The 288,358-nt window shown below is 40.2% G+C and overlaps 4 protein-coding genes and 14 long non-coding RNA genes across 22 annotated transcripts; 3 read left to right on the top strand and 15 right to left on the bottom strand.

The window, feature by feature from the left end:
- Positions 1-2,407: 2,407 nt before the first annotated feature.
- LOC138927690 (uncharacterized) lies at positions 2,408-3,640 on the bottom strand. Its single transcript, XR_011444166.1, has 3 exons — positions 3,109-3,640; positions 2,603-3,049; positions 2,408-2,532 (listed from the first exon to the last, which is right to left on the bottom strand). It is a non-coding gene; the product is annotated as an uncharacterized lncRNA (long non-coding RNA).
- A 22,348-nt stretch (positions 3,641-25,988) lies between these two features.
- Positions 25,989-27,572, top strand: LOC122321827 (uncharacterized). Its single transcript, XM_043212798.1, has one exon. The coding sequence runs from the start codon at positions 25,989-25,991 to the stop codon at positions 27,570-27,572; it is 1,584 nt and encodes a 527-aa protein (XP_043068733.1).
- An 8,033-nt stretch (positions 27,573-35,605) lies between these two features.
- Positions 35,606-37,331, bottom strand: LOC138927702 (uncharacterized). 2 transcript variants are annotated; one of them, XR_011444182.1, is made up of 4 exons: positions 36,523-37,331; positions 36,390-36,457; positions 36,261-36,334; positions 35,606-36,143 (listed from the first exon to the last, which is right to left on the bottom strand). It is a non-coding gene; the product is annotated as an uncharacterized lncRNA (long non-coding RNA). The 2 variants fall into 2 exon arrangements; XR_011444183.1 differs by having other exon boundaries at positions 36,402-36,457.
- Positions 37,332-40,616: 3,285 nt separating this feature from the next.
- On the bottom strand, positions 40,617-42,091 carry LOC138927698 (uncharacterized). The gene is made up of 5 exons (XR_011444178.1): positions 41,760-42,091; positions 41,314-41,698; positions 41,001-41,227; positions 40,813-40,946; positions 40,617-40,758 (listed from the first exon to the last, which is right to left on the bottom strand). It is a non-coding gene; the product is annotated as an uncharacterized lncRNA (long non-coding RNA).
- Positions 42,092-43,274: 1,183 nt separating this feature from the next.
- On the bottom strand, positions 43,275-44,153 carry LOC138927706 (uncharacterized). Its single transcript, XR_011444184.1, has 3 exons — positions 43,777-44,153; positions 43,464-43,690; positions 43,275-43,409 (listed from the first exon to the last, which is right to left on the bottom strand). It is a non-coding gene; the product is annotated as an uncharacterized lncRNA (long non-coding RNA).
- Positions 44,154-48,581: 4,428 nt separating this feature from the next.
- Positions 48,582-49,834, bottom strand: LOC138927691 (uncharacterized). The gene is made up of 4 exons (XR_011444167.1): positions 49,592-49,834; positions 49,279-49,537; positions 48,963-49,218; positions 48,582-48,909 (listed from the first exon to the last, which is right to left on the bottom strand). It is a non-coding gene; the product is annotated as an uncharacterized lncRNA (long non-coding RNA).
- A 607-nt stretch (positions 49,835-50,441) lies between these two features.
- On the bottom strand, positions 50,442-51,084 carry LOC138927707 (uncharacterized). Its single transcript, XR_011444185.1, has 3 exons — positions 50,965-51,084; positions 50,539-50,877; positions 50,442-50,477 (listed from the first exon to the last, which is right to left on the bottom strand). It is a non-coding gene; the product is annotated as an uncharacterized lncRNA (long non-coding RNA).
- A 1,773-nt stretch (positions 51,085-52,857) lies between these two features.
- LOC138927700 (uncharacterized) lies at positions 52,858-53,912 on the bottom strand. Its single transcript, XR_011444180.1, has 3 exons — positions 53,842-53,912; positions 53,526-53,781; positions 52,858-53,472 (listed from the first exon to the last, which is right to left on the bottom strand). It is a non-coding gene; the product is annotated as an uncharacterized lncRNA (long non-coding RNA).
- Positions 53,913-62,055: 8,143 nt separating this feature from the next.
- On the bottom strand, positions 62,056-62,713 carry LOC138927701 (uncharacterized). Its single transcript, XR_011444181.1, has 3 exons — positions 62,643-62,713; positions 62,327-62,582; positions 62,056-62,273 (listed from the first exon to the last, which is right to left on the bottom strand). It is a non-coding gene; the product is annotated as an uncharacterized lncRNA (long non-coding RNA).
- A 3,881-nt stretch (positions 62,714-66,594) lies between these two features.
- Positions 66,595-67,281, bottom strand: LOC138927699 (uncharacterized). The gene is made up of 3 exons (XR_011444179.1): positions 67,211-67,281; positions 66,895-67,150; positions 66,595-66,841 (listed from the first exon to the last, which is right to left on the bottom strand). It is a non-coding gene; the product is annotated as an uncharacterized lncRNA (long non-coding RNA).
- A 6,960-nt stretch (positions 67,282-74,241) lies between these two features.
- Positions 74,242-76,734, bottom strand: LOC122321811 (uncharacterized). Its single transcript, XM_043212777.2, has 2 exons — positions 76,585-76,734; positions 74,242-76,307 (listed from the first exon to the last, which is right to left on the bottom strand). The coding sequence occupies exon 2, from the start codon at positions 75,936-75,938 to the stop codon at positions 74,808-74,810; it is 1,131 nt and encodes a 376-aa protein (XP_043068712.1). The 5' UTR covers positions 75,939-76,307; positions 76,585-76,734; the 3' UTR covers positions 74,242-74,807.
- Positions 76,735-85,836: 9,102 nt separating this feature from the next.
- LOC122321813 (uncharacterized) lies at positions 85,837-88,304 on the bottom strand. The gene is made up of 2 exons (XM_043212781.2): positions 88,154-88,304; positions 85,837-87,876 (listed from the first exon to the last, which is right to left on the bottom strand). Exon 2 carries the CDS (start codon positions 87,505-87,507, stop codon positions 86,377-86,379), a length of 1,131 nt encoding a protein of 376 aa, XP_043068716.1. The 5' UTR covers positions 87,508-87,876; positions 88,154-88,304; the 3' UTR covers positions 85,837-86,376.
- A 10,161-nt stretch (positions 88,305-98,465) lies between these two features.
- LOC122321826 (uncharacterized) lies at positions 98,466-100,958 on the bottom strand. Its single transcript, XM_070282850.1, has 2 exons — positions 100,808-100,958; positions 98,466-100,529 (listed from the first exon to the last, which is right to left on the bottom strand). The coding sequence occupies exon 2, from the start codon at positions 100,158-100,160 to the stop codon at positions 99,084-99,086; it is 1,077 nt and encodes a 358-aa protein (XP_070138951.1). The 5' UTR covers positions 100,161-100,529; positions 100,808-100,958; the 3' UTR covers positions 98,466-99,083.
- A 34,491-nt stretch (positions 100,959-135,449) lies between these two features.
- On the bottom strand, positions 135,450-146,373 carry LOC138927694 (uncharacterized). Its single transcript, XR_011444173.1, has 6 exons — positions 146,322-146,373; positions 145,731-146,245; positions 137,424-137,504; positions 136,439-137,352; positions 135,937-136,380; positions 135,450-135,872 (listed from the first exon to the last, which is right to left on the bottom strand). It is a non-coding gene; the product is annotated as an uncharacterized lncRNA (long non-coding RNA).
- Positions 146,358-260,574, top strand: LOC138927692 (uncharacterized). 4 transcript variants are annotated; one of them, XR_011444169.1, is made up of 4 exons: positions 146,358-146,495; positions 146,549-146,616; positions 154,686-154,892; positions 155,040-155,152. It is a non-coding gene; the product is annotated as an uncharacterized lncRNA (long non-coding RNA). The 4 variants fall into 4 exon arrangements; XR_011444168.1 differs by having other exon boundaries at positions 146,549-146,651; XR_011444170.1 differs by lacking the exons at positions 154,686-154,892; positions 155,040-155,152 and adding an exon at positions 260,376-260,574 and having other exon boundaries at positions 146,549-146,651.
- On the bottom strand, positions 240,480-261,355 carry LOC138927695 (uncharacterized). The gene is made up of 5 exons (XR_011444174.1): positions 261,245-261,355; positions 242,467-242,547; positions 241,460-242,395; positions 240,958-241,401; positions 240,480-240,893 (listed from the first exon to the last, which is right to left on the bottom strand). It is a non-coding gene; the product is annotated as an uncharacterized lncRNA (long non-coding RNA).
- A 426-nt stretch (positions 261,356-261,781) lies between these two features.
- Positions 261,782-271,956, top strand: LOC138927693 (uncharacterized). The gene is made up of 4 exons (XR_011444172.1): positions 261,782-262,008; positions 262,062-262,164; positions 271,531-271,737; positions 271,885-271,956. It is a non-coding gene; the product is annotated as an uncharacterized lncRNA (long non-coding RNA).
- An 11,865-nt stretch (positions 271,957-283,821) lies between these two features.
- LOC138927709 (uncharacterized) lies at positions 283,822-284,292 on the bottom strand. Its single transcript, XR_011444186.1, has 3 exons — positions 284,137-284,292; positions 283,974-284,076; positions 283,822-283,912 (listed from the first exon to the last, which is right to left on the bottom strand). It is a non-coding gene; the product is annotated as an uncharacterized lncRNA (long non-coding RNA).
- Positions 284,293-288,358: the final 4,066 nt, after the last annotated feature.

The following is a 288,358-nucleotide window of genomic DNA, read 5'->3' as shown; positions in this document are numbered from 1 at the left end:
CTGCTCCCTTCTGGTTCCAAAATAAAGAAATTTCAGAATACTCTGTCAGAACTTACTCTGTTAAATACAGATATTAATAGTGGTCAAGACATTGAGGATGCGATCGACATCCTAAACCGTAACATCTACCATGCAGCTTCCTTAGCTACTCGCTATATGAATACTCATCACTCTATTCGCCCAGGGTATATCCCACTAAATCATAAACTCCGTAGACTCCAAGATGTTAAGATATATATGAAACGCGTTCAGTTAGCATTGCAAACTCCAACTGCCAGGAAAAATTTCGTGACTGCTTGTAGGCGTTTTACCAAAGCTCTACGTGAAGAAAAACTTAAAAGGACAAATTTGTTATTTAATAAAATTGATCCACTAGATCGCTATCGATTTCAAAAGCTTTGGAAAATCACTAATCATTTCAAAAGACAACCGGAACCCAACTGGCCACTCAAATTTTTTGATAATGATAGTAATAGTGCTAATGACTCATTCACCTGGACTAAAAGTAATGATGATAAATTAAACGCATTTGTTAATCACTTGGAAAAAAGGTTCTCACCAAAACTTACCAACACACCTGAGTTCAGGGCTAAAGTTCTTGCCGTAAAAGAAGAAGTCTGCCTCCAAAAATCCCTAATGGCTGCACCCAGTTGGATCTATCGTGAATCCTTTGACAATGTATCAAACAGCATTGGCGTCCCTTTCCGACCTATTTCACCTAGAGAAGTACAGTCCAATATAAAACTCCTTCAAAACAAAAAGGCTCCTGGACCAGATCTCATTGACAATAATGTCATCAAGTTACTTCCCTATAAAGCTATCCTTTATCTTACCCACATCTACAACTGTATTCTAAGACACGGCCACTTCCCCAGGCAATGGAAACACGCAGCAATCACTATGGTTAAGAAACCAGGAAAAAGTCCCTATGAAGTTGCTTCCTACAGACCTATCAGTCTTTTAGCTGGTTTCTCAAAAATATTTGAAACACTTCTACTGGACAGAATGTTTCATTGCCAAGACTTTGAGCAAGCCATTCCCTCTCACCAATTTGGCTTTAGAAAACAGCACAGTACTGAACAGCAGTTGCTACGCGTAACTCAACACATTTTATCTGCCTATGAGCAAAACTCTTTCTGTTCTGCTGTTTTTCTAGATGTGAGTGAGGCCTTTGATCGAGTTTGGCACGTGGGCCTCCTATCAAAACTAGCTAACCTTCTCCCTTACTCACTATACAAAGTCTTAGAAAGCTACTTAACTAATCGGACGTTCACTGTTAATGGAATAAATGGAGCATCATCCAAAACTGGAAATATTAAAGCTGGCGTTCCACAAGGGAGTGTTCTGGGTCCTATTCTTTATTCAGTCTTCACCTCAGATATGCCCATTCCTGAAGTTATCAACCATAACTCTGTATACAATCCTGAACGTCTTATCAACACACTGTTATCTACGTATGCGGATGATACCATTATTCTCTGTACCAGGAAGGAAGCTTACCAAGCCATTTACTGCAATGAATTTTTCCTTAGTCACATTACTAGCTGGGCCACTGATTGGTGTATTACTCTTAACCCAGGAAAAACGGTTCATGTACTCTTCACAAAACGCTCTACCTCCACCCTAACTGGGCCTAAATCACCTAAGATGAATGGTGTCCTTATTAAAAACGAACCTAAACATAGATACCTTGGACTCATATTGGATAGAAAGCTTGTTCTTCATCACCATATTAATATGCTTGTAAATCGGATTCGCTCAGTTACCATTAGTTTAAACTGGATCATTGGAAACAAAAGCAGCCTCCCTACAGAAAGTAAAATCTTATTGTACAAACAAATTGTTGCCCCCATCTGGCAATATGCCTTACCCATTTGGGGTGCGCTTATTTCTAATACTAATTTTCAGAAGATGGAGTCTGCACATAGCAAGCTATTCCGGAAAATTTCTAAATCCGGTAGATATGTTAGGAATCAAACTATACGTGACCTGTATAATATTAAATCTGTTGAAGAAGTCTACACTGAATCCAGCGGCAGACTTGCAGCCTCGTTAATTTCTCATCCAAATGTTGAGGCTAGACGTATCCTATCTGATCTCTTTATTCCTGATAGACTTGATAGGCCAAGATACAAAGACCAAATTGAAAAACACTTCCTTCCCTTGCGGCAGGTACTCCCGCAACAACAACATTCACAACACTTGCATTCTACCTTTCTGGACCAACTTCCTACTTTAATACGCTTCGAGCAACAGCAACTTGACTTACATAATAGTTTTAAAGCGAAACAAGCGGCTGAAGCCCGAATTGAACGTGAGCGTCTTGAGCTAGAACGGAATCCTTCAATGCGTCCCTCGATGTTTTGGGTAAATACCCTATCCCGAAGGCTTCGTAGTGGTGCTGCCACGGCACAGAAAATCATGAATCAGCCAGAATATATCCAACGTTTGATCATGACTCCTCTATCTCCGAGTGAGATTCCGCCACCTACTCCTGAACAGCAACTTGATGATAGGTTAGCCACCTTGAAGCTGCAAATTGAAAATGAGTTAGATCAATTTCTTGACTGTGATCAGCCTAGGGAAGACATAATTACTGTACCCTCTTCCAGCACCTCAAACGTCGTTACTCCACAGATTCCTTTATTAACTCGTCATTCGCCACATTTATCTGATGATCAACTGCTACTAAATCCGGCCATTGCAGCTTTCTGGGACACTAATGAATAATCATCCCGTGTGATGTTGATTGGTTCAACGTACAACGATTTAATTTCGCTCAGCACAACTGATCCTGTTTTTCCCATGTTTCACTAAATAAATAAGGAACTGATTAGTTTAATCTTACTTTACTGCCATCATTATTTATTCTTATCTGAATCAAATCCACATCAACTTATTTAATCCTCCATAAGCAATGTATAATGAATCATCCTGGTTGACTTTCATGTAGCAGCCCCTGCAAGGGATCGTGAAGTATTTGCTGCCAAGATACATGATGGATTCTCAACTTTAACTGAATCCATTACTCATAAAGTCCAAGAATAATCTAGCCAAATATGGACAAAGAATTTAAAATCGTTTTCATCAATTAATTTATTTACATACCAAGGTTGTCTGCCCACCTTTCTATCGATACGACTGGCCATGATGAGGACTCTTGTTTCCCTCTGTGGGATAATAATATTAACCGCAGCATACTGCTACTAATTTGAATTAAATATTAATATTCTTATTTTTCACGACTCCACGTTTTGTCAAAACGTAAACAATAATGGTTACTGAAAATTGTCTCTTCTTCTTATTTTTACTAATTATGCCTACACACTGCGGCTAGAATGAGACCAATATATGCTATACCCATAGAAACCAGACTTTTTGTCGGAAACATTGTCCCTTGATGCTTTAGCAGCATGTTGCTTAACATTTGGATTTGGAAACATTATCTGGCTCTTGACTGGCCAGGCAAACTCAAAACTAATAAGATACTTATGACACTGATTGTCGGGAAAGGCAGTAAAGCCATACCTTTCTCCTTTCTTACTTCTCCTTAAATCTCAGGTACCCTCTATTCTTGGAGATGTTTTATCTTGATACTCCGCCCTGGTGCACCGGCTCTCCAATACGTTCTTCACCTCCTCGTGCTGTGACCTCTGACTTGGCCCTCAGGACTTCAAATCACCGCTTGGCTGCTATGCTTAATGTGTCAATATACTTTTCATTTAGCTAACTCAATTATGAACCCACCACTATAGCTTTATGAATCTGTTAATTTATCTGTATTACTACATATAAGCGATCTTTTGTGACTTCTATATTCCTGCCGTTAATTCTAAACCACCAAGTTGCCCGGATACACTTATATACATCTGCGTCTTATTAATCTATTGGATACCTAATCTCCTAACTTCTGCGGTAGCCTCCAACAAACTACTTTGCCATTGGGTATCGGCTCTTCAATTCAATCTCTATCATCCCAGCCCTCTGACCTCTGATTTGGCCTCCAGGATTTAGGTCGTAGCTTGGATTCCACTTTCTTAGTCAACTGAAATTCCTATATTAAGCCTGTATAAATTTTAAGTCATTCTAGTAAATCCATTTGTATTATTCTTTAATGTTATTCCAAATCCATTCCTGCGTTTCTCACATGACTGTTAATGATTCATTTACATATATAAGCCTGTTGTTAATTGCTTTCTATATTAGTTAATATTTGTATAAAATGTATTAGTATAAGTAATTACTGTACGTTAAACAAATAAAAAGCTGAACCCGCTCTAGTAGCGGAAACAGTCCTATTGGTGCCCATCGCAGGCATGCATTGAAAATACTATAAAAAATTTTAATACCTTATTTTATTCAGCTACTACTCTATCTTCTTAAAGCCATTAACAAAAATCATCAATATGTGACTTTATTCCTTCACTCATCCCTGACGAATTCAAACTACAGATGTCTATGAATTTCTTCTGCTCTGGAGCACCGGCTTTTCAATACACTCCCCATCTTCTCGACGCTGGACCTCTGATTTGGCCACCAGGAACATAGGTCGGTGCCTTGACGCTACGTTCATACAAAAATGGACTCGCCGCTGCTACGTTACATTATTCTACAGCTACTACTTAGTTATTATTCCACAAATTTCTTGACTCCTTAAATATGTTTATTCAATGTTATTTATATATCTTGCCTATTTATGTTTACGCTCACTTGTGATTCCTGTTTGCACCTGTGTCCTAGCTTTAGAAGCAGCTACTATCTTGTTACTCCGCTGCTGTGTACCGGCTTTTCACTTCACATTTCTTTCTCCTGGCGCTTGACCTCTGCTTGGCCACCAGGTTTATAGGCTGGCGCTTGGACGCTAAATTCATATGAAATAATTTATAACTTAATTAATTCTGATTTTGTATTCATCTTTTATTAAGCCTGTATAAATTTAAGTCACTCCAATGAATCCGTTTATATTATTATTCAATGTTACTCCAAATTTTGTTCTTGAATGTTTACATTTCTGTTAGTGATTCATTTACATATAAGCCTGTTTATTATTGCTTCGTACCTTTATTTAATATTTGTATAAAATGTATTAGTATAAGTAATTACTGTACGTTAAACAAATAAAAAGCTGAACCCGCTCTAGTAGCGGTAACAGTCCTATTGGTGCCCATCGCAGGCATGCATTGAAAGAAAAAAAGTGCCCATCGCAGGCATGCATTGAAAAAGGAAAAAAAAGAAGTTACTAAATTATATACTACGAACAATTAAATCATTAGTTTTGACTGTGGCTAATTATTATGTGGAAAATTAAATAATGTGAAAGTTTTTATTCCCATACGTTAATCCGCCATGTGCACATCCAAATTATCTCAAAGTGAATGCCAAACCCTACCAAGCTGGAATAAATTGAATCATAAGCGTTGTGGCAAAAGTTATATGTTATTTATGTGTAGTGTGCGCCTATAATTTTTAATTTTCACAATCAATTTTTAACCTATTTTAAAAATGTTCCATGTGAGCTTCTTAATGTGCGCACACTACTATAATGTGCCTGTTCTGTGTATATGCAGATTACACACAAACAGCCTACTCACTGCACTATTGCATCTGTATTTTATCTGTGTTGACACTACGTAAATCCACCACTTCTAATACATCCAACTGAATCATACATTTTATGGCACCAACACATCAATCAATTGCTAACCACCACGCTGCATTACTCATACTATGTGGATTGATCTCTCTGATAATGCATCTCTATATGAATATGTGAATACATCAAGCTGCACTAATACTTCGTCAGCCTCATCAAAGCTTTTTAATCTCTCGTGAAAATAAAAAGCCACCACCTAGCTGAATCCAGCAATAACAACAATATGATTTCAATAATAAGAGTCATTATTCAATATTATTCTTCGCTGTGTTCTGTTTTTGCTGTGATCTAGTCTTTTTTATTAAATCTTCAGTAAACTGGCGGTCCGACCATTTATTTTTCTTATTGAAAATAAAAGGAGCAACTACAACAATACGGATTCGAAATAGCTGGCGGTCTGATCATTTGTTAAATTTTTTAATAAGCTCTCAACAAGTGACTGTGCTATCAAAACAAACAGCGTCACAGAAAATAAGTGTAATTATTCAAAGTAGTTTTCGAAACTTATACAACTACTTAATCAAATGCGACTGCACAACCAGAACCAACAGCGTCACATAATAATAAATAAATTACAAATTTTTAATCAAAAGTAGTTTTCGAATTTCATACTACTATATCTGGATGTTAGCAGTGCCAAGTAAAATTAAAGTTGTGTTCGAAATTCCAAATGGTATTATTTACCATCCAACCTCTTCTTTGATTCCAAACTGCTGATAAGTGTTTTAATACTCTGCTGCTATTGCCATCCGATTTACTACTACTGTGATTCCTACTTTTCTACTACTATGCCTAAAAGCTAATATGCTTACTTGCATATCAGAATAAAATTGTAAACATCGGTGTTGTGCGCTGTTGCCAGATTGGCCAGCTAATAATTAATAAATTAAAAGAAAAATTCCATGGCACTGATTGTCGGGGAAGGCAGAAAAGCCATACCTTTCCCACCTGCGACTCCAAACTACTAGATGACTCCTAAATCTTGACATCGCTGCCGCTCTTCTGAGGAACTCTCTGGAGGAACCCCAGCTACTCCGCCATGGTGCACCGGCTCTCCACTACGCTTTCCTTCCTTCTGGAGCCGGACTACTGATTTGGCCACCAGGAACACAAGACGGCATCTGGACGCTACGTTCGAATAAAATACTATAAAAAATTTTAATACCTTATTTTATTCAGCTACTACTCTATCTTCTTAAAGCCATTAACAAAAATCATCAATATGTGACTTTATTCCTTCACTCATCCCTGACGAATTCAAACTACAGATGTCTATGAATTTCTTCTGCTCTGGAGCACCGGCTTTTCAATACACTCCCCATCTTCTCGACGCTGGACCTCTGATTTGGCCACCAGGAACATAGGTCGGTGCCTTGACGCTACGTTCATACAAAAATGGACTCGCCGCTGCTACGTTACATTATTCTACAGCTACTACTTAGTTATTATTCCACAAATTTCTTGACTCCTTAAATATGTTTATTCAATGTTATTTATATATCTTGCCTATTTATGTTTACGCTCACTTGTGATTCCTGTTTGCACCTGTGTCCTAGCTTTAGAAGCAGCTACTATCTTGTTACTCCGCTGCTGTGTACCGGCTTTTCACTTCACATTTCTTTCTCCTGGCGCTTGACCTCTGCTTGGCCACCAGGTTTATAGGCTGGCGCTTGGACGCTAAATTCATATGAAATAATTTATAACTTAATTAATTCTGATTTTGTATTCATCTTTTATTAAGCCTGTATAAATTTAAGTCACTCCAATGAATCCGTTTATATTATTATTCAATGTTACTCCAAATTTTGTTCTTGAATGTTTACATTTCTGTTAGTGATTCATTTACATATAAGCCTGTTTATTATTGCTTCGTACCTTTATTTAATATTTGTATAAAATGTATTAGTATAAGTAATTACTGTACGTTAAACAAATAAAAAGCTGAACCCGCTCTAGTAGCGGTAACAGTCCTATTGGTGCCCATCGCAGGCATGCATTGAAAAAAAAAAGTGCCCATCGCAGGCATGCATTGAAAAAGGAAAAAAAAGAAGTTACTAAATTATATACTACGAACAATTAAATCATTAGTTTTGACTGTGGCTAATTATTATGTGGAAAATTAAATAATGTGAAAGTTTTTATTCCCATACGTTAATCCGCCATGTGCACATCCAAATTATCTCAAAGTGAATGCCAAACCCTACCAAGCTGGAATAAATTGAATCATAAGCGTTGTGGCGAAAGTTATATGTTATTTATGTGTAGTGTGCGCCTATAATTTTTAATTTTCACAATCAATTTTTAACCTATTTTAAAAATGTTCCATGTGAGCTTCTTAATGTGCGCACACTACTATAATGTGCCTGTTCTGTGTATATGCAGATTACACACAAACAGCCTACTCACTGCACTATTGCATCTGTATTTTATCTGTGTTGACACTACGTAAATCCACCACTTCTAATACATCCAACTGAATCATACATTTTATGGCACCAACACATCAATCAATTGCTAACCACCACGCTGCATTACTCATACTATGTGGATTGATCTCTCTGATAATGCATCTCTATATGAATATGTGAATACATCAAGCTGCACTAATACTTCGTCAGCCTCATCAAAGCTTTTTAATCTCTCGTGAAAATAAAAAGCCACCACCTAGCTGAATCCAGCAATAACAACAATATGATTTCAATAATAAGAGTCATTATTCAATATTATTCTTCGCTGTGTTCTGTTTTTGCTGTGATCTAGTCTTTTTTATTAAATCTTCAGTAAACTGGCGGTCCGACCATTTATTTTTCTTATTGAAAATAAAAGGAGCAACTACAACAATACGGATTCGAAATAGCTGGCGGTCTGATCATTTGTTAAATTTTTTAATAAGCTCTCAACAAGTGACTGTGCTATCAAAACAAACAGCGTCCCAGAAAATAAGTGTAATTATTCAAAGTAGTTTTCGAAACTTATACAACTACTTAATCAAATGTGACTGCACAACCAGAACCAACAGCGTCACATAATAATAAATAAATTACAAATTTTTAATCAAAAGTAGTTTTCGAATTTCATACTACTATATCTGGATGTTAGCAGTGCCAAGTAAAATTAAAGTTGTGTTCGAAATTCCAAATGGTATTATTTACCATCCAACCTCTTCTTTGATTCCAAACTGCTGATAAGTGTTTTAATACTCTGCTGCTATTGCCATCCGATTTACTACTACTGTGATTCCTACTTTTCTACTACTATGCCTAAAAGCTAATATGCTTACTTGCATATCAGAATAAAATTGTAAACATCGGTGTTGTGCGCTGTTGCCAGATTGGCCAGCTAATAATTAATAAATTAAAAGAAAAATTCCATGGCACTGATTGTCGGGGAAGGCAGAAAAGCCATACCTTTCCCACCTGCGACTCCAAACTACTAGATGACTCCTAAATCTTGACATCGCTGCCGCTCTTCTGAGGAACTCTCTGGAGGAACCCCAGCTACTCCGCCATGGTGCACCGGCTCTCCACTACGCTTTCCTTCCTTCTGGAGCCGGACTACTGATTTGGCCACCAGGAACACAAGACGGCATCTGGACGCTACGTTCGAATAAAATACTATAAAAAATTTTAATACCTTATTTTATTCAGCTACTACTCTATCTTCTTAAAGCCATTAACAAAAATCATCAATATGTGACTTTATTCCTTCACTCATCCCTGACGAATTCAAACTACAGATGTCTATGAATTTCTTCTGCTCTGGAGCACCGGCTTTTCAATACACTCCCCATCTTCTCGACGCTGGACCTCTGATTTGGCCACCAGGAACATAGGTCGGTGCCTTGACGCTACGTTCATACAAAAATGGACTCGCCGCTGCTACGTTACATTATTCTACAGCTACTACTTAGTTATTATTCCACAAATTTCTTGACTCCTTAAATATGTTTATTCAATGTTATTTATATATCTTGCCTATTTATGTTTACGCTCACTTGTGATTCCTGTTTGCACCTGTGTCCTAGCTTTAGAAGCAGCTACTATCTTGTTACTCCGCTGCTGTGTACCGGCTTTTCACTTCACATTTCTTTCTCCTGGCGCTTGACCTCTGCTTGGCCACCAGGTTTATAGGCTGGCGCTTGGACGCTAAATTCATATGAAATAATTTATAACTTAATTAATTCTGATTTTGTATTCATCTTTTATTAAGCCTGTATAAATTTAAGTCACTCCAATGAATCCGTTTATATTATTATTCAATGTTACTCCAAATTTTGTTCTTGAATGTTTACATTTCTGTTAGTGATTCATTTACATATAAGCCTGTTTATTATTGCTTCGTACCTTTATTTAATATTTGTATAAAATGTATTAGTATAAGTAATTACTGTACGTTAAACAAATAAAAAGCTGAACCCGCTCTAGTAGCGGTAACAGTCCTATTGGTGCCCATCGCAGGCATGCATTGAAAAAAAAAAAGTGCCCATCGCAGGCATGCATTGAAAAAGGAAAAAAAAGAAGTTACTAAATTATATACTACGAACAATTAAATCATTAGTTTTGACTGTGGCTAATTATTATGTGGAAAATTAAATAATGTGAAAGTTTTTATTCCCATACGTTAATCCGCCATGTGCACATCCAAATTATCTCAAAGTGAATGCCAAACCCTACCAAGCTGGAATAAATTGAATCATAAGCGTTGTGGCAAAAGTTATATGTTATTTATGTGTAGTGTGCGCCTATAATTTTTAATTTTCACAATCAATTTTTAACCTATTTTAAAAATGTTCCATGTGAGCTTCTTAATGTGCGCACACTACTATAATGTGCCTGTTCTGTGTATATGCAGATTACACACAAACAGCCTACTCACTGCACTATTGCATCTGTATTTTATCTGTGTTGACACTACGTAAATCCACCACTTCTAATACATCCAACTGAATCATACATTTTATGGCACCAACACATCAATCAATTGCTAACCACCACGCTGCATTACTCATACTATGTGGATTGATCTCTCTGATAATGCATCTCTATATGAATATGTGAATACATCAAGCTGCACTAATACTTCGTCAGCCTCATCAAAGCTTTTTAATCTCTCGTGAAAATAAAAAGCCACCACCTAGCTGAATCCAGCAATAACAACAATATGATTTCAATAATAAGAGTCATTATTCAATATTATTCTTCGCTGTGTTCTGTTTTTGCTGTGATCTAGTCTTTTTTATTAAATCTTCAGTAAACTGGCGGTCCGACCATTTATTTTTCTTATTGAAAATAAAAGGAGCAACTACAACAATACGGATTCGAAATAGCTGGCGGTCTGATCATTTGTTAAATTTTTTAATAAGCTCTCAACAAGTGACTGTGCTATCAAAACAAACAGCGTCCCAGAAAATAAGTGTAATTATTCAAAGTAGTTTTCGAAACTTATACAACTACTTAATCAAATGTGACTGCACAACCAGAACCAACAGCGTCACATAATAATAAATAAATTACAAATTTTTAATCAAAAGTAGTTTTCGAATTTCATACTACTATATCTGGATGTTAGCAGTGCCAAGTAAAATTAAAGTTGTGTTCGAAATTCCAAATGGTATTATTTACCATCCAACCTCTTCTTTGATTCCAAACTGCTGATAAGTGTTTTAATACTCTGCTGCTATTGCCATCCGATTTACTACTACTGTGATTCCTACTTTTCTACTACTATGCCTAAAAGCTAATATGCTTACTTGCATATCAGAATAAAATTGTAAACATCGGTGTTGTGCGCTGTTGCCAGATTGGCCAGCTAATAATTAATAAATTAAAAGAAAAATTCCATGGCACTGATTGTCGGGGAAGGCAGAAAAGCCATACCTTTCCCACCTGCGACTCCAAACTACTAGATGACTCCTAAATCTTGACATCGCTGCCGCTCTTCTGAGGAACTCTCTGGAGGAACCCCAGCTACTCCGCCATGGTGCACCGGCTCTCCACTACGCTTTCCTTCCTTCTGGAGCCGGACTACTGATTTGGCCACCAGGAACACAAGACGGCATCTGGACGCTACGTTCGAATAAAACACTATAAAAAATTTTAATACCTTATTTTATTCAGCTACTACTCTATCTTCTTAAAGCCATTAACAAAAATCATCAATATGTGACTTTATTCCTTCACTCATCCCTGACGAATTCAAACTACAGATGTCTATGAATTTCTTCTGCTCTGGAGCACCGGCTTTTCAATACACTCCCCATCTTCTCGACGCTGGACCTCTGATTTGGCCACCAGGAACATAGGTCGGTGCCTTGACGCTACGTTCATACAAAAATGGACTCGCCGCTGCTACGTTACATTATTCTACAGCTACTACTTAGTTATTATTCCACAAATTTCTTGACTCCTTAAATATGTTTATTCAATGTTATTTATATATCTTGCCTATTTATGTTTACGCTCACTTGTGATTCCTGTTTGCACCTGTGTCCTAGCTTTAGAAGCAGCTACTATCTTGTTACTCCGCTGCTGTGTACCGGCTTTTCACTTCACATTTCTTTCTCCTGGCGCTTGACCTCTGCTTGGCCACCAGGTTTATAGGCTGGCGCTTGGACGCTAAATTCATATGAAATAATTTATAACTTAATTAATTCTGATTTTGTATTCATCTTTTATTAAGCCTGTATAAATTTAAGTCACTCCAATGAATCCGTTTATATTATTATTCAATGTTACTCCAAATTTTGTTCTTGAATGTTTACATTTCTGTTAGTGATTCATTTACATATAAGCCTGTTTATTATTGCTTCGTACCTTTATTTAATATTTGTATAAAATGTATTAGTATAAGTAATTACTGTACGTTAAACAAATAAAAAGCTGAACCCGCTCTAGTAGCGGTAACAGTCCTATTGGTGCCCATCGCAGGCATGCATTGAAAAAATTATCTCAAAGTGAATTCCAAACCCTACCAAGCTGGAATAAATTGAATCATAAGCGTTGTGGCAAAAGTTATATGTTATTTATGTGTAGTGTGCGCTTATAATTTTAATTTTCACAATCAATTTTTTACCTATTTTTAAAAATGTTCCATGTGAGCTTTTTAATGTGCGCACACTACTATAATGTGCCTGTTCTGTGTATATGCAGATTACACACAAACAGCCTACTCACTGCACTATTGCATCTGTATTTTATCTGTGTTAACACTACGTAAATCCACCACTTCTAATACATCCAACTGAATCATACATTTTATGGCACCAGTACATCAATCAATTGCTAACCACCACGCTGCATTACTCATACTATGTGGATTTATCTCTCTTATAATGCATCTCTATTTGAATATGTGAATACATCAAGCAGCACTAATACTTCGTCAGCCTCATTAAAGCTTTTTAATCTCCCGTGAAAATAAAAAGCCACCACCTAGCTGAATCCAGCAATAACAACAATATGATTTCAATAATAAGAGTCATTATTCAATCATTATTCTTTGCTGTGTTCTGTCTTTGCCGTGATCTAGTCTTTTTTTTTTTTTTATTAAATCTGCAGTAAACTGGCGGTCCGACCATTTATTTTTCTTCTTGAAAATAAAAGGAGCAACTACAACAATACGGATTCGAAATAGCTGGCGGTCTGATCATTCGCTAAATTTTTTAATAAGCTCTCAACAAGTGACTGTACTATCAAAACAAACAGCGTCCCAGAAAATAAGTGAAATTATTCAAAGTAGTTTTCGAAACTTATACAACTACTTAATCAAAAGTGACTGCACAACCAGAACCAACAGCGTCACATAATAATAAATAAATTACAAATTTGAATCAAAAAGTAGTTTTCGAATTTCATACTACTATATCTGGATGTTAGCAGTGCCAAGTAAAATTAAAAATGTGTTCGACATTCCAAATGGTATTATTTACCACCCAACCTCTTCTTTGATTCCAAACTGCTGATAAGTGTTTTTAATACTGCTGCTGCTTTTGCCATCCCATTTGCTACTACTATGATTCCTATTTTTCTACTACTATGCCTAAAAGCTAATACGCTGACTTGCATATCAGAATCAAATTATAAACATCGGTGCTGTGCGCTGTTGCCAGATTGGCCAGCTAATAATTAATAAATTAAAAGAAAAATTCCATGGCACTGATTGTCGGGAAAGGCAGAAAAGCTATACCTTTCCCACCTGCGACTCCAAACTATTAGATGACTCCTTAATCTTGACATCGCTGCCGTTCTTCTGAGGAACTCTCTGGAGGAATCTCAGCTACTCCGCCATTGTGCACCGGCTCTCCACTACGCTTTCCTTCCTTCCGGAGCCGGACCACTGATTTGGCCACCAGGAACACAAGACGGCATCTGGACGCTACGTTCGAATAAAATGCTAAAAAAAAATTTTTAATACCTTATTTTATTCAGCTACTACTCTATCTTCTTAAAGCCATTAACAAAAATCATCAATATGTGACTTTATTCCTTCACTCATCCCTGACGAATTCAAACTACAGACGTCTACGAATTTCTTCCGCTCTGGAGCACCGGCTTTTCAATACATTCCCCATCTTCTCGACGCTGGACCTCTGATTTGGCCACCAGGAACATAGGTCGGTGCCTTGACGCTACGTTCATACAAAAATGTACTTGCCGCTACTACTATATATACTCTACAGCTACTACTTTATTATGATACCACAAATATCTTGACTCCTTAAATATGTTGATTCAATGTTATCTTTATATCTTGTCCATTTATGTTTGCTCTCACTTGTGACTCCTGTTTACACCTGTGTCCTAGCTTTAGAAGCAGCTACTATCTTGTTACTCCGCCACTGCGTACCGGCTTTTCACTACACTTTTCTTTTCCTAGCGCTTGACCTCTGCTTGGCCACCAGGTTTATAGGCTGGCGCTTGGACGCTAAATTCATATGAAACAATTTATAACTTAATTAATTCTGATTTTGTATTCATCTTTTATTAAGCCTGTATAAATTTAAGTCACTTTAATGAATCCGTTTATATTATTATTCAATGCTACTCCCAATTTTGTTCTTGAATGTTTACAATTCTGTTAGTGATTCATTTACATATATAAGTCTGTTAATATTTGCTTCGTACCTTTATTTAATATTTGTATAAAATGTATTAGTATAAGTATTTTCTGTACTATATGTTAAACAAATAAAAAGCTGAACCCGCTCTAGTAGCGGTAACAGTGCTAGTTTGTGCCCATCGCAGGCATGCATTGAAAAGTTTTTATTCCCATACGTTAATCCGCCATGTGCACATCCAAATTATCTCAAAGTGAATGCCAAACCCTACCAAGCTGGAATAAATTGAATCATAAGCGTTGTGGCAAAAGTTATATGTTATTTATGTGTAGTGTGCGCCTATAATTTTTAATTTTCACAATCAATTTTTAACATATTTTAAAAATGTTCCATGTGAGCTTCTTAATGTGCGCACACTACTATAATGTGCCTGTTCTGTGTATATGCAGATTACACACAAACAGCCTACTCACTGCACTATTGCATCTGTATTTTATCTGTGTTGACACTACGTAAATCCACCACTTCTAATACATCCAACTGAATCATACATTTTATGGCACCAACACATCAATCAATTGCTAACCACCACGCTGCATTACTCATACTATGTGGATTGATCTCTCTGATAATGCATCTCTATATGAATATGTGAATACATCAAGCTGCACTAATACTTCGTCAGCCTCATCAAAGCTTTTTAATCTCTCGTGAAAATAAAAAGCCACCACCTAGCTGAATCCAGCAATAACAACAATATGATTTCAATAATAAGAGTCATTATTCAATATTATTCTTCGCTGTGTTCTGTTTTTGCTGTGATCTAGTCTTTTTTATTAAATCTTCAGTAAACTGGCGGTCCGACCATTTATTTTTCTTATTGAAAATAAAAGGAGCAACTACAACAATACGGATTCGAAATAGCTGGCGGTCTGATCATTTGTTAAATTTTTTAATAAGCTCTCAACAAGTGACTGTGCTATCAAAACAAACAGCGTCCCAGAAAATAAGTGTAATTATTCAAAGTAGTTTTCGAAACTTATACAACTACTTAATCAAATGTGACTGCACAACCAGAACCAACAGCGTCACATAATAATAAATAAATTACAAATTTTTAATCAAAAGTAGTTTTCGAATTTCATACTACTATATCTGGATGTTAGCAGTGCCAAGTAAAATTAAAGTTGTGTTCGAAATTCCAAATGGTATTATTTACCATCCAACCTCTTCTTTGATTCCAAACTGCTGATAAGTGTTTTAATACTCTGCTGCTATTGCCATCCGATTTACTACTACTGTGATTCCTACTTTTCTACTACTATGCCTAAAAGCTAATATGCTTACTTGCATATCAGAATAAAATTGTAAACATCGGTGTTGTGCGCTGTTGCCAGATTGGCCAGCTAATAATTAATAAATTAAAAGAAAAATTCCATGGCACTGATTGTCGGGGAAGGCAGAAAAGCCATACCTTTCCCACCTGCGACTCCAAACTACTAGATGACTCCTAAATCTTGACATCGCTGCCGCTCTTCTGAGGAACTCTCTGGAGGAACCCCAGCTACTCCGCCATGGTGCACCGGCTCTCCACTACGCTTTCCTTCCTTCTGGAGCCGGACTACTGATTTGGCCACCAGGAACACAAGACGGCATCTGGACGCTACGTTCGAATAAAATACTATAAAAAATTTTAATACCTTATTTTATTCAGCTACTACTCTATCTTCTTAAAGCCATTAACAAAAATCATCAATATGTGACTTTATTCCTTCACTCATCCCTGACGAATTCAAACTACAGATGTCTATGAATTTCTTCTGCTCTGGAGCACCGGCTTTTCAATACACTCCCCATCTTCTCGACGCTGGACCTCTGATTTGGCCACCAGGAACATAGGTCGGTGCCTTGACGCTACGTTCATACAAAAATGGACTCGCCGCTGCTACGTTACATTATTCTACAGCTACTACTTAGTTATTATTCCACAAATTTCTTGACTCCTTAAATATGTTTATTCAATGTTATTTATATATCTTGCCTATTTATGTTTACGCTCACTTGTGATTCCTGTTTGCACCTGTGTCCTAGCTTTAGAAGCAGCTACTATCTTGTTACTCCGCTGCTGTGTACCGGCTTTTCACTTCACATTTCTTTCTCCTGGCGCTTGACCTCTGCTTGGCCACCAGGTTTATAGGCTGGCGCTTGGACGCTAAATTCATATGAAATAATTTATAACTTAATTAATTCTGATTTTGTATTCATCTTTTATTAAGCCTGTATAAATTTAAGTCACTCCAATGAATCCGTTTATATTATTATTCAATGTTACTCCAAATTTTGTTCTTGAATGTTTACATTTCTGTTAGTGATTCATTTACATATAAGCCTGTTTATTATTGCTTCGTACCTTTATTTAATATTTGTATAAAATGTATTAGTATAAGTAATTACTGTACGTTAAACAAATAAAAAGCTGAACCCGCTCTAGTAGCGGTAACAGTCCTATTGGTGCCCATCGCAGGCATGCATTGAAAAAAATTGAAAATTGAAAGCATTGAAAAAACAGGCATGCATTGAAAAAGAAAAGTTAATACATTAGTTTCGACTGTGGCTAATTCTTGCTTACGTGAAAACACTTATTATTGTGCTTAATCTACACCTGCACCCTGAATCCGCCAAGTGCATATATTTGACCATAACCCTATTTGAATCAAATATAGCATATATGTTGTGACAAATATACTATCTTAATCCTCTGATTAGTGAGTGCTCCTAATTCTAAATTCTTGCAACAAAATTTTTTTTTTTTTTTTTTTAACTATTTTAAAAAAAAAAAAAAAAAAAAAAAATAAAATACTGTACCACGTGGAATTTTTATTTGCATATACTACTCTAATAGCTATTGTGTGCGTGTAGTAGTATACATATAGCCAGTTACTTCATACATTACTACACTTACATTATTTCCCATTACAATCATATTTCATTGTATTGGTAAACTCACCACTGCACCAATACATCAAACGCCACCAATACTCCTTATAGTTCCATCTCATTACACCGTATCACTCCATCCTACTGCATCATTACATTTTAATTGCACCATTATATTACCATCCCTTACATAATTGTGTATTGCACGTGAAAAGATGGAAGCTGCTACCACTAAACCCAGCATTAATAACAAAGTGGATCTCAACATGGAAGAAGATGGAGTCAACTCTAATGGAAATGTGGATGCACTATCAGTGTCCATTGCCAGCTCCCCTAGTTCCTTTGAAAAAAGTGTCACTACATCACCTAGGCTTTCCTGGTTCTCTTCTGGCTCTAACCCGGCTCCAAGTGACTGCACAGCTATTAATAATCCAGCCTCTTTGAATCAGGAAAACTTCACTGAAATGGAGACTTCGGATGCTGACCACATGGAATGCAACACTGATCCGCTATCCACATCTACTCCAAAAATTTCTCGGGAACTCTCCCTGCTTATTGGTAAACCAGGACCAATGTGCAGTAAGAGGGAAAAAATCATTCCCACTATCATTATCTCTGCGTAAGCGCCCCAGACGTGGTACTTCTAACCATAACAGAAGCTCTTCTAAGAATACTCTTAAAGGCCCAACCTCTCGTGATAATCTTCTACTGGATGCTAATACAAATGTTACTAATATGCCTGCCATGAATAAAAACTCAGCTAAGGAATCCAACTCTCTCACCAACCGTAAATCCGAATATGAAATCCCGGCTAATTTTCTTCATGATGGACCCTCCACCAGCAAGGATGCTGCTAAACTACTTAGATTGTCATCTCTTCGTGATTCAGAGGATAAAATCCCGGCTATTTTCCTTTATAACGTTACCACCATCCAACCCCTTCTTGACTCTATCAACTCCATTCCTGGTGTTATGGAGAAAAACTTTATCACTACTACTCTTAATGGAAACCGTATTAAAATTATGTGCAAAAACTCCACTACGTACCAACTAATTATGAATCAACTAGAGTCTGAAAAGAAAGAAATCCACACACACCAATCCAAATCTGATCGCGGGTATAGAGTAATTATTCGTCGACTCCATCACTCCACTCCTTATGATCTAATCCGTAATCACATTAACAATCTGGGATTCACTGTTCGATATATTAACAATATTAAACACCGCCGCAGCCATAAACCACTTGACTTATTTGAAGTTGAACTTGCACCGTCCCTAGATGACTCGAATGGAAAAATATTATCTATTACTATGTTAGGTAATCAAAGAGTTACAATTGAGAGGCAATTACGAAGAATGGAACCAGCCATGTGTCACCGCTGCCAGCGCTTTGGACATACCAAGAATTTTTGCCGTCGTGACTTTGTCTGCCTCAAGTGTGCAGGCAACCACCCAACTACTGACTGTGCAAGTATAAATTTTTCCAATCCAAAATGTGCAAACTGTGGACTTGGCCATGTTGCCAGTTACAAAGGTTGTTCTGTATTTAAGGAGGCCAAATCCCGTCTCTTAGCTTACCGAGCTGATGTTGCCACCAGTCGCCCCAGAATCAGTACTAATACTCAACCTAATTACTATGATAATAATCTACAACAGCATCACCAACTACCACAGAATCCCTCAAAACAGCAACTTGATGTTAATTATGGAAACAATAAGGATTCACAGAGGTCCCCTAGTGATCATAGGGCAGCTACTTCGCCTAACTACCAACCTAAACTCAATAATGCTAACCCCTTTCATACTAAACATGATTTGGGAAAAAGAGTCACATTTAATAACCCTTCTAACAAGTCAATCCATATTCCAAACACACGTAACCCTGCTGAAAATCATTTAAATAAATTCCAACAACAGCTTAGTAGAGAGCAACGATTCACTCATAACAAACCTGCTTCCAACCAAAATAATGTTATGCGTACCACCTCCAATGCCAGTCAATCACTCATACCTGAGGGCTCTTGCCACCCAAAACAAACTCATGCAGCCTTAACTACTCCAACGGGCCGTCCTCAAAATTATTGGACCACTCCCTTGCCAGCAAATGATGACCTTTTATTATTAATGAAACAGAGTGTGTCCTCTGTAGGGGAGTTGGGTAAGAAACTGGATTCTTTCATCACTCTCTTTCAAACAATTTTTGCTGGCCCCAAGCTGCCCTCAGCTGTTGACAATTAACGTTTTATCCCAACAAACCATTTTTAATAAACACTGGATACTCTATAATATGAATCATTGTAAGTTTTATAACATTGACCTCCTGTATGCCTATGACTCAACTACAGAATATGGAATTAATCCCTTATAAACTGAGCGGATCTAACAATGCTATATCTGCTGCTACTAAATTGATTACAAATTACTTGCATGAATTTCTTATGAATACTTATGCTGATGATCCATACCTTACTGCTGACTCTCTCACTGTCTCTCTTTTAATCCATGAATAACTCCCACACGCAAGGATCTATGCATGTCATATATACATGTCAACTGTACTTACTCTCTCTCTAAAAGTCTCGCTCTTTGTTCTCGTTTACATCTCTCTAATGCGTAGTTTATTTCATTAAGCTACAACTCTACTTTTTCATGTTGGCTTTGCCCTCCATTCGCTCGCAAACCCTATTTGTATTCAGACGCAAAATTTCTCGTGCAGTACCAATACGACCCAGTAATGGCCACTTTCACTGACCAGGAGGTCTTCATTCCACCAATCATCGTTTACAATGTCACCTCCGTAGATGACATTAGAAGACTCCTAAATCCTCGTCGCCCTTTGAACCGGCAGCACGGAGTTCTCTGCATTAATCGGGACAGAGTTAAAATTAGCTGTGACACAAAAGAAGAACACTCTCGAGTTCTATCTAAACTGTACAGTGCTGGTCTGCAGGCCCACTCATTCTTCCATCAATCAAATACCAACCGACGATTCATTATCCGTGGGCTTCGTCACGACACTTCCATCTCTCATATACAAAGAGAGTTTGGTAAACTCAACTTCACTATTTGTTATATAAAAAACCTCAAATCATATCGTGACGGTACACCAATGGACATCTTCGTCATCGCACTGACGCCCTTTGATTTGGAGCGGATTGACTCTTTTCTTGCCATTACCAAGCTTGGAGATAGGCGTATTTCCATTGAGCGCCAGCGGAAGCGAGACGAACCCAACATGTGCCATCGTTGCCAAAGATACGGGCACACCAAAAACTATTGTCTCCGTGACTACGCCTGCCTTAAATGTGCCGGCCCTCACCGCTCAACGTGCTGCGATCGTCCAAAATCTGCAACCCCCAAATGCGTGAACTGTGGCGGCGCACACGTTGCCAACTTTAGGGGATGCAAGAAGCATATAATAGAAGCATTGGAATGCTACTTGGCCAATCGCCCGCTGCCTGTTCGAAACGATCTCCAAGGGCTCACTAGTTCATCGACTCGTCGTTGTGACTCCAATCGATCCTTGTCTCCACCGACAACTTCTCGTCATGCAATCGAAGCAGCAAAGCCATCTCAGTGCCACGTTTCTGACTCTTCGTCTAGCGAATCCTCACGACCACCAACTACGCCAAGCCGGAAAACTGATTCAACAAAGCCACCTCGCTGGGCCCAAATACTCGCCCAAGTCAGCTCCACCCACCCCACACCTCAGCGCTGTGAAAATTACTCTTCTTTTCATCGTGCTTCGTCTCCACCCACAACATCAGTCCGAATGATTGATTTCCCAAATACACCTAGCCGGTCACTCATGTCAGCCCACACTGGCCCTGACCACTCTACGCCTCGCCGTCATGATTCCAACTCACCATCCCGCAGATCACCGTCGCCTCCAACCACGTCCCGACATGCTCTTGTATCTTCCAAGCCACCTCGCCGAATTTCCTCGACACCTGACACCATTAAACCTGACTCCAGCTGCCCTTCACCGCAGCGACGCATCTCGAGTCCATCTTCCTGCCTGGCTGAATCTCCACCTAGGATATCCTGCCGGGCACTCAAACTTCTAAAACCCTCTCGCCGGTCGCCTGCATCGGCCCAATTGGATTCTAGCTATTCATCGGATGATGCATTCGTGTACAGAATTGGTGCCTTTAAAAACTCGGATATTTCTTTTGGAGCGTCTTCTTCTGAGGATTCATCGTTGGAAGAGGACCTGCTTGGCGCTGTCCAACGCAGTAATCGGATCGTCAAGAAACTCACTAAGAAAGTAGATTCCCTAACGAAATTGGTCAAAACTTTCCAAAACATGGATCCATTCTAACTTTTATATTCTTTTTTAAAAAAATACAAACATATGTTTAATCCATTATAAACTACTCTTTAATTAAAAACATAAATATATACCCAATACTTTATAAAAACTACTCCTCAAAACAATACTTTGATTTATTCAATGGTTCATTTTGCAACATTTTGCATTTCTCATCTGCGTGCCTTGGTGGAATCACTTGTATTAGCAGTTGCGTTTTCCTGGCTGATGTGCTGCTTAAAAAATTTTTTATTCCAGGAAAATGAGTGTCTACTTTGGCGCTTCCATTTTTTGCCACAACTATATAGGATTTCTAATTGTATCAGGCTTGCCAAGTTCCTGTTAATTTCTGCACTCTCGACTCAATTCAAATCCACGTTCACAATATTACTAATATCTAATAATTCTTTGAAAATAGATGTCTTGCTGTTATTACTTTTACTTACCGTATGCAGCCAATTCTAACCTGAATTCACGCAATTACTAATTTAGAAAACTCTAAACCTGTAAAACTACTAAATCTGTTAGACATACATGACCTACGCAATACTAAATCTGTTAGACATACATGACCTGCGCAATACTAAATCTGTTGTCGAAGCACGCACTGAACTCAGCGGCAGACTGGCAGCCTTGCTTGGATATACCTAAATTCAAATAGAACAAATTTACAAATATTCTTCCACTGTGGAAACCACTCCCACAACAACAGCAACCGCACGCTGCTGCGTGCTGGGGAAGGTTCCAGAAATCAGGATTTGATCGGAACATCCTGGAAGTGCTTGTTCATGACTTCACTGTTTCCGGGTGTGTTTTCGCCACCTGCTCTAGCAGCTTTTGTTGATGGGTCAGCCAGTTAGTTTCTGCTAATTGTAAATGTTTTAAACCATTATCAAATCTTATTAATACAGGAAAAACATAATTACTATACCTTCTTCAAATAATTCGTATGCTGTCTCTCTGATTCCACTAGTAGCTCTTCAGTGTCCACATTCTTCAATATTAATCTGGCTGTATTTACTGTCTGGAACACCAACCAATAGTCATCCTGTGCATTGTTGACATATTCAAAATAGTGCTCCAATTGTGTTGTGAGCTGCTTGCCCTGCGGCTTCTTGCAGGGGATTGTGATGTAGTCGCTGCCAGGGTGCATCTTGTGTTCTCGGCCTCAATTGAATTGACTCATGAACCCAAGATTAATCTGGCCAAATCTGGAATAAAGAAATCAAAATCATCTATTCACCTACCTGTATTACCAAGGCTGTCTGTCCACTTCAATGATGATATGGCTGGATACGCCAAGGACCCTTGACTCCTGTTACTGGATTACAATTATAATAAAGGAATTAGCCACAACATATTTGTCATGCTTCCACAAATCCAATATAAGTATGAATGTTTTTCTTTTCACGCCTCCTGCTTGCCAAATGTAAACAATAATGGCCACGGAAAATTTTCTTCTTCTTCGTGCCATTCACATATACAAACCTATGCCCTCTACTCTGCTGTTAGAATGAGACCAATATACACTATATTCATAGAATTTGGATTTCTTTTTGGAAACAATCTTATCCAAAGACAACAAGATGTCTTATCCTGATACTTCGCCTTGGCGCACTGGCTTTCCAATACTTTCTCTACCTCCTTGTCTGTGATCACTGACTTGGCCCTCAGGACTATAAATCACTGCCTGGACGTTACACTCAATGCTCTATATGTTTACTATCACGAATCTGCTGCCTCTACTTAATGAATCTGTTACACATCTATACTGCTGTTAATCCTATGCGACCATGCTACTTGGCCTCATCTGTGAATTCTAATTACCTAATCTTCAATCTCTGAGTATTGGATACCTAATCTTTTTTCTTTTTTACTCCTGTGGTATCTCCCAACCAACTACTTCGCCGTGGTGTACTGGCTTTCCAATTCTAACTTCACTATCCCAGCTCTCTGACCTCTGATTTGGCCTCCAGGATTCAGGTCGAAGTTTGGATTTTATTTTCTTAGTCTATATTAATTTTCTATATTAAATCTGTATAAATTTAAATTACTCCAGTAAATCCATCTGTATTATTCTTTAATGTTAATCTAAATTTTGTTCCTGAATGTTTACATGACTGTTAGTGATTCATTTATATATATAAGCCTGTTGTTAATTGCTTCCTATATTAGTTAATATTTGTATAAAATGTATTAGTATAAGTAATTACTGTATGTTAAACAAATAAAAAGCTGTACCCGCTCTAGTAGTGGAAACAGTCCTATTGGTGCCCATCGCAGGCATGCATTGAATTGCTTAACATTTGGATTTGGAAACATTATCTGGCTCTTGACTGGCCAGGCAAACTCAAAACTAATAAGATACTTATGACACTGATTGTCGGGAAAGGCAGTAAAGCCATACCTTTCTCCTTTCTTACTTCTCCTTAAATCTCAGGTACCCTCTATTCTTGGAGATGTTTTATCTTGATACTCCGCCCTGGTGCACCGGCTCTCCAATACGTTCTTCACCTCCTCGTGCTGTGACCTCTGACTTGGCCCTCAGGACTTTAAATCACCGCTTGGATGCTATGCTTAATGTGTCAATATACTTTTCATTTAGCTAACTCAATTATGAACCCACCACTATAACTTTATGAATCTGTTAATTTATCTGTATTACTACATATAAGCGATCTTTTGTGACTTCTATATTCCTGCCGTTAATTCTAAACCACCAAGTTGCCCGGATACACTTATATACATCTGCGTCTTATTAATCTATTGGATACCTAATCTCCTAACTTCTGCGGTAGCCTCCAACAAACTACTTTGCCATTGGGTATCGGCTCTTCAATTCAATCTCTATCATCCCAGCCCTCTGACCTCTGATTTGGCCTCCAGGATTTAGGTCGTAGCTTGGATTCCACTTTCTTAGTCAACTGAAATTCCTATATTAAGCCTGTATAAATTTTAAGTCATTCTAGTAAATCCATTTGTATTATTCTTTAATGTTATTCCAAATCCATTCCTGCATTTCTCACATGACTGTTAATGATTCATTTACATATATAAGCCTGTTGTTAATTGCTTTCTATATTAGTTAATATTTGTATAAAATGTATTAGTATAAGTAATTACTGTACGTTAAACAAATAAAAAGCTGAACCCGCTCTAGTAGCGGAAACAGTCCTATTGGTGCCCATCGCAGGCATGCATTGAAAAACAACAGCTTAGTAGAGAGCAACGATTCACTCATAACAAACCTGCTTCCAACCAAAATAATGTTATGCGTACCACCTCCAATGCCAGTCAATCACTCATACCTGAGGGCTCTTACCACCCAAAACAAACTCATGCAGCCTTAACTACTCCAACGGGCCGTCCTCAAAATTATTGGACCACTCCCTTGCCAGCAAATGATGACCTTTTATTATTAATGAAACAGAGTGTGTCCTCTGTAGGGGAGTTGGGTAAGAAACTGGATTCTTTCATCACTCTCTTTCAAACAATTTTTGCTGGCCCCAAGCTGCCCTCAGCTGTTGACAATTAATGTTTTATCCCAACAAACCATTTTTAATAAACACTGGATATTCTATAATATGAATCATTGTAAGTTTTATAACATTGACCTCCTGTATGCCTATGACTCAACTACAGAATATGGAATTAATCCCTTATAAACTGAGCGGATCTAACAATGCTATATCTGCTGCTACTAAATTGATTACAAATTACTTACATGAATTTCTTATGAATACTTATGCTGATGATCCATACCTTACTGCTGGCTCTCTCACTGTCTCTCTTTTAATCCATGAATAACTCCCACACGCAAGGATCTATGCATGTCATATATACATGTCAACTGTACTTACTCTCTCTCTAAAAGTCTCGCTCTTTGTTCTCGTTTACATCTCTCTAATGCGTAGTTTATTTCATTAAGCTACAACTCTACTTTTTCATGTTGGCTTTGCCCTCCATTCGCTCGCAAACCCTATTTGTATTCAGACGCAAAATTTCTCGTGCAGTACCAATACGACCCAGTAATGGCCACTTTCACTGACCAGGAGGTCTTCATTCCACCAATCATCGTTTACAATGTCACCTCCGTAGATGACATTAGAAGACTCCTAAATCCTCGTCGCCCTTTGAACCGGCAGCACGGAGTTCTCTGCATTAATCGGGACAGAGTTAAAATTAGCTGTGACACAAAAGAAGAACACTCTCGAGTTCTATCTAAACTGTACAGTGCTGGTCTGCAGGCCCACTCATTCTTCCATCAATCAAATACCAACCGACGATTCATTATCCGTGGGCTTCGTCACGACACTTCCATCTCTCATATACAAAGAGAGTTTGGTAAACTCAACTTCACTATTTGTTATATAAAAAACCTCAAATCATATCGTGACGGTACACCAATGGACATCTTCGTCATCGCACTGACGCCCTTTGATTTGGAGCGGATTGACTCTTTTCTTGCCATTACCAAGCTTGGAGATAGGCGTATTTCCATTGAGCGCCAGCGGAAGCGAGACGAACCCAACATGTGCCATCGTTGCCAAAGATACGGGCACACCAAAAACTATTGTCTCCGTGACTACGCCTGCCTTAAATGTGCCGGCCCTCACCGCTCAACGTGCTGCGATCGTCCAAAATCTGCAACCCCCAAATGCGTGAACTGTGGCGGCGCACACGTTGCCAACTTTAGGGGATGCAAGGTATTCATAGAAGCATTGGAATGCTACTTGGCCAATCGCCCGCTGCCTGCTCGAAACGATCTCCAAGGGCTCACTAGTTCATCGACTCGTCGTTTTGACTCCAATCGATCCTTGTCTCCACCGACAACTTCTCGTCATGCAATCGAAGCAGCAAAGCCATCTCAGTGCCACGATTCTGACTCTTCGTCTAGCGAATCCTCACGACCACCAACTACGCCAAGCCGGAAAACTGATTCAACAAAGCCACCTCGCTGGGCCCAAATACTCGCCCAAGTCAGCTCCACCCACCCCACACCTCAGCGCTGTGAAAATTACTCATCATTTCATCGTACTTCGTCTCCACCCACAACATCAGTCCGAATGATTGATTTCCCAAAGACACCTAGCCGGTCACTCATGTCAGCCCACACTGGCCCTGACCACTCTACGCCTCGCCGTCATGATTCCAACTCACCATCCCGCAGATCACCGTCGCCTCCAACTACGTCCCGACATGCTCTTGTATCTTCCAAGCCACCTCGCCGAATTTCCTCGACACCTGACACCATTAAACCTGACTCCAGCTGCCCTTCACCGCAGCGACGCATCTCGAGTCCATCTTCCTGCCTGGCTGAATCTCCACCTAGGATATCCTGCCGGGCACTCAAACTTCTGAAACCCTCTCGCCGGTCGCCTGCATCGGCCCAATTGGATTCTAGCTATTCATCGGATGATGCATTCGTGTACAGAATTGGTGCCTTTAAAAACTCGGATATTTCTTTTGGAGCGTCTTCTTCTGAGGATTCATCGTTGGAAGAGGACCTGCTTGGCGCTGTCCAACGCAGTAATCGGATCGTCAAGAAACTCACTAAGAAAGTAGATTCCCTAACGAAATTGGTCAAAACTTTCCAAAACATGGATCCATTCTAACTTTTATATTCTTTTTTAAAATACAAACATATGTTTAATCCATTATAAACTACTCTTTAATTAAAAACATAAATATATACCCAATACTTTATAAAAACTACTCCTCAAAACAATACTTTGATTTATTCAATGGTTCATTTTGCAACATTTTGCATTTCTCATCTGCGTGCCTTGGTGGAATCACTTGTATTAGCAGTTGCGTTTTCCTGGCTGATGTTCTGCTTAAAAATTTTTATTCCAGGAAAATGAGTGTCTACTTTGGCGCTTCCATTTTTTGCCACAACTATATAGGATTTCTAATTGTATCAGGCTTGCCAAGTTCCTGTTAATTTCTGCACTCTCGACTCAATTCAAATCCACGTTCACAATATTACTAATATCTAATAATTCTTTGAAAATAGATGTCTTGCTGTTATTACTTTTACTTACCGTATGCAGCCAATTCTAACCTGAATTCACGCAATTACTAATTTAGAAAACTCTAAACCTGTAAAACTACTAAATCTGTTAGACATACATGACCTACGCAATACTAAATCTGTTAGACATACATGACCTGCGCAATACTAAATCTGTTGTCGAAGCACGCACTGAACTCAGCGGCAGACTGGCAGCCTTGCTTGGATATACCTAAATTCAAATAGAACAAATTTACAAATATTCTTCCACTGTGGAAACCACTCCCACAACAACAGCAACCGTTTTACTTTTCTGGATCATCTACTACTTTATTATATTTTTAATTACACAATAGTTTAACTTAAAACAAGGATTCAAACAGAACAAATTAACAAATATTCTCCTCCACTGCGGCAGCTACTTTCACGACAATAAATCATCTCCTGCTTTCTCATATTTTTAAATTGAACAATAGTTTGATTTAAAACAAGGAATTTGGATCTAATAAATAATCTGAGTGAAAAGTGAGCATCTTAAACCGGAATGGGATCACTTGATGCATCCTTCGACGCTATGGTTAATAAATTATTCTGGAGGACTCTTAATAGTGCTGCTATCTGCTGGTAATCGGCACAGCAAATCAGGAATTAGCCAGTATTATTCAGTGATTGATTGAGATTCCACTGTCTCTGGACTCCTTTGTGGTGCTGCTGCGTGCTGGGGAAGGTTCCAGAAATCAGGATTTGATCGGAACATCCTGGAAGTGCTTGTTCATGACTTCACTGTTTCCGGGTGTGTTTTCGCCACCTGCTCTAGCAGCTTTTGTTGATGGGTCAGCCAGTTAGTTTCTGCTAATTGTAAATGTTTTAAACCATTATCAAATCTTATTAATACAGGAAAAACATAATTACTATACCTTCTTCAAATAATTCGTATGCTGTCTCTCTGATTCCACTAGTAGCTCTTCAGTGTCCACATTCTTCAATATTAATCTGGCTGTATTTACTGTCTGGAACACCAACCAATAGTCATCCTGTGCATTGTTGACATATTCAAAACAGTGCTCCAATTGTGTTGTGAGCTGCTTGCCCTGCGGCTTCTTGCAGGGGATTGTGATGTAGTCGCTGCCAGGGTGCATCTTGTGTTCTCGGCCTCAATTTGAATTGACTCATGAACCCAAGATTAATCTGGCCAAATCTGGAATAAAGAAATCAAAATCATCTATTCACCTACCTGTATTACCAAGGCTGTCTGTCCACTTCAATGATGATATGGCTGGATACGCCAAGGACCCTTGACTCCTGTTACTGGATTACAATTATAATAAAGGAATTAGCCACAACATATTTGTCATGCTTCCACAAATCCAATATAAGTATGAATATTTTACTTTTCACGCCTCCTGCTTGCCAAATGTAAACAATAATGGCCACGGAAAATTTTCTTCTTCTTCGTGCCATTCACATATACAAACCTATGCCCTCTACTCTGCTGTTAGAATGAGACCAATATACACTATATTCATAGAATTTGGATTTCTTTTTGGAAACAATGTTCCCAGTTATTTCAGGAACTTGTTGCTAAGCATTTGGATTTGGAAACACTATCTGACCCTTGACTGGTCAGGCAAACTCAAACTAATAAGATACTTATGACACTGATTTGTCGGGAAAGGCAGCAAAACCATACCTTTCTCTTTTTAACTACTCTCTATAATCTCAGGTACCCTCTTCTGGCTATTAACTATTTGACTCAGCTATTAGATGTCTTATCCTGATACTTCGCCTTGGCGCACTGGCTTTCCAATACTTTCTCTACCTCCTTGTCTGTGATCACTGACTTGGCCCTCAGGACTGTAAATCACTGCCTGGACGTTACACTCAATGCTCTATATGTTTACTATCACGAATCTGCTGCCTCTACTTAATGAATCTGTTACACATCTATACTGCTGTTAATCCTATGCGACCATGCTACTTGGCCTCATCTGTGAATTCTAATTACCTAATCTTCAATCTCTGAGTATTGGATACCTAATCTTTTTTTTTTTTTACTCCTGTGGTATCTCCCAACCAACTACTTCGCCGTGGTGTACTGGCTTTCCAATTCTAACTTCACTATCCCAGCTCTCTGACCTCTGATTTGGCCTCCAGGATTCAGGTCGAAGTTTGGATTTTATTTTCTTAGTCTATATTAATTTTCTATATTAAATCTGTATAAATTTAAATTACTCCAGTAAATCCATCTGTATTATTCTTTAATGTTAATCTAAATTTTGTTCCTGAATGTTTACATGACTGTTAGTGATTCATTTATATATATAAGCCTGTTGTTAATTGCTTCCTATATTAGTTAATATTTGTATAAAATGTATTAGTATAAGTAATTACTGTATGTTAAACAAATAAAAAGCTGTACCCGCTCTAGCAGCGGAAACAGTCCTATTGGTGCCCATCGCAGGCATGCATTGAAACGTGTCGGCGCCCGTTCACTTGCATGAAGTGCGCCCGCCCTCATGCGACCACCACTTGTACCAAGACCCGTGCTGACCCATCGCGCTGTTGTAATTGCGGGGGTCGGCACGTGGCCCTTTACAAAGGATGCCCGGAATTTCAACGTCGCAAAAGGAGAGCGGAGCATCTTCAAAGCTTGATGGCCGAACGTGAAATGGCTGGCATTGGTGGTCGACGGGCCTCAAGACCGCATTCGCCACAGAAATTATTAAATGCGCCCCAGGAACCTATACAAGCGGCTAAGGAACCACTTCAAGCGGCCATTGAACCAGCTCAAGCAGCCCAAGAGTCAACCCAAGAGGCCAAGGAACCAACTCAAGCGGCCACTGAACCAGCCCAACCAGCCCAGGAGCCTACCCAAGCGGCCCAGGAACCACCGCCTATGCCGAGCGCTGCGGCGGACGCCAGCCCAGGCCCTGCTCGACCAGACAAGAAAACGCTTTGTCAGCAGGTTATTGAGAGAATGCGGAGCATCTCCGCCACCGCCTATTTGCCGAATACTGATGGTCCAAACTCAGATGAATTTCCACGTGATATCATGTTCAGGCTCAATACGGCGTACGCTACATTAGGCGCCCTACTTGAATGTTTCGCCACGATCATTTCCATAAGTAAAATGGACATTCCTGAAGGGCCAGCAGACGACAACAAATGAGTGCCGACCTGGACAAGGACTAGGGACCAGAATCCCCGTATTATTTCTTCTTTTTATTTTTCTTTATTAAAGCTCCATGACGAGGAGTAGACTTGGCCGAATATGCCATCCGTTTTTGTTAATTACCATTAATCCTAGTTTTAGCCACTTTTGCCATTCTCTAATGAAGAGAGAGAATCATACTATTATTTGTTAAAATATTATTATAATATAAGATTACGTTGCCATCCACTTCTCCTGAGTATTTTTCATCTCTCTATTGGCTCACTCCCAGTTGGCTCAGTCTGTGACCAACCTGGGTTATACTGGCGCTAATCTTCTACTAACTAATGGCTACTTGGACCAGCGAACTGCTGCAGCAAAACATACAAAATATGTGCACTTCATACGTACATACAAAACCCACCCCTAAGTATGTGCACAGCCACCTGCAAGTATGTACATAACTGCTTGAATGTATGCGTATACGACCCATGGATCTGGGCCAACAGCAAGGGACATAAAATAATGGCACTAATCACCTCTAATCATCATAAAAATTGGCATTTTAACTATTCACTCTTGCACAGTTAAAAAAAAAAATACATCATAACATGCGTATTTCATATGTACATACATCACCTATCTCAACGTATGCACACAGCCAACAGCAAGTATGCACTTAGTTGCCCGAATTTATGGGCACCCGGGTCAACTAAAAATGGCATAAATTAATGACTTTAATCAACTTGAATTACCAATAAAATTGCCATTTGAATTAGACACTTGCTGCCACTGTTAAAAATACATCAAAACATTGGCATTTTACATGTATGTACATACATTACCTACCCCAATGTATGTACACAAACAACTGCAAGTATGTGCATAGCTGTGTGATGGTATCTGCATATGTAAAATGGATTTAGACTGGCAAAGAGGGACACAAATTAATGGCAAAATTCACCCTGAATCATCTATAATTGACAACTGAATTAGCCACTTGTTGCCGCAATCCAAAATACACCAAAATAGGTGTATTTTACATGTACATACATAACCTACCTCAACGTACGTACTTAACCACCTGCAAGTATGTACACAGCTGCCTGAATGTATGTGCATATGTTTTCATAGACCCAAATCAGCAACAAGTGACACAATTTAATGGCATTAATCTAATTTAACCATCTTTAAAATTGACAACAGAATTAGCCACTAGTTGCCGCATTTTAAAACACAACAAATATGGGTATTTTACATGTACATACGTAACCTACCCCAACGTATGTATACAGCCAATAGCAAGTATGTACATAGCTGCCTGAATTTATGGGCATATGTGCAATGGATCCTGGCCAGCAACGAGGGACTTTACATATTCCTAAAAAAAAATTCCATGGACTTTGGAAAATTAGCCGCTGCAATATACAAATATGAATAATGGATCTTGGCTGTCTAAAAATAAAATAAATTGGCCATTTTATTATCATTATACTTACATGGATGGCACCTTCTATCCCATTTGGATCTTAGCTATAACTATAACTTGATGCCAGCTTGTTTTGTCTGGATCTTAATTTTTACTGGGACCTCAGCTTTTGACGAATAATTATTCCATTTGGATCTAAACTACACTTCCAGCCACCTACACCTGGATCTAGTTTATTTTATTCAACTTGATGCCAGCTACCGTTTTTGCCTGGAACTTTATTTTTACCTGGATTCTACCTCCTGACGAATAATTTTTACCATTTGGATTCCGACTACTCATACCTGGATCTAGTTTATTTTAGTCAACCTGATGCCAGCTACTGTTTATGCCTGGAACCCAATTCTACCTAGATCCCACCTTTTGACGAATAATTATTCTATGGACCACAGCCATGACTCCAACTGCTGATATCTGGATCTAGTTTATTTTTTATTTAACTTGATGCCAGTCATCGTTTTGTCTGGAACCCAATTTTATCTGGATTCCCACTACTGACGCCCAACTATATGCACCTGGGTGCCATCCACTATCCCAATTGGTTTTAAAATCACTACCTGAATGCCAAATACTGATGATCAACTATACTGCCAGGACTCCAGCCACTTCATACATCTGGACCTCGCTTATTTTAATATCCATGGATGCCAGTCACCGATGAAAAACGAACCAAATTGGATCACAGCTAAGACTCTAATTACTTTCATATTTAGATCTTACTAATCTTTGTACTTGTCTGTATTCCAGCTAAGGTCTCTCAACTGGAAATCAGTTCAATAGTACCTACCTGGCATCCCAGCAGCTGACGAACAACCATACTTACTATAATCCCAACAGCGATCTAAATTGGTACTCATCAAAAATTTACCTGCCTGGCTGCCTAATATCTCAGCCATCGCTTCATCCGGAAAATACCACCACCTGGATATCAGCCTATTACTCCATTGGTTCTCAACGTTAAACATGGATATCTGATGCCGACTGACTCAGGATTCCAGATGCCATTCCAATGGACCAAATCACACTTAACTGACTGCTGATCCCAGCCTACTGACAAAAGTAAACTATACTTTCTGGATCCCTGCACAACTCCAATTGGAAATTTAAGTCAGCCATAATAACCTGGATACAAGCCACACTCTCCAGATGGCTTGCCTTTGCTGATGTTATTTGGGCAGATATCTCAATTGGCTGCTCAACACATACTCGCAGCCAGTCACATGCAAGATGCGTACCTGGATTTCTTGCCAACACTCCACAACACCTGGAGCACCTGTCATCGTTGGAAATTCGCCTACCCTGATCCCCTGGCCAATTTCCAATACAATCATGGCCCAAGGGGGATCTCGGAACGACATATATGGAGTGATGAGACGACCCTCCAATGTCACGGCCACACTGGAGCTACCTGGATTCACCTGGATCCACCTGGAGCTACTGGAAATATGCAAGATTTTCACCTGTACACCTTGCCATTCTCCACAACACCTGGAGGACCTGTCTACGTTGGAAATTCGCCTACCCTGATCCCCTGGCCAATTTTCAACCCGTGGCCCAAGGGGGATCTCGGAACGACATCTATTGGAGTGATGAGACGACCCTCCAATGTCACGGCCACCCTGGAGCTACCTGGATTCACCTGGAGCAACTGGAAACCCGCAAGATCCACACCTGGATTTCTTGCCAACACTCCACAACACCTGGAGGACCTGTCTACGTTGGAAATTCGCCTACCCTGATCCCCTGGCCAATTTTCAACCCGTGGCCCAAGGGGGATCTCGGAACGACATTTTGGAGTGATGAGATGACCCTCCAATGTCTATGGCCACCTCGGGAGCTATCTGGATTTACCTGGAGCAGCCTGGAAACTCGCAAGTTACCTGGATTTCTTGCCAACTCCCACAACACCTGGAGCACCTCGTCACTACTGGAATTTTACCCACCTTGGACCCTCAGTTTACCCACTCAAAACTGGTGGCCCAAGGGGGATCTCGGAGCATCATCGACGCAGCGACGAGACGGCCCTCCAATGCTTTTGCTACTGGAGTCATTTGGATTTACTGTGGGATATCATTACGAGCTTCCCGCCATCCAATTAGTGCGCCATTTCATAGTCCCTGCCTAGTGACTTACCCCTGGATCCCCTGGATAATTTTCATACCCTTTCGTGGCCCAAGGGGGATCTTGGAGCAACATTACATGGAGTGAAAAGACGACCCTCCAATGTTTCTGGCCACACCTGGAATCAACCTCCTCCAATACACTTGGATCTGCGTGGAAAATTGGCACAATACATACTAGGACATTTTGCCAATTCGCCATTCACCTGGAGCGCCTCGACAATGATGGAAATCTGCCTACCCTGGATCCCCTGGCTAATTTTCACACATGTGGCCCAAGGGGGATCTCGGACTGATCATGGATTTACCCGGATTGGAGTGATGAGACGACCCTCCAATGTACCGGCCACGTTGGAGCTACCTGGATTCTTTGAGGGATTTCTGGATTACCTGGACTTTCTCTGCCATCCACCACAGCGCCAACTAGACCCACAATTGTCGGATTTTAGCCTACCTTGCTCCCCTGGCCAATCCCCGCAGTACAGCGTCGGCCCAAGGGGGATCTCCGAGCATCCTAGTTGGCAATGAAGGGACGACCCTCCAATGTTTTCTGCCGCGACCGGAACGCCCCCGCCATTGAACCTGCCAGCGCCTTCCGTAGAGCGTCATGGCCCCCTGGCGGCATCGCGCGTTCCTGAAATAGAAGATGTCGCCTCCCGTGTGCCTTGGCTGCCGATGAACGCGGTCCCCAGTGCCCTTCTGGCACTAATAGTCCAGTGTCCTGTTGTGCCCCAGCAACAGCTCCGTTCCGGCTTTCTTCGTTGGATTAGGTTAAACATATAATTAATTTTTGTTTTTGTATTTTTATTTTGCCAATGTTTAACTAGGATCATTTTTAACGTCAGCCGTAATAGAGTAACGTAATTGAATTCCATTTAAATTGTATAATTAATATCCTTAAGTCTATATTTCTCGTGCCTAACGTTGTGAGTCCTCACCCGCCTTCCGAGACAGCGCAAAAAAGTTGCCGAATAATTATGGTAATGGGACGCTGTTCTTGGTTGGTTGGGTTGTTGACGTGCGCGTATTTGGACATTTGAAAGGACAATTTTTGATTTTTGATTTTTGCCATTCTTATAAACAATAGCCCACTAAGTAATTGTAAAGTAGTATAGTGGCTGATGATGCTGGATCGGAACCTCAGTAGCTGCTGCGCAGCATTTAGATTGATTTTTGATTTTTGCAACTGGCTACCGCTCACCTTGGCTTCTCTATCCTTAGTATCCTGGCCTTCTGCCAGTTTTTCAAGGACCTTCCCCACCGAGTCATAGTTGTTTGTTGGCGCTCGGTCGGGTCGGACGTGTGCTCGAGCTCTCTCTCTAAAGCGAACGTAGAGCAGCGAAGGTTTGCGGTAGTTGCCGTTGAGTAGCGCGGCGAGCCCAGTAGAGTAACGACGTGTGTAGGGAAAGCAGCCTAGTAGAGTAAAGTAATGATGTAAATTATAAAAAGATAATAAAGGATAAAAAAGGATAAAAGATAAAAAAAAAAAAAAAAAAAAAAAAAAAACAAAAAAACTTGGCAAAGGATTACCCCGGACTCGTGCTATTACGTGGCTCCTTACTCGGCGCTACCTGCTCCCCGATGTTTTTTATGCTGCACTGTACCTGTAAAAGGATAAGGGAATTAAGGGTTTTCTCTGCCATGTTAACGCAACAATACTTTGTTGCCCACTTAACAACGCCGTCTCTCTACCCCAGTTGGAATATTTCCTGGATAATTGCGGCCACCTGAAATGTAAACAAACCTTAGGAAGAGGAAGAACGTGAGCAATAAGAAAGTAAAAATTACTTACCACCACCGCTGCGTCTCCATCCCATGTTTAATGATGAAGGGGACCATAGTACTTGTCCATCTATTTGATTGCATGTTTCCATTGTCATTTTTATTTAAATTTTATGCACACGATATTGTATTTTGGCAATTTCTTTTGCATGTATTTGAGAGCGTTGCCACCCGTCATGCGCTTTTCACCCAGCCCTGTGATTTATCGATGCCGCCCTGGGACCCATTTTCAAATTTTGTTGCCAAGACTGCTGCGAGGGAACTCTCATGCCATGTTGCCAAGACCGCTGTGAACGTTTCGTAGCGCCACATTGCCGAGACTGCTGCGAGGGAGTCCATTGCCCCCATCCCGCAATGTATCAACATGTTGTTTGGCGCCATGTTTGCCAAGCAACAGTGACTGCTGCGAGGGAAGACATTGCCCCCATCCCGAAATGTATCAACATGTTGCCAAGCAACAGTGACTGCTGCGAGGGAAGACATTGCCCCCATCCCGCAATGTATCAACATGTTGTCAACATGTTTCTTTGGCGCCATGTTGCCAAGTAACAGTGACTGCTGCGTGGGATCCGTTTCTTCGCTCGATCCCACGAACTCTTTTCGGGATTCCGCCTTTCTCCCGTCATGTATGCTCTTTGGAGAGATTGCTGGGACAAAAGTTGCCCCTCGGGGTAATACCTCAGCAGTCTCTCCAAGCCTAGGCCCCCACAAGAGAATTTACAGCCGGCGGCGGCGGTTGTCTTTCCGAATCTGTCTGAAATAAAATCTAATCTGTCAAAGCCAAAACTCAAAACCAAATAAAACACTATTTAAAAAAGACAAAAAAAAAAAAAAAAATTAACAGACGGCAGTAACAAATCTGTCAAAACGGCTTTTCACTTTGAAGCCAAATCCTGGCGTCCTGGCGATGCCGATCCCGCTTTGATCATCAGGCTAAAATCAGAGTCAAGGTGGCTTTACGGGTCCTCCACTGCTTCATGTTCTACCCTGCCGCAGAATAAAAGCAACAGCAAAATCGTCCATCCTCTGGTCCAGCAGGCCTGACTCTTAGGATACTCAGAATAAAGCGAATTAATCTGAACGCTTTAGAGTGGCTGCACCCACGGTGTTCCTATTCAAATCCCACACCGCAAAGGTTGCCAATTTGGTTTCTGAAATTATGGAAACATGAGTCATACCGCTCCACCAATACGACATGACCAACCTAGATCCAAGTCTAACTTAGCTGATGGCGACGCATGGGCTGTATGTAGAGACAAATCCGCCGCAACACACCGGCTTCCCATCTTAAAATCCAGACTCCTGTTTCATGCAGATCCTCTTCTGGATTCTAGACTGAAACCTACAGCCTGGCAGTTTGCTCCTATCACAAGCACAATGCACCGCATATTCCGAACTCACAGCTCGTTCCCAGATCCGGACTTTGCTGCCGGTATAAAACTAAGACAGACAGCTTGCCTCTGAAACCAAATAAATAAAACTTACACCATAGCACAAATGTGAAGTACGAACATCCTTACCGTGCACTAGTTCCAATTTAGCTGCTGACAGAAACTAATCCGCAAAATGCACCGGCCCCTCACCTCGAAGCCACATCCTGGCGCTCTGGTGACGCCAATCCAGCTTTGGCCATCAGGCTTAAATCAGCGTCCAGACAGCTACCTGGGACCTCCACTGTTTCGTGCTCTACCCTGCCGCATGATAAAATCAGCAGGAAAATAGCCCTTTTTCTGGTCCAGCAGGATCCAAATTCACATCGCCAAGGCTGCCTATATATCCCTGCAATTTAGGAAACCATGATCCACACTGCTCCACCGATATAACACGACATACCTCGATCCAGGTCCAACTTGACTGCTGAAGACGCATAGGCCGTCTACAGCGATTAATCCGCCAAAACGCACCGACTCTCTACCCCGAAGTCTAATCCACTGGCCCATGCAGATCCTGCTCTGGCCACCAGTTAGCTGCCAGATCTGGATTATTGCTGCAAACACAAAGCTAAGATGATCACATTTTACCTCGCACCAGATCCAACTTAGCTGACGACAGCAACAAATCCTTACAAACGCACTTCCTCTTTCACCTTGAAACTAAATCTCTCGATGACACTGATCCTGCTTTGGCCATCCGGATGTGATCAGCGCTCAGCCAGCTACATCGGCCAGGAAACACTACCTCGGCTCTTAGCATGCTGCCAGTGGCAGATTTTGCCGCTAACTCAACGCCTAGACGGACTGCTTACCTCCTAAAACAAAAACAACATCAAATTAAACCAAGGTACTGATGGCTGACGATAGCAGCAAATTTGCAAAAACGCACTGGCCTTCTCACCTCGAAGCCAAACCTGCTGGTGATGCGGATCTTGCTCTGGTCATCAGGAGGGGATCAACGTCCAGACAGTTACAAGGGGACCTCCACTGTTTCTGCTTTATACCCTACTTCAGAATACAAGCAGCAGAAAGCGACAAATCCGCCACATCGCACTGGCTCTCCACCTCGAAGCCCAACCTCCTGGTTATGCAGACCCTGTCTTGGCCACCAGGCCGACATCAGCTGCCAGGCAGTTATGCTCGAATCTTCACCAAATGCACTACACCTCGATACATGGATGGAGGCAGCGGAATGATCGCACACTGCCTGATAATCACTACTCCGGCTCCCACTGCCAGATACAGTTTTATGCCCCAATATAATGCCACGGTGGACAGATGGCCTCCTAAAACAAAATAACACCAAATTAAATCAGAGCTCTGACGTTTTAGTATGATCATCCTTACCCAGCACCAGTTCAAGTTCTAGCTGGCGGCAGCAACTAATTCGCCAAAAACGCTCCGGCTTCTCACCTCGAAACCAAATCACCTGGTGACGCTGACTCTGCTTTGGCCAACAGGCTGAAAACAGCGCCCAGGCATTTACATAGGTCCTCAACTGGTTGGCTCTATACCCTGCAGAATAGAAGCAGCATCAAAACGTCTGATGTCTGGTCCAGCAGCCATGCTCTCAGGATACCCAGACGGAGGCGAACTAATCCGAAATACCCTGAAATGGCCACACTCACGGTGTTTCTAACCAAACCCAAACTGGAAACAGGCATGAAGCCATAATTCCAATTCACACCTGCAAATAGACAAATGATGATTCAAACCATGGCACTGATATGTCGTAGGGAAGGCAGAAGACCTATACCCTCCCTACAAAACTCACCCATTCTTATCTTACAGATGTCACCATGTCGATCCAGATCCAGACTGGCTGAGGGCAACGCACACGCCGCTTGATGGCAACAAATCCGCCACTACGCACCGGCTCACCACCTCGAAGTCCAATCTCCTGGCTATGCTGATACTGTTTTGGCCACCAGGTCGAAGTCAGCAACCAGGCAGCTACGTTCGTCTCCATCAAATGTACTACACCCCGCTATAGGATGGAAGCAGCAGAATGTTCGCCCTTCCCCGAATATCACTACTCCGGCTCTCGGAAGAGGAAAGATACCCTCCAGACGATCCAATCATGTGCTCCGATTCTACCACCTCAAGCGTGCAGTCAGATCTCAGATTTCTCCACTAATACAACGACAGGATGGACAGCTCGCCTCCTAAAAACAAACAAAACTAAATTAAGCTATTTCATTTATATTAAATTAAATCTACTAAAACCTAAATTAACATATAAGGCTAAATCAAATTAGAACTCTAAATCGCAAACTCCTACTCAAATTATTATCAATCCTACTATTAACTTACATATTTTGATACATAAATTGCTTAAAATCTCTGTTTTCCTCTTCTTTATATCAATATAGCAGCTGATCAAAATCAGACTGCCAATCTCACCTGTATTTAAATTCAAAATGCCTCTAAAACTTCGTATGTAAGCCCCAATGTAAAACCAGCTATGTTATGGTCCCTGCCGGAAATCGGCCCTTACATGTATATTTACTTAAGGCTTTGACATGTAAAGAGTTCAATAGTCACGTAAATAAATAAACTGACTAACCGCTCTGGCAGCGGCAAATCAGTCATAGTTGTGACCCTGAAAGGCACACACCGAAAAGCCACATCCTGGCGCCCTGGTGACGCCAATCCAGCTTTGGCCATCAGGCTTAAATCAGCGTCCAGACAGCTACCTGGGACCTCCACTGTTTCGTGCTCTACCCTGCCGCATGATAAAATCAGCAGGAAAATAGCCCTTTTTCTGGTCCAGCAGGATCCAAATTCACATCGCCAAGGCTGCCTATATATCCCTGCAATTTAGGAAATCATGATCCACACTGCTCCACCGATATAACATGACATACCTCGATCCAGGTCCAACTTGACTGCTGAAGACGCATAGGCCGTCTACAGCGATTAATCCGCCAAAACGCACCGACTCTCTACCCCGAAGTCTAATCCACTGGCCCATGCAGATCCTGCTCTGGCCACCAGTTAGCTGCCAGATCTGGATTATTGCTGTAAACACAAAGCTAAGATGATCACATTTTACCTCGCACCAGATCCAACTTAGCTGACGGCAGCAACAAATCCTTACAAACGCACTTCCTCTTTCACCTTGAAACTAAATCTCCCGATGACACTGATCCTGCTTTGGCCATCCGGATGTGATCAGCGCTCAGCCAGCTACATCGGCCAGGAAACACTACCTCGGCTCTTAGCATGCTGCCAGTGGCAGATTTTGCCGCTAACTCAACGCCTAGATGGACTGCTTACCTCCTAAAACAAAAACAACATCAAATTAAACCAAGGTACTGATGGCTGACGATAGCAGCAAATTTGCAAAAACGCACTGGCCTTCTCACCTCGAAGCCAAACCTGCTGGTGATGCGGATCTTGCTCTGGTCATCAGGAGGGGATCAACGTCCAGACAGTTACAAGGGGACCTCCACTGTTTCTGCTTTATACCCTACTTCAGAATACAAGCAGCAGAAAGCGACAAATCCGCCACATCGCACTGGCTCTCCACCTCGAAGCCCAACCTCCTGGTTATGCAGACCCTGTCTTGGCCACCAGGCCGACATCAGCTGCCAGGCAGTTATGCTCGAATCTTCACCAAATGCACTACACCTCGATACATGGATGGAGGCAGCGGAATGATCGCACACTGCCTGATAATCACTACTCCGGCTCCCACTGCCAGATACAGTTTTATGCCCCAATATAATGCCACGGTGGACAGATGGCCTCCTAAAACAAAATAACACCAAATTAAATCAGAGCTCTGACGTTTTAGTATGATCATCCTTACCCAGCACCAGTTCAAGTTCTAGCTGGCGGCAGCAACTAATTCGCCAAAAACGCTCCGGCTTCTCACCTCGAAACCAAATCACCTGGTGACGCTGACTCTGCTTTGGCCAACAGGCTGAAAACAGCGCCCAGGCATTTACATAGGTCCTCAACTGGTTGGCTCTATACCCTGCAGAATAGAAGCAGCATCAAAACGTCTGATGTCTGGTCCAGCAGCCATGCTCTCAGGATACCCAGACGGAGGCGAACTAATCCGAAATACCCTGAAATGGCCACACTCACGGTGTTTCTAACCAAACCCAAACTGGAAACAGGCATGAAGCCATAATTCCAATTCACACCTGCAAATAGACAAATGATGATTCAAACCATGGCACTGATATGTCGTAGGGAAGGCAGAAGACCTATACCCTCCCTACAAAACTCACCCATTCTTATCTTACAGATGTCACCATGTCGATCCAGATCCAGACTGGCTGAGGGCAACGCACACGCCGCTTGATGGCAACAAATCCGCCACTACGCACCGGCTCACCACCTCGAAGTCCAATCTCCTGGCTATGCTGATACTGTTTTGGCCACCAGGTCGAAGTCAGCAACCAGGCAGCTACGTTCGTCTCCATCAAATGTACTACACCCCGCTATAGGATGGAAGCAGCAGAATGTTCGCCCTTCCCCGAATATCACTACTCCGGCTCTCGGAAGAGGAAAGATACCCTCCAGACGATCCAATCATGTGCTCCGATTCTACCACCTCAAGCGTGCAGTCAGATCTCAGATTTCGCCACTAATACAACGACAGGATGGACAGCTCGCCTCCTAAAAACAAACAAAACTAAATTAAGCTATTTCATTTATATTAAATTAAATCTACTAAAACCTAAATTAACATATAAGGCTAAATCAAATTAGAACTCTAAATCGCAAACTCCTACTCAAATTATTATCAATCCTACTATTAACTTACATATTTTGATACATAAATTGCTTAAAATCTCTGTTTTCCTCTTCTTTATATCAATATAGCAGCTGATCAAAATCAGACTGCCAATCTCACCTGTATTTAAATTCAAAATGCCTCTAAAACTTCGTATGTAAGCCCCAATGTAAAACCAGCTATGTTATGGTCCCTGCCGGAAATCGGCCCTTACATGTATATTTACTTAAGGCTTTGACATGTAAAGAGTTCAATAGTCACGTAAATAAATAAACTGACTAACCGCTCTGGCAGCGGCAAATCAGTCATAGTTGTGACCCTGAAAGGCACACACCGAAAAGCCACATCCTGGCGCCCTGGTGACGCCAATCCAGCTTTGGCCATCAGGCTTAAATCAGCGTCCAGACAGCTACCTGGGAACTCCACTGTTTCGTGCTCTACCCTGCTGCATGATAAAATCAGCAGGAAAATAGCCCTTTGGTCCAGCAGGATCCAAATTCACATCGCCAAGGCTGCCTATATATCCCTGCAATTTAGGAAATCATGATCCACACTGCTCCACCGATATAACATGACATACCTCGATCCAGGTCCAACTTGACTGCTGAAGACGCATAGGCCGTCTACAGCGATTAATCCGCCAAAACGCACCGACTCTCTACCCCGAAGTCTAATCCACTGGCCCATGCAGATCCTGCTCTGGCCACCAGTTAGCTGCCAGATCTGGATTATTGCTGTAAACACAAAGCTAAGATGATCACATTTTACCTCGCACCAGATCCAACTTAGCTGACGGCAGCAACAAATCCTTACAAACGCACTTCCTCTTTCACCTTGAAACTAAATCTCCCGATGACACTGATCCTGCTTTGGCCATCCGGATGTGATCAGCGCTCAGCCAGCTACATCGGCCAGGAAACACTACCTCGGCTCTTAGCATGCTGCCAGTGGCAGATTTTGCCGCTAACTCAACGCCTAGATGGACTGCTTACCTCCTAAAACAAAAACAACATCAAATTAAACCAAGGTACTGATGGCTGACGATAGCAGCAAATTTGCAAAAACGCACTGGCCTTCTCACCTCGAAGCCAAACCTGCTGGTGATGCGGATCTTGCTCTGGTCATCAGGAGGGGATCAACGTCCAGACAGTTACAAGGGGACCTCCACTGTTTCTGCTTTATACCCTACTTCAGAATACAAGCAGCAGAAAGCGACAAATCCGCCACATCGCACTGGCTCTCCACCTCGAAGCCCAACCTCCTGGTTATGCAGACCCTGTCTTGGCCACCAGGCCGACATCAGCTGCCAGGCAGTTATGCTCGAATCTTCACCAAATGCACTACACCTCGATACATGGATGGAGGCAGCGGAATGATCGCACACTGCCTGATAATCACTACTCCGGCTCCCACTGCCAGATACAGTTTTATGCCCCAATATAATGCCACGGTGGACAGATGGCCTCCTAAAACAAAATAACACCAAATTAAATCAGAGCTCTGACGTTTTAGTATGATCATCCTTACCCAGCACTAGTTCAAGTTCTAGCTGGCGGCAGCAACTAATTCGCCAAAAACGCTCCGGCTTTTCACCTCGAAACCAAATCACCTGGTGACGCTGACTCTGCTTTGGCCAACAGGCTGAAAACAGCGCCCAGGCATTTACATAGGTCCTCAACTGGTTGGCTCTATACCCTGCAGAATAGAAGCAGCATCAAAACGCCTGATGTCTGGTCCAGCAGCCATGCTCTCAGGATACTCAGACGGAGGCGAACTAATCCGAAATACCCTGAAATGGCCACACTCACGGCGTTCTAACTAAATCCAAACTGGAAACAGGCATGAAGCCATAATTCCAATTCACACCTGCAAATAGACAAATGATGATTCAAACCATGGCACTGATATGTCGTAGGGAAGGCAGAAGACCTATACCCTCCCTACAAACTCACCCATTCTTATCTTACAGATGTCACCATGTCGATCCAGATCCAGACTGGCTGAGGGCAACGCACACGCCGCTTGAGGGCAACAAATCCGCCACTACGCACCGGCTCACCACCTCGAAGTCCAATTTCCTGGTCATGCTGATCCTGTATTGGCCACCAGGCCGAAGCCAGCAACCAGGCAGCTACGTTCGTCTCCATCAAATGTACTACACCCCGCTATAGGATGGAAGCAGCAGAATGTTCGCCCTTCCCTGAATATCACTACTCCGGCTCTCCGAAGAGGAAATATACCCTCCAGACGAACCAATTATGTGCTCCGATTCTACCACCTCAAGCGTGCAGTCAGATCTCAGATTTCGCCACTAATACAACGACAGGATGGACAGCTTGCCTCCTAAAAATAAACAAAACTAAATTAAGCTATTTCATTTATATTAAATTAAATCTACTAAAACCTAAATTAACATATAAGGCTAAATCAAATTAGAACTCTAAATCGCAAACTCCTACTCAAATTATTATCAATCCTACTATTAACTTACATATTTTGATACACAAATTGCTTAAAATCTCTGTTTTCCTCTTCTTTATATTAAAATAGCAGCTGATCAAAATCAGACTGCCAATCTCACCTGTATTTAAAATTCAAAATGCCTCTAAAACTTCGTATGTAAGCCCCAATGTAAAACCAGCTATGTTATGGTCCCTGCCGGAAATCGGCCCTTACATGTATATTTACTTAAGGCTTTGACATGTAAAGAGTTCAATAGTCACGTAAATAAATAAACTGACTAACCGCTCTGGCAGTGGCAAATCAGTCATAGTTGTGACCCTGAAAGGCACACACCGAAATCTCTCTTTAATATATCAAATCATATACAAAACCGCAAACCCCATAAAAACATAAAATTAATACAAATTAAACATTTAGTTCTCCTTATAACTTTTTGGCTCACAAACCAGTGGAAGTGATTGTGAAAACTACTCCTACAAACCGATCTAAGACCGATATCTCTCCTTAATATATTAAATCATATACAAAACTGCAAACCCCATAAACTATAAAAGGCATAATTAATATGCAATAAAACAGAAAACCTAAATCAAATTCTGCGCTTTTACGTGTGTGCTAAACTCTACATAAACCTAAGATCATCACCTGACTTTGACACACACATACCAGTGTAAGTGGCAGTGAAATAACTGCTCCTACGTATAGATCCAGACCCACTATTTCTATTACACAAACACAAAGGAAATAGCAAACTCTACAACGCACTAATACTTCAAACAAACTCATCGAAGCCACCTACACATAGTGTGTGGCACATACATCTAGTGTGTGTAAACTCGGTACATTGCCCTACGAATACCAATCCAAAATAAGATGGCTGTGACCACAAATGGCGCCCAACCTAACCTCACTGAGGGTGCTCCGCCCATTTCAATCTGCAGCTCCGAAAACTCCCTTGAGAAAAACATTACCACATCGCCGAGGGTTTCTTGGTTCTCATCCGATTCCAACCAGGCTGAACACAACGATCCCCTAAGTCTCCATGACAAGGAAAAGTCGCCGGTACGCACAACAAATCTGATACCCACCTCTACGCCAAAAGCCTCCCGGAATTCTCCCTCAACTTCAAGCAGACCTGGCCCACGTTGTACCAAAAGAAGGAAGATTCTCCCCATTTCTTTAAACCGGCACAAACGTACTAAATCTAACACCATGGACCGTAGCAACAACTCCTCAGAGAGGATCCTAGGAGGCCCATCCCCAAAAGGTAGTCCCACTGCAACGGCGGAACCCGTCCAAAACGAAGTGGCACCTGCAAGTGACGACGTCCAAAGTCAAGGCGGCAAGCCACCATCACAAACTGTAAGCGAGAAAGTCCCAGCGATCTTTCTCCATAACATATCCTCCATCCAGCCACTACTGGAAGCCATAAATTCCATTCCAGGAATAGCTAACACGTACTCCACAACATGCTTGAGTGGAAACCGCATTAAGCTGGCTTCTAATAATTTTTACACTTACAATCACATCCTGGAAAAATTGGAGGCTGACAAACGGCAAACACACACACACCAACCTCGCTCTGAGCGGGGCTACAGAATTGTAATCCGGCAGTTGCACCATTCTACCCCATTGGACGATGTTCGCAAACTACTAAATGAGCTGGGCTTTACGGCGCGATTTGTTAATAACATCAGACATCGTCGAAGCCGTAAGCCATTAGATCTGTTTGAAGTGGAACTAGCCCCGACTGAAGACAACTTTAATGACAAAATCCTAGATATTACCAGGTTAGGAAACCAACGCGTAATTATTGAGCGACAACTTCGGCGAATGGAGCCGGCAATGTGCCACCGTTGCCAGGGCTACGGCCATACTAAAAACTTCTGCCGACGAGACTATGTGTGCCAAAAATGCGCAGGAAGCCACCCATCAACGGCTTGTGCGCAGGTTAGAGTTGAAAAACCCAAATGCGCAAATTGTGGGCTTGGCCACGTTGCCAGCTTCAAGGGTTGTGCTGCGTTTAAAAAGGCCCAAGCTCAACTCACAGCCTACCGCGCCCACATTGCTTTGGACAACCGGAGGAACCTGCAACAACCCCGAGACAGCCCAGGTTCCCGAAGAAACCACAACAACCCAGGTCACCACCAACACCTGCTACACCAGTCGCAAAATCTGGTTGGAAACCGCCAACAGTTGCCCAGCAGCCGTGCTGCAGATAAGTCACCTACCAGTCGACGCAACCCATTCCGACAAACTCCCACACTTGCCAAAAAGGTTTTATATAGCCAGGATGTTAATAAATTTTGTCAAAATACGCCTGTGCAAAATCCAGCCGAAATGCACCTAAACCAATTCCGGGAGAACCTCTTTAAACAGCAAAATGACGTAATAAACAAATTAAATCCCAATCTAAATAATCTTACACCTTCCAGCCCAATCAATAATAAACCAAACCCTTGGACGGACGACAGACAACCTCGAAACCAGTTACTCCAGCTCGACCCTAAACCAAGCTCTTCTGGCCTAAGACAGACGGACCAAATCCAACCCCAACAGGCAAACGAGGAAATGATGCACCTAGTCCAACAAAACGCAATCACCGTAAGCGAAATGGGGAAAAAAATGGATGCACTAATTGAACTTCTGCAGTCCTTCATAACTGGCTCGCTGCCGCGCCCTAACAATAACACTAACGACTATAAAAATTAATAAATATGCATACACTAATCACCCTATCCAAAACAAATTACTAAATCAGTCTCCAAACAGACAAAATGAAACTGACTTCTTCAGGATCACTAGAAATTAAATATTTTATGATACTTAAATACAACTATGCTTAATATCCTAAATATAAAATACACACGTACATGTCTTACCTAGCTGACACAGACTCCTTATCTAACTTAAAGTAGTCCTGCATACTGATCATATTCCATCTCTAAACTTATCAGTGTGCGATCGCTTCCAACTAAAAATAAAAAACTACACCCCCATATACTATTCCACTCCGGAATACACATTAGGTCAAATAATAAACAAACGCCTCTTTAAAGATGCGATCGATATATTTTATTCAAATAAATACGATACCTTCTAAATCACATAAACATTAAAAATAAAAGTGCCCAGGACACAAACTTCTTGATCAAGAAATCACAAAATATACAAACCACAAAGAAACCAGGCTTTATTTCCTGAAATTCTCGCGCTCATTGCACTAGCAAACTACTATGCCCTATCCATGGGTAACCTGGCTCCCTTCCTGGCCAAACAACAAGTGCCAATGTCCAAATAGCCACACTGTTACTCATAGCTAGTGCTACACTCTGTTGAATCAGTTTTCGCTACCCCCCTGATGTAGGACGGGGACAGCAGATAGCTTCCAAACAGTAAACAATGCAAGAGCATCCTTACCTCGCATCAGCTCCAAATTAACAGACGGCAGTAACAAATCTGTCAAAACGGCTTTTCACTTTGAAGCCAAATCCTGGCGTCCTGGTGATGCCGATCCCGCTTTGGTCATCAGGCTAAAATCAGAGTCAAGGTGGCTTTACGGGTCCTCCACTGCTTCATGTTCTACCCTGCCGCAGAATAAAAGCAACAGCAAAATCGTCCATCCTCTGGTCCAGCAGGCCTGACTCTTAGGATACTCAGAATAAAGCGAATTAATCTGAACGCTTTAGAGTGGCTGCACCCACGGTGTTCCTATTCAAATCCCACACCGCAAAGGTTGCCAATTTGGTTTCTGAAATTATGGAAACATGAGTCATACCGCTCCACCAATACGACATGACCAACCTAGATCCAAGTCTAACTTAGCTGATGGCGACGCATGGGCTGTATGTAGAGACAAATCCGCCGCAACACACCGGCTTCCCATCTTAAAATCCAGACTCCTGTTTCATGCAGATCCTCTTCTGGATTCTAGACCGAAACCTACAGCCTGGCAGTTTGCTCCTATCACAAGCACAATGCACCGCATATTCCGAACTCACAGCTCGTTCCCAGATCCGGACTTTGCTGCCGGTATAAAACTAAGACAGACAGCTTGCCTCTGAAACCAAATAAATAAAACTTACACCATAGCACAAATGTGAAGTACGAACATCCTTACCGTGCACCAGTTCCAATTTAGCTGCTGACAGAAACTAATCCGCAAAATGCACCGGCCCCTCACCTCGAAGCCACATCCTGGCGCCCTGGTGACGCCAATCCAGCTTTGGCCATCAGGCTTAAATCAGCGTCCAGACAGCTACCTGGGACCTCCACTGTTTCGTGCTCTACCCTGCCGCATGATAAAATCAGCAGGAAAATAGCCCTTTTTCTGGTCCAGCAGGATCCAAATTCACATCGCCAAGGCTGCCTATATATCCCTGCAATTTAGGAAACCATGATCCACACTGCTCCACCGATATAACACGACATACCTCGATCCAGGTCCAACTTGACTGCTGAAGACGCATAGGCCGTCTACAGCGATTAATCCGCCAAAACGCACCGACTCTCTACCCCGAAGTCTAATCCACTGGCCCATGCAGATCCTGCTCTGGCCACCAGTTAGCTGCCAGATCTGGATTATTGCTGCAAACACAAAGCTAAGATGATCACATTTTACCTCGCACCAGATCCAACTTAGCTGACGACAGCAACAAATCCTTACAAACGCACTTCCTCTTTCACCTTGAAACTAAATCTCTCGATGACACTGATCCTGCTTTGGCCATCCGGATGTGATCAGCGCTCAACCAGCTACATCGGCCAGGAAACACTACCTCGGCTCTTAGCATGCTGCCAGTGGCAGATTTTGCCGCTAACTCAACGCCTAGATGGACTGTTTACCTCCTAAAACAAAAACAACATCAAATTAAACCAAGGTACTGATGGCTGACGATAGCAGCAAATTTGCAAAAACGCACTTGCCTTCTCACCTCGAAGCCAAACCTGCTGGTGATGCGGAATTTGCTCTGGTCATCAGGAGGGGATCAACGTCCAAACAGCTGCAGGGGACCTCCACTGTTTCTGCTTTATACCCTACTTCAGGATACAAGCAGTTGAAAGCGACTAATCTGCCACATCGCATCGGCTCTCCACCTCGAAGCCCAATCTCCTGGTTACGCAGATCCTGTCTTGGCCACCAGGCCGACATCAGCTGCCAGGCAGTTATGCTCGAATCTTCACCAAACGCACTACACCCCGATACATGGATGGAGGCAGCGGAATGATTGCACACTGCCTGATAATCACTACTCCGGCTCCCAGTGCCAGATACAGTTCTATGCCCCCAATATTATGCCAGGGTGGACATATGGCCTCCTAAAACAAAATAACACCAAATTAAATCAGAGCACTGATGTTCTAGTACGATCATCCTTACCCAGCATCAGTTCAAGTTCTAGCTGGCGGCAGCAACAAATTCGCCAAAACGCGCCGGCTTTTCACCTCGAAACCAAATCACCTGGTGACGCTGACCCTGCTTTGGCCAACAGACCGAAAACAGCGCCCAGGCATTTACATAGATCCTCAACCGGTTGGCTCTATACCCTGCAGAATAGAAGCAGCATCAAAACGCCTGATGTCTGGTCCAGCAGCCATGCTCTTAGGATACCCAGACGGAGGCGAACTAATCCGAAATACCCTGAAATGGCCACACTCACGGCGTTTCTAACCAAACCCAAACTGGAAACAGGCATGAAGCCATAATTCCAATTCACACCTGCAAATAGACAAATGATGATTCAAACCATGGCACTGATATGTCGTAGGGAAGGCAGAAGACCTATACCCTCCCTACAAAACTCACCCATTCTTATCTTACAGATGTCACCATGTCGATCCAGATCCAGACTGGCTGAGGGCAACGCACACGCCGCTTGATGGCAACAAATCCGCCACTACGCACCGGCTCACCACCTCGAAGTCCAATCTCCTGGCTATGCTGATACTGTCTTGGCCAACAGGTCGAAGTCAGCAACCAGGCAGCTACGTTCGTCTCCATCAAATGTACTACACCCCGCTATAGGATGGAAGCAGCAGAATGTTCGCCCTTCCCCGAATATCACTACTCCGGCTCTTGGAAGAGGAAAGATACCCTCCAGACGATCCAATCACGTGCTCCGATTCTACCACCTCAAGCGTGCAGTCAGATCTCAGATTTCGCCACTAATACAACGACAGGATCGACAGCTCGCCTCCTAAAAACAAACAAAACTAAATTAAGCTATTTCATTTATATTAAATTAAATCTACTAAAACCTAAATTAACATATAAGGCTAAATCAAATTAGAACTCTAAATCGCAAACTCCTACTCAAATTATTATCAATCCTACTATTAACTTACATATTTTGACACATAAATTGCTTAAAATCTCTGTTTTCCTCTTCTTTATATCAATATAGCAGCTGATCAAAATCAGACTGCCAATCTCACCTGTATTTAAATTCAAAATGCCTCTAAAACTTCGTATGTAAGCCCCAATGTAAAACCAGCTATGTTATGGTCCCTGCCGGAAATCGGCCCTTACATGTATATTTACTTAAGGCTTTGACATGTAAAGAGTTCAATAGTCACGTAAATAAATAAACTGACTAACCGCTCTGGCAGCGGCAAATCAGTCATAGTTGTGACCCTGAAAGGCACACACCGAAAAAAAAAAAAACTACTCCGACAAACTGTTCTAAGACAAATATCTCTCTTTAATATATCAAATCATATACAAAACCGCAAACCCCATAAAAACATAAAATTAATACAAATTAAACATTTAGTTCTCCTTATAACTTTTTGGCTCACAAACCAGTGGAAGTGATTGTGAAAACTACTCCTACAAACCGATCTAAGACCGATATCTCTCCTTAATATATTAAATCATATACAAAACTGCAAACCCCATAAACTATAAAAGGCATAATTAATATGCAATAAAACAGAAAACCTAAATCAAATTCTGCGCTTTTACGTGTGTGCTAAACTCTACATAAACCTAAGATCATCACCTGACTTTGACCCACACATACCAGTGTAAGTGGCAGTGAAATAACTGCTCCTACGTATAGATCCAGACCCACTATTTCTATTACACAAACACAAAGGAAATAGCAAACTCTACAACGCACTAATACTTCAAACAAACTCATCGAAGCCACCTACACATAGTGTGTGGCACATACATCTAGTGTGTGTAAACTCGGTACATTGCCCTACGAATACCAATCCAAAATAAGATGGCTGTGACCACAAATGGCGCCCAACCTAACCTCACTGAGGGTGCTCCGCCCATTACACTAATCACCCTATCCAAAACAAATTACTAAATCAGTCTCCAAACAGACAAAATGAAACTGACTTCTTCAGGATCACTAGAAATTAAATATTTAATGATACTTAAATACAACTATGCTTAATATCCTAAATATAAAATACACACGTACATGTCTTACCTAGCTGACACAGACTCCTTATCTAACTTAAAGTAGTCCTGCATACTGATCATATTCCATCTCTAAACTTATCAGTGTGCGATCGCTTCCAACTAAAAATAAAAAACTACACCCCCATATACTATTCCACTCCGGAATACACATTAGGTCAAATAATAAACAAACGCCTCTTTAAAGATGCGATCGATATATTTTATTCAAATAAATACGATACCTTCTAAATCACATAAACATTAAAAATAAAAGTGCCCAGGACACAAACTTCTTGATCAAGAAATCACAAAATATACAAACCACAAAGAATCCAGGCTTTATTTCCTGAAATTCTCGCGCTCATTGCACTAGCAAACTACTATGCCCTATCCATGGGTAACCTGGCTCCCTTCCTGGCCAAACAACAAGTGCCAATGTCCAAATAGCCACACTGATACTCATAGCTAGTGCTACACTCTGTTGAATCAGTTTTCGCTACCCCCCTGATGTAGGACGGGGACAGCAGATAGCTTCCAAACAGTAAACAATGCAAGAGCATCCTTACCTCGCATCAGCTCCAAATTAACAGACGGCAGTAACAAATCTGTCAAAACGGCTTTTCACTTTGAAGCCAAATCCTGGCGTCCTGGTGATGCCGATCCCGCTTTGATCATCAGGCTAAAATCAGAGTCAAGGTGGCTTTACGGGTCCTCCACTGCTTCATGTTCTACCCTGCCGCAGAATAAAAGCAACAGCAAAATCGTCCATCCTCTGGTCCAGCAGGCCTGACTCTTAGGATACTCAGAATAAAGCGAATTAATCTGAACGCTTTAGAGTGGCTGCACCCACGGTGTTCCTATTCAAATCCCACACCGCAAAGGTTGCCAATTTGGTTTCTGAAATTATGGAAACATGAGTCATACCGCTCCACCAATACGACATGACCAACCTAGATCCAAGTCTAACTTAGCTGATGGCGACGCATGGGCTGTATGTAGAGACAAATCCGCCGCAACACACCGGCTTCCCATCTTAAAATCCAGACTCCTGTTTCATGCAGATCCTCTTCTGGATTCTAGACTGAAACCTACAGCCTGGCAGTTTGCTCCTATCACAAGCACAATGCACCGCATATTCCGAACTCACAGCTCGTTCCCAGATCCGGACTTTGCTGCCGGTATAAAACTAAGACAGACAGCTTGCCTCTGAAACCAAATAAATAAAACTTACACCATAGCACAAATGTGAAGTACGAACATCCTTACCGTGCACCAGTTCCAATTTAGCTGCTGACAGAAACTAATCCGCAAAATGCACCGGCCCCTCACCTCGAAGCCACATCCTGGCGCTCTGGTGACGCCAATCCAGCTTTGGCCATCAGGCTTAAATCAGCGTCCAGACAGCTACCTGGGACCTCCACTGTTTCGTGCTCTACCCTGCCGCATGATTAAATCAGCAGGAAAATAGCCCTTTTTCTGGTCCAGCAGGATCCAAATTCACATCGCCAAGGCTGCCTATATATCCCTGCAATTTAGGAAACCATGATCCACACTGCTCCACCGATATAACACGACATACCTCGATCCAGGTCCAACTTGACTGCTGAAGACGCATAGGCCGTCTACAGCGATTAATCCGCCAAAACGCACCGACTCTCTACCCCGAAGTCTAATCCACTGGCCCATGCAGATCCTGCTCTGGCCACCAGTTAGCTGCCAGATCTGGATTATTGCTGCAAACACAAAGCTAAGATGATCACATTTTACCTCGCACCAGATCCAACTTAGCTGACGACAGCAACAAATCCTTACAAACGCACTTCCTCTTTCACCTTGAAACTAAATCTCTCGATGACACTGATCCTGCTTTGGCCATCCGGATGTGATCAGCGCTCAGCCAGCTACATCGGCCAGGAAACACTACCTCGGCTCTTAGCATGCTGCCAGTGGCAGATTTTGCCGCTAACTCAACGCCTAGACGGACTGCTTACCTCCTAAAACAAAAACAACATCAAATTAAACCAAGGTACTGATGGCTGACGATAGCAGCAAATTTGCAAAAACGCACTGGCCTTCTCACCTCGAAGCCAAACCTGCTGGTGATGCGGATCTTGCTCTGGTCATCAGGAGGGGATCAACGTCCAGACAGTTACAAGGGGACCTCCACTGTTTCTGCTTTATACCCTACTTCAGAATACAAGCAGCAGAAAGCGACAAATCCGCCACATCGCACTGGCTCTCCACCTCGAAGCCCAACCTCCTGGTTATGCAGACCCTGTCTTGGCCACCAGGCCGACATCAGCTGCCAGGCAGTTATGCTCGAATCTTCACCAAATGCACTACACCTCGATACATGGATGGAGGCAGCGGAATGATCGCACACTGCCTGATAATCACTACTCCGGCTCCCACTGCCAGATACAGTTTTATGCCCCAATATAATGCCACGGTGGACAGATGGCCTCCTAAAACAAAATAACACCAAATTAAATCAGAGCTCTGACGTTTTAGTATGATCATCCTTACCCAGCACCAGTTCAAGTTCTAGCTGGCGGCAGCAACTAATTCGCCAAAAACGCTCCGGCTTCTCACCTCGAAACCAAATCACCTGGTGACGCTGACTCTGCTTTGGCCAACAGGCTGAAAACAGCGCCCAGGCATTTACATAGGTCCTCAACTGGTTGGCTCTATACCCTGCAGAATAGAAGCAGCATCAAAACGTCTGATGTCTGGTCCAGCAGCCATGCTCTCAGGATACCCAGACGGAGGCGAACTAATCCGAAATACCCTGAAATGGCCACACTCACGGTGTTTCTAACCAAACCCAAACTGGAAACAGGCATGAAGCCATAATTCCAATTCACACCTGCAAATAGACAAATGATGATTCAAACCATGGCACTGATATGTCGTAGGGAAGGCAGAAGACCTATACCCTCCCTACAAAACTCACCCATTCTTATCTTACAGATGTCACCATGTCGATCCAGATCCAGACTGGCTGAGGGCAACGCACACGCCGCTTGATGGCAACAAATCCGCCACTACGCACCGGCTCACCACCTCGAAGTCCAATCTCCTGGCTATGCTGATACTGTTTTGGCCACCAGGTCGAAGTCAGCAACCAGGCAGCTACGTTCGTCTCCATCAAATGTACTACACCCCGCTATAGGATGGAAGCAGCAGAATGTTCGCCCTTCCCCGAATATCACTACTCCGGCTCTCGGAAGAGGAAAGATACCCTCCAGACGATCCAATCATGTGCTCCGATTCTACCACCTCAAGCGTGCAGTCAGATCTCAGATTTCGCCACTAATACAACGACAGGATGGACAGCTCGCCTCCTAAAAACAAACAAAACTAAATTAAGCTATTTCATTTATATTAAATTAAATCTACTAAAACCTAAATTAACATATAAGGCTAAATCAAATTAGAACTCTAAATCGCAAACTCCTACTCAAATTATTATCAATCCTACTATTAACTTACATATTTTGATACATAAATTGCTTAAAATCTCTGTTTTCCTCTTCTTTATATCAATATAGCAGCTGATCAAAATCAGACTGCCAATCTCACCTGTATTTAAATTCAAAATGCCTCTAAAACTTCGTATGTAAGCCCCAATGTAAAACCAGCTATGTTATGGTCCCTGCCGGAAATCGGCCCTTACATGTATATTTACTTAAGGCTTTGACATGTAAAGAGTTCAATAGTCACGTAAATAAATAAACTGACTAACCGCTCTGGCAGCGGCAAATCAGTCATAGTTGTGACCCTGAAAGGCACACACCGAAAAGAAACCGAAACTACTCCGACAAACTGATCTAAGACAAATATCTCTCTTTAATATATCAAATCATATACAAAACCGCAAACCCCATAAAAACATAAAATTAATACAAATTAAACATTTAGTTCTCCTTATAACTTTTTGGCTCACAAACCAGTGGAAGTGATTGTGAAAACTACTCCTACAAACCGATCTAAGACCGATATCTCTCCTTAATATATTAAATCATATACAAAACTGCAAACCCCATAAACTATAAAAGGCATAATTAATATGCAATAAAACAGAAAACCTAAATCAAATTCTGCGCTTTTACGTGTGTGCTAAACTCTACATAAACCTAAGATCATCACCTGACTTAGACACACACATACCAGTGTAAGTGGCAGTGAAATAACTGCTCCTACGTATAGATCCAGACCCACTATTTCTATTACACAAACACAAAGGAAATAGCAAACTCTACAACGCACTAATACTTCAAACAAACTCATCGAAGCCACCTACACATAGTGTGTGGCACATACATCTAGTGTGTGTAAACTCGGTACATTGCCCTACGAATACCAATCCAAAATAAGATGGCTGTGACCACAAATGGCGCCCAACCTAACCTCACTGAGGGTGCTCCGCCCATTACACTAATCACCCTATCCAAAACAAATTACTAAATCAGTCTCCAAACAGACAAAATGAAACTGACTTCTTCAGGATCACTAGAAATTAAATATTTAATGATACTTAAATACAACTATGCTTAATATCCTAAATATAAAATACACACGTACATGTCTTACCTAGCTGACACAGACTCCTTATCTAACTTAAAGTAGTCCTGCATACTGACCATATTCCATCTCTAAACTTATCAGTGTGCGATCGCTTCCAACTAAAAATAAAAAACTACACCCCCATATACTATTCCACTCCGGAATACACATTAGGTCAAATAATAAACAAACGCCTCTTTAAAGATGCGATCGATATATTTTATTCAAATAAATACGATACCTTCTAAATCACATAAACATTAAAAATAAAAGTGCCCAGGACACAAACTTCTTGATCAAGAAATCACAAAATATACAAACCACAAAGAATCCAGGCTTTATTTCCTGAAATTCTCGCGCTCATTGCACTAGCAAACTACTATGCCCTATCCATGGGTAACCTGGCTCCCTTCCTGGCCAAACAACAAGTGCCAATGTCCAAATAGCCACACTGATACTCATAGCTAGTGCTACACTCTGTTGAATCAGTTTTCGCTACCCCCCTGATGTAGGACGGGGACAGCAGATAGCTTCCAAACAGTAAACAATGCAAGAGCATCCTTACCTCGCATCAGCTCCAAATTAACAGACGGCAGTAACAAATCTGTCAAAACGGCTTTTCACTTTGAAGCCAAATCCTGGCGTCCTGGTGATGCCGATCCCGCTTTGGTCATCAGGCTAAAATCAGAGTCAAGGTGGCTTTACGGGTCCTCCACTGCTTCATGTTCTACCCTGCCGCAGAATAAAAGCAACAGCAAAATCGTCCATCCTCTGGTCCAGCAGGCCTGACTCTTAGGATACTCAGAATAAAGCGAATTAATCTGAACGCTTTAGAGTGGCTGCACCCACGGTGTTCCTATTCAAATCCCACACCGCAAAGGTTGCCAATTTGGTTTCTGAAATTATGGAAACATGAGTCATACCGCTCCACCAATACGACATGACCAACCTAGATCCAAGTCTAACTTAGCTGATGGCGACGCATGGGCTGTATGTAGAGACAAATCCGCCGCAACACACCGGCTTCCCATCTTAAAATCCAGACTCCTGTTTCATGCAGATCCTCTTCTGGATTCTAGACCGAAACCTACAGCCTGGCAGTTTGCTCCTATCACAAGCACAATGCACCGCATATTCCGAACTCACAGCTCGTTCCCAGATCCGGACTTTGCTGCCGGTATAAAACTAAGACAGACAGCTTGCCTCTGAAACCAAATAAATAAAACTTACACCATAGCACAAATGTGAAGTACGAACATCCTTACCGTGCACCAGTTCCAATTTAGCTGCTGACAGAAACTAATCCGCAAAATGCACTGGCCCCTCACCTCGAAGCCACATCCTGGCGCCCTGGTGACGCCAATCCAGCTTTGGCCATCAGGCTTAAATCAGCGTCCAGACAGCTACCTGGGACCTCCACTGTTTCGTGCTCTACCCTGCCGCATGATAAAATCAGCAGGAAAATAGCCCTTTTTCTGGTCCAGCAGGATCCAAATTCACATCGCCAAGGCTGCCTATATATCCCTGCAATTTAGGAAATCATGATCCACACTGCTCCACCGATATAACATGACATACCTCGATCCAGGTCCAACTTGACTGCTGAAGACGCATAGGCCGTCTACAGTGATTAATCCGCCAAAACGCACCGACTCTCTACCCCGAAGTCTAATCCACTGGCCCATGCAGATCCTGCTCTGGCCACCAGTTAGCTGCCAGATCTGGATTATTGCTGCAAACACAAAGCTAAGATGATCACATTTTACCTCGCACCAGATCCAACTTAGCTGACGACAGCAACAAATCCTTACAAACGCACTTCCTCTTTCACCTTGAAACTAAATCTCCCGATGACACTGATCCTGCTTTGGCCATCCGGATGTGATCAGCGCTCAGCCAGCTACATCGGCCAGGAAACACTACCTCGGCTCTTAGCATGCTGCCAGTGGCAGATTTTGCCGCTAACTCAACGCCTAGATGGACTGCTTACCTCCTAAAACAAAAACAACATCAAATTAAACCAAGGTACTGATGGCTGACGATAGCAGCAAATTTGCAAAAACGCACTGGCCTTCTCACCTCGAAGCCAAACCTGCTGGTGATGCGGATCTTGCTCTGGTCATCAGGAGGGGATCAACGTCCAGACAGTTACAAGGGGACCTCCACTGTTTCTGCTTTATACCCTACTTCAGAATACAAGCAGCAGAAAGCGACAAATCCGCCACATCGCACTGGCTCTCCACCTCGAAGCCCAACCTCCTGGTTATGCAGACCCTGTCTTGGCCACCAGGCCGACATCAGCTGCCAGGCAGTTATGCTCGAATCTTCACCAAATGCACTACACCTCGATACATGGATGGAGGCAGCGGAATGATCGCACACTGCCTGATAATCACTACTCCGGCTCTCACTGCCAGATACAGTTTTATGCCCCAATATAATGCCATGGTGGACAGATGGCCTCCTAAAACAAAATAACACCAAATTAAATCAGAGCTCTGACGTTTTAGTATGATCATCCTTACCCAGCACCAGTTCAAGTTCTAGCTGGCGGCAGCAACTAATTCGCCAAAAACGCTCCGGCTTCTCACCTCGAAACCAAATCACCTGGTGACGCTGACTCTGCTTTGGCCAACAGGCTGAAAACAGCGCCCAGGCATTTACATAGGTCCTCAACTGGTTGGCTCTATACCCTGCAGAATAGAAGCAGCATCAAAACGCCTGATGTCTGGTCCAGCAGCCATGCTCTCAGGATACTCAGACGGAGGCGAACTAATCCGAAATACCCTGAAATGGCCACACTCACGGCGTTCTAACTAAATCCAAACTGGAAACAGGCATGAAGCCATAATTCCAATTCACACCTGCAAATAGACAAATGATGATTCAAACCATGGCACTGATATGTCGTAGGGAAGGCAGAAGACCTATACCCTCCCTACAAACTCACCCATTCTTATCTTACAGATGTCACCATGTCGATCCAGATCCAGACTGGCTGAGGGCAACGCACACGCCGCTTGAGGGCAACAAATCCGCCACTACGCACCGGCTCACCACCTCGAAGTCCAATTTCCTGGTCATGCTGATCCTGTATTGGCCACCAGGCCGAAGTCAGCAACCAGGCAGCTACGTTCGTCTCCATCAAATGTACTACACCCCGCTATAGGATGGAAGCAGCAGAATGTTCGCCCTTCCCTGAATATCACTACTCCGGCTCTCCGAAGAGGAAATATACCCTCCAGACGAACCAATTATGTGCTCCGATTCTACCACCTCAAGCGTGCAGTCAGATCTCAGATTTCGCCACTAATACAACGACAGGATGGACAGCTTGCCTCCTAAAAATAAACAAAACTAAATTAAGCTATTTCATTTATATTAAATTAAATCTACTAAAACCTAAATTAACATATAAGGCTAAATCAAACTAGAACTCTAAATCGCAAACTCCTACTCAAATTATTATCAATCCTACTATTAACTTACATATTTTGATACACAAATTGCTTAAAATCTCTGTTTTCCTCTTCTTTATATCAAAATAGCAGCTGATCAAAATCAGACTGCCAATCTCACCTGTATTTAAAATTCAAAATGCCTCTAAAACTTCGTATGTAAGCCCCAATGTAAAACCAGCTATGTTATGGTCCCTGCCGGAAATCGGCCCTTACATGTATATTTACTTAAGGCTTTGACATGTAAAGAGTTCAATAGTCACGTAAATAAATAAACTGACTAACCGCTCTGGCAGCGGCAAATCAGTCATAGTTGTGACCCTGAAAGGCACACACCGAAACATAAACCTAAGATCATCACCTGACTTTGACACACACATACCAGTGTAAGTGGCAGTGAAATAACTGCTCCTACGTATAGATCCAGACCCACTATTTCTATTACACAAACACAAAGGAAATAGCAAACTCTACAACGCACTAATACTTCAAACAAACTCATCGAAGCCACCTACACATAGTGTGTGGCACATACATCTAGTGTGTGTAAACTCGGTACATTGCCCTACGAATACCAATCCAAAATAAGATGGCTGTGACCACAAATGGCGCCCAACCTAACCTCACTGAGGGTGCTCCGCCCATTACACTAATCACCCTATCCAAAACAAATTACTAAATCAGTCTCCAAACAGACAAAATGAAACTGACTTCTTCAGGATCACTAGAAATTAAATATTTAATGATACTTAAATACAACTATGCTTAATATCCTAAATATAAAATACACACGTACATGTCTTACCTAGCTGACACAGACTCCTTATCTAACTTAAAGTAGTCCTGCATACTGATCATATTCCATCTCTAAACTTATCAGTGTGCGATCGCTTCCAACTAAAAATAAAAAACTACACCCCCATATACTATTCCACTCCGGAATACACATTAGGTCAAATAATAAACAAACGCCTCTTTAAAGATGCGATCGATATATTTTATTCAAATAAATACGATACCTTCTAAATCACATAAACATTAAAAATAAAAGTGCCCAGGTCACAAACTTCTTGATCAAGATATCACAAAATATACAAACCACAAAGAATCCAGGCTTTATTTCCTGAAATTCTCGCGCTCATTGCACTAGCAAACTACTATGCCCTATCCATGGGTAACCTGGCTCCCTTCCTGGCCAAACAACAAGTGCCAATGTCCAAATAGCCACACTGATACTCATAGCTAGTGCTACACTCTGTTGAATCAGTTTTCGCTACCCCCCTGATGTAGGACGGGGACAGCAGATAGCTTCCAAACAGTAAACAATGCAAGAGCATCCTTACCTCGCATCAGCTCCAAATTAACAGACGGCAGTAACAAATCTGTCAAAACGGCTTTTCACTTTGAAGCCAAATCCTGGCGTCCTGGTGATGCCGATCCCGCTTTGATCATCAGGCTAAAATCAGAGTCAAGGTGGCTTTACGGGTCCTCCACTGCTTCATGTTCTACCCTGCCGCAGAATAAAAGCAACAGCAAAATCGTCCATCCTCTGGTCCAGCAGGCCTGACTCTTAGGATACTCAGAATAAAGCGAATTAATCTGAACGCTTTAGAGTGGCTGCACCCACGGTGTTCCTATTCAAATCCCACACCGCAAAGGTTGCCAATTTGGTTTCTGAAATTATGGAAACATGAGTCATACCGCTCCACCAATACGACATGACCAACCTAGATCCAAGTCTAACTTAGCTGATGGCGACGCATGGGCTGTATGTAGAGACAAATCCGCCGCAACACACCGGCTTCCCATCTTAAAATCCAGACTCCTGTTTCATGCAGATCCTCTTCTGGATTCTAGACTGAAACCTACAGCCTGGCAGTTTGCTCCTATCACAAGCACAATGCACCGCATATTCCGAACTCACAGCTCGTTCCCAGATCCGGACTTTGCTGCCGGTATAAAACTAAGACAGACAGCTTGCCTCTGAAACCAAATAAATAAAACTTACACATTAGCACAAATGTGAAGTACGAACATCCTTACCGTGCACCAGTTCCAATTTAGCTGCTGACAGAAACTAATCCGCAAAATGCACCGGCCCCTCACCTCGAAGCCACATCCTGGCGCTCTGGTGACGCCAATCCAGCTTTGGCCATCAGGCTTAAATCAGCGTCCAGACAGCTACCTGGGACCTCCACTGTTTCGTGCTCTACCCTGCCGCATGATAAAATCAGCAGGAAAATAGCCCTTTTTCTGGTCCAGCAGGATCCAAATTCACATCGCCAAGGCTGCCTATATATCCCTGCAATTTAGGAAACCATGATCCACACTGCTCCACCGATATAACACGACATACCTCGATCCAGGTCCAACTTGACTGCTGAAGACGCATAGGCCGTCTACAGCGATTAATCCGCCAAAACGCACCGACTCTCTACCCCGAAGTCTAATCCACTGGCCCATGCAGATCCTGCTCTGGCCACCAGTTAGCTGCCAGATCTGGATTATTGCTGCAAACACAAAGCTAAGATGATCACATTTTACCTCGCACCAGATCCAACTTAGCTGACGACAGCAACAAATCCTTACAAACGCACTTCCTCTTTCACCTTGAAACTAAATCTCTCGATGACACTGATCCTGCTTTGGCCATCCGGATGTGATCAGCGCTCAGCCAGCTACATCGGCCAGGAAACACTACCTCGGCTCTTAGCATGCTGCCAGTGGCAGATTTTGCCGCTAACTCAACGCCTAGACGGACTGCTTACCTCCTAAAACAAAAACAACATCAAATTAAACCAAGGTACTGATGGCTGACGATAGCAGCAAATTTGCAAAAACGCACTGGCCTTCTCACCTCGAAGCCAAACCTGCTGGTGATGCGGATCTTGCTCTGGTCATCAGGAGGGGATCAACGTCCAGACAGTTACAAGGGGACCTCCACTGTTTCTGCTTTATACCCTACTTCAGAATACAAGCAGCAGAAAGCGACAAATCCGCCACATCGCACTGGCTCTCCACCTCGAAGCCCAACCTCCTGGTTATGCAGACCCTGTCTTGGCCACCAGGCCGACATCAGCTGCCAGGCAGTTATGCTCGAATCTTCACCAAATGCACTACACCTCGATACATGGATGGAGGCAGCGGAATGATCGCACACTGCCTGATAATCACTACTCCGGCTCCCACTGCCAGATACAGTTTTATGCCCCAATATAATGCCACGGTGGACAGATGGCCTCCTAAAACAAAATAACACCAAATTAAATCAGAGCTCTGACGTTTTAGTATGATCATCCTTACCCAGCACCAGTTCAAGTTCTAGCTGGCGGCAGCAACTAATTCGCCAAAAACGCTCCGGCTTCTCACCTCGAAACCAAATCACCTGGTGACGCTGACTCTGCTTTGGCCAACAGGCTGAAAACAGCGCCCAGGCATTTACATAGGTCCTCAACTGGTTGGCTCTATACCCTGCAGAATAGAAGCAGCATCAAAACGTCTGATGTCTGGTCCAGCAGCCATGCTCTCAGGATACCCAGACGGAGGCGAACTAATCCGAAATACCCTGAAATGGCCACACTCACGGTGTTTCTAACCAAACCCAAACTGGAAACAGGCATGAAGCCATAATTCCAATTCACACCTGCAAATAGACAAATGATGATTCAAACCATGGCACTGATATGTCGTAGGGAAGGCAGAAGACCTATACCCTCCCTACAAAACTCACCCATTCTTATCTTACAGATGTCACCATGTCGATCCAGATCCAGACTGGCTGAGCAACGCACACGCCGCTTGATGGCAACAAATCCGCCACTACGCACCGGCTCACCACCTCGAAGTCCAATCTCCTGGCTATGCTGATACTGTTTTGGCCACCAGGTCGAAGTCAGCAACCAGGCAGCTACGTTCGTCTCCATCAAATGTACTACACCCCGCTATAGGATGGAAGCAGCAGAATGTTCGCCCTTCCCCGAATATCACTACTCCGGCTCTCGGAAGAGGAAAGATACCCTCCAGACGATCCAATCATGTGCTCCGATTCTACCACCTCAAGCGTGCAGTCAGATCTCAGATTTCGCCACTAATACAACGACAGGATGGACAGCTCGCCTCCTAAAAACAAACAAAACTAAATTAAGCTATTTCATTTATATTAAATTAAATCTACTAAAACCTAAATTAACATATAAGGCTAAATCAAATTAGAACTCTAAATCGCAAACTCCTACTCAAATTATTATCAATCCTACTATTAACTTACATATTTTGATACATAAATTGCTTAAAATCTCTGTTTTCCTCTTCTTTATATCAATATAGCAGCTGATCAAAATCAGACTGCCAATCTCACCTGTATTTAAATTCAAAATGCCTCTAAAACTTCGTATGTAAGCCCCAATGTAAAACCAGCTATGTTATGGTCCCTGCCGGAAATCGGCCCTTACATGTATATTTACTTAAGGCTTTGACATGTAAAGAGTTCAATAGTCACGTAAATAAATAAACTGACTAACCGCTCTGGCAGCGGCAAATCAGTCATAGTTGTGACCCTGAAAGGCACACACCGAAAAAAAAAAAAAAAAAAACTACTCCGACAAACTGTTCTAAGACAAATATCTCTCTTTAATATATCAAATCATATACAAAACCGCAAACCCCATAAAAACATAAAATTAATACAAATTAAACATTTAGTTCTCCTTATAACTTTTTGGCTCACAAACCAGTGGAAGTGATTGTGAAAACTACTCCTACAAACCGATCTAAGACCGATATCTCTCCTTAATATATTAAATCATATACAAAACTGCAAACCCCATAAACTATAAAAGGCATAATTAATATGCAATAAAACAGAAAACCTAAATCAAATTCTGCGCTTTTACGTGTGTGCTAAACTCTACATAAACCTAAGATCATCACCTGACTTAGACACACACATACCAGTGTAAGTGGCAGTGAAATAACTGCTCCTACGTATAGATCCAGACCCACTATTTCTATTACACAAACACAAAGGAAATAGCAAACTCTACAACGCACTAATACTTCAAACAAACTCATCGAAGCCACCTACACATAGTGTGTGGCACATACATCTAGTGTGTGTAAACTCGGTACATTGCCCTACGAATACCAATCCAAAATAAGATGGCTGTGACCACAAATGGCGCCCAACCTAACCTCACTGAGGGTGCTCCGCCCATTACACTAATCACCCTATCCAAAACAAATTACTAAATCAGTCTCCAAACAGACAAAATGAAACTGACTTCTTCAGGATCACTAGAAATTAAATATTTAATGATACTTAAATACAACTATGCTTAATATCCTAAATATAAAATACACACGTACATGTCTTACCTAGCTGACACAGACTCCTTATCTAACTTAAAGTAGTCCTGCATACTGATCATATTCCATCTCTAAACTTATCAGTGTGCGATCGCTTCCAACTAAAAATAAAAAACTACACCCCCATATACTATTCCACTCCGGAATACACATTAGGTCAAATAATAAACAAACGCCTCTTTAAAGATGCGATCGATATATTTTATTCAAATAAATACGATACCTTCTAAATCACATAAACATTAAAAATAAAAGTGCCCAGGACACAAACTTCTTGATCAAGAAATCACAAAATATACAAACCACAAAGAATCCAGGCTTTATTTCCTGAAATTCTCGCGCTCATTGCACTAGCAAACTACTATGCCCTATCCATGGGTAACCTGGCTCCCTTCCTGGCCAAACAACAAGTGCCAATGTCCAAATAGCCACACTGATACTCATAGCTAGTGCTACACTCTGTTGAATCAGTTTTCGCTACCCCCCTGATGTAGGACGGGGACAGCAGATAGCTTCCAAACAGTAAACAATGCAAGAGCATCCTTACCTCGCATCAGCTCCAAATTAACAGACGGCAGTAACAAATCTGTCAAAACGGCTTTTCACTTTGAAGCCAAATCCTGGCGTCCTGGTGATGCCGATCCCGCTTTGATCATCAGGCTAAAATCAGAGTCAAGGTGGCTTTACGGGTCCTCCACTGCTTCATGTTCTACCCTGCCGCAGAATAAAAGCAACAGCAAAATCGTCCATCCTCTGGTCCAGCAGGCCTGACTCTTAGGATACTCAGAATAAAGCGAATTAATCTGAACGCTTTAGAGTGGCTGCACCCACGGTGTTCCTATTCAAATCCCACACCGCAAAGGTTGCCAATTTGGTTTCTGAAATTATGGAAACATGAGTCATACCGCTCCACCAATACGACATGACCAACCTAGATCCAAGTCTAACTTAGCTGATGGCGACGCATGGGCTGTATGTAGAGACAAATCCGCCGCAACACACCGGCTTCCCATCTTAAAATCCAGACTCCTGTTTCATGCAGATCCTCTTCTGGATTCTAGACTGAAACCTACAGCCTGGCAGTTTGCTCCTATCACAAGCACAATGCACCGCATATTCCGAACTCACAGCTCGTTCCCAGATCCGGACTTTGCTGCCGGTATAAAACTAAGACAGACAGCTTGCCTCTGAAACCAAATAAATAAAACTTACACCATAGCACAAATGTGAAGTACGAACATCCTTACCGTGCACCAGTTCCAATTTAGCTGCTGACAGAAACTAATCCGCAAAATGCACCGGCCCCTCACCTCGAAGCCACATCCTGGCGCTCTGGTGACGCCAATCCAGCTTTGGCCATCAGGCTTAAATCAGCGTCCAGACAGCTACCTGGGACCTCCACTGTTTCGTGCTCTACCCTGCCGCATGATAAAATCAGCAGGAAAATAGCCCTTTTTCTGGTCCAGCAGGATCCAAATTCACATCGCCAAGGCTGCCTATATATCCCTGCAATTTAGGAAACCATGATCCACACTGCTCCACCGATATAACACGACATACCTCGATCCAGGTCCAACTTGACTGCTGAAGACGCATAGGCCGTCTACAGCGATTAATCCGCCAAAACGCACCGACTCTCTACCCCGAAGTCTAATCCACTGGCCCATGCAGATCCTGCTCTGGCCACCAGTTAGCTGCCAGATCTGGATTATTGCTGCAAACACAAAGCTAAGATGATCACATTTTACCTCGCACCAGATCCAACTTAGCTGACGACAGCAACAAATCCTTACAAACGCACTTCCTCTTTCACCTTGAAACTAAATCTCTCGATGACACTGATCCTGCTTTGGCCATCCGGATGTGATCAGCGCTCAGCCAGCTACATCGGCCAGGAAACACTACCTCGGCTCTTAGCATGCTGCCAGTGGCAGATTTTGCCGCTAACTCAACGCCTAGACGGACTGCTTACCTCCTAAAACAAAAACAACATCAAATTAAACCAAGGTACTGATGGCTGACGATAGCAGCAAATTTGCAAAAACGCACTGGCCTTCTCACCTCGAAGCCAAACCTGCTGGTGATGCGGATCTTGCTCTGGTCATCAGGAGGGGATCAACGTCCAGACAGTTACAAGGGGACCTCCACTGTTTCTGCTTTATACCCTACTTCAGAATACAAGCAGCAGAAAGCGACAAATCCGCCACATCGCACTGGCTCTCCACCTCGAAGCCCAACCTCCTGGTTATGCAGACCCTGTCTTGGCCACCAGGCCGACATCAGCTGCCAGGCAGTTATGCTCGAATCTTCACCAAATGCACTACACCTCGATACATGGATGGAGGCAGCGGAATGATCGCACACTGCCTGATAATCACTACTCCGGCTCCCACTGCCAGATACAGTTTTATGCCCCAATATAATGCCACGGTGGACAGATGGCCTCCTAAAACAAAATAACACCAAATTAAATCAGAGCTCTGACGTTTTAGTATGATCATCCTTACCCAGCACCAGTTCAAGTTCTAGCTGGCGGCAGCAACTAATTCGCCAAAAACGCTCCGGCTTCTCACCTCGAAACCAAATCACCTGGTGACGCTGACTCTGCTTTGGCCAACAGGCTGAAAACAGCGCCCAGGCATTTACATAGGTCCTCAACTGGTTGGCTCTATACCCTGCAGAATAGAAGCAGCATCAAAACGTCTGATGTCTGGTCCAGCAGCCATGCTCTCAGGATACCCAGACGGAGGCGAACTAATCCGAAATACCCTGAAATGGCCACACTCACGGTGTTTCTAACCAAACCCAAACTGGAAACAGGCATGAAGCCATAATTCCAATTCACACCTGCAAATAGACAAATGATGATTCAAACCATGGCACTGATATGTCGTAGGGAAGGCAGAAGACCTATACCCTCCCTACAAAACTCACCCATTCTTATCTTACAGATGTCACCATGTCGATCCAGATCCAGACTGGCTGAGGGCAACGCACACGCCGCTTGATGGCAACAAATCCGCCACTACGCACCGGCTCACCACCTCGAAGTCCAATCTCCTGGCTATGCTGATACTGTTTTGGCCACCAGGTCGAGGTCAGCAACCAGGCAGCTACGTTCGTCTCCATCAAATGTACTACACCCCGCTATAGGATGGAAGCAGCAGAATGTTCGCCCTTCCCCGAATATCACTACTCCGGCTCTCGGAAGAGGAAAGATACCCTCCAGACGATCCAATCATGTGCTCCGATTCTACCACCTCAAGCGTGCAGTCAGATCTCAGATTTCGCCACTAATACAACGACAGGATGGACAGCTCGCCTCCTAAAAACAAACAAAACTAAATTAAGCTATTTCATTTATATTGAATTAAATCTACTAAAACCTAAATTAACATATAAGGCTAAATCAAATTAGAACTCTAAATCGCAAACTCCTACTCAAATTATTATCAATCCTACTATTAACTTACATATTTTGATACATAAATTGCTTAAAATCTCTGTTTTCCTCTTCTTTATATCAATATAGCAGCTGATCAAAATCAGACTGCCAATCTCACCTGTATTTAAATTCAAAATGCCTCTAAAACTTCGTATGTAAGCCCCAATGTAAAACCATCTATGTTATGGTCCCTGCCGGAAATCGGCCCTTACATGTATATTTACTTAAGGCTTTGACATGTAAAGAGTTCAATAGTCACGTAAATAAATAAACTGACTAACCGCTCTGGCAGCGGCAAATCAGTCATAGTTGTGACCCTGAAAGGCACACACCGAATGTTTATGTGTATATTAACGATCACGTCGGGGTCACCAATGTTTGGTCATCGAGAGTTTTCGATGCCGTAAATAAAAAATCAGAATTTAATTAATTTCAACGTTATAAAACTTTATTCAGGCCGCATATGAAATTAGGATTTATGTACAATATTTCAAATCCAATTTAGGATGCGAGCGCAGTAAAAAGACGAACGAGAGTGGCGCCAACCTTGCAGAATAGGCTGAGCGGATGCTCGCTAACTATAAGCGCCGAAGTAGCGAAGCCGAGCGGCCGAAAGAGAGTCGGCTTGCGACCAGCAAAACATCAGTTACTTATTAATTGTTGTGTTTAAATTAGTTGCTTGCTGCTTGACCCGACACTATCTTAGACTAGATTTAGAGACTAACAATTCAAATTAAAAACAACTTCAAATTCATTTGAAATCCAATCAAATCCGTTAACACCGGCCCCGTTGAAGACCGGTCCGGCTTCGACCCACTGGCAGCCGCGCCAGCTTGTGAACTGCTTTCTATACTCTGCTCCAGAGCTAGTCCTAGTCCTGAGCAAACCAAACAAATAAGGCAATATAGAACTTTAGGGTGGCCTACCTCGAATTTTCAATGTCGTATCAATAGGGCCACAAAAATCAACACCACATATGGAGAATGGGCGGAGAGCACGAATTCAATCTAAGGGTAATTCTCCCATGATTTGAGTGTTCAGAAGAGGCTTGCATTTAAAGCAGCGTATGCATGACCGTACTGTCTTACTGCAGACTTTGTGCGCATATACGATCCATAAGAGAGCGTTTTAGAGCGTTGAAAGCAATTGAGAGCGTTTTGTCATCAATACTAGAAACTTGGCATCGTACGATATAGAAGCATTAGTCTTTCTTTTGGATCTATCTATTTCATCTTGATACTCGTGCTCTTGGTCTATTTCGATTATTTTCTTAAAGGCTTCATTATATTCGAAAGGTGAGGAAACAATATCAGAATTCACTACAAATTTCTTGGATTTCCTTATAAAGCGGAACATATAATAGAACACTCGGAGCAGTTTTAGGTGAGAGGAATATCCTTTGATCACTTCCAATAAATGTGAGGTAGAGACGATGACAAAAACGATTTCTTTAAAAACGATGGACCTGTAGACCAGATCGATTCTAGATCGATTCCTCTGGAAACTATATCTGCCGGGTTCAGTTTAGTTGGTACACGAATCCAATGAAGAGTTACTTCTGAATCCGACCAAAATACACTTCGTTCGATCGGAACTTTTATTTGAGGCTTTATCTTGCGGCAGAGATCTGCGAGAAGGTGAGCGGCACATAACTCAAGACGGCGGAGCGTCTTTGTCTTGAGCGGCGCTACTTTAGACCTTGCCGTCAATAATGAAATTTTAATACCTTCTGCAGATTCGCAACGAATATAGACGCAGGCTCCATAGGATCTCATCGATGCGTCAGAAAAGGCCTGAATTTGAATCGGTGACATCGGCTCGGTAAACACGAATCTCGGAATTGAGATGTCATCTAATTGCAACAAGGCAATTTGTATTTTGTTTCATGCTGTTTCTAAGTGAAGTGGAATCGACTCATCCCAATCTAGCTTATTTAGCCAAAGTTCAAGCAATAGGATTTTTTCTTTTATAAGTATAAGGCTTAATAAGCCAAAGTGGTGAAACAGCTTCGATGTCACCGAAAGAATGATCCAAATTTAATTCAAATTTAAATATATTTTCTTTAGCAACCCAGCGATTCCCAATGCTTTAGTCAGTTCTGAGTCCGTAAGTTTTATTGGCTTTGAAGAACCTGAGTTACTTCAGACTTAATTGTCATTAGCTCCTCATTGCTCCTCAGGTGACAGAAGCTTTTTTAAAAGTTTGTACTTCTTCCTACGACCAGAATTTTTTCAAATTGCCATCTATCGACTCGAGTAATTATTTTTGGTAATTCCAAGCAAGTTGATACACGATTCCTCTCTACGGATCTGTAAGCGTTGAGCAAGATCTTCAGTAATAAAGTTCATTTGTGACCCAGAGTCAAGTAATGCTCGGGCCATAATGTGCTCGCTATTTTTAGTTATAACGCTTACGATCGACGTCGCTTAAAAAACCCTTTCTAGGGATGACGCATGCAAAGCATGTGACGTAGAAGGGCCATCAAGATGTAGGTGCAGAAGTTTGGGGTGCGATCTTGCACAAATTTGACGCCTAGCCGATTTACACTTCGCAACCGTGTGACCTTTTCGCAGACAATTTAAACATAATGAGGCTGACTTGACAAACTCAAACCGTTGCATTACAGCAAGGCGAGCGAACGGAATACACTGGGCAAGACTATGGTCTTGTGCGTTGCAATAACTGCAAGCTTGTTTGTTGGAAGCGGAGCAAGCCAACAAACTTCTATTGTGCTGCTTCCCGAATCCAGTTTTCTCCTGTTTTGGCTTGATAGTCTCTTCAGCAGACAGGTGCTGGACCTACGAAACTTTCGGAGGCTGAATAATTTTCTTATTTCGTTCGTAAAGATGAGACATTCGTTATCGCAAACTCTTTTTATACCCTTGCAGAGGGTATTATAATTTTGTCCAAAAGTGTGCAACGCAGTGAAGGAGACATCTCCGACCCTATAAAGTATATATATTCTTGATCAGGATCACCTCCTGAGTTGATATGAGCATGTCCGTCTGTCTGTCTGTCTGTTTCTACGCGAACCAGTCTCTCAGTTTTAAAGCTATCGTCTTAAAACTTTGCACACACTCTTCTTTCCTTTGCACGCAGTATATAAGTCGGAACGGCCGGGATCGGCCGACTATATCCTATAGCTGCCATATAACTGATTGATCGGAAATGGTATAACTTTGGTGTTTTTAGAGTTAGAGAGTTCAAATTTGACATGAGAGCTATTTTTGGCAAAATATTACGACATGCCAAATTTCATTAGGATCGGCCGACTATATCCTATAGCTGCCATATAACTGAACGATCGGAAATGACCCAACTTTCGTGTTTTGGATGATAGACAGCTGGCACTTGGTACACATTCTATTTTTGGTCAGTTAATCCGATCTACCAAATTTCAGAAAGATCGGTTGACTATATCTTATAGCTGACATATTACTGTACGATCGGAAATGGTTTTTGGTAGAAATATCAACTTTCGTATTTTTGAAGATAGAAGCTTGGGACTTTTTTTTAGATTTTTTATTGTAATTAATTGGTTTTATTATGATGTAATCATAAGGCTCGGACAACTATATCCGATGTTTGCGATATATATCCGGTTTTAGCTGCAAGGGTATATCAACTTCGGCTCCGTTCGAAGTTAGCTTTGCTTTCTTGTTAGACTAGCAATAGCTTTGTCATAATTACTCTCGGTGATTTGGAATGCCTTGATAGTTCGTAAGTCTTCACCATAGAGGCACGAAATTAAATGGTTAAATTACTCGATAACAGGAATGTTCACATCCTGGTCTACTAATGTCTCAAAGAGAGTCATACAATTTTTCAACTCCGAATAGTTTCTACTGAATTTTGGCAATGCCAACTGGGAAGTCGAGCTCGAGTTGGGGCTGCAGAAATTGCAGTAGTTGATGGGCACTCTTCAGCTATAGTGAAGGCATTTAATAATGACATCACCCATGCCTTAGTTGTTATCTTTAATTTTTCTAAATCGGCTCCAAATTAATTTTGATCTGGTCTTGCAACTCATTTGCCTTAAATATTGTCTTATTTAAAACCTGAAGCCTGCACTCTAGCTCAACCTTTACTAAAGGAACTGACCCAGCTTCCAAACGTTCCTCTAACCAGCGAATGCTTTTTACTTTGACATTTAATCTTCTTCTAAAATCATCAAGAGTCGTGGATTTTAGTTTCTGTTTATTAGTTTCCATTTTCTGATTTTACTTTTTATTTAATAAACAAAATACGATAAATATTAAAAAATTTATTATTTTTATTTTTAAATAAAAATTTTTTTATTTATTTTATTTATTATTATATTAAAAATTTTTTTTTCGAAACAAACGAAAACAAACAAACAAACAAAACCGAAAACAATCGAAATAAAGATATTTAATTTAATATCTGGCGAAAACGAACAAATAATTAAATAATATATGGCGAAAAAGATAAAATAATTCATTAATTAATTGATAGTCGAATTATGTGATAGTTGAGGCACTGAGTATCCAAAAAAAGTTGGTTACCAATGACATGAAAAAGGTGTATACCGAAACAATTATATGGTAGTGCGTCTCCTATGTAGGCGTTGACCCAAAAAGAGGTAGCGTTCCCCCAATGACATTCAGAAGTCCTTACTTCTGAAAATCAAAATTTTACGTGAAATTTGAATAACTCATTTAGTAGGATACCAAATCAAACTGCAAACCACCTTTGTCTAGTTTTGCTTTTAAATAAATAATAAAATAATTTTATTTGTTTATTCTAAAATGGACAAAACTTTGTCTTTGAATCAAGTTTACCCCATAAAACATAATAAACATAAAATTGGGATATATTCAAAAAAAATTTACTTGAATTAGCTTTTCTATAATTAGTAGCTTAAAATTAAGTGAAATGAGGGATACAATTCCTAATATAAATAGTTTCGTTATAATAGGACAAGTTGGCTTTTTCTACAGAAAAATTCGGTATTTCTTAGACATTGTGTCAAAAAAATAATAGCTTTTCAACATGATCATTGAGTTTGCCCAAATGTGTCTGGATGAAATGAAGAGTTCTGTCCTCAATTTTTGTTTTTTGAATATTAATTTAAAAGTTGAACTCGTTACGGAATTACTAATGTAATGCAATATTTAATGTTTTCTTAAATCTTTAAGATTCGGTTTGGTTATATATTTTGAGGATGCCCAAAATGCCATCTTTAGATGCCCAGAATGTCCATATCCAACATGTTATCTAGTGGCACCCGCTTCAGGCTGCCTAGGGAGAAATCTCCCGCAGCACTTGTGGCCACTGTCTTTGTTGAATCACTGCGACTCTGTGCAGACCGAGCAGCAGCCTAATTTGCGCCAGGGTACTTGGTGTTGGCCACGATCATGTTGCCTTTCATGGCCGCTTTAGCCGCTGGCCTCTCCCAAACCCGGACTCGAAGGCACAGATGATTCAGTACTAGCCTGGAAAAAGTAGTTGAAAGCGCTGCCCTGGACATTGGTGATCTGTAGAGTCTTTGTCGGAGTCGATGATCCGATGACGGGCGAAAGCTGTTTATTAGTGCCGGACACATTTCCTCCAAGTGGCTTCAGACCCAGGGTGGGAGCTTCGAGGCGACGCTTCAGGATGGTAGCCTCCACCACTGGGCTTAGGTTGGAGATGAGAGAACTGGCATTGTCGGGCATCTGACCACTAGGTGGTACCGGAGGAGTATTGCCCGCTCCGCAAATGGTGTAGCGGCGGGACATACTCAACTTTCCCGGCTGAGCAGTCTTAATGGCCGACACATTGGGCGGCTGGCCGAAGAAGGTGTTCATGCTAGAGTCTTGGTACCTTACAGCCGCCACAACGGAGGTTGCCCGGGGACTGACGACGGAATGCACCACCTTGATGGCCCCAGATGTACCACTCACGGAAGATTCTTTGGGGCGTAACTCCTCCATCGAAGCGCCTTTATATCCATTCGACTTGCCATTCATCTCAAGGATACTGTAAGGCATCTTTTCATGCCCCGGTCCGATCATGATAGGAGTAGTCGTCACCTCTACTGACGAGCCCGGCTTAATAACCCTCTGAACCATTTCACGGGGCATAATCCGCGTTTGTCGCGACACTTCTGGTGCTGCCGGCTTTCCGCCGGCACTGGTTGTGGGTGCGCTTGAAGATGGCCCTCGAGGTGACGGTGGCGTAGAAGTCACCTTGGCCGCACTTACCAGGCTAACCAGCTCCCTAAACAGCTGTAACTCCGGATCCGATACGAGCTCAAAGCCAGACAGAGTGTTAATATCAGAGAAACAAAGCTCTCCGGACTCTGGAAAGTCAGTGGCATCATCAAAGGTCTCTATGAGCGATTGAAACACCTTTTTCTTGAACATCATCTTCTGGCGAGGATTCATCTCCGTCATTTGGGGTTTGATCATCTCGAGGAATTTCTCGTCAGTGTTGAGCTCCTGGCTTTCCGTTGAGAGCGACAATTTTACAGGGGATGCGGAATTTTTCTGCAAAGCGCACCCAAGTGATTCCCGCGAATCGTTCATCGCAATGTTGCCCCTTTTCTTTCCTATAATGAGTAAGTGGCTGTTTGGTTTGATAAAAAATTCAAACTGATTGGCGGGAGATTCGACTGAATAGCCTTCTGATGGCTTCCCCAAGGTTGCAGTCTGCGGTTCTTGGATTACTTCCGGATTGAAACCAAAACAAGTCAACTCTGCCTCAGAGTTTTCCTATTAAGGGAAAGGGGTCTTAATAAGGGGTCCCTGATTTCGCTGTCCCTTTCCAAATCGCGGCCGTCATCAGCCAGATATAGGTGGGGGTCTAGGAATTTCCGTTCCTCCGCCAAAGGATATAACAGGCGCCGCTGACTTAGCTGTTCCGCAGTTGGCGCCACTGCCTCATGCAATAGTAAACTGTAAAAAATATAACAAAAACAGAAAATTAGGCCGTCCAATAAAATCCCGTCCTACGTGAAGGTACAAGTAGAGCCACACCTGCTGTTGAAACCACCCCAACCCCCAGTATACCAAATCCCGGCCTCATTGGTCGGTTTATCATTAAAAATGATCCAGGTAAAGTTTCACTCAAGCGTTTCTGACCTTGAGGGCTTTTTTTTAATGCTTTTTTTAAATGCAAGGTTAGTTGTTTTTTTTTAAGTTTTATTTGTACTTTACATAAAATGATACAAACCTCAATATACAAAAATGGTATTATAGTTTATTTTAGCTTTAACTTTTTTTAAATGATTTTAAAACCAACAAATTGTATTATAGGGTAAAATGTGTTTAAAAAAATATGTCCGTCAAATTAGCGTCGCTCAGTTAGCATCGAAGTGGAACGGTGGAACTGGAACACAGCAACGAACTTTTTGCTTTTCAATTATCTCCGTATTTAGCCACTAAATTTAATCAAATAAACACTAGAATTGTTAAGAACTGAATAAACTATTGTTTTTCTTACTTTGGTTTGGTTTTTGGTTCTACACTCTTAAAATAGGTTTGAATGAATAGCTAGCTTTGGGTTTGAAAAATTGCCCCTTCACATACAAAAATGACCCCAACAAATTGTTTTATGCACGGTAGTGCAGTCGATGTGGGACCTTTTCAAGTATGTATGGACCAAAAATCATACAAATCGTTCCCACAGATTTTGAGAAAATCGAATTACAGTTCCTCATATAAATTGACAAATAAGAGAAGTGCCAACTATTAAGTCCTTCACAGAGATGCGCCAAATTCCACGGTATACCGTTGAAAAGCTTATTTTATTCAGAACATTATAAGACTATTTTTATTTAAATCGCTCCCACAGATTTAATGAAATCAAGTCCCGAAATTTTTAGACCCTGATTCACCAGTACTGGCCATTAACAGCATCACATATTTCTGTTATGGAATTTGAATGCCCACACTAGCTTTTTTTACAGAGGATGCGCCATTATGCACGGTATACCACTTGAGAGCTATTTTTTAGGCCATTCGAATGGTACCTGTCCCATTAATATCCTGAAATTTTCGGACCCTGGTTCGCCAATACTGGCCATTATCATTGTACGTCCAACATACATACATCTATGGAAACAACGATCGTGGATGCTGCAAAAATGGTAAGTAAATTTATTTTTGACTTTTTTTATTTTTGAATTTTGGACTTTGCTGCGTGATCTTGCTACGAAGGACTTTGATCTTCTAGCATACATAAGTCTCTTAATAGTTGAAAAGTTTTGCCGTTCGTGACCATATGTTGACCAAACGTTTCCTTATACGGGCTCGTGTTTATGTCCAGATGAACTCCAGATCGTAGAGCGCAGTTGATTCAGGCCACTAGGAGGCCTCCGCGAGGATTCGGATGGATCGCCAAACGCCAAAAGAGAGTTAAAACATACATTAAAATAGACCGCTAATATACATATGTGCATGCATAACTCTCTGCCCGTTTTACCTATTGTTACTTTACTTACTTATATGTATATTTTTTTTTTTTTGAACGTTGCTTTTATTTCTTCAATCTTCTCTTTGCGAGACTAACAAGAGGTGTATCAAATCTTATATTTTTAACTTCACTAACAGTCATATTGACTGATACGGAGTTAGACGGCCCTAAAAATCAATTGCTGGGTTGGGAGGTCGTTGCGTCTAAGGCGGGATACGCTAGAAACCCCCGAGCGAAATTTGGGTGCGAAGACAGTTTTTCTTTGTATGACTCTTTTTGCTTATGGATTTCGTCTTTCACTGCCAGGATGCCCAGATTCCGGTGGATGTTTTCGTTGCGAACATACCAAGGTGCCCCTGTGATAGTTCTCAAGATTTCTGATTGTGCGCGCTGTATGATGTCTATGTTGCTGCTGCTCGCGTTCCCCCACAGCTGGGAGCCATACGTCCAGATTGGCTTTAGGACTGAATTGTATAGTAGTAACTTGTAGTCCAGGCACAGTGGCGATCGTGAGTTTATGATCCAGTGGAGGCTGCTGGCTTTCAGTTTTAGGTGCATCTTTTTGTGCATTCGTGCATTCGATGTGCTTACGCCAGGTAAGTCGTCTATCAAGGTGGACTCCAAGGTACGTTACTTCGTTAGCTTGAGGGATTTGCATACCGTTTAGTAAAAGCGGAGGGCATGTTTGTCTGTTAAGAGTAATTGTTATAGGTTTACACTTTCGTTCGTTTGTTTTAATGCGCCAGTTGGACAGCCACCTTTCCACTATTATGAGATGATTAGCCAGTTGGGTTGTTGCCTGCGTTTGGCATCTGGAGCGACTAAGGATAGCGGTATCATCGGCGAACGTTGAGGTTGTTAGTTGTGCGCTCGTAGGAATATCCGCAGTATACAAAACATATAGACACGGGCCGAGTGCGCTTCATTGTGGAACTCCAGCTTCGATGGTGTAGTCGCCCGAAGTAGCTGCATTGCACCTCACTGAGAACACTCTATTGTAGAGATATGATTCCAGTAGCTTGTCGGTGTATGTTAGCAAATGGTTCCATGGTTTCTTCGGAAGCCAAATTGGTGTGCCGGGATAATATTGCAAGCTTCCAGAAGTGGTATTATGCGAGTTAACACGCTTTTTTTAAACAATTTAGACAAACAAGAACTAAGGCTTATGGTCTGTATGATGACGGAATTGCGTGGTCTTTTCCAGGCTTCGGTATCATCCAGGCTTCGGTATCATGGGGTCAATAGGTCACCACCGGGAGCCTTTTTTGGTTTAACCCTCTTATGTCTTTTCCGATTTCGTTCGGCCGGAATGAAGGTGCGGCTGGCTGAGGGGAGGACTCTGGCTGAATGTCTGGCAGGAGGAATGAATTTGAGGCTGGGTTTGGCTGGAAGAAACTTCGTCGGTCTTCGTCGCTGCGAGCCCAGCATCCCGAAGAGTTTCTTATGGGTGGGCCCCCACAGGTTGTACTTTGTGCTTGTTGGCGAGAGATTCTGGATGTACCTCAGCTGTGCATTTTCTTCCTGTTGGTGAAGAGCCTGGTCGAGTGATCGGGTTGCTTCCTTAAGGCCTTGTTTTGAAGCTGGTAATCTGCTGTTTTGCAAATCACGAAGCGTGCGCCTCTTTTCTCGCACGAGCTGTTCGATTTGCTGATTAGATTTGAAGTATTTGTTTCGGTTTACTTCTTTCCCATGAGGAGGAGAGATTTTAGCTGCCGCAACAAGTACTTCTTCCAGGGAGCTCGTGGTGTAGTCGATATCCGATTCCATGTTAAATTCCGGGGCGAGTTCTATGTGGGCACTCACGTACTTTTTGTATTTTAGCCAGTTCGTTTTTGGCGTCGTCAGGCTGAAGGGGTTATTTCTGGGCTTTGAAGAAGCGTTAGAAGCACAGGTGAGTGGTCTGATGATAAGTCCGAGACTGCTTTGGCACTTATTAGATTGCGAGGTATGTTTTTTGTCACTGCAAAATCAATAAGGTCTGGGAGCTTTCGTGAGTCTGTTGGCCAGTGTGTGCGACTTCCAGGGAAAACGTAGTCCAGTTTATTTTTCACATTTATAATTGCATTGTACAATTGGCTTCCGTTGGGAGTCACTAGACGTGATCTCCAGTGCGTATATTTGGCATCGTAGTCTCCTGCCGCTATAAATCGTTCCCCAAGTGAATTGTAGAAGTCCATAAATTGTCCTTCCGAGATTGAGAAACGAGGAGGGCAGTAAACGGCAGCGATTGAAAGGATTCCGTTGCTTGACTGAATTTGTATCGATGTTGCCTGCAAGAAGTTTGTTGCAAACCTTTTGTGAAAATGGTGTTTAATGCGTTCTCTGATTAGAACTCCAGTTCCGCCGTGGGCTTTCCCATCTGGATGATCTGTGCGGCAGATTGTATAGCCTCTTATATGAAAGTGGTATTTGCTTGTAAGATGCGTTTCCACCAGTAGCATAACGTCAATATGGTTTTCGGTCAAGAATTGTGACAATTCTTGTTTATGCCGCGATACACCATTGGCGTTCCGCATTGATATTCGTAGCGCCTGCAGAGATTATTTAGACTGTTGTGCTACAAGCAGCTGTATCACCATGTTCTGGTTTTGAACAATCGCTTTAGACCTTTTTTTTAATTAACTCCTGTCAAAATTATTTATTATCTCGCTGAACTACCACCCATTTACAGATTTGAATTCGTACAGCTAAAGAGTTAGCCAAATCCTTTGCGTTCAGACTTCCAACTGCTTCACTCTTACCTCTTTCATGCTCATACACTAAAACCAGCTACAGTAGAATCTATTCTAAATATATAAAGCTTGGCGCTATTCAAACTTTACAAAATAACTGTTCCAGCAATTATATTGCCCAGGAAATATTCTCCAAAATCGAAAATTGTCCTATGCTTCCAAAGGTTGTAGTTCACCACATACCCAGCCATGCAAATATTTGGGAAAACGAAATTGCTCATCGAGCAGCAAAGAACGCTTCTATACACGGCTCCTTCAAATATGTTAGATGGACATTGAGTGATGCGATCAACTATATATTTCATTACATTCAAGATGATTGGGAAAGAGACTATAACGTATTCTCTATGGAACTTTTGGCCTTTCATCACCAAAAAACCTAGGTTTTATAAAACTGATATTTTCGACCGTATAGACACAAGACGATTAAATAGAATCCTTAGCGGACATAAGTACACTTTATCAAAAATGGAAGTTTTTGATAATGCTATTTGCGACACATGCAATGCAGTGAAAAATATTTCACATCTTATTTTAAATTGTTCAAAATACTCAAGCATTTCCAACACTTTCATTTTCCAATAAATGTAATGATATTTATCGCTTCTTTGCAAATGAACCATTCGACAACTACATATCGATATATATACATATACTACATATATAAAAAAAAATTTTCGCTAATGCAAGCGCAATTTTAAGATCTCCTGAAATGAGATTTCATACATTAGCTGTGGCGTTAACCCGTTCACACGGGGAGGCCAAATAATTCTTCCACTTCCACTCCAGTGAACATTTAAACGTCGAAAACGAAACAAGACGTTTCCTCTTCAACGTTATAAATCGAATTATTTTTTCTCTAATCTTAAGCCTAACTTATTTATTGCGGCGAAGCGGGCCGAATTCGCACAAGAGCGAATATGAGCTTTTGCTCCCGATCCGCTCTAAGCTATCTTAGACTAGATTTAGAGACTAACAATTCAAATTAAAAACAACTTCAAATTCATTTGAAATCCAATCAAATACGTTAACACCGGCCCCGTTGAGGGCCGGTCCGGCTTCGACCCACTGGCAGCCGCGCCAGCTTGTGGACTGCTTTCTATACTCTGCTCCAGAGCTAGTCCTAGTCCTGAGCAAACCAAACAAATAAGGCAATATAGGACTTTAGGGTGGCCTACCTCGAATTTTCAATGTCGTATCAATAGGGCCACAAAAATCAACACCACATATGGAGAATGGGCGGAGAGCACGAATTCTATCTAAGGGGAATTCTCCCATGATTTGAGTGTTCAGAAGAGGCTTGCATTTAAAGCAGCGTATGCATGACCGTACTGTCTGACTGCAGACTTTGTGCGCATATACGATCCATAAGAGAGCGTTTTAGAGCGTTGAGAGCAATTGAGAGCGTTTTGTCAACAATACTGGAAACTTGGCATCGTACGATATAGGAGCATTAGTCTTTCTTTTGGATCTATCTATTTCATCTTGATACTCGTGCTCTTGGTCTATTTCGATTATTTTCTTAAAGGCTTCATTATATTCGACAGGTGAGGAAACAATATCAGAATTCACTACAAATTTCTTGGATTTCCTTACAAAGCGGAACATATAAACGAACACTCGGAGCAGTTTTAGGTGAGAGGAATATCCTTTGATCACTTCCAATAAATGTGAGGTAGAGACGATGACAGTTAATCCGACCGCATTATTTTTTGCATCAATCTGTATAAGTTCTGGTGACAGATCAAACCGGGGGATCGTCGGCCACTTATTTTCCGGTTTCTTTAAAAGCGATGGACCTGTAAACCAGATCGATTCTAGATCGATTCCTCTGGACACTATATCTGCCGGGTTCTGTTTAGTTGGTACATGCCGCCACGTGCTATCATCTGACCACTCTTGAATTTCAGCAACTCTATTCGATACGAACGTTGACAACGACGATGGATGGGAACGAATCCCATGAAGAGTTACTTCTGAATCCGACCAAAATACACTTCGTTCGATCGTAACTTTTATTAGAGGCTTTATCTTGCGGCAGAGATCTGCGAGAAGGTGAGCGGCACATAACTCAAGACGGCGAAGCGTCTTTGTCTTGAGCGGCGCTACTTTGGACCTAGCCGTCAATAATGAAACTTTAATACCTTCTACAGATTCGCAACGAATATAGACGCAGGCTCCATAGGATCTCATCGATGCGTCAGAAAAGGCCTGAATTTGAATCGGTGACATCGGCTCGGTAAACACGAATCTCGGAATTGAGATGTCCTCTAATTGCAACAAGGCAATTTGTATTTTGTTTCATGCTGTTTCTAAGTGAAGTGGAATCGACTCATCCCAATCTAGCTTATTTAGCCAAAGTTCAAGCAATAGGATTTTTTCTTTTATAAGTATAAGGCTTAATAAGCCAAAGTGGTGAAACAGCTTCGATGTCACCGAAAGAATGATCCAAATTTAATTCAAATTTAAATATATTTTCTTTAGCAACCCAAGCGATTCCCAATGCTTTAGTCAGTTCTGAGTCCGTAAGTTTTATTGGCTTTGAAGAACCTGAGTTACTTCAGACTTAATTGTCATTAGCTCCTCATTGCTCCTCAGGTGACAGAAGCTTTTTTAAAAGTTTGTACTTCTTCCTACGACCAGAATTTTTTCAAATTGCCATCTATCGACTCGAGTAATTATTTTTGGTAATTCCAAGCAAGTTGATACACGATTCCTCTCTACGGATCTGTAAGCGTTGAGCAAGATCTTCAGTAATAAAGTTCATTTGTGACCCAGAGTCAAGTAATGCTCGGGCCATAATGTGCTCGCTATTTTTAGTTATAACGCTTACGATCGACGTCGCTTAAAAAACCCTTTCTAGGGATGACGCATGCAAAGCATGTGACGTAGAAGGGCCATCAAGATGTAGGTGCAGAAGTTTGGGGTGCGATCTTGCACAAATTTGACGCCTAGCCGATTTACACTTCGCAACCGTGTGACCTTTTCGCAGACAATTTAAACATAATGAGGCTGACTTGACAAACTCAAACCGTTGCATTACAGCAAGGCGAGCGAACGGAATACACTGGGCAAGACTATGGTCTTGTGCGTTGCAATAACTGCAAGCTTGTTTGTTGGAAGCGGAGCAAGCCAACAAACTTCTATTGTGCTGCTTCCCGAATCCAGTTTTCTCCTGTTTTGGCTTGATAGTCTCTTCAGCAGACAGGTGCTGGACCTACGAAACTTTCGGAGGCTGAATAATTTTCTTATTTCGTTCGTAAAGATGAGACATTCGTTATCGCAAACTCTTTTTATACCCTTGCAGAGGGTATTATAATTTTGTCCAAAAGTGTGCAACGCAGTGAAGGAGACATCTCCGACCCTATAAAGTATATATATTCTTGATCAGGATCACCTCCTGAGTTGATATGAGCATGTCCGTCTGTCTGTCTGTCTGTTTCTACGCGAACTAGTCTCTCAGTTTTAAAGCTATCGTCTTAAAACTTTGCACACACTCTTCTTTCCTTTGCACGCAGTATATAAGTCGGAACGGCCGGGATCGGCCGACTATATCCTATAGCTGCCATATAACTGATTGATCGGAAATGGTATAACTTTGGTGTTTTTAGAGTTAGAGAGTTCAAATTTGACATGAGAGCTATTTTTGGTAAAATATTACGACATGCCAAATTTCATTAGGATCGGCCGACTATATCCTATAGCTGCCATATAACTGAACGATCGGAAATGACCCAACTTTCGTGTTTTGGATGATAGACAGCTGGCACTTGGTACACATTCTATTTTTGGTCAGTTAATCCGATCTACCAAATTTCAGAAAGATCGGTTGACTATATCTTATAGCTGACATATTACTGTACGATCGGAAATGGTTTTTGGTAGAAATATCAACTTTCGTATTTTTGAAGATAGAAGCTTGGGACTTTTTTTTAGATTTTTTATTGTAATTAATTGGTTTTATTATGATGTAATCATAAGGCTCGGACAACTATATCCGATGTTTGCGATATATATCCGGTTTTAGCTGCAAGGGTATATCAACTTCGGCTCCGTTCGAAGTTAGCTTTGCTTTCTTGTTAGACTAGCAATAGCTTTGTCATAATTACTCTCGGGGATTTGGAATGCCTTGATAGTTCGTAAGTCTTCACCATAGAGGCACGAAATTAAATGGTTAAATTACTCGATAACAGGAATGTTCACATCCTGGTCTACTAATGTCTCAAAGAGAGTCATACAATTTTTCAACTCCGAATAGTTTCTACTGAATTTTGGCAATGCCAACTGGGAAGTCGAGCTCGAGTTGGGGCTGCAGAAATTGCAGTAGTTGATGGGCACTCTTCAGCTATAGTGAAGGCATTTAATAATGACATCACCCATGCCTTAGTTGTTATCTTTAATTTTTCTAAATCGGCTCCAAATTAATTTTGATCTGGTCTTGCAACTCATTTGCCTTAAATATTGTCTTATTTAAAACCTGAACCCTGCACTCTAGCTCAACCTTTACTAAAGGAACTGACCCAGCTTCCAAACGTTCCTCTAACCAGCGAATGCTTTTTACTTTGACATTTAATCTTCTTCTAAAATCATCAAGAGTCGTGGATTTTAGTTTCTGTTTATTAGTTTCCATTTTCTGATTTTACTTTTTATTTAATAAACAAAATACGATAAATATTAAAAAATTTATTATTTTTATTTTTAAATAAAAATTTTTTTATTTATTTTATTTATTATTATATTAAAAATTTTTTTTTCGAAACAAACGAAAACAAACAAACAAACAAAACCGAAAACAATCGAAATAAAGATATTTAATTTAATATCTGGCGAAAACGAACAAATAATTAAATAATATATGGCGAAAAAGATAAAATAATTCATTAATTAATTGATAGTCGAATTATGTGATAGTTGAGGCACTGAGTATCCAAAAAAAGTTGGTTACCAATGACATGAAAAAGGTGTATACCGAAACAATTATATGGTAGTGCGTCTCCTATGTAGGCGTTGACCCAAAAAGAGGTAGCGTTCCCCCAATGACATTCAGAAGTCCTTACTTCTGAAAATCAAAATTTTACGTGAAATTTGAATAACTCATTTAGTAGGATACCAAATCAAACTGCAAACCACCGTTGTCTAGTTTTGCTTTTAAATAAATAATAAAATAATTGTATTTGTTTATTCTAAAATGGACAAAACTTTGTCTTTGAATCAAGTTTACCCCATAAAACATAATAAACATAAAATTGGGATATATTCAAAAAAAATTTACTTGAATTAGCTTTTCTATAATTAGTAGCTTAAAATTAAGTGAAATGAGGGATACAATTCCTAATATAAATAGTTTCGTTATAATAGGAAAAGTTGGCTTTTTCTACAAAAAAATTCGGTATTTCTTAGACATTGTGTCAAAAAAATAATAGCTTTTCAACATGATCATTGAGTTTGCCCAAATGTGTCTGGATGAAATGAAGAGTTCTGTCCTCAATTTTTGTTTTTTGAATATTAATTTAAAAGTTGAACTCGTTACGGAATTACTAATGTAATGCAATATTTAATGTTTTCTTAAATCTTTAAGATTCGGTTTGGTTATATATTTTGAGGATGCCCAAAATGCCATCTTTAGATGCCCAGAATGTCCTTATCCAACATGTTATCTAGTGGCACCCGCTTCAGGCTGCCTAGGAAGAAATCTTCCGCAGCACTTGTGGCCACTGTCTTTGTTGAATCACTGCGACTCTGTGCAGACCGAGCAGCAGCCTAATTTGCGCCAGGGTACTTGGTGTTGGCCACGATCATGTTGCCTTTCATGGCCGCTTTAGCCGCTGGCCTCTCCCAAACCCGGACTCGAAGGCACAGATGATTCAGTACTAGCCTGGAAAAAGTAGTTGAAAGCGCTGCCCTGGACATTGGTGATCTGTAGAGTCTTTGTCGGAGTCGATGATCCGATGACGGGCGAAAGCTGTTTATTAGTGCCGGACACATTTCCTCCAAGTGGCTTCAGACCCAGGGTGGGAGCTTCGAGGCGACGCTTCAGGATGGTAGCCTCCACCACTGGGCTTAGGTTGGAGATGAGAGAACTGGCATTGTCGGGCATCTGACCACTAGGTGGTACCGGAGGAGTATTGCCCGCTCCGCAAATGGTGTAGCGGCGGGACATACTCAACTTTCCCGGCTGAGCAGTCTTAATGGCCGACACATTGGGCGGCTGGCCGAAGAAGGTGTTCATGCTAGAGTCTTGGTACCTTACAGCCGCCACAACGGAGGTTGCCCGGGGACTGACGACGGAATGCACCACCTTGATGGCCCCAGATGTACCACTCACGGAAGATTCTTTGGGGCGTAACTCCTCCATCGAAGCGCCTTTATATCCATTCGACTTGCCATTCATCTCAAGGATACTGTAAGGCATCTTTTCATGCCCCGGTCCGATCATGATAGGAGTAGTCGTCACCTCTACTGACGAGCCCGGCTTAATAACCCTCTGAACCATTTCACGGGGCATAATCCGCGTTTGTCGCGACACTTCTGGTGCTGCCGGCTTTCCGCCGGCACTGGTTGTGGGTGCGCTTGAAGATGGCCCTCGAGGTGACGGTGGCGTAGAAGTCACCTTGGCCGCACTTACCAGGCTAACCAGCTCCCTAAACAGCTGTAACTCCGGATCCGATACGAGCTCAAAGCCAGACAGAGTGTTAATATCAGAGAAACAAAGCTCTCCGGACTCTGGAAAGTCAGTGGCATCATCAAAGGTCTCTATGAGCGATTGAAACACCTTTTTCTTGAACATCATCTTCTGGCGAGGATTCATCTCCGTCATTTGGGGTTTGATCATCTCGAGGAATTTCTCGTCAGTGTTGAGCTCCTGGCTTTCCGTTGAGAGCGACAATTTTACAGGGGATGCGGAATTTTTCTGCAAAGCGCACCCAAGTGATTCCCGCGAATCGTTCATCGCAATGTTGCCCCTTTTCTTTCCTATAATGAGTAAGTGGCTGTTTGGTTTGATAAAAAATTCAAACTGATTGGCGGGAGATTCGACTGAATAGCCTTCTGATGGCTTCCCCAAGGTTGCAGTCTGCGGTTCTTGGATTACTTCCGGATTGAAACCAAAACAAGTCAACTCTGCCTCAGAGTTTTCCTATTAAGGGAAAGGGGTCTTAATAAGGGGTCCCTGATTTCGCTGTCCCTTTCCAAATCGCGGCCGTCATCAGCCAGATATAGGTGGGGGTCTAGGAATTTCCGTTCCTCCGCCAAAGGATATAACAGGCGCCGCTGACTTAGCTGTTCCGCAGTTGGCGCCACTGCCTCATGCAATAGTAAACTGTAAAAAATATAACAAAAACAGAAAATTAGGCCGTCCAATAAAATCCCGTCCTACGTGAAGGTACAAGTAGAGCCACACCTGCTGTTGAAACCACCCCAACCCCCAGTATACCAAATCCCGGCCTCATTGGTCGGTTTATCATTAAAAATGATCCAGGTAAAGTTTCACTCAAGCGTTTCTGACCTTGAGGGCTTTTTTTTAATGCTTTTTTTAAATGCAAGGTTAGTTGTTTTTTTTTAAGTTTTATTTGTACTTTACATAAAATGATACAAACCTCAATATACAAAAATGGTATTATAGTTTATTTTAGCTTTAACTTTTTTTAAATGATTTTAAAACCAACAAATTGTATTATAGGGTAAAATGTGTTTAAAAAAATATGTCCGTCAAATTAGCGTCGCTCAGTTAGCATCGAAGTGGAACGGTGGAACTGGAACACAGCAACGAACTTTTTGCTTTTCAATTATCTCCGTATTTAGCCACTAAATTTAATCAAATAAACACTAGAATTGTTAAGAACTGAATAAACTATTGTTTTTCTTACTTTGGTTTGGTTTTTGGTTCTACACTCTTAAAATAGCTTTGAATGAATAGCTAGCTTTGGGTTTGAAAAATTGCCCCTTCACTTTGCCCCTGTATGACCAAAAATCATACAAATCGTTCACACAGATTTTGAGAAAATTGAATTACAGTTCCTCATATAAATTGACAAATAATAGAAGTGCCAACTATTAAGTCCTTCACAGAGATGCGCCAAATTCGACGGTATACCGTTGAAAAGCTTATTTTATTCAGAACATTATAAGACTATTTTCATTTAAATCGCTCCCACAGATTTAATGAAATCAAGTCCCGAAATTTTTAGACCCTGATTCACCAGTACTGGCCATTAACAGCATCACATATTTCTGCGCTGCCTAACACGGCGCCCGCCGTTATGGAATTTGAATGCCCACACTAGCTTTTTTTACAGAGGATGCGCCATTATGCACGGTATACCACTTGAGAGCTATTTTTTAGGCCATTCGAATGGTACCTATCCCATTAAGGGGAGGGTAAGGTATTAAATTTTTTTTTTTTCCATTTTTTTTTTATTTTTTAAATTGAATGCATAATATCTGAAGAATATTGTGTCAAAATTTCAAGTCAATTAAAGCAAAATTGACGAAGTTATTAGTTATTGACGAAGTTGCTTGCAAACGTTTTACACTGGATTTTGTTTTGTTTAAAACTTTAAAGCGTTATTCCCACAACTCACGTTTTCAAAGTCGGTGCCCCTCATAACTTCAAAACTACTGCACCGATCCTTTTGAAATTTTAAACACTATTTCTGTACATATTTTACGAGGTAACGCTGTCGAGTTTTTTTTTTTTTTGTTCATAGTTTTGATTTCGCAATGACAAAATAACCGATTTTTTCCTAAAAAATTCAGTTTTTCACTTCAAAGTCTTCGAAAAAATTAAAAAATTGCAATTTTCAAAAAACCTTTACAGCGTTACCTGGGGCGAACTATTATCTAACGAATGAATTTTCATTTTTTGATTACAAATTATCCAGCACCGAGTTATGAGGGGCACCGCAATTCAACTTTTTTTGGCGACACGTCCGGACAACTGCTACCATTGCCATATTTTTAAATATTTTTTTGTACAAATTTTATTAAACATTCTTCTAATGTCATACTTTAATATACCGTTGGTTGAATAAATAAATTTTAACTGTGTCGTCAGGAAAAAAATCACAAAAACATGGCTTTTTTCGCATGATTTGACCTTACCCTCCCCTTAATATCCTGAAATTTTCGGACCCTGGTTCGCCAATACTGGCCATTATCATTGTACGTCCAACATACATACATCTATGGAAACAACGATCGTGGATGCTGCAAAAATGGTAAGTAAATTTATTTTTGACTTTTTTTATTTTTGAATTTTGGACTTTGCTGCGTGATCTTGCTACGAAGGACTTTGATCTTCTAGCATACATAAGTCTCTTAATAGTTGAAAAGTTTTGCCGTTCGTGACCATATGTTGACCAAACGTTTCCTTATACGGGCTCGTGTTTATGTCCAGATGAACTCCAGATCGTAGAGCGCAGTTGATTCAGGCCACTAGGAGGCCTCCGCGAGGATTCGGATGGATCGCCAAACGCCGCGAGCTTTCTCTTCCAGTAACAGGAAGAGAGTTAAAACATACATTAAAATAGACCGCTAATATACATATGTGCATGCATAACTCTCTGCCCGTTTTACCTATTGTTACTTTACTTACTTATATGTATATTTTTTTTTTTTTGAACGTTGCTTTTATTTCTTCAATCTTCTCTTTGCGAGACTAACAAGAGGTGTATCAAATCTTATATTTTTAACTTCACTAACAGTCATATTGACTGATACGGAGTTAGACGGCCCTAAAAATCAATTGCTGGGTTGGGAGGTCGTTGCGTCTAAGGCGGGATACGCTAGAAACCCCCGTGCGAAGACAGTTTTTCTTTGTATGACTCTTTTTGCTTATGGATTTCGTCTTTCACTGCCAGGATGCCCAGATTCCGGTGGATGTTTTCGTTGCGAACATACCAAGGTGCCCCTGTGATAGTTCTCAAGATTTCTGATTGTGCGCGCTGTATGATGTCTATGTTGCTGCTGCTCGCGTTCCCCCACAGCTGGGAGCCATACGTCCAGATTGGCTTTAGGACTGAATTGTATAGTAGTAACTTGTAGTCCAGGCACAGTGGCGATCGTGAGTTTATGATCCAGTGGAGGCTGCTGGCTTTCAGTTTTAGGTGCATCTTTTTGTGCATTCGTGCATTCGATGTGCTTACGCCAGGTAAGTCGTCTATCAAGGTGGACTCCAAGGTACGTTACTTCGTTAGCTTGAGGGATTTGCATACCGTTTAGTAAAAGCGGAGGGCATGTTTGTCTGTTAAGAGTAATTGTTATATGTTTACACTTTCGTTCGTTGGTTTTAATGCGCCAGTTGGACAGCCACCTTTCCAATATTATGAGATGATTAGCCAGTTGGGTTGTTGCCTGCGTTTGGCATCTGGAGCGACTAAGGATAGCGGTATCATCGGCGAACGTTGAGGTTGTTAGTTGTGCGCTCGTTGGAATATCCGCAGTATACAAAAGATATAGACACGGGCCGAGTGCGCTTCATTGTGGAACTCCAGCTTCGATGGTGTAGTCGCCCGAAGTAGCTGCATTGCACCTCACTGAGAACACTCTATTGTAGAGATATGATTCCAGTAGCTTGTCGGTGTATGTTAGCAAATGGTTTCATGGTTTCTTCGGAAGCCAAATTGGTGTGCCGGGATAATATTGCAAGCTTCCAGAAGTGGTATTATGCGAGTTAACACGCATTTTTTAAACAATTTAGACAAACAAGAACTAAGGCTTATTGGTCTGTATGATGACGGAATTGCGTGGTCTTTTCCAGGCTTCGGTATCATTATAATGATGGATTTCTTCCACTTTTTTGGGAAATAGCCAAGATAAATGATTCCATTAAATAGTTTGCAGACGACCTCTATAGCGCATTTTGGAAGTTCGATCAGCATCTTTGGGGTCAATAGGTCACCACCGGGAGCCTTTTTTGGTTTAACCCTCTTATGACTTTTCCGATTTCGTTCGGCCGGAATGAAGGTGCGGCTGGCTGAGGGGAGGACTCTGGCTGAATGTCTGGCAGGAGGAATGAATTTGAGGCTGGGTTTGGCTGGAAAAAACTTCGTCGGTCTTCGTCGCTGCGAGCCCAGCATCCCGAAGACTTTCTTATGGGTGGGCCCCCACAGGTTGTACTTTGTGCTTGTTGGCGAGAGATTCTGGATGTACCTCAGCTGTGCATTTTCTTCCTGTTGGTGAAGAGCCTGGTCGAGTGATCGGGTTGCTTCCTTAAGGCCTTGTTTTGAAGCTGGTAATCTGCTGTTTTGCAAATCACGAAGCGTGCGCCTCTTTTCTCGCACGAGCTGTTCGATTTGCTGATTAGATTTGAAGTATTTGTTTCGGTTTACTTCTTTCCCATGAGGAGGAGAGATTTTAGCTGCCGCAACAAGTACTTCTTCCAGGGAGCTCGTGGTGTAGTCGATATCCGATTCCATGTTAAATTCCGGGGCGAGTTCTATGTGTATTTTAGCCAGTTCGTTTTTGGCGTCGTCAGGCTGAAGGGGTTATTTCTGGGCTTTGAAGAAGCGTTAGAAGCACAGGTGATTGGTCTGATGATAAGTCCGAGACTGCTTTGGCACTTATTAGATTGCGAGGTATGTTTTTTGTCACTGCAAAATCAATAAGGTCTGGGAGCTTTCGTGAGTCTGTTGGCCAGCGACTTCCAGGGAAAACGTAGTCCAGTTTATTTTTCACATTTATAATTGCATTGTACAATTGGCTTCCGTTGGGAGTCACTAGACGTGATCTCCAGTGCGTATATTTGGCATCGTAGTCTCCTGCCGCTATAAATCGTTCCCCAAGTGAATTGTAGAAGTCCATAAATTGTCCTTCCGAGATTGAGAAACGAGGAGGGCAGTAAACGGCAGCGATTGAAAGGATTCCGTTGCTTGACTGAATTTGTATCGATGTTGCCTGCAAATTTTTGGTTTTTGGTTTAACCCTCTTATGACTTTTCCGATTTCGTTCGGCCGGAATGAAGGTGCGGCTGGCTGAGGGGAGGACTCTGGCTGAATGTCTGGCAGGAGGAATGAATTTGAGGCTGGGTTTGGCTGGAAAAAACTTCGTCGGTCTTCGTCGCTGCGAGCCCAGCATCCCGAAGACTTTCTTATGGGTGGGCCCCCACAGGTTGTACTTTGTGCTTGTTGGCGAGAGATTCTGGATGTACCTCAGCTGTGCATTTTCTTCCTGTTGGTGAAGAGCCTGGTCGAGTGATCGGGTTGCTTCCTTAAGGCCTTGTTTTGAAGCTGGTAATCTGCTGTTTTGCAAATCACGAAGCGTGCGCCTCTTTTCTCGCACGAGCTGTTCGATTTGCTGATTAGATTTGAAGTATTTGTTTCGGTTTACTTCTTTCCCATGAGGAGGAGAGATTTTAGCTGCCGCAACAAGTACTTCTTCCAGGGAGCTCGTGGTGTAGTCGATATCCGATTCCATGTTAAATTCCGGGGCGAGTTCTATGTGTATTTTAGCCAGTTCGTTTTTGGCGTCGTCAGGCTGAAGGGGTTATTTCTGGGCTTTGAAGAAGCGTTAGAAGCACAGGTGATTGGTCTGATGATAAGTCCGAGACTGCTTTGGCACTTATTAGATTGCGAGGTATGTTTTTTGTCACTGCAAAATCAATAAGGTCTGGGAGCTTTCGTGAGTCTGTTGGCCAGCGACTTCCAGGGAAAACGTAGTCCAGTTTATTTTTCACATTTATAATTGCATTGTACAATTGGCTTCCGTTGGGAGTCACTAGACGTGATCTCCAGTGCGTATATTTGGCATCGTAGTCTCCTGCCGCTATAAATCGTTCCCCAAGTGAATTGTAGAAGTCCATAAATTGTCCTTCCGAGATTGAGAAACGAGGAGGGCAGTAAACGGCAGCGATTGAAAGGATTCCGTTGCTTGACTGAATTTGTATCGATGTTGCCTGCAAGAAGTTTGTTGCAAACCTTTTGTGAAAATGGTGTTTAATGCGTTCTCTGATTAGAACTCCAGTTCCGCCGTGGGCTTTCCCATCTGGATGATCTGTGCGGCAGATTGTATAGCCTCTTATATGAAAGTGGTATTTGCTTGTAAGATGCGTTTCCACCAGTAGCATAACGTCAATATGGTTTTCGGTCAAGAATTGTGACAATTCTTGTTTATGCCGCGATACACCATTGGCGTTCCGCATTGATATTCGTAGCGCCTGCAGAGATTATTTAGACTGTTGTGCTACAAGCAGCTGTATCACCATGTTCTGGTTTTGAACAATCGCTTTAGACCTTTTTTTTAATTAACTCCTGTCAAAATTATTTATTATCTCGCTGAACTACCACCCATTTACAGATTTGAATTCGTACAGCTAAAGAGTTAGCCAAATCCTTCGCGTTCAGACTTCCAACTGCTTCACTCTTACCTCTTTCATGCTCATACACTAAAACCAGCTACAGTAGAATCTATTCTAAATATATAAAGCTTGGCGCTATTCAAACTTTACAAAATAACTGTTCCAGCAATTATATTGCCCAGGAAATATTCTCCAAAATCGAAAATTGTCCTATGCTTCCAAAGGTTGTAGTTCACCACATACCCAGCCATGCAAATATTTGGGAAAACGAAATTGCTCATCGAGCAGCAAAGAACGCTTCTATACACGGCTCCTTCAAATATGTTAGATGGACATTGAGTGATGCGATCAACTATATATTTCATTACATTCAAGATGATTGGGAAAGAGACTATAACGTATTCTCTATGGAACTTTTGGCCTTTCATCACCAAGAAACCTAGGTTTTATAAAACTGATATTTTCGACCGTATAGACACAAGACGATTAAATAGAATCCTTAGCGGACATGCATTCGATAAGTACACTTTATCAAAAATGAAAGTTTTTGATAATGCTATTTGCGACACATGCAATGCAGTGAAAAATATTTCACATCTTATTTTAAATTGTTCAAAATACTCAAGCATTTCCAACACTTTCATTTTCCAATAAATATAATGATATTTATCGCTTCTTTGCAAATGAACCATTCGACAACTACATATCGATATATATACATATACTACATATATAAAAAAAATTTTCGCTAATGCAAGCGCAATTTTAAGATCTCCTGAAATGAGATTTCATACATTAGCTGTGGCGTTAACCCGTTCACACGGGGAGGCCAAATAATTCTTCCACTTCCACTCCAGTGAACATTTAAACGTCGAAAACGAAACAAGACGTTTCCTCTTCAACGTTATAAATCGAATTATTTTTTCTCTAATCTTAAGCCTAACTTATTTATTGCGGCGAAGCGGGCCGAATTCGCACAAGAGCGAATATGAGCTTTTGCTCCCGATCCGCTCTAAGCTATCTTAGACTAGATTTAGAGACTAACAATTCAAATTAAAAACAACTTCAAATTCATTTGAAATCCAATCAAATACGTTAACACCGGCCCCGTTGAGGGCCGGTCCGGCTTCGACCCACTGGCAGCCGCGCCAGCTTGTGGACTGCTTTCTATACTCTGCTCCAGAGCTAGTCCTAGTCCTGAGCAAACCAAACAAATAAGGCAATATAGGACTTTAGGGTGGCCTACCTCGAATTTTCAATGTCGTATCACAAAAATCAACACCACATACGGAGAATGGGCGGAGAGCACGAATTCTATCTAAGGGGAATTCTCCCATGATTTGAGTGTTCAGAAGAGGCTTGCATTTAAAGCAGCGTATGCATGACCGTACTGTCTGACTGCAGACTTTGTGCGCATATACGATCCATAAGAGAGCGTTTTAGAGCGTTGAGAGCAATTGAGAGCGTTTTGTCAACAATACTGGAAACTTGGCATAGTACGATATAGGAGCATTAGTCTTTCTTTTGGATCTATCTATTTCATCTTGATACTCGTGCTCTTGGTCTATTTCGATTATTTTCTTAAAGGCTTCATTATATTCGACAGGTGAGGAAACAATATCAGAATTCACTACAAATTTCTTGGATTTCCTTATAAAGCGGAACATATAATAGAACACTCGGAGCAGTTTTAGGTGAGAGGAATATCCTTTGATCACTTCCAATAAATGTGAGGTAGAGACGATGACAGTTAATCCGACCGCATTATTTTTTGCATCAATCTGTATAAGTTCTGGTGACAGATCAAACCCGGGGATCGTCGGCCACTTATTTTCCGGTTTCTTTAAAAACGATGGACCTGTAAACCAGATCGATTCTAGATCGATTCCTCTGGACACTATATCTGCCGGGTTCTGTTTAGTTGGTACATGCCGCCACGTGCTATCATCTGACCACTCTTGAATTTCAGCAACTCTATTCGATACGAACGTTGACAACGACGATGGATGGGAACGAATCCCATGAAGAGTTACTTCTGAATCCGACCAAAATACACTTCGTTCGATCGTAACTTTTATTAGAGGCTTTATCTTGCGGCAGAGATCTGCGAGAAGGTGAGCGGCACATAACTCAAGACGGCGGAGCGTCTTTGTCTTGAGCGGCGCTACTTTGGACCTAGCCGTCAATAATGAAACTTTAATACCTTCTACAGATTCGCAACGAATACAGACGCAGGCTCCATAGGATCTCATCGATGCGTCAGAAAAGGCCTGAATTTGAATCGGTGACATCGGCTCGGTAAACACGAATCTCGGAATTGAGATGTCCTCTAATTGCAACAAGGCAATTTGTATTTTGTTTCATGCTGTTTCTAAGTGAAGTGGAATCGACTCATCCCAATCTAGCTTATTTAGCCAAAGTTCAAGCAATAGGATTTTTTCTTTTATAAGTATAAGGCTTAATAAGCCAAAGGGGTGAAACAGCTTCGATGTCACCGAAAGAATGATCCAAATTTAATTCAAATTTAAATATATTTTCTTTAGCAACCCAAGCGATTCCCAATGCTTTAGTCAGTTCTGAGTCCGAAAGTGTTATTGGCTTAACCGTGCTCACGGATGCAGTACTTTCAGGCGAGTTTTTGAAAACCACTCAACTTTTTGAAAACTGCTCAATTCAAACCCAGCGCTTTGAAGAACCTGAGTTACTTCAGACTTAATTGTCATTAGCTCCTCATTGCTCCTCAGGTGACAGAAGCTTTTTTAAAAGTTTGTACTTCTTCCTACGAACAGAATTTTTTCAAATTGCCATCTATCGACTCGAGTAATTATTTTTGGTAATTCCAAGCAAGGTTTTGGTAACACGATTCCTCTCTACGGATCTGTAAGCGTTGAGCAAGATCTTCAGTAATAAAGTTCATTTGTGACCCAGAGTCAATTAATGCTCGGGCCATAATGTGCTCGCTATTTTTAGTTATAACGCTTACGATCGACGTCGCTTAAAAAACCCTTTCTAGGGATGACGCATGCAAAGCATGTGACGTAGAAGGGCCATCAAGATGTAGGTGCAGAAGTTTGGGGTGCGATCTTGCACAAATTTGACGCCTAGCCGATTTACACTTCGCAACCGTGTGACCTTTTCGCAGACAATTTAAACATAATGAGGCTGACTTGACAAACTCAAACCGTTGCATTACAGCAAGGCGAGCGAACGGAATACACTGGGCAAGACTATGGTCTTGTGCGTTGCAATAACTGCAAGCTTGTTTGTTGGAAGCGGAGCAAGCTAACGAACTTCTATTGTGCTGCTTCCCGAATCCAGTTTTCTCCTGTTTTGGCTTGATAGTCTCTTCAGCAGACAGGGGCTGGACCTACGAAACTTTCGGAGGCTGAATAATTTTCTTATTTGGTTCGTAAAGATGAGACATTCGTTATCGCAAACTCTTTTTAGACTAGCAATAGCTTTGTCATAATTACTCTCGGTGATTTGGAATGCCTTGATAGTTCGTAAGTCTTCACCATAGAGGCACGAAATTAAATGGTTAAATTACTCGATAACAGGAATGTTCACATCCTGGTCTACTAATGTCTCAAAGAGAGTCATACAATTTTTCAACTCCGAATAGTTTCTACTGAATTTTGGCAATGCCAACTGGGAAGTCGAGCTCGAGTTGGGGCTGCAGAAATTGCAGTAGTTGATGGGCACTCTTCAGCTATAGTGAAGGCATTTAATAATGACATCACCCATGCCTTAGTTGTTATCTTTAATTTTTCTAAATCGGCTCCAAATTAATTTTGATCTGGTCTTGCAACTCATTTGCCTTAAATATTGTCTTATTTAAAACCTGAAGCCTGCACTCTAGCTCAACCTTTACTAAAGGAACTGACCCAGCTTCCAAACGTTCCTCTAACCAGCGAATGCTTTTTACTTTGACATTTAATCTTCTTCTAAAATCATCAAGAGTCGTGGATTTTAGTTTCTGTTTATTAGTTTCCATTTTCTGATTTTACTTTTTATTTAATAAACAAAATACGATAAATATTAAAAAATTTATTATTTTTATTTTTAAATAAAAATTTTTTTATTTATTTTATTTATTATTATATTAAAAATTTTTTTTTCGAAACAAACGAAAACAAACAAACAAACAAAACCGAAAACAATCGAAATAAAGATATTTAATTTAATATCTGGCGAAAACGAACAAATAATTAAATAATATATGGCGAAAAAGATAAAATAATTCATTAATTAATTGATAGTCGAATTATGTGATAGTTGAGGCACTGAGTATCCAAAAAAAGTTGGTTACCAATGACATGAAAAAGGTGTATACCGAAACAATTATATGGTAGTGCGTCTCCTATGTAGGCGTTGACCCAAAAAGAGGTAGCGTTCCCCCAATGACATTCAGAAGTCCTTACTTCTGAAAATCAAAATTTTACGTGAAATTTGAATAACTCATTTAGTAGGATACCAAATCAAACTGCAAACCACCTTTGTCTAGTTTTGCTTTTAAATAAATAATAAAATAATTTTATTTGTTTATTCTAAAATGGACAAAACTTTGTCTTTGAATCAAGTTTACCCCATAAAACATAATAAACATAAAATTGGGATATATTCAAAAAAAATTTACTTGAATTAGCTTTTCTATAATTAGTAGCTTAAAATTAAGTGAAATGAGGGATACAATTCCTAATATAAATAGTTTCGTTATAATAGGACAAGTTGGCTTTTTCTACAGAAAAATTCGGTATTTCTTAGACATTGTGTCAAAAAAATAATAGCTTTTCAACATGATCATTGAGTTTGCCCAAATGTGTCTGGATGAAATGAAGAGTTCTGTCCTCAATTTTTGTTTTTTGAATATTAATTTAAAAGTTGAACTCGTTACGGAATTACTAATGTAATGCAATATTTAATGTTTTCTTAAATCTTTAAGATTCGGTTTGGTTATATATTTTGAGGATGCCCAAAATGCCATCTTTAGATGCCCAGAATGTCCATATCCAACATGTTATCTAGTGGCACCCGCTTCAGGCTGCCTAGGGAGAAATCTCCCGCAGCACTTGTGGCCACTGTCTTTGTTGAATCACTGCGACTCTGTGCAGACCGAGCAGCAGCCTAATTTGCGCCAGGGTACTTGGTGTTGGCCACGATCATGTTGCCTTTCATGGCCGCTTTAGCCGCTGGCCTCTCCCAAACCCGGACTCGAAGGCACAGATGATTCAGTACTAGCCTGGAAAAAGTAGTTGAAAGCGCTGCCCTACATTGGTGATCTGTAGAGTCTTTGTCGGAGTCGATGATCCGATGACGGGCGAAAGCTGTTTATTAGTGCCGGACACATTTCCTCCAAGTGGCTTCAGACCCAGGGTGGGAGCTTCGAGGCGACGCTTCAGGATGGTAGCCTCCACCACTGGGCTTAGGTTGGAGATGAGAGAACTGGCATTGTCGGGCATCTGACCACTAGGTGGTACCGGAGGAGTATTGCGCGCTCCGCAAATGGTGTAGCGGCGGGACATACTCAACTTTCCCGGCTGAGCAGTCTTAATGGCCGACACATTGGGCGGCTGGCCGAAGAAGGTGTTCATGCTAGAGTCTTGGTACCTTACAGCCGCCACAACGGAGGTTGCCCGGGGACTGACGACGGAATGCACCACCTTGATGGCCCCAGATGTACCACTCACGGAAGATTCTTTGGGGCGTAACTCCTCCATCGAAGCGCCTTTATATCCATTCGACTTGCCATTCATCTCAAGGATACTGTAAGGCATCTTTTCATGCCCCGGTCCGATCATGATAGGAGTAGTCGTCACCTCTACTGACGAGCCCGGCTTAATAACCCTCTGAACCATTTCACGGGGCATAATCCGCGTTTGTCGCGACACTTCTGGTGCTGCCGGCTTTCCGCCGGCACTGGTTGTGGGTGCGCTTGAAGATGGCCCTCGAGGTGACGGTGGCGTAGAAGTCACCTTGGCCGCACTTACCAGGCTAACCAGCTCCCTAAACAGCTGTAACTCCGGATCCGATACGAGCTCAAAGCCAGACAGAGTGTTAATATCAGAGAAACAAAGCTCTCCGGACTCTGGAAAGTCAGTGGCATCATCAAAGGTCTCTATGAGCGATTGAAACACCTTTTTCTTGAACATCATCTTCTGGCGAGGATTCATCTCCGTCATTTGGGGTTTGATCATCTCGAGGAATTTCTCGTCAGTGTTGAGCTCCTGGCTTTCCGTTGAGAGCGACAATTTTACAGGGGATGCGGAATTTTTCTGCAAAGCGCACCCAAGTGATTCCCGCGAATCGTTCATCGCAATGTTGCCCCTTTTCTTTCCTATAATGAGTAAGTGGCTGTTTGGTTTGATAAAAAATTCAAACTGATTGGCGGGAGATTCGACTGAATAGCCTTCTGATGGCTTCCCCAAGGTTGCAGTCTGCGGTTCTTGGATTACTTCCGGATTGAAACCAAAACAAGTCAACTCTGCCTCAGAGTTTTCCTATTAAGGGAAAGGGGTCTTAATAAGGGGTCCCTGATTTCGCTGTCCCTTTCCAAATCGCGGCCGTCATCAGCCAGATATAGGTGGGGGTCTAGGAATTTCCGTTCCTCCGCCAAAGGATATAACAGGCGCCGCTGACTTAGCTGTTCCGCAGTTGGCGCCACTGCCTCATGCAATAGTAAACTGTAAAAAATATAACAAAAACAGAAAATTAGGCCGTCCAATAAAATCCCGTCCTACGTGAAGGTACAAGTAGAGCCACACCTGCTGTTGAAACCACCCCAACCCCCAGTATACCAAATCCCGGCCTCATTGGTCGGTTTATCATTAAAAATGATCCAGGTAAAGTTTCACTCAAGCGTTTCTGACCTTGAGGGCTTTTTTTTAATGCTTTTTTTAAATGCAAGGTTAGTTGTTTTTTTTTTAAGTTTTATTTGTACTTTACATAAAATGATACAAACCTCAATATACAAAAATGGTATTATAGTTTATTTTAGCTTTAACTTTTTTTAAATGATTTTAAAACCAACAAATTGTATTATAGGGTAAAATGTGTTTAAAAAAATATGTCCGTCAAATTAGCGTCGCTCAGTTAGCATCGAAGTGGAACGGTGGAACTGGAACACAGCAACGAACTTTTTGCTTTTCAATTATCTCCGTATTTAGCCACTAAATTTAATCAAATAAACACTAGAATTGTTAAGAACTGAATAAACTATTGTTTTTCTTACTTTGGTTTGGTTTTTGGTTCTACACTCTTAAAATAGGTTTGAATGAATAGCTAGCTTTGGGTTTGAAAAATTGCCCCTTCACATACAAAAATGACCCCAACAAATTGTTTTATGCACGGTAGTGCAGTCGATGTGGGACCTTTTCAAGTATGTATGGACCAAAAATCATACAAATCGTTCCCACAGATTTTGAGAAAATCGAATTACAGTTCCTCATATAAATTGACAAATAAGAGAAGTGCCAACTATTAAGTCCTTCACAGAGATGCGCCAAATTCCACGGTATACCGTTGAAAAGCTTATTTTATTCAGAACATTATAAGACTATTTTTATTTAAATCGCTCCCACAGATTTAATGAAATCAAGTCCCGAAATTTTTAGACCCTGATTCACCAGTACCAGCATCACATATTTCTGTTATGGAATTTGAATGCCCACACTAGCTTTTTTTACAGAGGATGCGCCATTATGCACGGTATACCACTTGAGAGCTATTTTTTAGGCCATTCGAATGGTACCTGTCCCATTAATATCCTGAAATTTTCGGACCCTGGTTCGCCAATACTGGCCATTATCATTGTACGTCCAACATACATACATCTATGGAAACAACGATCGTGGATGCTGCAAAAATGGTAAGTAAATTTATTTTTGACTTTTTTTATTTTTGAATTTTGGACTTTGCTGCGTGATCTTGCTACGAAGGACTTTGATCTTCTAGCATACATAAGTCTCTTAATAGTTGAAAAGTTTTGCCGTTCGTGACCATATGTTGACCAAGCGTTTCCTTATACGGGCTCGTGTTTATGTCCAGATGAACTCCAGATCGTAGAGCGCAGTTGATTCAGGCCACTAGGAGGCCTCCGCGAGGATTCGGATGGATCGCCAAACGCCGAGAGCTTTCTCTTCCAGTAACAGGAAGAGAGTTAAAACATACATTAAAATAGACCGCTAATATACATATGTGCATGCATAACTCTCTGCCCGTTTTACCTATTGTTACTTTACTTACTTATATGTATATTTTTTTTTTTTTGAACGTTGCTTTTATTTCTTCAATCTTCTCTTTGCGAGACTAACAAGAGGTGTATCAAATCTTATATTTTTAACTTCACTAACAGTCATATTGACTGATACGGAGTTAGACGGCCCTAAAAATCAATTGCTGGGTTGGGAGGTCGTTGCGTCTAAGGCGGGATACGCTAGAAACCCCCGAGCGAAATTTGGGTGCGAAGACAGTTTTTCTTTGTATGACTCTTTTTGCTTATGGATTTCGTCTTTCACTGCCAGGATGCCCAGATTCCGGTGGATGTTTTCGTTGCGAACATACCAAGGTGCCCCTGTGATAGTTCTCAAGATTTCTGATTGTGCGCGCTGTATGATGTCTATGTTGCTGCTGCTCGCGTTCCCCCACAGCTGGGAGCCATACGTCCAGATTGGCTTTAGGACTGAATTGTATAGTAGTAACTTGTAGTCCAGGCACAGTGGCGATCGTGAGTTTATGATCCAGTGGAGGCTGCTGGCTTTCAGTTTTAGGTGCATCTTTTTGTGCATTCGTGCATTCGCTGTGCTTACGCCAGGTAAGTCGTCTATCAAGGTGGACTCCAAGGTACGTTACTTCGTTAGCTTGAGGGATTTGCATACCGTTTAGTAAAAGCGGAGGGCATGTTTGTCTGTTAAGAGTAATTGTTATATGTTTACACTTTCGTTCGTTGGTTTTAATGCGCCAGTTGGACAGCCACCTTTCCAATATTATGAGATGATTAGCCAGTTGGGTTGTTGCCTGCGTTTGGCATCTGGAGCGACTAAGGATAGCGGTATCATCGGCGAACGTTGAGGTTGTTAGTTGTGCGCTCGTTGGAATATCCGCAGTATACAAAAGATATAGACACGGGCCGAGTGCGCTTCATTGTGGAACTCCAGCTTCGATGGTGTAGTCGCCCGAAGTAGCTGCATTGCACCTCACTGAGAACACTCTATTGTAGAGATATGATTCCAGTAGCTTGTCGGTGTATGTTAGCAAATGGTTTCATGGTTTCTTCGGAAGCCAAATTGGTGTGCCGGGATAATATTGCAAGCTTCCAGAAGTGGTATTATGCGAGTTAACACGCATTTTTTAAACAATTTAGACAAACAAGAACTAAGGCTTATTGGTCTGTATGATGACGGAATTGCGTGGTCTTTTCCAGGCTTCGGTATCATTATAATGATGGATTTCTTCCACTTTTTTGGGAAATAGCCAAGATAAATGATTCCATTAAATAGTTTGCAGACGACCTCTATAGCGCATTTTGGAAGTTCGATCAGCATCTTTGGGGTCAATAGGTCACCACCGGGAGCCTTTTTTGGTTTAACCCTCTTATGACTTTTCCGATTTCGTTCGGCCGGAATGAAGGTGCGGCTGGCTGAGGGGAGGACTCTGGCTGAATGTCTGGCAGGAGGAATGAATTTGAGGCTGGGTTTGGCTGGAAAAAACTTCGTCGGTCTTCGTCGCTGCGAGCCCAGCATCCCGAAGACTTTCTTATGGGTGGGCCCCCACAGGTTGTACTTTGTGCTTGTTGGCGAGAGATTCTGGATGTACCTCAGCTGTGCATTTTCTTCCTGTTGGTGAAGAGCCTGGTCGAGTGATCGGGTTGCTTCCTTAAGGCCTTGTTTTGAAGCTGGTAATCTGCTGTTTTGCAAATCACGAAGCGTGCGCCTCTTTTCTCGCACGAGCTGTTCGATTTGCTGATTAGATTTGAAGTATTTGTTTCGGTTTACTTCTTTCCCATGAGGAGGAGAGATTTTAGCTGCCGCAACAAGTACTTCTTCCAGGGAGCTCGTGGTGTAGTCGATATCCGATTCCATGTTAAATTCCGGGGCGAGTTCTATGTGTATTTTAGCCAGTTCGTTTTTGGCGTCGTCAGGCTGAAGGGGTTATTTCTGGGCTTTGAAGAAGCGTTAGAAGCACAGGTGAGTGGTCTGATGATAAGTCCGAGACTGCTTTGGCACTTATTAGATTGCGAGGTATGTTTTTTGTCACTGCAAAATCAATAAGGTCTGGGAGCTTTCGTGAGTCTGTTGGCCAGCGACTTCCAGGGAAAACGTAGTCCAGTTTATTTTTCACATTTATAATTGCATTGTACAATTGGCTTCCGTTGGGAGTCACTAGACGTGATCTCCAGTGCGTATATTTGGCATCGTAGTCTCCTGCCGCTATAAATCGTTCCCCAAGTGAATTGTAGAAGTCCATAAATTGTCCTTCCGAGATTGAGAAACGAGGAGGGCAGTAAACGGCAGCGATTGAAAGGATTCCGTTGCTTGACTGAATTTGTATCGATGTTGCCTGCAAGAAGTTTGTTGCAAACCTTTTGTGAAAATGGTGTTTAATGCGTTCTCTGATTAGAACTCCAGTTCCGCCGTGGGCTTTCCCATCTGGATGATCTGTGCGGCAGATTGTATAGCCTCTTATATGAAAGTGGTATTTGCTTGTAAGATGCGTTTCCACCAGTAGCATAACGTCAATATGGTTTTCGGTCAAGAATTGTGACAATTCTTGTTTATGCCGCGATACACCATTGGCGTTCCGCATTGATATTCGTAGCGCCTGCAGAGATTATTTAGACTGTTGTGCTACAAGCAGCTGTATCACCATGTTCTGGTTTTGAACAATCGCTTTTGACCTTTTTTTTAATTAACTCCTGTCAAAATTATTTATTATCTCGCTGCTGAACTACCACCCATTTACAGATTTGAATTCGTACAGCTAAAGAGTTAGCCAAATCCTTCGCGTTCAGACTTCCAACTGCTTCACTCTTACCTCTTTCATGCTCATACACTAAAACCAGCTACAGTAGAATCTATTCTAAATATATAAAGCTTGGCGCTATTCAAACTTTACAAAATAACTGTTCCAGCAATTATATTGCCCAGGAAATATTCTCCAAAATCGAAAATTGTCCTATGCTTCCAAAGGTTGTAGTTCACCACATACCCAGCCATGCAAATATTTGGGAAAACGAAATTGCTGATAGAGCAGCAAAGAACGCTTCTATACACGGCTCCTTCAAATATGTTAGATGGACATTGAGTGATGCGATCAACTATATATTTCATTACATTCAAGATGATTGGGAAAGAGACTATAACGTATTCTCTATGGAACTTTTGGCCTTTCATCACCAAGAAACCTAGGTTTTATAAAACTGATATTTTCGACCGTATAGACACAAGACGATTAAATAGAATCCTTAGCGGACATGCAATAAGTACACTTTATCAAAAATGAAAGTTTTTGATAATGCTATTTGCGACACATGCAATGCAGTGAAAAATATTTCACATCTTATTTTAAATTGTTCAAAATACTCAAGCATTTCCAACACTTTCATTTTCCAATAAATATAATGATATTTATCGCTTCTTTGCAAATGAACCATTCGACAACTACATATCGATATATATACATATACTACATATATAAAAAAAAATTTTCGCTAATGCAAGCGCAATTTTAAGATCTCCTGAAATGAGATTTCATACATTAGCTGTGGCGTTAACCCGTTCACACGGGGAGGCCAAATAATTCTTCCACTTCCACTCCAGACTAGACTTAGAGACTAACAATTCAAATTAAAAACAACTTCAAATTCATTTGAAATCCAATCAAATCCGTTAACACCGGCCCCGTTGAAGGCCGGTCCGGCTTCGACCCACTCCGGCTTTCCGGTCCGGCTTTCCAGGCTTCGGTATCATTATAATGATGGATTTCTTCCACTTTTTTGGGAAATAGCCAAGATAAATGATTCCATTAAATAGTTTGCAGACGACCTCTATAGCGCATTTTGGAAGTTCGATCAGCATCTTTGGGGTCAATAGGTCACCACCGGGAGCCTTTTTTGGTTTAACCCTCTTATGACTTTTCCGATTTCGTTCGGCCGGAATGAAGGTGCGGCTGGCTGAGGGGAGGACTCTGGCTGAATGTCTGGCAGGAGGAATGAATTTGAGGCTGGGTTTGGCTGGAAGAAACTTCGTCGGTCTTCGTCGCTGCGAGCCCAGCATCCCGAAGACTTTCTTATGGGTGGGCCCCCACAGGTTGTACTTTGTGCTTGTTGGCGAGAGATTCTGGATGTACCTCAGCTGTGCATTTTCTTCCTGTTGGTGAAGAGCCTGGTCGAGTGATCGGGTTGCTTCCTTAAGGCCTTGTTTTGAAGCTGGTAATCTGCTGTTTTGCAAATCACGAAGCGTGCGCCTCTTTTCTCGCACGAGCTGTTCGATTTGCTGATTAGATTTGAAGTATTTGTTTCGGTTTACTTCTTTCCCATGAGGAGGAGAGATTTTAGCTGCCGCAACAAGTACTTCTTCCAGGGAGCTCGTGGTGTAGTCGATATCCGATTCCATGTTAAATTCCGGGGCGAGTTCTATGTGTATTTTAGCCAGTTCGTTTTTGGCGTCGTCAGGCTGAAGGGGTTATTTCTGGGCTTTTGAAGAAGCGTTAGAAGCACAGGTGAGTGGTCTGATGATAAGTCCAAGACTGCTTTGGCACTTATTAGATTGCGAGGTATGTTTTTTGTCACTGCAAAATCAATAAGGTCTGGGAGCTTTCGTGAGTCTGTTGGCCAGCGACTTCCAGGGAAAACGTAGTCCAGTTTATTTTTCACATTTATAATTGCATTGTACAATTGGCTTCCGTTGGGAGTCACTAGACGTGATCTCCAGTGCGTATATTTGGCATCGTAGTCTCCTGCCGCTATAAATCGTTCCCCAAGTGAATTGTAGAAGTCCATAAATTGTCCTTCCGAGATTGAGAAACGAGGAGGGCAGTAAACGGCAGCGATTGAAAGGATTCCGTTGCTTGACTGAATTTGTATCGATGTTGCCTGCAAGAAGTTTGTTGCAAACCTTTTGTGAAAATGGTGTTTAATGCGTTCTCTGATTAGAACTCCAGTTCCGCCGTGGGCTTTCCCATCTGGATGATCTGTGCGGCAGATTGTATAGCCTCTTATATGAAAGTGGTATTTGCTTGTAAGATGCGTTTCCACCAGTAGCATAACGTCAATATGGTTTTCGGTCAAGAATTGTGACAATTCTTGTTTATGCCGCGATACACCATTGGCGTTCCGCATTGATATTCGTAGCGCCTGCAGAGATTATTTAGACTGTTGTGCTACAAGCAGCTGTATCACCATGTTCTGGTTTTGAACAATCGCTTTTGACCTTTTTTTTAATTAACTCCTGTCAAAATTATTTATTATCTCGCTGCTGAACTACCACCCATTTACAGATTTGAATTCGTACAGCTAAAGAGTTAGCCAAATCCTTCGCGTTCAGACTTCCAACTGCTTCACTCTTACCTCTTTCATGCTCATACACTAAAACCAGCTACAGTAGAATCTATTCTAAATATATAAAGCTTGGCGCTATTCAAACTTTACAAAATAACTGTTCCAGCAATTATATTGCCCAGGAAATATTCTCCAAAATCGAAAATTGTCCTATGCTTCCAAAGGTTGTAGTTCACCACATACCCAGCCATGCAAATATTTGGGAAAACGAAATTGCTGATAGAGCAGCAAAGAACGCTTCTATACACGGCTCCTTCAAATATGTTAGATGGACATTGAGTGATGCGATCAACTATATATTTCATTACATTCAAGATGATTGGGAAAGAGACTATAACGTATTCTCTATGGAACTTTTGGCCTTTCATCACCAAGAAACCTAGGTTTTATAAAACTGATATTTTCGACCGTATAGACACAAGACGATTAAATAGAATCCTTAGCGGACATGCAATAAGTACACTTTATCAAAAATGAAAGTTTTTGATAATGCTATTTGCGACACATGCAATGCAGTGAAAAATATTTCACATCTTATTTTAAATTGTTCAAAATACTCAAGCATTTCCAACACTTTCATTTTCCAATAAATATAATGATATTTATCGCTTCTTTGCAAATGAACCATTCGACAACTACATATCGATATATATACATATACTACATATATAAAAAAAAATTTTCGCTAATGCAAGCGCAATTTTAAGATCTCCTGAAATGAGATTTCATACATTAGCTGTGGCGTTAACCCGTTCACACGGGGAGGCCAAATAATTCTTCCACTTCCACTCCAGACTAGACTTAGAGACTAACAATTCAAATTAAAAACAACTTCAAATTCATTTGAAATCCAATCAAATCCGTTAACACCGGCCCCGTTGAAGGCCGGTCCGGCTTCGACCCACTGGCAGCCGCGCCAGCTTGTGGACTGCTTTCTATACTCCGCTCTAAAGCTAGTCCTAGTCTTGAGCAAACCAAACAAATAAGGCAATGTAGGACTTTAGGGTGGCCTACCTCGAATTTTCAATGTCGTATCAATAGGGCCACAAAAATCAACACCACATATGGAGAATGGTCGGAGAGCACGAATTCTATCTAAGGGTAATTCTCCAATGATTTGAGTGTTCATTTCATTTCGATTATTTTCTTAAAGGCTTCATTATATTCGACAGGTGAGGAAACAATATCAGAATTCACTACAAATTTCTTGAATTTCCTTACAAAGCGGAACATATAAACGAACACTCGGAGCAGTTTTAGGTGAGAGGAATATCCTTTGATCACTTCCAATAAATGTGAGGTGGAGACGATGACAGTTAATCCGACCGCATTATTTTTTGCATCAATCTGTATAAGTTCTGGTGACAGATCAAACCGGGGGATCGTCGGCCACTTATTTTCCGGTTTCTTTAAAAGCGATGGACCTGTAAACCAGATCGATTCTAGATCGATTCCTCTGGACACTATATCTGCCGGGTTCTGTTTAGTTGGTACATGCCGCCACGTGCTATCATCTGACCACTCTTGAATTTCAGCAACTCTATTCGATACGAACGTTGACAACGACGATGGATGGGAACGAATCCCATGAAGAGTTACTTCTGAATCCGACCAAAATACACTTCGTTCGATCGGAACTTTTATTAGAGGCTTTATCTTGCGGCAGAGATCTGCGAGAAGGTGAGCGGCACATAACTCAAGGCGGCGAAGCGTCTTTGTCTTGAGCGGCGCTACTTTGGACCTAGCCGTCAATAATGAAACTTTAATACCTTCTACAGATTCGCAACGAATATAGACGCAGGCTCCATAGGATCTCATCGATGCGTCAGAAAAGGCCTGAATTTGAATCAGTGACATCGGCTCGGTAAACACGAATCTCGGTATTGAGATGTCCTCTAATTGCAACAAGGCAATTTGTATTTTGTTTCATGCTTTTTCTAAGTGAAGTGGAATCGACTCATCCCAATCTAGCTTATTTAGCCAAAGTTCAAGCGATAGGATTTTTTCTTTTATAAGTATAGGGCTTAATAGGCCGTCAGCCAACGGGTACAACAGGGGGACCTACGCGCAAGCAATTGCGTGCCGTAACTGTGTACACCGCTGGTAGTGCGACTATACTCTCCACGTGAGGGCGGCTGGTAACAGGTCCCGGTAAGGTCATGTCTCTGCCGAGGATGCTGGCTAATGGTAGTCGGGCGGGGAGAAGAACATTCCCTTCCTTAAGTCACCCCAATCGAAGGTGGAACAGCATATGCCGAAGGATGCGTGTCCGAGGGGGGGGCTCGGACGCTAATATGCGAACTCTGGGGGACAGGCCGACCTCCCAGTTTTAACCAGGCTTATCGTGACAAGCGGGCTATGTCATGATGGACGAACCCCTTCCCGCCTACTCGTGGGACCAAAACATGAACACTTTACCTAATAAAAACCAAAGCGGAGAGCGGAACTCCCTAAAAAAGACCGGAAATGGGGCCAACGGCCCGTCAAACTCCAAGGCCCTCAAAAGCCAAGGAGTTGCTGAGATGGAGAAGTCCCCCATAGAGGGACAACATCTGGAGGCGGGACGCGCCGGTGCGGTGGAGGTTGCCAAGGCAACTTCTTCCAAAGCGGGGCTAGCTATGGGACCACCGAACGGTGTGGAGAGGAAGACCCCATGGACAACCTCTAAACCAACCGGCGGTGCCCCTAAGGCGAACCCTGGTCCGGAAGCGCCTCACTCGAAGCAGCGTAAACTACAAGGATAGAAGAAGAGCAGCCTTCATTCTGATGAGGGCGGACCCATCGGCCGAAGCCAACCCGGACCAGGCCGAGATTATTAAGTGGGCAAGGGAGATCCTACCCGACTTTAATCCGGAAAAGGCGGGAGAAAGGCTGGATCCGAAGAGACGTACTGGGTCAGACCCTGCCAAGGAGGCCGCGCAAAGCGCGAAAAGGCAGAGGTCTACAGAGGGAGAAGCCCCCCAGGCCAAGAAGAGGAAGGCCCAGCCGCAGCCGTCCAACCGCTCGTTCGCCGAAGTAACGAAGAGAATAACCTTAATTGGAGTCCTGGACAAGGGCTCCAAGGATGGGCTCATCCCCAAGGAACTTTGGCGACGAGTGGTAAACGAGTTGCATGAGCGATTCGTGGAGGAGATGCTGCGAAGCGGAGGACCCCCACCAGAATGCGAAGACGCAGGATGGTATCAGGGTAGCGTCAAGGTGATTGCTTGCCAAGGCGCGCGATCGGTGGAGAGTTACATGCGGATGATTGCATCGCTTGGAGAGGTCTACCCTGGAGCTAAGCTGGTGGCGGTTGACTGGGACGAGATCCCCAGCAAACCGAGGGCGCGAGTGTGGCTCACAGAAAAGCCAGCCGACCCGAAAACCATCCTAACAATGCTTAGGATGTGCAACCCGACGCTCCCCACGGCGGACTGGAGAGTCGCCAAGGTCGAGGAGGCGGTGGGACTGCGAAGGCAGGTCGTCCTCACACTAAACGAGGAGACCGTAAAAGCCCTGGAGAGGACGGAGCACCGGCTAAAGTACGGATTCGAGCATGTCTCGGTCCGTATCTATAAATCTGATGCGAAGGCCAAGCCAGGAGGTATCGGTCTGGAGGCAGACACACAAGAGCCAGACTTGGAGGAGCCGACCGAAGAGGGGCACCCGGAAGGAATGTCGGATGAGGAGGAGGACATTCTGGAAGGGTACACCTCGGAGGAAAGCGACTTGGCAAGGGCACTTGGTGGAGTCGGAATGGAGGAGGACTCTCTGCTGGGCTCCGAGACGGAGGCAGAAATAACTGTGGTGGAGATTTGTAAGGATGTCCCTGACGATCTTACAAATAAACCTCCACCACAGTAAAGCGGCGTGAGCTGCCATCCTACTCCACCTCGCCGAGAGTGGAGCTGATGTGGCCCTCATCCAGGAACCCTGGATCCTAGGAGACAGGATTCTTGGGTTGGGGGCGTCGGAGTTCAGGCTCTGCAAAGCCGATACTACAGGTAAAAGGCGAGCCTGCAACCACACTTGCGCCCTTTAAAACCACGGCCCGCAAGGCCTTTAATTTCGCCAAGAAAACAAACCTGGGAGCCTGGGAGTCGTATAAAGCGGACCTTAGGCGATATAACAAAGAACTTCGCAAGGCAAAAAGGAATGCCTGGGCCAAGTTCTGTACGAACGTCAGAGGCCTCCCGACTCAAGAAGGTCCTCGCAACTACTGCACCAAATGTAGGATATATTAAAACCTGAGAAGGTAACTGGACATCGTCCAGCAAAGAAACCCTAGAGGCTCTCATAGGGACACATTTCCCGGGATGCTCTCGAGAAGATACAACCCTGGAAATGCAGACACAGGGGAATAGCCCCTCCACCGCTAACCAACTTAATACCTATTGAGTGATAGGTATCTCAGCTGGGCAATAAATAGCTTCAAGCCCTTCAAATCCCCGGGCCCAGATGGCATTGCTACTACCGAAATCACTACTTTTTTCGAAAAGTCACTTAGTGATAAGGAATACGCACTCATTGCTTTTCTTGACATAGAGGGTGCGTTCAACAACATCCTACCAAGCTCGATAATCAATGCGCTGGCAGGACTAGGAATAGACGATCAATCCATACGCCTTATAGAGCAGATCCTGGTAAACAGGACTGTTGAGGCGTCACTAGGAGGAGAATCTATTCATAGATACGTCAGAAGAGGCACCCCGCAAGGAGGCGTACTCTCACCCCTGCTCTGGAACGTGGCGGTTAATAACCTACTGCGATCCCTAGAAGGGGGTGGTTGCAAAGTTATCGCTTACGCGGATGATGTCGCAATTGCCTTCTCAGGAAAATTTCCCCAGACTCTATGTGACCGCATGACGGACAAACTTATGGTCCTCTCAACGTGGGCAGTTAGAAATGGACTAGGTGCGAACCCATCCAAAACAGAGCTCGTCCTCTTCACCAGGAAGTACAAAATACCAAACTTAAGGCTTCCAAAACTATTAGGAGAAACACTATCTCTTAGCGATAGCGCCAAGTACCTAGGGATTACGCTAGACAGGAAACTGGACTGGAAGTCAAACACTATGGATAGAGCTAACAAGGCTACAATCTAGAGCGCGATACTTGCAGGAAAGCCATTGGCCTTAAATGGGAAATGTCCCCAAAAATAGTAAGATGGCTTTATACAGCGGTCATAAGACCCATCCTTTTCTACGGAGTGGTGGTCTGGTGGCCTGCTCTCACCAACTCCACAATCAGGGAGAAGCTTAGGAAAACGCAAAGGATGGCGAAGGTGTATCATAGGCAGACTACGTACCACATCGACGGACGCACTAGACTTCATACTCGACCTATTACCGGTAGAGATAATGGGGGTCAAGATGGCCACGCTATCGGCAATCAGGCTACGAGAGACGGGCACATGGAAATGGACTGACTACGGACATACCAAGTTAGATCTACACCACTGGACGTCAACGGGGTCTACAGACTACTGCGTACCTGTTGATAATCCCACCTTAAAATACAAGGTCTACATTCCAACAAGGGAGGAATGGGCCACACAAATCCCGGGACCAGCCGGTTCCCTCCATATCTACACAGACGGTTCAAAATTGAATAACCAGGTGGGAGGCGGTTTCCATTGCGTACTACTGCGTACCTGTCGATAATCCCACCTTAAAATACAAGGTCTACATTCGGGCCCAGATGGCATTGTCCCGGCTCAACTTATTAAAGCCGGTCCCAACCTGAGAACTTGGGTCAAGAAAGCTTTCTCAGCCATTTTCAGGATAGGCATCGTACCCGCATCACTACTACCGAAAACACTACTTTTTTCGAAAAGTCACTTAGTGATAAGGAATAGCCGGTTCCCTCCATATCTACACAGACGGTTCAAAATTGAATGGCCAGGTGGGAGGCGGTTTCCATTGCGAACAGCTGTGTTTAAATGAGTCCTTCAGACTCCCCGACCACTGTAGTGTTTTCCAAGCAGAAGTAATAGCTATCGGAGAAGCACTCAGATCCCCAGCACTGATTGGAAATCAGAACACAATCTGTATCTTCTCAGACAGTCAAGCGGCACTCAAAGCCCTTGACGGTCTTTCATCCAACTCCAGGACAGTGAATGACTGTCGCAGATCTCTTAACGAAATGGCAGAGCAGCATGACATACACCTCATATGGGTGCCCGGGCATAGGGACCACGAGGGTAATTGCGCCGCCGACGAACTAGCAAGAGCAGGTACTACCAATCCTCTCCTACCGGAGAAGGAACCAGTAGGTATCCCCTTCGCTACGTGTAGGCTAAAATGCAGGGATCACTTTGACCGCGCATCACTGAGGAAATGGAGAAATCTCCAAAACTGCAGGAACTCCCGCATGATATGGCCCATCCGATCTAGGAAGAGGTCAATGATGCTTATCGCCCTAAATAGGCAGGACTGTAGTCTGGCGATCAAGGCCATTACTGGACATTGGTTAATAGGAGCACACGCGGATAGACTAGCGGTGCCACATTATGACTACTGCAGGAGCTGTGGAGACGAAGAAGAGGAAGATACAGTTGCACACCTCCTGTGTCAATGCCCTGCTCTGGGGCGCATCCGACTCAAATTCTTGGGCGCAGCAATACTTACAGACCTTACAGACCTCGCGGAGGTCGCTCCACACAGACTCGTAGCTTTCATCCGTAAATCTGGATGGGACCGCGAGCCGTTTCATGAAGGATAGAGCACCCTTGGGCACATAAGTAGTGGGAAGGGAGAGGTCCTTTTGTAGGATCCTTGCCTGTGCGGTATCATAAGGAGCCCTAGCGGCTCAAGTGGATGGGGGTCAGAACCGGCCCATCATCGCCGCCTCAACCTAACCTGACCTAGGGCTTAATAAGCCAAGGGGGTGAAACGGCTTCGATGTCACCGAAAGAATGTTCCGCTTCGTCGCACTTTGTCCATTACTAAAGCATCAATTTCAAATTTAAATATATTTTCTTTAGCAACCCAAGCGATTCCCAATGCTTTAGTCAGTTCTGAGTCCGAAAGTGTTATTGGCTTAACCGTGCTCTCGGATGCAGCACTTTCAGGCGAGTTTGAAAACCACTTGCTCAATTCAAACCCAGCGCTTTGAAGAACCTGAGTTACTTCAGACTTAATTGTCATTAGCTCCTCAATGCAACCAGCAACCGCTAACATGTCGTCGGACCCAATAACTTCGGCAGCTCGAGGGAATGTATTATTCACAGATTCTCTCAACCTCTTCAAACACCTTATGGCCAGGAATGGGGCTGGTGCTGTGCCATATGTAACGGTGTTGAGCTTGCACAGTTTCAAGGATTCTGATGGGTCTTTCCTCCACACTATCAACTGGTATCGCCTATCGGCTTCATTTACCATTACTTGACGATACATCTTTTTTATGTCGGCTTTCAGAGCGAATCTGTTCAGCTCGAACCTAAGAATAGTTGAATACAACTCTTACTGGATGGTAGGACCAACCATCAACAGATCATTTGGGCACTTCTGTGTTGATGTCTTACAAGACGCATCGCGACACGACTCTTTGCTTTGAGGCCGTAAGACACACTGATGGGGTATGACGTAGTGTGGAGTAGCAAGAACATCATTGCTTTTAGGGGATATATAACCTAAAGATTTGTATTCTTCCATAAATTCCACAAAAAATTTCTTTAAATTCAACGACAAAAAACGGCGATTGGCTACCTCGAACGAGTTTCCCAAAACGCTCCGATTTAAATGGAAGCCTGACTTCAAATCGAACTGAAGGCAATACAACTGTATATTTCTGATAATGTTCCTCACATAACTCTTGTTCAGGTGACAGAAGCTTTTTTTTAGAAGTTTGTACTACTTCCCACGACCAGAATTTTTTCAAATTGCCATCTATCCACTCGAGTAATTCTTCTTGGCAATTCCAAGCAAGTTGATACACGATTCCTCTCTACGGATCTGTAAGCGTTGAGCAAGATCTTCAGTAATAATGTTCATTTGTGACCCAGAGTCAAGTAATTCTCGGGCCAATATGTGCTCTCTATTTTTAGTTCTAACGCTTACGATCGACGTCGCTAACCAAACCCTTTCTAGGGATGACGCATGCAAAGCATGTGACGTAGAAGGGCCATCAAGATGTAGCGCTGGAGGAGGATGTTCATTTGGTGGTGGTAGCGCCAAGTTGTTTTTAGTCACAGTAAATCGGTGCAGAAGTTTGTGGTGCGATCTTGCAAAAATTTGACGCCTAGCCGATTTACACTTCGCAACCGTGTGACCTTTTCGCAGACAATTTAAACATAATGAGGCTGACTTGACAAACTCAAACCGTTGCATTACAGCAAGGCGAGCGAACGGAATACACTGGGCAAGACTATGGTCTTGTGCGTTGCAATAACTGCAAGCTTGTTTGTTGGAAGCGGAGCAAGCCAACGAACTTCTATTGTGCTGCTTCCCGAACCCAGTTTTTTTCTGTTTTGGCTTGATAGTCTCTTCAGCAGACAGGTGCTGGACCTACGAAACTGGTTCGTAAAGATGAGACATTCGTTATCGTAAACTCTTTTCAGACTAGCAATAGCTTTGTCATAATTACTCTCGGTGATTTGGAATGCCTTGATAGTTCGTAAGCCTTCACCATAGAGGCACGAAATTAAATGGTTAAATTACTCGATAACAGGAATGTTCACATCCTGGTCAACTAATGTCTCAAAGAGACTCATACAATTTTTGAACTCCGACTAGTTTCCACTGAATTTTGGCAATGCCAAACTGGGAAGTCGAGCTCGAGTTGGGGCTGCAGAAATTGCAGTAGTTGATGGGCACTTAATAATGACATCACCCTTCTAAATCGGCTCCAAATTCATTTTGATCTGGTCTTGCAACTCATTTGCCTTAAATATTGTCTCATTGCAGGCTTAAAACCTGAAGCCTGCACTCTAGCTGAATCTTTACTGAAGGAACTGACCCAGCTTCCAAACGTTCCTCTAACCGGCGAATGCTTTTTACTCTGACTTTTGATCTTCTTCTAAAGTCATCAAGAGTCGTGGATTTAAGTTTCTGTTTATTAGTTTCCATTTTCTGATTTTACTTTTTATTTGATAAACAAAATACGATAAATATTAAAAAATTTATTATTTTTATTTTTAGATAAAAATTGTTTTATTTATTTTATTTATAATTAAATTAAAAATTTTTTTTTCGAAACAAACGAAAACAAACAAAACCGAAAACAAACGAAATAAAGATATTTAATTTAATATCTGGCGAAAACGAACAATTAATTAATTAATATATGGCGAAAAGATAAAATAATTCATTAATTAATTGATAGTCGAATTATGTGATACTTGAGGCACTGAGTATCCAAAAAAAGTTGGTTGCCAATGACATGAAAAAGGTGTATACCCAAACAATTATATGGTAGTGCGTCTCCTATGTAGGCGTTGAACCAAAAAGAGGTAGCGTTCCGCCAATGACATTCAGAAGTCCTTACTTCTGAGAATCAAAATTTTACGTGAAGTTTGAATAACTCATTTAGTTTGATACCAAATCAAACTGCAAAACCACCTTTGTCTAGTTTTGCTTTCAAATAAATAATAAAATAATTTTATTTGTTTATTCTAAAATGGACAAAACTTTGTCTTTGAATCAAGTTTACCCCATAAAACATAATAAACATAAAATTGGGATATATTCAAAAAAAATTTACTTGAATTAGCTTTTCTATAAATAGTAGCTTAAAATTAAGTGAAATGAGGATACAATTCCTTGGTATCCTTGAAAAAGTTGGTTTTTTCTACAGAAAAATTCGGTATTTCTTAGATATTGTGTCAAGAAAATAATAGCTTTTCATCATGATCATTGAGTTTGACACCGAAAAAAGTGTATACCCAAACAATTATATGGTAGTGCATCTCCTATGTAGGCGTTGACCCAAAAAGAGGTAGCGTTTCGCCAATGACATTCAGAGTCCTTACTTCTTTTTTTTTTTTTTTGAAGCTTAGTTTGTTTTTATTGTATCACTCTTTATGAGTCTAACAATAAGGTTGCAAATCTTAATAATACAATATCTAACAGTTTGTTTTGAATTGAATAGAGACTACGTGGTCCTAATAATTAGCGCTGGATTGGGAGGTCGTTGCGGCGAAGACGAGAACTGCTGGAAACTCGCGTGAGGGCTCTCGCGAGATGATTTGGATGTACTTATAGCCTGTTGTAGTACTTTGTTTTGATTTGTGCTATCTCTTCTCTGACGAGTGGTATGTGAAGGTCCCTGTGAATGTTTTCATTCCGAACGTACCACTGGGCCCCGGTGATGGTTCTGAGATTTTTTGATTGAGTTCGTTGCATTATATCCACACTGCTGTTACTGGCATTCCCCCACAACTGGGAGCCGTACATCCAGATTGGTTTCAAGACGGTGTTATATAGGAGTACCTTGTAGTCCAAGCTAAGGGGCGAGTGGTTATTGATAAGCCAGGAGGCTGTTGGCTTTGAGCTTTAAATGCGTTCTTTTGGCTTCAATGTGGCTGCGCCACAATAAGTGGAGGGCAGCCTTGCCTGTTAAGAGTGAACGTTACTTGTTTGCATTTTTGTTCGTTAACTTTGATTCGCCAATCGGATAGCCATTTCTCCACTGCCACCAGGTGTATAGCAAGTTCCGCCGTTGCTTGCTTGGGGCATCTCGCGCGGCTTAGGATCGCTGTGTCATCTGCAAAAGTGGATGTGGTTAGATTCCTGCTCGTTGGGATGTCCGCAGAGGTAGAGTGTTGGTCCAAACACGCTGCCTTGAGGAACTCCGGCTCTAATGATGTAGTCATCGGACATGGCTGAATTACATCTTACTGAGAATTTCCTGTTGTATAGGTATGACTTCAGAAGTTTGTGAGTGTTGGTTGGGAGCATTTCTATAATTTTGTGCATTAGACCTTCTAACCATACTCTGTCGAAAGCTTGTGATACGTCCAGAAATATCGCAGTGCAATACTCCCTTTGTTCGAATGTATTTCGGATTTCTGAGGTTATGCGGTTGACTTGCTAAATTGACTTGCTTCCATCTCTCTGGAAAGTGTCCGTGTCTCGTTATTGCATTGAAGAGCTGGCAAATAGCTCGAACAGCACAGAGAGGAAGTTCAATAATCATTTTTGGTGATATTAGGTCGCATCCTGGAAATTTTTTTGGGTTGAGTTCGTTTATGATTTTGAGTAACTCATGTGGCCTAAATACAATAGGTTCATACGTTGATGTGTCGATATCTGATGTTGCTGGCAGTGAGATCCCGTTTGATGATGTGTTGGCTGAAATACATTTTGAAGATGCTCTGCGAATCTGTCGGCTCTTTCTTCGTCGCTTCGAGCCCAGTTGCCTGTGGATGTCCTTATTGGCATTGCAGATTCGATTGGTGCGCAGAGAGATGAGTGTGCTCTCCAAAGTGGGAACTTGGAGCTCATTGGGGATAACTGTTCTATGTAGTGTTTTTGCGACCCTTCTTCTTCATGACGAAGTGCAGCTGAGAGCCTCTCTGTAGCATCTTTTAGCCTTTGTTTTGCGGTTGGTGATCTGTTGGATTGCCATTCTCGCCGTGAGCGTCGCTTTGCTCAAAGGAGCTGCTCTATTTCAACGTTCGTGTATCTATTATTGTACGATGTTTTTGGGGTTTGTGGAGTTGATACGCGAGCTGCTGCGACCAAGACGGATTCAAGAGTGTTTGTGGATAAGTTGATATCAGCTTCGTCATTCAGACGTGGATTCAACTCAATGTGCGAACTTACATATTTTTTGTACTTAAGCCAGAGGTCGGCACGGCCCTATCTCGGGGGCATAGGAAATTTCTCTGCCCGAGCTCTGCCACACACACACAGTATAAATGTGTGAAACGTCATGCTCACAGCCTACTTTCTGCTATTCGTTACTAACACTAATGCGGTAAAATCATATCAATGTATTGGGGTGCCGACCACTGACTTAAGCCAATTGGTTTTATTCGTTGTTAGTCTGAATGGTTTATCTACCGCAACTGGATGTAGATTTAGATGAAGAAGTACAGGCGAGTGATCGGACGATAGATCTGGTAAGGAGTTGGCACTTATCAGGTTGCGAGGAATGTTTTTTGTGACTGCAAAATCTATCAAGTCTGGCAGTTTTCTAGGATCTGTTGGCCAATATGTAGGTGTCCCAGGTGACACACAGTCTAGCTTGTGGCTTGCTTTTATTATTGCATTGTACAACTGCCTTCCCTTAGGAGTCACAAGTCGAGATCCCCAGTGCGTGTGCTTGGCATTGAAGTCTCCTGCTGCTATAAATTTTTCGCTCAGAGAGTTGAAATATTCCATGAATTGGGATTCTGATATTGTGAACCGAGGAGGACAGTATACGGCGGCAAGCTTTAAAGATCGGGAATCCATTTGCACATCTATTGATGTAGCTTGCATGAAGTTAGTGGCGAAGCTGTTGTGGAAGCAGTGCTTGATGCGATTTCTAATCAGAATCCCAGTGCCTCCATGAGCTTTCCCGTCTGGGTGATTCGTGTTGTAGAATAGATAGCCTCGAATTTGAAAATTATATTTATTTGTAAGATGAGTTTCAGCGAGTAGCATTACATCGATATGGTAATTAATAAGGAACTGAGTTAACTCGAGTTTGCGCTGTGAGACGCCGTTTGCGTTCCACAGTGCTATACGGAGTGGAGCCATTGATTATTTAGTCTGTTTTTGAGCAACAAGCAGCTCAATCAAAACGTTCTGGTTTCGCATAAGATCTTGCATAGTTGTCTGCATGAATGACATGAATTCCATCATACTTTGTTGAAGATTACATATCATTGTTTCAAGTTTGTTCGTAGACGGTTCTTCTGGTTGATGAGGGGGAACTGATGACCTTGGATTGGTGGGAGCGGTACTTTTAAGACCCAATTTTAGAGCAGTTGCATAGCTTGCGGATTTGTCGGTGACCTCATTATTGGCTAAAGATTTAACAGCTGAAGGGGGGATGACATTACGTGTAGATTTCATAGGTGGTGTATGTGAGTGAGCAGTGGTCACTCTTTGGTGTGTGCGACTTTTGAGTTCCTTGTAGACTGGACAGCCCATGTAGTTAGCCGTATGGTTGCCTCCACAGTTTCCGCACTTTTTGCTGCTGGGATCCTCTTTATTTTTTGGGCATTTGTGAGATTCATGAAGGTCTCCACAAGCAACGCATACTGGACGAAGCGTGCAATAAGACCTTGTGTGGCCATATTCCTGACAATTATTACACTGCACCGGTCCATTTCTTTTGTGCGGCTCCTCTACCGTAATTCTGCGGTGTAGTAGGAACTGGAGAGTATAAATTGGATGCACTTCATTTTTTTTCAGAGGCTTGGATTTGGTTTCGGGTTTAAGTTCTACCTTGAAAAGAGGTTGAGTTTTTCTTTCTCTATTCAAAATGTTACTAACATTTTTTACATTAAAACCTTTCTCCACCAGTGCTCTTGTTACTTTATCTGGTGTTACTACTTGCTGGCCCTTACTGCTTTTTAATTGGTACGTGTAGAAGTTTTTATTATTGTCGCTTAGATACTTTGACAGAATTCTGTAGTTTGCTTCCGTGTTAGTCTGAACTTTAGTTTCATGAATATTTCCTTTTGTTAATGGAATTATGTGGAAATTGTCTGGTCCTATTAGATTCAGTATCGAGTTTACGAGAGAGTATTCGAACTTTTCTCTCGGATGTAAATCGGTTTCATGAATAGTTTCCAATAGTTTCATGAATATTTCCTTTTGTTAATGGAATTATGTGGAAATTGTCTGGTCCTATTAGATTCAGTATCGAGTTTACGAGAGAGTATTCGAACTTTTCTCTCGGATGTAAATCGGTTTCATGAATAGTTTCCAATAGTTTCATGAATATTTCCTTTTGTTAATGGAATTATGTGGAAATTGTCTGGTCCTATTAGATTCAGTATCGAGTTTACGAGAGAGTATTCGAACTTTTCTCTCGGATGTAAATCGGCGGCGGCTTAGGCTTTTTGTTGTCCCCTACGATGACTTCAGGAGGTGTATCATCGGATTTATCTGCCAAAATAGCAAATCTGTTTGCTTCTATGGGCTTCTCTATTGTAGCTTGTTTTGAGGTGCTTCGAGTTATTTTAGCAGAGTTACCAAGTCTAGAGTTCTGCGGGCTAAGCTTTCGTTTTATTTGTATGTAGCGATCCATACCAGTCTGTACGGCCGAACGTTGTTTTGAAGGGGGCACGCTGGTGTAAAGTGCTGCATTATTTGCTTGCACAGCAGTTTCCGATACAACGGTAGATGGTATTGCGCGAGCAGTCGATACCATTGTAGTTGTTGTAATAGTTGCCGTTGCAGTTGCTAATGACGTCACTGTACTGGTGACCGTGGCTATGCAGGCAGGCGTGAGGGAAGGGTATGGGGTTTTATCCAACGAGAGCGCAGGAGAGCAAGAACGCGCCCTGCCTTGCGATGTTGGATAGAGTTCATTACTCGGGGTTGGGGTTATTGATCGCGGTTGGTTATTTTTTGTTGGGTTTGCGGTCGCGTTGTCTTGCGTTGACACAAATGAGTGGTATGCGTTGTTACGTAGCAAGGAGAGTCGACGCTCGTCTTGCTGACTGTGGAGCACCGTATGAGTGTCGAATTCACTCATAGCTTAATGTTTTTGATTTTCTTATTTTTTCTTATTTACACAAAAAAGTACGAAGTTCAACGCACTAAGCGTCTTTTCGCCCACTGTGTATTTTTGTTTAGAGCTTGCACTGCACTATGCTTAGTTTTTGTTTAATTTTCGTTGCACGATCAGAAGACAAAAAGAAAGCACGTCTGCACTCGCCGACGTTCGCGAACGAAGTGCGAACTAAATTAAATAACATTTTATTTGAATTTAGTGATATCCAGTACAGGGAAGGTGAAAATTTGACCTTTACTAGAGCTATAAAACAGGGATCGGCACCCCAATATATTGATATGATTTTACCGCATTAGTGTTAGTAACGAATAGCAGAAAGTAGGCTGTGTGCATGACGTTTCACACATGTATACTGTGTGTGTGTGGCAGAGCTCGGGCAGAGAAATTTCCTATGCCCCCGAGATAGGGCCGTGCCGACCTCTGCTATAAAACATTCAATCAAAACCAAACATGAAAATCCTATTTACAAAAAACCTTATAAATATCCCGAAGCTCATGATCAAGAAGTCGAAGTCCAAATTAAAGAAATGATAAATCAGGGAATAATTCGTAAATCGAAATCCTCTTATTGTTCTCCAATATGGATAGTCCCAAAGAAAGAGGACGCATCAGGGAAAAAGAAATTTCGAATAGTAATAGACTATCGGATTCTAAATGAAATAACTATTGATGATAAGTATCCGATACCAGTTATGGATGAAATACTTGACAAACTTGGAAAGTGTCAATATTGGAACGAAGTTTCCGCGGTATGAGTTTGGGCTAGCCGAGAAAAACCGTAACGTAACGTTAAAAGGCTATCTGTCTCCTTTTTCTTTGTAGAGTGAGAGAATATAACCATTTTTCCACTCTCTCGCTCTCCACAGTCGAGCGTTTCTCCACTGCTCATGCTCCCCACTACGGGGAGTATATATGATTCAAAATCATTTTTGTACACATAAAGTTGTGAATTGTTGTTGTAAATCATTTTTCGCCTTCATTCACCCCTGTCTCTCCTTCATTGCCAAATATGCCCAAGAAACTTCGTTCCATGTTTGGCAATGACACACACTGATTTTTTTTTACAACAATTTACATTGCCAACGGTTTTTATCAAATTCAAATGGATGAAAACTCTATTTCAAAAAAAGCTTTTTCAACTAAAAATGGACATTACGAATACACACGAATGCCATTTGGTCTGAAAAATGCGGGCTCAACTTTCCAACGTTCCAACGTCCAAAAATTTATTAGAAGATTTAATATACCAGCACTGCCTTAGATGACATAATTATATTTTCTACTTCATTAGAGGAACACATATTATCCATAAAAAAGGTGTTTTTAAAACTTCGAGAAGCTAATCTTTAACTTTTTTTTTTTTTTTTTTCGCGCTCTTTTAGAATTTGGAAATGGCTTGTGCATCAATAAGAGCATCAGCTAGCATTCCTGTATTCATCATAAAGCTTAGAGGCCCAAACGACCGAGGGGCGCTCGAGAAACGATTTGTTAGTACATATTAAGCATATTTACTACATACACATATTTGAAATTTGTTAAGCTAAGAGGAGTTAGTAAGGAAATTTAAAATTCTATACTTTAAATTAGAGGGACAGGAAAGAGATGTAATAGAGTAGAGACCATTGTAGTTCGAACATAATACCCTAAAAGGTTCTTGCAGTGCATATGTCGAACTACAACGGCTAAGGAACAGAGGACTAAAGTTTCGAGTCCTTCTATTAGGAATGTTAAAATTTAAGCGTGTTAGTAAATGCTGGCTATCTACATCCCCGTTAATAAGGTTATGCAGAAAAACTACACCGAGCATTGTCCTACGATTTGTTAAGCTAGGTAAGTTTATAAGTAAAAGTCTGCTACTGTAGGATGGAAGCTGAAGATTTGCATCCCAATATAGACCACTAAGTGCAAAAATTAAAAAGTTCTTTTGTTCGGATTCTATGCGGTCCTTATGTACTCCATATTGGACCCATGAACCGTACTCTAGTATAGGACGGACCAAGGAAATAAATAATGTTTTGGTTATATAGGGGTCATTAAATTCTTTTGACCACCTTTTAATAAAACCAAGGACTTCTTTAGCCTTATTAACCATTAAGGAAATATGGTCGGCAAATTTAAGTTTGAAGTCTAATAGGATACCGAGATCATTAACCTGGGTTAATTTTTCTATGGCAATCCCATCAATAGAATAAGTAGCTTGCAGAGGGCAAGAACGATAAAAAGACATATGTTTGCATTTAGATCCATTAAGTATTAGATCATTAGCTAAACACCATTTTTGAAAGTTATCAAGGTCAGACTGAAGACTGAGCAGAGATGGATTTGTACTGAAGACAAAGATTTACATCATCTGCATACATAAGAACTAGAGAGTTCGTTAAAGCAGGGGGCAAGTCATTTATAAAAAAGCGTAAATAATAACGGGCCAAGATGACTTCCTTGAGGGACGCCAGATGTAGCACGGACCAGACGGGACTATATGATTTTAAATAAGACTCTTTGTGTCCTTCCATCTAGGTAGCTGGAGATATACGTTAAGAGGTCTTTAGGAAAACCCAGCATATTCCGTCGGTTTGATATCCCTTACAAAAACCATCTATGACAAAGGATGTCAACTCCAATAAGTTTGTGGTGGTGGAGCGACGCTTAATAAAGCCATGCTGACAAGGAGTAATAATCGAAAGCAAAGGGGTTGCAAATGAGGGGTAATTAATTTTTCAAATAACTTTGGAATTGCCGACAACTTAGAGATGCCTCTGTAGTTGGCAGCCTCGGACTTTTTCCCTTTTTTTATGTAGGGGAATTATAATTGATTCCTTCCACTTAAGGGAAAAATCGAGGTTTCCAAAGATAAGTTGAAAAGTCTTAGAAGAGGTTTGCACAGAGCCCTGGCGCAGTACTTTAGCACACAGCCTGGTACTCCGTCGGGGCCTGGCGAATAAATGGGTTTTACCCTTAAAAGACCAGATAATAAGTTGGTCTCAGAAAAAAACGGACAGAAAATAAGATTTGCTGCTTGAATGTTATATGCGTAAGGCTGATCAGTCAATTTAGGAGGAGAATAAGTTGTTTGAAAAAATTCTGCGAATAGATCGGCAATGGCCTGATCCGAAGTCGCAGAAGAATTTTCAAACGTAAGCAGGGGTGAAAAAGATACGTGTTTACGCTTAGTGTTTACAAAATTATAAAACTGCTTTGGATCCTGAGTAAATTGAATCCGGCAGCGGTCAATATAATTCCTATAACATTCAGCGTTATGCACGGTAAAATTCGACCGAGCTAGGAGGTATCTTGAGAAATCAACACTACTGCAGGTTTTTTTATATTTAAGTAAAAGCTTATTTTTTTTTATTTTTTTAGTTTAGTGAGGCACCGTGTAAACCAAGGAGGATTTGTTGAAGCGGACGGATATTTCCAAGGCACACATGAGTCAAAAAATGTATTTAAAGTAAAATAAAATTTTTCTAAACTGACATAAAGATCAGTGCACGCCAGAATATCAGACCAGTCAAATGTATCGATAAGGCTATTAAGCTTTACGGAAACAGCGAATCTTATTTACCACGCTCGGAGACATCTGATCGACACCAGGAGTGGTTTCGATTGAGACCTCCAGCGTGGGGTGATATGGATCCTCTGGGGTTGAAAGGGGAAAAGCTCTGGAGAGAGCAGTACCATCAGGATCAGATACAAAACATAAGTCTAAGAGCCGACGACGAATTTCTAACATGGTTAATCTGACCTAGGGACATGTCAAACATGCCCACGGTGAAGTCATGGTGAGTGATAAGTGACAAAGATCACGATCCGTCATAAGATTAAAGACGTGTCGAATAGCGGACAAATGCTGCCAATATGTAGGCCGTTCAGACATAGGCGGTATATATGAACATGTAATGTATAAAGATTTCACGGACATAGTGATTTTAACGCAAGTAGAGTTATAGTCTACCGAAATGAGGACTCCACCCCCCTTCGCTGAGGTCGATCCCGTCTAAAAGTGGTGTACTTACTTGGAAAAACTTCGGGGCTAAAGATCTCCGGCTTTAACCAAGTTTCTGATAGGAAGAACTATCAGAATATAGTTTAGGGAGTTTGCTATGGAGCCCTCTAGTGTTCTGATAGGTAAGTGTTAGTGATGATACTAGTTTTTTGGGATAGTGGCTGATGTTCTTGGACGAAAAGATTCTCCGGCCAAAAAATGGGAGAACAAATCGTCTTGAACATCAGCGCGTGCACACGAATCTTGAAAGAAGACGTGCGCCGTGTATAATTATATTTATATTTAGTTATGTCCTCCACCTTTATATCGGCTTTTGTTTTGGCTTTGATATAAGCCGAGATATCAATCTCTGAAGTATCAGGGGCAAGCCGAGAAACAAATATATGTTTTGATGGAGGAATTACCTGTAAGGGTTTTGGTGTCGCAGCTACGAGAACTGCAGCATCAGTCGGTGCCGGGGGTCCGGACTTTGGAATACCCTTTCTGGTGACTCTGACAGGCGTTTCATTTACTAGGACCTGTGGTATCACATCAAGGGATACCACAGAGGACATTTGCTCAGACAATTGCTCATTTTTCTTGAGAAATTCGGACGGCGAATTGTTACCAGTTCTAGCCCTTGGGGTGGCGTAAGATATCAGCGGCTGCGTTATTGACGGCTGAGTAGACTGAGGCGCATCACAAACAGCGGATTTCTTACGCTTGGGAGACTCCTTAAGTAGCTGAAGGCTGCTAAACTGAGTGTCAAGCGCACAGAGTTGGTCATTGACTTTACGAAATCCAGTGATCAACTCTTTAAATCCATTTTTGGTCTGTCTCATGAACGACCTCATTTCGCCTTGGACAGCACGGCAATTTTCACAACAATAGTGTATACCCGACCTACGGCACGACGTTTTCACATAACCAGCAATGGATGGTAGGCTGGGATGTGCAAATTGACTTGTTACAAGACTTAATTGCGCAGACAAGTTTAAATTCCATTTTTTTATTTTTAATTAACAAAACAAATATGAATATATAAAAAGTTAAAAAATACAATACCTTGAACCACTGTGCCAAACAAGAAGCCGAAGCGGGAGCTTTGAAATAGTGCAAAAGAGAAATGCAGAAATATAGATAAGCCGGGGAAGAAGCAGAGCTGAGCTATGCTTGGAATTGAAATTATTCAATTTATTAATTGAACTCCAAATATACCACAGCACTCGCGAAGCGAGGTGTTTACATACTTTGTGAATTAAATCTTGTAAATCTTAACAATCTTAAAGCCTAAAAGATTGTTAAGATTCACAAGATTTAATTCACAAAGTATGTAAACACCGGTTTACCAATATTTGTCATAAACGCAGTGCGTACAAAAAAAACACGACCGTTCGCTTGAAAGAAAGAGAGGGAAGTGGACTTTAACTTGACAAATGTGAGTTTATGAAAAAGAAAACCGAATTCCTTGGACATATAATAACAACAGAAGGAATAAAGCCAAACCCAAAAAAAAATTGAGGCAATACAAAAATTTCCAATACCAAAAACCCAAAAAGAAATAAAATCATTTTTATGTCTCTGTGGATTTTATAGAAAATTCATACCTGATTGTGCTTAAATTGCAAAACCCATGACTGTAAACTTAAAGAAAGGTTCAACTATAAATTCAACAGATAAAAAATATTTAGAAGCTTTTGAAAAGTTGAAACTTCTCATTACATCAGACCCAATTATAATTTACCCTAACTCCGAAAAATTATTTTCTTTAACAACAGATGCTAGCAATGTCGCCATAGGCGCAGTATTATAACAAAATCATAAACCTATTTGTTATGCTAGAACTCTTAATGAACATGAAATTAAATATTCAGCAATAGAAAAAAAGCTTCTGCTATACTACATATTTTAGGTCTTATGTCTTTGGTAGAAAATTCGAAATTCTTAGCGATCATAGACCATTAGTTTGGCTTCATAATATAAAAGAACCAAATATGAAACTACAAAGATGGAGAATAAAATTAAACAAGTGTGACTTCACTATTAAATATTTGCCAGGAAAGGAAAACCAGGTAGCTGATGCTCTGTCAAGAGTAAAGCTAGAAGAAAATTGTTACCAGTTCTAGCCCTTGGGGTGGCGTAAGATATCAGCGGCTGCGTTATTGACGGCTGAGTAGACTGAGGCGCATCACAAACAGCGGATTTCTTACGCCTAGGAGACTCCTTAAGTAGCTGAAGGCTGCTAAACTGAGTGTCAAGCGCACAGAGTTGGTCATTGACTTTAGGAAATCCAGTGATCAACTCTTTAAATCCATTTTTGGTCTGTCTCATGAACGACCTCATTTCGCCTTGGGCAGCACGGCAATTTTCACAACAATAGTGTATACCCGACCTACGGCACGACGTTTTCACATAACCAGCAATGGATGGTAGGCTGGGATGTGGAAATTGTCTTGTTACAAGACTTAATTGCGCAGACAAGTTTAAATTCCATTTTTATACCCTTGCAGAGGGTATTATAATTTTGTCCAAAAGTGTGCAACGCAGTGAAGGAGACATCTCCGACCCTATAAAGTATATATATTCTTGATCAGGATCACCTCCTGAGTTGATATGAGCATGTCCGTCTGTCCGTCTGTCCGTCTGTCCGTCTGTCTGTCCGTTTCTACGCGAACTAGTCTCTCAGTTTTGAAGCTATCGTCTTGAAACTTTGCACACACCCTTCTTTCCTATGCACGCAGTATATAAGTCGAAACGGCCCGGATCGGCCGACTATATCCTATAGCTGCCATATAACTGATTGATCGGAAATGGTATAACTTTGGTGTTTTTAGAGTTAGAGAGTTCAAATTTAACACGAGAGCTATTTTTGGCAAATTATTACGACATGCCAAATTTCATAAGGATCGGCCGACTATATCTTATAGCTGTCATATAACTGAACGATCGGAAATGACCTTACTTTCGTGTTTTTGAAGATAGAAAGCTGAAACTTAATACAAATTCTATTATTGACCAGTTGATCCGACCTACCAAATTTCATTAGGATCGGTCGACTATATCCTATAGCTGAACGATCGGAAATGGTACTTGGTAGCAATATCAACTTTCGTATTTTTGAAGATAGAAGCTTGGAACTTTTTTTTAGGTTTTTTATTGTAATTAATTGGTTTTATTATAATGTAATCATAAGGATCGGCCAACTATATCCGTTGTTTGCGATATATATCCGGTTTTAACTGCAAGGGTATATAAACTTCGGCTCCGCCCGAAGTTAGCTTTCCTTTCTTGTTTTTTTTTTAATTAACAAAACAAATATGAATATATAAAAAGTTAAAAAATACAATACCTTGAACCACTGTGCCAAACAAGAAGCCGAAGCGGGAGCTTTGAAATAGTGCAAAAGAGAAATGCAGAAATATAGATAAGCCGGGGAAGAAGCAGAGCTGAGCTATGCTTGGAATTGAAATTATTCAATTTATTAATTGAACTCCAAATATACCACAGCACTCGCGAAGCGAGGTGTTTACATACTTTGTGAATTAAATCTTGTAAATCTTAACAATCTTAAAGCCTAAAAGATTGTTAAGATTCACAAGATTTAATTCACAAAGTATGTAAACACCGGTTTACCAATATTTGTCATAAACGCAGTGCGCACAAAAAAAACACGACCGTTCGCTTGAAAGAAAGAGAGGGAAGTGGACTTCAACTTGACAAATGTGAGTTTATGAAAAAGAAAACCGAATTCCTTGGACATATGATAACAACAGAAGGAATAAAGCCAAACCCAAAAAAAATTGAGGCAATACAAAAATTTCCAATACCAAAAACCCAAAAAGAAATAAAATCATTTTTAGGTCTCTGTGGATTTTATAGAAAATTCATACCTGATTGTGCCTTAATTGCAAAACCTATGACTGTAAACTTAAAGAAAGGTTCAACTATAAATTCAACAGATAAAAAATATTTAGAAGCTTTTGAAAAGTTAAAACTTCTCATTACATCAGACCCAATTTTAATTTACCCTAACTTTGAAAAATTATTTTCTTTAACAACAGATGCTAGCAATGTCGCCATAGGCGCAGTATTATAAAAAAATCATAAACCTATTTGTTATGCTAGAACTCTTAATGAACATGAAATTAAATATTCAGCAATAGAAAAAAAGCTTCTGCTATACTACATATTTTAGGTCTTATGTCTTTGGTAGAAAATTCGAAATTCTTAGCGATCATAGACCATTAGTTTGGCTTCATAATATAAAAGAACCAAATATGAAACTACAAAGATGGAGAATACAATTAAACAAGTGTGACTTCACTATTAAATATTTGCCGGGAAAGGAAAACCAGGTAGCTGATGCTCTGTCAAGAGTAAAGCTAGAAGAAAATTTTTTAGGAGAATCACCGGATAGTACCCAAGTGCACAAGAAGACAATCAGAATTATATAGGAATAACGGAAAGACCTTTAAACTATTACAATAGACAAATTGAATTTCATAGAGGAAATTCAAATGAAGTTAAATTGAATCAATACTTTCATAAAACCAACCTTTAAATAATGTATAAAAAAATCACACTTCCCTCTCTTTCTCTTAAGCGAACGGTCGTGTTTTTTTTGTGCGCACTGCGTTTTATTATAAATATTGGTAAACCGGTGTTTACATACTTGTGAATTAAATCTTGTAAATCTTAACAATCTTAAAGTCTAAACCGTATCGCTTCGCGAGTGCTGTGGTATATTTGGAGTCGAATTAATAATTTGTCTAAATTCTATTCCAAGCATAGCTCAGCTCTGCTTCTTCCCCGGCTTATCTATATTTCTGCATTTCTCTTTTGCACTCTTTCAAAGCTCCCACTTCGGCTTCGTGTTTGGCACAGTGGTTCAAGGTATTGTGTTTTTTAACTTTTTAAATATTAATTTTTGTATTATTAAATAAAAAAAAAAAAAAAAAAAAATATAAATAAAATGGAATTTAAACTTGTCTGTGCCATTAAGTCTTGTGACAAGACAATTTCCTCATCCCAGCCTGCCATCCATTGCTGGCTATGTGAGAACGTCGTACATGCCAAGTGTGCCGGTTTCACTGCATCAGTTTCGGATGCCATTTCCCGTAGGTCTGGGATACATTATTGTTGTGAAAATTGTCGTGCTGTGCATGAGGTCGTTCATGAGACAGACCAAAAATGGATTTAAAGAGCTGATCACTGGTTTTCGTAAAATCAATGACCAGCTCTGTGCGCTGGACACTCAGTTTAGTGGCCTTCAGCTGCTAAATGAGTCCCCTAAGCGTAAGAAATCCGCTGTTTCTGATCCGCCTCAGCCTCCTCAGCCGACATTAATGCAGCCGCTTATATCTCTGGCCACCCCAAGGGCTAGAACTGAGAAAAATTCGTCCGAATTTCTCAGGGATAATGAGCAATTGTCCGATATGTCCGCCATGGCATCCCTTCAAGTGATGCCACAGGTCCTAGGGAACGAAACCCCCATTAGAGTCACCCAAAAGGGTATTCCACAGTCCGGACCACCGGCACCTACTGATGCTGCAGTTCTCGTACCTGCGACACCAAAACCCTTACAGGTGATTCCTCCATCGAAACATATATTTGTTTCTCGGCTTGCCCCTGATACTTCAGAGATTGATATCTCGGCTTATATCAAAGCCAAAACAAAAGCCGATATAAAGGTGGAGGACATAACTAAATTTAAATATAATTATACACGGCGCACGTCTTCTTTCAAGATTGGGGTGCCCGCGCTGATGTTCAAGACGATTTGTTCTCCCAGTTTTTGGCCAGAGAATCTTTTTGTCCAAGAACATCAGCCTAGTTCCGTGAAGAAAAAAGTTAAAAAACCAGTGGGAGTGAGACTTCCCAATATCGGAACCACCGACCAACCCTCCACCTCTTCTTTGGCTACTAACCCAAAAAACTAGTTTCCTCATTAACTCTTACCTATCAGAATACTAGAGGGCTACGTAGCAAACTCCCCAAGCTATATTCTGATAGTTCTTTCTTTGCATCCCATATAATAGCATTTACAGAAACTTGGTTAAATCCGGAGATCTTTAGCTCCGAAGTTTTTCCAAGTAAGTACACCACTTTTAGACGGGATCGATCTCAGCGAAGAGGAGGTGGAGTCCTCATTTCGGTAGACTCTACTCTTGCTTCTGAAGAGGTGAAATCCCATGAGTTTGGTGACATAGAATTTATTTGCGTTAAAATCACTATGTCCGTTAAAGCTATATACATTACATGTTCATATATACCTCCTATGTCTGAACTGCCTACATATTGGCAGCATTTGTCCGCCATTCGATACGTCTCTAATCTTATGACGGATCGTGACCAACTCGTAGCGGTGGGCGACTTTAATATCCCAGAATTAAAGTGGTCCAACGTCGATAACTCACCATCTTTGTCACTTGTAACTTACCATGACTTCACCGCGGGCATGTTTGACATGTCCCTAAGTCAGATCAATCATGTTAGAAATTCGCTAGGTCGGCTTTTAGACTTATGTTTTGTATCTGATCCTGATGGTACTGCTCTCTCCAGAGCTTTTCCCTTTTCAACCCCAGAGGATCCATATCACCCCACGCTGGAGGTCTCAATCGAAACCACTCCTGGTATCGACCAGATGTCTCCGAGCGTGGTAAATAAGATTCGCTGTTTCCGTAAAGCTGATTTTCAGAAACTTAATACCCTTATCGATACATTTGACTGGTCTGATATTCTGGCGTGCACTGATCTTAATGTCACTTTAGAAAAATTTTATTTTACTTTAAATAAATTTTTTGACTTATGTGTGCCTTGGAAATATCCGTCCGCTTCAACAAATCCTCCTTGGTTTACAAGGTGCCTTACTAACTTAAAAAATAAAAAAAATAAGCTTTTACCTAAATATAAAAAAACCTGCAGTAGTGTTGATTTCTCAAGATACCTACTAGCTCGGTCGAATTTTACCGTGCATAACGCTGAATGTTATAGGAATTATATTGACCGCTGCCGGATTCAATTTACTCAGGATCCAAAGCAGTTTTATAATTTTGTAAACACTAAGCGTAAACACATATCTTTTTCACCTCTTACGTTTGAAAATTCCTCTGCGACTTCGGATCAGGCCATTGCCGATCTATTCGCAGAATTTTTTCAAACAACTTATTCTCCTCCTAAATTGACTGATCAGCCTTACGCATATAACATTCAAGCAGCAAATCTTATTTTCTGTCCGTTTTTTTCTGAGAACAACTTATCATCTGGTCTTTTAAGGGTAAAACCCATTTATTCGCCAGGCCCCGACGGAGTACCAGGCTGTGTGCTAAAATACTGCGCCAGGGCTCTGTGCAAACCTCTTCTAAGACTTTTCAACTTATCTTTGGAAACCTCGATTTTTCCCCTTAAGTGGAAGGAATCATTTATAATTGCAGAGGCATCTCTAAGTTGTCGGCAATTCCAAAGTTATTTGAAAAATTAATTACCCCTCATTTGCAACACCTTTGCTCTTCGATCATCACTCCTTGTCAGCATGGCTTTATTAAGCGTCGCTCCACCACCACAAACTTATTGGAGTTGACATCCTTTGTCATAGATGGCTTTTGTAAGGGATATCAAACCGATGTAATTTACACAGACTTCAGCAAAGCATTTGATTCAGGTAATCACACACTCTTGTTGAGTAAACTGAATACGCTGGGTTTTCCTAAAGACCTCTTAACGTGGATTTCCAGCTACCTAGATGGAAGGACACAAAGAGTCTTATTTAAAAACATACAGTCCCGTCTGGTCCGTGCTACATCTGGCGTCCCTCAAGGAAGTCATCTTGGCCCGCTATTATTCACGCTTTTTATAAACGACTTGCCCCCTGCTTTAACGAACTCTCTAGTTCTTATGTATGCAGATGATGTAAAGCTTTGTCTTCATTAAAAATCCATCTCTGCCCAATGCAGTCTTCAGTCTGACCTTGATAACTTTCAAAAATGGTGTTTAGCTAATGATCTAATACTTAATGGATCTAAATGCAAACATATGTCTTTTTATCGTTCTTGCCCTCTGCAAGCTACTTATTCTATTAATGGGATTGCCTTAGAAAAATTAACCCAGGTTAATGATCTCGGCATCCTATTAGACATCAAACTTAAATTTGCCGACCACATTTCCTTAATGGTTAATAAGGCTAAAGGAGTCCTTGGTTTTATCAAAAGGTGGTCAAAAGAATTTAATGACCCCTATATAACCAAAACATTATTTATTTCCTTGGTCCGTCCTATACTAGAGTACGGTTCATGTGTCTGGAGTCTCCAATATGGAGTACATAAGGACCGCATAGAATCCGAACAAAAGAACTTTTTAATATTTGCACTTAGTGGTCTATACTGGGATGCAAATCTTCAGCTTCCATCCTACAGTAGCAGACTTCTACTTATAAACTTACCTAGCTTAACAATTTGTAGGACAATGCTCGGTGTAGTTTTTCTGCATAACCTTATTAACGGGGATGTAGATAGCCAGCATTTACTAACACGCTTAAATTTTAACATTCCTAATAGAAGGACTCGAAACTTTAGTCCTCTGTTCCTTAGCCGTTGTAGTTCGACATATGCACTGCATGACCCTTTTAGGGTATTATGTTCGAACTACAATGGTCTCTACTCTATTACATCTCTTTCCTGTCCCTCTAATTTAAAATATAGAATTTTAAATTTCCTTACTAACTCCTCTTAGCTTAATAATTAACAAATAACTTAATATATTCTTAAAAATCGTTTCTTGAGCGCCTCTCGGTCGTCTGGGCCTCTAAGCTTTATGATGAATACAGGAATGCTAGCTGATGCTCTTATTGATGCACAAGCCATTTCCAAATTCTGAAAGACCGGAAAAAAAAATAAATAAATAATAAAGAAATGACTCATGAATATGCAAAAAAAATTAATTAAAGAATATTTATGCACCAAAAAAAGTGTTATCTATTTTCCTTATGAAATGGACTTTATAACATTTCAAAATGCTTTTATATAGATTATCTGCCCAAAAAACTTATCCAAAGTTATGCAAACCAGTACAATATTAACAGATGTCAAAACATTCGCCGAATTAAATGAAATTGTCCTTAAATCTCACGTAGAATTATTACATCCAGAAATAGAAAAACAAACAAGCCCTTTTAAAGAAAAATTTTATTTTCCCGATTATCAGGGATTAATTCAAAATATTATAAATGTGTGTGAAATTTGTAACCTCGCTAAAACAGAACACAGAGATACAAAATTATGCAAACCAGTACAATATTAACAGATGTCAAAACATTCGCCGAATTAAATGAAATTGTCCTTAAATCTCACGTAGAATTATTACATCCAGAAATAGAAAAACAAACAAGCCCTTTTAAAGAAAAATTTTATTTTCCCGATTATCAGGGATTAATTCAAAATATTATAAATGTGTGTGAAATTTGTAACCTCGCTAAAACAGAACACAGAGATACAAAATTTAAATTTGAATTAACGCCAGAAACCCTTAGCCCCAGAGAAAAATATACCCCGCAGGTATCATCTTCGTCTTCGTCGTCTACATAGTCTTCGTCAAGCTATTCGAGGGCTTCGCATCCTTCGAATGACTGAACTACTAGACATTCTTCCTTTCGCCGTCCAGCCACACGGTAAAGGGGTTTCTTTGATTTTTTATCGAAGGTTAGATACATTGTAGATACATTTTTGTGAATTATTTCGTGCCGAGTAGCTGATTTTTGTGAAGCAAAATACAACCCACACGTTTTGCATATGAGTTTTTGAAGTTGGCTTTGTACCGACGACAATTCAAGTCGTAGGGAATCTGGAGTTAAAGAGGGGAGTGTGATATTAGCACATTCAATATATAAAATGGTGATAAAGCTTACCTGCAAATATTTGTTGTGTTTATTTACTGATATCACGAAAGCTCTGCGTTGTAATAGGTCCAGAAAATTGCCCTTCGCATTTTTCTCGGAAGAATTTGAAGAATCAGGTAGAATTTGAAGTAATCCACTTCTAAATTCTCCACAACATTCTTCAGAACGGCATTTCACAATCTGAAGAAAGTATTCACTCTCACAAACATGTTCTTGATACCAGTACTGATCTATGTCTCCAGTTCTGCCTCTTCTTCGTTACGTAGACAATATTTGGCAGTCACAGAAAAGTCATTGAGAACCATGTTCAAAATTTTTTTCCTCTAAGTCGAAGTGTGGTTCTGCCTTGGTTATCCAAATGGCTTCCAAACATGTCGTGCGGCAATATCAACCCAGACAATTCCCGGCTTAGTGGGGCCATTCTCCTTTCGACTCGGTTAAAAGCACTTCTTCCTGAAATAAAAATGGATTTTACAATATAATTTAGCTATTACTAAGATAAAAATTTTACCTGGAGCATTTGTTGTGGCAACAAAAATTGCAACCAAATTGTATGCCTTAAAATGTTGTACTGCATTGGAAATAACCTTCCCATACATGGGATTTTCATTAGGGCCACCGGAAGTTATAATCACCACAGGCCTAACTAGTCCTTCATCGGTCTTGCTATTGATTTAAAAGACTCTAGTTTCACAATACTGTCGAAATCTCTAGCATGAGTTCCAGCAGTAGATGAAGAATGCTTTCCACTTCTAATGCTTATAAATGTGGGGCCAGAATAACCAACAGCTTTCGGGTCTCCCATTTTTTGTTGACTTATAATTACCCCCGCATAAACTGATGGGATTAGCTTATGCCTTCAATATGACTTTTTCCTTCAATCGAGGAAGAGCTTCTGGGCAATTGTCTTAGATAGGTTGCGGTTCTCGACAAGTTAAACCCTTCTTTTTTGAGCTCTTCATGGAGATCAGACAAGGTTTTCACACTTCTAACAAGGTTAGTGCGCCTCCTTTCAACAGCTCTACTGATGAAAGGCTATCATGATGAAAGCTCTACTGATGAAAGGGTAAACATGGCTATCTCCAAAATAGTTTTATGGAGAAGCGGTTGATCAACTTCGATTGGGGGCCTGCCGGCTGTAGATCGTTGGTTACAAAGACTTTTGGCTTCAGGAATTTCCTCGAATAGGCAGCTCAATTTTTGTTTTTTATTCTGCAATTTGTTGCTTGCGCTTGAGGCTTTTCCTTTCCTTTTCAATTTCTTGCCTAGTTTTAACAAGCTCCTTTTGGATTTCGCTAGACATTGTTGAATTATTTGCCTGCGCCAGGACTGCTGCTCTCTCAGTTAATGATACAATATTTGCCTTTTCTTGCGCAGGCTTTCTGTAGCTTCTTTCGCTGTTGACATTAGTTTTTGACTTTTTATCTACAATAGTAAAGTATTTAAGTGGTTAAGTTGGTCTGTTACTTAATATTTGGGGATTATTATTTACTTACCCTGATCACTCCATAGATCTAAATAGAATTTTCATTATCGATCGCTAAGAGAGGAACATCGTTTTTGGGAGTTCATATATTCTGTAAATAATTAAAATGTTCTGTAAATAGCACATGTATGAATGCATATGTTTAGCGAACTAAATTAAATATATTTAGAATATCGTAATTGTTTTATAATTGTTCTTTTTTTGCTGATTTCCATATGGCCGTTGCTTCCTTTTGGCAATCCGACGGTCTTTTATCTGGACATCGAAGCTTGTACGATTTAAAAAACGATTGAAATAGTTCACTTAGGTTTGATTCCATTGCAAAACACACGAGCACATGTCACAACCGAAACAGATTACGGTAAATTCCATAATTTCACAACGTACGGCTGATTTTCGATACACAAAAAATAGAATATGTATATCGACTTAATTACAAAATTGCATTCGGTACTTATTGACGGAGTAATCGGCGCACAATCAAATTTTGAATAAATACTTTTAACAACAAAATGTATATAAAATGATTACGTAATCATTGTCCAAGACCCTCCCTCTCCATATAATCAAACATAATCATTTCCTTAAAAAAAAAAAAATTTTAAAAATCTAATGGAACAAACTTGAGAATTTGAACATTTGGATCAATTTCAATATCTAAAAGAAAAATTAAAATTAGAACACATAGAAGGCATTGAATTAGGAATGCAATTTACAAAAATAGGTAAATTCAACCCAAAGCTCCTAAAACATGACCCGCTTAAACATATTAATTCAGAAAAATTGTTAAATATCAAAACATCCACTTGGTTACAAGTTAAAACTAATGAAATATTGATCATTTCTCATATTGCTCGTACTATTATTAAAACCCCCATTTATAAAATCTTACCATATCCGGATCGGAATCAGAATATAATAACCGAAACATTGCATATTACATAAAAACTCAGCAAGTCTTTAAAGTAAAAACAAAAGAAATAGTAAATAATAAATGTATAATAGGTCTCTTAAGACTAACAAATACAGAATGTAGATATACAAAAATGTACAAGAACTTCGAATTAAATTATATTGAAACCAACATTATAATAACATGGATTTTGCCAAAAACTTTGCTAAATCAGAATTGTATAAATAAAGATTTAATTGCAGAAGGAAACAATATAATAAAAGCATTCAACTGTTCTATACAAATAGAAGATGTAATAATAACAAATACTATGCTTGATTACACCCGAACTATTTATGTAAACAACAACATAACTATACTCGAACCTTTATCCTATATCGTAGCTAAAGAAATATTCCAAAACCATTTAAAACAATATTTTACAGCCCAAACAATTTTATTAATACTACTAGCAATAATAATTATTATTATAATCATATATTTGATTTATAAATTAAAAAGCATCCCAAAAAGGGTAATAATTAATTATAAAAAACAAAAGGTTATTAGTCCCGAGGAAGAAACGAAAAGTTCGAAAGAACATGACCTACAGTAATGACCTACAAACTAACCGCCTGAGGACAGGCTAAATTCTTAAGGATGGGGAAGTAACATATCAACAAAATTTCTTTAAGTGTATATCAGTAAATTTTGTAAACCGAAGCTGAAGGCTTTTGTATTGAAAATACAAAGCTGCAAATAGCCTCATTCCAATTCCGGATTTCCATTTTCTAAGAGTCACTTCAGATTGAAAACCAAAACAATATTTGGATAAATCAAATCTCAAATCTTTCAAGCCAAAGACAAAGCCAAAGGCAAATGCAGAGATTGAAAATATTGTTTATAAAAGCTATAAGTGGCCTGTATTTACGGGTTGGATAACTCTCCCCCTTCTAAAATGGATCGTCCCGATTCAATATGAAATTCGTTTAAATGATCTCTTCATTCTGTTTTCGTTATGTGTTTCCAACATTTTCTCTTGATTATTTTTCAAAAGTTGAGGAATGTTATCGTGCTCTAGTTCGTTGTAGAATGAATGCTCTGATTATATTCTAGAGCGGCTCTTATTACTATTTCAGAAAAGTCAGCTAAATTAAATTCTTCAACGCATCGAGCTAATTCTGTTAATGTAGAATGTGCCCTTTCAACTTGTCTTTTTGACTTGTCTGCGTAATGTAAAGTTAAATTGCACCTTTGTGCGAAAGATTTAAATTGGGCCGAGGTAAAGCTCGGTTCATTATAGGTCATTATTACTTTTGCTTGAGGAAAATGTTGAAGAAGTTCCATTACTTTATTTTCGATATTTAATTTATTTTGGATTTCTTTTACTACTGGTAATTTTGAGTAAGCGTCAATACAAGTTATGAAAGTAAGACCTTGCTCGTAATATATGTCAATGTGTAAATTTTCTCCTTCTTTACTTGGAATTGGGGTTTCCCCAATTGGAACTTTTATTGGGTGCCTGTTATATTTTTTTTCGTTACAAATCACACAATTTTTAATATATTCTTTTAATTTTTTAAAACAGTTTGGCCAATAATATAATTTACTGATCTGTTTGTAGTTCTCTTCTAGCCCCCTATGAGCACGGCTGTGTGTTTCTTCTATTATTATAGCTTTATCTTCCTCGTTTTCCACGTCTTGTAGAAAGATTCTTGTTAAAAGGAATGTGTTTGTGAAATTATTTTTTAATGGTAATTGAATTTGAAATTGGTTCTCTAAGGTACAATGAATTCTTACCGTAATGTTAGGTGGAAGATACTCTTAATATAGTTATTAAATTTTCTGGTGTGTCAAATTCAATTAAATGTCGTGTCCTGTCAAAGATTTTCAGTGACTCATGTATTTTCTACCTCCCCGTTGTTAATAACAGTTGTTGTTTAAATTGATTTAAGGATTTACGGGTCTCTTGTTTTACATTTTCAAAACTACTTTCAGCTGAATGCTGTGTGTTCTGATCTGAGTCAGACAGGTCTGTTTGTTCTGTATCGCTGTTAGTAATATTATTTATCTGAATTCGAGATATTGCGTCGGCTACAAAATTTTTGGTACCGGGCTTATATATTATTTTCGGTGTAAAGCTTTTTATGAAAGAATACGATCCTTTCATATCTACGTTAGGATTTTTATCCGAAATTGTGTAAGATAAGAATTGATGGTTGGTTTGAATTTCAATTCCAATAACTTCGTATACGTAATTTCTTCGATTTTGAAAGCCCCGTACTATCGCTAAAAGTTCCTTCTTATTAGTTGCATAAGCATGTTTTAGACTACGTTTTAGAAATAAAAGTAATTAGTTTTCCTTCTTGAGATAAAACTGCACAAATTGCGACGTCTAAAGCGTCGGTGGTCAGGGTTAATTTTTTTTTTATAGTCCGTTTGAAATAGTTTTACTTGAGCAATACGATTTTCTTTTGTCTCGTTAAAAGCTTTTATAGCTGGTTTATCCAATTGAATTAACATTGTTGACATTCTTTTTTAAATTTTGTCATTATGACCTCCAAGATATTTTGTTAGAGGTTTGGCTATGAAGGCGTGAAACAAAATTTCTATAATAGCCCGTAAGATTTAGAAAACTTCTTAGTTCCCGAATATTTTCTGAAAGCGGATATTTACTAATGGTTTCAATTTTCTCTGGGTCTGTCTTGATGACGTTATAGGATACGATGTATCCTAGAAAATGAGTTTCGCGTTTAAAAAACTTTGATTTTTTTAAGGAGATTTTCAGGTTTGGCCTTAAAATAATATAATATTTATAATTTTGTTTAGATCTGTATAGTGTTGTTCAATTGAATTTGAGAATATTATAATGTTGTATATATAGACATGACATGTTTTCCCTATTTGTTCTCTTAGAATATCGTCCTTTGATCTTTGAAAGATTCTTGGTGCATTTGGTTATCCGAATGGCATTCCCTCAATCCGCCTAATTGGTCGGTACCTATATTATTTATTTGATTTTTGACGGTATTTACTTCGTCGGCACTTTCAGGATTTTTAATACCCAAGATATTTATATTTTTATTGGAGGATATTTCTACGTCGGCGTTCTCAGGATTTTTAGTTCCCAAGATATTTTTTTTTTGTTGACGGATATTTCTACGTCGACGTTCTCGGGATTTTTAGTTCCCAAGACATTTGTATTTTTGTTGACGGATATTTCTACGTCAGCGTTCTCGGAATTTTTATTTCCCAAGCTTTTCTCACTATTTTCAACAAATAATGAATCTGTGTTTTCGGTACCATTATCATCAAAATACTTTTTTATAATAAATTCTTTTAATGGAAGAATATTATTTTCTTCAATTAAACGTATTTCATTTTTCTCCTCATTATCATAATATTTTAACTTTTTCTAATTTTTCTTCTTAATAAATTGAATCCAATTAGAATATCAGATTCTAAACCTTCGATTTCAAAAAATAATTGTTTTGTTTCAAATATATTTATTAATGCCTAATAATTGAGTAGCTATGAACTGTTACGTTTTTGTATATTGGTAGCTCGTTTTTATTTTCCCAAAAATTCCCCTTTTTATGTAACAAGCAGTGGCTCCTTTTAGGAAGCTTTTAGCTGCTTCTCTTTAGCGGCAAATTGTAATTTTGGTTATGATTAAAATTATTTCCCATTTTAGTGGTATTAATATTTTGTCGTATTTGATCAAATCGTAAGTTGTTTCCCCGATATTTACTTTTATTTTTAAATCCATTAAACCTATTTGCGAATTGAGCACGGAAGTTGTTTGATTCTGATTCTTGGACCTTTGTCAAAGCATTGGGTAAATCTGGTGGATTTAATGAGAAAAGAGTTTCTGAAATAGATCCTTTCTGAATAGTTTCTGAATAGAGCATTTCTCCTTATTAAATTGTTTGTTTCTTTGGTAATTACACTGTTCTTTCCGTATGTCATTATGGTTTTGTTTATTAGTAAGTAACATCGTTATCGTTATAGTACTCAGTAATTGTCATTCGTCCTTGCCTGAGGATACTTAGTTCTGATTCGAGAACATGTATTGGTCGTTTGTCACTATATATAAAGTCCAATCGGGATAAGATTGCTTTAAAGTTTAAAACTGTGCCATGATTAATAAGAGCATCATGGGCAGCTCCCATAATTTTATTTCGTAAAATTGTTAAGGCGTTCAATTTTGTTCACTTTCAATTTTATAGAGACCTTTTACAGTTTCTGCAGCTTCCCTCCAACCTACATATTGTGTTGGTTCCCCTGTGAAACTTGGTAAGGATTTTACCACTTCAAGTGATGTATCGCATTTTATAGCTGGGCCAATTGTTTATGTTTTATAATCTTCCACAGTTTTTGCATCTGTGGCTAGCCTTCTTTCTAAACATTCTACTTTCCTGCTAACTTCATTCAATTGAGCGTTTATTAATCTGTTTATCAATTCCACTGTTAAACCGCCGTCTGTGGCTACACTGCCTGCAAAAAAAATTTGGTGATGAACCTCCGGTTGCCATTGTTAAATTTAATTCACAAAAGCTATTTATCAAATCTTCCAGATTTATTCTTTATATTATTTGTAAAATCGCGAATCTTACTTTTTGCAATATATAAATCTTATATTTTTTTTTCTCAAATTCACTGATCTTAAATTATAATCTTTAATTTTTATACCCTTGCAGAGGGTATTATAATTTTGTCCAAAAGTGTGCAACGCAGTGAAGGAGACATCTCCGACCCTATAAAGTATATATATTCTTGATCAGGATCACCTCCTGAGTTGATATGAGCATGTCCGTCTGTCCGTCTGTCCGTCTGTCTGTTTCTACGCAAACTAGTCTCTCAGTTTTAAAGCTATCGACTTGAAACTTTGCACACACCCTTCTTTCCTTTGCACGCAGTATATAAGTCGGAACGACCGGGATCGGTCGACTATATCCTATAGCTGTCATATAACTGATTGATCGGAAATGGTATAACTTTAGGGTTTTTTGAGTTAGAGACTTCAGATTTTGTACAAATGCTACTGTTAGCAACATAATACGACCTACCAAATTTCATAAGGATCGGCCGACTATATCCTATAGCTGCCATATAACTGAACGATCGGAAATGACCCAACTTTCGTGTTTTTGAAGATAGAAAGCTGGAATTTAGTACAGACTCTATTTTTGGTTAGTTAATCCAACCTACCAAATTTCATTAGGATCGGCCGACTATATCCCATAGCTGCCATATAACTGAACGATCGGAAATGGTATTTGGTAGAAATATCAACTTTCGTATTTTTGAAGATAGAAGTTTGGGATTTTTTTTAGATTTTGTATTGTAATAAATTGGATTATATATTCCTAATCCCATAAGGATCGGCCAACTATATCCGATGTTTGCGATATATATCCGGTTTTAACTGCAAGGGTATATAAACTTCGGCTCCGCCCGAAGTTAGCTTTCCTTTCTTGTTTATTATGTTAAATTAATTCCTCACGCTATTGTCCCGTTGGGGTCTTCCTTCAGTGTGGTTGGTGGTTGATGGTCCTTCCTGGATACAGTTGATTAATGGATAGAGAATGTCCTGTCTTCCTTCATTGGTTTTATTAATGATTTATTGATTTATTAATGTTCTTGTAATTGTTTGGTTTAAAATTTCGGTCCACCTTTGTTTTAATTCACACTTTATGGATTATTTCAATAATTAATTTCCATTTACTTTGTTGTTAACGATCACTGTCATTTGGTAGTGTCGTTTGGTGGATGTTTTAATTTTTCCACTAAAAATGTTGAGTTGTTGACCGCGCGAGTTCCGTTTATGTTTACCTTATTTTTTATTTAACAATCTTATTGGAGCTTTGTGTGACGCGGCCCCACGAGTTGGGCGCAACTTAACTTTGTTGTTTGTCGGTAAATTAAAAAAATATAACTTTTTATTTTAAATTATAAAACTTTGTGTTAAACCTTTATTTATTAAACTTAATTATTACAAGAAACTTTCGTTATTCTTAATTATTTTCTGTCAACCGTTCGCGGTCCCGGTCAAAATAGGCTTCTTAATTCTAAATCTTATCCGAAGAACATCGGCCATGTGTTGTGTTTAGATTAAAGGCTTAAGATGAAAATGTCGCATCTTATTGTGAAATTCGATTAAGCTGATCGATGCAATTTGGTGGGTACTTGAAACACAAAAGGCGTAATTGATTGGGCTTCGGAGGAAAGCTGATGTTTACTTTTGATTTTGATTTGTTTATGGGAAACCGAGATCGGATCTCAGAGCCAAAGACAAAGCAAATGCAGAGTTTAATAATATTGTTTAGAAAATTCATAAGTGGAAAACCATAAGTGGCCTGGACTTATGGGTTGGATAATTGAGCCAAAGACAAAGCCAAAGGCAAATGCAGAAATTGAAAATATTGTTTATAAAAGCCATAAGTGGCCTGTATTTACGGCTTGGATATCTTGCATATGCGGATATGACGCAAGAAATCATCCGATTGCCTATTTACTTCCTACTGTTATTACATTTTCTTTCATTTACGTCTTTAAGGTTTAGGCGAAACGTGTTCGATGGCCCACAAGTTTGAAGTGCAACTTATTGTGTTTTGACACTCTGTCAAGAGTGCCGAAAGATCGGCATACTATTGAATATCCTACGGCCAGCAGCCGTTTCGCTTTCTTCGCCGGTTTGGCCTGGCTTTGCTTTCGGGCTCGTGTCCGTGTTGCCAACAGTTCAACATTTGTTTCGTCCGAAGACTCGTGGTCTGCTGACAAAAGCCGATAACTGCTGATAACGGGAACTTCTGCGACCAGGTTGCCGCCTCCAGTGAAAGTGAATCCATATTCGGCGAAAATTAAACTCCAGAAACAGACTCTATCGCCTCAAGAATTTAATTAGAATTTTACACGAAAAACTTGATTGTGACCCAGAGCATATTTCGGCGATTATTCAGTGAAATAAAATGTAACTAATCGAAAATTTCGAAAATATTTGAATATACATTTGCTTTCTTTAATGAGCCATATTTTTGAGTAGACATTTTAGCAGGTCGCCTTCATTATTAATAAACAAAAGATTGGATTTAATATAAGAAATGGAAAAAAGATACTAACATAACATAAATAGGTTCGCAACTCGTTTACTCCTCCATGGAGGTTTTAATTCGTCCAGGTTCCATTTTATTGGAGTACAGTTGAAGTAAGAGATGATTACGTGATGAGTCATTAAAAGTGCCGAATAAAATAAAGCGCCGAAGAGAATTACTTAATTAAAGTACAAAAAGTAACCCTTATCGTCCCTATTCATATATAGTACTTAGTACAAAGAACCATCTAGTTCCGAAAAATATTTGGTTTAAAACAAAAATAATAATAAAAAAAAATGTCGAAGAACTACCTGCTTACCTGCACACTTACCTGCTCCAACTTTATGCTCAACTGGATTGGCGGACTCGGCCACTGGTGGTGATTGTAAAACTTTGGGCCCAGTACCACGACATCAACGACGCCAAACGGATGACCATTTCTAGCTACTCGCTGGTGCTAATGGTCCTGCACTATTTGTTTATGACAATGCCACGTTCGAACGCGTCAAATACATATTCGTGACCTCCGGTCGCCGCTTGGAAGTGCTGTTGTCCACACCCTGAACCTGGCTTCCATCTTTCGGCCAATTGCAAACGTTCACAACCATCAGGCCCATCGCACCATGTCCGCAGTCATCTGGATTGCAGGAGCCGTACCGTATCAGCTGACAGTACAAGTTCGGATATTCCTTTGGGCTTAGGTGAAGCGACAAGTACACACGTTGCCTTCTAGGCCACAATTTACATTTAAGATTGCAGATTGTAGTCACATTATCGGTGCTCCGTTGGGGTTAGTTGATAAAAAACGTCACATGAAGTCACATAAGTTTTCAGTTACGTGTACCGCTTCAATAAATTAAAAAAAAAAAAAAAAACAAATATTTCGACTCTAAATTCACAAAATGTTAAATGAATAAATTACCCTTGACAAATTTTTGTGTTCCCCAATCTGTCAAAAGAAAAATTGTAAATTGCTACCTATTTTCACAATTTATACAACGTCAAGGTGCATTCGCAAAGTAAATTTTGTTTTATCTAAAACCTCTTTAATCATTGTAAACATCCACCAAGGTGAACGATTTTTGTCCCTCATGTGGTATGTATTTCTATTTAAAAAGAGAATAATGTACTAAAAGTGTAAGCACCCAGGTTCTGTTCAATAAACAAGTTAGCTCTCTCGTTGCCATGGACACGGGCTACTGGTATCATAATACATGGTATCATACATAATTGTATAATTTTATCATGACTGGTATAATAAGGACTTATATTCCCATTACGAAATTAAAAAATGTTTATGTTTATTAATTTAAAACAAGAAAGGAAAGCTAATTTCGGGCGGAGCCGAAGTTGATATACCCTTGCAGTTAAAACCGGATATATATCGCAAACATCGGATATAGTGGCCGATCCTTATGAGAATATGATAATATAACCCAGTTTATTATAATACAAAATTTAAAACAAGTCCCAAACTTCTATCTTTAACAATACCAAAGTTGGTATTTCTACCAAAAACCATTTCCAATCGTTCAGTTATATGGCAGCTATGGGATATAGTCGGCCGATCCTAATGAAATTTGGTAGGTTGGATCAACTGATCAAAAAAAGAATCTGTACTAAGTTTCAGCTTTCTATCTTCAAAAACACGAAAGTTGGGTCATTTTCGATCGTTCAGTTATATGGCAGCTATAGGATATAGTCGACCGATCCTTATAAAATTTGGCACGTCGTATTATTTTGCCAAAAATAGCTCTTGTATCAAATTTGAACTCTCTAACTCTAAAAACACCAAAGTTATACCATTTCCGATCAATCAGTTATATGGCAGCTATAGGATATAGTCGGCCGATCCGCGCCGTTCCGACTTATATACTGCGTGCAAGAAAAGAAGGGTGTGTGCAAAGTTTCAAGACGGTAGCTTCAAAACTGAGAGACTAGTTCGCGTAGAAACAGACAGACGGACAGACAGACGGACAGACAGACGGACAGACGGACATGCTCATATCAACTCAGGAGGTGATCCTGATCAAGAATATATATACTTTATAGGGTCGGAGATGTCTCCTTCACTGCGTTGCACACTTTTGACCAAAATTATAATACCCTCTGCAAGGGTATAAATATAGTCCATAATACCGTACCTTTATGTGATACCTTAAATAACAAAGAAAAGTGAAAGGAATGCCCAATAAACTTTTTTATTAACTGGCATCTCTGTTACACATTGCTACACCTATTACAACTTTCAAGGGCGACCTTGTCTGATTCGTCAAAATGAAGTCCCTTGCTGGCAAAAAGGCAATCGCTGTTGACGACCTAATTGTGTTATTAATTTTAAAAGATTTAAGGTTATGCTTATTTTTGACAAGTTTTCGTAGCAGAAACAAGAGGAAAGGCCAAACAAAACAGTGCCGGCAATTGCTATTATATTGCGCAAGGATATTAGGCAAATAATGTCAAAGGAGCTGCGACCATAATGACAGACACTTAACATGGACCTTTGATGGACACTTCTGGATGAGATAGTCAAGGGCATTGGAGGAAAACTTGAATGAGGATCCACCCGGTTGAATGATGGGCCGACAGTCAAATCAGCGGAAATGTTCCAGGCCCTTTTTCCTTGGGAAAGTGTCCTCAAAAGTGCTTTCAACAGATTTTTAAATTTTGGTACCACACGATTGTGTGCTAAAAAATCATTTACCTTCAAAATCAAATATAATGAATTTTTAATTGATTTTCCGTTGGGGCTTTCCATCAATGAGGCCTGAAGCTGGCAATTGAAACTGTCTGAGAAATAATTACGTACAGAAAAAGGAAAAATACAAAGTTTAAGAGCTTTAGAAAAGGAAAAATTTCTATTCACCTTTTTGACACGTTTGATAATAGATAATATTAGATTTATTTAGATATTTAGATAATATTCAAATAATAGATAGATAATATTCAAATATTTATTCAAATAACGACTAGACACCTGAATACGTGGATCCCAAAAGCGCAATCAAACCAGAATCCGTAAAAATCTAAGCCTCCCCAAAGGTCTTAGAACCAAAAGTCCGAAGGACTTGTAAACAAAGAGACAAACAGAGCCCATAAAAATTACATGCTCTATTCTTAAGCTTCTACTCACCTCACGAACTTCAGAAAAAATAAGTGAATCGTACTCCCGTACTAAATCGTAGTTCTCACTTGGAAAATCCTATTAGATCCTAAGCTGGCACATTATCTTCAGCAAGGAAATGGGAGAGATGGCTTTAGAGATCCCAAGTAAAATAGGATTACGGAAAATTCTAATTTCGAAGAGAGGTTGCCTGTTATTAAGTTCTGGCCATTATACCTTGGCAAATATTTATCCATACGTAAGGTGGCACAAAAAAAAACACCAAAAGAATTTGGGAGTGGGTGGATGCCATAGAATTCTGGGAAAATATTCTGGGAAAAATTTATTTCAGCCGGTCATAAAAGTTACCGTAAAGAATTTTTGCATACTTTTATCCAGGAAATTACAATAAAATTAATAATAAAAACTGTGATTCAATTTTTATTACAACGAGAAAAGCAAAGCAAATTCAATGCAAGTATCGGCCGGATACATGCGAGTATCTCAGAAATACATTGCACCAGAGCCTAATAACTGAGCACAAGCTGATTTCGAGTGTCTGTATGGGCCAAATAAAATCAAAACAAATCACAACAAGAAAGGAAAGCTAATTTCGGGCGGAGCCGAAGTTGATATACCCTTGCAGTTAAAACCGGATATATATCGCAAACATCGGATATAGTGGCCGATCCTTATGAGAATATGATAATATAACCCAGTTTATTATAATACAAAATTTAAAACAAGTCCCAAACTTCTATCTTTAACAATACCAAAGTTGGTATTTCTACCAAAAACCATTTCCGATCGTTCAGTTATATGGCAGCTATGGGATATAGTCGGCCGATCCTAATGAAATTTGGTAGGTTGGATCAACTGACCAAAAGTAGAATCTGTATTAAATTTCAGCTTTCTATCTTCAAAAAGTTGTTGGGTCTTTTTGGGTCGAAACGAAAGTTGGGTCATTTCCGATCGTTCAGTTATATGGCAGCTATAGGATATAGCACTCATGTCAAATTTGAACTCTCTAACTCTAAAAACACCAAAGTTATACCATTTCGGATCAATCAGTTATATGGCAGCTATAGGATATAGTCGGCCGATCCGGGCCGTTCCGACTTATATACTGCGTGCAAGAAAAGAAGGGTGTGTGCAAAGTTTCAAGACGATAGCTTCAAAACTGAGAGACTAGTTCGCGTAGAAACAGACAGACGGACAGACAGACGGACAGACAGACAGACGGACATGCTCATATCAACTCAGGAGGTGATCCTGATCAAGAATATATATACTTTATAGGGTCGGAGATGTCTCCTTCACTGCGTTGCACACTTTTGACCAAAATTATAATACCCTCTGCAAGGGTATAAATATAGTCCATAATACCGTACCTTTATGTGATACCTTAAATAACAAAGAAAAGTTAAAGGAATGCCCAATAAACTTTTTTATTAACTGGCATCTCTGTTACACATTGCTACACCTATTACAACTTTCAAGGGCGACTTTGTCTGATTCGTCAAAATGAAGTCCCTTGCTGGCAAAAAGGCAATCGCTGTTGACGACCTAATTGTGTTATTAATTTTAAAAGATTTAAGGTTATGCTTATATTTGACAAGTTTTCGTAGCAGAAACAAGAGGAAAGGCCAAACAAAACATTGCCGGCAATTGCTATTATATTGCGCAAGGATATTAGGCAAATAATGTCAAAGGAGCTGCGACCATAATGACAGACACTTAACATGGACCTTTGATGGACACTTCTGGATGAGATAGTCAAGGGCATTGGAGGAAAACTTGAATGAGGATCCACCCGGTTGAATGATGGGCCGACAGTCAAATCAGCGGAAATGTCCCAGGCCCTTTTTCCTTGGGAAAGTGTCCTCAAAAGTGCTTTCAACAGAATTTTAAATTTTGGTTCCACACGATTGTGTGCTAAAAAATCATTTACCTTCAAAATCAAATATAATGAATTTTTAATTGATTTTCCGTTGGGGCTTTCCATCAATGAGGCCTGAAGCTGGCAATTGAAACTGTCTGAGATATAATTACGTACAGAAAAAGGAAAAATACAAAGTTTAAGAGCTTTAGAAAAGGAAAAATTTCTATTCACCTTTTTGACACGTTTGATAATAGATAATATTAGATTTATTTAGATAATATTTAGATAATATTCAAATAATAGATAGATAATATTCAAATATTTATTCAAATAACGACTAGACCCCTGAATACGTGGATCCCAAAAGCGCAATCAAACCAGAATCCGTAAAAATCTAAGCCTCCCCAAAGGTCAGGCTTAGAACCAAAAGTCCGAAGGACTTGTAAACAAAGAGACAAACAGAGCCCATAAAAATTACATGCTCTATTCTTAAGCTTCTACTCACCTCACGAACTTCAGAAAAAATAAGTGAATCGTACTCCCGTACTAAATCGTAGTTCTCACTTGGAAAATCCTATTAGATCCTAAGCTGGCACACTATCTTCAGCAAGGAAATGGGAGAGATTGTTGGCTTTAGAGATCCCAAGTAAAATAAGATTACTAAAAATTCTAATTTCGAAGAGAGGTTGCCTGTTATTAAGCTCTGGGCATTATACCTTGGCAAATATTTATCCATACGTAAGGTGGCACAAAAAAAAAAACATCAAAAGAATTTGGGAGTGGGTGGATGCCATAGAATTCTGGGAAAATATTCTGGGAACAATTTATTTCAGCCGGTCATAAAAGTTACCGTAAAGAATTTTTGCATACTTTTATCCAGGAAACGTAATTATTATAATTATACCCTTGCAGAGGGTATTATAATTTTGTCCAAAAGTGTGCAACGCAGTGAAGGAGACATCTCCGACTTGAGTTGATATGAGCATGTCCGTCTGTCCGTCTGTCTGTCTGTCTGTTTCTACGCGAACTAGTCTCTCAGTTTTAAAGCTATCGTCTTGAAACTTTGCACACACCCTTCTTTCCTTTGCACGCAGTATATAAGTCGGAACGACCGGGATCGGCCGACTATATCCTATAGCTGCCATATAACTGATTGATCGGAAATGGTATAACTTTGGTGTTTTTGGAGTTAGAGAGTTCAAATTTGACATGAGTGCTATATCCTATAGCTGCCATATAACTGAACGATCTGAAATGACCCAACTTTCGTGTTTTTGAAGATAGAAAGCTGAAATTTAATACAGATTCTATTTTTGGTCAGTTGATCCAACCTACCAAATTTCATAAGGATCGGCCGACGATCCTATAGCTGCCATATAACTGAACGATCGGAAATGACCCAACTTTCGTGTTTTTGAAGATAGAAAGCTGGAACTTGGTACAGATTCTATTCTATATTCCGGTTTTAACTGCAAGGGTATATCGACTTCGGCTCCACCTGAAGTTAGCTTTCCTTTCTTGTTTTTAAAATAAAATTACAATAAAATTAATAATAAAAACTGTGATTTAATTTTTATTACAAAAATTTAAAATAAAACTTATGATTAATTAAAATTACTATTAAAAAACGGTTAACATATTTATGATCTGTGGCGCAGTACCTTTCAAATGATGTATCGAATGTCCTTAAAGGACATATTACAGGATTCCTCAATAATTCAATTTGATTTTGCATTTCTGCTACTTATATTATGTTGAGGTGTTATTGGCAAACAACACGCACCAGCAGAAGATACCGTGCCAGACCTCATAAAGCATACATATTTTTTATCTCCTCTTTTACAGTGATTTCACAAACATGACAAGTTGATAAATCATTAAAAAGTAATTATAAGATCGGTTAAATTTTTCAAAAACATTTTTAGGACCTGTTTACTCTTTATTGTCATTGCAAATGCAATTGTTTAAAAATTTTTCTTCACATAATTCACATAATCGTGTCTTCCTTTTGTAATGAACAGTGTTATTTATTAAATTATTAAGGAATCCTGTAATGCCTATGTCCTTTAAGGACATTCGGTACATAATTTGAAAGGTACTGCGCTACAGATCATAAATATGTTAACCGTTTTTTTAATAGTCTACTTGGTTAAGAAGTAATTCGCATTCAATTTTTATTTTCAATTTTTATACCCTTGCAGAGGGTATTATAATTTTGGTCAAAAGTGTGCAACGCAGTGAAGGAGACATCTCCGACCCTATAAAGTATATATATTCTTGATCAGAATCACCTCCTGAGTTGATATGAGCATGTCCGTCTGTCCGTCTGTCCGTCTGTCCGTCTGTCTGTCCGTCTGTCTGTTTCTACGCGAACTAGTCTCTCAGTTTTAAAGCTATCGTCTTGAAACTTTGCACACACCCTTCTTTCCTTTGCACGCAGTATATAAGTCGGAACGGCCCGGATCGGCCGACTATATCCTATAGCTGCCATATAACTGATTGATCGGAAATGGTATAACTTTGGTGTTTTTAGAGTTACAGAGTTCAAATTTGACATGAGAGCTATTTTTGGCAACAAATTACGACATGCCAAATTTCATAAGGATCGGCCGACTATATCTTATAGCTGCCATATAACTGAACGATCGGAAATGACCCAACTTTCGTGTTTTTGAAGATAGAAAGCTGAAATTTAATACAGATTCTATTTTTGGTCAGTTAATCCAAGCTACCAAATTTCATTAGGATCGGCCGACTATATCCCATAGCTGCCATATAACTGAACGATCGGAAATGGTATTTGTTAGAAATATCAACTTTCGTATTTTTGAAGATAGAAGTTTGGGACTTTTTTTACATTTTGTATTGTAATAAATTGGATTATATATTCCTATTCCCATAAGGATCGGCCAACTATATCCGATGTTTGCGATATATATCCGGTTTTAACTGCAAGGGTATATAAACTTCGGCTCCGCCCGAAGTTAGCTTTCCTTTCTTGTTATAATATAAATTGAATCATAATTTTTATTTTTAATTTTATTTTAAAAATTGAAAAATAATTCTTATTTTTAATTATTATTATAAAAACTGAGAATAAGAGTTATATTTCAATTTTAACAATAGAAATGGAAATAAAAGTTTATTGTGTTTCTGGATTCACCGTTAAGGGGCTATATACAGTTGTACCGCGCATTTTAATTACAAATTTAGTTGTAATTAAATTTTATAGATTTTTTTGACACCATTGAAAATATTTATTCAAAATGTTTTACCGTCGTTGTTTAGTACATGTTTCTTTTTTTTATAAAAAAAATATAAAATAATAAAAATGTTATAGCCGAATTCCAAGATCGTCTTTTTTCAATGGTGTCTTGCGGTGGACATCATATCCCGAGAACGGTTCATCCGAAATAAAAAATTCATAAAAATTTCGTTAGTACATTGTATTGCCTAGTCCGGAAACGAAGGATTTGTTAAAATATTTATTAAAAAAAAAATGGCAACGGTTTTAACAAAAAATGTACTTTTTCAAGGTATAAGATTTTCGATTTTTATGCTCTAACAAGAAAGGAAAGCTAACTTCGGGCGGAGCCGAAGTTTATATACCCTTGCAGTTAAAACCGGATATATATCGCAAACATCGGATATAGTTGGCAGATCCTTATGATTACATCATAATAAAACCAATTTACTAAAATACAAAATCTAAAATAAGTCCCAAACTTCTATCTTCCAAAATACGAAAGTTGATATTTCTACCAAGTACCATTTCCGATCGTTCAGTTATATGGCAGCTATAAGATATAGTCGGCCGATCCTTATGAAATTTGGCATGTCACAATAATTTGCCAAAAATAGCTCTCATGTCAAATTTGAACTCTCTAACTCTAAAAACACCAAAGTTATACCATTTCCGATCAATCAGTTATATGGCAGCTATAGGATATAGTCGGCCGATCCGGGCCGTTCCGACTTATATACTGCGTGCAAAGAAAAGAAGGGTGTGTGCAAAGTTTCAAGACGATAGCTTCAAAACTGAGAGACTAGTTCGCGTAGAAACGGACAGACAGACAGACAGACAGACGGACAGACGGACAGACGGACAGACGGACAGACGGACATGCTCATATCAACTCAGGAGGTGATCCTGATCAAGAATATATATACTTTATAGGGTCGGAGATGTCTCCTTCACTGCGTTGCACACTTTTGGACAAAATTATAATACCCTCTGCAAGGGTATAAAAAAGGAGTTTTCAAAAAAGGAATTTATGGTTTCCATTTTCCTTTTCTTCAAGATTCAGGACAATGTTTCCACACAAGATGAACTGCGGCTCATAAACAATAGTTGAAACAAGCTACAATTTTAAGGTGCAGCTTTGGGGGTAAATCCTAATTAGGATACACCGACTCGCCAAAAAAAATAATCAAAACTGTGCTATGGCAATGGAGCTATTCGAGGAGGAATCGCGAGTCTACTTCCAGCCCGGAAGAGGCGGAATTCGGTAAGCCGGCTTGTAATCCCTTCCTGGAATTACTCGGGGACACTTGACTTGATATATCATCAATAAAAATATTGACAAGTTTCTTGACGTTCTGGTAGACCGGCCTTAGTGCTTTGATCTTGCCTCATTCATGAGTTTTATTTTCAGATCCTGTCAATCCTGTCGCGTTTTGTCCTGACTGAGTAACAACTGGAACCTGAATTAATCGGAAATTGTCAGACTGGAAAGATTCACTGACAAAAAAACAGCATAAAAAAGCATAAAAAAAAAGAATAGCATAAAAAATACTATGTTCTAAAAATTTCAAGGCTTTTTATACCCTTGCGAGGGTATTATAATTTTGTCAGTGGCGGATTTAAAGAAAAAAGGCCCAGTGGGCAAAATTTTTCCAGGGCCCCCCTGTCACCCCATACAAGAAAGAAATCGAAGGTGTAACTTTCAGCAAGAGGGGCCCTGAAAGCCTTTCGTCGGGGGGGCCCAGTGGGCAAGCGCGCAAGCGTGTTTTTGAAGATAGAAAGCTGAAACTTGGTATAGATTATATTTTTGGTCAGTTAATCCGACGATCGGCCGACTATATCTTACAGCTGCCATATAACTGAACGATCTGAAATATTTTTTTTTTAGAAATACCAACTTTGGTATTTTTGAAGATAGAAGTTCGGGACTTTTTTTTAGACTTTATATTATTATAAATTGGGTTATATTATTATATTCTCATAAGGATCGGCCAACTATATCCTTTGTTTGCGATTTATATCCGCTTTTAACTGAAAGGGTATATCAACTGCGGCTCCGCCCGAAGTTAATTTTCCTTTCTTGTTTTTATTGAAGTGAACAGTACCGAGAGAGATTGTGGCACTTTTGTCCATTTTCTATGGCGGCATCTGTATTGTGGCTGTCATTGGCAACACCCTGGTCATGTGGGTGAATGGAAAAGGTCACTAATATGTATGTGAGGAGAGTTGTGAACTCCACTCAGTTTTTTTAGAGATAGTTGTGTACATGTAATGTTACAAGTTCTAATTCCTTATATTTTAAAATTAGGATCTGCTTTCTGCTTCTGCTTTTTGTCGTCTCCCTGCTGTTGCTGCTTCCTAGATGCTGCCCTACCGACGATTTTCTAAAGTTGCCATACTGCTGACCTTCACACTGCTGCCATACCTGCTGATATTCACACTGCTGCCATACCTGCTGATATTCACACTGCTGCCATATCTCTGATTTTCATACTGTTATACTGCTGCTGTTGTTACATCTTCTTGTTACAATGTTTTGATGTATCATTCGGTCCCAGATATTCTTCAGCCAGTTTTTTACCTGCCCGACGTATAGCAACGGCGTATAGTCTCAAACTTATATAGTATAAGTCTCCAACTTTATAATTGAGTTCTGGTTTACGCCTTAGTTCATAGTTCTTTTTGTAGGATTCCTGTCCACGTTGAATCTCGATCTTTGCATCTTTTCTAAGTTGCTACCGTTGCTCGTCGAAGTTTGAATACATCTCCTCATCTAGAAGCTGTAGAATACGACTGGTTGGTTTATTGTTCATCTTCACACCAAACATTAGCTTAAATGGTGACTTCTTAGTAGACGCATGTACGTGGGAATTAACAGCTCTCTTCACCTCAGGCATTTCCTTAAACCACTTGGTTGGATCATCTGCCTGATCATCTTAGAAATAATCGACAAGATCATTTTTGATACCGTTTCTCTTCATGTGATCCGTAAACAAGTTGCCTGTGAAAGCAGAGCCTCTGTCCGAAACTATCCGCACTGGGTTGACAAAAATTTCAGCCCAAGTCTCAATCTTCTTCAGCGATTCCTCGCAGCTTCCAGTCTTCTTAGGAAGAAGCCATATAAACCTTGTGAATGAGCAAATATGTATTGTTTGTTTTCCAGTGACATCCATGGGAGCACGATGATCAACATAGATACACGGCTTTGGCTTCCAGGATATAGCTGTGCTGGCGGGACTCAGCTCCTGCTGTCTTCTTGCTCCAATACTCGATAGGGTAGAGTTTGACATCGAACCACTGCATAAATACCGCTGCAAACCCGTATTTTGATGCGCCTGTGTTTAACTCAGTTTAAGTTTCTCTGGTGTAAAATTTCCAAAACATGTTCCTTGGTTAAGGCAAGAAGTGACATTTTCGCCACTTGACGTTCAGGCCAAACGCCCCAGCTCTTTTGCCATCCCCAAGTGCCATCTTTTGCAAACATTTCTCTGCAGTCTCAGCGTGTTTAAATATATATAATATATATTAAATATAATATATGGATGTATACCATATATAAATCGAGTATGTCCTTGTTCATCAGCTCCTGAAAAACATCAGCTCCTGAACTTTTCCCTTTAAAAAAAAGGTCCTCCACTCGGTTGGCTACAATTTTAGACCCTCGGTTAAAAAAAAAGGGTTTCAGGTCCCAGGTTTCAGGTTTAATGCGGTGCAAGCCGTATCTCTGCTAGAAAAAATACTTTCTCCTCTACCCCATACCAACAAGGAACCCATTTTAACCACCGGAACCACCAAAACCGAAATCTTCGCTCCTCAAGTTTGTAAAACAAGACATAGAGTTAAAACAGAGGTCTAGCAAAGTTGAGTCAATAATTCAGATACGGCAGAATTTCTAGAAAATGAACATTGATGAAAATCAGGACCCATTGGAGTACTGGAAGGTAAAATTTAAAATGTTTATAATTGCAGCAACATTAATTAGAGATGCCCGAATTGGTTATACGCGCTAAGCAGGGGCTCTGCATTCCGGCAACCTCGACAGAATCGTAAAGGATGTTTTCCAAAGCGGGCCTAACAATCTGTGACCGAGGGGCGTCCCTGAAGCCAAAAACCGTTAACAAACTGTTATTTTTCAACAAAAATTGGTTTTTAACCAAAGAAATGTGATTTAATTTCTCCTTCCAAATATGAACTAAAAAGATCTCATTTGAATTTGAACCAGTGCACTGGTGTATCCGCTCCGGTTCCAGGATTGGAAGTCGTCGTATGACTGACCCTACGTCGCGCTCCCGCTACACCGGGACACCGTGCATACGCGCCGCCGAACCCGAGTTTGTAGTGGCGGGGCTGGTGACCGGGGTGTTCTCACTCGGTCTTTGACTTGGGCGCGAGTTCTCGAGTCGGCCGATACGCCAGACGTACGCCAGACGTATCCTTTCCTCACTTCCTTGCAAGGCTACCTGCTGTGTTCGGGAATGAACCAACTCGACTACACAACCCTGGGTTTTTAGAGTAAAGTCCAGCAATGGATCCTTTCCTTATTTATCTACTCGCTCTCCTTGCATTTGGCTGTCGGACTCTCCAAAGGCGGTCCCTTAACTCAAACAAAGCCGAATCCTTTTTAGAAACGCTCTAACACTTGAATGGCGGATTCTCCACAGGCGGTCCTCCAACTCAACGCCGTGTGGCGGCATTTACCCCTTCACCGGGCACCGTTACGTTCCACGTGGATTCCGGAACCCACGGTAACTGGCTTTCACATTTCCCCCAACCCCCCGTACTGATCCTGGCGACATTCCATTGGGCTGCCAGGTTGATGACCGGTGGTTGACCCCCTCTTTCCGCCTCCTCGGGCCCTCTTCCTGGCCATGTCCGCGACGGTGACCATCGCCCCTTGTCACTGGCGGCACCTTTCGGCTCTCCTCCGGAGCTCCAGCACTTCGCTCCGGCGCCGCTCCTCCACCGTGGCGCGAACGACGGGTATCGCTCTCGTCTGACGAGACGATCATTGTCGCTTCTGATTCGTGGGACATGTTGCTCCGCTGATTAGAATTTTCCAGTGCACTGCAGTGGTCGGCACCCCAATACATTGATATGATTTTAACGCATTAGTGTTAGTTCCGAATAGCAGAGAGTAGGCTGTGAGCATGACGCACTATGGGGCCAACGACCACTTTTTGTGGCCGAAAAACGAAACGAGATATTTCGGTTTGGTTTTCGGATTTAAGTTTATAATAAAAAAATGAATATGTCTTATGAAAATGTATTTGTATTATTAATTAATTAATTATTAATTATAATTATTATTATTAATTATTAAATGTATTATTAAAAAAAATATTATATTACCTATTATAATATTTCATCATAAAATTCCATCATAAACTTCCCTCTCTTTCTCTTAAGCGAACGGTCGTGTTTTTTTTTGTGCGCACTGCTTTTTATTATAAATATTGGTAAACCGGTGTTTACATACAGGGTTGCCCATATTCGACGGACCCATCTGACGACGCCATAACTTTTGACAGAGATGGCGGATCGCTTAATGACATACCGCGTTTGAAGCGTCAGTCCAAGCAGATTTTTACCATGGAACAATACACGCCACGCGAGCGCTCTCAAATAGTTGAAATTTACATTCAACGGAACAAGTCCATTGTAAAAACTCAACGTGCTTTTAAAAAATTAAAAAATGTGAAAAGTGCGCCTTCTAAGAACACCATTAAGCGTTTATACGAAAAATTTACGACTGGTGAGGCTCTTTCTAATCCGAAGAGGCCAAATAAAAGTCAACCAAGGCGATCGGACGAGAATATCACTGCCGTACGAGTCAGTGTTGAGAGGTCCCCAAGAACATCCCGAAAACGCCGTTCTCAGTCAAAGGTTTACGTTAACAAGCCAAGGACCCTAGAAGGGCTCAAGGACAATTCGTGAAGAAATAGCCGCTATTCCGGCCGAAATGTTGGCGAAAACGATGGAAAATGCTGCAAAAAGGGCACAATACGCCATCAACGCCAGAGGCGGCCATTTGAAAGACATCATATTCAAAAATTGATGTAAACAAATCTACTTGGAACAAATTAAATGATTAAGATTGCCAACCGCCAAATTTTTATTTTTTTCTTTGATTTAAAAAAAAAAAACATGTGTCCGTCGAATATGGGCAACCCTGTACATGTGAACTAAATCTTGTGAATCTTAACAATCTTAAAGCCTAAGCCGTATCGCTTCGCGAGTGCTGTGGTATATTTGGAGTCGAATTAATAATTTGTCTAAATTCTATTCCAAGCATAGCTCAGCTCTGCTTCTTCCCCGGCTTATCTCTATTTCTGCATTTCTCTTTTGCACTATTCAAAGCTCTCGCTTCGGCTTCCTATTTGGCACAGTGGTTCAAGGTATTGTGTTTTTTAACTTTTTAAATATTAATTTTTGTTTTATTAAATAAAAAAAAAAGTTTTAATAAAATGGAATTTAAACTTGTCTGTGCCATTAAGTCTTGTAACAAGACAATTTCCTCATCCCAGCCTGCCATCCATTGCTGGCTATGTGAGAGCGTCGTACATGCTAAGTGTGCCGTTTCACTGCTTGTCTGTGCCATTAAGTCTTGTAACAAGACAATTTCCTCATCCCAGCCTGCCATCCATTGCTGGCTATGTGAGAACGTCGTACATGCCAAGTGTGCCGTTTCACTGCATCAGTTTCGGATGCCATTTCCCGTAGGTCTGGGATACATTATTGTTGTGAAAATTGTCGTGCTGTGCAAGGTAAGCATTTCGGTCTGCTCAGCCCAATAGTGGATTTAAAGAGCTGATCACTGGTTTTCGTAAAATCAATGACCAGCTCTGTACGCTGGACACTCAGTTTAGTGGCCTTCAGCTTAAGAAATCCGCTGTTTCTGATCCGCCTCAGCCTGATCAGCCGACATTAATGCAGCCGCTTATACCCCAAGGGCTAGAACTGAGAAAAAATGCGTCCGAATTTCTCAGGGATAATGAGCAATTGTCCGATATGTCCGCCATGGCATCCCTTTAAGTGATGCCACAGGTCCTAGGGAACGAAACCACCATTAGAGTCACCCAAAAGGGTATTCCATAGTCCACCACAGTCCACCGGCACCGACTGATGCTGCAGTTCTCGTACCTGCGACACCCAAACCCTTACAGGTGATTCCTCCATCGAAACATATATTTGTTTCTCGGCTTGCCCCTGATACTTCAGAGATTGATATCTCGGCTTATATCAAAGCCAAAACAAAAGCCGATATAAGGGTGGAGGACATACAAATATTTAAATATAATTATACAAGGCGCATATCTTCTTTCAAGATTCGTGTGCCCGCGCTGATGTTCAAGACGATTTGTTCTCCCATTTTTTGGCCGGAGAATCTTTTCGTCCAAGAACATCAGCCACTAACCCAAAAAACTAGTATCATCACTAACACTTACCTATCATGCTCCATAGCAAACTCCCTAAACTATACTCTGATAGTTCTTCCTATCAGAAACTTGGTTAAAGCCGGAGATCTTTAGCCCCGAAGTTTTTCCAAGTAAGTACATCACTTTTAGACGGGATCGACCTCAGCGAAGGGGGGTGGAGTCCTCATTTCGGTAGACTCTAACTCTACTTGCGTTAAAATCACTATGTCCGTGAAATATACATTACATGTTCATATATACCGCCTATGTCTGAACGGCCTACATATTGGCAGCATTTGTCCGCTTTTTGACACGTCTTTAATCTTATGACGGATCGTGACCAACTCGATAACTCACCATCTTTGTCACTTATCACTCACCATGACTTCACCGCGGGCATGTTTGACATGTCCCTAGGTCAGATTAACCATGTTAGAAATTCGTCGTCGGCTTTTAGACTTATGTTTTGTATCTGATCCTGATTGCACCGCTCTCTCCAGAGCTTTCCCCTTTCAACCCCAGAGGGTCCTTATCACCCCACGCTGGAGGTCTCTATCGAAACTATTCCTGGTATCGAGTCACTATGTCCCTATATAGAGTCACTATGCGTGGCAAATAAGATTCGCTGCTTCCGTAAAGCTGATTTTCAGAAACCTAATAGCCTTATCGATACATACGATTGGTCCGATATTCTGGCATGCACTGATCTTTACGTCACTTTAGAAAAATTTTATTTTACTTTAAATCAGAGGTCGGCACGGCCCTATTTCTCTGCCCGAGCTCTGCCACACACACACAGTATAAATGTGTGAAACGTCATGCTCAAAGCCTACTTTCTGCTATACGTTACTAACACTAATGCGGTAAAATCATATCAATGTATTGGGGTGCCGACCTCTGCTTTAAATAAATTTTTTGACTCATGTGTGCCTTTTAAATATCCGTCCGCTTCAACAAATCCTCCTTGGTTTACAAGGTGCCTCACTAACCTAAAAAAATAAAAAAAATAAGCTTTTACTTAAATATAAAAAAAACCTGCAGTAGTGTTGATTTCTCAAGATACCTACTAGCTCGGTCAAATTTTACCGTGCATAACGCTGAATGTTATAGGAATTATATTGACCGCTGCCGGATTCAATTTACTCAGGATCCAAAGCAGTTTTATAATTTTGCAAACACTTAGCGTAAACACGTATCTTTTTCACCCCTGCTTACGTTTGAAAATTCTTCTGCGACTTCGGATCAGGCCATTGCCGATCTATTCGCAGAATTTTTTCAAACAACTTATTCTCCTCCTAAATTGACTGATCAGCCTTACGCATATAACATTCAAGCAGCAAATCTTATTTTCTGTCCGTTTTTTTCTGAGAACAACTTATTATCTGGTCTTTTAAGGGTAAAACCCATTTATTCGCCAGGCCCCGATGGAGTACCAGGCTCTGTGCTAAAATACTGTGCCAGTGCTCTGTGCAAACCTCTTCTTAGACTTTTCAACTTATCTTTGGAAACCTCGATTTTTCGCCTTAAGTGGAAGGAATCATTCATAATTGCCCTACATAAAAAAGGGAAAAAGTCTGAGGCTTCCAACTACAGAGGCATCTCTAAGTTGTCGGCAATTCCAAAGTTATTTGAAAAATTAATTATCCCTCATTTGCAACACCTTTGCTCTTCGATTATCACTCCTTGTCAGCATGGCTTTATTAAGCGTCGCTCCACCAACACAAACTTATTGGAGTTGACATCCTTTGTCATAGATGGCTTTTGTAAGGGATATCAAACCGATGTAATTTACACAGACTTCAGCAAAGCATTTGATTCAGTTAATCACTCACTCTTGTTGAGTAAACTGAATATGCTTGGTTTTCGTAAAGACCTCTTAACGTGGATCTCCAGCTACCTAGATGGAAAGACACAAAGAGTCTTAATTAAAAACATACAGTCCCGTGCTACATCCGGCGTCCCTCAAGGAAGTCATCTTGGCCCGTTATTATTTACGCTTTTTATAAACGACTTGCCCCCTGCTTTAACGAACTCTCTAGTTCTTATGTATGCAGATGATGTAAAGCTTTCCCAAAACAAAGTTGAAACATGTGAAGTTTAAGACTACATTCATTTGAAAGAGGACGAAAGACACTACAAAACAGTACAAATATTAAGTTTAAACTAGGTTAAATTTTTTTGTTTACTCCATTTAGAAAAAGCTCTTCAATTTAGCTTTTATCTTTTCAGGGGGTACACAAATACACACATTACAAAAACAACACGATCAATTCCCACAATTGACACCCACAAACACTTAGTACAAACCCCTTTGGTTCGACTGCATATCAAACATTTAAGTTTTAAATCCTTTTAGTCCACTAAAAACTCTCTTAAAAAAAACAAATATTTTGCTAATCTACCACTTGTTTTTTATCGGCACTAACAGTGAACTTTGACAGTTAATAACGTAACAGTGACTTTCTCTGTTAACGTTTCTGTTATGGATCATTGAAGCTTGATGTTACCTTAAGGTAATGACGTCATTAGATCCTTTTTTTAAGGACTTTTCAGAAATGACTTATGGCCACAAAAAGTGGTCAGTGGCCTCATAGTGTGACGTTTCACACATTTACACTGTGTGTGTGTGGCAGAGCTCGGGCAGAGACATTTCCTATGCCCTCGGGATAGGGCCGTGCCGACCTCTGATTTAAACTAAATGCGTTTTTAATTAAAACAGGGGTATTCATGGAAAACCATTATAATAGGGGTAAAAAAATTATTTTAATTATGTTGGTTTTACATGAATACCCCTAATGTTTATATATGTATGAGCGATAGTATCAAGATAGTATCGAGGCTTAGTCCGCAAACTATCATACTATCGATGGGGCTACCATCGATGATTTGCAGCTCTAGTTCCCAAGTGACTCGAAATGGCGTAAGCTTATATTTCTGTGATTACTACCGCAGGCTGTACTTCAGGGAGTAAATACTTTTTATAGTTGTTGTATTTTTTCATTTGTTTAATTTTAATGAAAAAAAAAGAACATAGGTTTTATACTTTTGATAAATTCTTGAATGCGTTTTCTTAAGATATTCTATGCGGCTGATTTATATAAATTTGATGCCCAAGTCAAAAGTTTTGGGCAAATTGGCGCACGCCGCTCCAGGGGACATGTGTTACAATTGTTATCAAATAGTTGTCAGAAACAGAGCATAAAGCAGATGCGTGTTAGGACGCCATTTTCGTATTAGTCAAAAGCCAAGAATAAAAATAACAAATTTTCTCTCATTTAAGATTAAAATATAGAAATTTATGAGTTTATTATATCCTACGGTTTCTCTTATGTAATAAATAATCTAGTCATCTTAAATAATCAATTAAATTTTAAGGTTCTCTGGAACTGGAAAAGTTGGGTATGGGGTATTTAAGATATTTAAGGAATTTTTTTATTTTTCAAAATGTTCTGTGGTTCATATAGGATATTTTTAGTGATTATATACAAAGATCAATCGAAGCGCAGACTAACTTTCTTTATGGTGCTCCTTTCAGAAATTTTATTTCTTTTATGTCGGTATTTGAATTAAACGACGCGTTGTCAAAGAAAACATTTCCCGAATGTTCCCGTTTCGAACCGATCCTTGACTCATACATTCCACTGCCATGGACTTGAGAACCTGGAAGAAGGTTCTCCTACAATGGGTTACGGAGTGCAACTTCATCGAGAGGAACTACATCACTCTGGAACAGACCGACATAGAGTGCTTCTTCACCGTCTACATACAACACCACTGATGTCCAATAGGGTACAAATTAATAACAAATTAAATCAGCAGATCAATAAAAAATAAAAATGGATGAAAGAAAAAACAAGAACAAAAAACAAGAAAGGAAAGCTAACTTCGGGCGGAGCCGAAGTTGATATACCCTTGCAGTTAAAACCGCATATGTATCGCAAACATCGGATATACTTGGCCGATCCTTAAAATTACATCATAATAAAACCAATTAATTAAAATAAAAAAACTAAAAAAAAAGTCGCAAGATTCTATTCCGATCGTTCAGTTATATGGCAGCTATAGGATATAGTTAGCCGATCGTTATGAAAATTGGTAGGTTCGATCAACTGACCAAAAATAGAATCTGTACTAAGTTTCATCTTAGTAAGTTGGGTCATTTTCGATCGTTCAGTCATATGGCAGCTATTAGATATAGTCGACCGATCCTTATGAAATGTTGTTCCGACTTATATACTGCGTGCAAAGGAAAGAAGGGTTTGTGCAAAGTTTCAAGACGATAGCTTTAAAGCCAAGAGACTAGTTCGCGTAGAAACGGACAGACGGACATGCTCATATCAACTCAGGAGGTGATCCTGATCAAGAATATATATCTTTATAGGGTCGGAGATGTCTCCTTCACTGCGTTGCACACTTTTGGACAAAATTATAATACCCTCTGCAAGGGTATAATAAAAACGGATAAAAAATTCGTCTATTTGGTCACACTTTCAAAGCCATTTAAAACTTTTTTTTTCAGACAATTTATACATAATTGGTCTAATGTAGGACAGTAAAATAGCATGTTTTTACCCATCATCTTCCAAGTCGATAAAACGATATCAGTCTTCTGTCTGCCAAAAGCTGCTATTTCCATAGTCGCAGAAAATCATTTTTATCGGAGGAATCCGAAATTTTTATTTATTTGAACTTATAAGGCAACCAGCGCTTTTTGAGGGCTGGTTTGAGGGCTGGCAGTATATAAGTCGGAACAACATTTCATAAGGATCGGTCGACTATATCTAATAGCTGCCATATGACTGAACGATCGAAAATGACTTTAAGTTGAACGTCAATTTGGCTTGAGTTTCATTTTTCTGGATATTCTGACTGTTCAGAATTGACTCAAAATGGCGTCAGCTATTATTTCTGTGACTAATACCGCAGGCCGTACTTCAGGTAGTTAATCAGGGATATTCTGTGCGGCTGATTTATGTAAATTTGATGCCCAAGTCAAAAGTTTTTGCCAAATTGGCGCATGTCGCTCCAGGGGGACATGCGATACAATTGTAACTAAATGGTTGTCTGAAACCTGAAACAGATGCCTGTTAGGACGCCATTTTCGTAGTAGTCAAAAGCGGAGAATAAAAATAAAAAAAACAAAAATCTCGTTTAAGATTAAAATATAGAAATTTGTAAGTTTATTATATCCTATGATTTCACTTATGTAGTAAATAATCTTGTCATCTTAAATAATTAATTAAAATTTAAGGTTCTCTGGAACTGCAAAAAAGTTGGGTATGGGGTATTTAAGATATTTAAGAAATTTTTTACATTTTTTAAGAGGATCTGTGGTTAATATAGGTTCTTGGTTATTTGGTTGCTTGGTGCCGTTCTTTCTATCTTCACATGCACATACTTTCACACACACCACTCACATACATACAGCAAAAATAAAGTTTTTTTTTTGAGATTAGGCCGGTGACCCAACAACAGCTACAAGTGAGACCCTAGAGGAGCTGCAGGCTTTCGGGCGGGGAAATAAAATAAAGAGAACCCCTCCCAAGCAGACGGCGAGCGATCACACCCCGAAGAGGCACCGGGACGAGCAGTCTCCGCCAGGAAATTCCCAACCGGGGAAAAAATCAAAAATGCTGCTAACCCCCATAGACGAGATGGGCGCGATCCTGGAGGACCTTTTGGCTAAGGTGAACGACCAAAAGGTACGTAGCAATAAGGTGAACGTCCAAAAGGTACGTAGCAATAAACCAGGTCATGAAGAACTCTTTCGCGAGGTTGAAGGAGTTGCAGGAGCTGCTGAGAGACCAGAACATCACTGCCCCGAATTAGGAAGGAAGGGCCAGGCGCAGTTGCAGCGGGGATGCACCTGGCTGCAGCAGTTCTCGAGTCAAAGAAGCTACTCAGAACTCACCGGAGCGAGCGTCGTACAGCCAAGTAGCTAGGACAAAACGCCCACGAGAGATGCCACCACCAAACAGGGCAAACCAAAATGGTAAAAAGGACGCCAAGCTAAGCCAGCGCAAAAAGAGCCGCGCCGACGTACTCATAATAACGGGGAACGCAGGATCCACATACGGCGATGTCCTCAAATTGGTCACCCGACGGCAAGATGGCAAACTTAATGATGTTAGCCAAAACGTTAAAAAGATAGGACGAAATAGTGGCAGCTATTAAAGCTCGAACGACCGGACAGGAGGAGGCCATCAGGGTGAAGTCCCTTCGCCCAGGCTACTCTGGAACCCAGGTCGCCTTTTTGGGAGTGGAATCCCCTATCCACTCCTATCCTTCCTGTCCGAAGGCAGGATTAGGATAGGATGGACCATGTGCAGGGTCAGGGAGCGCACGGCCCAGCGTCGCTGCTTCAGATGCCTCAGTTTCGGGCACATCGCCGCTTACTCCAAACTGGCTTAAAGCGACTGGTGTTTCAGATGCGGAAAGCCAGGTCACAAGGTGGCTTCCTGCACAAACGCGGCTGAGTGCTTCCTCTGTGCAGCTGCAAAATAAAAAAAATAAACAAGAATACTAAAACTAAAGAAAAAAACAAAAATGGTAGAATAAATTAAACCTGCACAAATATTATACTGTTCCCTTCGGCAAATATCAGGCAAACATGTATGTATTTGTGTTACGCCGCTTGTGAAACTCTTGTTGCATCGTTGTGCAGTGGCTGCCGCCATGAGCCGATTACGCGCCGGAGTGGCGGAGTGACACTTGGTGCCGTTTGGCTTGTACATTGTTGAATTCCCTTTTTGCACTACACACTAAAGAATAATAAAATAAATTGGAAGAAAATGGTATACATTCTATTTCTATATTATATGTCAAAAAAAAAAAAAAAAAATATATAATAAAATAAAATAAAAAAAAATAAATAATAATAATAATAATAAGAAAAAGAAGAGAAAACAACAAGCATTCCATGAACAGCATAACTTTTATTGTTGGCACGTGTTCACTAACCTCTAAATAAAAAAATAAAAAGAAAAATAATATATATTTATTTGTATATTTACTAAATCGCATACAACAACAAGGTGGAAGGAAACACTGCAGGAAACAAGGAATGGCATACAACTTACACTAAACACAGGGAAGCAGCAAAACTACAGGTTTTCCTTTTGCTTTGTAAAGAATACATACATATATGTACATAGAATCACATATTATAGTACACTATTTAACCACATTAATACACAAACGAAGCCGTGTGGCAAATTTATCCTAATTTATACTATACTTCAAAAATACATACACATATAATTAATTTACATATATATAGTTACTACTTTACATATTATTACTATTCTATATACATTACATACGTAGCATTACCATACTTCAATATAGCCAGTTTTTTTTTTCTCAATACATGAAAAACAGTCACCACTAGTAACACAGTTAGGGGCAGATTAGATCTAAAGAGCGAGGCCAGTCTATCTGAGAAAAGGAAAGCGATAGAAACAAAAGAGAAAGACCAGCTAGTTCAATCCCCAAAACAATATTCCTACCAACGCTATGGATTCCGGTAACGCATCAGGGCTACTAAGTCCCATCCTTGGCAATTCATCAACTCCCTCAAACACAAGCCTGAATCTACAACAACTACTTGCCCTTGTTCATTAACTACCCACCTACGAAGGCCCACCTGACAACCTTGATAGATTCATAAGTAGAGTAGATCAACTACTTTTGTTAGCCGGATCAGTAGACCAAGCAACTTGCGGACAGTACTTACTGGGAACTATCCGTGACAAGATAAAGGCAGGGCGGACGAGGCCCTGAGTGTCTGCGATGTACTCATCAGTTGGGATGATATCAAAGCAAACCTCAAGCGACTATACTCTAGCAAAAAAACAGAAGAAATGCTTGTTAGAGAGCTACATAATCTTCCGGACGGACTCAGTATGGGAAAACTATATTACACAGCCACCAAAATAAGAAGCGAATTAATGTCCCTGGCCAGAGAAGCAGACCCTAGTGAACACTCACTCACAGTCAAACGGGAACAGTATGACAGATTCTGCCTAAATACTTTCTTAGTTGGATTAAAGGACCCACTTAGGTCAGCCATTAGGAATCAAAGACCAGAGACAATCGAGAAAGCGTACGAGTACGGACAGGTCGAATTAAACCACGACATGATAACACCAACAACGACAATAATAGTCGCTTTACACAGCGACAGCAAAATTTTAACAACAATGATAATAGACGCTTCACAAGGAATATAATTCCAATAACGATAGTAATGGTCGACACGATAGACAAACTTTGTGTAGGAACCCCTTCCACAACAGCATCAAACCAGGGCAGACCCTAAACCACCAAGGCAAGAACAACCATAATCCAAGCGCTCCCCTATGTAACATCAACGATGATGAAAATTTTCTACTAGAAGCCTCGGGAAACCAGTCGGTTACATAAGCAAGAAGAGTCACGGATCTTCCTTGCCATTTGTTTTCCTATCATCAAACTTCATGGTGTCAAAACCTCTCAAATTTCTAATAGATACTGGATCTACCTACTCATTCATAAACCCAGCACTTATTAACGAAGACCGCATCAAAAAACTTACCTCCGATATAAATATCCACATTGTACTCAGTACATTCAAAATTCGGGAATATACAGATGGAATAAATTTCAAACAGTTCAAAAAAATACCCAATTTTAAGTTCTTACTATTTAATTTCCACCCTCACTTCAATGGTCTTCTAGGCATGGATTTCCTATCCGGCCTAAATGCAAAAATAAACTTTGCCGACTCCATATTAGAAACATCAGAAACCGCCATTCCAATACTCACAAGAGCAAACCCTGTAGATACATTACATACCATACCACAAAATACCAAATTGCGACTACCGCTCCCAGTAAACTTCATGCAGGGAGACTTTATATATGAAACCACTAATTTGGATAATCAAATAGTCATAACAGACGGCTTATACACCGCAATCGCAGGATCCGCCTATTTCGAAGTCTGTAATAACTCAGACCAGATCCAAACACTTTATCTGGAAGAACCGTTACAGGCAGAAGAGTTCTCTCCACGAACCCACCAATACTTAAACTGCATTTCCGCGGCAACTAATACAGAATTACCGGATAATCAACAATTAAACATTCAGACGGAACACCTCAATAGCGAGGAAAAAAACATATTCTCAAACTATGCAAATCATTCAAAAGACTTTTTCACGGTGAAAACAATCAACTAACGTTCTCTAACGTAGTCAAACACTCAATACCAACAACAGATAATATACCGATTCACACAAAATCCTACCGTTACCCATTTATTCATAAAGACGAAGTTCGGAAACAAATTTCAAAAATGCTCGAACAGAACATCATAAAAAGCAGCTATTCCCCATGGAGTGCACCCGTCTGGGTCGTACCTAAGAAAGGGGACATCACAGGCGAAATAAAGTGGCGCTTGGTAATCGATTTTCGAAAATTAAATGAAAAAACGATCGCTGATAGATACCCTATTCCGAACATTGCAGATATACTAGACAGCTTAGGAAAGACTATGTATTTCACAACAATAGACTTAGCAAGTGGTTTTCACCAAATACAAATGAACCCACGCGACGCCAACAAGACGGCATTCACCGTCGAAAATGGGCATTATGAGTTCACAAGGATGCCCTTCGGTCTCAAAAACGCCCCTGCCACGTTCCAACGCGTTATGGACAACGTTTTAGGTGACCTAGTTGGTAACGTCTGTCTCGTATATCTCGACGATATAATAGTATTCTCACCCTCACTCCAAAAACATATAGCAGATATTAAATCTGTATTCATAAAGCTCCAAAACGCGAATCTAAAAATCCAGCCGAGCAAGTGTCACTTTTTAAGGAAGGAAATCAGCTTCCTGGGACACATCGTCACCCAGGAAGGAGTCAAGCCAAACCCACTTAAGATACAAGCCATCAAGGACTTCCCCTGCCCAAAGACAGCTAGGGAAATTAAGTCATTTTTGGGACTATTAGGGTATTACAGAAAATTCATTAAGGACTTCGCAAGAATAACTAAACCCATGACGAGACAATTAAAAGGAGGGAAATCTATAATAATAGATGAGGAATTTAAACAGGCATTCGAAACGTCGAAAGATCTCCTTTGTAATGATCCCATACTCATATACCCTGATTTTAATAAGCCGTTCACGTTGACCACAGACGCAAGTAACTATGCGATAGGCTCTGTGTTGTCACAAGGCCCGGAAACTAGTGACAAACCCATATCCTTCGCTAGCAGGACACTATCGGATACGGAAGTCCGCTATTCTACGATAGAGAAAGAAATGCTAGCTATCATTTGGTCTGTAGGTCATTTCAGACCATACCTCTTCAGGCGTAGATTCAAAATAGTCACAGACCATAAGCCATTAATCTGGTTAGACAATCTGAAAGGCCAGAATACAAAACTACTTCGATGGAAAACTATCCTGGCCCCTTACGACTACAAAATCGAATACAAAAAAGGGTCGCAAAACGTAGTCGCCGATGCGCTTAGAAGAATCGAGCCAAACTTGAACATAAATGAAGACCCACAAATTATACCAATCGCTTCACAACCACTAAATCACTTTAATAGCCAAATAGTATTCCGTACTGGACCAACAACTGCAAGACAAATAGAAACACAGTTTGCCCAAAAAATAAGACACATAATCACATAACCCGTGCATACTTTCGATTCCGTTACAAACGCCCTACAAACAATCCTGAAACCGAATAAAACATTCGCAATATTTGCACCAGACGATATTTTCAAAATAATAGAAGAATCCTATAATAACCATTTCTTCGAAAACGACTTATACAAACTTTCCCGCTGAAAAATACAGCTAACCAAAATTACTGATCTTCATGACCAGGAAAACAAAATCCGAGAGTACCACTTTAACACCAATCATAGGGGGATAGATGAAACATATAACCATTTAAAAATTGACATTTATTTTCCGCATTTCATTAAAACATAACATTATCACAAAAATTATAAAAAATTGCGATACCTGCCTAACCCTCAAGTACGACAGGCACCCCCATAGACCACTGTTGCAAACTTCAACCGCCCCAGAGGGACCATTGGCGGTCGTGCATATAGACATATATTTCATTAACAATGCTTGTAACCTCACCATTATAGACAAATTCACCAAGCTAGCGCAAGCCTACCACCTTAGCAATAGGAATTCAATAAAAGTCGCCGATGCCCTATTACAATTTATAAGTCACAACGGCGCACCAAAGAAAATAATTTTCGACCAGGGCGCGGAATTTTCAGGCAGTCTATTCAATGACCTCTTAACCCAATTCCAAATAACAGCTCATAAAACATAATTTCAACAATCAACGGGCAACGCTTCGGTCGAAAGACTGCATTCCACCTTAACTGAACTATACAGAATAATCATAAACAAAAGAAAGGAAGAACGCCTAGAATGCGGGCATGACCAGATACTCGCAGAAGCTGTTGCAACATATAACAATGCAATACACTCCAGCACTTCTTATACCCCTTTCGAGCTCTTTCACGGAAGAACTCACATATTCAACAAAACAATAACATTCAACAATCACCACGACTATCTTAAGAAATTAAACGAATTTAGGAAAGAAATATACCCAAAAGTACAGGAACATTTAAACTCGACCACAGAAAAAAGATTGGCTAAATTAAACGAGGACAGAGAGACACCAGTCCAAGTTGAACCCAATAATACGGTATTTAGAAAAGAAAACCGTAGAAACGAGATAACTCCGAGATTTTCATTACACAAAGTAGGTAGGGACAAAGGCGTCACCTTCCTAACAACTAAAGGTCAAAAGTTACACAAACAAAAAATTAGAAAAATAGTTAAGAAATTTATAAAACCCGGAGCACCAGCTTAAGCAACAATACTAACACTGACACAATTCTCAACGTACTTCGACCCGTAGTCCAGAATCCTTTTAATAACCACCCAGCTCTTAAAGTATCATTAGAAGTCCTACGAAACAAATCAAACAGGTAGAAACCGAAATAGATACATTCTTTTCGCACACTAGAAGTAAAAGCGGTCTTATTATGGGCTGGGGACCATACTCAAATCTACCCCGGGAAACTTAGATGATACATTTATCCATTTCAATATATAGTAATAAGTTAAACTATAATATAGACACACTGAACTGATAGTCCCTTAATCAGTAAACTAAACCTTATCGATAAATTTTTATTTAATAAGGAACAAATACAACATAAGAAATATAATAAGTAAACAAAATGTAACGTTAGCATAAGATGAACATATTATAAATTAAGTTATACCTTAAACAGAACACAAATGTTTAATATTAAGATAACCATTTTTGATATAAATTGTTAAATTCAAATATCGTCGGAGTTCGTGGCGCACACCAACAACACGTCGCCTGGCTACCTGACTCCGATCCGGCCATTCCCCCTCTGTGGCCTTCTCTTCGGACTGGGGGGGGGGAGTAGTTAACATGCCCTAGTTAACATCTCCCTCTCCACAGCCACAGGGAGAGAACACAGAAACGGCAACTGTAAACCTAACGCCGATGGACAACAACAAAAAGATCGCCAAAAAAGAACTCTGACGGACACGCACACTCATACATATTTCCCTACATACTTATTCATAAATAAAAGATCATTATTATTCTGTACTCCAAGCAAAACGGTCGTTTATTTGCAAACCTTCTTTCTAGCATTTGAAAAAAGCGATAGCCATAATTAATCTCCTCTACTCCCTCGGTTACGAGACTGTAACTCGGGCGGAAGTAAGGAGTTCTGCCTGATCGCTACTCTGGACATAAAAAATGCCTTCAATACAGCCAGGTGGGATGTCATAGTGGAGGCGCTGCGAAATCTCCGCGTGCCGACTAGTATTGTGCGAGACTAGCGAGACGACCTCAGGCATCCGAGAGCATGCGGCCTCCTGCGGTGTCCCTCAAGGCTCAGTTTTAGGCCCAGCTCTTTGGAATGTAATGTACGACGTCCTCAGACGACGTCCTCAGACTTGACATCGCGGTAGTGGTCGTCGCCAAGACAATCAAGGAAGCTGAGGAGCACTGCAATGCTGCAATTGCGAAGGTCATCGGCTGGCTCGAACAGGCAGGGCTAAGCCTTGCCCACCACAAGACGGAGGCTGTCCTGATCTCAAGCAGGAAGCGGCCACTATCAATATAGGCGGACACTCTGGGAGTAACGCTGGACATGAGGCTTAGCTTCAGGGAGCACTTCGTAGAAGCCAATCGTAAGGCAGCGAATGTCGCCAGAGCATTAGGGAGGATCATGCTCAACTGTAGGGGCCCGAAGCAAGGTCGGAGACTACTGCTCCAGTGTGGGCGGAGGCAGCCACAACAAGATACAAAAGGACTGACCAGCACAGACTGTGCGCCTTAAGGGTATGCTCGGGCTACCGCACGATCTTTGACGACGCGGCTCTCGTCATAGCAGGCATGGTGCCAATCGACCTGCTCGCGGCGGAGCGCCAAGAGCTATATCAGGCCCTAGTAGCGCTGAGCGGGCAAACTTCGGCAGCGACACGCCGTCGGCTAAAAGAGAGCTCGACAGCTACGAGCATACAAAAATGGCAAAAACGATGGGACGAGTCGACCAAGGGACGCTGGACGCACCAACTAGTCCCCGACCTCAAGACTTGGCTCCAAAGAAGTCACGGGGAAGTGAACTTCTGGCTCACGCAGGTTATCAGCGGCCACGGATGCTTCAGGAGCTTCCTTTACAGATTTGGACACGATGACGACCCAAGGTGCCCTGAATGCGGGGTAGACGAGACGGCGGAGCATGTGGTCCTGGACTGCTTTTCAATCCCCAGGCGGAGACTCCTATGGGAAGTAGTGACGGCGGACCTCATCGGACGGAGGGGAAGGAGCTGAGACGGCTGGAGCGACTCCGAGAGGAGGCTAGGCTAGCCTAGCCAATCAGTAGTGGGGCGCATAAGCACGCCAATCCCGGCCCTGCGAAGCAAAGCCTAGCGACATTACCGCAGGGGACAGAGATTTAGTAGACACTTTTTCTTTTTTTTGTTAGAACTTAGTTTTAAGTCTTTCTTTCTTTGTTAATAAACGATAAAAAAAAAAAAAAATACAGTTCGTCGATAAGGGGGAGCTTTGAAAATCGTTGCAGCACCTTAATTGCGCTTAGCCCGAGTTTTGTGAATTCGAGTTGTTCAATTTGTCTCTCTGCGGCAGAGTAACGGCTCACGCTTGCACTTCAGCTCAAATTCAATTTGGGTACAGTTATAACAAAGTTCCAAAGTTAAAATAAGTTCAATCAATATAACCTATTGCAACACTAGATAGCTGTGCTTTCTACTTGAGAATTCAATTTCAATTATATCAGTGGGTGGCAAAGATTCGCTTATATTGACATTTTAGCGTAAAATTGCATCATGGCTCCAAAGCGACGTTTAAGTTGTCAGCAAAGTTCAAGTGTACGCAAAGTTCTCGCGTCTTGAAAGTGTTAAGGGTGACCGCATGGGAGAGTTTATGCAACAACAAATCGTATCCAAATCGGTATTGGCCTCGCGAGCTGAGCTTGAGGATAAGTGTGTAGCCCTAAAATCTCTCTATATGTCAGCTAATGTACAAAATCAAAGACCACCATTACTTAACTCGACCCTAAAAAAATTTACCTCGAATGAATTTACCCAAGTTTTCCGGATGCTACTCAGAGCTTAAGATTCACCTTTATTGGTTTATTTACCAGTCTCATAGATAGCGATCCAACTCTTAGCGACGTGGAAAAATTTAATCACCTGTTCAAAGCATACCAAATAACTGAGACCAATAACCCAAAGGCACTGGATGCCTTAAATCGGGTGTACGACAATCAATACACCAAAGTGGACGCAAAAACTAAGTCTAGATGGGAAGAAAGTTTAGAGTTTCAAAACACCCCCCTTTGGCAGGACTGCCAATATGCACTCAATAAACGCTACCAACATTAAGCAGCAGATGAAGGTACGTCAAGCATGCAAAAGTCCCGTAAGCGGCCGGCCAAATTCTTTAAAGAACTTTAGTAAAACTTCCTTGTACGTTGCCAATACCACTCGAACCCAGGGTCCAAAATGCTATTATTGCAAAGCTGTGGATAACTACATTCACACGTGCAGTTCGTTTGGAGGATTGACACGAATGAACGGAATGCCCTTTATGCACAGGCAGTTTATGCACAATGGGAATGCCTTAGGGAATTTGAATCGTGTAGCGACTTCGTTTGTGTCCGCAATGCCCTAAGGCATTCCCATTGTGCATAAACTGCCTAAGGAAAGGGCATTCCGTTCATTCGTGTCAATCCTCCAAGTGCCACGTGTGTTTGAAACCACATGACGCGATTACAGCCTCCCTTTACAGTTAACAGCAAATAATAATGTAGTCTTAAAAACCTCGAAAATTCAAGAAAAATAGAAAAAAAATATAATCATTTAATAACAAAAATTCTTTTAAAAAAAAAAAAAATCTCTAAAATAATGAAGTATGTATAAGGGAGTAAATTATTAAAAGTTTAATAAGTAATAACTTAACGGTAAGGACGGTGTAGAGAAAGAAACAAAAAAAATTTGCATAAGAAGTTGTAAAATAAGTTATCAGTAGGGAAATTAGATTTTAGAATTAGAATCATGTAAAGAAGGATTTTGAAAAAAAAAAAAAAAAAGGTAAAAGTTAAAGTTTGTGTGTGCAAAATTTTGGTTGCTTGTGTGTTTGCCGAGTTTTTCTTTTGTGTCAATTCTTTTTACATTCGATTAACAGAATTTACAGCATCACCGCCAACGAATGGAAGCGCTTTCATCATTGGAATAATTAGGGTGAGCCATGTTAAACCATTTAATTTAAATTTTCGGCATTCTTGTTTTAATTATTTCTGCTACCGAAATTTATGCTACACGATCACTTGAATAATTGAATATAATTAGCCTCCCACAAAAAAAGTAGAATTATTAAATAAAAAATATATATATTGAGTTAAATTGAAGTAAAAACAAAAACAAAGTTAAATAATGAATTGAAGTAAATTAAATAGGAAAAGAAAATCAAAATTACCTATTAAACACTTATACCTATTTTTTTTGTATAACTTATCTCCCAAGTTTTTTTAAAATACACTTTTATTTTAGAATATTTTATGAGCCGATCAAATGTATATCCTATCTTTACTTTTGTTATATAAATAAATCCATATTATAATGTCTGAGTAAATAACCCTTTTTAACTCCATGCTGACCCAAGAGCCGTCGTAGGTTCGAAATATTAAAAGGAGCCTAATGCGTGATTTTATCGGAAGAGCATTGGCCATGGTAGGGAGGGCTAATAACAACCCCGTTTACATCTAGGGGCGTGGTATGTCTAGCGAGAAGTTCTATTTCCTTTTTCTCATGCGTCTGTCCGATTTTCATGTTATCTCTTTTCCGGCCGATTTTGAATCGTAACCAATTCGCACGCGATAAATTTTAATTATTAAAGATACAAGTGAGCACCCGTAATCTGTGTCCTCTAAAGAACACCACGACATTTGCCGACGAGACATAGCCGGAATTCAACGCGTGCGCGACAAACAGTTTGCATGACCACCAGCTCAACGTTGTTCGTTACAACTCCTAATAGAAGGACTCGAAACTTTAGTCCTCTGTTCCTTAGCCGTTGTAGTTCGACATATGCACTGCATGAACCTTTTAGGATATTATGTTCGAACTACAATGGTCTCTACTCTATTACATCTCTTTCCTGTCCATCTAATTTAAAATATAGAATTTTAAATTTCCTTACTAACTCCTCTTAGCTTAACAAATTTCAAATATTTGTATGTAGTAAATATGCTTAATATGTACTAACAAATCGTTTCTCGAGCGCCCCTCGGTCGTCTGGGCCTCTAAGCTTTATGATGAATACAGGAATGCTAGCTGATGCTCTTATTGATGCACAAGCCATTTCAAAATTCTGAAAGACCGCGAAAAAAAAAAAAAAAAGTTTAAGATTAGCTTCTCGAAGTTTTAAAAACACCTTTTTTATGGATAATATGTGTTCCTCTAATGAAGTAGAAAATATAATTATGTCATCCAAGGCAGTGCTGGTATATTAAATCTTCTAATAAATTTTTCAGGCAACGTTGGAAAGTTGAGGCCGCATTGTATTCGTAATGTATTCGTAATGTTGGAAAGTTGAGGCCGTGTGTATTCGTAATGTCCATTTTTAGTTGAAAAAGCTTTTTTTGAAATAGAGTTTTCATCCATTTGAATTTGATAAAAACCGTTGGCAATGTAAATTGTTGTAAAAAAAAATCAGTGTGTGTCATTGCCAAACATGGAACGAAGTTTCTTGGGCATGTTTGGCAATGAAGGAGAGACAGGGGTGAATGAAGGCGAAAAATGATTTACAACAACAATTCACAACTTTATGTGTACAAAAATGATTTTGAATCATATATACTCGTAAATCTCGGGTAGTGGGGAGCATGAGCAGTGGAGAAACGCTCGACTGTGGAGAGCGAGAGAGTGGAAAAATGGTTATATTCTCTCACTCTACAAAGAAAAAGGAGACAGATAGCCGTTTAACGTTACGTTACGGTTTTTCTCGGCTAGCCCAAACTCATACCGCGGAAACTTCGTTCCAATATTGACACTTTCCAAGTTTGTCAAGTATTTCATCCATAATTGTTATCGGATACTTATCATCAATAGTTATTTCATTTAGAATTCGATAGTCTATTACTATTCGAAATTTCTTTTTCCCTGATGCGTCCTTTTCTTTGGGACTATCCATATTGGAGAACAATAAGAGGATTTCGATTTACGAATTATTCCCTGATTTATCATTTCTTTAATTTGGACTTCGACTTCTTGATCATGAGCTTCGGGATATTTATAAGGTTTTTTGTAAATAGGATTTTCATGTTTGGTTTTGATTGAATGTTTTATAGCACTAGTAAAGGTCAAATTTTCACCTTCCCTGTACTGGATATCACTAAATTCAAATAAAATGTTATTTAATTTAGTTCTTTCTTCTATATTACGATGATTTATTCGAAATTTATTATTTTCTTCCAAGTCATTATTAATTGCAAAATTAAAAGATACATCCTTAGATGAAGGTGGACTGAGATAATCTTCCAATGTTTCCATTTCGGAATTCTTGAAATCTTCGTGGTTATATATCATGGAAAAAACAAATCCGCTCACAATGAGTGTTTACTGTTTATAATTAATTATTGCTTCACATGCTTCTAAATACTCTCTTCGCATCAATATATCATATTTTTGGGAAAAATTGTGAACCCAAAATGGTTGGTCGATCGGACAAAGTTTACTTGATTTGAAATTTACGGACTTATTTAATTTAATTACACCATTAATTAATTACACCATTAAATTGAACTTCCTGTATCTATTACACATTTCAATGGGCGATTGTTAATAGTTATTCTGATGTAAGGATTTCTATTTCTTCTATTGGATCCGAGGCTATTTGATGAAAATTTTCGATTTCCATTTTAGATTGATCGATTTAATATTCACGCTGTCTTTTCACTGGTTTGTTTGAATTAGTACCTTGTAAAGAAAATGTTGGCTGTTGATAATTCATAGGATTCTGAGCTCTACCTTGATTAAAATTTTGCTGCAATTCCTGTCGAAATTGTTGTTGATTGAAATTATTTGGTTGTCTATAGTTACTTTGCTGATTATAACTTTGTTGATTATTATTATTATAAAAGGAATTATTTCTTTGGAAATTATTATTTTTTTTGATAATTTCTCGTATCTTGTCCATTTTGATTTGAATTATGTTGTGATTTAACTTTATCAGAACCAGAATCATAACAACCGTCATGTTGTGCTACTTGTTTAAGTTTACTGACTGTTGTTATGTCGTGCCTTGCTAAAGTCATGAATAACCTGCCAGGAAGTTTTCTCATTATTACATCTTTTACAGTATTATGCATAGATTTATTATAAACAATTATATTTAAGTTATTGTTTTCTAACGATAATTTGTTTATTATGTTATGTTACAAATATTTTATATTCTAGGTACTTGACGAACTTTCGAATGTCGTCTTAGTAATTCCTCGCATGGGGTTTGGGTTTTGGGGTTTTGTACTCATCGATGAGAGCAATCCTTAGATCGGGCCAGTTGGTTGCTGCTGATATCTGGGACACTCGCTGTGCATCTCCTGATAATTGCATCTCAATTGCACTGAAGAATACAGGTGTTTGACGCGGATCAGTTGATGGATACAAATTGTACAAAATGTATTCGATCCGTCTGATGAATACACTTAATTCCCTGGTGCTTCCATTAAAATTGGGAACTTGCCTAATCTAGCTTAAAGCCTGACTAAGGTGTAGCTCGTAGAGTAACTGGATTTGTGGCACTGGTTCAGCCATTGTAATGTTTGTATTTCTTATTTATTCCGGTAGCGGTCACCCTATGAAAGCGGGCTACTAGATTACTTTAAGTTTTTGTGTTTTGTATATTTTTGGTAGCAGTCACACTTCGAAAAGTGGGCTACAAAGTGAATTTAACACTCAAGTTCTTTTGCGGATGTGAATAGCGATTAACTCTAGCGAATAGCGAATAGCGGTTAGTATTATAGCTGCAGTTGCATTAAAGGAGTTAGACGGCCCTAAAAATCGATTTCTGGGTTTGGTGGTCGTTGCGTCTCACGCGGGTTACGCTAGAAACCCGAGTCAATCCCCGAGCGAGAAAATTTGGGTGCGAAGATAGTTTTTCTTTGTATGACTCTTTTTGCTTCTGGATTACGTCTTTTACTGCGAGGATGCCCAGATCCCGGTGGATGTTTTCGTTGCGAACATACCAAGGTGCCCCTGTGATAGTTCTCAAGATTTTTGATTGTGCGCGCTGTATGATGTTTATGCTGCTGCTACTGGCGTTCCCCCACAGCTGGGAGCCTAACGTCCAGATTGGCTTTAGGACTGAATTGTACAGTAGTAACTTGTAGTCCAGGCACAGTGGCGATCGTGAGTTTATGATCTAGTGGAGGCTGCTGGCTTTCAGTTTTAGGTGCATCTTTATGCATTCGATGGGCTTACGCCAGGTAAGTCGTCTATCAAGGTGGACTTTCGAAGCTTACTTCGTTAGCTTGAGGGATCTGCATACCGTTTAGTAAAAGCGGAGGGCATGTTTGTCTATTAAGAGTAAACGTTATATGTTTACACTTTTGTTCATTTATTTTAATGCGCCAGTCGGACAGCAACCTTTCCACTACTATGAGATGATTAGCCAGTTGGTTTGTTGGCTGCGTTTGGCATCTGGAGCGACGCAGGATAGCGGTATCGTCGGCGAACGTTGACGTTGTTAGTTGTGCGCCCATAGGAATATTCGCAGTGTACAAAACATATAGACAAAACATCGTTCGGCCGGAATGAAGGTGCGGCTGGCTGAGGGGAGGACTCTGGCTGAATTACTGGCAGGAGGAATGAATTTGAGGCTGGGTTTGGCTGTAAGACACTTTGGAGATGTGTGGCGAATGTTTCAGCTCGGTCTTCGTCGCTGCGAGCCCAGCATCCCGAAGAGTTTCTTATCGGGGTGGTCGTTTCAATTGCGGCGCTTAGATTTGGGTGGGCCCTCCACAGGGAATACTTTGTGCTTGTTGGCGAGAGATTCTGGATGTACCTCAGCTGTGCATTTTCTTCCTGTTGGTGAAGAGCGTGGTCCAGTGATCGGGTTGCTTCCTTAAGGCCTTGTTTTGAAGCTGGTAATCTGCTGTGTTGCCAATCACGACGCGTGTGCCTCTTTTCTCTCACGATTTGCTGTTCGATTTGCTGATTAGATTTGAAGTGTTTGTTTTGGTCTACTTCTTTCCCAAGAGTAGAGATTTTAGCTGCCGCAACGAGTACTTCTTCCAGGGCGATCGTATTTTGGTCGAGGTCCGATTCCATGTTAAATTCCGGGGCGAGTTCTATGTGGGCACGTACTTTTTGTATTTTAGCCAGTTCGTTTTTGGCGTCGTCAGGCTGAAGGGGTGTTCGGTTCTTTCTGGGCTTTGAAGAAGCGTTAGAAGCACAGGCGGGTGGTCTGATGATAAGTCCGAGACGGTTTGGCACTTATTAGATTGCGAGGTATGTTTTTTGTCACTGCAAAATCAATAAGGTCTGGGAGCTTTCGTGAGTCTGTTGGACTGTGTGTGCGACTTCCAGGGAAAACGTAGTCCAGTTTATTTTTCACATTTATAATTGCATTGTACCATTGTCTTCCTTTGGGAGTCACTAGATGTGATCACCAGTGCGTATGCTTGGCGTTGTAGTCTCCTGCGGCTATAAATCGGTCCCCAAGTGAATTGTAGAAGTCCATAAATTGTCCTTCCGAGATTGAGAAACGAGGAGGGCAGTAAACGGCAGCGATTGAAAGGATTCCGTTGCTTGACTGAATTTGTATCGATGTTGCCTGCAAGAAGTTTGTTGCAAACCTTTTGTGAAAATGGTGTTTAATGCGTTCTGTGATTAGAACTCCAGTTCCGCCGTGGGCTTTCCCATCTGGATGATCTGTGCGGTAGATGGTGTAGCCTCTTATGTGAAAGTGGTATTTGCTTGTAAGATGCTGCTGTATCAGACTGTAGACTGTTGTGCTACGAGCAGCTGTATCACCATGTTCTGGTTTTGAACAAGCGCTTTAGGCCTTTTTAATCAACTCCTTTCAAAATTATTTAATATCTCGCTGCTGAACTACCACCCATTTACAGATTTGAATTCGTACAGCTAAAGAGTTAGCCAAATCCTTCGCGTTCAGACTTCCAACTGCTTCACTCTTACCTCTTTCATGCTCATACACTAAAACCAGCTACAGTAGAATCTGTTCTAAATATATAAAGCTTGGCGCTATTCAAACTTTACAAAATAACTGTTCCAGCAATTATATTGCCCAGGAAATATTCTCCAAAATCGAAAATTGTCCTATGCTTCCAAAGGTTGTAGTTCACCACATACCCAGCCATGCAAATATTTGGGAAAACGAAATTGCTGATAGAGCAGCAAAGAACGCTTCTATACACGGCTCCTTCAAATATGTTAGATGGACATTGAGTGATGCGATCAACTATATATTTCATTACATTCAAGATGATTGGGAAAGAGACTATAACGTATTCTCTATGGCACTTTTGGCCTTTCATCACCAAGAAACCCAGGTTTTATAAAACGGATATTTTCGACCGTATAGACACAAAACGATTAAATAGAATCCTTAGCGGACATGCGTTCGATAAGTACACTTTATCAAAAATGAATGCGTTTTGACAATGCTATTTGCGACACATGCAATGCAGTGGAATATATTTCACATCTTATTTTAAATTGTTCAAAATACTCAAGCATACTCCACTTCAGGAAGTAACTTAATTAAAAAAAAAATAGGGTGGCTGCTGAACATTTAAGCGTCGAAAACGAAACAAGACGTTTCCTCGTCAACGTTATAAATCGAATTATATTCTCTCTAATCTTAAGCCTAACTTATTTATTGCGGCGAAGCGGGCCGAATTCGCACATATGAGCTGTTGCTCCCCATCCGTTCTAAGCTATCTTAGACTAGATTTTGAGACTAACAATTCAAATTAAAAACAAGAAAGGAAAGCTAACTTCGGGCGGAGCCGAAGTTTATATACCCTTGCAGCTAAAACCGGATATATATCGCAAACATCGGATATAGTTGGCCGATCCTTACGAAATTTGGTAGGATGGATCAAAATATAATCTGTACCAAGTTCCAGCTTTCTATCTTCAAAAACTCAAAAGTTGGGTCATTTCCGATCGTTCAGTTATATGGCAGCTATAGGATATAGTCGGCCGATCCTAATGAAATTTGGTAGGTTGGATCAACTGACCAAAAATAGAGTCTGTACTAAATTTCAGCTTGGGTCAAAAACACGAAAGTTGGGTCATTTCATGTTTTTGTCAAATCTCATGTCAAATTTGAACTCTCTAACTCTAAAAACACCAAAGTTATACCATTTCCGATCAATCAGTTATATGGCAGCTATAGGATATAGTCGGCCGATCCCGGCCGTTCCGACTTATATACTGCGTGCAAAGGAAAGAAGGGTGTGTGAAGTTTCAAGACGATAGCTCTAAAACTGAGAGACTAGTTTGCGTAGAAACAGACAGACCGACAGACGGACAGACGGACATGCTCATATCAACTCAGGAGGTGATCCTGATCAAGAATATATATACTTTATAGGGTCGGAGATGTCTCCTTCACTGCGTTGCACACTTTTGGACAAAATTATAATATTTGGGGTTTTGGGGTTTTGTACTCATCGATGAGAGCAATCCTTAGATCGGGCCAGTTGGTTGCTGCTGATATCTGGGACACTCGCTGTGCATCTCCTGATAATTGCATCTCAATTGCACTGAAGAATACAGGTGTTTGGCGCGGATCAGTTGATGGATACAAATTGTACAAAATGTACAAAATGTATTCGATCCGTCTGATGAATACACTTAATTCCCTGGTGCTTCCATTAAAATTGGGAACTTGCCTAATCTAGCTTAAAGCCTGACTAAGGTGTAGCTCGTAGAGTAACTGGATTTGTGGCACTGGTTCAGCCATTGTAATGTTTGTATTTCTTATTTATTCCGGTAGCGGTCACCCTATGAAAGCGGGCTACTAGATTACTTTAAGTTTTTGTGTTTTGTATATTTTTGGTAGCAGTCACACTTCGAAAAGTGGGCTACAAAGTGAATTTAACACTCAAGTTCTTTTGCGGATGTGAATAGCGATTAACTCTAGCGAATAGCGAATAGCGGTTAGTATTATAGCTGCAGTTGCATTAAAGGAGTTAGACGGCCCTAAAAATCGATTTCTGGGTTTGGTGGTCGTTGCGTCTCACGCGGGTTACGCTAGAAACCCGAGTCAATCCCCGAGCGAGAAAATTTGGGTGCGAAGATAGTTTTTCTTTGTATGACTCTTTTTGCTTCTGGATTACGTCTTTTACTGCGAGGATGCCCAGATCCCGGTGGATGTTTTCGTTGCGAACATACCAAGGTGCCCCTGTGATAGTTCTCAAGATTTTTGATTGTGCGCGCTGTATGATGTTTATGCTGCTGCTACTGGCGTTCCCCCACAGCTGGGAGCCTAACGTCCAGATTGGCTTTAGGACTGAATTGTACAGTAGTAACTTGTAGTCCAGGCACAGTGGCGATCGTGAGTTTATGATCTAGTGGAGGCTGCTGGCTTTCAGTTTTAGGTGCATCTTTTTGCATTCGATGGGCTTACGCCAGGTAAGTCGTCTATCAAGGTGGACTTTCGAAGCTTACTTCGTTAGCTTGAGGGATCTGCATACCGTTTAGTAAAAGCGGAGGGCATGTTTGTCTATTAAGAGTAAACGTTATATGTTTACACTTTTGTTCATTTATTTTAATGCGCCAGTCGGACAGCAACCTTTCCACTACTATGAGATGATTAGCCAGTTGGTTTTTTTGGCTGCGTTTGGCATCTGGAGCGACGCAGGATAGCGGTATCGTCGGCGAACGTTGACGTTGTTAGTTGTGCGCCCATAGGAATATCCGCAGTATACAAAACATATAGACAAAACATCGTTCGGCCGGAATGAAGGTGCGGCTGGCTGAGGGGAGGACTCTGGCTGAATTACTGGCAGGAGGAATGAATTTGAGGCTGGGTTTGGCTGTAAGACACTTTGGAGATGTGTGGCGAATGTTTCAGCTCGGTCTTCGTCGCTGCGAGCCCAGCATCCCGAAGAGTTTCTTATCGGGGTGGTCGTTTCAATTGCGGCGCTTAGATTTGGGTGGGCCCTCCACAGGAAATACTTTGTGCTTGTTGGCGAGAGATTCTGGATGTACCTCAGCTGTGCATTTTCTTCCTGTTGGTGAAGAGCGTGGTCCAGTGATCGGGTTGCTTCCTTAAGGCCTTGTTTTGAAGCTGGTAATCTGCTGTGTTGCCAATCACGACGCGTGTGCCTCTTTTCTCGCACGAGCTGTTCGATTTGCTGATTAGATTTGAAGTGTTTGTTTTGGTCTACTTCTTTCCCAAGAGTAGAGATTTTAGCTGCCGCAACGAGTACTTCTTCCAGGGCGATCGTATTTTGGTCGAGGTCCGATTCCATGTTAAATTCCGGGGCGAGTTCTATGTGGGCACGTACTTTTTGTATTTTAGCCAGTTCGTTTTTGGCGTCGTCAGGCTGAAGGGGTGTTCGGTTCTTTCTGGGCTTTGAAGAAGCGTTAGAAGCACAGGCGAGTGGTCTGATGATAAGTCCGAGACGGTTTGGCACTTCAACTATCAACTATATACGATCAACTATATATTTCATTACATTCAAGATGATTGGGAAAGAGACTATAACGTATTCTCTATGGCACTTTTGGCCTTTCATCACCAAGAAACCCAGGTTTTATAAAACGGATATTTTCGACCGTATAGACACAAAACGATTAAATAGAATCCTTAGCGGACATGCGTTCGATAAGTACACTTTATCAAAAATGAATGCGTTTTGACAATGCTATTTGCGACACATGCAATGCAGTGGAATATATTTCACATCTTATTTTAAATTGTTCAAAATACTCAAGCATACTCCACTTCAGGAAGTAACTTAATTAAAAAAAAAATAGGGTGGCTGCTGAACATTTAAGCGTCGAAAACGAAACAAGACGTTTCCTCGTCAACGTTATAAATCGAATTATATTCTCTCTAATCTTAAGCCTAACTTATTTATTGCGGCGAAGCGGGCCGAATTCGCACATATGAGCTGTTGCTCCCCATCCGTTCTAAGCTATCTTAGACTAGATTTTGAGACTAACAATTCAAATTAAAAACAAGAAAGGAAAGCTAACTTCGGGCGGAGCCGAAGTTTATATACCCTTGCAGCTAAAACCGGATATATATCGCAAACATCGGATATAGTTGGCCGATCCTTACGAAATTTGGTAGGATGGATCAAAATATAATCTGTACCAAGTTCCAGCTTTCTATCTTCAAAAACTCAAAAGTTGGGTCATTTCCGATCGTTCAGTTATATGGCAGCTATAGGATATAGTCGGCCGATCCTAATGAAATTTGGTAGGTTGGATCAACTGACCAAAAATAGAGTCTGTACTAAATTTCAGCTTGGGTCAAAAACACGAAAGTTGGGTCATTTCATGTTTTTGTCAAATCTCATGTCAAATTTTACACTCTGTAACTCTAAAAACACCAAAGTTATACCATTTCCGATCAATCAGTTATATGGCAGCTATAGGATATAGTCGGCCGATCCCGGCCGTTCCGACTTATATACTGCGTGCAAAGGAAAGAAGGGTGTGTGAAGTTTCAAGACGATAGCTCTAAAACTGAGAGACTAGTTTGCGTAGAAACAGACAGACCGACAGACGGACAGACGGACATGCTCATATCAACTCAGGAGGTGATCCTGATCAAGAATATATATACTTTATAGGGTCGGAGATGTCTCCTTCACTGCGTTGCACACTTTTGGACAAAATTATAATACCCTCTGCAAGGGTATAACAACTTCAAACTCATTTGAAATCCAATCAAATCCGTTAACACCAGCCCCGTTGAAGGCCGGTCCGGCTTCGACCCACTGGCAGCCGCGCCAGCTTGTGGAATGCTTTCTATACTCCGCTCTAGAGCTAGTCCTAGTCCTGAGCAAACCAAACAAATAAGTCAATGTAGGACTTTAGGGTGGCCTACCTCGAATTTTCAATGTCGTATCAATAGGGCCACAAAAATCAACACCACATATGGAGAATGGTCGGAGAGCACAAATTCTATCTAAGGGTAATTCTCCCATGATTTGAGTGTTCAGAAGAGGCTTGCATTTAAAGCAGCGTATGCATGACCCTACTGTCTGACTGCAGACTTTGTGCGCATATACGATCCATAAGAGAGCGTTTGAGAGCGTTCAGAGCAATTGAGAGCGTTTTGTTAACAATACTGGAAACTTGGCATCGTACGATATAGGAGCATTAGTCTTTCTTTTGGATCTATCTATTTCATCTTGATACTCGTGCTCTTGGACTATTTCGATTATTTTCTTAAAGGCTTCATTATATTCGACAGGTGAGGAAACAATATAAGAACTCACTACAAATTTCTTGGATTTCTTTATAAAGCGGAACATATAAACGAACACTCGGAGCAGGATTAGGTGAGAGGAATATCCTTTGATCACTTCCAATAAATGTGAGGTAGAGACGATGACAGTTAATCCGACCGCATTATTTTTTGCATCCATCTGTATAAGTTCTGGTGACAAATCAAACCGGGGGATCGTCGGCCACTTATTTTCCGGTTTCTTTAAAAACGATGGACCTGTAAACCAGATCGATTCTACATCGATTCCTCTGGACACTATATCTGCCGGGTTCTGTTTAGTTGGTACATGCCGCCACGTGCTATCATCTGACCACTCTTGAATTTCAGCATCTCTATTCGATACGAACGTTGACAACGACGATGGATGGGAACGAATCCAATGAAGAGTTATTTCTGAATCCGACCAAAATACACTCTGTTCGATCGGAACTTTTATTAGAGGCTTTATCTTGCGGCAGAGATCTGCGAGAAGGTGAGCGGCACATAACTCAAGACGGCGGAGATTCTTTGTTTTGAGCGGCGCTACTTTGGACCTTGCCGTCAATAATGAAACTTTAATACCTTCTGCAGATTCGCAACGAATATAGAAGCAGGCTCCATAGGATCTCATCGATGCGTCAGAAAAGGCCTGAATTTGAATCGGTGACATCGGCTCGGTAAACACGAATCTCGGAATTGAGATGTCCTCTAATTGCAACAAGGAAATTTGTATTTTGTTTCATGCTGTTTCTAAGTAAAGTATAATCGACTCATCCCAATCTAGCTTATTTAGCCAAAGTATGATTACAATTATAACTTTTTACTAATAGAATGTCCCACAGCCAAAATAATATATATACATATATATATATATGGATACAGACTCTTTTTATAGTTTCTTGTGGAGAGGATATCTATATATATAAAAGAACAACGTGTTTTATGTTACAACACTTATAAATCAAGAACGGAAGAACAGATTTGAGTGAAAATTGGTAGGGAGGTAGCTTAGAGCCAGGAGAAGGACATAGGATACTTTTTGTCCCGTTCGACAGCGTTCCTCCCTGGCCCATACTTTTTTATTTAGGCAGACAGCTAAGAAGAAAATGTCAAATGTCAAAATGTCAGTTACAAACGAAGTCAAATTCATAGTCAGGCTCTCAAATTTAACAACGAACCAAAAAGATTGTGTTGCGCTTCCGGGAAAGTGAAATTGCCTCAACTTGAAGCACCACTAGAGCCTCTGCACTCTCTATTGATATTTGTAAGAAATCAATATTAAAACTATTTCTATTAAATAAATAATTAACAAGTGGATTGAAGTGAAGTGAAGTTTAATTAATAATGCCGCGACCAAGACGATCGAATCTTTCCCGACAAAGCCGTAATGCAAGAAGAATACAAAATACTGCATATGAAAGGACTGAAGAAGAACGAGAAATTGCACGTGAACAGAGCTGCAATAGTAAGGCTCGACTTTGTGCTTCTCAAATAGATTTTAATTTGCGACGAAAAATTTTAGCTGATTTGAATCGAGCTGCGTTTCGATACGATTGCAGCAATGATTACAGCTTGCATCCTAGCGTTTGCATTGGGCAAATGGACGTTGTTTGCGAGTATTGTGGTGCATTAAAGTTTTCCGGAGAAACGCCTGGATTATGCTGCGTTAATGATAAAGTGAAGTTGCCAGTAATTCCAAGATCTGCGGCTGCCGACGAAATAAACGCTTGCCTCAAATCGTCAAATCTATGGCGCTATGTGAAGAAACTGCAGCTGATAACAAACATGAGAGTTACATTGCTTAATGATACATCTGCTGAAGATTTCTCGGAGCAATTTCTGACTATCGGTAATGGTCAAGTACCTGTCGATGAATCGAGCGGATTAATATCATTTCCAAATAATTTTTGTAATTTTGTCTCATCAAAAGACGAACTTATCAACAATGTATTTCCAAATATTATTTCTAACTACAAAAATAATGAATGGTTGAGTGAGCGAGCAATTTTAGCGGCTAAGAATAAAGATGTAGATGACCTGAACTACATAATTCAAAATAAGATCATTGGAACAATGCATTCATTCAAATCTATTGACTGCGTCACAAATGAAGATGAAGCCACCAACTATCCAATTGAATTTTTAAACTCTTTGGACGTGCCTGGCTTACCACCGCACAATTTACGCCTAAAGGTTGGCTCCGTAGTAATCATGCTTCGAAACATAAACCAACCAAAACTGTGCAACGGTACGCGTTTGGTGGTTAGTAAATTGATGAACAATGTAATTTACGCTACGATAATGATAGGAAAATTCAAAGGTGAGGAAGTTCTAATTCCGAGGATCCCGATGATCCCAACCGATATGCCGTTTGAATTTAAAAGACTTCAATTTCCGATACGTCTTGCATTTGCCATGACAATCAACAAATCACAAGCCCAATCCTTAAAAGTTTGTGGTTTAAATCTAGAACATTCATGTTTTTCCCATGGTCAATTATACGTGGCATGTTCACGGGTCGGAAAACCATCTGCGTTGTTTGTTTTTGCGCCTGATAATAAAAAAAAAAATGTCGTGTATCACAAGGTGCTTGAGTGAAGAGCAACCTATATACTAAAATACAGAAATAATAATGAATGATTAAGGAGGAGAAACAAAGAATATTGTATACCCACAAGTATTACAGAATTTAATTAATTTGAAAATTATTCTTTTTTGTTTGACTTATTTTTTATGCGTGCAACAACAATATGCCACAGCGAAACGTGGCAGGGTACTGCTAGTATACAAAATAAAAAGTACTTTTTTTTTTAAACAACGCATACCACTCATTTGTGTCAACGCAAAACAACGCGACCGCAAACCCAACAAAAAATAACCAACCGCGATCAATAGCCCCAACCCCAAGTAATGAACTCTATCCAACATCGCAAGGCAGGGCGCGTTCTTGCTCTCCTGCGCTCTCGTTGGATAAAACCCCATACCCTTCCCTCATGCCTGCCTGCATAGCCACGGTCACCAATACAGTGACGTCATTAGCAACTGCAACGGCAACTATTACAACAACTACAATGGTATCGACTGCTCGCGCAATACCATCTACCTGCTGGTGCAAGTGGTGAAACTGGTGAAACTGCTGTGCAAGCAAATAATGCAGCACTTTACACCAGCGTGCCCCCTTCAAAACAACGTTCGGCCGTACAGACTGGTATGGATCGCTACATACAAATAAAACGAAAGCTTAGCCCGCAGAACTCTAGACTTGGTAACTCTGCTAAAATAACTCGAGGCACCTCAAAACAATCTACAATAGAGAAGCCCATAGAAGCAAACAGATTTGCTATTTTGGCAGATAAATCCGATGATACACCTCCTGAAGTCATCGTAGGGGACAACAAAAAGCCTAAGCCGCCGCCGATTTACATCCGAGAGAAAAGTTCGAATGCTCTCGTAAACTCGATACCGAATCTAATAGAACCAGAAAATTTCCACATAATTCCATTAACAAAGGGAAATATTTATGAAACTAAAGTTCAGACTATGTAAAGGCGTGTATCTTATGGATTGGTAATGCGGTTTGGAAGCGACTGGCTCTAAAACTGTCGTGAAGAAAACGGGTAGGCTTAGGGACGGTTAGTGGCAGCGCTCTTACTCAGCGGGAGAAATGGGTGGAGAAATTTTTAACCGGGTACACTCTGCAAAAGGAAAAAAAAGAACTCCCGAATAGCTGGTCCTGGGTTCCTCGTATCACTCGCCTGGAGGTTCTTTCTTTTCACATCGAGACTCAGACCAGTGCAGTTGAAAGTGGTAAAACTTAATTCGGAAAAATTTGAAGCAGAGAAAAAAAAGTGAAAATTTGGAATTTAGTCAGTTGGCACTGACTCTGGAGGTAAGCGTTTGGGGGACCATTAGTTATTATAAGAGAGGAGATTTCCTAAGTCCGCGTAATCTATTTTGGCTAGGCCTGCAACAACATCGCTCCCAAGTGCAGAGCAACCAAGCGAAAGAGGCAAAGCTCTGGGACCAGATCAGTCCGCGGTTCACAACCATCGAAGACGCGACGGAAATTGGCGAATCCCCTGGTGCGGTTGCAGGGAGGTCCTCGGCGGAAGGAGACTCCAGTGTCGGATTTTTTTGTTAAACAATTTAAATTAAGCCAAGTCAGTTAAAAAAGGGAATTTTTTTTCTAGAGGGTTAGTGAGAATATGTGACCCCTAACTAAACCTAACCTCAACCCCCACCTAGCTCAGAAAATTTGGTTAGCTAGGTAACACCGGGGCTAGGTAATATCTAAGTAGATATAAGCGGTTAAAGACCGAGCTAAAAATTCAAACAAAGAAAAATCCCTGGATAGAAATCTCTTCCATCCGCACCGGCTGAAGTAAAATCAGGTGATATTGGTGTGATATTGGTGTCCCGTTCACAAGAAGAGAGGCGAGAAAAAACTGCAAGTTCAGGCCCCCATTCCACGTTGGGAGGAAGGAGTAAGCGAGACGGACGGAGTCGGTGCAGTAGCCCCGTTGCAGTTTTGTCACCCCAAAACGAAATAGGTGATAGCACGCTGTGCTTAATCTCGGGTGTGAAGGTGCGATGGAGCATAGCTCCCAAATGTCCCCCAGAGGGTTCATTGAACTCTAGTGAGAGAATTGAGAGGGATAGCATAATTAATCAGGAAATATTTGTATGGAGTTTATTTTTAAGTTAATTTTTTTATGTAACCGAAGAGAAAAATAATTGAAAAGTAGAGTATAAGTGTAAATATGGGTGAAAAGTGAATGGAAAAAAGTTAAACGAAGAAAATTTTCCTCTTTAGGAAAAATCATTTTATTTGAAAAAAAAATGAAATTATTATTTTTTTGCATATTTTTTTCTTGTTTTGTGCGATAAAGTTTTTTCTCACAGCGCAGCAACCAGCGAAAGCTTTCGGCGGTGGATGCAGAAAATAAAACAAAGTGAGTTTGCTTAAAACCAAAATAATATTTTATTGAAGTATCCCATTTGATAATTCTTCTTATTTCTATGTTAAGTTTTCACGTTTTCCCATTTACAACATATACCTTTAATTGATGATAAATTATATTTTTCTTTGTCCTTTTTTTTTTTTTTTTTATTGAAAACCCAATTTTTTTTATATTTAAGTCATTTTCATACCCCATATTTAAATATTTATAAAATTTTTCCGCCTTACTTAATTTTCCTTAAAAAAATATTAGATGTAAAGAACCACAGCGAAACCCAGAAAATTTTATTATGTCCATTTTAGCTTTAATAAACTATTTTATAATGTTTGTGTAAAATCTTGATCTTTGATTTCCTAAACCCGCCTCAGTAGCGCTTGCCAAACAAAGGGATCGTGGAAAATTTTAAAGTTATACGGAAAAACCATGATCAAGGAAGGGTGGGCCTCGTTAGCTCCTAGAACATCAAGGAGTGGTACATTGTCCGATCGCACAAAATTTGTCTTCTTCGTTTTCTATCCTTTCCGTGTCCTAATTTTCTCAGTTGTCGGTCATAGCTCCTCCGGTAGCTTATTTCGTCATCTCTTCTCGCACGTTTATTGTAATTAAATAATAATAAGTCCTAAAAAGGCGCCCATGATTGGCCAAACATCCTAACACCACGCCACCGACGAGCCAGAGCCGGAACCATCGAACGTGCGGGCCAAAAGCGGGAGTTCAACATCTAGCCTGATATTCGTTACCCATTACAGTAATGAATAATTATTAGAAAGATCTTATTAATTATTTTGGCGCCCAACGGTGAAGCTAGATTTTATTTGAAATTTTTGAAAGGATATTAAGTCTAGGAAACTCACTACAATTTAGACCGTAACTGTTTCTTTCTATAACCTAAATTTATTTATTTTTCTCCTGATCGATTAATTGGGTCAGGTGTCAGTAAAGTAAGCATCACTTACTTCATCGGCAACTATCTAGTTTCTTGGTCGTCGTTTGTCATTTTTGTTTCTGGATCGTCATTTGGAACACAGGATGCTCAGCCTTAGGCGGATATTCTGTCCGGTGAGATGTGGGTTCGAAAGTGACAACTGGTGGAGAAAGAAAAGTGGTGGGCTACCTGAGACATAAGAATTGGAATCAGTCGCTTAGCTGCTAGCAGCTGGCTATTGACCACTTAGCCTCAGTAATAGCTCCCCATTAATTTTTTATTTTAGTTTTCTTTTCCTCTTTTCATCCTAAATGTTTTGGTTATTCTTCAAGAGCTTAAGACGCTTGGAATGCGCGTTGACTCTACGATTAGGTGGAGCTCGCGACCACGGATAAAGTTCTGATGAGAACCATTTCCTTGAGTAAATCGAGCAATAGATTTGCATGGAGAACATGAAGATTCATATTTACACATAAGACCTCATGTCCACAAATCATTGCTTGATTCAAGTCTATTTTTTTATTTTTATCAACAATTTTGTGAAGACGGTCGTAAATAGGCAGCGTTGCTAAGTGCGTGGTGGAAATCAAAACTACTTTTAATTTGGGAAAAAAAAAATAATAACAAAATTTTTTATTATATATTTTAAAAAAGTTATCCTTTTAGTATTACCTCATTCATCCTTAGTAAAAGAAAAAAAAAAAAAATAATAATAATAGTAATAGGTAATAATTATACTTAGACATTTATGGGTCTGGATCGATCACCTCAAAAAGAGGGACCTCCTCCTAGTTCTGAGTGTAGCTTATGTAGCTCTGAGATTAGGGCAGTCGATAGCTATAAAACCAAGTGTCAGCATGTCTTCCATAAAGCGTGCTTAAGGACACATTTGGCAGTCAAGAGAACTTGTCCGATTTGTGATTCGATCTGTATCGATCAACGAATTTCACAACCTCCGACGTCAGCAATTCAAACCAGGCAGCGGACAAGGCTCGAAACTATTTCGCGTAGTGGAAGCGAGGTGGACTTGTCAGCTTCAACCAGTCAGGAGCGGTCAAGGCAGGATCAGAACACAGATGCTAATACACCAGCAGAAGAAATGAGCCAAATAACTACAGAAATTTCTGCAGCCGTAAAGGCAATGCAAAACGAGCTACTAACTCAGCTCACGGAGAGGATGGCAAACCTAATACAGACAAATGTAGAAGCGCAAATAAGCAATATAGACCAACAAAGGGCAACAGTAAATCCTAATACAAGTAGGAATTCCTCCCTAGAGCAGGTTTTGGGAATTAACATGCCACACGAAGAACGGTATACAGTTCCACAGAGACCCAATAGCTCCAGATCCCTAAGCTCGGATTTAGCACAAAGACCCGACAAAGTGGGTCACATTTTATCAAACTGGAAATTAAGGTTTTCGGGAGCGGGCGACACTATAGGGGTAGATAGTTTCATCTACAGAGTCGAGGCTCTGACACATCAGACATTAGAGGGGAATTTCTCACTTTTATGCGGGAATGCAAATATGCTATTTGAAGGTAAGGCCTCTGATTTTTTTTGGCGTCATCATAAGACCGTAGGAGTGGTGAGATGGCAGGAGCTTTGTGCAGCCTTAAGGAAGCAATTCCGGGATTCAAGGACCGATGTAGATATCCGTCAGATGATAAGGGACAGAAAACAGAGAGATAAGGAATCGTTTGAAAGCTTTTATGATTCCATTTTAAAGCTTACTGACCGACTTAGCCAGCCCATATCCGACGAAACACTGGTGGAAATAGTACGGCGCAATTTACGTCCAGAAATCCAGCATGAGATTCTGAATTTAAATTTCGAGTCCATGGAGAATTTGAGGGATACGGTTAGAAAAAGGGAATTCTTTATAGAAGAGATGCGTAAACACCATGGTTACCAAAAACCACTCCCTTTAAGAAAGCCGATAAGTGAACTTTGCGAAGAGGTGGAAGGCGACGATGCATTAGAATTTGGGGAAGATGAACTTCAAGAAGAGATAGGAGCATTTTCCTTGGTATGTTGGAACTGCAGAAAGGAAGGGCATAGATACCAAGACTGCGCATCAAAAAGGAAAATCTTTTGTTATGGTTGTGGTCTTCCTAACGCGTATAAACCCTCTTGTGAGAGATGTACAAAAAACTCCCACAGGAACACTGCAACACCGCGTTCCAAAGCCAGTGTTCCCAACCGACAGTCAGGCTTGGAGGACCAGCATTAGTTAAAGGAGAGGGAGCGCTTAGTGTAGAAAATTCACCTTCCGGAGATTTAGGATTGCAAGTCTGGCATACTAAGCTGGAAAAGTTCCGAACATTAAACTTGCCAACACTGAAGCCCGAGGCTAGGTCTGTCTCGCGAAACAGTCGGCGACAAAAAAATTACTGGAAAACAATAAAAGAAATTGCTAGTATTAGAAAAAATTTAGGCGACAATAGGCCGTACGCAGAAGTTATTTTACTAGAAAAGAAGAGAAGAGGGTTGCTAGATACAGGCGCTGCTATATCGTGTATAGGTGGGCATCTGGCTGAGGAGTATATATGCAGTAGAAAGCCTTTTAAAAAGGTTTTAGCTGGTGCGTGTACTGCCGATGGAAACAAGCAACAAATAATAGGTAAATTTAAGACAGAGATAGAATATAAAGGAATAAAAAGAGAATTAGAATTTCATATAATCCCCTCTCTAAGGCAAGATATTTACTTAGGAATAGATTTTTGGACAGCTTACGAACTGTTGCCGCCGACCCTAGCTATCTCAGAGATCTCAGGAGATGCGGAGCAGCACTCGTTATCGAAATGGCAGCAACTTAAACTAGAAAAAGTTATTAAAAGCTTTCCATCATTTGCGTTATCGGGACTGGGTAGGACCTCCGTTTTAATGCATACAATAGACACGGGGTCAGCGAAGCCTATTAAGCAACGGCATTTCCCAGTATCGCCGGCCATTGAAAAATTGCTATATGCCGAGGTTGATAGGATGCTAAAACTTGGGGTTATTGAGGAGTCAGATAGTCCCTGGTCCTCGCCAGTAGTACTGGTCCAAAAGCCAGGCAAAGTAAGATTGTGCCTCGATAGCCGTAAGGTTAACGCAGTAACGGAAAAGGATGCATATCCGCTTCCCCAGATCGATGGCATACTTAGCCGGTTACCTAAGGCAAATTTTATAAGTAGCCTTGATTTAAAGGACGCGTTTTGGCAAATCCCTTTGGATCCTCTATCAAAAGCGAAAACTGCATTTACTATACCAGGGCGGCCTTTGTATCATTATAAAGTTATGCCTTTTGGCCTCTGCAACGCTCCTCAAACTATGACGAGGTTAATGGATAAGGTAATACCTGCATCACTTAAAAACGAAGTTTTTGTATACCTGGATGATTTATTGGTTATCTCAGATACGTTTGAGAAGCATTTAGAAGTTTTGGAGACTGTAGCTAAACGGATCCAAGAAGCTAACTTAACCTTGAATGTGGAAAAGAGCAAATTTTGTAGGCGAACCGTAAAATATTTGGGCCACATAATAGGTGAGGGTGGTATTCGAACAGACCCCGACAAAGTCTCGGCGATCTCAAATTTTCCATTACCAACGTCACTCAAAGCGTTAAGAAGCTTTTTGGGATTAGCCGGGTGGTATCGGAAATTTATAAACAATTTTGCGTCAGTATCGGCTCCTTTGACCGATCTCTTGCAAAACAAGCGAAAATTTGTGATGACCCAAGAAGGTAAAGAGGCTTTTGAGAAGTTGAAGGCTATGTTAGGAAGTGCGCCGGTATTACAGACACCAGACTTTGAGAGACCGTTTTATATACACTGTGACGCTAGTAAAACTGGAGTAGGAGGAGTCCTAGTGCAGAAGTCTATCACCGGGGATGAATTACCTATAGCTTTTGTTTCTAAAAAATTAAATAAAGCCCAAAGGAACTACACAGTGACAGAGCAGGAGTGCCTTGCGGCTTTAGTCAGTATAAAAAAATTCCGGTCATATGTCGAAGGACTGGAATTTACCGTCATCACGGATCACGCATCCTTGAAGTGGCTGATGTCGCAGGGTGATCTAAATACTAGATTGGCACGGTGGGCGTTAAAATTACAAGGGTTTCGATTCGCAATCCAGCATCGAAAGGGGAAGTTAAATGTGGTTCCCGACGTTTTGTCTAGAGTCGAACAGGAACAGATAGCGGCAATAGATTTTAATAACGGGTTGCTGGTGGATATCGACTCAGAACATTTTAAGTCTTCTGACTATATTCAGTTAATAGAGGGAATTAAAAGTAATTTAGCTAACTTTCCGGATCTGAGAATCGTGGATTCCTTGGTGTATCGACGCACCGAACATTCGAAAGGCGAACTACTCAATGATGCGTACGCATGGAAATTGTGGATACCGAAGGCATTGATTCAGGAGGTGTTAAAGAAATCGCATGACGATCCATTGGCGTCTCACGGGGGTGTCCACAAGACTTTGGAGAGAATTCGGCGATATTATTTCTGGCCAGGAATGGTGAATGATGTGAAGGACTACATTTCAGCCTGTGAAACCTGTAGGATGACTAAGGCACCGAATAGGGCATTGAGGCCACCTATGGGAAAGGCAGTCGAGACGCAGAGGTTTTTCCAGCGTCTCTACATAGACTTTTTAGGCCCTTATCCTAGGTCTCGTAGTGGGAATATAGGGATTTTCATTGTGCTTGACCACTATTCGAAATTTGTTTTCCTTAGAGCCGTAAAGAAGCTTACAGCGGACGTTGTTCTAAAATACTTAGAAGAGGATCTGTTTCACACATTTGGTGTTCCTGAAGGCATTGTTTCCGATAACGGGTCGCAGTTTAGATCCGATAAATTTCAAAGTATGCTTCGGAGTCATCGTATCACGCACACTTTAACGGCGGTGCACGCTCCTCAGGCTAATGCTTCGGAGCGGGTAAATCGATCGGTAATTGCTGGCATTCGTGCTTACATTCGCAGTGACCAAAAGGACTGGGATGAAAATCTCAGTAAGATCAGCTGTGCGCTGAGGTCAGCCACTCATTCCGGTTTGGGATCCACACCTTACTTTATGGTTTTTGGGCAGCAGATGATTACCTCGGGTGCCACGTACTCCTTATTGAGGAAGTTGGCGATGCTAGAGGACAAAGCAGCTACTTTTAGCCGAGAGGACTCGCTAGAGATAATTAGAAAGAAGGCAGCTGAAACATTGGAAAAACAACATGTGAGGAATGAACGAAATTACAACCTTAGGGCGCGTGAAGTATCTTACAAGGTTGGGCAGGAAGTATATAGGAGGAACTTTAAACAGAGCTGTTTTCAGGCAGGTTACAATGCTAAGCTAGCTCCCCTATTTGTAAAGGCTAGAGTGAGAAAGAAGATAGGAAGCTCAATATATGAACTAGAGGATCTGAGTGGAAAGCTTGTCGGCCGGTACCATGGGAAAGATATTCGCCAGGCTTAGCTACAAGTGGTCAGCCTTGTGGGTTGAGAAGATTAAATGCACCCCCAAGCCTGATTTTGGTCGGGGGGGATTTTGTAAAGGCGTGTATCTTATGGATTGGTAATGCGGTTTGGAAGCGACTGGCTCTAAAACTGTCGTGAAGAAAACGGGTAGGCTTAGGGACGGTTAGTGGCAGCGCTCTTACTCAGCGGGAGAAATGGGTGGAGAAATTTTTAACCGGGTACACTCTGCAAAAGGAAAAAAAAGAACTCCCGAATAGCTGGTCCTGGGTTCCTCGTATCACTCGCCTGGAGGTTCTTTCTTTTCACATCGAGACTCAGACCAGTGCAGTTGAAAGTGGTAAAACTTAATTCGGAAAAATTTGAAGCAGAGAAAAAAAAGTGAAAATTTGGAATTTAGTCAGTTGGCACTGACTCTGGAGGTAAGCGTTTGGGGGACCATTAGTTATTATAAGAGAGGAGATTTCCTAAGTCCGCGTAATCTATTTTGGCTAGGCCTGCAACAACATCGCTCCCAAGTGCAGAGCAACCAAGCGAAAGAGGCAAAGCTCTGGGACCAGATCAGTCCGCGGTTCACAACCATCGAAGACGCGACGGAAATTGGCGAATCCCCTGGTGCGGTTGCAGGGAGGTCCTCGGCGGAAGGAGACTCCAGTGTCGGATTTTTTTGTTAAACAATTTAAATTAAGCCAAGTCAGTTAAAAAAGGGAATTTTTTTTCTAGAGGGTTAGTGAGAATATGTGACCCCTAACTAAACCTAACCTCAACCCCCACCTAGCTCAGAAAATTTGGTTAGCTAGGTAACACCGGGGCTAGGTAATATCTAAGTAGATATAAGCGGTTAAAGACCGAGCTAAAAATTCAAACAAAGAAAAATCCCTGGATAGAAATCTCTTCCATCCGCACCGGCTGAAGTAAAATCAGGTGATATTGGTGTGATATTGGTGTCCCGTTCACAAGAAGAGAGGCGAGAAAAAACTGCAAGTTCAGGCCCCCATTCCACGTTGGGAGGAAGGAGTAAGCGAGACGGACGGAGTCGGTGCAGTAGCCCCGTTGCAGTTTTGTCACCCCAAAACGAAATAGGTGATAGCACGCTGTGCTTAATCTCGGGTGTGAAGGTGCGATGGAGCATAGCTCCCAAATGTCCCCCAGAGGGTTCATTGAACTCTAGTGAGAGAATTGAGAGGGATAGCATAATTAATCAGGAAATATTTGTATGGAGTTTATTTTTAAGTTAATTTTTTTATGTAACCGAAGAGAAAAATAATTGAAAAGTAGAGTATAAGTGTAAATATGGGTGAAAAGTGAATGGAAAAAAGTTAAACGAAGAAAATTTTCCTCTTTAGGAAAAATCATTTTATTTGAAAAAAAAATGAAATTATTATTTTTTTGCATATTTTTTTCTTGTTTTGTGCGATAAAGTTTTTTCTCACAGCGCAGCAACCAGCGAAAGCTTTCGGCGGTGGATGCAGAAAATAAAACAAAGTGAGTTTGCTTAAAACCAAAATAATATTTTATTGAAGTATCCCATTTGATAATTCTTCTTATTTCTATGTTAAGTTTTCACGTTTTCCCATTTACAACATATACCTTTAATTGATGATAAATTATATTTTTCTTTGTCCTTTTTTTTTTTTTTTTTATTGAAAACCCAATTTTTTTTATATTTAAGTCATTTTCATACCCCATATTTAAATATTTATAAAATTTTTCCGCCTTACTTAATTTTCCTTAAAAAAATATTAGATGTAAAGAACCACAGCGAAACCCAGAAAATTTTATTATGTCCATTTTAGCTTTAATAAACTATTTTATAATGTTTGTGTAAAATCTTGATCTTTGATTTCCTAAACCCGCCTCAGTAGCGCTTGCCAAACAAAGGGATCGTGGAAAATTTTAAAGTTATACGGAAAAACCATGATCAAGGAAGGGTGGGCCTCGTTAGCTCCTAGAACATCAAGGAGTGGTACATTGTCCGATCGCACAAAATTTGTCTTCTTCGTTTTCTATCCTTTCCGTGTCCTAATTTTCTCAGTTGTCGGTCATAGCTCCTCCGGTAGCTTATTTCGTCATCTCTTCTCGCACGTTTATTGTAATTAAATAATAATAAGTCCTAAAAAGGCGCCCATGATTGGCCAAACATCCTAACACCACGCCACCGACGAGCCAGAGCCGGAACCATCGAACGTGCGGGCCAAAAGCGGGAGTTCAACATCTAGCCTGATATTCGTTACCCATTACAACTAATATGGAAGCAAACTACAGAATTTTGTCGAAGTATTTATACGACAATAATAAAAACTTCTACACGTACCAATTAAAAAGCAGTAAGGGCCAGCAAGTAGTACTAAAAGGTATCGAACCGGAAGAAACACCAGATGAAGTTACAAGAGCACTGATGGAGAAAGGTTTTAATGTAAAAAATGTTAGTAACATTTTGAATAGAGAAAGAAAGCCTCAACCTCTTTTCAAGGTAGAACTTGAACCCGAAACCAAATCCAAGCCTCTGAAAAAAAATGAAGTGCATCCGATCTTTACTCTCCAGTTCCTACTACACCGCAGAATTACGGTAGAGGAGCCGCATAAAAAAAATGGACCGGTGCAGTGTAATAATTGTCAGGAATATGGCCACACAAGGTCTTATTGCACGCTTCGTCCAGTATGCGTTGATTGTAGAGACCTTCATAAATCTCACAAATGCCCAAAAAATAAAGAAGATCCCAGCAGCAAAAAGTGCGGAAACTGTGGAGGCAACCATACGGCTAACTACAGGGGCTGTCCAGTCTACAAGGAAATGAAAAGTCGTACACACCAAAGAGTGACCAATGCTCACACACATACACCACCTATGAAATCTACACGTAATGTCTTCCCCCCTTCAGCTGATAAATCTTTAGTCAACAATGAAGTCACCGACAAATCTGCAAGCTATGCAACTGCTCTAAAATTGGGTCTTAAAAGTACCGCTCCCACCAATCCAAGATCATCAGTTTCCCCCCATCAACCACAAGAACCGTCTACGAACAAACTTGAAACAATGATTTGTAATCTTCAACAAGGTATGATGGAGTTCATGTCATTCATGCAGACAACTAGGCAAGATCTTATGCGAAAACAGAACGTTTTGATTGAGCTGCTTGTTGCTCAACAAGAGACTAAATAATCAATAGTTCCACTCCGTATAGCACTGTGGAACGCCAACGGCGTCTCACAGCGCAAACTCGAGTTAACTCAGTTCCTTATTAATTACCATATCGATGTAATGCTACTCGCAGAAACTCATCTCACAAACAAGAAAGGAAAGCTAACTTCGGGCGGAGCCGAAGTTTATATACCCTTGCAGTTAAAACTGGATATATATCGCAAACATCGGATATAGTTGGCCGATCCTTATGATTACATCATAATAAAACTAATTAACTAAAATAAAAAATCTAAAAAATAGTCCCAAACTTCTATCTTCAAAAATACGAAAGTTGACATATCTACCAAATACCATTTCCGATCGTTCAGTTATTCGTCAGCTATAAGATATAGTCAACCGATCGTTATGAAATTTGGTAGATCGGATTAACTGACCAAAAATAGAATGTGTACCAAGTGCCAGTTTTCTATCATCAAAAACACGAAAGTTGGGTCATTTCCGATCGTTCAGTTATATGGCAGCTATAAGATATAGTCGGCCGATCCTAATGAAATTTTGTAGGTCGGATTAACTGACCAAAAATATAATCTGTACCAAGTTCCAGCTTTCTATCTTCAAAAACACGAAAGTTGGGTCATTTCCGATCGTTCAGTTATATGGCAGCTATAGGATATAGTCGGCATGTCGTATTATTTTGCCAAAAAGAGCTCTCGTGTCAAATTTGAACTCTCTAACTCTAAAAACACCAAAGTTATACCATTTCCGATCAATCAGTTATATGGCAGCTATAGGATATAGTCGGCCGATCCGGGCCGTTCCGACTTATATACTGCGTGCAAAGGAAAGAAGGGTGTGTGCAAAGTTTCAAGACGATATCTTTAAAACTGAGAGACTAGTTCGCGTAGAAACGGACAGACAGACAGAATATATTTATTATAATAAATATAATTTTCAAATTCGAGGCTATCTGTTCTACAACACGAATCACCCAGACGGGAAAGCTCATGGAGGCACTGGGATTCTGATTAGAAATCTGAACTAACTTCATGCAAGCTACATCAATAGATGTGCAAATGGGTTCCCGATCTTTAAAGCTTGCCGCCGTATACTGTCCTCCTCGGTTTACAATATCAGAATCCAAATTCATGGAATATTTCAACTCTCTGAGCGAACAATTTATAGCAGCAGGAGACTTCAATGCCAAGCACACGCACTGGGCATCTCGACTTGTGACTCCTAAGGGAAGGCAGTTGTACAATGCAATAATAAAAGCAAGCAACAAGCTAGACTGTGTGTCACCTGGGACACCTACATATTGGCCAACAGATCCTAGAAAACTGCCAGACTTGATAGATTTGGCAGTCACAAAAAAGATTCCTCGCAACCTGATAAGTGCCAACTCCTTACCAGATCTATTGTCTGATCACTCGCCTGTACTTCTTCATCTAAATCTACATCCAGTTGCGGTAGATAAACCATTCAGACTAACAACGAATAAAACCAATTGGCTTATGTACAAAAAATATATAAGTTCGCACATTGAGTTGAACCCACGTTTGAATGACGAAGCTGATATCAACTTATCCACAAACACTCTTGAATCCGTCTTGGTCGCAGCAGCTCGCGTTTCAACTCCACAAACGCAAAAAAACATCGTACAATAATAGATACACGAACGTTGAAATAGAGCAGCTCGTTCTAGCAAAGCGACGCTCACGGCTAGAATGGCAATCCAACAGATCCCCATCCGCAAAACAAAGGCTAAAAGAAGCTACAGAGAGGCTCTCAGCTGCACTTCGTCATGAAGAAGATAGGTCCCAAAAACATTACATAGAACAGTTATCCCCAATGAGCTCCATCATCTCTCTGCACACCAATCGAATCTGCAATGCCAATAAGGACATCCACAGGCAACTGGGCTCGAAGCGACGAAGAAAGAGCCGTCAGATTTGCAGAGCATATTCAAAATGTATTTCAGCCCAACACATCATCAAACGGGATCTCACTGCCAGCATCATCAGATATCGACACATGAACGTATGAACCTATTTTATTTAGGCCACATGAGTTACTCAAAACCATAAACGAACTCAACCCAAAAAAATCTCCAGGATGCGACCTAATATCACCAATAATGATTATTGAACTTCCTTTCTGTGCTGTTCGAGCTATTTGCCAGCTCTTCAATGCAATAACGAGACACGGACACTTTCCAGAGAGATGGAAAAAGTCCATCATTATAATGATACCAAAACCTGGCAAAGACCGCACAATCGCTTCATCATATAGACCAATTAGTTTACTAACAGAGAACTGCAACGAGTATAAAATTTTTGTTCATACTCGAGTACTGATTCAGTACTCTGTTTGATTTATTCCGTTTGCTTCGAGTATAAGTATTGAACTTTTCGTTTCCAGTCAATGTTAACGAACAAGTTCCAAACACGAGTAATGGGCCCATATATGATTTTTTCTATGATAGTACCCAAGACCCGAAATTTAATCATAGTCAAAAATGTTTGATTTAAATTCTAACCGATGTCGGTCACATTGTGTTAGTGTCACATTTTGACACATAAGTACTTCTAAAAAGTTTAACTGTTTTCTGTCGAGTAGCACGGCTTTCGTTCGAGAAAAATGGAGAAAAACAATAAAATTGTATTGGAAAAACTTAATCGCGGTGAATATAGCCTTTCTGAGTAACGTAAAGGTCGCAGTTCTTTGTGGAACATTCTATCGGAGATTAAAAATGAACTTGACCAAATTGTGCCCGGTTTTGTGTTTTGCCGTACTTGTTCTGTTGTGTTAAAATACAAGAACGGACAAACGTCTAACTTGCACCGGCACAAATGTTGCAAGGAATTAAATGCAAAAATTGTACTAAAACAAGTATCGGCTGAAGCCAAATTGGAGGCAACCAAAGTTTGTGCTGACTGGATCGTCGAAGATTGTCGACCATTTTCTGCCGTGAAAGGTGATTTATATTTAAATTAGTGATAAAACTTTTTATTTTACAATTATTACTTATGAACATATATTAAAGGTACTGGATTTATGAAAATGGTGCAGTTTTTTGTAAAACTCGGGGCACTATATGGTGCAAATGTTGATTTGGAGGACGTCATTCCCGATCTAACAACCATATCAAGGAATGTGCAAAAAGCAGCAGAGGAGAAGAAAAAAGAACTGCGAGGAGAAATACCAGAAATTGTACGCAATGGCGGAGCATCAGCCACAATTGACATGTGGACTGACAATTATGTCCATCGAAATTTCCTAGGCGTTACATTGCACTACACGGTGGAGAACGCAATAAATTATATTGTAATGGGCATGAAGTCTATAAACTTCAAAAGGTCAACTAGTGACAATATTATGAAAAAACTGAATACCATATTTTTGGAGTTTGGAGTGGAATATATATAGCCAATTAAGTTTGTCACTGATAGAGGTTCCAACATTATTAAGGCTCTGCAAAATAATATTCGCATCAACTGCAGTAGCAGTTGTACTGGAAATGTACTGGCAAAATCTATATCAATTACGGAAGAATTGTCGGAGACAATAGAGGCTTGCAAGAAGCTAACAAAATATTTTAAAAAGGCAAATTTACAGCACTTTTTGCCAACGTCGTTAAAAAACCAATGCCCAACCAGATGGAATTTACATTATAGGATGCTGAAACCAATTAATGACAATTGGTCGGATATACATCACCATCCGCAAAACAAAGGTTAAAAGACGCTACAGAGAGGCTCTCAGCTGCACTTCGTCATGAAGAAGAAAGGTCCCAAAAACATTACATAGATCAGTTATCCCCAATGAGCTCCAAGTTCCCACTTTGGAGAGCACACTCATCTTTCTGCGCACCAATCGAATCTGCAATGCCAATAAGGACATCCACAGGCAACTGGGCTCGAAGCGACGAATAAAGAGCCGTCAGATTTGCAGAGCATCTTCAAAATGTATTTCAGGCCAACACATCATCAAACGGGATCTCACTGCCAGCAACATTAGATATCGACACATCAACGTATGAACCTATTGTATTAAGGCCACATGATTTACTCAAAATCATAAACGAACTCAACCCAAAACAAGAAAGGAAAGCTAACTTCGGGCGGATCCGAAGTTGATATACCCTTGCAGTTAAAACCGGATATATATCGCAAACATCAAATATACTTGGCCGATCCTTATGAAATTTGGTAGGTTGGATGAACTGACCAAAAATAAAATCTGTACCAAGTTCTTGCTTTCTATCTTCAAAAACACAAAAGTTGGGTCAATTCCGATCATTCAGTTATGTGGCAGCTATAGGATATAGTCGGCCGATCCTTATGAAATTTGGCACGTCGTATTGTTTTGCCAAAAATAGCTCTCATGTCAAATTTGACTGTAAAAACACCAAAGTTATACCATTTCCGATCAATCAGTTATATGGCAGCTATAGGATATAGTCGACCTATCCCGGTCGTTCCGACTTATATACAGCGTGCAAAGGAAAGAAGGGTGTGTGCAAAGTTTCAAGTCGATAGCTTTAAAACTGAGAGACTAGTTCGCGTAGAAACAGACAGACAGACGGACAGACAGACGGAAAGACGGACAGACGGACATGCTCATATCAACTCAGGAGGTGATCCTGATCAAGAACGTATATACTTTATAGGGTCGGAGATGTCTCCTTCACTGCGTTGCACACTTTTGGACAAAATTATAATACCCTCTGCAAGGGTATAAAAATCTCCAGGATGCGACCTAATATCATCAAAAATGATTATTGAACTTCCTTTCTGTGCTGTTCGAGCTATTTGCCAGCTCTTCAATGCAATAACGAGACACGGACACTTTCGAGAGAGATGGAAAAAGTCGATCATTATAATCATTCCACATCCTATTTTTTAAAGTTCGGTTTAACCGTTCACAAATCGAAGCCTTGAGGTGTGTAAATGTATGATAATGATTTATATTATTTTTCTTCATAAGTTCTTTAAATAGTTGATTAAAAAATTCTTTTCCTTGATCGGTATGTATATTTTTTGGCTTGTATTTGAAATCTTTCAATATAGATTTAATAAAAGTGGCAACATCCATTGCCGATTTTAATTTTACAGACTTAGCAAAAGCATATTTTGATATGCTGTAATGTATCAATAACAGTTAGTAAATATTTATATCCATTATTCTGATTAGAATATGGAATCATTTCAACCAAATTAATTTGCCAAGTATCATGCAACCCTTTTTGAACAAACTTTCGACGTAAAAATTTTTTTTTACAAGTTTTATGTATTTTATCAACAACTTGTTGTTTACTCATTTTTATTTTTTAAAAAAACTTATTTTTTATTCTTAATGTTTGAGTTTTTAGAGATTAATGATTTCTTATAATGAATTACATCTTCTTTTATTTCTTTTGTCATTTATTTAGATATTTCAAAACATAAACGTGTTAAATCTATTTGAACATTTTTGTCATAGTTACCATCTAAATCGGATAATTGAATATCGAATTTTTGAAAAAATATAGCTAGGCGAATTAATGATCTCCAATATCAGAACATATTGTTTATCTGATTTTCTAAATCTAAAATTACATTTAATAGTTGATAAAATAGGGGGATCCAAAATTGTATCAGACATTATAGGAAGTCATACTGATCAATCTTTGATTTTATAAATTCCTTGTCCTTCCTTGTAAATTCCTTCTTTAAGTGTATATCAGTAAATTTTGTAAACCGAAGCTGAAGCCTTTTGTATTGAAATTCGTAACCCAGCTGCAAATAGCCTCATTCCAATTGTTGTAAAAACATAAACATTTAATTATTCCAATTCGGCTGAAAACAGCCTCATTTCAGATTTCCAATTTCTAAGAGTCACTTTAGATTGAAAACCAAAACAATATTTGGGTAAACAGAAATCCCGACTCAAATCTTTCTTACCACTCAAATCGGAATTACCATCGAACTACCGAACTGATCGGACGTGCTTTGTCCGAGCTCCGGAAAAACTGCACCATAATACAGCTAATCAAAAAACTGCAACAGACACGCTTTTTATAATAGTTGTGATGTGCTAAACCAAAACTAGTGCATTGATTAAAAAAAAATAAGTGCCACGCAGTGAGCTCATTGAGCAACGATCAAAAGAACGAGCGTAGAAGTTCAGTGAACCAAAGAAACGGCTTCTACTCTTACTTTTCAACCCCCGATACCGAAGTGGAAAAATCGGCGATTAAGAGCCACTCGGCTTTACTGACCGCTAAAACCCAAAGTGCACGGTCTTGGTCCCCCGCTCAGCTCACTCCGACTCCCGCGTCATGGAGTTCGCAGTGTAAAACCCCCCTCCAATATCGGAAAAAAATTTCGCACCAACAACTAGCAACGCTACAACTTCTGCAACAACAGCGAAAACCTCTGCAACTCAAAGTACGGCGAGGTCAACGACTACAGCGAGTACGAAAGCAACGGCCACACAGACTGGAATGGATCGCTACATCCAAATTAAGCACAAGCTTAACCCGCAGAGTAATCCGGCCGGCAAAAAAACAAAAATTAATCGTGTCCTGAAGATCGATAAAGAACCAGACAGATCCACTACTAACAGATTTGCCCTACTGGCGGAGGTTGAGGAAAACCAACCAGCCCAAGACACCGCAAAAAAACAAAGGCCCCTCCAATATATATTAGGGAGAAAAGCTCGAGTGCCCTGGTCAACAAAATTGTGTCGTTGATCGGGAACGGTGACAACTTTCATGTTGTTCCGCTTATCAAAGGGAACATCCATGAAACAAAGGTGCAAACCAAGACTGAAGAGCACTTCCGAATCGTCTCCAAATATCTGGACACTGTACAGAAAAACTATTACACGTACCAGCTGAAAATCAGTAAGGGCCTACAAGTGGTAGTAAAGGGAATAGAACCTGATGTTACCGCCGCGGAAATAAAAACCGCCCTTAAAGAAAAGGGCTTCGCCGCCAAGAATATTATTAACATTCTAAATAACCGAAACCTGCAATATCTTTTGCATATTTCTGTAGTTATTTGGCTCATTTGGTATACGAACTACCGAACTGAGCGGACGTGCTTTGTCCGAGCTCCGGGAAAACTGCACCATAATACAGCTAACCAAAAAAAAACTTGGGTAACCCAATATAAGCGAAAAGACGCTGAACTACAATTTACTAAAAGCGACAGACAAGCTTTTTATAACAGTTGTGATGTGCTAAACCAAAACTAGTGCATTGTTAAAAAAAAAAGTAAGAGCCACGCAATGAGCTCATTGAGCAACGATCAAAAGAACGAGCGTAGAAGTTCAGTGAACCAAAGAAACGGCTTCTACTCTTACTTTTCAAACCGCGATACCGAAGTGGGAAAATCGGCGAATATAAGCAACCCGGCTTTACTGACCGTTGAAACCCAAAGGGCACGGTCTTGCTCACCCGCACTGCTCACTCCGACTCCCGCGTCATGGAGTTCGCAGTGTAAAACCCCCCCTCCAATATCGGAAACAAATTTCGCACCAACAACTAGCAGCGCTACAACTTCTGCAACAACAGCGAAAACCTCTGCAACTCAAAGTACGGCGAGGTCAACGACTACAGCGAGTACAAAAACAACAACCTCGGAAAGTGCCAAAGCGGTAAAGGCCACACAGACTGGAATGGATCGCTACATCCAAATTAAGCGCAAGCTTAGCCCGCAGAGTAATCCGGCAGGCAAAAAAACAAAAATTAACCGTGTCCTGAAGATTGATAAAGAACCAGACAGATCCACTACTAAAAGATTTGCTCTACTGGCGGAGGTTGAGGAAAACCAACCAGCCCAAGACACCGCAAAAAAACAAAGGCCCCTCCAATATATATTAGGGAGAAAAGCTCGAGTGCCCTGGTCAACAAAATTGTGTCGTTGATCGGGAACGGTGACAACTTTCATGTTGTTCCGCTTATCAAAGGGAACATCCATGAAACAAAGGTGCAAACCAAGACTGAAGAGCACTTCCGAATCGTCTCCAAATATCTGGACACTGTACAGAAAAACTATTACACGTACCAGCTGAAAATCAGTAAGGGCCTACAAGTGGTAGTAAAGGGAATAGAACCCGATGTTACCGCTGCGGAAATAAAAACCGCCCTTAAAGAAAGGGGCTTCGCCGCCATGAATGTTATTAACAATGTATCGCTGAAGAAAAACGAAGTCCACCCAATCTACAACCTGCAATATCTTTTGCATCGGAAAATTACTGTTGAAGAGCCACATTCAAATTCCAGGGAAATTCCAATTCAGCCTAACTCTTAAAGTGCTCAACAGGCCCCAGAACAGCCGCACAGCAAAACGGAAACTATGATGCTTACCCTCCAACAAAGTTTGATGGAGCTTATGTCATTCATGAAAACGACCATGCAAACTTTTTTTCAAAACCAGAACATAGTGATAAGCTGCTCGTAGCACAACAACAGTCTAAATAATCTATGCAGGCGCTACGAATATCAATGTTGAACGCCATTTCTTAACCGAAAACCATATTGACGTTATGCTACTGGTGGAAACGCATCTTACAAGCAAATACAACTTTCACATAAGAGGCTACACCATCTACCGCACAGATCATCCAGATGGGAAAGCCCACGGCGGAACTGGAGTTCTAATCAGAGAACGCATTAAACCCCATTTTCACAAAAGGTTTGCAACAAACTTCTTGCACATCGATACAAATTCAGTCAACAACGGAATCCTTTCAATCGCTGCCGTTTACTGCCCTCCTCGTTTGTCAATCTCGGAAGTACAATTTATGGACTTCTACACTTCACTTGGGGACCGATTTATAGCCGCAGGAGACTACAACGCCAAACATACGCACTGGGGATCACGTCTAGTGACTCCCAACGGAAGCCAATTGTACAATGCAATTATAAATGTGAAAAATAAACTGGACTACGTTTTCCCTGGAAGTCGCACACACTGGCCAACAGACTCACGAAAGCTCCCAGACCTTATTGATTTTGCAGTGACAAAAAACATACCTCGCAATCTAATAAGTGCCAAAGCGTCTCGGACTTATCATCAGACCACTCGCCTGTGCTTCTAACGCTTCTTCAAAGCCCAGAAAGAACCGAACACCCCTTCAGCCTGACGACGCCAAAAACGAACTGGCTAAAATACAAAAAGTACGTGAGTCCCACATAGAACTCGCCCCGGAATTTAACATGGAATCGGACCTCGACCAAAATACGATCGCCCTGGAAGAAGTACTCGTTGCGGCAGCTAAAATCTCTACTCTTGGGAAAGAAGTAGACCAAAACAAACACTTCAAATTTAATCAGCAAATCGAACAGCTCGTGCGAGAAAAGAGGCGCACGCGTCGTGATTGGCAAAACAGCAGATTACCAGCTTCAAAACAAGGCCTTAAGGAAGCAACCCGATCACTGGACCACGCTCTTCACCAACAGGAAGAAAATGCACAGCTGAGGTACATCCAGAATCTCTCGCCAACAAGCACAAAGTACCCCCTGTGGAGGGCCCACCCAAATCTAAGCGCCGCAATTGAAACGACCACCCCGATAAGAAACTCTTCGGGATGCTGGGCTCGCAGCGACGAAGACCGAGCTGAAACATTCGCCACACATCTCCAAAGTGTCTTACAGCCAAACCCAGCCTCAAATTCATTCCTCCTGCCAGTAATTCAGCCAGAGTCCTCCCCTCAGCCAGCCGCACCTTCATTCCGGCCGAACGAAATCGAAAAAGTCATAAGAGGGTAAAACCAAAAAAGGCTCCCGGTGGTGACCTATTGACCCCAAACATGCTGATCGAACTTCCAAAATGCGATATAGAGGTCGTCTGCAAACTATTTAATGGAATCATTAATCTTGGCTGTTTCCCAAAAAAGTGGAAGAAATCCATCATTATAATCATACCGAAGCATGGAAAAGACCACACAATTCCGTCATCATACAGACCAATAAGCCTTCTATCTTGTTTGTTGAAATTGTTTGAAAAATGCTTGTTAACTCGCATAACATCTGGAAGCTTGCAATATTATCCCGGCACACCAATTTGGCTTCCGAAAAAACCACGGAACCATCGAACAAGTGAACAGATTAACATCCGAAATACGCTCAGCCTTCGAACAGTGAGAATACTGCAGCGCTATTTTCCTCGACGTATCTCAAGCTTTCGACCGAGTTTGGCTCATCGGACCCATGTACAAAATTAAAACGTATTTGTCAACATACACCCACAAGCTACCAGAATCATACCTGTACAATAGGGTATTCTCAGTGAGATGCAACGCAGCAACTTCGGGCGACAGTTCCACAATGAAGCGCACTCGGCCTGTGTCTATATGTTTTGTATACTGCGGATATTCCTATGGGCGCACAACTAACAACGTCAACGTTCGCCGACGATACCGCTATCCTGAGTCGCTCCAGATGCCAAACGCAGCCAACAAACCAACTTTCTAATCATCTCATAATAGTGGAAAGGTTGCTGTCCGACTGGCGCATTAAAATAAATGAACAAAAGTGTAAACATATAACGTTTACTCTTAATAGACAAACATGCCCTCCGCTTTTTCTAAACGGTATGCAGATCCCTCAAGCTAACGAAGTAAGCTTCGAAAGTCCACCTTGATAGACGACTTACCTGGCGTAAGCCCATCGAATGCAAAAAGATGCACCTAAAACTGAAAGCCAGCAGCCTCCACTAGATCATAAGCTCACGATCGCCACAGTGCCTGTACTACAAGTTACTACTGTACAATTCAGTCCTAAAGCCAATCTGGACTTTAGGCTCCCAGCTGTGGGGGAACGGCAGTAGCAGCAGCATAAACATCATACAGCGCGCACAATCAAAAATCTTGAGAACTATCACAGGGGCACCTTGGTATGTTCGCAACGAAAACATCCACCGGGATCTGGACATCCTCGCAGTAAATGACGTAATCCAGAAGCAAAAAGAGTCATACAAAGAAAAACTATCTTCGCACCCAAATTTTCTCGCTCGGGGATTGACTCGGGTTTCTAGCGTAACCCGCGTGAGACGCAACGACCACCAAACCCAGAAATCGATTTTTAGGGCCGTCTAACTCCGTATAAGTCAATATGACAGTTGATTAAGTTAAGGGGAGGGTAAGGTATTAAATTTTTTTTTTTTCCATTTTTTTTTTTATTTTTTAAATTGAATGCAGAATATCTGAAGAATATTGTGTCAAAATTTCAAGTCAATTTAAGCAAAATTGACGAAGTTATTAGTTATTGACGAAGTTGCTTGCAAAAGTTTTACACTGGATTTTGTTTTGTTTAAAACTTTAAAGCGTTATTCCCACAACTCACGTTTTCAAAGTCGGTGCCCCTCATAACTTCAAAACTACTGCACCGATCCCTTTGAAATTTTAAACACTATTTCTGTACATATTTTACGAGGTAACGCTGTCGAGTTTTTTTTTTTTTGTTCATAGTTTTGATTTTGCAATGACAAATTAACCGATTTTTTCCCAAAAAATTGAGTTTTTCACTTCAAAGTCTTCGAAAAAATTAAAAAATTTCAATTTTCAAAAAACCTTTACAGCGTTACCTGGGGCAAACTATTATCTAACGAATGAATTTTCATTTTTTGATTACAAATGATCCAGCACCGAGTTATGAGGGGCACCGCAATTCAACTTTTTTTGGCGACACGTCCGGACAACTGCTACCATTGCCATATTTTTAAATATTTTTTTGTAAAAATTTTATTCAACTTCTAATGTCATACTTTAATATACCGTTGGTTGAATAAATAAATTTTAACTGTGTCGTCAGGAAAAAAATCACAAAAACATGGCTTTTTTCGCATGATTTGACCTTACCCTCCCCTTAAAACTATAAGATTTTATACACCTCTTGTTAGTCTCGCAAAGAGAAGATTCAAGAAATAAAAGCAACGTTCAAAAAAATAAAAAAAAAATCGTTCTCACTCCTTTTAAGTGAATTAAAACTAAACAGCTCAAACCATTCTTAAATAGGAACACACTTCACAGGAAATTTCACATTTTTTTGTCACCTCGATTAATTGAGACCCAAAGCCTTCCATGTCAACTGACACCACAAGTAAAAGGTTCCGACTCAATCTATTCTCTTCAGAAAACAAAGCCTCTCAGAGAGAAAAGCTTCTTTCGAGCTTTGATCTGCAAAAAGCTTCAGCAAGGGTAGCTATAAAAAGGACTTAGAGCCCCAAAGATAAGTAAGTTCTTAAATTCTAACATTCTAAGCAGTTGTTCTAAAATTCTAAGCAGTTTTAAAGAATCACACTGTATCAAAACCGGAACTCAAATAAAAATATATTTTTTCAAACTATTTTGAAGAAGATATTTAATTGGCGCAGTCGGTAGGATGTGTAAAAGTGACCAGTGATCTATGATCAATCGAGATCATAGAACATCGTTGAAGTATTTTTTAATGCAACTGCAGCTATAAGCTAATCGCTATTCGCTATTCGCTAGAGTTAATCGCTATTCACATCCGCAAAAGAACTTGAGTGTTAAATTCACTTTGTAGCTTTTTTTAATTTAATGTATCTTTTAATTTTGCAATTAATAATGACATGGAAGAAAATAATAAATTTCGAATAAATCATCGTAATATAGAAGAAAGAACTAAATTTTTTTTTTTTTTTAACTTAGTTTGTTTTTATTGGATCACTCTTTAAGAGTCTAACAATAAGGTTGCAAATCTTAAAATAATCCAATATCTAACAGTTTGTTTTGAACTGAATAGAGACTACGTGGTCCTAATAATTAGCGCTGGATTGGGAGGTCGTTGCGGCGAAGACGAGAACTGCTGGAAACTCGCGTGAGGGCTCTCGCGAGATGATTTGGATGTACTGATAGCCTGTTGTAGTACTTTGTTTTGATTTGTGCTATCTCGTCTCTGACGAGTGGTATGTGAAGGTCCCTGTGGATGTTTTCATTCCGAACGTACCACGGGGCCCCGGTGATGGTTCTGAGAATTTTTGACTGAGTTCGTTGCATTATATCCACACTGCTGTTACTGGCATTCCCCCACAACTGGGAGCCGTACATCCAGATTGGTTTCAAGACGGTGTTATAGAGGAGTACCTTGTAGTCCAAGCTAAGGGGCGAACGGCTATTGATAAGCCAGTGGAGGCTGTCGGCTTTGAGCTTTAAATGCGTTCTTTTGGCTTCAATGTGGCTGCGCCAGGTAAGCCGTCTATCGAGGTGTACGCCAAGATATGTTACTACATTTGCTATCGGAACCACTGTGTTGTTAAGAGTAAGTGGAGGGCAGTCTTGCCTGTTAAGAGTGAACGTTACGTGTTTGCATTTTTGTTCGTTAACTTTGATTCGCCAGTCGGATAGCCATTTCTCCACTGCCACCAGATGTGTAGCAAGTTCCGCCGCTTGGGGCATCTCGCGCGGCTTAGGATCGCTGTGTCATCTGCAAAAGTGGATGTGGTTAGATTCCTGCTCGTTGGGATGTCCGCAGTGTAGATAAGGTAGAGTGTTGGTCCAAGCACGCTGCCTTGAGGAACTCCGGCTCTAATTGTGTAGTCATCGGACATGGCAGAATTACATCTTACTGAGAATTTCCTGTTGTATAGGTATGACTTTAGAAGTTTGTGTGTGTTGGTTGGGAGCATTTCTATAATTTTGTGCATTAGACCTTCTAACCATACCCTGTCGAAAGCTTGTGATACGTCCAGAAATATCGCAGTGCAGTACTCCCTTTGTTCGAATGTATTTCGGATTTCTGCGGTTATGCGGTTGACTTGCTCAATGGTTCCGTGTTTTTCTCGAAAACCGAATTGATGAATAGGGATTTTGCTGTGTGTTCTGAGATATAGGGTAATGTGTGCCAAGAAGCATTTTTCAAAGAGTTTTGATAGACACGTTAGTAAACTAATCGGTCTATATGATGAAGCAATTGTGCGGTCTTTGCCAGGTTTTGGTATCATTATAATTATCGACTTTTTCCATCTCTCTGGAAAGTGTCCGTGTCTCGTTATTGCATTGAAGAGCTGGCAAATAGCTCGAACAGCACAGAGAGGAAGTTCAATAATCATTTTTGGTGATATTAGGTCGCATCCTGGAGATTTTTTTGGGTTGAGTTCGTTTATGATTTTGAGTAACTCATGTGGCCTTAATACAATAGGTTCATACGTTGATGTGTCGATATCTGATGTTGCTGGCAGTGAGATCCCGTTTGATGATGTGTTGGGCTGAAATACATTTTGAAGATGCTCTGCGAATCTGTCGGCTCTTTCTTCGTCGCTTCGAGCCCAGTTGCCTGTGGATGTCCTTATTGGCATTGCAGATTCGATTGGTGCGCAGAGAGATGAGTGTGCTCTCCAAAGTGGGAACTTGGAGCTCATTGGGGATAACTGTTCTATGTAGTGTTTTTGCGACCCTTCTTCTTCATGACGAAGTGCAGCTGAGAGCCTCTCTGTAGCATCTTTTAGCCTTTGTTTTGCGGTTGGTGATCTGTTGGATTGCCATTCTCGCCGTGAGCGTCGCTTTGCTAGAACGAGCTGCTCTATTTCAACGTTCGTGTATCTATTATTGTACGATGTTTTTAGGGTTTGTGGAGTTGATACGCGAGCTGCTGCGACCAAGACGGATTCAAGAGTGTTTGTGGATAAGTTGATATCAGCTTCGTCATTCAGACGTGGATTCAACTCAATGTGCGAACTTACATATTTTTTGTACTTAAGCCAATTGGTTTTATTCGTTGTTAGTCTGAATGGTTTATCTACCGCAACTGGATGTAGATTTAGATGAAGAAGTACAGGCGAGTGATCGGACGATAGATCTGGTAAGGAGTTGGCACTTATCAGGTTGCAAGGAATGTTTTTTGTGATTGCAAAATCTATCAAGTCTGGCAGTTTTCTAGGATCTGTTGGCCAATATGTAGGTGTCCCAGGTGAAACACAGTCTAGCTTGTTGCTTGCTTTTATTATTGCATTGTACAACTGCCTTCCCTTAGGAGTCACAAGTCGAGATCCCCAGTGCGTGTGCTTGGCATTGAAGTCTCCTGCTGCTATAAATTGTTCGCTCAGAGAGTTGAAATATTCCATGAATTTGGATTCTGATATTGTGAACCGAGGAGGACAGTATACGACGGCAAGCTTTAAAGATCCGGTGACCTCATAGCTTTAAAGTTAGTGGCGAAGCTGTTGTGGAAGCAGTGCTTGATGCGATTTCTAATCAGAATCCCAGTGCCTCCATGAGCTGTCCCGTCTGGGTGATTCGTGTTGTAGAATAGATAGCCTCGAATTTGAAAATTATATTTATTTGTAAGATGAGTTTCAGCGAGTAGCATTACATCGATATGGTAATTAATAAGGAACTGAGTTAACTCGAGTTTGCGCTGTGAGACGCCGTTTGCGTTCCACAGTGCTATACGGAGTGGAGCCATTGATTATTTAGTCTGTTTTTGAGCAACAAGCAGCTCAATCAAAACGTTCTGGTTTCGCATAAGATCTTGCATAGTTGTCTGCATGAATGACATGAATTCCATCATACTTTGTTGAAGATTACATATCATTGTTTCAAGTTTGTTCGTAGACGGTTCTTCTGGTTGCATTGGTCACTCTTTGGTGTGTGCGACTTTTCAGTTCCTTGTAGACTAGACAGCCATTGTAGTTAGCCATATGGTTGCCTCCACAGTTTCCGCACTTTTTGCTGCTGGGATTTTTTGGGCATTTGAGAGATTTATGAAGGTCTCTACAATCAACGCATACTGGACGAAGCGTGCAATAAGACCTTGTGTGGCCATATTCCTGACAATTATTACACTGCACCGGTCCATTTTTTTTATGCGGCTCCTCTACCGTAATTCTGCGGTGTAGTAGGAACTGGAGAGTAAAGATCGGATGCACTTCATTTTTTTTCAGAGGCTTGGATTTGGTTTCGGGTTCAAGTTCTACCTTGAAAAGAGGTTGAGGCTTTCTTTCTCTATTCAAAATGTTACTAACATTTTTTACATTAAAACCTTTCTCCATCAGTGCTCTTGTAACTTCATCTGGTGTGACTTCCGGCTCGATACCTTTTAGTACTACTTGCTGGCCCTTACTGCTTTTTAATTGGTACGTGTAGAAGTTTTTATTATTGTCGTTTAAATACTTCGACAAAATTCTGTAGTTTGCTTCCATTTTAGTCTGAACTTTAGTTTCATAAATATTTCCCTTTGTTAATGGAATTATGTGGAAATTTTCTGGTTCTATTAGATTCGGTATCGAGTTTACGAGAGCATTCGAACTTTTCTCTCGGATGTAAATCGGCGGCGGCTTAGGCTTTTTGTTGTCCCCTACGATGACTTCAGGAGGTGTATCATCGGATTTATCTGCCAAAATAGCAAATCTGTTTGCTTCTATGGGCTTCTCTATTGTAGCTTGTTTTGAGGTGCTTCGAGTTATTTTAGCAGAGTTACCAAGTCTAGAGTTCTGCGGGCTAAGCTTTCGTTTTATTTGTATGTAGCGATCCATACCTGTCTGTACGGCCGAACGTTGTTTTGAAGGGGGCACGCTGGTGTAAGGTGCTGCATTGTTTGCTTGCACTGCAGTTTCCGATATTACTTTAGATGGTATTGCGCGAGCAGTCGATACCATTGTAGTTGTTGTAATAGTTGCCGTCGCAGTTGCTAATGACGTCACTGTGCTGGTGACCGTGGCTATGCAGGCAGGCATGAGGAAAGGGTATGGGGTTTTATCCAACGAGAGCGCAGGAGAGCAAGAACGCGCCCTGCCTTGCGATGTTGGATAGAGTTCATTACTCGGGGTTGGGGTTATTGATCGCGGTTGGTTATTTTTTGTTGGGTTTGCGGTCGCGTTGTCTTGCGTTGACACAAATGAGTGGTATGCGTTGTTACGTAGCAAGGAGAGTCGACGCTCGTCTTGCTGACTGTGGAGCACCGTATGAGTGTCGAATTCACTCATAGCTTAATGTTTTTGATTTTCTTATTTTTTCTTATTTACACAAAAAAGTACGAAGTTCATCGCACTAAGCGTCTTTTCGCCCACTGTGTATTTTTGTTTAGAGCTTGCACTGCACTATGCTTAGTTTTTGTTTAATTTTCGTTGCACGATCAGAACACAAAAAGAAAGCACGTCTGCACTCGCCGACGTTCGCGAACGAAGTTCGAACTAAATTAAATAACATTCTCTTTGAATTTAGTGATATCCAGTACAGGGAAGGTGAAAATTTGACCTTTACTAGTGCTATAAAACATTCAATCAAAACCAAACATGAAAATCCTATTTACAAAAAACCTTATAAATATCCCGAAGCTCATGATCAAGAAGTCGAAGTCCAAATTAAAGAAATGATAAATCAGGGAATAATTCGTAAATCGAAATCCTCTTATTGTTCTCCAATATGGATAGTCCCAAAGAAAGAGGACGCATCAGAGAAAAAGAAATTTCGAATAGTAATAGACTATCGAATTCTAAATGAAATAACTATTGATGATAAGTATCCGATACCAGTTATGGATGAAATACTTGACAAACTTGGAAAGTGTCAATATTGGAACGAAGTTTCCGCGGTATGAGTTTGGGCTAGCCGAGAAAAACCGTAACGTAACGTTAAACGGCTATCTGTCTCCTTTTTCTTTGTAGAGTGAGAGAATATAACCATTTTTCCACTCTCTCGCTCTCCACAGTCGAGCGTTTCTCCACTGCTCATGCTACGCGAGATTTACGAGTATATATGATTCAAAATCATTTTAGTACACATAAAGTTGTGAATTGTTGTTGTAAATAATTTTTCGCCTTCATTCACCCCTGTCTCTCCTTCATTGCCAAATATGCCCAAGAAACTTCGTTCCATGTTTGGCAATGACACACACTGATTTTTTTTTTACAACAATTTACATTGCCAACGTTTTTTATCAAATTCAAATGGATGAAAACTCTATTTCAAAAAAGCTTTTTCAACTAAAAATGGACATTACGAATACACACGGCCTCAACTTTTTAACATTACGAATACAATGCGGCCTCAACTTTCCAACGTTGCCTGAAAAATTTATTAGAAGATTTAATATACCAGCACTGCCTTGGATGACATAATTATATTTTCTACTTCATTAGAGGAACACATATTATCCATAAAAAAGGTGTTTTTAAAACTTCGAGAAGCTAATCTTAAACTTTTTTTTTTTTTTTTTTCGCGGTCTTTCAGAATTTTAAAATGGCTTGTGCATCAATGGCATTCCTGTATTCATCATAAAGCTTAGAGGCCCAGACGACCGAGGGGCGCTCGAGAAACGATTTGTTAGTACATATTAAGCATATTTACTACATACAAATATTTGAAATTTGTTAAGCTAAGAGGAGTTAGTAAGGAAATTTAAAATTCTATATTTTAAATTAGATGGACAGGAAAGAGATGTAATAGAGTAGAGACCATTGTAGTTCGAACATAATATCCTAAAAGGTTCATGCAGTGCATATGTCGAACTACAACTGCTAAGGAACAGAGGACTAAAGTTTCGAGTCCTTCTATTAGGAGTTGTAACGAACAACGTTGAGCTGGTGGTCATGCAAACTGTTTGACGCGCACGCGTTGCATTCCGGCTATGTCTCGTCGGAAAATGTGGTGGTGTTCTTTAGAGGACACAGATTACGGGTGCTCACTTGTATCTTTAATAATTAAAATTTATCGCGTGCGAATTGGTAACGATTCAAAATCGGCCGAAAAAGAGATAACATGAAAATCGGGCAGACGCATGAGAAAAAGGAAATAGAACTTCTCGCTAGACATACCACGCCCCTAGATGTAAACGGGGTTGTTATTAGCCCTCCCTACCATGGCCAATGCTCTTCCGATAAAATCACGCATTAGGCACCTTTTAATATTTCGAACCTACGACGGCTCTTGGGTCAGCATGGAGTTAAAAAGGGTTATTTACTCAGACATTATAATATGGATTTATTTATATAACAAAAGTAAAGATAGGATATACATTTGATCGGCTCATAAAATATTCTAAAATAAAAGTGTATTTTAAAAAAATTTGGGAGATAAGTTATACAAAAAAAATAGGTATAAGTGTTTAATAGGTAAATTTGATTTTCTTTTCCTATTTAATTTACTTCAATTCATTATTTAACTTTGTTTTTGTTTTTACTTCAATTTAACTCAATATAAATATTTTTTATTTAATAATTCTACATTTTTTGTGGGAGGCTAATTATATTCAATTATTCAAGTGATCGTGTAGCATAAATTTCGGTAGCAGAAATAATTAAAACAAGAATGCCGAAAATTTAAATTAAATGGTTTAACATGGCTCACCCTAATTATTCCAATGATGAAAGCGCTTCCATTCGTTGGCGGTGATGCTGTAAATTCTGTTAATCGAATGTAAAAAGAATTGACACAAAAGAAAAACTCGGCAAACACACAAGCAACCAAAATTTTGCACACACAAACTTTAACTTTTACCTTTTTTTTTTTTTTTTTCAAAATCCTTCTTTACATGATTCTAATTCTAAAATCTAATTTCCCTACTGATAACTTATTTTACAACTTCTTATGCAAATTTTTTTTGTTTCTTTCTCTACACCGTCCTTACCGTTAAGTTATTACTTATTAAACTTTTAATAATTTACTCCCTTATACATACTTCATGATTTTAGAGATTTTTTTTTTTTTTAAAAGAATTTTTGTTATTAAATGATTATATTTTTTTTCTATTTTTCTTGAATTTTCGAGGTTTTTAAGACTACATTATTATTTGCTGTTAACTGTAAAGGGAGGCTGTAATCGCGTCATGTGGTTTCAAACACACGTGGCACTTGGAGGATTGACACGAATGAACGGAATGCCCTTTCCTTAGGCAGTTTATGCACAATGGGAATGCCTTAGGGCATTGCGGACACAAACGAAGTCGCTACACGATTCAAATTCCCTAAGGCATTCCCATTGTGCATAAACTGCCTGTGCATGAAGGGCATTCCGTTCATTCGTGTCAATCCTCCAAACGAACTGCACGTGTGAATGTAGTTATCCAGAGCTTTGCAATAATAGCATTTTGGACCCTGGGTTCGAGTGGTATTGGCAACGTACAAGGAAGTTTTACTAAAGTTCTTTAAAGAATTTGGCCGGCCGCTTACGAGACTTTTGCATGCTTGACGTACCTTCATCTGCTGCTTAATGTTGGTAGCATTTATTGAGTGCATATTGGCAGTCCTGCCAAAGGGGGATGTTTTGAAACTCTAAACTTTCTTCCCATCTAGACTTAGTTTTTGCGTCCACTTTGGTGTATTGATTGTCGTACACCCGATTTAAGGCATCCAGTGCCTTTGGGTTATTGGTCTCAGTTATTTGGTATGCTTTGAACAGGTGATTAAATTTTTCCACGTCGCTAAGAGTCGGATCGCTATCTATGAGACTGGTAAATAAATCAATAAAGGTGAATCTTAAGCTCTGAGTAGCATCCAGAAAACTTGGGTAAATTCATTCGAGGTAAATTTTTTTAGGGTCGAGTTAAGTAATGGTGGTCTTTGATTTTGTACATTAGCTGACATATAGAGAGATTTTAGGGCTACACACTTATCCTCAAGCTCAGCTCGCGAGGACAATACCGATTTGGATACGATTTGTTGTTGCATAAACTCTCCCATGCGGTCACTAAACTCTCTAAACTCTCTATGTCACCCTTAACACTTTCAAGACGCGAGAACTTTGCGTACACTTGAACTTTGCTGACAACTTAAACGTCGCTTTGGAGCCATGATGCAATTTTACGCTAAAATGTCAATATAAGCGAATCTTTGCCACCCACTGATTTAATTGAAATTGAATTCTCAAGTAGAAAGCACAGCTATCTAGTGTTGTAATAGGTTATATTGATTGAACTTATTTTAACTTTGGAACTTTGTTATAACTGTACCCAAATTGAATTTGAGCTGAAGTGCAAGCGTGAGCCGTTACTCTGCCGCAGAGAGACAAATTGAACAACTCGAATTCACAAAACTCGGGCTAAGCGCAATTAAGGTGCTGCAACGCTTTCAAAGCTCCCCCTTATCGACGAACTGTATTTATTTTTTTTTATCGTTTATTAACAAAGAAAGAAAGACTTAAAACTAAGTTCTAACAAAAAAAAGAAAAAGTGTCTACTAAATCCCTGTCCCCTGCGGTAATGCCGCTAGGCTTTGCTTCGCAGGGCCGGGATTGGCGTGCTTATGCGCCCCACTACTGATTGGCTAGGCTAGCCTCTAATCTTATGACGGATCGTGACCAACTCGTAGCGGTGGGCGACTTTAATATCCCAGAATTAAAGTGGTCCAACGTCGATAACTCACCATCTTTGTCACTTGTAACTTACCATGACTTCACCGCGGGCATGTTTGACATGTCCCTAGGTCAGATCAATCATGTTAGAAATTCGCTAGGTCGGCTTTTAGACTTATGTTTTGTAACTGATCCTGATGGTACTGCTCTCTCCAGAGCTTTTCCCCTTTCAACCCCAGAGGATCCATATCACCCCACGCTGGAGGTCTCAATCGAAACCACTCCTGGTATCGATCAGATGTCTCCGAGCGTGGTAAATAAGATTCGCTGTTTCCGTAAAGCTGATTTTCAGAAACTTAATACCTGTAACATGTAACCATGTAAGCGGGCAGATGGTAGTGTAGCTGTAAGGAGGTGGCACGCGCTGGTTCCGGCTTTTTGGTCGGTAGATGGGAGTGGATCTCTAGGGTCCTTGGGCTACTCGCTCGCAGTTATCAATCGATTATTTAAAAGAAATTCGCGTGCGGGGGGTTAGTACGTATTGAAGGAAATAGCGGGGAAAGGGACAAAAAGGATTCTTGCATTGCTTTCGACATTCAAATTAATTAAGGCCGTTGTCACTGCGCTGGTGGAGTTGCAGCAGATGACGTAAAGCTGGGCGGATGTTTTGCCACAGCTGTTGCCCACCCATCCATGATCACCAGTTCCGCGAAATAATTATTGGCGATCCCAAAGAAATCGGCTATCTAATTTCACCTGCCATCTTCATCCTGTATGACTCCCACAGATAATAGATTTAGCAATTCATTTTTAAACGTTACAAAATTTATTCATAGTTATAAGGTTGCATAAGGCAAAAAGAAGGGGAAATTAAAAGTACGTATAAAATTAAATGTATTTAATAGATAGGTTATAATCGAAAAAAAGTTAACTTAGAATTTATTTTTCTATTAGTCGGCATAAGGAATAATAATTTGAATTAATAATAATGAAATAGTAATATATATGGCTATTAAGTACAATGTTTATTAAGAGAATCTGGACTTCCACAGCATGTATTCTCTATTATTATTTTCTAAATTTATTTCTTAAAATGTCTTTAAGTGACTTATTTATTTTCAATTCAAATTTAATAGCAAGGGATTTTAATTAACATTGGAAATGTTTTTAATTGTGGAACTCAGCACAAAAAATATAATATAAAAATAATATTCCAAGATTCCATTAATTTTATTAAATATTAATTAATTAGTTATGATCAAAAAAATAAATTCATTTTGCTTTCCTTATGTTTTTGCGGAAGGCCGTAAATTAATATTGGGGAATATATTCAAAAAAGAAAATATATATAAAATCAACAACGTTAGCATTCACGCGCCATAATTTTTTTCAGTGTACCATTGTTCGGTATTTTAATTGCAAACCGCATGGTTCTATTTCACCGTTAGGGAAATAAAAATCTTTCGTGAAAAGCTTTTGGTACACTGAGAAAAATCGGCATAACCACAAAAAAAATTTTTAATTTGGAATAATGTTTTTTTTTTTCTTTTCACTTACATCGAGTTTATTTTCCACGTCCAAAAGATCTTTTGTCGGGTTGAGCGATGAATCTATAATTTTTGGGGTATAAGGGTTATTTTTTTTTTGTTCATGTATATATATATTCGCCAAACTGATTAATATTTCCGAACCATTCATTTTTAGTATTTAAGTAATTAAATAAGAAATACAAAATTAAGGGAACTGGAACCGTTATCTTCTTACATTATTAAACTCCAAGCTCCAAAAAAAATAACTACTACCAAAAATAAAAAACTAAATAAAATTAATTATTCCAGAAACCAACGATGGGCGATGAGTGACGTCATTGGTATGATGAGAATAATTGGGGTGCATATGCTGGCCATTGGCGGGTTTTAGTTAATGAGGGAAAATTTTGGCACATGCACCTTATTTCCATAGAAAATTTTATTTCTCACACCAAGTTAAATTAATCCATCTGATCCCGCGGTGTGGCGCTGCGAGCCCTTCTTAGGGGTAAAACTGGTTAGTTGGGGACTTCTAAACTTATTCCCAATGTAAGAACAATAAAAATTTGATTCTTACTGGGTGCCAATTCGACCTAAAAAAAATAAGTCGAATTGAACAACAACGTGAGGCCGAAAACAAGGGTTTTATTAACCTTAAATTGGCACCACAAAAAAAATTAATTCACTTTAATTGCACTGGGCGCTACTCACTTCCCTCGGCGTATAAGTTTTGGAAACTTATATGGAAATTCTCACCACGTGTTTTTTTTTCTTTTTTCCTGGGTTAAATATATATACTGTGAGTTTAACCGCGATCGATGCGCTTATCTTAGCAGCCACAAGAGAAAGAGAACTTGGCCGCTGCTTATTCTACGCTTAGACCGAAACATAAATGATAAATTCTAGCTAGATAATTGATTATCAGTAGATAAAGAACTTTAAGCTTAACCAAGCTTTTTTGTTTTGCTATTTTTCCTATACCAAACTTAACTAACTGGGGTTTACTTTTAGGCATTTTGTTCTTTTTATTATTTTTTTTAAAACTACAACAAGCGCATTACATTTTCCCCCCCACTAAAATCTAACTTGGGGTGGAACAACACAAGGAAGATTCCCGCTTGTTGTCTACGCTTATGGCTTAAGATCTTTGGCATGGAAATTCCCGATCAGGCGGCCTTGTAGATCTTCTAGCTCGTAGTATACCTTCCCTAATTTCCTTCGCACTCGCGCTTTAAGGTAATTGGGAGCAAGCTTGGAGCTAAACCCTTTTGCGAAATTGCTTTGTTGGAAATTGCGTCGGAAAATTTCTTGACCTACTTTAAAAGAAACCTCCCTGGTTCGTGTGTTGTAGAACCTTTCATTCCGATTACGTTGAGCTATCATGGTATTCTGGGCTTTACTACGTAAAATGTCTAGGGAGTCTTCCTTATTAAATTGGACACTTCGATCTTCTAGCATACCTAAATCTCGTAGTACTTAAAAGGTTTCGCCGTTCGTGACCATGTGTTGACCAAACGTTAGCTAATACGGGCTTGTGTTTATGGCCAGATGAACTCCAGATCGTAGAGCGCAGTTAATGCTACTAAGGTTTTCGTCCCAGTTACTCTGATTTGGGTTTATGTAAGCCTTTATGGCTGAAAGAACTGATCTATTCACTCTTTCCGACGCGTTTGCCTGTGGGGAATAAAATGCCGTATATGTATGTCTGATATTATATTTGTTTAACAAGCAATTAAAAGTTTGCGATTTAAACTGAACTCCATTATCAGAAACCACATATTCTGGAACCCCAAAACAATGAAAAAGATCTTCTTCCAAATATCGCACAATCGAGTCGGCGGTAAACTTGCGGACTGGTTTCAAAAAAGGAAACTTAGTGAGATGGTCGAGCACCACAAATATACCTACATTTCCCGATTTACTTCGTGGATATGGTCCTAAAAAATCAACAAATATCTTCTGAAAGAAACGCTGGGGTATTCCAGTGTTTCCCATAGGAGGTTTAAACGATCGATTAGGGTGTTTCGTGGCCTTACAAATATCGCAACTATTGACAAAAGTTTTTACGTCGTTGACCATGTTAGGCCAGAAATAATATCGTCGGAGCCTTTCTATGGTTTTGTTTATACCCCCGTGGGCATGTAATGGGTCTCCATGAGCAGTCTTAATGGCTTTCGGTACGAGTGGGCGTGGAACCCAAAGTTTCCAGCATTGGTCATCGGAAATTTTGGTATCCTCTGCATGTTCGGAGCGTCGGTATATATGTTTACCTTGGATTTTGAGATCCGGTAGAGAAGAGTTATTAAGTCGGATCTTACTCCTAAGCGAATCGTATTCGGTTGAATCGAATTCGGAGGAATTGACGTCAACTATTAGGCTATCACAAGCAAGGGTTGACAAGTCTTCGGTAAAGGTTCGCGATAGAGCGTCTGGGACTACATTGTGAGTACCTTTTCGATGATGTATCTTGAATTGGAATCCTTGAAGCTTAAGGGACCAACGAGCGAGACGCGAGCTTAGATCTGCCTGGGTCATAAGCCATTTTAAGCCGCATGGTTCTATTTCACCGTTAGGGAAATAAAAATCTTTCGTGAAAAGCTTTTGGTACACTGAGAAAAATCGGCATCACCACAAAAAAAATTTTTAATTTGGAATAATGTTTTTTTTTTTCTTTTCACTTACATCGAGTTTATTTTCCACGTCCAAAAGATCTTTTGTCGGGTTGAGCGATGAATCTATAATTTTTGGGGTATAAGGGTTATTTTTTTTTGTTCATGTATATATATATTCGCCAAACTGATTAATATTTCCGAACCATTCATTTTTAGTATTTAAGTAATTAAATAAGAAATACAAAATTAAGGGAACTGGAACCGTTATCTTCTTACATTATTAAACTCCAAGCTCCAAAAAAAATAACTACTACCAAAAATAAAAAACTAAATAAAATTAATTATTCCAGAAACCAACGATGGGCGATGAGTGACGTCATTGGTATGATGAGAATAATTGGGGTGCATATGCTGGCCATTGGCGGGTTTTAGTTAATGAGGGAAAATTTTGGCACATGCACCTTATTTCCATAGAAAATTTTATTTCTCACACCAAGTTAAATTAATCCATCTGATCCCGCGGTGTGGCGCTGCGAGCCCTTCTTAGGGGTAAAACTGGCTAGTTGGGGACTTCTAAACTTATTCCCAATGTAAGAACAATAAAAATTTGATTCTTACTGGGTGCCAATTCGACCTAAAAAAAATAAGTCGAATTGAACAACCACGTGAGGCCGAAAACAAGGGTTTTATTAACCTTAAATTGGCACCACAAAAAAAATTAATTCACTTTAATTGCACTGGGCGCTGCTCACTTCCCTCGGCGTATAAGTTTTGGAAACTTATATGGAAATTCTCACCACGTGTTTTTTTTTCTTTTTTCCTGGGTTAAATATATATACTGTGAGTTTAACCGCGATCGATGCGCTTATCTTAGCAGCCACAAGAGAAAGAGAACTTGGCCGCTGCTTATTCTACGCTTAGACCGAAACATAAATGATAAATTCTAGCTAGATAATTGATTATCAGTAGATAAAGAACTTTAAGCTTAACCAAGCTTTTTTGTTTTGCTATTTTTCCTATACCAAACTTAACTAACTGGGGTTTACTTTTAGGCATTTTGTTCTTTTTATTATTTTTTTTAAAACTACAACAAGCGCATTACATTTTCCCCCCCACTAAAATCTAACTTGGGGTGGAACAACACAAGGAAGATTCCCGCTTGTTGTCTACGCTTATGGCTTAAGATCTTTGGCATGGAAATTCCCGATCAGGCGGCCTTGTAGATCTTCTAGCTCGTAGTATACCTTCCCTAATTTCCTTCGCACTCGCGCTTTAAGGTAATTGGGAGCAAGCTTGGAGCTAAACCCTTTTGCGAAATTGCTTTGTTGGAAATTGCGTCGGAAAATTTCTTGACCTACTTTAAAAGAAACCTCCCTGGTTCGTGTGTTGTAGAACCTTTCATTCCGATTACGTTGAGCTATCATGGTATTCTGGGCTTTACTACGTAAAATGTCTAGGGAGTCTTCCTTATTAAATTGGACACTTCGATCTTCTAGCATACCTAAATCTCGTAGTACTTAAAAGGTTTCGCCGTTCGTGACCATGTGTTGACCAAACGTTAGCTAATACGGGCTTGTGTTTATGGCCAGATGAACTCCAGATCGTAGAGCGCAGTTAATGCTACTAAGGTTTTCGTCCCAGTTACTCTGATTTGGGTTTATGTAAGCCTTTATGGCTGAAAGAACTGATCTATTCACTCTTTCCGACGCGTTTGCCTGTGGGGAATAAAATGCCGTATATGTATGTCTGATATTATATTTGTTTAACAAGCAATTAAAAGTTTGCGATTTAAACTGAACTCCATTATCAGAAACCACATATTCTGGAACCCCAAAACAATGAAAAAGATCTTCTTCCAAATATCGCACAATCGAGTCGGCGGTAAACTTGCGGACTGGTTTCAAAAAAGGAAACTTAGTGAGATGGTCGAGCACCACAAATATACCTACATTTCCCGATTTACTTCGTGGATATGGTCCTAAAAAATCAACAAATATCTTCTGAAAGAAACGCTGGGGTATTCCAGTGTTTCCCATAGGAGGTTTAAACGATCGATTAGGGTGTTTCGTGGCCTTACAAATATCGCAACTATTGACAAAAGTTTTTACGTCGTTGACCATGTTAGGCCAGAAATAATATCGTCGGAGCCTTTCTATGGTTTTGTTTATACCCCCGTGGGCATGTAATGGGTCTCCATGAGCAGTCTTAATGGCTTTCGGTACGAGTGGGCGTGGAACCCAAAGTTTCCAGCATTGGTCATCGGAAATTTTGGTATCCTCTGCATGTTCGGAGCGTCGGTATATATGTTTACCTTGGATTTTGAGATCCGGTAGAGAAGAGTTATTAAGTCGGATCTTACTCCTAAGCGAATCGTATTCGGTTGAATCGAATTCGGAGGAATTGACGTCAACTATTAGGCTATCACAAGCAAGGGTTGACAAGTCTTCGGTAAAGGTTCGCGATAGAGCGTCTGGGACTACATTGTGAGTACCTTTTCGATGATGTATCTTGAATTGGAATCCTTGAAGCTTAAGGGACCAACGAGCGAGACGCGAGCTTAGATCTGCCTGGGTCATAAGCCATTTTAAGGAGGCATGATCTGTGACTATTACAAAATCCTGTCCTTCGACATCTGCTCTAAATTTTTTTACGGCCCACACAGCAGCATAACACTCCTTCTCGGTAACGGTGTATTGACGTTGACAACGATTTAGCTTCTTTGACATGAAAGCGATCGGCACCTCTGCACCATCTTTATTCACTTGCATTAAGACTGCACCTACTCCTGTGTGGCTTGCGTTGCAATGAAGTGAGAACGGGAGAGAAAAATTGGGGCTGTGCAGTACTGGAGCTGCACACATGCTTGCCTTTATGGACTCAAAAGCCCCCTGGGCTTCACTTGTCCACTCATACTTCCGATTGGTTTTCAAGGTGTCTGTCAACGGGGAAGTAATAGCGGAATAATCCTTAATAAACTTATGATACCATCCAGTCATACCAAGGAATCTTCGAACCTGCCTAACCGAACGGGGTGTTGGGTAATCTCTTACTGCAGCTATTTTATCAGGATCGGTACTAATAATACCATTACCTATCACGTGTCCTAAATACTTTACCTCTTTCCGACAAAATTTACTTTTCTCAACATTAATTGTCAGATTCGCCCGAGCCAGGTTGGAAGCGACTACCGATAAGACTTCAAGATGTCGCTCGAAGGTATCGGAGACAATGAGTAAGTCATCTAAATATATAAAAACCTCATTACGTAAGTCGGCTGGAACTATTTTATCCATAAGTCGCGACATGGACTGCGGGGCATTAGTGAGTCCAAATGGCATGACCACAAATTCATACAACGGACGTCCGAATACTGAGAAAGCGGTTTTATCGCGAGATTTCGGGTCTAGAGGTATTTGCCAAAAAGCATCCTTTAAATCGAGGCTAGTAATGAATTCAGCTTTTGGTAATCTACTTAGGATACCATCGATTATCGGCATTGGATATGCATCCTTTACGGTGACGGAATTCACCTTCCTACTATCTACGCAGAGTCTTACTTTTCCTGGTTTCTTCACTAACACTACTGGAGATGACCAAGAGCTATTAGATTCTTGAATAACTCCTAATTCGAGCATTCGATCGAGCTTGTCATACATAAGTTTTTCAATTGCCGGCGACACGGCATAATGTCGCTGCTTAATCGGTTTAGCTTCTCCCACATCGATCGAGTGTGAAATTAACGATGTACGTCCTAGTCCCTGTTTTGAAAATGACGGGAATAATTTGATAACATTCTGCAATGAATTCTGTTGATCCTTAGAAAGTTCTCTCATACTTGGATCGCTGATGGAGGCTAGATTAAGATTTTTGGTTAACAGATGCATTGGGAGTAAGTCAAACGCAGTCCAAAAGTCAATTCCCAGATATAAGTCTTCGACTAATGTAGGCACTAAATAAAAATAGAGGGTATTTGTCTCTCCTCTGTAAGTAATGTCAGTTGAAAATTTCCCGACTATAGTTTGACTTTTTCCGTCAGCAGTTTTGATTTTGGAGGTCAATAACTTGTATTTAATGTTTTCCTGAAGTAAATCGTTTGCAAACCTACCACCTATGCAACTTACTGAAGCACCAGTGTCCATTAACCCAACTACAGACTTCCCACAAAGCATCACTTGAGCGTGAGGACGTAAGTCAAGAGGATTATCTAATATGGATGAAAGGATTAATTTCTTTTCTATTTTACATTGTTTTTTAAAATAGTTATAGGGAATGGTATATCCCTAGTTATAGGGAATGGTATACATTTAGGTTGCGGTAGTGGGCCTACAGACGTGAGGTCGTCGGAAAGTGTTACTCTGTATTGGTCGCTATGCTGATTAACTGTTTGCGTGCACTTTTCTGTGGTGCACGCCCTTGGTAGTTTTTTTGAGCGTTTGGGTTACAAGTCCGACATGTAGGTTTATACGTATCGGCCTTCCCACAACCATAACAGAATATTTTTCGATCAGCCAGACATTCTTGATATCTGTGACCTTTAGCGGCACAGTTCCAGCAGGAAACATCAAGCGCAGACAGCTCATATTCATCCTGACCTGAGTCCTCATCTGATGAAGGTGCCACCTCTGGGTTCTGAAGAGAATTGACTTGTCGCCTAGGATTGGGTCGAGAAGTCGATAGAGAATTCGGTTTTGAGACAGTTCTTAAGAACATTTCTCTTGTGCGGACCACTTTTCTTAACTCCTTGAGAGTAGTTGTAGGAACGTACAATATTTCATGTTGAATTTCCGGTAATAAATTATATCTTAATGTTTCCACTAGGGAAGCTTCAGATAGTGGGGTTGAAAGTTTGTCGGCTAGGGCCGCTATGACACCATAGAAATCGTCAAACAGTTCATTATGACGTTGCTTGCGGTTTTCTATTTCTGACCTAATACTTCTATCGGTTCTATCATCGTTAAATTGTCCACGAAGGGCCTGACACAGACCTGGCCAGTTAAGTACTGTGACACTTTTGTGATATCGCCAAAACCATTCGCTAGCACTGCCCTCGAACAAATTACTGGCATATTTGGCCGTTAATTTAAAATCCCCCTCTAAAGTTTGGATTGTCAGAGCCTCTACACGATAGATAAAGTCTTCAACTGACATAGAAGACCTTCCAGTGAATCTGAGTTTCCAATTTGCCATTATTTGGCTTACCCGATCGGGTCGTACTTCATAATGATTTGGATGAGGCAACTGAGTTGGTAATCCTATGAACGGTTCTGATCTTGTTTCCGGTGGATTCTGTGATGGCAAACCCGATTGTGCCACCAATGGCCTACAAGATGGAGATTCATTGGCTGATCCAGCTAAACTACTATCACGAAGGCAACCTGAAAGTGCTTGGATTATCTTGTTAGTCTGATCGGTTAAGCTAGAAGCTATCATCTGAGTTTGTTCTATCATGGCTGCCTTTATTGCTTCGGCAAGAGTTGAGGGTACCGTTTCAGCCGCATTGGTGGGTTCTTGCGGTTGGTTGGTGATGGTCTGAGCCATATTGTTCGAGTCTAAATTAGGAACCTCTGACTGTTGTACGGCAGCCATACGTTTTGTTTGGAGTCGAGTCTGTAGAGATTGAGATGTTGAAGCCATGAGGGTGCTTGTAATAGATAATCGATCTGAACTAAGGTTTTCAACAGACGCTGAATTAGATTGGGTTAGTTCCTGCTTACAGACGGGACACCTTTTTGACTTTCCTACTTTGGAATTGTAACACGCACGGTGAAAGATATGCCCACAAGATGTAGTTAATAATTGCGCTTGGTAAACTATTATTTCGGAGCAAATAAAACAATGTTCTCCTGTATCACTCGTATGAGACAAATTCTCCGTGCTATGGGATAACACCATTTCGGGGTTTCCTTAATATAATTTGGTTACCTAGTAATTTTAGAATTTAATTTTACTTCTAACCTACTATGTGAAATACACTGTCATCAACATCAGAAGAATTACTTTATAAAAATAATAATATAAGAATATAAGAATTTAAGAGTTAGAAATTCGAAAGAAAATCTGGGAGTCACACATTCTGCTTCTGGCTGGTAGGAAATAATTTGTATTTTTGTCTTTTTACGAACGAAAGTGTTGCAAGATCCTAATTATTTTTATACTCGTTAACCTCGTAACACTTCGGCGGTCCATCTTCCGAATCATTGGACATCTTCCAGAAGAATTTTCAAGGCTTTGAATATAAGGATTGTGCCATGGCCATGAAGGATTTGGTTGGAAAAGTGTCTGCATCAGACAAAAGGTATTTTCCAAGTCCGTATACTCTTCGAGCCACAACAGGGAAATAGGTTAGAGAGGATATTCTGTTGGGAAGGCGCCTGCAACAGACAAAGATATATTCCAAATCAGATTTATCTCTCAACCACAACGGAGAAAAGCACATGATGTAAATTTTAAGGGATGACTGCGGCCTGAAATCCGCCAATTCAATTACGCTTAAACTTTACCATCTCTGCCTAAACCCGGAACTAGGTTAAGCCGCGTTGTCTCCGGAGTTATATCCAATTAAAGATGTAACGCATCCAGGAAGTCGGAGCTTAACCACAGTATCTACATAGTTATAGGAGTTAAACACTTGGCCTTGAAGTCTATGAGAATTTCTTGGATCCGAAGTGCCATCCGAAACTAACTAATACGTACGGAGTATATGTCGGATGGAATGACATAGGTATCTTAATTTTTGTACATTTTATTTTCTTGGGCAGCCTTAAACGGCTGGCCCCACGTTGGGCGCCATTTTAAATAATATTGTAACATGTAACCATGTAAGCGGGCAGATGGTAGTGTAGCTGTAAGGAATTAATATTTCCGAACCATTCATTTTTAGTATTTAAGTAATTAAATAAGAAATACAAAATTAAGGGAACTGGAACCGTTATCTTCTTACATTATTAAACTCCAAGCTCCAAAAAAAAATAACTACTACCAAAAATAAAAAACTAAATAAAATTAATTATTCCAGAAACCAACGATGGGCGATGAGTGACGTCATTGGTATGATGAGAATAATTGGGGTGCATATGCTGGCCATTGGCGGGTTTTAGTTAATGAGGGAAAATTTTGGCACATGCACCTTATTTCCATAGAAAATTTCATTTCTCACACCAAGTTAAATTAATCCATCTGATCCCGCGGTGTGGCGCTGCGAGCCCTTCTTAGGGGTAAAACTGGCTAGTTGGGGACTTCTAAACTTATTCCCAATGTAAGAACAATAAAAATTTGATTCTTACTGGGTGCCAATTAAACCTAAAAAAAATAAGTCGAATTGAACAACCACGTGAGGCCGAAAACAAGGGTTTTATTAACCTTAAATTGGCACCACAAAAAAAATTAATTCACTTTAATTGCACTGGGCGCTGCTCACTTCCCTCGGCGTATAAGTTTTGGAAACTTATATGGAAATTCTCACCACGTGTTTTTTTTTCTTTTTTCCTGGGTTAAATATATATACTGTGAGTTTAACCGCGATCGATGCGCTTATCTTAGCAGCCACAAGAGAAAGAGAACTTGGCCGCTGCTTATTCTACGCTTAGACCGAAACATAAATGATAAATTCTAGCTAGATAATAGCTCCGCGTTGTCTCCGGAGTTATATCCAATTAAAGATGTAACGCATCCAGGAAGTCGGAGCTTAACCACAGTATCTACATAGTTATAGGAGTTAAACACTTGGCCTTGAAGTCTATGAGAATTTCTTGGATCCGAAGTGGCATCCGAAACTAACTAATACGTACGGAGTATATGTCGGATGGAATGACATAGGTATCTTAATTTTTGTACATTTTATTTTCTTGGGCAGCCTTAAACGGCTGGCCCCACGTTGGGCGCCATTTTAAATAATATTGTAACATGTAACCATGTAAGCGGGCAGATGGTAGTGTAGCTGTAAGGAGGTGGCACGCGCTGGTTCCGGCTTTTTGGTCGGTAGATGGGAGTGGATCTCTAGGGTCCTTGGGCTACTCGCTCGCAGTTATCAATCGATTATTTAAAAGAAATTCGCGTGCGGGGGGTTAGTACGTATTGAAGGAAATAGCGGGGAAAGGGACAAAAAGGATTCTTGCATTGCTTTCGACATTCAAATTAATTAAGGCCGTTGTCACTGCGCTGGTGGAGTTGCAGCAGATGACGTAAAGCTGGGCGGATGTTTTGCCACAGCTGTTGCCCACCCATCCATGATCACCAGTTCCGCGAAATAATTATTGGCGATCCCAAAGAAATCGGCTATCTAATTTCACCTGCCATCTTCATCCTGTATGACTCCCACAGATAATAGATTTAGCAATTCATTTTTAAACGTTACAAAATTTATTCATAGTTATAAGGTTGCATAAGGCAAAAAGAAGGGGAAATTAAAAGTACGTATAAAATTAAATGTATTTAATAGATAGGTTATAATCGAAAAAAAGTTAACTTAGAATTTATTTTTCTATTAGTCGGCATAAGGAATAATAATTTGAATTAATAATAATGAAATAGTAATATATATGGCTATTAAGTACAATGTTTATTAAGAGAATCTGGACTTCCACAGCATGTATTCTCTATTATTATTTTCTAAATTTATTTCTTAAAATGTCTTTAAGTGACTTATTTATTTTCAATTCAAATTTAATAGCAAGGGATTTTAATTAACATTGGAAATGTTTTTAATTGTGGAACTCAGCACAAAAAATATAATATAAAAATAATATTCCAAGATTCCATTAATTTTATTAAATATTAATTAATTAGTTATGATCAAAAAAATAAATTCATTTTGCTTTCCTTATGTTTTTGCGGAAGGCCGTAAATTAATATTGGGGAATATATTCAAAAAAGAAAATATATATAAAATCTACAACGTTAGCATTCACGCGCCATAATTTTTTTCAGTGTACCATTGTTCGGTATTTTAATTGCAAACCGCATGGTTCTATTTCACCGTTAGGGAAATAAAAATCTTTCGTGAAAAGCTTTTGGTACACTGAGAAAAATCGGCATAACCACAAAAAAAATTTTTAATTTGGAATAATGTTTTTTTTTTTCTTTTCACTTACATCGAGTTTATTTTCCACGTCCAAAAGATCTTTTGTCGGGTTGAGCGATGAATCTATAATTTTTGGGGTATAAGGGTTATTTTTTTTGTTCATGTATATATATATTCGCCAAACTGATTAATATTTCCGAACCATTCATTTTTAGTATTTAAGTAATTAAATAAGAAATACAAAATTAAGGGAACTGGAACCGTTATCTTCTTACATTATTAAACTCCAAGCTCCAAAAAAAAATAACTACTACCAAAAATAAAAAACTAAATAAAATTAATTATTCCAGAAACCAACGATGGGCGATGAGTGACGTCATTGGTATGATGAGAATAATTGGGGTGCATATGCTGGCCATTGGCGGGTTTTAGTTAATGAGGGAAAATTTTGGCACATGCACCTTATTTCCATAGAAAATTTTATTTCTCACACCAAGTTAAATTAATCCATCTGATCCCGCGGTGTGGCGCTGCGAGCCCTTCTTAGGGGTAAAACTGGCTAGTTGGGGACTTCTAAACTTATTCCCAATGTAAGAACAATAAAAATTTGATTCTTACTGGGTGCCAATTTGACCTAAAAAAAATAAGTCGAATTGAACAACCACGTGAGGCCGAAAACAAGGGTTTTATTAACCTTAAATTGGCACCACAAAAAAAATTAATTCACTTTAATTGCACTGGGCGCTGCTCACTTCCCTCGGCGTATAAGTTTTGGAAACTTATATGGAAATTCTCACCACGTGTTTTTTTTTTCTTTTTTCCTGGGTTAAATATATATACTGTGAGTTTAACCGCGATCGATGCGCTTATCTTAGCAGCCACAAGAGAAAGAGAACTTGGCCGCTGCTTATTCTACGCTTAGACCGAAACATAAATGATAAATTCTAGCTAGATAATTGATTATCAGTAGATAAAGAACTTTAAGCTTAACCAAGCTTTTTTGTTTTGCTATTTTTCCTATACCAAACTTAACTAACTGGGGTTTAATTTTAGGCATTTTGTTCTTTTTATTATTTTTTTTAAAACTACAACAAGCGCATTACATACCCTTATCGATACATTTGACTGGTCTGATATTCTGGCGTGCACTGATCTTAATGTCATTTTAGAAAAATTTTATTTTACTTTAAATAAATGTTTTGACTTATGTGTGCCTTGGAAATATCCTTGGAATGTTTACAAGGTGCCTTACTAACTTAAAAAATACAAAAAATAAGCTTTTACTTAAATATAAAAAAACCTGCAGTAGTGTTGATTTCTCAAGATACCTACTAGCTCGGTCGAATTTTACCGTGCATAACGCTGAATGTTATAGGAATTATATTGACCGCTGCCGGATTCAATTTACTCAGGATCCAAAGCAGTTTTATAATTTTGCAAACACTTAGCGTAAACACGTATCTTTTTCACCCCTGCTTACGTTTGAAAATTCTTCTGCGACTTCGGATCCGGCCATTGCCGATCTATTCGCAGAATTTTTTCAAACAACTTATTCTCCTCATAAATTGACTGATCAGCCTTACGCATATAACATTCAAGCAGCAAATCTAATTTTCTGTCCGTTTTTTTCTGAGAACAACTTATCATCTGGTCTTTTAAGGGTAAAACCCATTTATTCGCCAGGCCCCGACGGAGTACCAGGCTGTGTGCTAAAATACTGCGCCAGGGCTCTGTGCAAACCTCTTCTAAGACTTTTCAACTTATCTTTGGAAACCTCGATTTTTCCCCTTAAGTGGAAGGAATCATTTATAATTGCTCTACATAAAAAAGGGAAAAAGTCCGAGGCTGCCAACTATAGAGGCATCTCTAAGTTGTCGGCAATTCCAAAGTTATTTGAAAAATTAATTACCCCTCATTTGCAACACCTTTGCTCTTCGATCATCACTCCTTGTCATCATAGCTTTATTAAGCGTCGCTCCACCACCACAAACTTATTGGAGTTGACATCCTTTGTCATAGATGGCTTTTGTAAGGGATATCAAACCGATGTAATTTACACAGACTTCAGCAAAGCATTTGATTCAGGTAATCACACACTCTTGTTGAGTAAACTGAATACGCTGGGTTTTCCTAAAGACCTCTTAACGTGGATTTCCAGCTACCTAGATGGAAGGACACAAAGAGTCTTATTTAAAAACATACAGTCCCGTCTGGTCCGTGCTACATCTGGCGTCCCTCAAGGAAGTCATCTTGGCCCGTTATTATTTACGCTTTTTATAAACGACTTGCCCCCTGCTTTAACGAACTCTCTAGTTCTTATGTATGCAGATGATGTAAAGCTTTGTCTTCAGTATAAATCCATCTCTGCCCAATGCAGTCTTCAGTCTGACCTTGATAACTTTCAAAAATGGTGTTTGGCTAATGATCTAATACTTAATGGATCAAAATGCAAACATATGTCTTTTTATCGTTCTTGCCCTCTGCAAGCTACTTATTCTATTAATGGGATTGCCTTAGAAAAATTAACCCAGGTTAATGATCTCGGCATCCTATTAGACATCAAACTTAAATTTGCCGACCATATTTCCTTAATGGTTAATAAGGCTAAAGGAGTCCTTGGTTTTATCAAAAGGTGGTCAAAAGAATTTAATGACCCCTATATAACCAAAACATTATTTATTTCCTTGGTCCGTCCTATACTAGAGTACGGTTCATGTGTCTGGAGTCTCCAATATGGAGTACATAAGGACCGCATAGAATCCGAACAAAAGAACTTAAATTAAACATTCCTAATAGAAGGACTCGAAACTTTAGTCCTCTGTACCTTAGCCGTTGTAGTTCGACATATGCACTGCATGACCCTTTTAGGGTATTATGTTCGAACTACAATGGTCTCTACTCTATTACATCTCTTTCCTGTCCCTCTAATTTAAAATCTAATTTAAATTCTAATTTAAAATATAGAATTTTAAATTTCCTTACTAACTCCTCTTAGCTTAATAGTTAACAAATAACTTAATATATTCTAAAAAATCGTTTCTTGAGCGCCCCTCGGTCGTCTGGGCCTCTAAGCTTTATGATGAATACAGGAATGCTAGCTGATGCTCTTATTGATGCACAAGCCATTTCCAAATTCTGAAAGACCGGAAAAAAAAAAAATAAATAATAAAGAAATGACTCATGAATATGCAAAAAAAATTAATTAAAGAATATTTATGCACCAAAAAAAGTGTTATCTATTTTCCTTGTGAAATGGACTTTATAACATTTCAAAATGCTTTTATATAGATTATCTGCCCAAAAAACTTATCCAAAGTTATGCAAACCAGTACAATATTAACAGATGTCAAAACATTCGCCGAATTAAATGAAATTGTCCTTAAATCTCACGTAGAATTATTACATCCAGGAATAGAAAAACAAACAAGCCCTTTTAAAGAAAAATTTTATTTTCCCGATTATCAGAGATTAATTCAAAATATTATAAATGTGTGTGAAATTTGTAACCTCGCTAAAACAGAACACAGAGATACAAAATTTAAATTTGAATTAACGCCAGAAACCCTTAGCCCCAGAGAAAAATATACCCCGCAGGTATCATCTTCGTCTTCGTCGTCTACATAGTCTTCGTCAAGCTATTCGAGGGCTTCGCATCCTTCGAATGACTGAACTACTAGACATTCTTCCTTTCGCCGTCCAGCCACACGGTAAAGGGGTTTCTTTGATTTTTTATCGAAGGTTAGATACATTGTAGATACATTTTTGTGAATTATTTCGTGCCGAGTAGCTGATTTTTGTGAAGCAAAATACAACCCACACGTTTTGCATATGAGTTTTTGAAGTTGGCTTTGTACCGACGACAATTCAAGTCGTAGGGAATCTGGAGTTAAAGAGGGGAGTGTGATATTAGCACATTCAATATATAAAATGATGATAAAGCTTACCTGCAAATATTTGTTGTGTTTATTTACTGATATCACGAAAGCTCTGCGTTGTAATAGGTCCAGAAAATTGCCCTTCTCATTTTTCTCGGAAGAATTTGAAGAATCAGGTAGAATTTGAAGTAATCCACTTCTAAATTCTCCACAACATTCTTCAGAACGGCATTTCACAATCTGAAGAAAGTATTCACTCTCACAAACATGTTCTTGATACCAGTACTGATCTATGTCTCCAGTTCTGCCTCTTCTTCGTTACGTAGACAATATTTGGCAGTCACAGAAAAGTCATCGAGAACCATGTTCAAAATTTTTTTCCTCTAAGTCGAAGTGTGGTTCTGTCTTGGTTATCCAAATGGCTTCCAAACATGTCGTGCGGCAATATCAACCCAGACAATTCCCGGCTTAGTGGGGCCATTCTCCTTTCGACTCGGTTAAAAGCACTTCTTCCTGAAATAAAAATGGATTTTACAATATAATTTAGCTATTACTAAGATAAAAATTTTACCTGGAGCATTTGTTGTGGCAACAAAAATTGCAACCAAATTGTATGCCTTAAAATGTTGTACTGCATTGGAAATAACCTTCCCATACATGGGATTTTCATTAGGGCCACCGGAAGTTATAATCACCACAGGCTTAACTAGTCCTTCATCGGTCTTGCTATTGATTTAAAAGACTCTAGTTTCACAATACTGTCGAAATCTCTAGCATGAGTTCCAGCAGTAGATGAAGAATGCTTTCCACTTCTAATGCTTATAAATGTGGGGCCAGAGTAACCAACAGCTTTCGGGTCTCCCATTTTTTGTTGACTTATAATTACCCCCGCATAAACTGATGGGATTAGCTTATGCCTTCTATATGACTTTTTCCTTCAATCGAGGAAGAGCTTCTGGGCAATTGTCTTAGATAGGTTGCGGTTCTCGACAAGTTAAACCCTTCTTTTTTGAGCTCTTCATGGAGATCAGACAAGGTTTTCACACTTCTAACAAGGTTAGTGCGCCTCCTTTCAACAGCTCTACTGATGAAAGGCTATCATGATGAAAGCTCTACTGATGAAAGGGTAAACATGGCTATCTCCAAAATAGTTTTATGGAGAAGCGGTTGATCAACTTCGATTGGGGGCCTGCCGGCTGTAGATCGTTGGTTACAAAGACTTTTGGCTTCAGGAATTTCCTCGAATAGGCAGCTCAATTTTTGTTTTTTATTCTGCCTGTATTTATTTTGAGCTTCTGCAATTTGTTGCTTGCGCTTGAGGCTTTTCCTTTCCTTTTCAATTTCTTGCCTAGTTTTAACAAGCTCCTTTTGGATTTCGCTAGCGTTGTTGAATTATTTGCCTGCGCCAGAACTGCTGCTCTCTCAGTTAATGATACAATATTTGCCTTTTCTTGCGCAGGCTTTCTGTAGCTTCTTTCGCTGTTGACATTAGTTTTTGACTTTTTATCTACAATAGTAAAGTATTTAAGTGGTTAAGTTGGTCTGTTACTTAATATTTGGGGATTATTATTTACTTACCCTGATCACTCCATAGATCTAAATAGAATTTTCATTATCGATCGCTAAAAGAGAAACATCGTTTTTGGGAGTTCATATATTCTGTAAATAATTAAAATGTTCTGTAAATAGCACATGTATGAATGCATATGTTTAGCGAACTAAATTAAATATATTTAGAATATCGTAATTGTTTTATAATTGTTCTTTTTTTGCTGATTTCCATATGGCCGTTGCTTCCTTTTGGCAATCCGACGGTCTTTTATCTGGACATCGAAGCTTGTACGATTTAAAAAACGATTGAAATAGTTCACTTAGGTTTGATTCCATTGCAAAACACACGAGCACATGTCACAACCGAAACAGATTACGGTAAATTCCATAATTTCATAACGTACGGCTGATTTTCGAAACACAAAAAATAGAATACTTATTACTTATTGACGGAGTAATCGGCGCACAATCAAATTTTGAATAAATACTTTTAACAACAAAATGTATATAAAATGATTACGTAATCATTGTCCAAGACCCTCCCTCTCCATATAATCAAACATAATCATTTCCTTATAAAAAAAAAAAAATTATAAAAATCGAATGGAACAAACTTGAGAATTTGAACATTTGGATCAATTTCAATATCTAAATGAAAAATTAAATAGAGAAATGAACGGATTCAAATCTGTACAAGAAATTACAGAACACATAGAAGGCATTGAATTAGGAATGCCATTTACAAAAATAGGTAAATTCAACCCAAAGCTCCTAAAACATGACCCGCTTAAACATATTAATTCAGAAAAATTGTTAAATATCAAAACATCCACTTGGTTACAAGTTAAAACTAACGAAATATTGATCATTTCTCATATTGCTCGTACTATTATTAAAACCCCCATTTATAAAATCTTCCCATATCCGGATCGGAATCAGAATAAAATAACCGAAACATTGCATGATAAATATTACATAAAAATTCAGCAAGTCTTTAAAGTAAAAACAAAAGAAATAATAAATAAATGTAAGTAAAAACAAAATATATAGTAAATAATAAATGTATAATAGGTCTCTTAAGACTAACAAATACAGAATGTAGGTATACAAAAATTTACAAGAACTTCGAATTAAATTATATTGAAACCAGCATTACATGGATTTTGCCAAAAACTTTGCTAAATCAGAATTTTATAAATAAAGATTTAATTGCCGAAGGAAACAATATAATAAAAGCATTCAACTGTTCTATACAAATAGAAGATGTAATAATAACAAATACTTTGCTTGATTACACCCGAACTATTTATGTAAACAACAACATAACTATACTCGAACCTTTATCCTATATCGTAGCTAAAGAAATATTCCAAAACCATTTAAAACAATATTTTACAGCCCAAACAATTTTATTAATACTACTAGCAATAATAATTATTATTATAATCATATATTTGATTTATAAATTAAAAAACATCCCAAAAAGGGTAATAATTAATTTTAAAAATCAAAAGGTTATTAGTATTATTAACATGACCTACAGTAATGACCTACAAACTAACCGCCTGAGGACAGGCTAAATTCTTAAGGATGGGGAAGTAACATATCAACAAAATTTCTTTAAGTGTATATCAGTAAATTTTGTAAACCGAAGCTGAAGGCTTTTGTATTGAAAATACAAAGCTGCAAATAGCCTCATTCCAATTCCGGATTTCCATTTTCTAAGAGTCACTTCAGATTGAAAACCAAAACAATATTTGGATAAATCAAATCTCAAATCTTTCAAGCCAAAGACAAAGCCAAAGGCAAATGCAGAGATTGAAAATATTGTTTATAAAAGCTATAAGTGGCCTGTATTTACGGGTTGGATAACTCTCCCCCTTCTAAAATGGATCGTCCCGATTCAATATGAAATTCGTTTAAATGATCTCTTCATTCTGTTTTCGTTATGTGTTTCCAACATTTTCTCTTGATTATTTTCAAAAGTTGAGGAATGTTATCGTGCTCTAGTTCGTTGTAGAATGAATGCTCTGATTATATTCTAGAGCGGCTCTTATTACTATTTCAGAAAAGTCAGCTAAATTAAATTCTTCAACGCATCGAGCTAATTCTGTTAATGTAGAATGTGCCCTTTCAACTTGTCTTTTTGACTTGTCTGCGTAATGTAAAGTTTAATTGCACCTTTGTGCGAAAGATTTAAATTGGGGAATTGGGGTTTCCCCAATTGGAACTTTTATTGGGTGCCTGTTATATTTTTTTTCGTTACAAATCACACAATTTTTAATATATTCTTTTAATTTTTTAAAACAGTTTGGCCAATAATATAATTTACTGATCTGTTTGTAGTTCTCTTCTAGCCCCCTATGAGCACGGCTGTGTGTTTCTTCTATTATTATAGCTTTATCTTCCTCGTTTTCCACGTCTTGTAGAAAGATTCTTGTTAAAAGGAATGTGTTTGTGAAATTATTTTTTAATGGTAATTGAATTTGAAATTGGTTCTCTAAGGTACAATGAGTTCTTACCGTAATGTTAGGTGGAAGATACTCTTAATATAGTTATTAAATTTTCTGGTGTGTCAAATTCAATTAAATGTCGTGTCCTGTCAAAGATTTTCAGTGACTCATGTATTTTCTACCTCCCCGTTGTTAATAACAGTTGTTGTTTAAATTGATTTAAGAATTTACGGGTCTCTTGTTTTACATTTTCAAAACTACTTTCAGCTGAATGCTGTGTGTTCTGATCTGAGTCAGACAGGTCTGTTTGTTCTATATCGCTGTTAGTAATATTATTTATCTGAATTCGAGATATTGCGTCGGCTACAAAATTTTTGGAACCGGGCTTATATATTATTTTCGGTGTAAAGCTTTTTATGAAAGAATACGATCCTTTTATATCTACGTTAGGATTTTTATCCGAAATTGTGTAAGATAAGAATTGATGGTTGGTTTGAATTTCAATTCCAATAACTTCGTATACGTAATTTCTTCGATTTTTAAAGCCCCGTACTATCGCTAAAAGTTCCTTCTTATTAGTTGCATAAGCATGTTTTAGACTACGTTTTAGAAATAAAAGTAATAAGTTTTCCTTCTTGAGATAAAACTGCACAAATTGCGACGTCTAAAGCGTCGGTGGTCAGGGTTAATTTTTTTTTTATAGTCCGTTTGAAATAGTTTTACTTGAGCAATACGATTTTCTTTGGTCTCGTTAAAAGCTTTTATAGCTGGTTTATCCAATTGAATTAACATTGTTGACATTCTTTTTTAAATTTTGTCATTATGACCTCCAAGATATTTTGTTAGAGGTTTGGCTATGAAGGCGTAGGCGTGAAACAAAATTTCTATAATAGCCCGTAAGATTTAGAAAACTTCTTAGTTCCCGAATATTTTCTGAAAGCGGATATTTACTAATGGTTTCAATTTTCTCTGGGTCTGTCTTGATGACGTTATAGGACACGATGTATCCTAGAAAATGGGTTTCGCGTTTAAAAAACTTTGATTTTTTTAAGGAGATTTTCAGGTTTGGCCTTAAAATAATATAATATTTATAATTTTGTTTAGATCTGTATAGTGTTGTTCAATTGAATTTGAGAATATTATAGTGTTGTATATATAGACATGACATGTTTTCCCTATTTGTTCTCTTAGAATATCGTCCTTTGATCTTTGAAAGACTCTTGGTGCATTTGGTTATCCGAATGGCATTCCCTCAATCTCTTTTCCCTCAATCCGCCTAATTGGTCGGTACCTATATTATTTATTTGATTTTTGACGGTATTTACTTCGTCGGCACTTTCAGGATTTTTAATACCCAAGATATTTATATTTTTATTGACGGATATTTCTACGTCGGCGTTCTCAGGATTTTTAATTCCCAAGATGTTTTTATTTTTATTGACGGATATTTCTACGTCGGCGTTCTCAGGATTTTTAATTCCCAAGATGTTTTTATTTTTATTGACGGATATTTCTACGTCGGCGTTCTTAGGATTTTTAGTTCCCAAGATATTTTTTTTTTGTTGACGGATATTTCTACGTCGACGTTCTCGGGATTTTTAGTTCCCAAGACATTTGTATTTTTGTTGACGGATATTTCTACATCAGCGTTCTCGGAATTTTTAATTCCCAAGCTTTTCTCACTATTTTCAACAAATAATGAATCTGTGTTTTCGGTACCATTATCATCAAAATACTTTTTTATAATAAATTCTTTTAATGGAAGAATATTATTTTCTTCAATTAAACGTATTTCATTTTTCTCCTCATTATCATAATATTTTATCTTCTCCTGTTTCCCATTATATTCCAAGATTCCCTTAACTATATGGTATTTATTTAAGCTCCAATTTTTCTTAATTTTTCTTCTTAATAAATTGAATCCAATTAGAATATCAGATTCTAAACCTTCGATTTCATAAAATAATTGTTTGGTTTCAAATATATTTATTAAAGCCTAATAATTGAGTAGCTATGAACTGTTACGTTTTTGTATATTGGTAGCTCGTTTTTATTTTCCCAAAAATTCCCCTTTTTATGTAACAAGCAGTGGCTCCTGTATCTATTAAAACTTTTAGCTGCTTCTTGGTTTTTCGATCTATCCTATTTAAATAAGGCATTCCTTTGTAGATGTCTGGTCTAAAAAATGGTCTTCATTGATATTTTTTAATCTGGTTACTTTATTAGGTGGCTGACTTTCTGTTCCATCTGATTCCCTTTTTTGAGCTTGAGTTTGCTCTCTATTTTTATTTGTGTTATAGAAATTTGAACGATTTTTATTTTGATAATAATTATTATTGTATCTACCTTGATTATCGTTTGCCTGCCAATTATTATATCTTCCTTGGTTACTATTTGCCAGCCAATTTTGGCTCGGCTGCCAATTGTTATTACATTTATTCTGGAGTTGAATCGGTGGATCAACATCCAGAGGCTCGATAGCTTGTTGCTTTTGATTATTATTTTGATTATTATTTTGCCAAAAATTTCCCTTTTGTGGCCAATTGTAATTTTGGTTATGATTAAAATTATTTCCCATTTTAGTGGTATTATTATTTTGTCGTATTTGATCAAATCGTAAGTTGTTTCCCCGATATTTACTTTCATTTTTAAATCCATTAAACCTATTTGCGAATTGAGCACGGAAGTTTTTTGATTCTGATTCTTGGACCTTTGTCAAAGCATTGGGTAAATCTGGTGGATTTAATGAGAAAAGAGTTTCTGAAATAGATCCTTTCTGAATAGTTTCTGAATAGAGCATTTCTCCTTATTAAATTGTTTGTTTCTTTGGTAATTACACTGTTCTTTCCGTATGTCATTATGGTTTTGTTTATTAGTAAGTAACATCGTTATCGTTATAGTACTCAGTAATTGTCATTCGTCCTTGCCTGAGGATACTTAGTTCTGACATGTATTGGTCGTTTGTCACTATATATAAAGTCCAATCGGGATAAGATTGCTTTAAAGTTTAAAACTGAGCCATGATTAATAAGAGCATCATGGGCAGCTCCCATAATTTTATTTCGTAAAATACTTAAGGCGTTAAATTTTGTTCACTTTCAATTTTATAGAGACTTATTACAGTTTCTGCAGCTTCCCTCCAACCTACATATTGTGTTGGTTCCCCTGTGAAACTTGGTAAGGATTTTACCACTTCAAGTGTTGTATCGCATTTTATAGCTGGGCCAATTGTTTGTGTTTTATAATCTTCCACAGTTTTTGCATCTGTGGCTAGCCTTCTTTCTAAACATTCTACTTTCCTGCTAACTTCATTCAATTGAGCGTTTATTAATCTGTTTATCAATTCCACTGTTAAACCGCCGTCTGTGGCTACACTCCCTGCAAAAAAAATTTGGTGATGAACCTCCGGTTGCCATTGTTAAATTTAATTCACAAAAGCTATTTATCAAATCTTCCAGATTTATTCTTTATATTATTTGTAAAATCGCGAATCTTACTTTTTGCAATATATAAATCTTATATATTTTTTTCTCTAATTCACTGATCTTAAATTATAACCTTTAATTTTTTATTATTTTAAATTAATTCCTAACGATATTGTCCCGTTGGGGTCTTCCTTCTGTGTGGTTGGTGGTTGATCGTCATTCCTTTATACAGTTGATTAATGGATAGAGAATGTCCTGTCTACCTTCCTTTTGTTGGAGTTGTCTTTTTATTTGTTTTTGTTGTTCTTGTTTTTTTTTGTTTTTTTTTTGTGCGTTGATTTTTTTAGGTTTGTGTTCTTGTAATTGTTTGGTTTAAAATTTCGGCCCACCTTTATTTTAATTCACTCTTTATGGATTATTTCATTAATTAATTTCATTAATAATTAATTGGTGGATGTTTTAATTTTTCCACTAAAACTGTTGAGTTGTTGACCGCGCGAGTTCCGTTTATGTTTAACTTATTTTTTATTAAACAATTTTTTTTGAGCTTTATGTGACGCGGCCCCACGTTGGGCGCCAGTTAAATTGTTTGTAGTTCGGTGAATAAAAAAAATGTAAATTTTATTTTTTAATTATACAACTTGGTGTTAAACCTTTATTTATTAAACTTAATTATTACAAAACACTTTTGATTTTTTTAAAATATTTATTGTCAACCGTTTGCGGTCTCGGTCAAAATAGGACTGGCTTCTTAATTCTTAATCTGATCCAAAGAACCATCCGTTGTGTTTAGATTAAAGGCTTAAGATGAAAATGTCGCATCTTATTGTGAAATTCGATTAAGCTGATCGATGCAATTTGGTGGGTACTTGAAACGCAAAACGGGTTATTGATTGGGCTTCGGAGGGAAGCTGATGTTTACTTTTGATTTTAATTTGTTTATGGGGAACCGAGATCGGACCTCAGAGCCAAAGACAAAGCCGAAGGCAAATGCAGAGTTTGAAAATAATTTTTATAAAATTCATAAGTGGAAAACCATAAGTGGCCTGGATTTATGGGTTGGATAATTGAGCCAAAGACTAAAGCAAATGGCAAATGCAGAGATTGAAAATATTGTTTATAAAAGCCATAAGTGGCCTGGATTTACAGGTTGGATAACTCTCCCCCTTCTAAAATGGATCATCCCGATTCAATATGAAATTCGTTTAAATGATCTCTTAATTCTGTTAAAAAATGTTTAATAGATTTTTCTGGTTCAGGCCGATGTTTTTTGGTTACAATAATATAGCATTTTTGTATTTTATAATAAGTGAAAGAATCAAATATATAATGATTAAAATCAATAAAATAAATGTAAATGATAGTTATTAAATTTTCTGGTGTGTAAAATTTAATTAAATGTCGTGTCCTGTCAAAGATTTTCAGTGACTCATGTATTGTATACCTCCCCGTTGTTAATAACAGTTGTTGTTTAAATTGATTTAAGGATTTACGGGTCTCTTGTTTTACATTTTAAAAACTACTTTCAGCTGAATGCTATGTGTTCTGATCTGAGTCTGACAGGTCTGTTTGTTCTATATCGCTGTTAGTAATATTATTTATCTGAATTCGAGATAATGCGTCTGCAACTACATTTGTTGTACCGGGCTTATATGTTATTTTTTAAAACTTTGTATGAATGAATACCATCCTTTCATATCTATATGAAATTGTGTAAGATAAAGATTGATGGTCGGTTTGAATTTCACGAGAATTTGCTTCCCGTGTGTGTAGGGGGGAGTGGTTCCGCAAAACGATTCCAGAAAAATTAGAAGTCGGGGGCGTCTTCGGTTTCAGTGTAAAGAACGCGTTCAGCTTTATTGGCTGCGTACATCGAATTGATCTTAAAAACTAGTGAAAAAAAAGAGATCGCCGACAGCCAACGAGCGAGAAGAGAGGGCACAGAGGGGCGAGTGTGCACGCGCTCTTTAGCGTGGGTGCGCTCTTTAGCGCGGGTGCGCTCTTCAGCGCGGATGCGCTCTTCAGCGCGGATGCGCTCTTCAGGTGAGTGGCCCCTCACCTAAACATTCCGCCCCCCTTGCAATCGCTCGGGTTGCAATAGCTCCCTCGATGTTATGGCTGGTGGCAGGCTCCGGACACGACCCATCCAAACACGGTGCTCTGGGCCACTGGCAGTCCGTCCTGGATCTTCAGGAAGCCCGGTTGAATAATCCGTGGGTACATATCTGCGCCCAGGATGACGGAGATTGTCGCTGGCAGATGGAATCGCTCATCCGCCAGGGTCACGCCTCGGAAGTGGGCACGCACCGCCTCGCTCAGCTCCCGGGACGGCGTACGAACTCGCACGTGAGGCTCGATCTTGAACATGACCTCCAGCCGAACGCTATCATCGGTCGTTGACCCCACGGTGGCGGAACACACCTGTTCGTCCCCCACGCTGGTAGTGGGCAGCCGGAAACACGCTGCGAGCGAGGCGTCGATGCAGCTCGAGGGCGTGCATGGGTCGATAAGCGCCCCCGTTTCGAAGCTCCGGGTCCCGGTGTCGATCCGCACTAGTGCAGTCGGCAGCACGTTGACGCTGTTCCGTTGCAGCAGCGATGAGAGGGTAGGCGCAGCGACTGCGTCCAGGTGCGGATGACGCGGGCGGATGAGCGGTGGTTGGCAACCGAGTGACGCTGAGTGACGGAAACTAGAAGACGTTCAGCCGACGTAATCTCATTAGCGGTCAGGTGCTCTTCAAACGAGGGTCGAATCTTCCGCGCGCGCTGGATGAAGCGATTAACATAGGCAATGACTCGTAATGCCTTGTCGAGTGTGGAAAAACGCTCAAGGAGATCTTCGGGGGGTACTTTCGCGACATGGACCTTGACTGCTCGCTTCTCGAGTTCAGTCACGGGGGTATCATAGCCTTGAGTGGGCCAGTCGCTGCGAAGCCTCTGCAGCCAGTCAGGACCGTGCCACCACAACTGGTTATCTGCAAGATCTTGGAGAGCTACGCCCCGGCTAGCGAGATCCGCAGGGTTATGCTCGGAGCGGACATGTGCCCATTTCTGCACGTCGGTGAACTGGGTGATCTTGGTCACCCGGTTGGCCACGAACGTTGTCCACTGGCACGCTGACTTATGCAGCCACGCGAGGACAATAGTCGAGTCGGTCCAACAGTATAGGGCAGACGCGGCCCCTGGCATTTGTGGCAGAACGGCGGTGGCCATCTCGGACAACAACAAGGCACCGCACAGTTCTAGTCGAGGGAGCGAAACCGTCTTAACTGGGGCCACTCGAGTCTTTGCAGTCAGCAGGGTCACTATTACCGTGGACCCGATTTCGACACGAACGTAAATTGCTGCGCCGTACGCCTTCTGTGAAGCGTCGCAGAACCCGTGGTGTTCGACCTTTAGGTGTGGTCGGAACGTGACCCATCGAGGAACACGAATCTGATCGAGCACCGAGTAATTCTTTAGGAAGTCAACCCATCGCTGACAGAAATCTTGAGGGAGGGCGTCATCCCACCCTAGATCCAGAAGCCAAATGTCTTGCATGAACATTTTTGCCCGAACAATGAAAGGAGCGAGCCAACCTGCTGGATCGAACAATTTGGCAATTTGGGAGAGGACTTGGCGCTTTGTGAAAACCGAGCCGGAAGTCAATTCTGGCGGGACAAAAAAGAATTCATCAGTCGTCGCTTTCCACCGCACGCCGAGTGTCTTGGCCGTGCTCTCTGCATCGATGTCGAGAAAGTCAGCTCGGAGACGGTGATCGATCGGAATGTCGGCCAGGATTGCCTTGTTATTCGACGTCCATTTCCTAAGTGGGAACCCTGCTGACTCTAGGGCCCCTTTCAGCTCCCGAATCGAAGCTTGGGTTTCAGTTTTGGAGTCTGCCCCCGCGAGAACGTCATCAACGTACATAAACTGCCGGATAATTTGGCTTGCCTGCGGATACTTCGACTCTTCGTCGTCAGCGAGCTGTCGCAGCACACGGATCGCCAGGAACGGGGCACAATTGACACCGAAGGTTACCGTTTTCAACTCGTAGTCGCGGATATCCCCATCGGGATTGCGAAACAAAATACGTTGGAGCGGAGTATGCTTGGGGTCTACCCAAATTTGCTGATACATCTTCTCGATGTCGGCGTTGAAGACAAACCTAAAGTACCGCCACTTTAGGATTTGAATCGTCAGGTCGGATTGTAAGACCGGGCCCGCATAAAGAATGTCGTTCAGACTGGTCCCGTTTGCGAACGGGCTCGAAGCATTGAAGACCACTCGCACCTTGGTGGTCGTGCTTTCGGGCTTGAAGACTGCATGATGTGGAAGATAGTAGGTAGCGGAATTGCTCGCGGGAGAGACCTCGGTCATGTGGCCTAAGTCGATGTACTCCTGAATTACCGAGTCATAGCGGGCCTTAAGGGGCGGGTCCCTCTTCAGGCGCTGCTCGTTACGCAGAAACTGAGCAAGGGCAAAGCACCGTGAAGCCGCTAGCTCGGAACCCTTCTGCCCGGGGTCGCGTAAGGGGAGCGTCACAACGTACTTGCCACACTCGTCTCTTTTCGTCGTCTGGACAAAATTGTGCTCGTAAACGGAATCCGATTCCGAACTTATCGGTGTGGGCACATCTTCCACCTCCCAGAATTTGGTGAGGAGCTGATCCAGTGAGTCACCGAGGCGGGGGGCCACTCGTGTGGAAAAAACGGACACGCTGCGGGGATTGGCTGGAGATAATGGGCCTGTCAGCACCCATCCAAAAATGGTCTCCTGACCGAGAAGCGACCCGCATATGTTAGCCTTGGCATTACCGAGGAGAATGGACGGAAGAATGTCAGCTCCTATTAGTACATCGACTTGGGAGCTCTCAAAGAAGTTGGGGTCCGCCAGGGGAATGTCGGGCAGCCCCTTGAGACGATCTCGCGGAATCGGGTATGATGGCAGATTTCCTGCCAACTGCGGCAGAACGTAGGCCGCAGTCTCTAATTGTAGCCCGGGTCTAGACGGCGACCGAATGGAGAAATGGCACAATTTTGTAGACTGCGCGGAAATGGTCTGATTAAGGCCGGAAACTTGGGCTTGAATCGTCTTGAAGGGTGGTTTGACGAGGTTGAACAGTCGTTCCGTTATGAAGGTCGCTTCGGACCCTGAGTCTATCAGAGCTCGTGCCTGGAAGCTGCACCCCAAATGGCACACGTTGATGAGGGCCGTGCCTAGTAGGACGGCTCCTTACCCGGAAGCGAAACACACCTGCACAACCGACTGATCCTCTGAGCCGTTTGTGCTTCTGGCAGTCTGTGCGGGTCGAGCCCTTGCTGTCGTAGGCGGACTTGGAGTGGTGGCGAACGGATTGCCGCGGTGCAGAAGGGTGTGGTGTCGGCTGTGACATGTGAAGCAGGTATGGGCGGTCGTTCAGTCTCGTTGCTGGTGCCCTCGGGCAAAACAGTTCAAACATAGCTGCTTTCCAAGAACCGCGGACATAAACGAATGGGGTGGTTCTCCCTCGAACAGAGATCGCAACCCTTGGGGCCCGGAACCACTCGAGTCTCGTAGGAGTGGAGCCTTCGAGCAGGGGCAGTAGGAGTTCCCGACCTTGGCGGAAGTTGCCCGGAGCCACTAGGTATGACGTCGTCGATCGCTTCCAGAGTGCGATGGCGCTCTGTCAGGAAGTTGTCTAATTCCTTCCATGTTGGAATTTCGGCCTTGTTATGAACGGATTGCTCCCACATGGAAAGTGTGACTTTGGGGAGCTTTGACGAAATCATAAACACCAGGAGGCAGTCCCAAGCCTCAACATTGATGGCGGACATTGCTAGGGCTGTCAGACAACTCTGAATGGTGGCTTGGAGCTCCTTCAGCGCGACCCCGGACTCTTGAGAAATAGCCTGGAGGTTGAAAAGGATTTTCAACTGGCTATTGACCAGTAGCCGCCGGTTCTCAAAGCGGTCTGTGAGGCTTTGCCAAGCGACGACAAACCCCTCATGGGTAAGCGGAGCCTTAGAGACAATGGCGTGGGCGTCTCCACTTGTTTTGGACAGTAAGTGGAACAACCTCTCTACCGGGGTGAGCCGCGAGTTTTGGATGTAAAGGGCCGTAAACAAGTCTCTGAAGGTGGGCCACCGAAGATAATCACCCGCGAAGACCTCGGTATCCACCGGAGGTAACCGGCAACCTGTAGACGCGGGCGTGTGTATATTGACGGAAGTCTGAGTGGATTGGGAGGCAATTTTCTCCCGAAGCTGGGCAATACACCTCGAATAGACGGAGTAACAGTAGCTGTACTTCGATTCCAGCACTGTCGAGATGGCCGCATTTTCGTCGGACTCGGCTAGCAAATCGGAGCAGCTCTGATAGCTTTTCTCCACCTTCTCCCACAGTGCCCGAATTTGGTCCCGATGGACTTCGCACATGTATCGGGAGCCCACTTCCGTTTCTCTGGCGGCCGGAGTATTTATGTTGGCCTCAAATTGGCTAACTCGATCTGAAGTGGCGATGAACTTCTTCAGCGCCACGTCGACCGCACCTTGAGCCATTTTTGCAACGGAACGAGTCTGCCTCTGTGAAGGACCGGAGATCGTGTTGACGGATTCGTCACTCTTCGCCCTTGGAATGGCACTGTACGCCTTAGGCTTTAAAAGAGGCGTCCGCGGAGAAGCGGATTGAGATCTCTCCAAACGGATGGTTGGGATCGGACGTGGCTTTTGGTCGTCTCCCGTGGGCATTCTCAGACACCAATTCGCTGGTCAGCGCTTGCCGACTGACTTGCGCAATAGCTGGCTCGTACGAAGCGGTAGCCGGTCACTAATGTGATGAGACCGGTGAGATCTCGGACGAAATGCGATTGCAAGGCCAAGTGGGAATTAGTAGCGCCGATGTCGAGAGGAACGTCGGATGCGGCACAATTCGGATGTGGGAGAAACTTCAGGAAGCCAGAAAACCAGATGGGCCAAGGCTTGTCGAGATTCTAGGCGGATGTTGCCAGATGCTGAATAGAAGCAGCGTTAGGAAAAAATGACGGAACGGAAAATGGATAAGGACCGGAAAATTCGTTCTCGTTCGGAAAAATAATTGATGACTGTCTATATATGTATATTTCGACCAGTATGGCTCGTACGTATGTAAATATTTAATTCCTAACTATTTTCGAATTGGCGGAGCCGGAAAGGTGGACTTGACCTAGGCTTGAATTTAACACAAAGAGAAAATAAATAATTAATTTTTGCCTAATTGTCGGATTTAATTATTATGGAGACAGACGGGTGGGGATGAAAATCTCCAGTTTTAATCAATTGAGGTTAATTATCCCGAAGTTGGAACGGTGGAATTGAAACCGCGGCTCGATTCTGACAGAAGATCGACAAATAAATTATTTATTTATAATTTTTTGATAATTAAATTTTCGACGAGTGGCCGGAAAGGTGAATTAAAAACCACTGGCCCTTTGCTCGAACGGAAAATAAGACGTCAATAAATTTTCGTAGTTATAATTATAAATACATGAATTTATAATTAATTGATTTTTTTTTTTAATTTATTTGGTTATATATTTCCTGAAATTGGAGGCAGAAAATATTGAGAAATATATGGGAATACATGCAAGTAGGGCAAGGGCATGTGGGACATATGATGGCACAGTGGAACGTCGATAAGTGGACTGTATGGTTAAATTGTATCGGTTATATATTTCCTGAAATCGGAGGCAGAAAATATTTGGAGATATGTGGACATGCATGCAGGTACGGATATATGTATGTAAGGGCATGTGGGCATATGTATGTTGGCACAGTGGAGCGTCGATAATGTGTAACGGCGGAAACGGAAAAGTTATGTGGTGTAAAAAATTGGGGATGAAAAACCAATATTACGACAGCGGCGGACTGTTCGGTGAACTTGGAGATTCCCGGAACCACTTCACACCGGCTGGCCAATATTAATTATGCCCTTTTATTTTTATATTTTTTTTTTATTTTTTTCACCACACACTTTCACTGTTCACTTGCCGATTTTTTTTGCGGATTAATTGCACCAATCACAATGTATGTGTGTATGCATGTACATATGCCTCGACCGTTGGCGAGCGAACGGATAACGGAAAAGCCAAAAACGGCGAGGAATATGGCGAGGCACACACAACGGAGATGGATGGAAAATTTGGTAATTTTTTGTCTTAGAAAAGTCTCAAGCTGCCGTGGTGTCGGAAAACTCGGACTTGGAGTTGACACGGAGGGAAAAACAATCTTGCAGCAGTGTGAACGAAATTTTATGTTCGGACCACTGCTGAAGACCGGCAGAGAGACGGAGACGGAAAAAATATGTCTGTTCTAAAAGGAATTTGCATATTTATCATTGAATGCTCCTTTTAAATATAGTGAACTATCTTTTCCCTCAATCCGCCTAATTGGTCGGTACCTATATTATTTATTTGATTTTTGACGGTATTTACTTCGTCGGCACTTTCAGGATTTTTAATACCCAAGATATTTATATTTTTATTGACGGATATTTCTACGTCGGCGTTCTCAGGATTTTTAATTCCCAAGATGTTTTTATTTTTATTGACGGATATTTCTACGTCGGCGTTCTTAGGATTTTTAGTTCCCAAGATATTTTTTTTTTGTTGACGGATATTTCTACGTCGACGTTCTCGGGATTTTTAGTTCCCAAGACATTTGTATTTTTGTTGACGGATATTTCTACGTCAGCGTTTTCGGAATTTTTAATTCCCAAGCTTTTCTCACTATTTTCAACAAATAATGAATCTGTGTTTTCGGTACCATAATCATCAAAATACTTTTTTATAATAAATTCTTTTAATGGAAGAATATTATTTTCTTCAATTAAACGTATTTCATTTTTTTTCTCATTATCATAATATTTTAACTTCTCCTGTTTCCCATTATATTCCAAGATTCCCTTAACTATATTTATTTTAGCTCCAATTTTTCTTAATTTTTCTTCTTAATAAATTGAATCCAATTAGAATATCAGATTCTAAACCTTCGATTTCATAAAATAATTGTTTGGTTTCAAATATATTTATTAAAGCCTAATAATTGAGTACCTGAGAGTCCCATATGTGAGCGAAGAAGTTCAGCGATTCGCCAATAGGTACGTGGAAAGGCTGGACCGACATCCTAACCCTGAGGCCATCAATCTTTTGGACAACAGCTACACCACAAGGAGGCTGAAACGGACCCACCCATTGGACCTCTGCCACTCGGGCGAAATAACTTGAATTCTATCGCTAAGGTTTACTGTTAAAATTAGTTTCCTAGGATAAGCAAACATTGTACTACTCAATATTTCATTAAGTTAAGGTCCCATTATAAAATTTAATTATTGTCCATATCTCCGGACAGATTTTAAATATAACTATTGATTGATTGATAATAAAAAAAAAAAAAAAAAATAATTGAGTAGCTATGAACTGTTACGTTTTTGTATATTGGTAGCTCGTTTTTATTTTCCCAAAAATTCCCCTTTTTATGTAACAAGCAGTGGCTCCTGTATCTATTAAAACTTTTAGCTGCTTCTTGGTTTTTCGATCTATCCTATTTAAATAAGGCATTCCTTTGTAGATGTCTGGTCTAAAAAATGGTCTTCATTGATATTTTTTAATCTGGTTACTTTATTAGGTGGCTGACTTTCTGTTCCATCTGATTCCCTTTTTTGAGCTTGAGAGAGCAACTCTATTTTTATTTGTGTTATAGAAATTTGAACGATTTTTATTTTGATAATAATTATTATTGTATCTACCTTGATTATCGTTTGCCTGTCAATTATTATATCTTCCTTGGTTACTATTTGCCAGCCAATTTTGGCTCGGCTGCCAATTGTTATTAGATTTATTCTGGAGTTGAATCGGTGGATCAACATCCAGTGGCTCGATAGCTTGTTGCTTTTGATTATTATTTTGATTATTATTTTGCCAAAAATTTCCCTTTTGTGGCCAATTGTAATTTTGGTTATGATTAAAATTATTTCCCATTTTAGTGGTATTATTATTTTGTCGTATTTGATCAAATCGTAAGTTGTTTCCCCGATATTTACTTTCATTTTTAAATCCATTAAACCTATTTGCGAATTGAGCACGGAAGTTGTTTGATTCTGATTCTTGGACCTTTGTCAAAGCATTGGGTAAATCTGGTGGATTTAATGAGAAAAGAGTTTCTGAAATAGATCCTTTCTGAATAGTTTCTGAATAGAGCATTTCTCCTTATTAAATTGTTTGTTTCTTTGGTAATTACACTGTCCTTTCCGTATGTCATTATGGTTTTGTTTATTAGTAAGTAACATCGTTATCGTTATAGTACTCAGTAATTGTCATTCGTCCTTGCCGGAGGATACTTAGTTCTGATTCGAGAACATGTATTGGTCGTTTGTCACTATATATAAAGTCCAATCGGGATAAGATTGCTTTAAAGTTTAAAACTGTGCCATGATTAATAAGAGCATCATGGGCAGCTCCCATAATTTTATTTCGTAAAATTGTTAAGGCGTTAAATTTTGTTCACTTTCAATTTTATAGAGACTTATTACAGTTTCTGCAGCTTCCCTCCAACCTACATATTGTGTTGGTTCCCCTGTGAAACTTGGTAAGGATTTTACCACTTCAAGTGATGTATCGCATTTTATAGCTGGGCCAATTGTTTGTGTTTTATAATCTTCCACAGTTTTTGCATCTGTGGCTAGCCTTCTTTCTAAACATTCTACTTTCCTGCTAACTTCATTCAATTGAGCGTTTATTAATCTGTTTATCAATTCCACTGTTAAACCGCCGTCTGTGGCTACACTCCCTGCAAAAAAAATTTGGTGATGAACCTCCGGTTGCCATTGTTAAATTTAATTCACAAAAGCTATTTATCAAATCTTCCAGATTTATTCTTTATATTATTTGTAAAATCGCGAATCTTACTTTTTGCAATATATAAATCTTATATTTTTTTTTCTCAAATTCACTGATCTTAAATTATAATCTTTAATTTTTTATTATGTTAAATTAATTCCTCACGCTATTGTCCCGTTGGGGTCTTCCTTCAGTGTGGTTGGTGGTTGATGGTCCTTCCTGGATACAGTTGATTAATGGATAGAGAATGTCCTGTCTTCCTTCCTTGATTTTATTAATGATTTATTGATTTATTAATTTTGTGTTCTTGTAATTGTTTGGTTTAAAATTTCGGTCCACCTTTGTTTTAATTCACACTTTATGGATTATTTCAATAATTAATTTCCATTTACTTTGTTGTTAACGATCACTGTCATTTGGTAGTGTCGTTTGGTGGATGTTTTAATTTTTCCACTAAAAATGTTGAGTTGTTGACCGCGCGAGTTCCGTTTATGTTTACCTTATTTTTTATTTAACAATCTTATTGGAGCTTTGTGTGACGCGGCCCCACGAGTTGGGCGCAACTTAACTTTGTTGTTTGTCGGTAAATTAAAAAAATATAACTTTTTATTTTAAATTATAAAACTTTGTGTTAAACCTTTATTTATTAAACTTAATTATTACAAGAAACTTTCGTTATTCTTAATTATTTTCTGTCAACCGTTCGCGGTCCCGGTCAAAATAGGACTGGCTTCTTAATTCTAAATCTTATCCAAAGAACATCGGCCATGTGTTGTGTTTAGATTAAAGGCTTAAGATGAAAATGTCGCATCTTATTGTGAAATTCGATTAAGCTGATCGATGCAATTTGGTGGGTACTTGAAACACAAAAGGCGTAATTGATTGGGCTTCGGAGGAAAGCTGATGTTTACTTTTCATTTTGATTTGTTTATGGGAAACCGAGATCGGATCTCAGAGCCAAAGACAAAGCAAATGCAGAGTTTAATAATATTGTTTAGAAAATTCATAAGTGGAAAACCATAAGTGGCCTTGACTTATGGGTTGGATAATTGAGCCAAAGACAAAGCCAAAGGCAAATGCAGAAATTGAAAATATTGTTTATAAAAGCCATAAGTGGCCTGTATTTACGGCTTGGATATCTTGCATATGCGGATATGACGCAAGAAATCATCCGATTGCCTATTGACTTCCTACTGTTATAACATTTTCTTTCATTTACGTCTTTAAGGTTTAGGCGAAACGTGTTCGATGGCCCACAAGTTTGAAGTGCAACTTATTGTGTTTTGACACTCTGTCAAGAGTGCCGAAAGATCGGCATACTATTGAATATCCTACGGCCAGCAGCCGTTTCGCTTTCTTCGCCGGTTTGGCCTGGCTTTGCTTTCGGGCTCGTGTCCGTGTTGCCAACAGTTCAACATTTGTTTCGTCCGAAGACTCGTGGTCTGCTGACAAAAGCCGATAACTGCTGATAACGGGAACTTCTGCGACCAGGTTGCCGCCTCCAGTGAAAGTGAATCCATATTCGGCGAAAATTGAACTCCAGAAACAGACTCTATCGCCTCAAGAATTTAATTAGAATTTAATTACACGAAAAACTTGATTGTGACCCAGAGCATATTTCGGCCATTATTCAGTGAAATAAAATGTAACTAATCGAAAATTTCGAAAATATTTGAATATACATTTGCTTTCTTTAATGAGCCATATTTTTGAGTAGAGATTTTAGCAGGTCGCCTTCATTATTAATAAACAAAAGATTGGATTTAATATAAGAAATGGAAAAAAGATAGTAACATAACATAAATAGGTTCGCAACTCGTTTACTCCTCCATGGAGGTTTTAATTCGTCCAGGTTCCATTTTATTGGAGTACAGTTGAAGTAAGAGATGATTACGTGATGAGTCATTAAAAGTGCCGAATAAAATAAAGCGCCGAAGAGAATTAATTAATTAAAGTACAAAAAGTAACCCTTATCGTCCCTATTCATATATAGTACTTAGTACAAAGAACCATCTAGTTCCGAAAAATATTTGGTTTAAAACAAAAATAATAATAAAAAAAAATGTCGAAGAACTACCTGCTTACCTGCACACTTACCTGCTCCAACTTTATGCTCAACTGGATTGGCGGACTCGGCCACTGGTGGTGATTGTAAAACTTTGGGCCCAGTACCACGACATCAACGACGCCAAACGGATGACCATTTCTAGCTACTCGCTGGTGCTAATGGTCCTGCACTATTTGTTTATGACAATGCCACGTTCGAACGCGTCAAATACATATTCGTGACCTCCGGTCGCTGCTTGGAGGTGCTGTTGTCCACACCCTGGACCTGGCTTCCATGTTTCGGCCAATTGCAAACGTTCACAACCATCAGGCCCATCGCACCATGTCCGCAGTCATCTGGATTGCAGGAGCCGTACCGTATCAGCTGACAGTACAAGTTCGGATATTCCTTTGGGTTTAGGTGAAGCGACAAGTACACACGTTGCCTTCTAGGCCACAATTTACATTTAAGATTGCAGATTGTAGTCACATTATCGGTGCTCCGTTAGGGTTAGTTGATAAAAAACGTCACATGAAGTCACATAAGTTTTCAGTTACGTGTACCGCTTCAATAAATTAAAAAAAAAAAAAAAACAAATATTTCGACTCTAAATTCACAAAATGTTAAATGAATAAATTACCCTTGACAAATTTTTGTGTTCCCCAATCTGTCAAAAGAAAAATTGTAAATTGCTACCTATTTTCACAATTTATACAACGTCAAGGTGCATTCGCAAAGTAAATTTTGTTTTATCTAAAACCTCTTTAATCATTGTAAACATCCACCAAGGTGAACGATTTTTGTCCCTCATGTGGTATGTATTTCTATTTAAAAAGAGAATAATGTACTAAAAGTGTAAGCACCCAGGTTCTGTTCAATAAACAAGTTAGCTCTCTCGTTGCCATGGACACGGGCTACTGGTATCATAATACATGGTATCATACATAATTGTATAATTTTATCATGACTGGTATAATAAGGACTTATATTCCCATTACGAAATTAAAAAATGTTTATGTTTATTAATTTAAAACAAGAAAGGAAAGCTAATTTCGGGCGGAGCCGAAGTTGATATACCCTTGCAGTTAAAACCGGATATATATCGCAAACATCGGATATAGTGGCCGATCCTTATGAGAATATGATAATATAACCCAGTTTATTATAATACAAAATTTAAAACAAGTCCCAAACTTCTATCTTTAACAATACCAAAGTTGGTATTTCTACCAAAAACCATTTCCGATCGTTCAGTTATATGGCAGCTATGGGATATAGTCGGCCGATCCTAATGAAATTTGGTAGGTTGGATCAACTGATCAAAAAAAGAATCTGTACTAAGTTTCAGCTTTCTATCTTCAAAAACACGAAAGTTGGGTCATTTTCGATCGTTCAGTTATATGGCAGCTATAGGATATAGTCGACCGATCCTTATAAAATTTGTCACGTCGTATTATTTTGCCAAAAATAGCTCTTGTATCAAATTTGAACTCTCTAACTCTAAAAACACCAAAGTTATACCATTTCCGATCAATCAGTTATATGGCAGCTATAGGATATAGTCGGCCGATCCGGGCCGTTCCGACTTATATACTGCGTGCAAGAAAAGAAGGGTGTGTGCAAAGTTTCAAGACGATAGCTTCAAAACTGAGAGACTAGTTCGCGTAGAAACAGACAGACGGACAGACAGACGGACAGACAGACGGACAGACGGACATGCTCATATCAACTCAGGAGGTAATTCTGATCAAGAATATATATACTTTATAGGGTCGGAGATGTCTCCTTCACTGCGTTGCACACTTTTGACAAAAATTATAATACCCTCTGCAAGGGTATAAATATAGTCCATAATACCGTACCTTTATGTGATACCTTAAATAACAAAGAAAAGTGAAAGGAATGCCCAATAAACTTTTTTATTAACTGGCATCTGTGTTACACATTGCTACACCTATTACAACTTTCAAGGGCGACCTTGTCTGATTCGTCAAAATGAAGTCCCTTGCTGGCAAAAAGGCAATCGCTGTTGACGACCTAATTGTGTTATTAATTTTAAAAGATTTAAGGTTATGCTTATTTTTGACAAGTTTTCGTAGCAGAAACAAGAGGAAAGGCTAAACAAAACAGTGCCGGCAATTGCTATTATATTGCGCAAGAATATTAGGCAAATAATGTCAAAGGAGCTGCGACCATAATGACAGACACTTAACATGGACCTTTGATGGACACTTCTGGATGAGATAGTCAAGGGCATTGGAGGAAAACTTGAATGAGGATCCACCCGGTTGAATGATGGGCCGACAGTCAAATCAGCGGAAATGTTTCAGGCCATTTATCCTTGGGAAAGTGTCCTCAAAAGTGCTTTCAACAGTATTTAAAAAAAAAAATCTTTAAAAAAATATTTTTAAAAAAATCATTTACCTTCAAAATCAAATATAATGAATTTTTAATTGATTTTCCGTTGGGGCTTGCCATCAATGAGGCCTTAAGCTGGCAATTGAAACTGTCTGAGAAATAATTACGTACAGAAAAAGGAAAAATACAAAGTTTAAGAGCTTTAGAAAAGGAAAAATTTCTATTCACCTTTTTGACACGTTTGATAATAGATAATATTAGATAATATTAGATTTATTTAGATAATATTTAGATAATATTCAAATAATATATAGATAATATTCATATATTTATTCAAATAACGACTAGACACCTGAATACGTGGATCCCAAAAGCGCAATCAAACCACAATCCGTAAAAATTTAAGCTTCCCCCAAAGGTCAGGCTTAGAACCAAAAGTCCGAAGGACTTGTAAACAAAGAGACAAACAGAGCCCATAAAAATTACTCTTCTACTCACCTCACGAACTTCAGAAAAATAAGCGAATCGTACTCCCGTACTAAATCGTAGTTCTCACTTGGAAAATCCTATTAGATCCTAAGCTGGCACATTATCTTCAGCAAGGAAATGGGAGAGATTGTTGGCTTTAGAGATCCCAAGTAAAATAGGATTACGGAAAATTCTAATTTCGAAGAGAGGTTGCCTGTTATTAAGTTCTGGCCATTATACCTTGGCAAATATTTATCCATACGTAAGGTGGCACAAAAAACAAGAAAGGAAAGCTAACTTCGGGCGGAGCCGAAGTTTATATACCCTTGCAGTTAAAACCGGATATATATCGCAAACATCGGATATAGTTGGCCGATCCTTATGAGAATATGATAATATTTCCCAATTTATTATAATACAAAAACGAAACCTAAAATTGTCCCAAAATTCTATCTTCAAAAACACAAAAGTTGGGTCATTTCCGATCGTTCAGTTATATAGCAGCTATAGGATATAGTCGGCCGATCCTAATGAAATTTGGTAGGTTGGATCATCTGGCCAAAAATATAATCTGTATTAAGTTTCAGCTTTCTATCTTCAAAAACACGAAAGTTGGGTCATTTCCGATCGTTCAGTTATATGGCAGCTATAAGATATAGTCGGCCGATCCTTATGAAATTTGGCATGTCGTAATGGTTTGCCAAAAATAGCTCTCTTGTCAAATTTGAATTCTCTAACTCTAAAAACACCAAAGTTATACCATTTCCGATCAATCAGTTATATGGCAGCTATAGGATATAGTCGGCCGATCCGGGCCGTTCCGACTTATATACTGCGTGCAAAGGAAAGAAGGGTGTGTGCAAAGTTTCAAGACGATAGCTTCAAAACTGAGAGACTAGTTCGCGTAGAAACGGACAGACAGACAGACGGACAGACAGACGGACAGACGGACAGACGGACAGACGGACAGACGGACATGCTCATATCAACTCAGGAGGTGATCCTGATCAAGAATATATATACTTTATAGGGTCGGAGATGTCTCCTTCACTGCGTTGCACACTTTTGGACAAAATTATAATACCCTCTGCAAGGGTATAAAAATACCAAAAGAATTTGGGAGTGGGTGGATGCCATAGAATTCTGGGAAAATATTCTGGGAAAAATTTATTTCCGCCGGTCATAAAAGTTACCGTAAAAAATTTTTGCATACTTTTATCCAGGAAATTACAATAAAATTAATAATAAAAACTGTGATTCAATTTTTATTACAACGAGAAAAGCAAAGCAAATTCAATGCAAGTATCGGCCGGATACATGCGAGTATCTCAGAAATACAATGCACCAGAGCCTAATAACTGAGCACAAGCTGATTTCGAGTGTCTGTATGGGCCAAATAAAATCAAAACAAATCACAACAAGAGAGGAAAGCTAATTTCGGGCGGAGCCGAAGTTGATATACCCTTGCAGTTAAAACCGGATATATATCGCAAACATCGGATATAGTGGCCGATCCTTATGAGAATATGATAATATAACCCAATTTATTATAATACAAAATTTAAAACAAGTCCCAAACTTTTATCTTTAACAATACCAAAGTTGGTATTTCTACCAAAAACCATTTCCGATCGTTCAGTTATATGGCAGCTATGGGATATAGTCGGCCGATCCGGGCCGTTCCGACTTATATACTGCGTGCAAGAAAAGAAGGGTGTGTGCAAAGTTTCAAGACGCCAGCTTCAAAACTGAGAGACTAGTTCGCGTAGAAACAGACAGACAGACAGACAGACGGACATGCTCATATCAACTCAGGAGGTGATCCTGATCAAGAATATATATACTTTATAGGGTCGGAGATGTCTCCTTCACTGCGTTGCACACTTTTGACCAAAATTATAATACCCTCTGCAAGGGTATAAATATAGTCCATAATACCGTACCTTTATGTGATACCTTAAATAACAAAGAAAAGTGAAAGGAATGCCCAATAAACTTTTTTATTAACTGGCATCTGTGTTACACATTGCTACACCTATTACAACTTTCAAGGGCGACCTTGTCTGATTCGTCAAAATGAAGTCCCTTGCTGGCAAAAAGGCAATCGCTGTTGACGACCTAATTGTGTTATTAATTTTAAAAGATTTAAGGTTATGCTTATTTTTGAAAAGTTTTCGTAGCAGAAACAAGAGGAAAGGCCAAACAAAACAGTGCCGGCAATTGCTATTATATTGCGCAAGAATATTAGGCAAATAATGTCAAAGGAGCTGCGACCATAATGACAGACACTTAACATGGACCTTTGATGGACACTTCTGGATGAGATAGTCAAGGGCATTGGAGGAAAACTTGAATGAGGATCCACCCGGTTGAATGATGGGCCGACAGTCAAATCAGCGGAAATGTTTCAGGCCCTTTATCCTTGGGAAAGTGTCCTCAAAAGTGCTTTCAACAGTATTTTAAATTTTGGTACCACACGATTGTGTGCTTAAAAAATCATTTACCTTCAAAATCAAATATAATGAATTTTTAATTGATTTTCCGTTGGGGCTTGCCATCAATGAGGCCTTAAGCTGGCAATTGAAACTGTCTGAGAAATAATTACGTACACAAAAAGGAAAAATACAAAGTTCAAGAGCTTAAGAAAAGGAAAAATTTCTATTCACCTTTTTGACACGTTTGATAATAGATAATATTAGATAATATTAGATTTATTTAGATAATATTTAGATAATATTCAAATAATATATAGATAATATTCAAATATTTATTCAAATAACGACTAGACACCTGAATACGTGGATCCCAAAAGCGCAATCAAACCAGAATCCGTAAAAATTTAAGCTTCCCCAAAGGTCAGGCTTAGAACCAAAAGTCCGAAGGACTTGTAAACAAAGAGACCAACAGAGCCCATAAAAATTACATGCTCTATTCTTAAGCTTCTACTCACCTCACGAACTTCAGAAAAAATAAGTGAATCGTACTCCCGTACTAAATCGTAGTTCTCACTTGGAAAATCCTATTAGATCCTAAGCTGGCACACTATCTTCAGCAAGGAAATGGGAGAGATTGTTGGCTTTAGAGATCCCAAGTAAAATAAGATTACTAAAAATTCTAATTTCGAAGAGAGGTTGCCTGTTATTAAGCTCTGGCCATTATACCTTGGCAAATATTTATCCATACAAAAGGTGGCACAAAAAAAAAAACACCAAAAGAATTTGGGAGTGGGTGGATGCCATAGAATTCTGGGAAAATATTCTGGGAAAAATTTATTTCAGCCGGTCATAAAAGTTACCGTAAAGAATTTTTGCATACTTTTATCCAGGAAACGTAATTATTATAATTATACCCTTGCAGAGGGTATTATAATTTTGTCCAAAAGTGTGCAACGCAGTGAAGGAGACATCTCCGACTTGAGTTGATATGAGCATGTCCGTCTGTCCGTCTGTCTGTCTGCCTGTTTCTACGCGAACTAGTCTCTCAGTTTTAAAGCTATCGTCTTGAAACTTTGCACACACCCTTCTTTCCTTTGCACGCAGTATATAAGTGATTTTGATTTTGATTTGTTTATGGGAAACCGAGATCGGATCTCAGAGCCAAAGACAAAGCAAATGCAGAGTTTAATAATATTGTTTAGAAAATTCATAAGTGGAAAACCATAAGTGGCCTGGACTTATGGGTTGGATAAATTACAATCCAACCCAATTTACAGGAAATTACAATAAAATTAATAATAAAAACTGTGATTCAATTTTTTTTACAACGAGAAAAGCAAAGCAAATTCAATGCAAGTATCGGCCGGATACATGCGAGTATCTCAGAAATACAATGCACCAGAGCCTAATAACTGAGCACAAGCTGATTTCGAGTGTCTGTATGGGCCAAATAAAATCAAAACAAATCACAACAAGAAAGGAAAGCTAATTTCGGGCGGAGCCGAAGTTGATATACCCTTGCAGTTAAAACCGGATATATATCGCAAACATCGGATATAGTGGCCGATCCTTATGAGAATATGATAATATAACCCAATTTATTATAATACAAAATTTAAAACAAGTCCCAAACTTCTATCTTTAACAATACCAAAGTTGGTATTTCTACCAAAAACCATTTCCGATCGTTCAGTTATATGACAGCTATGGGATATAGTCGGCCGATCCTTATGAAATTTGGTAGGTTGGATCAACTGACCAAAAATAGAATCTTTATTAAATTTCAAAAATCTTCAAAAACACGAAAGTTGGGTCATTTCCGATCGTTCAGTTATATGGCAGCTATAGGATATAGCACTCATGTCAAATTTGAACTCTCTAACTCTAACACACCAAAGTTATACCATTTCCGATCAATCAGTTATATGGCAGCTATAGGATATAGTCGGCCGATCCTGGCCGTTCCGACTTATATACTGCGTGCAAGAAAAGAAGGGTGTGTGCAAAGTTTCAAGACGATAACTTCAAAACTGAGAGACTAGTTCGCGTAGAAACAGACAGACGGACAGACAGACGGACAGACGGACATGCTCATATCAACTCAGGAGGTGATCCTGATCAAGAATATATATACTTTATAGGGTCGGAGATGTCTCCTTCACTGCGTTGCACACTTTTGACCAAAATTATAACACCCTCTGCAAGGGTATAAATATAGTCCATAATACCGTACCTTTATGTGATACCTTAAATAACAAAGAAAAGTGAAAGGAATGCCCAATAAACTTTTTTATTAAATGGCATCTCTGTTACACATTTAAATTTTAAATTTTGGTACCACACGATTGTGTGCTAAAAAATCATTTACCTTCAAAATCAAATATAATGAATTTTTAATTGATTTTCCGTTGGGGCTTGCCATCAATGAGGCCTTAAGCTGGCAATTGAAACTGTCTGAGAAATAATTACGTACACAAAAAGGAAAAATACAAAGTTCAAGAGCTTAAGAAAAGGAAAAATTTCTATTCACCTTTTTGACACGTTTGATAATAGATAATATTAGATTTATTTAGATAATATTTAGATAATATTCAAATAATAGATAGATAATATTCAAATATTTATTCAAATAACGACTAGACACCTGAACACGTGGATCCCAAAAGCGCAATCAAAACAGAATCCGTAAAAATTTAAGCCTCCCCAAAGGTCAGGCTTAGAACCAAAAGTCCGAAGGAATTGTAAACAAAGAGACAAACAGAGCCCATAAAAATTACATGCTCCATTCTTAAGCTTCTACTCACCTCACGAACTTCAGAAAAAATAAGTGAATCGTACTCCCGTACTAAATCGTAGTTCTCACTTGGAAAATCCTATTAGATCCTAAGCTGGCACATTATCTTCAGCAAGGAAATGGGAGAGATTGTTGGCTTTAGAGATCCCAAGTAAAATAAGATTACTAAAAATTCTAATTTCGAAGAGAGGTTGCCTGTTATTAAGCTCTGGCCATTATACCTTGGCAAATATTTATCCATACAAAAGGTGGCACAAAAAAAAAACACCAAAAGAATTTGGGAGTGGGTGGATGCCATAGAATTCTGGGAAAATATTCTGGGAAAAATTTATTTCAGCCGGTCCTAAAAGTTACCGTAAAGAATTTTTGCATACTTTTATCCAGGAAACGTAATTATTATAATTATACCCTTGCAGAGGGTATTATAATTTTGTCCAAAAGTGTGCAACGCAGTGAAGGAGACATCTCCGACTTGAGTTGATATGAGCATGTCCGTCTGTCCGTCTGTCTGTCTGTCTGTTTCTACGCGAACTAGTCTCTCAGTTTTAGAGCTATCGTCTTGAAACTTCACACACCCTTCTTTCCTTTGCACGCAGTATATAAGTCGGAACGACCGGGATCGGCCGACTATATCCTATAGCTGCCATATAACTGATTGATCGGAAATGGTATAACTTTGGTGTTTTTAGAGTTAGAGAGTTCAAATTTGACATGAGTGCTATATCCTATAGCTGCCATATAACTGAACGATCGGAAATGACCCAACTTTCGTGTTTTTGAAGATAGAAAGCTGAAATTTAATACAGATTCTATTTTTGGTCAGTTGATCCAACCTACCAAATTTCATAAGGATCGGCCGACGATCCTATAGCTGCCATATAACTGAACGATCGGAAATGACCCAACTTTCGTGTTTTTGAAGATAGAAAGCTGGAACTTGGTACAGATTCTATTCTATATTCCGGTTTTAACTGCAAGGGTATATCAACTTCGGCTCCACCTGAAGTTAGCTTTCCTTTCTTGTTTTTAAAATAAAATTACAATAAAATTAATAATAAAAACTGTGATTTAATTTTTATTACAAAAATTGAAAATAAAACTTATGATTAATTAAAATTACTATTAAAAAACGGTTAACATATTTATGATCTGTGGCGCAGTACCTTTCAAATGATGTATCGAATGTCCTTTAAGGACATATTACAGGATTCCTCAATAATTCAATTTGATTTTGCATTTCTGCTACTTATATTATGTTGAGGTGTTATTGGCAAACAACACGCACCAGCTGAAGATAACGTGCCAGACCTCATAAAGCATACATATTTTTTATCTCCTCTTTTACAGTGATTTCACAAACATGACAAGTTGATAAATCATTAAAAAGTAATTATAAGATCAGTTAAATTTTTCAAAAACATTTTTAGGACCTGTTTACTCTTTATTGTCATTGCAGATGCAATTGTTTAAAAATTTTTCTTCAAATAATTCACATAATCGTGTCTACCTTTTGTAATGAACAGTGTTATTTATTAAATTATTAAGGAATCCTGTAATGCCTATGTCCTTTAAGGACATTCGGTACATCTTTTGAAAGGTACTGCGCTACAGATCATAAATATGTTAACCGTTTTTTTAATAGTCTACTTGGTTAAGAAGTAATTCGCATTTAATTTTTGTTTTCAATTTTTATAATATAAATTGAATCATAATTTTTATTTTTAATTTTATTTATAATTATTATTATAAAAATTGAGAATAAGAGTTATATTTCAATTTTAACAATAGAAATGGAAATAAAAGTTTATTGGGTTTCTGGATTCACCGTTAAGGGGCTATATACAGTTGTACCGCGCATTTTAATTACAAATTTAGTTGTAATTAAATTTTATAGATTTTTTTTGACACCATTGAAAATATTTATTCAAAATGTTTTACCGTCGTTGTTTAGTACATGTTTCTTTTTTGTATAAAAAAAATATAAAATAATAAAAATGTTATAGCCGAATTCCAAGATCGTCTTTTTTCGATGGTGTCTTGCGGTGGACATCATATCCCGAGAACGGTTCATCCGAAATAAAAAATTCATAAAAATTTCGTTAGTACATTGTATTGCCTAGTCCGGAAACGAAGGATTTGTTAAAATATTTATTAAAAAAAAAATGGCAACGGTTTTAACAAAAAATGTACTTTTTCAAGGTATAAGATTTTCGATTTTTATGCTCTAAAAAAGGAGTTTTCAAAAAAGGAATTTATGGTTTCCATTTTCCTTTTCTTCAAGATTCAGGACAATGTTTCCACACAAGATGAACTGCGGCTCATAAACAACAGTTGAAACAAGCTACAATTTTAAGGTGCAGCTTTGGGGGTAAATCCTAATTAGGATACACCGACTCGCCAAAAAAAATAATCAAAACTGTGCTATGGCAATGGAGCTATTCGAGGAGGAATCGCGAGTCTACTTCCTGCCCGGCGGAGGCGGAATTCGGTAAGCCGGCTTGTAATCCCTTCCTGGAATTACTCGGGGACACTTGACTTGATATATCATCAATAAAAATATTGACAAGTTTCTTGACGTTCTGGTAGACCGGCCTTAGTGCTTTGATCTTGCCTCATTCATGAGTTTTATTTTCAGATCCTGTCAATCCTGTCGCGTTTTGTCCTGACTGAGTAACAACTGGAACCTGAATTAATCGGAAATTGTCAGACTGGAAAGATTCACTGACAAAAAAACAGCATAAAAAAGCATAAAGCATAGCATAAAAAATACTATGTTCTAAAAATTTCAAGGCTTTTTATACCCTTGCGAGGGTATTATAATTTTGTCAGTGGCGGATTTAAGGAAAAAGGCCCAGTGGGCAAAATTTTTCCAGGGCTCCCCTTTCACCCCATACAAGAAAGAAATCGAAGGTGTAACTTTCAGCAAGAGGGGCCCTGAAAGCCTTTCGTCGGGGGGGCCCAGTGGGCAAGCGCGCCTTTGCCCACCTGTTAAATCCGCCACTGAATTTTGTCCAAAAGTGTGCAACGCAGTGATGGAGACATCTCCGACCCTATAAAGTATATATATTCTTGATCAGGATCACCTCCTGAGTTGATATGAGCATGTCCGTCTGTCCGTTTCTACGCGAACTAGTCTCTCAGCTTTAAAGCTATCGTCTTTGCACAAACCCTTCTTTCCTTTGTATATAAGTCGGAACGGCTCGGATCGGCCAACTATATCCTATAGCTGCCATATAACTGATTGATCGGAATTGGTATAACTTTGGTGTTTTTAGAGTTAGAGAGTTTAACTATTTGAGAGCTATTTTTGGAAAAACATTATGACATGCCAATTTTCATAAGGATCGGCCGACTATATCCTATAGCTGCCATATAGCTGAACGATCGAAAATGACCCAACTTTCGTGTTTTTGAAGATAGAAAGCTGAAACTTGGTATAGATTATATTTTTGGTCAGTTAATCCGACGATCGGCCGACTATATCTTACAGCTGCCATATAGCTGAACGATCGAAAATGACCCAACTTTCGTGTTTTTGAAGATAGAAAGCTGAAACTTAGTACAGATTCTATTTTTGATCAGTTGATCCAACCTACCAAATTTCATTAGGATCGGCCGACTATATCCCATAGCTGCCATATAACTGAACGATCGGAAATGGTTTTTGGTAGAAATACCAACTTTGGTATTGTTAAAGATAGAAGTTCGGGACTTTTTTTTAGACTTTATATTATTATAAATTGGGTTATATTATTATATTCTCATAAGGATCGGCCAACTATATCCTTTGTTTGCGATTTATATCCGCTTTTAACTGAAAGGGTATATCAACTGCGGCTCCGCCCGAAGTTAATTTTCCTTTCTTGTTTTTATTGAAGTGAACAGTACCGAGAGAGATTGTGGCACTTTTGTCCATTTTCTATGGCGGCATCTGTATTGTGGCTGTCATTGGCAACACCCTGGTCATGTGGGTGAATGCAAAAGGTCACTAATATGTATGTGAGGAGAGTTTTGAACTCCACTCAGTTTTTTTAGAGATAGTTGTGTACATGTAATGTTACAAGTTCTAATTCCTTATATTTTAAAATTAGGATCTGCTTTCTGCTTCTGCTTTTTGTCGTCTCCCTGCTGTTGCTGCTTCCTAGATGCTGCCCTACCGACGATTTTCTAAAGTTGCCATACTGCTGATATTCACACTGCTGTCATATCTCTGATTTTTATACTGTTATACTGCTGCTGTTGTTACATCTTCCACTGTCTTACATTCGGCCATTTCTGACTAGTCATCTGTCCCAGATGAGCAACCGACTTTATTATCCTTTACATAACGCCACAACTTTATGTGATCACAGCTGGTTGAAGTGTTACATGGGCCTTCTACATTCGAACTTCTGCCGTTCCTGTTAAGTTTTGATGTATCATTCGGTCCCAGATATTCTTCAGCCAGTTTTTTACCTGCCCGACGTATAGCAACGGCGTATAGTCTCAAACTTATATAGTATAAGTCTCCAACTTTATAATTGAGTTCTGGTTTACGCCTTAGTTCATAGTTCTTTTTGTAGGATTCCTGTCCACGTTGAATCTCGATCTTTGCATCTTTTCTAAGTTGCTGCCGTTGCTCGTCGAAGTTTGAATACATCTCCTCATCTAGAAGCTGTAGAATACGACTGGTTGGTTTATTGTTCATCTTCACACCAAACATTAGCTTAAATGGTGACTTCTTAGTAGACGCATGTACGTGGGAATTAACAGCTCTCTTCACCTCAGGTATTTCCTTAAACCACTTGGTTGGATCATCTGCCTGATCATCTTAGAAATAATCGACAAGATCATTTTTGATACCGTTTCTCTTCATGTGATCCGTAAACAAGTTGCCTGTGAAAGCAGAGCCTCTGTCCGAAACTATCCGCACTGGGTTGACAAAAATTTCAGCCCAACTCTTAATCTTCTTCAGCGATTCCTCGCAGCTTCCAGTCTTCTTAGGAAGAAGCCATATAAACCTTGTGAATGAGCAAATATGTATTGTTTGTTTTCCAGTGACATCCATGGGAGCACGATGATCAACATAGATACACGGCTTTGGCTTCCAGGATATAGCTGTGCTGGCGGGACTCAGCTACTGCTGTCTTCTTGCTCCAATACTGGATAGGGTAGAGTTTGACATCGAACCACTGCATAAATACCGCTGCAAACCCGTATTTTGATGCACCTGTGTTTAACTCAGTTTAAGTTTCTCTGGTGTAAAATTTCCAAAACATGTTCCTTGGTTAAGGCAAGAAGTGACATTTTCGCCACTTGACGTTCAGGCCAAACGCCCCAGCTCTTTTGCCATCCCCAAGTGCCATCTTTTGCAAACATTTCTCTGCAGTCTCAGCGTGTTTAAATATATATAATATATATTAAATATAATATATGGATGTATACCATATATAAATCGAGTATGTCCTTGTTCATCAGCTCCTGAAAAACATCAGCTCCTGAACTTTTCCCTTTAAAAAAAGGTCCTCCACTCGGTTGGCTACAATTTTAGACCCTCGGTTAAAAAAAAAGGGTTTCAGGTCCCAGGTTTCAGGTTTAATGCGGTGCAAGCCGTATCTCTGCTAGAAAAAATACCTTCTCCTCTACCCCATACCAACAAGGAACCCATTTTAACCACCGGAACCACCTAAACCGAAATCTTCGCTCCTCAAGTTTGTAAAACAAGACATAGAGTTAAAACAGAGGTCTAGCAAAGTTGAGTCAATAATTCAGATACGGCAGAATTTCTAGAAAATGAAGATTGATGAAAATCAGGACCCATTGGAGTACTGGAAGGTAAAATTTAAAATGTTTATAATTGCAGCAACATTAATTAGAGATGCCCGAATTGGTTATACGCGCTAAGCAGGGGCTCTGCATTCCGGCAACCTCGACAGAATCGTAAAGGATGTTTTCCAAAGCGGGCCTAACAATCTGTGACCGAGGGGCGTCCCTGAAGCCAAAAACCGTTAACAAACTGTTATTTTTCAACAAAAATTGGTTTTTAACCAAAGAAATGTGATTTAATTTCTCCTTCCAAATATGAACTAAAAAGATCTCATTTGAATTTGAACCAGTGCACTGGTGTATCCGCTCCGGTTCCAGGTTTGGAAGTCGTCGTATGACTGACCGTACGTCGCGCTCCCGCTACACCGGGACACCGTGCATACGCGCCGCCGAACCCGAGTTTGTAGTGGCGGGGCTGGTGACCGGGGTGTTCTTACTCGGTCTTTGACTTGGGCGCGAGTTCTCGAGTCGGCCGATCCTTGTTTCACAGGACCACGCCTGTTGGTTGCGATTCCAGGAATCGGTAAGGCGTAGGCCAGACGTATCCTTTCTTCACTTCCTGTCTTCATTTGGCTGTCGGACTCTCCAAAGGCGGTCCCTTAATTCAAACAAAGCCGAATCCTTTTTAGAAACGCTCTAACACTTGAATGGCGGATTCTCCACAGGCGGTCCTCCAACTCAACGCCGTGTGGCGGCGTTTACCCCTTCACCGGGCAACGTTACGTTCCACGTGGATTCCATCCTCCCACGGGTAGCCCTTCGCCGGAACCCACGGTAACTGGCTTTCACATTTCCCCCAACCCCCCGTACTGATACTGGCGACATTCCATTGGGCTGCCAGGTTGATGACCGGTGGTTGACCCCCTCTTTCCGCCTTCTCCTCTTCGCCACCTCCACCAGCCGCCTTGCCTGTCGCAGACGCATCCTCCTTGCCATTGCCCTCCTCATGGCCCTCTCCCGTCCATCTCTCAGCACTTGCTTCCACATCCGGGCGTTCTCCTCGCACATCTCCTCCGCGCGTTGGGCCCTTTTCCTGGCCATGTCCGCGACGGTGACCATCGCCCCTTGTCACTGGCGGCACCTTTCGGCTCTCCTCCGGAGCTCCAGCACTTCGCTCTTGCGCCGCTCCTCCACCGTGGCGCGAACGACGGGTATCGCTCTCGTCTGACGAGACGATCATTGTCGCTTCTGATTCGTGGGACATGTTGCTCCGCTGATTAGAATTTTCCAGTGCACTGCAGTGGTCGGCACCCCAATACATTGATATGATTTTAACGCATTAGTGTTAGTTCCGAATAGCAGAGAGTAGGCTGTGAGCATGACGCACTATGGGGCCAACGACCACTTTTTGTGGCCGAAAAACGAAACGAGATATTTCGGTTTGGTTTTCGGATTTAAGTTTATAATAGAAAAATGAATATGTCTTATGAAAATGGGCGTGGCGCCGCATTTTTTTTTATTAAAAAATATATTATATTACCTATTATAATATTTCATCATAAAATTCCATCATAAACTTCCCTCTCTTTCTCTTAAGCGAACGGTCGTGTTTTTTTTTGTGCGCACTGCTTTTTATTATAAATATTGGTAAACCGGTGTTTACATACAGGGTTGCCCATATTCGACGGACCCATCTGACGACGCCATAACTTTTGACAGAGATGGCGGATCGCTTAATGACATACCGCGTTTGAAGCGTCAGTCCAAGCAGATTTTTACCATGGAACAATACACGCCACGCGAGTGCTCTGAAATAGTTGAAATTTACATTCAACGGAACAAGTCAATTGTAAAAACTCAACGTGCTTTTAAAAAATTAAAAAATGTGAAAAGTGCGCCTTCTAAGAACACCATTAAGCGTTTATACGAAAAATTTACGACTGGTGAGGCTCTTTCTAATCCGAAGAGGCCAAATAAAAGTCAACCAAGGCGATCGGACGAGAATATCACTGCCGTACGAGTCAGTGTTGAGAGGTCCCCAAGAACATCCCGAAAACGCCGTTCTCAGTCAAAGGTTTACGTTAACAAGCCAAGGACCCTAGAAGAGCTCAAGGACAACATTCGTGAAGAAATAGCCGCTATTCCGGCCGAAATGTTGGCGAAAACGATGGAAAATGCTGCAAAAAGGGCACAATACGCCATCAACGCCAGAGGCGGCCATTTGAAAGACATCATATTCAAAAATTGATGTAAACAAATCTACTTGGAACAAATTAAATGATTAAGATTGCCAACCGCCAAATTTTTATTTTTTTCTTTGATTTAAAAAAAAAAAACATGTGTCCGTCGAATATGGGCAACCCTGTACATGTGAACTAAATCTTGTGAATCTTAACAATCTTAAAGCCTAAGCCGTATCGCTTCGCGAGTGCTGTGGTATATTTGGAGTCGAATTAATAATTTGTCTAAATTCTATTCCAAGCATAGCTCAGCTCTGCTTCTTCCCCGGCTTATCTATATTTCTGCATTTCTCTTTTGCACTATTCAAAGCTCTCGCTTCGGCTTCCTATTTGGCACAGTGGTTCAAGGTATTGTGTTTTTTAACTTTTTAAATATTAATTTTTGTTTTATTAAATAAAAAAAAAAATTTTAATAAAATGGAATTTAAACTTGTCTGTGCCATTAAGTCTTGTAACAAGACAATTTCCTCATCCCAGCCTGCCATCCATTGCTGGCTATGTGAGAACGTCGTACATGCCAAGTGTGCCGTTTCACTGCATCAGTTTCGGATGCCATTTCAGGTCTGGGATACATTATTGTTGTGAAAATTGTCGTGCTGTGCAAGGCGAAATGAGGTCGTTCATGAGACAGACCAAAAATGGATTTAAAGAGCTGATCACTGGTTTTCGTAAAATCAATGACCAGCTCTGTGCGCTGGACACTCAGTTTAGTGGCCTTCAGCTTAAGAAATCCGCTGTTTCTGATCCGCCTCAGCCTGATCAGCCGACATTAATGCAGCCGCTTATACCCCAAGGGCTAGAACTGAGAAAAAATTCGTCCGAATTTCTCAGGGAAAATGAGCAATTGTCCGATATGTCCGCCATGGCATCCCTTTAAGTGATGCCACAGGTCCTAGGGAACGAAACCACCATTAGAGTCACCCAAAAGGGTATTCCATAGTCCACCACAGTCCACCGGCACCGACTGATGCTGCAGTTCTCGTACCTGCGACACCCAAACCCTTACAGGTGATTCCTCCATCGAAACATATATTTGTTTCTCGGCTTGCCCCTGATACTTCAGAGATTGATATCTCGGCTTATATCAAAGCCAAAACAAAAGCCGATATAAGGGTGGAGGACATACAAATATTTAAATATAATTATACAAGGCGCACGTCTTCTTTCAAGATTCGTGTGCCCGCGCTGATGTTCAAGACGATTTGTTCTCCCATTTTTTGGCCGGAGAATCTTTTCGTCCAAGAACATCAGCCACTAACCCAAAAAACTAGTATCATCACTAACACTTACCTATCAGAACACTAGAGGGCTCCATAGCAAACTCCCTGAACTATATTCTGATAGTTCTTCCTTTGCATCCCATATTATAGCCTTTACAGATACTTGGTTAAAGCCGGAGATCTTTAGCCCCGAAGTTTTTCCAAGTAAGTACACCACTTTTAGACGGGATCGACCTCAGCGAAGGGGGGTGGAGTCCTCATTTCGGTAGACTCTAACTCTACTTGCGTTAAAATCACTATGTCCGTGAAATCTTTATACATTACATGTTCATATATACCGCCTATGTCTGAACGGCCTACATATTGGCAGCATTTGTCCGCTTTTCGACACGTCTTTAATCTTATGACGGATCGTGACCAACTCGATAACTCACCATCTTTGTCACTTATCACTCACCATGACTTCACCGCGGGCATGTTTGACATGTCCCTAGGTCAGATTAACCATGTTAGAAATTCGTCGTCGGCTTTTAGACTTATGTTTTGTATCTGATCCTGATTGCACCGCTCTCTCCAGAGCTTTCCCCTTTCAACCCCAGAGGGTCCTTATCACCCCACGCTGGAGGTCTCTATCGAAACTATTCCTGGTATCGAGTCACTATGTCCCTATATAGAGTCACTATGCGTGGCAAATAAGATTCGCTGCTTCCGTAAAGCTGATTTTCAGAAACCTAATAGCCTTATCGATACATACGATTGGTCCGATATTCTGGCATGCACTGATCTTTACGTCACTTTAGAAAAATTTTATTTTACTTTAAATCAGAGGTCGGCACGGCCCTATCTCGGGGGCATAGGAAATTTCTCTGCCCGAGCTCTGCCACACACACACAGTATAAATGTGTGAAACGTCATGCTCAAAGCCTACTTTCTGCTATTCTCTGTTACTATGCTGGGTAATCAGAGGGTTACAGTAGAGCGACAATTAAGGAGAATGGAGCCGGCTCAGTGTCACAGATGCCAGCGCTTTGGACACACAAAGAACTTCTGCCGCCGAGACTTTGTCTGTCTTAAGTGTGCTGGTAGCCACCCTTCCACGGACTGTGCAAACACTAGAATTGCCAATCCTAAGTGTGCCAATTGTGGTCTGGGACATATTGCCAGTTACAAAGGCTGCACGGTGTACAAAGAATTTAAAACCCGCCTCCTTGCCTATCGTTTACACTCTGCCGATAATGGTCAAACTAGGACACACCAATCTAAGGTTAGGTTTAATCCCCAACCCACCTACTATGACAGTCATCAGCAACAACACAAGCAGCTACCTCAAAATACATCCTTACAACAGCAGGATTTCATCCGTGAAGGCTTCAGGGATCAACTGCGGTCTCCTAGTGGTCGTAGAGCAACTATAATGTCTGACGTTCAGCCCCATCTCAACAAAGCTAACAATCCCTCGTCAAATCCTAAATTAGGCAAAAGGAATCCATTTAGTAACTCTCCCCACACGCCTCCTAAAAATTTTCAATCGCGTAATCCAGCTGAAAATCATTTAATTAAACTTCAACAGCAACTTAGGAACGAGCCACAACTTATGAATGGGCAGCGACTTGAAAATGGCAAACATGTCTCAAACAAAAATGTTGTCATGCATTCCAGTGCAAATACCAGACAATCACATCAGCACGAGAGAACCCGTTACCCGCAACAAAATGTAGTATCCTCAAACAACCCCCAATCTACACCAACTGGCTTGCCTCAAAGAACCTGGTCTACTCCCTCGTCAACTAATGGCGACCTCCTGCAAATGATTCAACAGAGTGTGTCCTCTGTAAGTGACTTAAGTATAAAACTTGATTCCCTCATTTCTCTCATACACGTAATTGTTGCTGACCCCAAGCTGCTAACTAATACTGGCAGTGGCTTCACAAAAATCTAGCAGCTCATTATTAGATATCTTCTTAATAAAAAAGGAAAAAAAAAAAAGGAGTACACCCTTATGACTACCCTGAAAACTGTGGAGTCCTATTAGCCAGTTCAATGATTTACCTATAAACACAACCTCCAGTATTTTGTAGACCTAACTATAATACAATTAAAAGACAATATGAAAGTTCCTTGGAAATTTTACCATCTACGTCATGAGGATCTCTAAATTGTTCATTTAAATTATAGCATTAATCCTTTTCCTGCCAGTCTTAAAGGAAATAACACTATAAAGGAATCAATATTAAAGCCTGCAACACAATTATTTTATAATATCCATATATATGCATTCCTTTATCACAAAAACTACAACTCTATTGCCTGCTCTCCTTCTGTGCTTCTTTTCCTCCGTATGCAACTCCCACACACATAGAACAAAGTGTTATACGTACATACTCTCTTAAAGTTGCTCTGCGCTGTCGCCTTATTCTGCACCATTTTTTTTTTTCAGCCATTGCGATTCTGTTTCACTCTTTCACAAGCCTTAACTGCGATCGGTTGTATTTGACAAGCACACCAAGGAAAAAATAAAATAAAAAACTGTACCATGGCTGCTTCATCTAATAAAGATGATTATTATTATCCCCCAATAATTGTTTTGGATGTCTCATCAATACTCAACTTTAAAGGATTCCTTCGCTCATGCTACTCGAGGATCATCAACTATGAGGTTACCCGTCTGGATGAGGGCAGAGTTAAGGTGACCTGCTTCACCAAGGATGATCACTCCCTCATCCTTTCGAACTTGTATGGATCAGGATATCGGGCCCACTCAATAATGCAACATTTAAACGATTATCGGCGCTTTATTATTCGAGGCCTTCATCACTCAATTCCTATCTCAAGTATTCGTGCGGAATTTGAGTTCTTAAACTTCACTTTATGCCATATCCGAAACCTAAAGTTTTATCGTAGCCGTGAGCCAATGAATCTATTTGAGATTGCTGTAGCACCGTTCGACCTGGAACGTGTTGACGAATTCCTTGCTATTAAGAAGCCATCGAGCCATCGAGCGCCAAAGGCAATCGGATGAGCCTACAATGTGTCAACGGTGCCAGCGTTACGGGCACACAAAGAACTACTGCCGTCGCGATCCCGTCTGTTTAATTTGTGCTGGCCCGCATCACAAGGCCGACTGTTCCCTTCCGTGGACTTCTCCTCCTAAGTGCGCCAACTGTGGTGGCAAACACGTTGCCACTTACAAAGGCTGTGTTAAGTTCATGGAAGCAAAGGAAAGTCTTTCTCAAGGACCAACCAACTCCTCGGCTCAGCGTCATCCTTCCACCTCGCCGCCTCAGCAGTGTATATCTCCTCCAATGACTTCTCAACGTGCGCTCAATCTACTCAAACCGCTTCCTTCACCTACTAAACGTGATCCGCATCACTCCAAGCCACCTCGCCGAGCTCCATCGCCAGCTTGGGATGACTTGAGCGACTCCAGTTGTGATTCTCGCACAACTAATCGACCATCTCGGCCACGCACAACATCATCTCGTCGTGTACTCTCTCCGGCTCGCCGCCATCGCTCCAGCCCGATTCCTCAACGTTCTGAATCGCCTCCTACCACATCCCGTCGTGCTCGGCTGAAGCCATCTACTCGGCTCAACTCCAAGGCACCTCGTGTGTCCTTTTTGATACCCCATGGTGGCCGTGACAGATCCAGCAGCGACTCTGGCCCATCCTATCTGGATTCTAAACCACCAAAAACCTCATCCAATCGAAAACACTCCTTACTCCGCCGTCGCCACCACAGCGCATCCTCTCGGCGTTCAGGACTACCGGTTCAGGGCCATTCAAGCGACTCCAGTTATGACTGTGGTCCACCTATGCGTTGTTCTCCTCCAGAAAAACCCCATCGTGCGCCTGAGCAGCGGGAATCACGTTTCAGGATGCCCTCTCCCATCGCTTTGGAAAGACCATCTCAGCGGCTGTCCTCGTCGGACCAATCTGGCCACAGTTGTTCCCCTGGAGGTGACCTGAATTCCCTCTCCGAAGAGCCCCCTATGGAAGGCTCACCTCCTGATGATCTACTCAAGGCTGTCCTTCGCAGCAGCCGCACCGTTGATGGACTGTCCAAAAAGTTGGACTCAATAGCCAAACTGGTTGAATTTTTCACATCTGATCGATGATTTATTACATTTTATAACACAAAACTACTTAAACTACTTAAATATAGTTCATTAAAACTAAAATTGGTTCTCTTAATTCTGGAAAAATTCTGGAAAAAATAAAATTCTGGGTTTCTTAATTCTATTTTATGCTGCTGTTCCTGATCCTTTTTACTCGCCCTCTCCAGACATGATCGGAGTTAATTTCGTCGCATACTTGCGATTGTTCCATCCTGGTGTCTGCCTTCGCGACTGGATTCCAAATATATGCTGGTTTCTTAACCGGTGGTGGATCGGAGATTGCCTGCTGCTCCTGAATTTGCCTTCCAACCTTGCTCGTCGTTTCCTTGCTGCTTATTCTACACAATTCATACAGAAATTTTAAATTTGGATTAAACTTACTATTTTGCTGCCTATTTGTCTACATACCTGTGATTAACCAAACTCAAGCGACTTCTATGTATGTGACTGGCTCTGGTACATTTACTGGATACTCAAATATGAATAAAACTGCAATTAGAAATGTTAAACGAAATTATTTTCATTAATCTACTCAAAACAAATCTGCTTACCTAGTGAAATTTTCAATCTTAATTGTTCTACTCCTGCTGAAATGATATGGCACTGCTAACTCAAAACCAAGTAACCAACGCTGTGGTCTACTGAATGTGGCTCAGTGATACTGATTTGTAGGACCATGGATTAATCAGATGCTGCCTGCTACTCCTTTTTCTGCCTTCACTGGCTTTGCTTGGCGTCCTCTTGCTGCTTGTCCCCCGTAACTGAAACAATAATTTAAACTTGGATTAATCTTATCATACTATTACTGTTGCATCCGCATACCAGTAGTAAATTCAACCTGGATGTCTGCTATGCAGTTGACTCTGCTGCCGGTGCTGGACTCTCAAAACAGGGACTAAGCTACAATGAATCTGCTCCAAATAAATCTGCCCACCTACTGTAACTCTCCAATCTCAATTCCTGTGACCACTGGTGTGAGTTTGATCTGCTAATAGAAGCCTGGATCTATTCTTAATTGTTCTACTCCTGCTGAAATAATAAGGCACTGCTAGCTCTAAACTAAGTAACCAACGCTGTGTGTCTACTGAATGTGGCTCAGTGATACTGATTTGTAGGATCATGGATTAATCAGATGCTGCCTGCAACTCCTTTATCTGCCTTCGCTGGCTCTGCTTGGCGTCCTCTTACTGATTGTCCCCCATATCTGGAACAATAATTTAAATTTGGATTAAATTTGCCATACTATTACTATTGCACCCACATACCTGTAATAAATTCAACCCAGATGTCTGCTATGCAGTTGGTTCTGTTGCATGTGCTGGATCTTCAAAACAGGAATAAAGCTACAATGAGAAATTTTGAATTAATTATTTTTATGTATCCATTCCAAATAAATCTGCCCACCTGCTGAGGTTCTCCAATCTCAATTCCTGTGGCCACTAGCGTGAGGTTGATCTGCTAATACAAGACTGGATCTGCGAGTTGCTTTATGAATACCTCTCCACACCTTATAATGGAAATTAAATTCAGATTAATTCATCATACTGCTGCAAACTTGCGTACATACCTGTGGTTAATTCAACTTGAATTCTGCTCTACGTTTGATACCTGTACACATGCTGGATTATTAACGGTGTATAAATCTGAAATTAGAAATTTTACATTCAATTATTCCTGCTGCTTTACTCCAAATAAAATTGCCTGTCTACTGTGTAATGCTCAACGCAATAGCTGTTAGATTGAACTTATTTTGCCTCTACAAATTCTGCAACATACCATGTATTAATAGAAACTGATGTTTGCCCTATGACTGCTCCTATACAAGCGCTGGTCTCTTGATTGGAAATGGATCTGCAATGAGAAATTTTGAATTAATTATTTTTATGAATCCACTCCAAATAAATCTGCCCACCTGCTGAGGTTCTCCAGTCTCAGTTCCTGTGGCCACTGGCGTGAGGTTGATCTGCTAATACAAGCCTGGATCTGCGAGTTGCTTTATGAGCACCTCTCCACACCTTATAATGAAAATTAAATTCAGATTAATTCATCATACTGCTGCAAATTTGCGTACATACCTGTGGTTAATCCTACTTGATTTCTGCTCTACGTTCGATACCTGTACACATGCTGGATTATTAACGGTGTATAAATCTGAAATTAGAAATTTTACATTCAATTATTCCTGCTGCTTTACTCCAAATAAAATTGCCTGTCTACTGTGTAATGCTCAACGCAATAGCTGTTAGATTGAACTTATTTTGCCTCTACAAATTCTGCTACATACCATGTATTAATAGAAACTGATGTTTGCCCTATGACTGCTCCTATACAGGCGCTGGTCTCTTGATTGGAAATGGATCTGCAATGAGAAAACTTATTGCTAAAATTGTAAACAACATGTGCTATTCAATTATTGTTTTTCTTGCATTGCACACTGCACTAATACTAACTTAGCTTTGCCAGTTATGCTTAAAGACATTGGTTAGAGGTACTCTGACGCTCAGTTTCGCTGTCTCTGAAACAATTGTTTCTACACTACCTAGCAACTTGTTGCAATACATGTTGTTTAACTAAACGAAGCTCTACCTTAAATAAACAAATGTATCTGACCCTTGACTGGTCAGCCAATTTACTAAAATTATAAGATTACTATGGCACTGATTTGCCGGGAAAGGCAGAATAACCATACCTTTCCTACTAATTTACTCCTCAAAATTCTCAGGCACCTGCTACCCCTGACTGCTGATTGATATTCTAGTTGGTTATTGTTAAATCTACATCACTTCTTCCCAACTACACCTACGTATATCTATGACTCCTGATTACCAATTTCCCTAAACTTGGGGATTGGGCACTGTATTCCTAGCTCTGGTAGCAGCCTCCAACCAGCTACCCTGCCACTGGGCACCGGCTTTCCAATCCAGCTTCATCTTCCCAGCGTTTGGATCTCTGGCTTGGCCACCAATTTTATCTTTATCTAAGTGAATTCAAAACGCTTTTATACTCATTGTTTACTACCTAATTAGGTTGCATCTATTACTTAATTGCTCCAAATTATATCCTACTACTCTTAACCTGCATCATTCCTCACCAACTGCACCTGTTTACATCTGTGACTCCTGAACTCCTAACTTTCGCGGTAGCCTCCAAACAACTACTCTGCCATTGAGTACCGGCTTTCCAATTCGTTCTCCATATACCCAGCGTTCTGACCACTGATTTGGCCTTCAGGATTCCAGGTCGACGCTTGGACTCAACGTTCTTAGTAAATAATTATCCTTATACTAAATCTGCATTATTCATAAAATACTTCAGTTATTCTGTTTACTTTTCTCTTTATTGATACTCCAAATCTTATATGTTAAAAACTGTTAGTAGTTTTTGTTAGTAGTTGTGACCTCATCGAAAGCACGCCCTGAAATAAAAAAGAAAAGAAAAAAAGAAAAAAAAAACCTGAAAATGGAAAGTGCTTTTTTAATCCTGTGTGTTATCCTAATCCTACGAGTAGTGTGCGCCCTCAATTAAAAAAAAAAATTTTAAACTTTTCACAACAAATTTTTAATTAACTTTTAAAAAATGTTCCACGTGAATTTTAATGTGCGCATACTACCACATGTTTCTGCATTGTGTATGTAACGCTATACACATAGACAGTCTTTACATGCACCTGTTACACCTACGCTGTCTACCTCATCCCAGTTATGTGTTTGATTGTATTGGAACCGTGCTAATTCACCACTTTGCTGTTACATCTTCTGCACTACTACATCAACCTATATGCATTCCTCCTAATATCATCACGTCAAACTCCACCACCACAATAAATACTCTACTGTACTATACTGTACTGGCACACCATCATCCTTAATGAGACTGTACTTTGCACATGGAAATGTTGGAGCCATCCTAGCAGCCATCCCCAAATCCTAGCAGTAACAACAATATGGATCCTAGTATGGAAGAATATGAAGATAGCCTAAATGGAAACGTGGATACACTACCTAAATCTATTGCTGCTTATGATGGCCCCCTTGACAAAAGTCGTTCCACACCCTATAGGCTTCCTAGGTTCTCTCCTAACCTTAACTTGACTCCTAGTGACCGTGCAACCATTAATAAACTTGCCCCTAAAAACCAGGAAAACGAACGACAGCTACGTGAAGCTGAACCAGTTATGTGCCATAGATGTCAACGCTTTGGGCACTTAAAAAATTTCTGCCGTCGTGATTTTGTCTGCCTTAAGTGTGAAGGCAACCACCCATCCACGAATTGCATTAAAACTAAAATTGCTAATCCTACATGTGCCAATTGTGGTCTTGGCCATGTTGCTAGCTATAAAGGGTGTCCTACGTTTAAAAAAGCCAAGTCTCAGCTCCTTTCCTACCAAGAACACACAATTGTTAATTCTCAGCAGCACCGCCACCTATCTCTGAATTCATCGCAACAACAGCAGGTTTTTGCCTGGGAAAACAATAGTGATCACCAGTTGCCTCCTCGAGGGCGTAGAAAAGTCATTTCACCTGATTACAAACTCAAATCAAATAAAGCTGGCACCCCCCAGGTGAAATCTAATTCAGGCGAAAAATCTATAATTAATAACCCTGATAATAAATGCACTCAAATCATCCACATACGTAATTCTGCAGATAATCATTTAAACAAATTTCAGCAGCAGCCCAGCCCTAATACCAACCAATCACACCAATATGAGGACACTTGCCACGCTCTACAACCTTGTTCTTCTTCTTATCATCCTCAACCTACCCCAAGGCGGCTAGTTGTTATGTCTTGGCCCCCTCTCTCACCAGCACACGGCGATCTCCCATTGTTAATGCATCGCTGTTTGTCCTCTATAGGTGAGATGGGCAAGAAGCTGGATATTCTCATCACTCTCCTGCGCTCACTCATTACTGGCTCTAATCTGCCACTACCGCTCACACAGCAACCCTGTCTCTGAAACAATTGTTTCTACACTACCTAGCAACTTGTTGCTATACATGTTGTTTAACTAAACGAAGCTCTACCTTAAATAAACAAATGTATCTGACCCTTGACTGGTCAGCCAATTTACTAAAATTATAAGATTACTATGGCACTGATTTGCCGGGAAAGGCAGTATAACCATACCATTCCTACTAATTTACTCCTCAAAATTCTCAGGCACCTGCTACCCCTGACTGCTGATTGATATTCTAGTTGGTTATTGTTAAGTCTACATCACTTCTTCCCAACTACACCTACGTATATCTATGACTCCTGATTACCAATTTCCCTAAACTTGGGGATTGGGCACTGTATTCCTAGCTCTGGTAGCAGCCTCCAACCAGCTACCCTGCCACTGGGCACCGGCTTTCCAATCCAGCTTCATCTTCCCAGCGTTTGGATCTCTGGCTTGGCCACCAGGACTTCAGGTCGATGCTTGGACCCTACGATCGAATTTTATCTTTATCTAAGTGAATTCAAAACTCTTTTATACTCATTGTTTACTACCTAATTCTGTTGCATCTATTATTTAATTGCTCCAAATTATATCCTACTACTCTTAACCTGCATCATTCCTCACCAACTGCACCTGTTGTTTACATCTGTGACTCCTGAACTCCTAACTTTTGCGGTAGCCTCCAAACAACTACTCTGCCATTGAGTACCGGCTTTCCAATTCGTTCTCCATATTCCCAGCGTTCTGACTACTGATTTGGCCTTCAGGATTCCAGGTCGACGCTTGGACTCAACGTTCTTAGTAAATAATTATCCTTATACTAAATCTGCATTATTCATAAAATACTTCA

This window comes from Drosophila bipectinata, unplaced genomic scaffold, assembly GCF_030179905.1.
Source record: "Drosophila bipectinata strain 14024-0381.07 unplaced genomic scaffold, DbipHiC1v2 scaffold_58, whole genome shotgun sequence".
Classification (NCBI taxonomy): domain Eukaryota; kingdom Metazoa; phylum Arthropoda; class Insecta; order Diptera; family Drosophilidae; genus Drosophila; species Drosophila bipectinata.
The sequence above is the reverse complement of the archived record's forward strand: the minus strand, read 5'-3'. Positions and strand labels throughout refer to the sequence as shown.

Excerpts from the sequence above, each read along its gene's own strand:
- LOC122321827 (XM_043212798.1), top strand. The coding sequence starts at position 25,989 with ATGGCCACTTTCACTGACCAGGAGGTCTTCATTCCACCAATCATCGTT.
- LOC122321811 (XM_043212777.2), bottom strand. The coding sequence starts at position 75,938 with ATGAACGATTCGCGGGAATCACTTGGGTGCGCTTTGCAGAAAAATTCC.
- LOC122321813 (XM_043212781.2), bottom strand. The coding sequence starts at position 87,507 with ATGAACGATTCGCGGGAATCACTTGGGTGCGCTTTGCAGAAAAATTCC.
- LOC122321826 (XM_070282850.1), bottom strand. The coding sequence starts at position 100,160 with ATGAACGATTCGCGGGAATCACTTGGGTGCGCTTTGCAGAAAAATTCC.